This window comes from Camelus dromedarius, chromosome 10 (assembly GCF_036321535.1).
Source record: "Camelus dromedarius isolate mCamDro1 chromosome 10, mCamDro1.pat, whole genome shotgun sequence".
Taxonomy (NCBI): Eukaryota; Metazoa; Chordata; class Mammalia; order Artiodactyla; family Camelidae; genus Camelus; species Camelus dromedarius.
Window position 1 is genome coordinate 3,580,780 of NC_087445.1, and position 229,846 is coordinate 3,810,625.

The window sequence follows — 229,846 nt, forward strand, 5'->3', positions numbered from 1 at the left end:
GTAAAAGCATTGCATGCAGGGATGGCAAACCTGTATCCACAGTAGGTGTCTATTCCAGGAAGACCAAAATGCTGTCCCTTCCGTGAATGGAAGCAGCCCAATGTAATCAACCTGCCACCAGATAGCTGGCTGCCCACCCCAGAGGATGACATCATATCAGGAACCCAGTGCTGGGACTGGCTGCTGGCCAGTAGGGCACTCGGCCAGGTTGGCCTTGCTGAATAGAAGTCCATGTTCCTGAGCCCAGGAATAGCCTCCATCCCTGCCACCATGGCCACTTTGTTCACGAGCTCATTGGCTAGGGAAAGAGGTTGACTGGTCATATTATCCACTTGATTATTAAAATCCTCCTCTGCTGAAGTCACCTTTTGCTGAGCATTCACGTGGGACACAAAGATCTTCACAATTTCTACCCATTAGGAGAGATGCATCTACATACTTTTCTCCAAATTCCCTTGTCACCAGTTTCTCAATCATGGTTCTTCCAAGTTCTGATCACCCTGCCAAACCATGGGCCACAGCTCACGAATCAGAATATCATCACACACCGAGCCATTTCTCCTTTCAAGCAAAGAGAACAACCTGTTAAGGTCTGACTACTGGAGGACTCCCCTTCACCCCTCTCCTTCAGAGATGGCCTGGAAAGGAGATGTAGTGCTGGAGCTGGCCTCTTTTCAGTGGTGACTTGCCTGCATACTGTACAGAGTCGTCTATCGACCAGGCCTGAGTCTTCTCTTTCTCTGTCCGTTGATTTAGGGAACTCCCCATGAGGCCCTAGGTGTGGGCTGGGAGAGAGAAGGCAGGAGTGGGGGCCACAGGCATTTGGGCCACTTCCCGATGTAACTTACTTCTGCCTTCAGGGCCTGCTTGGACCCAGTCATGCACATACCACTTCCATTTGATGATGGTGTGTTGCTGTGCATGTCCAAATGTATGGCTTAGTGGGTCAGATGACACCCGTACGTGAGACACAGCCCAGGTCCAGTTGGTGACCCATGGTTAAACCTTCAGTCTCTACTAAGGCCCAGTAGAGGCCCAGCACCCATTTCACAAAAAGAGAGTAGGGCTTTGCTCCCAAATCCTAAGGGCCTGTGCTGCGATTCACCCGTAGGAGCCAGCCAAAGGCTTCAGGCAGCATCCTTATCTGCCACTGCCAGCTCAGGCTCCACTGGATATGGCCCCGATGGGAGAGCAGTTCTGGGCTTTGCCCAAAACTAGAAGGGTTTTGGGTCTGTCAGTAAACAGGCTGGAGTAACACATCCAGATGAGGAATATGTTGCCTCCAAAATCCAAAGACACTCAGGAAGCACTGTATCTCTATTTTGGATATATGCAGCCACTTATCCCTTACCTTAGAAGGGGTATCTCAACATGCTCCATGTTGGTCCCCTAGAAATTCCACTGAGGTGGAAGTCCTCAGTGAATTCCCCACCCTCTGACATATAAATATCTTACCAATAAGTCTAGAGTGGCTGCTACTTCCTGCTCACTTGGCCCAATCAGCATAAGATCATCCATGTAATGGACCACCGTACTGTGGAGGAGAAGGCAGCAAGGATCCAGGCAGACTAAATGATGACAAAGGGCTTGAGAGCTGATCTACCTCTGAGCTAGGACAGTGACAGAAGATTTCTGGCCTTGCCAGCTGAAAACAAACTGCTTCTGGTTGGTCTTATTGACAGAGATGGAGCAAAAGGCATTTGGCCAATAGCCACATACCAGTAGCAGGGGATGTGTTAATTTGCTCAAGCAATAAAACCACGTCTGGTCCAGCACTGCAGTGGAAGTCCCCACCTGGTTAAGTATATGATAATCCACCGTCATTCTCCGGGATCCCCCCTTCTTCTGCACAGGCCGGATAGGAAAGCTGAATGGGGAAGGGGTAGGAGTCATCACCCTTGTGTCTTTCAGGTCCTGGATGACGGCACCACTCCTTACAGTCTCCCCAGGGGTGCAGCACTGTGTTTGGTTTGCTGTTTTCCTAGTTAAAGGCAGTTCAAGTGGCTTCGACTTGGCTTTCCCACCATAATGGGCCTCATGCCACAGGTTCGGGGAACCAATGGGAAGATTCTGCCAGGTATGTGGCTAAGCATTTCTGTTCCAATTATGCATTCCAGAACCAGGGGAATAACCACAGAATGAGTTTAGAGAACCACCAGGCCCACTATGCGATGGACCTGAGATAAATCTCCACTGATAACCTGACTTCCGTAAGCCCATGCTCTGACTGGGGGACCACAGTGACATTTTGGGTCTCCTGGAATTAGTGTCAGTTCAGAGCGAGTGTCCAGTAGTTCCCGAGACATCTAATTATTGCCAATGTATAGTTACCCTGTTAAAAGGCCATTCATGAGTCCCCTTGGGGATGGCTGGGAGAAAAAGTAACAGTTTAAATTTCTGGTAATATACTAGGGTCCTTCTTCAAGGGAATCTGGCCTCCCCTTCATTCAAGGAGTTCTGGGTCTATAAACTGGCTCAAGTCTGGGAATTGATTGAAGGGTACGGTTTTCTGTTTTATGATTTGGGATAGACTTCGGTTCACTTGAACTGAAACTCTTCTGCTCGGTAAGAATTTAGTGGGCTTCCCATTTATTTCACTTCTAGGAACAGCCATGATCAATCAGCTGACACCATAGGTCTGCATGAGTCACGCTATTTTGGCTACTGCGTTGACTTTGCTGTCCCTTACGGTAACCACGCCCACATTGCCATTGGTGGTTGGGTGCTGCTTTGGCTCCTCTCAAATTAACTTCTCAGAGTTGTGGTAAAGATGTGTCTTCTGGACCCTCCGCACTGTGGGTAAGCAGATCTCATATGACATATCCACTCTAACCTTCCAGCCTCCCAAAGCATCTGAATCCCTCCGTCTCCCTGAAACCAAGGCAGGCCCTGCATCCCCAATTCACTCATTGGGGATGGTTTTCATACAAGTGAATACATTTATCAAAACTCACCTTTTGCTGGATGATTCAGCGAACAACCGACCAGTCAGAGCCCTTGCTGACTCCCTGAGCTGCAGTACCAACGCGGGACCTCTGCTTAGTGAGCCCGTGTCAGCAAATTGATCGTGACCTAACCTTATGTCCCTTCCACCATTACCCTCCACGTTTAGTCTCCATTTTCACACGCGTTCCCCAGACTTCTGTGTGCATCAGAAAGCTCAGGTAGTTCTTTTGGAATGTGGTTCCCTTTCTCATGGGTCACACCTTGTACCTCACGGTTAGAAGCTTGCTGGGACTTGAGTCTAGTTTTAGATCTGGTGGTGGAGGTAAGGCCTATCTTAGACCATCTTAGTCCACCTTACCTGTCCTAGTCTGCTCGGGACACACGACAAAATTCCACAGATGAGGGGCTTAAACAACAGAAATTTATTTCTCACAGGTTTGGAGGCTGAGAAGTCTAAGATGAGGTGCTGGTTGAGTAGGGTTGTGATGAGAGCTCTCTCCCTGGTCTGCTGATGGCTGCCTTCTGTGTCCTCACATGGCCTTCCCTTGATTTGTTTGCATAAGGAGAGATGGGAAAAGCACACACAATCGAGAGAGAAAGAGAGAGAGAGAGAGAAACATCTATTTCTCTTCCTCTTGTTACAAGGCCACTAATCCTATTGGATTAGGATTTAGAAACTCATTTAACATTAATCACTTCTTAAAAGCTCTATATCCCAAATACAGTCACACTGGGGGTTAGGCTTTAATCTTTTGAACTTTGTGTGAGACACGATTCACAGCAGAAGCCATGAATTTATAGGGGTTGGGGGAATGCTCTATTTTCACTAATCTTTGACCCAGAATTAGCATTCCTTTCAACTATGCATGCCGCCATACCCATGACTGTGTCATCATGAGAAATCAGTTATTTCATATCACAGTACAATCGGTGCAGACAGTTTATAAAATTGTTTATGCTTGTCACTGTTTCAAAATTACAGCATTAAGGAGACTCCCCCACCGGAGACATGTATATGATCTTATTACCGCTTTGATTTTTATATTTTGATAAAGCTATTTCAATATCCAATTACCTTGTAATTCTATGTATTTTATTGTGGACATGTAAAAACACTCTCCTGAGACAGGATCCACAGGCATCATCTGATTGCTAGATGCCAGGCTGAAATCTCCTGCTGTGGGGAAGCCTGTGTTACAGGTTGTTGGACCCCAGGTGTGCGCCACTGGGTAAAAACTGTCAGGGTCACCAAAGATGCCTTAGAGGTGAGGTGTGGAAAGTCCCATGGACAAGAAGGGAGTTATGTGACCAAGGCCTCTAAATGCAACCTGCAGGGCATTGTGTTTGCATTGCCAGTACGGCACAGTCAAGAATTCTGGAACTTTATTAGGGAATATTGAAGCTTTGACTCTAAGGGTAAAAATGACCAGCCTACCTGCAGAAAGAATGATTAGAACTTACCTTTCCTTATAGAATTACCTGACATTAACAGGAACTTGTTCTAAAATAGACAAGTGATTATTCTCTGGATTGTGTATTAAAGGTTAACCATTTCACCCTTTAGAACAAATACTTTTCAAAAGAAGATTAAAAAGTGACTAATAAGCACATTCAAAGTTATCCAACATCATTAGCCATTAGAGAAGCAAAGATTAAAACCACATTGAGATACCAGTTTAAAGTATCACTCACCACTAAGACAGCTAAAATTAACATCACTGACAATATCAAATGTTGGTGAGAATACAGAGAAATGGGAATGATTTCACATTGCTAGCGAGATAAAAATGGTACAACCACTTTGGAAAACTAGCATTTTTTAATAAAATTAATTTATACATTTCCCCCATGACCCAGCAATTTGATCCTATGTATTTATCTAAGAGAAATGAAAGCATATGGCACAGAACAACTTGTACCAGGATGTTAATAGCAGCTGTATTTATAATAGCCAAAAGGTAAAACAATCCAAGTGGCCATCAACAGGAGAATGGAGAAATGATTGTGGTACATCCACCCAATGGAATAGTATTCAGCAGTGAAAAGGGATGGACTACTAATACAGGCAAAGACATGGATGAATCTCACAGACATTATGTTGAGGGAAAGAAGCAAGACACACAAAAAAGTGCATCGTATGTGATTCCATTTAATTCAAAAACACACAAAACTAATCTGGTGAAAGAAATCAGAACAGAGGTTGCCTTAGATGGTATGGGGGGGGGGACGTTGAGGGTGGGACATTGACTGGAACAGGAGCACAATATACCTTATTGGTTGGATCGAAATGTTTTACATCTTGAGTTTGGTGGTTTTCATACAAGTGAATACATTTATCAAAACTCAACTATCTGTGAGATAAAGGCATTTTTACCTCAATTAAAAGTATACCTCAATTAAAACAAAATGAAAACATAATTCTCCCATATGGAAAATATATGAGAACAGTTGTCGCGTCTCAAGCTTTTGCTCTGTGAAATGGAATTAATAAACCCCCTCCTTCTTTCATACACATTTGGGAAAAATGGATTGGATAACGTATAAGTACATCCCTTTGAGATATGAGCAACGAATATAAAATCAGTGGCTTATCAGAGAGTAGCTTTTGAAATCTAAAATAGCTGTGGCAACATATTCTGGTGATTATTCCACTTTTTGATGCATTCCTGCCCTGGAGAACCATTTAGAAGACAGAATACTACTTAACTGTGATAATTTGTTATCTTACGAAATAAAAGTGGCATTCTTCATTTCTTATAACCTTGGTTTTTGCCCATTGGATGAGATCTCCCGCACGTCAGGGAGTTGCTGTAACAAAGATGACAGCCAGCTCCCGTTAGCTGTAATGCGGCGGTGACCTCACCTTCACTGCGGACCATTCCGGGGACTGGACAGCCTGGGCAGGAGGCGAGGATTAGCACCCGTACCTGCTTTTGTCAGGGCTTTCCTTGTTTAGATAGAGGAACTGAAACCCACACGGTCAGCTCCAATTTGCCTAAAACAGTCCCTGGGACGCTCACCACGCCACCACGTCCTATACCATCCCTTTAGTTATTTTGAGATATGGTCGCATTTACACGAGGCTCGCAATCCCTTCTGCACGAAGCCACACTTGTGACCTTGAGTGAATTATAACTCATTAGTTGGGGAACGTGCTAGCATTTTCAGCAAACGTTGGTTGAATCAGAGAAAACATTTGACACGTTTCAGGACAAGCTAACAGCACGCCGGGTTTCTGTCTGTGGGCGACTGGGCGGTGTAAGTGGCTGGAACTCAGCATAACTGGTAACGCCTCTGACCTGTGCAAGGACAATCCTCGCTTCCATCACAGGGGGTCTGGTGGGCCAGGCCCTGCTGCTCGCCGCTGCCTCGTGCATTAGGCTGGGGCATCCTCGGGGCAGGGCCACTGCAGGGCTGCCCACCCCATCAGCATCCTCTGTCTGCTCTCCTGTGTGCCCTCTAAGGCTTCAGCAATTGCATCCTGAGTGGCTAAAAGAAACTTTGAGAAACCTTTCTAGAATCTCATCAATAATCGATGGATGACATTGAGTTCTTCCCTAGTAAAAACACCTTCAGAAAATCAGACTTCTTAGCCCCTCTTCCTGAATGTCTTTAAATGACCCCACATGGCCCTGATGCTCCACGGACAATGTCCTCCAGAGCAAAGGCTTCTGGGAGAAGGGAAGGAGTTTGCCTTCCCTGGAAACCCAGCTGCAGGTGTTACCTAGAAGCCTGGGTCTCCTTTTCAGAAGCAGCTTGGTATTTGGCATTCAAAAGAAGTCCATAGTTCCAAGGAACACCAGGATGGCATTCAGGAGAAGAGATGGGCAGAGGTGGAGAGGGCTGCTCAGTGTGGCCAGAATGTCCCCGGGATGACAAAGGGGCAAAGGTGAGTGGACGGGCAGAATAAGGGAGGAATGCAAGCGGAAAGGGCTATGTTCAGATCACTTTTCTAGACTTAAGGGAAAAGACCCAAATCAAAGAGAAGAAGAGGTGAGGTGAGACTGGCTACTGAGGTGTGTCAGAAAGAAGTCATCTTACGTCACGGAAAATGAGGAGGCTGCAGAAGTGAATTTAGTTTTCTGTTGGAGAAACAATGCTAGCCATATTTTTTTTTAAGAGACTTTGATACTTAGGGCAAGGAATTTCTTATTTGAGGCAAGATTTAGTTTTCCCTTCCCGAAAAATGTTTTGTTCATGTGTGCTGCTTAATTCAGATTTTCCAGCTTTTGTAACAACTTGAGCTGATGGACCTGGTATGTAGGATATTAAAAAAAAAAAAGAAGAAGAAACAAAGAAATCCTACAAAAGTCTGGACGTAAAATGTTTCTGTAGCAGGGAGGGTATATAGCTCAGTAGTAGAGTACATGCTTAGCATGCACGAGGTCCTGGGTTCAATCCCCAGTACCTCCATTAAATAAATAAATACGTGCATACATACATATATAAACCTAATTACCTCCCCCCACAAAAAAACCCCCAAATTAAAAAAAACAATGTTTCTGCAGTGTAATAAGGAATTCCTGCATCTGTGTCAGGGAGCCCCAGAGTTGGCTGGACTCATTAGGGGCCACAGCAAATGGCTCGATATTTCAACGAGTTAGGAAACAAACAGTGACCTGCCTCTGTTCCTGAAGTTTTGAGGGGAGACAGCATTCACTCATTCAACAGATATTTATTTCAGACCTGCCATATGTCAGGTGAGAACTGAACACGATGGTTGGCAGGCAAAGAGAGACAGTAATCAAATAAGCAAATATGTAGTAATTAAGGCCACTGATTTTGGGATTAGATAGTTCTGGGTTCAAATCTTGGTTCTGTCTCTTAACAGCTATGTAACCTTGGGCAAGACACCACTTTCTAGAGCCTCCATTTTCTCATCTGTCAAAGGTGGGGGGTAAACTTGCCCAGCTCTGAGGCAGATTGTAAGGATTATAGAAGACAAATTACATAATGCTTAGTGTATAGCTACTATTATTATTTTTAATGATGTTCTGGAATTTAAGAGTGCCCTGATAGCATCAAAACACCCTTGTTGGAGTCAGACTTTGAAATATATCCCTGAAGATTTAAGAATTGTCAGACAACGCAGAAAAAGAAGAGAGAATATGAAAACAAGTGTATGTATGTATATGCATGGCTGGGACATTATGCCGTACACCAGAAATTGACACATTATAACTGACTATACTTCAATTAAAGACAAAAAAGAAAAGAAAAAGAATAGGACATGTGACAAGCCCGTGAGGTCTGGGGATGGCCAGGTACCTGAGGCCCTAGGTCACACCAGAGACGAACAGAAGATTAGAAACATGAGACCACAAATGCTCACCTGGAGCTGCTCCGACCCGTTGCCTCAGGTGTGCTCTGTTCTAGTGGTTTGATGCAGAGTTTAAGAACAATAGTGCCCTCAGAGTTTCTCAGCCAAAGCAGCTTCCATCATCACTGCTTCCTCCCCTGCTTTCCCTTGATTGTCGAGCCCCCAAATATGAAGGATGCGTTGAAATAGGTCAACTGTGGGCAGAATCTCTGGCAAGATGCAGTGCTGAGTCCAGACCTTGCCATGGTGGACCTGTTGACCAGTGAGCCTTCCGGGAAGCTGGTGTCCTTCCCCTGCATCTCTGACGTATTCTTAGGAAAAGAATAAGCACATCAGAAATGACTTTCTTGACTTCTAGTGGGTGGATCCAGTTTATCCTGGCAAACTGGACCTGCCAGCTGACATGAGTGAACCATTGCCTTAACATTTCAGTCTCTAGGTCCTGATCTGTTCATTATTGAAGGAAAAAGCCTTGGTTTGTTGTAAAAACAGAAAGTATGTGAATGCTTCATTACCAAGTGGAAAAATTAACTAAGCCAGTTACCTGGCTTATGAGCAATAATGTCACAGTTTCCTTATGTCGTGTTCCGGGGGATGGGGCTGTAAGCCTGTCGCCTGCCTGGCCTGTTTTCCTCCTATCAGCAGTTTCAGTGAATGACTTGGTAGGGACTGTTTTCACGGATTCTCAGAGGGACCTTGGCCATTGTCCTAACAGCAGTTTCTTCTGTACCTTCTCATTACTTTTTTAATTAAAAAATAAATAAGACAAGTAATCATTATGAGAAACTTAGAAAGTACAGATTAAAAAAATGGGGAAAAAAGTGCATCCAACCCCCACCCCTGGCCTCTTGAAGCCAGTTGACAACTAGAAATGTATCGTTCACTTTCAAACATTCTGTGTCAGGTTATGGCATTTGCTCACCGTAGTAACCCTTATCCCCATTTTACAGAAGAATAAACTGAGGCTTGGAAAGGTTTGGGCACTTTCTCTGCTGGCAGGCGGTGTAACTCCAGACAAGCCACAGCACGCACCACGGGACTGTATCAGACCTGGACGGAAGGTCAGTGGTCATTAAAGATCATTCAAGAGAATTGCAAGAGGACAAGAGTTAATGCTTTATTCTCATATGACCGTTCTCACAGTCCAGGGGAACAGCAACCAAGAGACCACATCCTTCCCAGTGCCCTACGTACAGTCATTACCCTAGGCACAGCCCCTAACCCGCTGCCACTGTCTCCATGGAAACATTTCTTGAAAGGGCTTCCTGTTCTCTATGACTCTCCTCTGACCTAAGCGGAAATTATCTAGGCTGAGCCTAGAGAGGGTGGGTTCTAAAAAGTTTCCCATCCGCTGGCTTGGCACTGAGAGGGGGCAGGTCACACATCTCGCGATGACCAAGGGTGGTAAAACAAACTGCCCATGTGACCACAGGCCCTTTGCACAAACCTGGGGAGGAGGAGTAGCTCTGTGAAGAATGAAGGAGACAAGGTTTTGCATGAGTAAGGTCCAAGCCAGATTTATTTTAAGAATAAAGGAATGTAGAGGGAGGGTATAGCTCAAGTGGTAGAGCACATGCTTAGCATACACAAGGTCCTGGGTTCAATCCCCAGTACCTCCTCTAAAAATAAATAAACCTAATTACCATCTCCCCACAGAAAAAGATAATTAACACAATTATAAATAAATAGAATTTTCTTAGAATAAAAAGGAATGTGATAGTTCTTAACAGTGTGAGAGAGTCACTAGGGCCAAAGGCAGGGTTACAGTCCTGGATGAATCTGAAAGGGGTTAATTAGTCCCCAGGAAGTGGAAGGAAGTGCAGAGGGTTGATGAAATCTGGAGAATTCAAGTTAATCGTTTTTCCTTAGGCCAGTCCTGTGATTCCAGTGGGCACAACTTAACTTCCTATCCTACTCAGACAGTAACGAGGACGAAGGTTGACAAACATGACAGAAAATGTCAGTCTCTCTAAAGGGTTGGGACACTTGCTGCTTCAGCCCCTCGCCCTCCGTTTTCCGGCTGGTGCTTCCCAGCTGGTGAACTCCTTTCCCACACCCCGCCCTCCTCCAGCCTGAGTTCTGGCCATTCCTGTTGGAAAGGGGACCTGTTCCTGGTTGATGCTCCACGATTTGCATAGTGGAGTGAACTCAGAGGGATCTAAACAGTCTGGGCACAAATCCAGCCCAGCCTGCGCCAAACAGTAATTTCAGAATGACCGGGGCTTGGTGCCAACGATCACCTATACACGTGGAGAGCCAGGGCCCCGTGAGCACACGGCTTGAGTTGAATGCAGCTGAAATGTGGCCCCTGCCGCCCCCTCCTCCAGGCACCTTTGAACAGTCTTCAAATCACACTCCTGTTTGCACAGGCCAGGCAGGTAGCAGGCCGTTGCACGTAAGATACTCAGAATTCTCTACCTCTGCTTGATCAGAGTTCACAGTTGAGGACAGTCTAAGCAGGTAGAAAGTCAAGGCTGGGCTGTCAAACCGAAGCTATAGTCCCAGGGGCCGGACATGTCTTGCTACGCGCCCCTACCCCCGTCTCCCAGGTGGTCACCGCTGCCCTCCTAGGAGCACCCACCACTGTCATTCCCAGCTTCTTTCTCTTTCTCTTGCCAAGATGGGACGAGAGAGCTGCCTTTACTCACCTGCTCACTGGGAAGCAAGCATTCTTCCCAAAATGATGAAAGAGAATCAAATCAAGGCTTTAGTCAAAACAAGGCGTTGCCCAGTTTATGGAGAGATACGTGAAATGTCACCAATGTCACCAGAAGAAAGCAGTGAACTAAATCCACAAATTAGAACAGGATAACCAAGTTTGCATTTTTGCCCTGAGGCTGGTTGTTTTCTGCATGAAAGGACCTTTAGTGGGATCTTCACAACGGATGGCTAGTTTAGACTGCTAAATTCCTCCTTTGTTTCCCCATTGTAAATAAGCTGGAATAAACATCAAAATATCAAACTGGCCCCGACCTAGCTAGACAGCTGGATCCCAGGGGAGGCAACGTTTGTCAGCTGGAGAACTGGGACCCCTGAGCGGGATGGCAGGGAAGCTACACAAACAGAAGAGACCAGAGCACCCAGATGCGATGAGAATATTTTGAAATGATAATGTTCATTTCTTGCTGACTTTTTTTTTTCTTTTTTAAAAATTTTATTTTATTACCTTTTTTTTTGCATTTTGGGTTTTTTTAGGGGGGGTTGGTAATTAGGTTTATTTAATATTATAATTTTCTTACTCATCAGAGGACCAGGACCTCATGAATGCTAAGCACAAGTGCACCAGAAGCTAATAGGATATTATATGTTGACTATACTTCAATTTAAAAAAAACAGCATATAAAATTGTACTTTTTTGTATGGTTTCAATTACATTAAAGTAAGTCTGGCGGGGGAGGGTGTAATTCAAGTGATAGAGCACGTGCTTCGTCTAGGTCCTGGGTTCAATCCCCAGTACCTCCTCTAAAAATAAATAATCAAGTAAACCTGAATATCACCATCCCCCCAAAAAAAAGTCTAGAAAAAAAACTAAAGGGAAAATAAAACTTCCATTGCATCAAATTGCCTGGAAAGCCAGGTGCTCCGCTGAGCCCAGGGAGGGCGGGCCCTGAAGGACTTTGATTAGCTGCTCTCCATTAATTTTTTTTTAAGTTATTTTTATTGAAGCATTCTTTTTCTTTACATTTTCTAGGTAATTTTATTTATTTATTTTAGGGTTTTTTGGGGCGGGAGTAGGTAATTAGGTTTATTTATTTATTTATTTATTTATTTATTTATTTATTTATTTATTTTCGGAGGCAGTACTGGGGCTTGAACCCAGGACCTCGTGCATGCTAAGCATGTGGTTAGCTGCTTTCCAGCGCAGAGGTGGGAGCACAGACTGTCAGCAATAAATGCCTGGCTTCTCCTTCCCATGTGAGCACTGGTCACAGAATCACGTGACTTAGAGGAACCAGCCGTGGCCTCCCTCTAGGGTGACTGGTCTCCCCTTCTTCCTTCCTTTCTTGGAAGACAGAAAGACCATCATCACTGCTGCTGTGACAGACAGAACCTGTGGGCCCTGCAGAATCCCACTGGGCTCACACTGGGGCCGGAGGACCGCATGGAGGGGCGGGATAAGACAGTTCTTGTGATGCTCTGTTAGTCACCTCCGTCGTGGGAAATGGGCACTCACGGCTGAATCAGCAGGAATCAAGGCTCTTGGCCAGGAGAACAAGTCTTTTTGGCAAGAGAATCCCTCACCTCATGAAACACAGACATACGCATACACACGTTTATATACACAAGACACACAGCACAAATACACACTTCAACATTCATATGCACAAGCTTATATGTGTACATACACACATGCATGTACCCACAGTTACATGTATACACAAGCACATGTACACGCCACACACACATACAGTTATGCACACTTATGCATAAACAAACAGTATACACACATACACATACACTCTGGACACACACACTAAAATATAAATGCTTAGCAGAGGAGTATAAAGCATTTTAGGTGTGGTCAGAGGGCCTGACACTTAGTCTGAACTGTTAATAATTGAACTTTGCTATTTTGTCTAAATCTCTTTTTTTTTAACCTTTTTTTTTCTTTTGGTGGGGAGGTAATTAAGTTTATTTATTTATTTAAATGGAGGTACTGGGGATTGAACCTAGGGCCTCATGCATGCTAAGCAAGTGCTCTTCCACTGAGCTATACCCTCCCCACCGTCCCCCACCCCCATCTAAATCTCTTAAATGCTTTATTTCCAGCCTCCCAAGAGCGTGGTTGAATCACACCGTCCGTAAGATCTCTTTCATTGTAAAACTGTGATTTTGGTGGGACAGGACACATCATCCTGAAACTTGTCTTGGTCTCTTCGCTGTATCGCTAATAGGAACCCCTCAGGCTGGAGTCACAGCCTTTGGGCCCCTGGCCAGGCCACCCTCACCGCCCCTCAGCTCCTAGCGATGGGCATCGCTGCCGGATCCCAGGGAAGCCTCTGTGATGTCTGTGAAGCTTCCTTCCTGCCCCTCCTCCCTACCCGACACACTTCTTTCGATCAAAGAATTGCCTTGTGCACACTAGTCCCAGGCCACCACCTGAGGCTGGGTGTTCTGCGAGGATTAGCAGCTGCTTCCTGGAGTTATTTCCAGCTCTGCCACATGCATTTCCAGGGCTGCAGATGGAAGAGGGTGCGGACAACTCCTTAAAATCTCCTCTCAGGGGCACCTCCCTGGCCAGGTGCTCAGCAGCAACAGAAGCTCCCATCCCCGACCTGGCCTCTGCCTGGCAGCTGGCTGAGTCCTCTCATCTGCACGTGACCTTTGGTTGCAATGATGAATTTGACCTCCCCCTCAGGTGGCTTACCTGAAGCACAGCTACCATCCCTGAAAATTGCCCGAGATCAGATTCCTGAGAGCCGAGCTGAGCCCTGAGGCCAAGGCCCGTGTGAGGAGTGGGGCCCAGGCACTAGTCCACTAGGCACTGCATCCCTGCCGTGAGCCTGCGGTGCCCTCCACAGGCGCTCAGCGGACGTCGGGGGAATGCTGACTCAGAGCACGTCATCCTCTGAAACAGTGTGGCCTGATTAAGTCCTCAAGAATCCAAAGTCCCGAAAAGACTGTTGGCGCCATCCCAGGTATGAAACAAAACAAAACAAAACACTCCAACCAAATAGTAAACAAGAAAGAAAAGAAGCCAAACAAAATTCTTACTTCTTCTTCCCATGATAACCACTTCACAGTTTTTTTAAAATAACAAATACCAAATCTTCCAAAAAGCAATCTTTCATTTTTCTATTCCTCATTTTTCTATTTTTGGGTGGGGGGGGGGGTGCCGGCTTTTCTGGGCTGCTCTAAATACGCGGGTCGTCTTGTGTATTACTCACCAAGCGTCACCGTTACCTGGATGTCTTTAGGTTCCACCTTTATCCTCTGTCCTCATGTTTAAAAAATTGTGGTAAAATAAATATAACATAAGTTTTTAATTTTGACCTCTTGTGACTGCACAGTGCAGTGGCAACAAGTACCCAGAGGTGGCTGTGCAACCATCACCACCGTCCACCTCCAGAATTTTTTCAGCTTGCAAAACTCTCAATGAAGGCCTTCCACTTTTAACTCAGAACTCCCCTGGGTTGTACAGCCTGGCTGGCTTCGAGCTGCTGTTTCTGCCAGCAGGCCCAGCCCTTCGCTTAGGAGTGGCTTTTCTGGGGTCACACCATCAGAATTTATAGTAAGACTGGTGTAGATTCTGGACACTGAGAGGGTCAAATGTAGTTTTATGGTTTCAAGGAATCCTGTAGTAATTGTAAACCCCTTTCTGCAAAAAATTCCCATCCAGAGTTCTGATTCCTTTTCCCAGGTGTGGGATCCAGATTTCGGAACCAATCAGAACTCCCAGAGGTGCCCGCCAGTCCACTCCACAGAGGCTTTGGGTCCCTGGGATGCTCTTGTCCGTAGAGAGACCTCCGTCACCCCAGGGCAGTGGCAGCTCCCAGGGGATGAGGAACATGTTGCTCGAGTGCATTTCATAGCAACTCTAAGGAAAAGGCCACGAAAGGCTTCTTTCTGGCTCCTTCTGTATCTTTTGATACGCTCTGAGGCACCAGGAGCTGAGCTATGGATGGCCTGTTTCTTCCCTCCTGCAGGAGGCAGAGCTGGCAACCCATGCTGGGACCTTGCCAGGCAGCTTCAGCCTACCCAGAGTTCAAGGCATTGAAGGCCCCCACAGCATTTCTCGGGGCAGGGCAACGAGCTCAGCGGTCCTTAAACTCTTCAAATTTGGGTCGTAATGATCCCTCAGTATGGCTTCAGCATGTTAGGAGCTTAGGTGGCCCCATACTCTTATGAACAGACACCTGCACAAAACAAAGTATCAAGACCCTTCCAGTACCCTGCTTTATTCGCTCAGCATCCTCGCCCTGTCCCTTTCTCCTGTTAACAGAACTCCCTCTTCGAAGAGAACAGCTCCTTCCCCAACCCTGTCCCCGAGTCCCTGGGCCCAGCCCAGTCATGTAACGTTTCTCTCTCCCAAGCACCGGGATGGCTCCGTGACCCAGGCTGGATCAACCGAAATCCTTCTCTGGGGTTTTATTTACTGATGCTGCCAGAGGCAACCCTTGCCTCCTAGGTCCTGGCTGCCTGGTGCTAAGCCTGTGACATGAAGCTGTCTTTTGAAGCAGGAGAAATGAAGTCGACATTCAGGAGAGAGTTGATATGAGAAAACGAGGTTCTACTCCTCTCAGGCAACTGCAATTTCAATTTCGGTGCCATCCTCTCAATGCATGCCCATGTTCTAGTTTTATTCCATTACTATTTCTTTTCTCCTTAGAAAAGTAGATCATATTTATTGTGGACAATTTAGGCAAAACAAATGAACCCTACTCCGACCACCATAGAGAAAATCACCGATACCATTCTAGTCTTTGCCCTTCCAATCTTTTTCCTTTGCCCATTTTTTTTTCTTAAAGCATCCTTAAGATCTTAACTAGAAATGGGTTTTGTCACTTACAGCTACCATGCAGATAAAACTAGAGTTTCTAGTTGATGACCTTGGGGCAGTGTGGTCTCTAAGTAGAGAAGAGCAGGAAGGTAAGCACCTAATAAACTGGGTTGATTTCCATCCCTGAAATCACTCTCTGGACTGGTTTATCCCATGAGGTGGGGTACTGGCAAAGGAAAGCAAAACAGAGAAAAAGAATCCCTTTTGAATTAAACACCCACAAACAAATGTGACAAGCAACTGTTTATTTATATAAAAAAAAAGAGGAAAAGAAAAAGAACAAAAAAGAAAAGAAAAACAAGTTTTTCACTGCATCTTATAGATTAAGTAAAAATACCTGTATTAATATATATGTATATACATACTGCATATATATATATATATATATATATATATATACACACACACATATGATATAACATTAAAATTACATGCTTCTCAGGACAGAAGAATTAGGACATGTTCCCTTATCTCAATTTAAAACTCTATCACAATTTAAAATCACTGCAAGAAAATTTGCTTCCTTTATTTTCTTTTTCAGACTTCAAGTACAGGAAGTTATCAAATCAGGATCTAAACGTGGAGGACCATCTGCTATGCACAAATGACAACAAACTGCCACAAGTCAGGAGTCAGGGTCTTCTGAATTCGCACACAGGTCTTCGCTCCCTACAACCGGGTCAACCTTCTACCTGAGATGACGGGGAATGAGGACACGTGACAGCCTGTAGGTTCCGCGAGGGCGTTCACGCTGAGTTGAAACAAAAGCAAACACAAACATGTCTTATCGGAGCAACAGCACTGGCCATGAAATCACTCTAGAGGAGGTTTCTTTCTCCCCTTTCCTTGCCAAAGGAAACACAAAAATTGCCAAAAGAAGAAGAAGAAGGAAAAAAAAGAAACCAAAAACAAAAACAAAAAAACTCGGGTGAAGCACCTCTGGCGATGATCAGCATTACAGCATGAGACAGAGAGGGAGCGTTTCTTTCACGACAGCTCCTGGCTGACTTGGATGATTTCAAACACACCCTCTTCTGCAAAAGGCACTCACATATTGTCTGTTTATAAATCATACAGTGGGATTCCTTACGTGGGAGTTTTCCTACAAATATAAAAGAGATAAGCTGAGGACATGGTATAACAAAGAAAACAGTATAAGAAATACACATTTTGGATAAATGTGCGCTTTTTTTTTTTAAAGGACAATCAATATAATAGTTTAAAAAAATTTCATTGAAAAGTTAGGAATTCCAGTAAAATTATCAGTAAGAAGCAAGGTACTAGAGGGTGAGAGACGGAGGGAGGCTAGCTTCTCAAATGGCCAAAGGAAAGGATATGGTCTGTTCTTCAACTAGAAAGACCATTCACCCACAACGGAATGTGTGAGAGGAGGGAGGTAGTGGCAGAGAAACAGGTGAAGCGGGAGGGAGGGCGGCGTCCTTCGGGATGTGGGCACAGGAAGGGATGCTCCGGAATCTCCCCCCGTGGTAAAGATGGGCTGTGTCCCCCCTGCCTCTGCAGACCCTGCCCAAGCCAAAGGTTGCCCTCACCGGGACACGACCGAGCTAATGGAATTATAAGACGTGCCACTGTTGCAGCTTGAGGCGTAGGCCTCCTGGCCACTGCCGTCGAGGTTGATTTTGAACACTGAGGACGCCTTCAGGAGAAAGTCGGCCGCGTCCCGGCGCCCCAGCTCCCGCAGTTTGGACATGAGGATGCCGACCGTGCTCTCGGGGTAGGAGGTCCACTCTCGGAGCAGGGCGTGGACCGGGCTCGGGAGGAACTCCTTGGGAGCCCCATTATTGGTGTTGTACTTTGCCACAAGGTCAGGGAGGCCCAAGTTCATGGCAAGAAGGCACCAGTCCTTCCCCATGGGATCGGGCGGGTCCAGCAGGCGACTGAGTTTCCTCCGGGTCAGGAGGTTGAGATCTGACGCGTGGATGTCCATGCCCAGGCTGGCCTGCGAGTAGACGTCGTGACAGCCGAAGCACATAATGCTGCTGAAGCTCTCCTTGTAGCCGCCCATGGTGTTGGTCAGCGACGTCTCCTTGAGGGTCTGCGCCCGGAAGAAGTCCCGCGGCTGGTAGACCATGACGGGCTCGTGGTGCTCCCTCAGCTGCTGGGGGCTCAGGTAATGCTTCACCGTCAGCAGCCCCGGCAGCGTGGTGGCCATGACGTTCTCGATGGTGCTGCACACCGAGTCCAGCAGGAGGCAGCACTTGATCTTTTCCGTCTCCAGCCCGCGCACCTGGACCTCGATGCCCTGGCCGTGGTTGACCAAGAGCACCAGCAGCTCGGCCCCGCGGTTGGCGATCTTGCAGCCGTTCACCCACAGGCGGATGTCCGCGTCTCCCTCCGCGCTCTGCTGGTGGATCCACCGGCACAGGTTCACCTGGACCTTGTGAAAGATGCCGCAGGGGAAGGGGGTGAGGTGCTCCACGGGGACGATGCGCACCCCGCCGTAGACCCGCACCTCGTCCTCCTCGTCCGTCCAGGAGCGGTGCAGGTTGTCGGTCTTGATCAGGGCGGGGATGTCCACCATAGTCCCGCTGCTCAGGTCCCGGGCGCAGATGTCCATGGCATCCAGGATCTGCAGCAGCTCCTCCACGTCGCTGTCAGGCACCAGGCGCTGGACGTCCTCCGTGGTGTAGCGGCCCCGGTAATGGTGCAGGGCCCGCGGGGTCTCCACGGAGAGCAGCTTCCCCAGAACGTTGGTGCAGAGCCAGCGGGGGTCCAGGAGCAGCACGTCCTGGACCGTTTCACTTTGCATGATGTTGATCTGCCAGAGGGGACAACATAAGTCATGCATAGGAACATACATAGCCACATGTACTGCTGCTCAGAGCCCAAAAGGGCCTGAATAGTAATGAAATCTCTGCAGACGTTGTAAGAAATGACCCAGGACGTTCATGTGGATGGATCTCACAAATCAATACTGACACCAGAAACTAACTGAACACAGTAAATCAACTATACTTCAATTAAATTTTTTTTCTTGCAGTGCAGGTGGCTGAAGTTAAAGTAGACGGCGGCGAGCTGAAACTGAGCAAAAATGAGCTAAAGAGACGCCTGAAAGCTGAGAAGAAAATAGCAGAGAAGGAGGCCAAGCAGAAGGAGCTCAGTGAGAAAAAACTATGCCAGGACACTGCTGCTGCCACCAGCCACACTGCTGACGATGGTGTGGGTACAGAGGAGGAGAGCCTGGACCCAAATCAATACTACAAGATCCGCAGCCAAGCAGTCCTACAAATGAAGGTTAATGGGGAAGACCCATACCCACACAAATTCCACACAGACATCTCGCTCACTCACTTTATTCAAGAATATAGTCACCTGCAGCCTGGGGACCGCCTGACTGACAGCACCTTAAAGGTGGCAGGTAGAATCCATGCCAAAAGGGCTTCTGGAGGAAAGCTCATTTTCTATGACCTTCGAGAAGAGGGAGTCAAGTTGCAAGTCATGGCCAATTCCAGGAATTATAAGTCAGAAGAATTTATCTGTATAAATAACAAACTGTGCCGGGGAGACATAATTGGCATTCAGGGCAATCGTGGGAAAACCAGGAAGGGCGAACTGAGCCTCATTCCCTACGGGAGCACGTGTTACCTCGTCTTCACTTTGGCCTCAAAGACAATGAAACACAATACCGTCAGAGATACTTGGACTTGATCCTGAATGACTTTGTGAGGCAGAAATTTATCATCCGCTCTAAGATCATCACATATATAAGAAGTTTCTTGGACGAGCTGGGATTTCTGGAGATTGAAACTCCCATGATGAACATTATCCCTGGGGGAGCTGTGGCCAATTCTTTTATCACCTCTCACAATGAGCTGGATGCAAACTGCCCCAGAACTCTACCATAAAATGCTGGTGGTTGGTGGCGTTGACTGGGTTTATGAAATTGGATGCCAGTTCCACAATGAAGGAATTGATCTGACCCACAATGTGAATTCTACATGGCCTATGCTGACTCATGATCTCATGGAAATCATGGAGATGATTTCAGGGACGGTGAAGCACATTACAGGCAGTTACAAGGTCACCTACCATCCAGATGGCCCAGAGGGCCAAGCAGATGAAACTGACTTCACCCCATCCTTCCAGAAAATCAGCATGGTAGAAGAGCTTGAGAAAGCCCTGGTGATGGAGTTGCCAGAAACTAACCTCTTTGAAACTGAAGAAACTCACAAAATTCTTGATGATATCTGTGCAGCAAAAGCTGATGAATGCCCTCCGCCTTGGTCCACAGCCAGGCTCCTTGATAAGCTTGTTGGGGAGTTCTTGGAAGTGACACGCGTCAATCCTACATTCATCTGTGATCACCCACACAGATAATGAGCCCTCTCCAAATGGCACGCTCTAAAGAAGGTCCGACTGGACCTTTTGAGACAGGAGGGAAGGGGGCAGGGCACAGCCACTCAAGGAATGGCAGCAATTTAACACCAAAATGGTGGAAGATTCACTTCCTAGTGGGTCTTAAGGAATAAGAGGTTTAACTTCTAGTTGACCTTGCGCTTCATTATAAGCTCATTGTAACAGTGTGATCAAATAACATGCCCGTGGGCACCATGACAGCTCCAAGGCTGACCGCAAAAGGCCAAAGGACGGGTGGTGGCCCAGTCCCTGGGAATCCCAGCCCCTTCCCCAGGGCAGTTGGACTGACCCTACCTGTAGGCTTGTGAAGCTACTGAGACCATAATAAGTGACAACACCACGCCTAGTGGCCCTTGGCGCGCTCTCTCCCCTTTGGAGACGGCCCGCACTCTGCCAATGGAGTGTGTACCTACTTTTACTTTAACCCGAGCACCCAATTCCCACACCTCTTTCCTTGCCTTTCTCTTGCCTTACACTCTATGCAGTGTGTATCTCTCTAAATAAATCTACCTTTACTCAACTGTGGCTCACACTTGAATTCTTTCCTGCACGAAGCCAAGGACCCACACTTGGCAGGGCACATCCCAGGGGCTCAACCGAGACCTGGGACTCGGCCCCCCTCACACCCCACATCCGTTTTCCTGCATCACTTTGAGCTATTTATCATGAAAAAGGAAATATGCAATGCCTACACTGAACTGCATGACCCCACGCAACAGCGACAGCTTTTTGACGAACAGCCCAAGGCCAAAGCTGTTGCGGCTGATGAGGCCATATTCACAGATGAAACCTCCTGCACCGCCCTGGAGTACAGGCTGCCCCCCACAGGTGGCTGGGGCACGGGCCTCGACCGCGTCGCCATGTTTCTCAGACTCCAATAACATCAAGGAAGCGCTTCTGTTTCCTGCCATGAAACCCGAAGACAAGGAGAATGTCCCAACCACTGCCACATCAGAAAGCACAGCACCCAGCACTTCTGTCTAGAAAACAACAGTCGCCAAGTCCTGTGACTCTGGCATCTTTGCTTTTCTGCAAAAGATCAAGGACTGTGAGAGGATTCCTGTGTGTACTGCTATTTGACCACCACAGTTCAGTTTAGCCATCAGAAGAGAGAAGAGGAACTAAGAATTCCTTTTCACTCCTTGTTACTAAATAAACCATTTGTCTCTAAAAAAAAAAAAAAAAAAAAAAAGCCAAAAATACCAGCTTGGCAATGTCAAAAGGGAGACTCTCAAAAGACAACCTTTGACTCTTTTTCTTATAAAAGGTCAGTGTAATTAAAGACAGAGAGAGGGATGGCAGCCGAATGCAATGGGTTATTTTTGGCTGGATTCTGAATCCCCAAATAAACACATAAAGGAATAAAAATAGCTGTGAAAGAAATTGGGACAAGTGGCCAACACTTGAATGAAGACTATACATTCAATGATAATACTATATCAATGTTGTATTTCCAGGAGGTGGTAATTAATTATATTGTGGTTATGTGGGAGAATGTCCTTCTCCTTAGGAGACATAAGCTAAATTATAAAGTCATGATGTTTGCAAAGCAAATAAATAAACAGGAAAGAGAGAGATAAGCAAATGTAGCAAAACATAAACAGTTGGTGAAATGAGACGAAGAGGGTGTGAAAATTCATTGAACCACTCTTGCAACTTCTCTGAAGGCTTGACATTTTTCAAAAGACTCAGAATGTTATGATATTAGACTGTGAGGTAAACTTTTAACACACGTACATATAAAAAAGGTCTGGAAAGATCCAGACAGGGACGCAGAACCATGACAGAGGTTGGCCCTGGACAGAAGAGAGAGGAATGAGGCAAGAGGTGATGGCCAGAGGGCACTTTAGATTTTCCTGGCACATTCACTTCTTTAAAAAGCAGAAGTCGAGGAGAGAAAAAAAAATGTGATCTCCCCAAAATGGAAGCAACTTTCCCCTTTATGGAACACTTGCCCTTCCTTCCTTCCCTCCCGGTTCTGGGATAGTTCTGAAACGGAGCAGGACATCGTGGTACCTCACTGGTACAAATCCTTTCCATGTCTCCCATTTCATATGTAAGAAACAGGCTTCATTTAGCTTCCTTGACCTTCCCTGAGTTCCAAAGGGCAGATTCAAACAGTTGTTAATCAGGGAAGGGAGGGAAGGCAGAGAGAAGTGAGGAACAGCTAACAGCAACATTGTAAACTGACTATACTGCAACAAAAATTTTTTTTAAAAAAAGCCTAAGAACAATAGCACAGCCTGGGGCAGGGTGCTGGTTCCTCCTCAAGGAAAATGCGTAACAGTATCTCTGAGTTCTTCTGCAGGAACTAAGGCCCCCATCCAGGTGAAGGATGGCAACTTCAGGCTGAGCACAGGACTCCTGGGACACGCCCTGTTACCTGCCCACCAACCAATCAGAAGAAAGTCACACACACTGCAGCCCCATCCCAAACTTGTCTGTAACACCTTTTTCCTGGACATCATGGGGAGTTCGGGTTTTTCAAGCATGAGCTGTCCGTTCTCCTTGCTCGGCGCTGCAATAAACCCCTCTCTGCTCCAAACCCCAATGTTTCAGTTTGGCCTCATTGTGCATAGGGCACACAAACTTCTGTTTAGTAACAGTTCTGCAAAAACATGGTGATTAAAAGGTGGACTCCGCTCTCATGTGGAGGCTGAGGCTCTGGACCTGCTTGCACCAGAAGGACTTTTCTCCCCATCGTCTGGTTTAAATCTTGGAGATGCCCTCTGTATCCAATTCTGTTCCAAACTGAGCCTTAGACTGAAAATTTCTGTAAGGCAGAGCAGTATCTACTTAGTTTTTCATAAGGCGTTTGGGGGACTACTGTTCAGTCCTAGACACAACTACCTCCTCAGGATCACGGAAGACAGACCGATAAACTGTCTGGTATTGGAGGAGATTAAGGAGATGGCTGGTAGGTGCGATGTGGGATCCTGAGCCCAGAAAAGGCATGAGAAGGACAACTGATGGAATGTGAGTAAGGCCCTTGGATCGGATACTAAGGAATCAGGACTGGAGGAGGGGTTGGCAGCTGATCAGAGTGGGGGCCACCTGATTTAGATTCCCCTTCTTTTTTTTTCTGCCTTCATTTAAGCCTTCATCTACTTACTGAAGTCTCAAGAACAAGGAGGGATGTGATACCAACAATGTGGGTTAATGGCTATGATCTAGAAAGTTGCTGTTCAAATGCCAGAAGGCAAGAGAATACTGTATTAAAAAGAGTAAGTTTATTACTATGGCTACTTTTTTTTTTTAACTATCCAGCACTATGTTATGATGCAAGCTTCGGTCCTTCCCTTGTCCCCATCCTTGGATTCAATCATTTAAAGAACCCCTGAAGGCGCCAGTAGATTAGCTTTAGTTTCACTGGAATTCAAAGCTGACACAATCACTTCTTGAGGCCCCACTCACTGGCTTCTGGATTCAATGATAATTTCAAGATTATATGATCCATATAAACTGGCCACAGGGTCCGACGTGGCACCTGAGACTGGGAAGGTAAGCTTCTGGTTTTCAAAATCCTCAGAACTGCTTCTGGTTTTTAAATTTCAGAACTGTTCTTCTTGGCCCAGACTAGTTTACACTGTCTCCTGATTTCACGTGATGGAGGAAGGTGAAGGCTACACCCCTTCTAGAAGGATGGGCCCTGCGTGATGCAATTAGAACAGGCTTCCTAACCTGCACCCCAGTGCTGACCGTAACACCACTAGGAACAAAGATTCCTATTTCTTGGCCATTTCTGGGGCACACTGTTTGCTGTCTTTGTGTCTCTAGCTGTCATCTCCCTGAGGACGTGTCACTGTCATTTCTCAATTGTCCATGAACCTGAGAGGTCTGTATGGAGCTGATAACACCCCCTGGAGAGCAGACATCCTGAAGGCTGCAGGAATGACAGCTAAGCACCAAGTGCCCCAGGGAGACAGAGGAGTGGCCCAGCCATCCAGAGTAGCAAGAACGTGCTCCAGAACTAAGAGAAGCCAGAAAACAAAAAAACCAAAGCAAAACAAAACCACAGCTCTTAAGGTGAACAGGAGGGCAAAGAACTGCAGTTCAGAAAATCACCCGAGGCTCCGTGTGACAGTCACACGTCTGGAGACATCACGGGCAGTGGGCAGTTCCCACTCTGCCTCCCAGCTCATCCCACCTGCAGACACTGGGACTGGGAGCAGAAGTGCATCCCGGGGGGCCCCTCCCAGACCCCCGCCAGGGCTCGAGCCCTCACCTCGCCCACGCTGTGGAGCTGCTGCGCGATGTGCCGGAGGTCCGCCTCGCTGGCCAGGGGGTTCAGTTGGTCCTGCACATCGTACACAAACTGCTGCAATGACATCAGCTGGTTGGGCCCGTTGAGCTTCCTCCAGGAAGGCAGCGTGGAGATGATTTTCTCACACAGGTGAGTCATGGGAGGGCAGACCTAGAACATGCAGGAAGGCACAGGTCAACGGACAGTTGCGGGGACTCGGGAGGAGCTGGGATAAAAACGATGTCGCTGTGCGGAAATTCTCTGGATGAGCTAGTGGTTTTGGCTGAGTACTGGGGCAGTTCTTTTTTCAGTGCTGCCTCTAAGCAGGATGTATTTATCAAATATGAAATTGTACAGAGGCTTTCATTTCTATTGCTCATGTTAAACAGATGACGTGGCTTCACAGTAACGGTTTTGGAATTGTGGACTCAATCAACTGATGTCCACCAACTCCCAACGTTTTTTCTCCCGCTTTTGGAGTGAGTGTTTCAATCAGGTGATGGCCACTTTACGAACAGAGAGACAGTAAAAGTGAGTATCGTTATCAATATTAGATGGTTGGTTTTTTTTTTTTTAACCAGTAAATTAGGTATTCATGGGGGTCGTTGTTGAAATATTTCAAATTTGACTAATTCTTGGTAATTGGGTTTTTAATCTCTGAACTCGGTTAAATAAATCAGTCTATGTTACAGACTCACATTATCAACACACTTTGCTAATTAAAAACTCCACCAGCCATACATTGCACTGCATCATTAATCAGGCAGTCCCTTCTCGAATATCTTTTATGCCCCCTAAATTCCACTCCCAATTCAGAGGATAAAGGCTATTTATTTGGTGATTCCACTTGCCTGATCTCCTAAGTTCGGGGGGTGGGGTGGGGGGCGAGTGAAGCAGACATCATGTCACGCCCCAGTTCAAAACTTCAAGGATTCAGGGACTTCCTACAGCCCAGGACGGGGTGGGGCTGGGGGGTCCCCCCACCTGCCCTCATCCCGCCTGGTGCGCAGGCGCGGAGTCCTTCGCAAACCACAGCTCGTGATCGCCACCCACTGGTTTCTGTGAGCAGGTTCTCCGAGGCCGAGCAGGCTTAGTCCCTGCCCACTGACTGTGCCACGGCGCCTCCCCCTTCAGAAAAAAACGAGGACCAGGCTTCATGAGAGAGGAGAGTGGTCCTAAAAACTCCGAAAGCCCACCTGGAGATGGAGCCTGGTATTGTGCGCGTGGCATTTCCATCAGGCAAACAGCCAAGTATCACTAACATCGGCATCCGCCAGGGGAGGCAGGGAGAGACCCTACGCTCGGGTCTGGGAGCAGGTACAGTCCCCCGAACATTATATTTTAGCATTTTTTCATTGGGACGTTTGCCCTTTTCGTACCAATTTCAGAGAGTTTTAAAATATTATGGAGAGTAACCTTTTATATGTCAGAAACATTGGAAGTATTTTTTCTTGGTCTATCCCACCTTTTAACTTTGTTTATGGAATTTATTTTCCAGAAAAACCTTTAACTTTTATGTAGTCAAATAGGTGCATTTCTTTGAAAACTTCTGGATTTTCTATCTTGGTTTAAAAGGTTTCCTGAAGCACTCTAAAGTTATTTTAAAAATAAATTCTCTTCCATTTCCATTCCAGACATTGTGGGGTTTTTTTTTGTTTTTGTTTTTGTTTTTATTTTTTAATATTTAAAAGCTTTAATCTGCCTACAGTTTATTTTTGGGCTTCGCAGTGAGTAGGATTTAACCTTATTTCCTTCTAGGCAAATAGCCAGTTGTACCAGGTCATTTATCAAATAAACATTTTTCCCATTAAATTGAAATAACATCTTTGTTTTCCATTAAATTTCTGTAGATGTTCTGATTTACTTCTACACTGACTAATCTATTTCACTTACTTATTGATTACAGAGCTTTTATAATGTCTCATTTATTCTTCTATTAAACTTTCAAGACAAAACCCCAGTTTTCTCAATCCCATTCAGACGCTGGAACTGTATTAAATTTATATAACTTGGGAAAGTGAACCACTTAGTAAGATCTGTCTATCCAAGAACACCGCCTCACCCCATTTGGTCATCTACAATTTCACACTCATGAATGAATTTTGTTGGTGACTGTTTTTCCACTTTTCTGCATTTCCCAAATATTTCGCAATAACTCACTTTTGAATTGCTTTTGTAATTTCTAAGAAGCAATTTGTTTAAGACACAAACCACCAGGGGGAGGGTAGAGCTCAGTGGTAGGGCACGTGCTTAGCATGCACACGTCCTGGGCTCAATCCCCAGTACCTGCATTAAAAAATAATAGTAATTTAAAAAACCCACCCAAACTGTCATTATTTCATACACTCACTCTAAGGTGGCCCACCTTGCCCAAAACAACCCTTCATCTTGAGGTCCCCTCTTTTGTTTCTCTACCCTTCCTTCCTCATCCCAGAGCAACAGGATAAAAACATGGCTATGCAGACATCTCGTACTAGGTCCCATGAAAACCAAACCAAACCAAACCAAAAGGATCACACAAAGAAGCCCCACTCCCGGGTCCCTGGATGGTCCAGGCAGAGGTCGGGTCCAGCCCTGTCCAGGTGTACTCACCGAAACAATCTGACTCCGTATTTCCTGCAGGTGATTTCGAAGCACCTTCATGTCCTTCGACCCAGAAGCCCCAGCATCCAGAACAAACAGCTTGTTTGAAATGTGAAGATCGTTCCCAAACCTAAGGGAAGATCAGTACCGTGGTCAGAGTAACGCAGTCTTACCAGGTGTTCTCACAGGGGCCAGGCTCCTGCTGGCCCAAAAGTCTGGTCCCGCGTGGCAAGGGAGCTCTGATGCCCCACCTCCCACCTGCTGTTTGTTGGACTCTATAATGTTGCCCAGGTGTGGAGGCCTGGGGACCCTGCCTGCTTTAGTTGTGCAGACAGACGCCCTGGACTCCACAAAAAGCTGAGAACCCAGCGAGGACAGGCTTCAGGTCCCCCGATGACGCAGGAAAGGTGAGGCCTCATGCACTCACTTTACAAGTCAGGAGAAGATGGGTATGGGTATGAAAGTAACATCTTAGATGTAAAGCATTGGCAGCAGCTTTGTTTTTCCTACCAGGAAGATAACAGATGAGTGTCTTCAGTTGACAAACCAAGAATTCAAATTACTAGCATATTAAACGGAACTGCAAATTCAAACTTCCACTAAGTAAAAATATATACTTTTTACATTGTGATTCTGTGCACATTCATATTTATAAGTGATCAAAGGTTTTCCAAAAAATACTTGATAAACAACAAGTTCATACTGTACAGCACAGGGAACTGTATTCAATATCCTGTAGTAACTTATGGTTAAAAAGAACATGAAAATGAATATATGTATATTCATGTATGACCGAAGCATTGTGCTGTACGCCAGAAATTGACACAACGTTGTAAACTGACTACACTTCAATAAAATATATTAAAACTTCCTTCCTCTGGGTCACGTGACTTCGGCTGTTTTACCCTTGAAGGCGCAGTGGCCGGCTTACCTGTTCCTGATCTCTTTCAGCAACGAGGTGTCTTTGTCGTATCCGAACTCGCCTCCAGCTGGACGGGGGACGTTCATGATGTCGGCATGGGTGGCCACCAGGACAACTCGCAGCGGGTTCTTTAGCTTGCCGCCAAAGGCTGAGGGCAGAGAGCCAACCGTTTCAGAGGCGGGTCCTCCCTCCTGGCTGCCTCTCCTCCCCCGGCGAGGTGGGATGCTCTGCCTCAGGCCCCTGCCTGGCGCTGGGAGTGACCTCTGGAAGGCCTAAGACTGGCCAAACCCGGAACCAGCCTATTTCCTGGGTCAGCAGGAAGGTTGCTCAGAAGTGGACCAGACGCCACCACAGGGCACAAGGCAGCTTCTCAGATCTTCCTCCAAATAGGCCTTGTTTGCTTAGTGAGGAGATCTAACCTCTGACTCGGGGCAGGGGACAGGGACGTCCTTTACAAGACCAGAGCAAGCCCACTGAATGCAGCACAGCACAGAGATGGCTCAGAAGGGGAACTCCTACAGTTCTCACAGGCAGACAGCCTCTCAGTAATGGGAGTGTTTAAAATGAAAACATGAAAAAGAACAAGAAAGAAGAGGCAAAGTGGAGGTACCCTGAGGGGAATTAGCCCAATTTATTTTATGATTACATGCTTTTCAAAAAAAAAAAATTAACTGCTGAGTTTCGTATTTCACCAGGGAAGGCTGATTCTTTTTTTGTGTGTGAAAAGAACAAAATCAGTTTGTCCACGCTGTGTTTTCCTCTAGGAATAAAGTGAAGGTAATGCGTTCATTCCATCAATATGGTTCCTTTTCTTTGATTTTGGACGGAACTACAGAAAGAAGGCCCATTCTGTTTATTAATTGTGCACCATTTGGTGAAGGCACAACAGCTGTCAGAGGAGGCACGCCGCTGTGCACTGAACGAAAATGACCACGGCTCTAAAATGTAAAAAGAAAGTGAGAAATGGCTCTCAAGGAACTGCTCAGACTTGAGTCTCTGTGGCAGAAATCGTGAAGCAACTCCCTGCAGAACAAAACAAACAGCTGAGCCTTAGGAAATTCCAGAGTGGAGATCTTCCAGTTGGAAGGAGGAATCAGGGTGGCCTCAGCCGTCAGCCAGAAGCTGCAGGACCCTGGCACGACCTGGGGCACCAGCTGGCAGGGAAGGACACCCCCTCCCGCAGGGGCACCTCAGGTGAGTGAACCCATCTTACCTATGGGTTCTTCAACCGGGACAAGAGACTTCAGGAAACTGAGCCAGAAAATCACTTGATTCAGCTGGATCTCGTAGGGCTCTTCTAGACTGAAAACAATGGCATGGATGGACGTGGGATCATTGGCAGCAAAATAGTCGTAACAGCAGAAATACACAGGATTTCCAGAGAACTCCCACACGCTGAAGTCACCAACTCCTGCAGAGAAAAAGAAAGACGACTGTCGTGCAGCCGCACCACCAAATTTCTATCACAACTCCTCTCAGCCCTTTCGGGATTACCAGTGGGGCCAGTGACACCCACAGCATTTGTCTGCTTGCTCAGGCATCTCCTTAAGTACAGACCTCCATATGGGATACTTCACATATTTCTGTTTATGTCTATTCTATGCTTCTGTATCTACGCCTTTTATATCTGTATCTGCTTATCCATTTTCCTTAACACCTTCATTATTTCTTTGCTTTGTTTTGTTGTTTGAGGGGGTGGGAGGTAATTAGGTATATTTATTATTATAATTTTTTTACTTAACAGAGGTACTGGGGATTGAACCCAGGACCTCGTGCATGCTAAGCACACACTCTACCACTGAGCTATCCCCTCCCTCCTTTAACACTTTTATTATTATATCTCTATCACATCTACCCTGGGGTGGTACACACACACACACACACACACCCCAACCCACACACACATGTGTATGCCTATAAGCATACATGGGAAGGTGTATGTGTCTACATACACTGTTTTTCACCCCCCAAATACTAGTATATGAACTCTGAAATGTAACCTGAATTTTGGTTAAACAGTGACTAAATTCACCTTCTACAGGTGAGGGAGCAACTTGTTCAGGTTGGTCAGATGGGAGCTGGCTGCGTGCACAGGTGTGAGATGCAGTAGTTGATGGGCAGTTCTGCACACGAAGGATGTGAGCAAAACTGTGAGGAGGCTGGGCCCAAGGGGCCACCCAGGCTGGGGGAGGGGCGGAAGGGTCAGGTCGGGGAGGAAGTCTGTGTGTGTGTGTGTGTGTGTGTGAGCTGTGGGTGTGGCTGGCTTTCCCAGAATTGTCCCTGGGTGAGGTTCTTAGGCACCCAGAACCTCCTAGTGACCGTCCAGACACATGGACACCTCTACTGTGCCACATCCCACCAGGTGGTAACCACCCCCCGTACCGGCCTCTGGGGAGCTGCGCAGGACCACTTCTGCTACAGGGTTCCAGGCTCCCTTTCCCTAATTTTCCCCCTCGGTGCTTATTCTGTGCCAGAAATTCTGCAGTCAAGAGTCATTCTAGAAGAGCCACAGGGCTTTCCTAGCGCTTCCTCTTAGAGCTCAGACACTTCTGGGGAGCATGAGCCTCTGACTCTGGCCGCTAAAGCCTTAGTGTGAAGTTCTGGAGCACGGAAATAGGCCTTCCGAGCCTGGGGAGCACTGGGGAGCACTGGCAGGCAGACGTGGGACGGGATGAGGCCGGGGAGGAGGCGGGGTGAGGGCAGGGATGCTGAGGACAAACTTCTCTCCCTGTGCTGCAGGGTCAGCTTTGCTCCCCGGGAGCTGGGAGAACACTCAGCTTTGAAGACAGCAAAATGCACTTGGACTTTAATTCTGTTTCAGTGGGGCCAGTGGCTCTCAAAGTGCGGTCCCTGGCCGGGCGGTAGCAGCATCACCGGGAAACTCCCCACACAGGTTGAATCAGAGGCTCGAGGGCCGCCCGGCAGTCTGTTTTCACCTGCCCTCCAAGGGATCTGGGTGTATGCTGCAGTTTAAGAACCACTGCTTTAGGTAAAACACCGTGAGTATTCTGTGTTTCACTGGGTTGAGTATAAAAGGGTCTTGAAGATGCTCCCCGTTTCCCCTTTCTGGTTCCAGCATCTTGGGCCCAGCTGGGGGCCCAGGAGCTCTGGGGGTGTGGCAGTTGGGTTTCATACTTGGGTGTATCAAACTGCTAGTAGGACTGTATTTTATGAAACTTTCCATCCAAGTGGGAGTTTTGCACCACTTTATAAGATGTATTAATTTACTTAACAGTCAATTATTAAGCATCTACGGTATGCCCGGTGTTTTGCCAGGTGCTGGGGGCACCAGGGTGTTTAGTTTTACTTTTTGGGGGTATTAACCAGCCACGCTTCAGTCCAGGGTCACTCCCAATATCACCCTGCGCTGGCCCCTCTTCTGTGCGGCTATGACGGATGCCTGCTGGCAAAGGCTCCCTCGGGGGAAACCGAGGTAAAAGGAAACTCGAGGTCCTTCCCGTGTGGGGTGGGCCGTACCGTTCAGATAGGCGTTCTGGATGTCGATGGCCTTGGTGGACTGGTCATCGGCGGAGCAGTGCGGGTGGTGGGCAGGGGCCCCGAACACCTCCAGCATCCCCTTGGTGAGGCCGGGCTCGAACATCATGCTGCGGCTCCTGACGCTCACGTTCTCGCAGCCCGGGTACAGGTTGTTGATGCTCACGGAGACTGCAGGCCAGAGAGCAAGCCGGTCAGACCCTACCCGCGCGGCGCGCCGCTGCCCTCCCTCCCAGCCCTGTCCTTTCCGGCACCCGCTCCGTCCCCGCCCCACCCGCTTCAGGCCGGGCTGTGCGTGGGCCCCTCGCCCCTCGCAGCACTGCTTCCCGGGGACGCTGCGTAACTCCTTCCGTTCGCTCCGTCTCCGTGCCCTTTCCCGCGCTGCTGTGCCCCGAGAGGCTGACCCTACGGACGCATCTCCCAGCCTTACTTGCCATTTGCCTCTGGTTAGGGTCCACCAATGGGAGGCACTGGGGAGGCTGGGAGGAGAGGAAGGCCGAGGTGTTTTTTCCCTCCTCACTCCCTGCTGCTTTTCTGATACCAGCTGTGTCTCTTGACTCTGGACTCCCCTGAGCTGCTTCCCCCTTGGAGCTCCAGCTCTCCCAGGATCAAGATTTCTTCCCCTTGTCTTTTCAGCCCCCAGGGAGGTAATGGCTCCCCTCTATTTCTAGCCTCTGGATGCTTTACTGTCTCTTGTATGTTCCTTTGACTGTTTTCTTTTTAATTGAAGTATAGTCAGTTTACAATGTGTCAATTCCTGGTGCACAGCATGTTTCAGTCATATGTATGCATACATATATTCGTTTTCATATTCCTTTTCAGTATAGGTTACTACAAGATATTGAATATAGTTCCCTATGCTATACAGAAAAAATCTGTTTTTTTAATCTATTTTTATATATAGTGGTTAACATTTGCATATCTCAAACTCCCAATTTATCCCCCAACCCCGTTCCCCTCAGTCCCCGGTAACCATGAGTTTATTTTCTATGTTTGTGAGTCTGTTTCTGTTTTGTAAATAAGTTCATTTGTATTTTTTTCTTTTTTAACAAGTCTCAATTTGTGGCATCAAGTCTTTAGCGTCTCTTCAATCCTTGCTAATCTTCCCTTCTAATAAAAAGGGGTAGGTAACTGTATAGAGCTAGACTTTGATCACATTATTTGCTGTTCATTGTATTTATTTTTATTTACAGCAGCAGTATTGGTTTTCCACTTATTATAAGGATAGTAATGATTTCATTTTCAAACCTATGTATTTTAGTAAATAAAAAGAATCAGCTTTTAAAGTATTACATAAATAATAATGGTAGAACTTTGGGGGAGGGAGGGTCAGTTGAATAATGCGGTTTGGGTTCCCTGGGCCAGGAGCAGCCCTGTGTATCCTGGGTCCGGACAGCTCGTTGGCTTGCCTGGCTCTCTCAAAAGACCCCCAACAGCGTTGTGAAGGCAGAGCCGGCCTCTTTGCTCCAGGGCTAGGACTCAGGGCAGATGGGGGCAGGGGATCTGTTAAGTGCTTCTGGGGAGGGGCTTGGTACTCTGAATCACACTACATAGTTAAAACCTTTGGTTCACATTTAATAGCGACAGGCACTGCCAGGTACTAAAGAAATGATCGTTTTACCTGGGCCACCAGACTTTTAAAATTGGTGATCCAAACACAAAGGTCACTATTGTTTAAAGACCAAAGATTTCAGACAATGGGAATCTCCAAGGGGCGGTGGGGGCAGGGTGCAGGGCAGGAGGATAAACGCGGAGCTCAAGGGTAGGGTCAGGTAGCAGGGAAGGAGGAAGGGCAAGAAGATGGGAAGACCTATTCATACATATATTCCCTGGTTACAAAAGTAGACCACTTGGCAAACAGATATGTAACGAAGAAAACAAAATGGCTCAGTTTTCAATGCCAACACGATCGACCTTTTAGTGTATTTCTTTGCAGATTGTTCATCCAAGTCTGACAAAAGCCATGGGACTTCGCCAGACTGGGTTTGTCTATTTCCCCGTGCCCTGAAACCTGTGTCTGGGACGACCACGGTTGGGAATAAGCTTTGTCTCAGCGGCACTGTGGGCTGGTGCTTGCCCAGGGAGAGCAGATCAGGTTCGGTAAATGACAGGCATTCCTGCACCTCGCTGACAGTTTTTGTTGGGAGAATGAAAGGTAAGGGAAGAGTTCGTATACGATATTATTAAAATAACACTTTCACAGGGAAACTGACATCACAGAAGGAAACCAATTTTGCTAACTACTGACCCCTAGTGGTAAAAAGTGGCAGGTCCTGATGGAGGAGCCACTTTTGCACCCTGGTCAGAAGAGACTTCCTGCAAAGGCGCCTCTCTGGTGAGGGCAGGGAACAGCCTCCTGCAGGGCTCTTCCTGGGCACCGGCCCCTCCGCTGGCACTGGGGGTTTCCCTTCTACTGCAATTCAACAGCTGTGGCACTCAGCTGGCCACAAAGTGGGTGTGTGTGCGGCAGCCACGTGCCGTGAGCAGCTGCACCCAGGTCACCCACCCCTCCCTGTCCCGTCTCCTGGTTGGTGGCCTTTAGAGGGGAAAATGCAAAAGGGGCAGGTTTCTAAAGGCACAAACAACCTTTCTGTTGCCTGAGTGGTGTAAATGTGCCCATGTGGGCATCCCCCACGGGGAAAGGACTGGTCTAACTGTTCTAGCAGAGGTCATGGGGGTCGGAGCTCTGGCCTGGACCAGGCCACTCGGCATGCTACTGTGAAGTGACAATGCTGCTGTTTCCAGATCAGACCTCCTTCTCTGGAGACCACACCCCAGAGCTGCCTTTCCTCGGATGTCTACCTCTCCGTCGATTCCCCTCCAGCACACGAGGCCCCCTAGAGCCTGCCGCCCTCCCCCAGCCGGGTGTCCCCCAGGTGGCCCTCCTGGCACCCCAGATTTGTGCCACACTCTGCTTTCCCGAGGACCCCCTTGTGCTGTTTTGCGAGGGCCGGGAAGTGACAGGTGCACTGCATGGTCTAGGATGGCGGGGTCCAGGCCCCACGTGCTGCTGCCTCCTGCCAGCACTCCCTCTGCCCAGGGTGTGCCTGCCCCGCACCGGGCAGGGCAGAAGGGCCTGCTACAGAGCCTGCAGACACAGCTTCCCGGCTCTTCCTGGCCTCAGGAGGGCCTAGAATTAACTGTGGATGAATCTTGTCACTTCAGGGACTGCCTGGCTAGAAACTTTACCCACCCTTCGGAGCAGACTGGCCACCTGGGCATTAAACAGCGTGGGCCTCTACGAGGCCACGTGGCTTGTCCATCCTTGCCCAGGCCCTCTGGGAGGCCACTGGCTTCGGCCAGCCAGGCCTGGGGTGAACTAGGGGTTACCGTAGTTACACACTCCAGTGCACACCTGAAATGTCTTTTCTGTCACAGGGCAAAACTGCAGACACGAGTGTGGGGATTCTGCCTCTGAGCTCTCTCTCCTTGCCTATGCGACTCCTGGAGTTAGGGGGCAGGGTGGTGATGAGGTGAAATGCAGAGCACGTGCCCCTCTTGATGGGGCAGCCCCCCCTTCCCCCTCCACGAACACGCTCCAGGCAGGAATGTGAGTCCAGTGTGGCCAGTGCTTCCAATTTTTCACAAGAAGCCCAATATCTAACTTTTAAGGTGAGATTTCTTGATTTTCAAACACTGGGAGCTAATTCAATTTTTCTTCTTGCCCTCCCTCACGTTACACAGAACGCTGCAGCTTACCAGGCTGCTGACCTCTGCTTAGGCAGAAACACCATGTGTCCCTGAGCCTCGAGGTACTTTTCTCTGAAATGGCTTTATGACCCAGCTGCACAAAGCTGTGAGAATCCGGTGAGACCATGTGTGTGCAGCACCTGGAACCCAGGTCGGCACAAACTCTGACTCACACGTGTGGCTTCCCACACTTCCCTGCTTCCCCGTAGGTTTTATTTTTGCGTCTCCCCGAGGAGCAGCGACTTTTCCAGATGGACAACTTTTTGGTGTCCCCTTCACCTTCTCGCGTGTCTTTTCGGCATTTCTTACCATCTTCAGTGGACTTTCTTCTAGGAACGTGACCACAGAGAGCAGAACTGTGCTCCTGAGAGAACGGTGAGTTCCCAGAGAAGGTTCTGCTGGGGGCACAGCCAGCATCCTCAGAGATGACAGGTCACCAGGAAGGGTCTAAAGAACTAAGCTGCACGACATACAAGGAAGAGCTGTGTTCATCTCCTAACAGTCCTTTTGGAGAAGCCCAGCTCCACTAATAAGTTACCTGGACACAGAACTCTGAGGGTTCAGGCGGGGAAGGCAGCTCTGAACAAGGGGGGCCAAGAACACAGGAGTAACAGCCTCCCAAAGAGACCCACCGCATCTCTGCGCTGACTGCAGCGGGGGTGGCTTATTTGGGCCAGAGCCCAGATCGTCCTCGAGAGAATCTGGTGTCACTGAGCCCCATGACCCAAGTCTCTCTGAGCCCTGGCTCAGGGACGCTCTTACACACAGTGAGATTTGCTGATAATCCGGCCATCCTGAGCCGCATTTTATCAAGTATCTATTTCCGGCTTCTTCCAGGTATGGGAAATTGACCAGAAGGAAGATGAATGGAGATATTGCTTCAGAGGGGTGAGGCTGAGCAGCAGATAAGATTTCGTCCTCCTGGGGAACCCGTATGTCACTTGATGGGTGACTGGTTCAGTTTAGCCCATAGGCTCCTAGGGTATAAATTTATAGCCAATAGGACTAAAACTTCCAGGTCACAGATCAGGATAGATCTCGGTCTCTGTCACCACACACACACACACACACACACACACACACAGAGTGTCATTCCACCTGTTTCCACCCCCCCACCCCACCATACACAGTTGTTCAGACCACAGTGACCTGAACTCACAGCGGGAGAGTTCGCTCCCTCTAGGGGCGACGCCAGGAACTGCTGGAGAAGTGGACTTTGAACCTTGAACACTGGCCTGGACCACACACAGAAGCTGAACTTAATCAGTAAATCTGAAAAACTATTGGCTTCTGAGAAGGTGTGAACCTATCTTACTTCCTGAAACTGAGCAAAATTACAGTGGAAAATGGAAAACATGAGCATGGATACACCACAAATCAGACGCCGTTTTAAGTGTCATTAATGAGCCCTAGCTCAGGAGCCAGACACTTCGTGAACTGGCAGCTGTGTGACTCCCGGGTGGTCTGCTGGGCCCCTCAAGGCTCAGTAAACGGTGGCAAAAATGCCAGTAAGCTGTCATGTGGATTAAATGAGGTGTCACACATACTACATTTCGCCACGTTCTTGGCACACAGGTAGTGCTCAGTACGTATTAGCAATATGTGTTAACAATATTGCAATCATTCGAATTACCTCTCCATTTTGGTTATTATTTCTTACCCAAGTTTCAATTCTATTGCTGTGTTCAGACTAATGAAGTTGAAAGGGGGCACGTAGCTCTCAGTCCACTGTCCCTCACCCCCTGACTCATGCTGCCCAGACCACCTTCCTCATGTAGAGAGAAACTACACGGAATCACAAACTTTAAAGCTTTTGTTTTCATCCTAGGGAACAGATGTGACAGCTCTGTAGTATGTATGGAAGGCGAGTCTGAGGCCCAAAGCTTCAGCGTTGACGTTGTTTAGCAAATTCTCTGAAGGTCTCTATTCTTATCTTTGAAAAACTTAATTCCTTCACTCTAAAGGGGGGTTTCAGGAAGAAAGACACCCCAGATGGCACAACTGTCTTTTGTTCACTGCAGGGGCTTCTCCCTGGGGGAGGACAGGCAACCCTGCGGGTCTGGCTGGGAACCCACTGATGATCGTGTCTGCGGAAGATCGGGGAAGATAGCTAAGTCCCCTTCCCAACAAGGTGGGTGGATGGACCAACTGGAAAACCATTAAGGAGCCTTTCAAAACCATCAACCAACTTTGAGAGGTGCAGGAATGGGCTGCCATGTGAATCCAGCTTCATGTTTCCAGATTCTCGCGTTCCTGGATGTGCCTGCGGCATTCCGAGGGTGGAGGACCATCCTGGGGCCTGAGATTCAGTCTGTGCAGCCTTGAACCTGTGTCAGCCCAAGCTCTTCGTGTCTTCAAGGGCAGAGTCCCCGTTCCCGAGCAGAACACGACGCGATTGTGCTATCTTGCACGTTTGTGATTGGGGATCGTGATGCTGGTGACGCCCTTTCCTCATTATCGGCGGGCCAGGGTGCACTTGCCAGCCAAGGGGAGTGGACACAAGGCCAAGAGCTGAGACGGGTCATGCTCAGAAGCCACCAAGGCGGTGGGAACCAATCAGCCTCGGGCCAAGTGCCCCAAACAAAGCCACCAGCCCTCCCAGAACTTGATACGAGAAAAGCACCTGATGGAGAGACAGGGACGAGGGCAGGGAGCTGTGGAGGACCCCTACCTGTGGGCTTGGAGGCCAGGGGCGAGGGCGGGAACCGGGTGGAGTTGGTGGAGGAGAGCCGGGGCCTGCGTCTTCGGAAGAAGCTTCTCAGCAGCCCACACTTGAGAGACTCCACCAGCGTGGTCTTCCCAGACCCCGAGTGGCCGAACAGCTTCAGTTTGATTCTCGGCTGGAGGTTCTGCGTGGGTCGCAGCTGCTGGATGAAGAGTCCTCGGTGTGTGTCCTGAACACAGATGGAAGAGGGCCTGTCAGTCACCGCGGAGGTGGCGGGGGGCAGGCCCTGGGCAAAACACACCCCCAATCCCTGGGGGCCAGGACCCCGCCTTCCAGTCTGTGAGTTTTCTTCCTTTTAAAAGATTGAGGTAGGGCGGAGTGGGTGGGGGCGGGTACAGCTCAGTGGTAGAGCGCATGCTTAGCATGCACGAGGTCCTGGGTTCAATCCCCAGCACCTCTGTTTAAAAAAATTGAGGTGTAAGGGATCTGTAACATTTTATTAGTTTCAGGTGTACAGTGTGATGATTCTCTATTTGTATATGTTGTGAAGCGATCACCACAGGAAGTCTAGTTCACATCCATCACCACACACAGTGACAAGGTTTTTTTCCTTGTGATGAGAACTTTATCGATCTACTCTTATCAACCATCAAATGTACCCAGTATCATTAACTCTGGTCGCCATGCTGTACATCACATCCCCAGAACTTCATTTATAACTTGAAGTCCGCAGTTTTTACCCATGTGGCAGATACATTTTGTTCTGATCCCACTGCGTTTTAAAACGTTTCACGTGCAGTACACACACAGTGGGGAGGGTATGGCTCAGTTGGTAGAATGTGTGCTTAGTGGGTTCAACCCCCAGTGCCTCCATTAAAAAACAATACACATAACATACAAGTCACCACTTTAACCATTTTTAAGTGTCCCCCTGGGAGACGTTTAGCACACTTACACTGCTGTACAACCACCACCGCCATCTAGCCCCAGGGCATTTCCATCACCCCACAAGGGAACTTGGTACCCATTAGCAGGCACTTCCTGCTCCCCTCTCTGCCTGACCACTGGTCATCACCAGTGTGCTCTGTCTCTATGGATTTGCCGATTTCCGTTGCATTTTGATGATAATGAATTGGAGGTGGGGAGCAATTCCTGTAAAGTGATCAATTTAAAAGTGAAACAGGGGTCAGCCTGTTAGACTGGCCAGGGGCACCTGCTCCTTCTGGGGGTGGGGAGGGTCTTGTTCCTTTACAACCCTGTGAGGTGCAAGATGATGAGAAGGAGGGAGTCACAAGGTACAGAGCTAAATACCGGGGAGGGGCCTGGGGCACATGACAACCTTTCCATTTGCTTCTTTCTCAGCCCTCCAGGGAGAAGCAGCGGTCTCCCCAGCACTGGATAATTCACACATTTGCTCATTCACTCGTCAACAGACATTTATGGAGGACCTCCCATAAGCTGGAACAGGAAGGTCTACACCTGCTTCAGATCCACAGTCTTGGGGAGACACAGACATGTGAACACTCTGACATCAAATATAACATGAATGCTTTCAAAGGGATGGTGTTGGCAAAGTGCCCTGCGCACCCAGAGACCTACCTCAGGGTCTACACATCGATCATCCACTCCAGCTCCATCCCAGCCTCACATGTCCCACCAGACTCGCAGCGGCTCTGTAGTAACAGCCTGCTGGAGCTGTGGCATGCAGCCCGAGGCCGGTTCCTCCTCCCCTCCCCAGGACGATGCCCTCCACTCTAGCCCGGTAACTGTCCGTGCTGCAGCCGCTCTCCAACAAGGAGCCCATCTCTCTCCTCTGCTACCAGCCCCACTGCAGTACCTCCTGGATAGAGTCAACCTGACCGTCCTTAACAAGGGTCATGAATTCTTTTTCATCACACCCCGAGGAGCTGAGACAGATGCACTTCCCGTGTCTATCTTCCAGCTTACACTGTGCTCTCTTACATTCCTTATTAAACCTGAAAGAAATCTCTGTGCTAAGTGCTCCTGTTCTCCCTTGTAGATGCAGAAACCAAGGCTCAAAGAGGCCAAGGCACTCGCCCAGGGCAAAGGCAGAACTCACCCCCGGGTCTCCCCGCAAGGAAAGGGGGTGGGGCTGGCGATAAATGGGGAGCTGCACACAGAGAGCAGAATCTCACCTCAAAGTGGGACGTGCCTGAGCTACAAGCAGGGAACTATGCAAGGAGGGCCCCTTCCAGTTCAGAAGACACTTCCCAGTTAGTGCAGGGTCCCGATTTAAAGTAAGACTTACAAGTCATTGCTACGAACAAGGCAAGCAGAATGGCAACAGGACCCCTTGCTTTGGATTTGCATAGACAAAGGGTGCATCTCAGTTTGGCACCTTGTTTCTCCTGAGCAAATGACTTGGATTGCTGGCCTGTGTTAACAGGCTCCACGTCGTTGGGGGGCTGGAGGGGGGTTTCAATTCTTTATCAGAAATGCGGGTTGAGGCTTCATCGTTCCTTCATCAGAATCTCTTACCTGCTCACAGGCTGTTTCTCAAATAATAACCACCTTCAAGAAGTCTTTGTCCATGAAAATACTGCTTCATTGGACTTAGACCTTGGCTTTTAGAATGTCCTGGATTCTGGATGGTCACAGCAACACACATACACACACATTCTCACCTTCCAAGTGGAGATGAATGATCGGCAGGTGAGAAATAGATTCGAAGGCCGAAGAATGGGGTATAGTGTTGTAAGCCATCCCACGGTCCCGCTCTGCGCGGGGCCGTCACACATGTCCCTGACACCCCTCCCTCCCCCTCCCCCCGGGAGCTGCTGGCCTGGGGGCTGGGACCGCCTCATTCTCCCTTCACCCTGCCTTTGGGAAGATGCGCCAGGAAACCGCTCTCTCCATCAAGACTGACAGCATCCACCATGATCTTGAAAGGCAAGGCAAGGAAAAGCAAAATGATACTCGAGTCTTCTCCTAAGGAAACCTAACCTCGCCCTTGAGGATGACCCCTCCTCGTGTTCCCTGAGAACCTAGGAGAATCTGGACACTACCAAATTTGATACAGACGTCTGTGACAAGGGTCTGAAATCTCTTTTCCTGGCGGGCGGCGCATTTTCACTTTTCACCACTAGATGTCGCAGCAGGGGCGGGCGGCGGGCCCAGACCAGTGTCCCCAGGAAGGCAGCTTCCAGCAGCCTAAAGAGTGTGTGCTCCCCAATGCAGACTATGGTTCTGATGCGGAGAGGGGCAGAGGAAGGTACTGGGTGTGCTCCTGGCGGGCTCCAGAAGGTGGCAGAACACTGATTTCTTTGGAGTCAGGGAGCTCAGAAGTCCATTGTGGTCTACATTTAACAGAAGCTCCAGGAACCCCCTGTGCCCAGGCTGGTCAGGCCCTCACGGGCTGGGCCAGGGGAGCAGGTGCAGTGACTCTGCCCGGGGAGTGGAGAGCTGGGGCTATGGTGTTACCTAGGTCTTGGCTCATGCCTTGAAATGTTCTCTTGTGTCCCCCCCTTCATCACCCCCCACCAAGGCTGGCGGATGTGGCTGGACAGCAGTGAGGCCTGGGGTGAGTGGGTGTGGGCCTCTTGCGTGCCCACAGCCAGAGCTGGGAAGAGGGGGGGAATCCTAAACCAGAGCCTGGTGGTGATGAAGCCGCGTTTGTGACAGTGGGAGCCTAGAACACATGCTATATTCCCTGTTAGCTTTAAGCATATACTTTAAATCCGTGTATCTTTAAATCCTGCGTAACACAGGAAAGTCAGCTTCTATTTCTATTCTTGCCCAAAACTCACAAAGTAACTGAGCCTGGTCCAAGCCGCTGACCAACCTTGCCTGGCCACCAAGACCACCTTCCAACCAGTCTCTCGGTCTAAGCAGTCAAACCTAACCCACTCACTGAACACACGTGGCCCAAAATCCAAGCGCCTTCCCAAGGTCTCTTTCTGATCAGATCTCCCTGGGCGTCATTCTCTGCCCAGACATCCACGCTCAAACTCTGCAGCTGACCCCATCTCCCCCTCCTTTCCCGTCTATTTCCTAGAACACACCCAACTCTTTACTGCCTCCGGCCCTTTTCACTCACTCCTCCCTCCACCAACCTTTCCTCCAGCTGCCTCCTCTTTCTCTGTCTTTGGGTGTTGGTTTAAATGTCACCATCAGGGAGGCATCCCCCAACCAGTCAGTGGACAGCAGCTGCCACCCCCACCCTCTACCTCTACCGTCTGTCATTTCAGCCTATTTGAATCCCCTGCACTTACACCAGGGGGCGGCACACCTTTCTGTAAAGGGCCAGGTGTTCTCTGTTGTGACTGCCACCTGTGTATCTAGAAATCAGCCACAGACAGGAGTGGAGGGGTGCATCTATGTGCCAATAAAACTTTATTTACAAAAACAGGTGACGGGCCGGCTTTGGCTCTACAGCCATGGTTTGCCGCCTCCGACTTACCTCATCTCGCATTTTCTTATTAGTTTATTGGCTGTGTCTTGCCTCTTGTTCACTGTGGTCTCTCTGGTGCCTAGAACTGTTCTTGGCAGAGACACTGTGACTATCTTTTAAATGAATATTATTTGGTAACTGCATTACCTTTTGGTGGGGGGTGATTAGGTCGTATTTGTTTATTTTTATTTATTTTAACGTTGGTACTGGGGATCGAACCCAGAACCTCATGCTCGCTACGCAAGCACTCTATCACTGAGTTTTACCCTCCCCCGGCATTGCCTTTTGAAGTCCTGGTGAATCTCGGTTTCTAGTTTCCTTTCTTCCAGCACCTTGTGCCCCTGGCAATTTAGCTGTCACTTTCTCATCCGCCAGGGTGACTAAACATCAACAGATTGACGGGGAGGACCATCTCCAATCTGGGAAAGCCAGATAAGCGAGGTGACGTGGCTTTCCACACGTGGCAGGATGCAATTAGACCCAGCAGGATGGGAGCAGCAACTCTTAATTATGCAAATGCAGTTGACTGGTGGTGAATTTTAAATTCTGGGCAAACTCCCAACTCTGTCCTATTTTCCAAAATATTCCTGGCCATCTTTCTTCATTGTCTAGTCTTAGGCTTAGGAAAAGATTCTACTCTTAATATCAGTTTATGGAAAAGCTGATTAGAAGGACAATCAAACAAAATAAAAATAAGCCAACTCCCCAAACCGTCTGAAACTAGTATTTTAAAATCAGGTTAGAATGGGCTTGCAGTGATAGTAAAAATGGATGACGGTGCAAAATCTAAGTGCAAGCTCCTTCCCCGCCTGTCATAACAAGCCCCCTCCTTTTTTTCTAGGAGGAGAATTGGTTTGGCTAAGTAACAATACAGTTTTGGGGCAGGTTTGGAGGGCTGGACCAGGCTTTGTTTAGCAGTGGGGTGAGCACAGGGGTCAGCAGACGGTGCACTTCCTCCTTATAGGAAGGTGGTACCTACCATGCAAGGAAGCTGTGGGCGCCTCCAGAGACAAATCTCCTCTGGCCGGGCCTCCACTGCCCCATGCTGGTCAACAAAATGACTTTGGTTCTATGTCTGGGAGAGAAAGCTCTGTGGCTTCCCTAACAAGTGTTTAAAAATACATTTCCAATCTTGTCAACTGATTAGAGGTGAAAACACAGGGAGCACTTCTGTTGCTAATTTGGCCCACTTAGAAACCAAATGGACTCGCAAGGCAATTTAAGGTCAACCCCGCCCTGCTGTCCCAGATACAGACCTCTCCCCAGGACTCTGTTTAGGATTCATATGGGGTGGGAAGGACCTGAGGGAGGCACCGCCCCAGCTGGTGTCAGGAAAGGTGCAGAGGTGGTGTTTTGGTTTCCATAATAAATGCTGGAGGGAATACCTTGATGTTAGATGCTTGGGGGTCTTCATATCCTGCAGCGACAGGAAGTCCCCCCGCCTTTCCCCTCCTCCCTCAAGTTAACGCGGAAAGCATCCTAGTGAGAAACACTGGCAAATACAGAGGAGAAAAAGCTATTGAAAGGAATTGGTGGTAAGATGCTCCTAGATGTAACTTATCCTCTTCCTGTTCCCCATACTCATTGTACAGGGCTGTCAACAGCCTCTTCCTGCCAATGATCCAGGTTCTAATTGCAAGTAAATCTATTTTCTTGGCTTTCTCTGCAGGTAGAGGCTGTTCCTTGAGGCAACCGCCCACGAGTTCTCTGGGAGGCATTCTCCTGGGATGCACTGGAACATTGTGATCATTTCCAAGAAACAGATTCCAGTACTGGGTGTCCTCAAATCCCAAGCAGTTATTTATTTTGGGATTTATTTTAAAAAACAAAAACAAACAAACAAACAAAAAAACCCAGTGTGGTTAGAAATGCTTGGCAGCCAACTCCTCCCTTTCTGGCTAATCAGGAAACTGAGGTCTAGAGTCGTCGGAGGGAACGACTAAGGCAGACAAATGTGCAGGTGTCCTCGAATACGGACTTGGGAAGACTGCTGAAGGGAAGGGACCTGGGGTTGCCTTGCGGAAGGCGATCAGATCTGTGCTGGGACAAAGCGGGTGGGCCCCCGGGGGTGGGGGAGTGGGGGGAAAGGACCGCTCCCACCTGCCAAGGACTCTGCACCCAAGAAGCCCTGAGCCACTGAGTGAGCCCTGCCTGGAAGCAGACATTTTTTTTGCTCCGATCTCCGGGCTACACTAATTAGCAGGTTGCTTAACCTCCTGGAGCCCAGGTTTCCCGGTGGAACATCCCCATCTCGGGAGGTAAAATTACAGTGCCCGCTACACATACCGAGGATTAAACGGTGGCTGTTACTAAAAATGACTCTCAAGGGTACCCTGCCACGATTGCCATTGTTGACACCCCAGCATCTGCTCCTGGGGGCGGGGTCACAAGAGGAGCCACCACCGGAAACCGCCCAGTTTCCCCAGGACTGGGAGAGCGGTCTGCGGGTGTGGACGAGGGCGCTGACTGCGCAGGCGCAGCTCTGAGGCCATTATTTAGATCACCCATCCGACCCTCATCGCCTTCCTGAGAGTGGCACTAGACTCGCTCCATCTAACAGGGGAACAAAGCTGGTTCACTCAGCTGGAAAGGGGCAGGGCTGGGACTCCTGGGTCTGTGCTCTCAGCCTTTACCCCGTGTTTTGCCTCTCAAAGCAAAGATGAGAGGGGAAGCTTTCGGTAGATTCTGGGCTCTATGAGGGACAATGTCCCTTAATCACGGGCACTGACATGACTTTGCTCTGCCTGATCTCTCCTTATAAAAATCACAGGATCATGGTAAAATACAAAATGTTGTAATCTCCCCTCTCCCACCCCTCTTAAAAAGAGAGACCAAGAAACAAAGGTGCAAATTAATGGAAGAAAAAAAAAGAAAGAAAAACCGGAACTGGGACCATGCAGGAAGCCACGCGACGCCAAATTGTAAATTCTAGTCTGGAAATAGCCACCCTCTGGGGTGCCTGGAGCTGTGTTTCATACTTATATTCCTAATTATAAATGTGGTTGAAGCATTGCAGCAAATATGGGGATCAGATTATGGGAGAAAGCACTTTTCAAAAAAAAATTCCGTTTTCATTTTATTATTATTATTATTATTATTATTATTAATTATTATTATTATTAATTTTTTTTTTAAATGGAGGCACTGGGGATTGAGCCCAGGACCTTGCGCATGCTAAGCACGTGCTCTACCACTGAGCTATACCCAACGGCCTGCGAAAAAGTGCTTTTAACCCCATTAATCCAATCCAGTCCATCCAACCTTGGCCATGGTGTCAGGCACACTCCTTCTTGTCTTTTTTTCTGGGCATTTATTCATTCTATCTGTCCTGTCATAATGGACATCTGAGTTTGCATGCAGCAAAGCAATGCATTTTTAAATAAAAGAAAGGATCTTCCTAAAAGGTAGGTGGGCAATAAAACACAGCAGAGTCCAAGAAAAAGCCTTGTCACTAGGCCAGAGGAGGGCATTTCCGGGGTGACCATCCAACCACTGGAGATCATGGGTTTGCAGCTGATTTTTGCTTAAACATGAACAGATTGCACCTTCCCCTGGGTCACTGCTGTGTAGCAAGGGTCTCTGAGGGGGTGAACAGCACTCCACCCAAGAAAGTATGTGGCCGCCGGACTGCCCCGAGTGCTGGGCTTGTGAGGGGTGCTGCTGGTGTATCAGCTGGGCCCACAAAGCACCGGCAAGGATGACGCTGGGACTTAGGACAGGATGGCGGTGCTGGGGGTGGCAGGTGGGCTAAAACCCTTCTCTGTGGAATCTGGGAAACCTGAGAATACCTGCCCCAGCATGTTTATACACCTGCTAAGGTGTTAAGCCTAATTAAGTGTTTCTTTCTACCAGCAGACCATACTAGAGACTAAATAATTAACTGTAAAAAAATGTGTGCTCATCCAGCCTGTGGAAAGGCCAGACTTCATTTCAGTTTCCTTCCACTCTGGGTGGATACTCTAATGAGGACTCGATTTAAAACAGCCCTCATATTGAGACATTTTTGTCTATAAACATAAGACTCGACACTCAAATGCAGGGCTCCCTACTGTAAAATCCAGCAAAAGTCAGAGGTTGCAAACTGCTGGCCTCAGAGCCAATCTGGATGAACTCGGCTGACACGTCGCTTCAAATAAAGTGAATTTTCAGAATAAGAGACTTGATGTGAAAGTTCATGGCTGATTTGCTGACATACTCTTAACCCCCCACCCCCAACTCCTGTTTTTCTGTTTCTCTAGTCCAAATTCTTCTCACAATGAGACAGTTGGTGGCAGTACAAAGTGGGAGAACATGAAGCCCAGAAATTTAAGTATTTCCTGTAAGAAAGTGTAAGGAGGGATCTCTTTCTGGAACTTCTAGATCGCAGGGGACACGATCCCGCCATGGCCTGGGAAATCTCAGCGTTCATCGGCTGTCTGCCCAGCGCCTCTGTTTACAGACTCCAAAACACGAAGGTGTGAAAATGAATTAGCCTCCCCAGGTCAACGCCAAGCACCAGGGAAGAAATCACTCCAACCTAGGTGTCACCTCGCCCTAAAAATTCAAATTTTCCGTAGCTGTGAAACTAACTCATTATCATTCCTCCCCCAGGCGCTTTTTCATTTATACGGCAGGAACTTTGTGGGATACCCTAAGCTTATTTTGGACAATACCTTTTCAACGAGAACTTAAATCAACTGAGTTTTTTTATTTATTTCTATACAGTTTGTTTTTTGAAACATTATTACATGATTGGTATAGGAAATTTAGATAATTTATAGATAAATTTGGATAAAATATAGTAATGTTTCAAGAAAGTGTTAATTATAATAGCAAAATCCAGAGACACCGCTGTTAACATTTTCTTTCTATGCATTTTCTTTTTTAAAAATATTTTATTCTGTATGTGTTTTTTTAGGGGGCGGGGTAATTAGGTCTATTTATTTATTTTTAGAGGAGGTACTGGGGATTGAACCCAGGACTCGTGCACGCTAAGCATGCGCTCTACCACTTGAGCTCTACCCTCCCTCTTCTATGCATTTTCAAAAACACAGCCTGGATTATAATGTGCACATGATTCATCTTCTACTTTGAAGCCCAGGAACATCTTAAGTATTAAACTCTTGTTACTAAAACCACTTCAAAAACATGGCCCCAAACCATTCCATTTCATAGCTGTATGAAAATTTACTGGACATTATTGTTGGTCATCTGATGTTTGTGATTTTTACTACTGTATTATAAATAACACTGCAATGGACATCTTTGTGTGTAAGACTTTTCCCCCTGCATTTCTTTCATTTCTTTAGGATGGAGGCACAGACATAGAATCCCTAACTTAAAGGGTGTGACAATTTCAAAATCTCTCAGTAATGTTGCTATGATGGCGGCTGGAACGGCACACTTGCATTTACTTATTTTTGTCATGCTTCCTTAAACCTCAGAGCAATGATGTTTGAAAAACTAGAGCTCACGTGGTATCTTAGAGCTCAGAACATTAAGAAAGAAGCAGAGTCAGCTTTCTCATTTCCCCTCTCCTTCGTGGGGGGCAGGTATTAGAGAGAAGGTGGGAGGACGGAAACCCTGCACAGCAACTGCCAAGGGGCCAAGGCTTTCCAGGTCCTGATACAGAAGAACCCAGAGAGGCAGCCAGTGCGCTGGTACAGACTGATACGCAAACCACAGCACTGGGCAGATGTCTTTTGGTCCACTCGTGTGTCCAAAGCCTCTTTCGTTCATTCTCAGGGTTTACCAGGTAACAGACATAATTTTCCACATAAAAGCAGCAGATTTCAGACTGACAAACAGAACCTCTCACCTTTCGGAGTCTTGTGAGAAGACCTGCTACATGTTCGTGCTGTTCCGATTTAGCAAGATCTTCCGCTGTCTTTCCATCCTGTTGGAGAAAATGATTAGTTTATTTCTTCACAACAGAGAGCTGTGCATTCCATACACTAATTCCACCATCTGGGGAAGAAACAGCATAACAGGCGCCAGAAGCAAATAAGGTGGACAAACAACCCATGTCCTGGGTTATTTCCCTTTCTGTGGAATCCTTATTTCACTCGACTGTCCAGGAAAGGAAGCTAAGAAGTAGGGAAAAAATCATGCACTGGTGTGGTGAGGTCCAATGGCGAGACGTCTCAGACCCACAGGCTTTAATCAGACCGGGCACCTCGTTAGTGGGCAGAGAAAACCTCCCTCCAATTAGGCGGACAAGAAAGACTGTCGTTAGCTGCCAAGTTCTAGTTAGTGGAAGCTAACATCTTACAAATCCTTCCGTGGACAAACCTCAGCACTCATATCAAGCCAGTGACTGGTAATTACTATGCATTTCAAAGAAAAGGCTGAATTTTACAGACAATTTTGATCTAAAGGTTTTCCGAGAACATAAAAGGAGGAAATAAGGGTCCACGGCACTTTGGTGTTTGCTTTCAATTAAGAGAATTTTCACAGGGCTGCAGTTTCATATTGAACGAACTGGCTTCTGTTTCTAGGCGGTGGACGTGCACGGTGAGGGCTCGCGTCTATCCAGCGCCTCCTAATAATCCGTGCTGATCCAGCTCTCGGTGCGCGGTGTGCGGTAACCTGAGAGCCGCTCCTGGCGGTGGGGGAGGAACAGAGGAGGGGCTGCAGGCTGAGGGACCGTTCTGCCGCAGTTTTAGAAATCATTACCAATTCAAAAGCAGAAAAGATGAGAAGCAGTTTCGAAAGAAATAAAAGCAATCTTTTTCTTAAACAAGAAGACTTATCTCTCAATGTTCGCCCGTGACAGCTAGAAGTTCTATTCCAGGGGATTAAAGCTCAGGGATGCCCGGGTCTGACTGACAGCAAGTCTTCCCATCTTTCAGCCCAGGTCACAATCCCAGCCATGAGTGGGGTCCCATCACATCAGCTTTTCTCAACCTGGGCACTACTGACATTTCAGACAGGGCGGTTCTCTGCTGTGGGAGACTGTCCTGTGTGCTACTGGACGCTTAGCAGCACCCCTGGCTTCTGCCATTAGACACCAGTAGCAGTCCACTTCCACCAGTTGTAAAAACCCAGTTTCTCTGGACTTTGCCAAATGTTCTCTGGCAGGTTTGACCACCCAGCTGAGAATCAGAGCTTCAGGCTGTGGTCCAAGCTCAGATGGGCACTCTGGAGGAGGCAGGCTTTACACTCCAGCTGCCCATCTCTCTCTGCCCCCTTCAAGTCCCAAAGTAGCTCCAACAGGCAGGTAAAAGCTTCTAGTTTGCTTTGGGATGAATTAGGTAACTTGTCAGACACCACATCCAAACTGGGGATTCATGCCAAAAATGCTCTAGATCCTTACTGACATGATGAAAACAGGACTTAGTTTGGTGGCCCCCAAACCTCATCACATATCAGAATCGCCAGGGTCTTCAAGAACTGCTGCTGCCTGGCTCCCACCTGGATACTCAGCGTCTACCTTGCTGGGGTGTGACCTGGACATTGAGCTTCTAAGCCCTCACAGGTGATCCTGTGGGACAGCTCAGTTTTGGAAACACTGCCTGAGCTGGAAGAAGTCTGGGTCTCAACTTAAATTTTCTGTCTTCTGGTGTGACTGGCCCTAAGGCTTCTCTTGAAGACCTCAGATCTGCATATTACACAGGCAGAGGACCTTCACTGGTAGAAGCTACCCTCCATGGTTAAGCCTCTCAAATGACAAGAAAACTGTCATCAACAAAAGTCCTTACATTTGTGCAGCACTTAACAGTCTGCAAAACGTGTTGCTCTAAAGGACTCATTTCAGGCTTGCAAAAGAAATGTTTGCCAGTGTAGGGGGAAGAGGTTAAACACTGGAGTGAGAAGGGCCCGGGTTTAGGTCCGGATTCTGCCCCCTACTGGCTGTGTGGTCAGTCCCTCAGCCTCCCAGACCCGGGTCTCTTCCTCCACCCTCACAGCACAGATTCTTGAGTAGATTAGAGAAAACCAAATGGAAAGAACCAACAACGTACCAGGCACAGAAAAAGCAAGCAGCAGTAACCGTTACGAAAGAGGTGTGGGCCCCCCAACTCCCTGGCTTTCTGTCCCAGAGGGAAAGGGGTGGGAGCTGGATGTCTGCATTCTGGCCTTGTTCCACCAGGCACCCCGGAGCAAGATACCAGCTCCGCAGCTGGTCCATGAGCGATCCTAGCACTCACTGCTCTTTTTGTTACAAACAGTGGTCTGAGAGGCTTCAATGAGAGGGTGAGATCTGAGTCAAAACTTGAAAACAGTGAGAGAGCAAGCCATTTGGATACCTGAGGAAGTCTTGCCAAGAACAGCAAGTGCAAAGGCCCTGAGGCAGCAGGATGATTGTCATGTTTGAGGAATACCAAGGACGCTCATGTAACTGGTACAGGTGGAGCTAAGAGGAGGAGGAAGAGCAAGAGATGGGGTCAGGGAGGCAACGTGGATCTTTAAGGGCATCCCCATCATAAGGACTTTTACCCTAAAGGAAGGTCTGAGCAGATGTGGGACACAATCTGACTCATATCTGAACAGGGTCAGGCAGGCTGCTGCATGAGGAACAGACTGTAGACAGGGGAGGGTGGAAGCAGGGAGACCAGTTTCCAGGCCATGACAGATCACATGTGATCATGGTCAAGGGCTCACAGCCTCATGGGAGAATCAGCAGTCAATTCCAACAGACCAAGAAAGGGGGCAAATTATACCCGCTGAGGGAGGTGGGAAAGAGGAGGCGTCCTGGGCCTCCAGCTGAATACTGGGAAGTGAGAAGGAGTTAGTGTCGTAGAATTTTCCTGACACTAACAGCATGTGCTATTATGTGCCTGGGTGTTAGGCACTGAGAGTCTCGCACTGTGAAAGCAGAAGAAGGCTTTATTGCCTCATGGCAGGTGTGTGTGTGTGTGTGTGTGTGTGTGTGTACATGGGGGCACTATGTGCAGGGGGTGACGGGTGGGAAGAGGAGATTCTGAGGGAGGGAACAGCATGTGCCAACTGGATGAAGTGCGAGTGAGCAAGGGGCAAATAGCTCCGCTCAGTTCAGTACAGCTGAGAGGGTGCAGGGTGAAGAATGAGGTGGGCAGGGGGCAGGGGGCAGGGGGCAGGCTATGGAGGGCACATCCTGGAGGCAATGGAGCCCCAGGACGACTTGAAATGGGAGCGCTTTTCCAGAATGATAAATGCGGTGGTGGGAAGGCCATGAGGCCACGGGCAAGGGACCAGTTCCGAGGCTGAGCTGGTCCTGGGGGAAGTCCACAGTGAAGTTTTTAAGTGGAGGCAGAGGACGAAGTGCTGGAATTTCAAGAAGAAGCCAGGATGTGGCCACCAGTACGATGCTGGGGAACAGAGTATCCACGCTTCCTGGCCCAGATGACCGGATGCACGTGGAAGCCCTGTGCGAAGGTCAGACACTGAGGGCGAAGAGCAGCCCCGGAGGGAGAGGACGCGGCGCATGGAGGTGGGGAGAGGGGTGGGCTGCGGAGGTGGCGTCCACCAGGCTGGGTCTGAGTGTGGCGCCCCGGGGACAAGTGGGGCTGGAGACCTGGATGTGGGCCTGAGCCTCCAGGGCAGCCGCAGACCTGGGGCTGGTGAGAGGAGCAGGGGACGGAGGGAGGAGGGCTGCCAGCCAAGCAGCACGGACCAGCAGCAAGAAGACACAGAGTGGGAGGAGGGCAGCAGAGGCAGGAAGAGAAGCAGGAGCAAGTAGGATTTTCTTATCCAGGGCAGGAGAGAGTGGCAGAGTCCTGGAGAGACAACAGAGATAACTGCTGGCACTCAGGTGAGAAAGACTAAAGAACAGCAAGGAAGGGACTACAGTGGGGAGGGGGAGGGCTGCAGCCAGGACAGGCCACTGGGGGCTTCTGGGGTGGCCTCGAAGATTCTGTTTCTTTACCTTCGTGGGGTTACAAAAGTGTTCGTCAAATTCATCAAGTCTTTCTTTTGTTCTTGTCCTTTTTAAAAAAAAATTTTTTAAGCAATAAAAAGGTTTTGAAGGAGAGCGCGCCCAGGAGGGGACTGGGGACTCCGCTGAGAGTCACGGGGAGTTGAGGACAGACTGTGGCCGGCGGAGGAGGGGCGGGAAGCAAGGAAAAAGATGAGCAGAGGGTCAGGAGACTTTTTCCAGTTACCCTGGCTGAGGACAGAAGGGGAGGGAAGGTTAAGGCTAGAGGGCGCTAGAGAGTGGAGGGCTGTGGGGTGGGATGGGAGAAAGGATGCGTGTCAGGCAGAGAGAGACGAAGGGGCAGAGAAAAGTGGCTGGACGGTGCCGTCCAATCAGGCGGCCGCCCACCCGACACGCGGCCGCTCGGTGCCGAAAACGTGGCCGAGCTAAGAGGTGCTGTGGGTGAAGAACGCACACGGATCTCCAAGACTTAAATCAAGAGAATGTGAAATAGCTCAATGATTTAAAAACACTGATTACAAGTCAAAACGATAATCGTTTGCATCTTACGTGCAACGAACATAATTCCTGAACTCAATTTCCCCTATTTCTTTTTCCTCTGCAGACGTGGCTAGTAGAAAGGTTAGGAGGCCCCGGGCGGCACATTGTCCTACTGGAGACGGCCGCCTGCGTGGAGCTCGCCCGGCTCCCTGGCTTCCCGGCTCCGGGCGAGCGCCCCCTGCTGGGCGGCCGGGCCTCTCCGGGCAGCGCTCCCGCCCTCTGTCCTTCCGCTCCTCCAAGCTCCGGCCTTCCTTCACTCTCCACTCTCCCAGGAGCGCTCCCCAGCCCCCTGAAACCTCCCAGGGGACCCGGGTTCTTCACTGCCACTGGTCCCCTCCAGCAGCTGTCCATTTACTGCTGTGACCCTTGGGTCCGACTCTCTCCCATGAGACGGGAAGTTTCCTGAGGGAGGGGCAGCTCGCCTGTCGTGGTCCCACCGTGTTCCCGGTTCTGTACATGGTGCTCAGCATTTGCTGAATGAATAAAGCCCTGGGGCGGACGCGTGGGGACCAGGACGAGTGTCTGCGGTGAGCTGGGCAGGGTGGGGAGCAAGGGCTACCCCCGAGGCCCTCTTGAGGAGGAAGCCCAGGTTGGGGGCAAGGAAAAAGCTGCCGTGGGGAAGGCAAAGGGAGATGGCCGCGGGCTCACAGAGGTCAGGGGGCAGCCCGAGGACCCCGCAGAGGCCAAAGGCCAGACACTTTAGAGGCCCGACCCACACTGCCGGGGTTGGCGGGGCAGCTGCTGGCACCTTCACAGCTGTCCTCGACAGTTCACTTTTTATGAGGCAACATCTGTAACAAATAAAATACTTTTCCTCATAAAAATGCCACTACATGCTCTGTTGTGGAGTAACTGAACTGCATGCCAAGATGCGGACGGGCAGGGTTTGGTAACGGCACATCAGGCCTGGAGGTCCATGCGTGGCCGAGGGTGGGTCTGTGATGGATGAGGAGGTGCCCTCAGACGGGGGACAATCCTGTATAGAGCACTGGACCTCACTGGGCCTGCAGAAGGGCCCAGCTCGGGGCTCAACACTGCAGAGAATGGACCCACTGCCTGTGGGAGGGAGTGATGTCCATCTCACATCAGCACCACCAGGGATGCACTGTGCTAGGCCAGGGGTCAGCAAACATTCTCTGTAAAGGGCCAGAGAGTAGATATTTGGGGTTCTGAGGGCCACAGGGTCCCTGGTGCAACTACTCAACTCTGCCTTTATAGAGTGAAGACAGCCACAGACAACAGCTTGGCTGTTGTCCCAATAAAACCTTATTAACAGAAGCAGGCAGCAGGTTGGATTTGGCCCGTGGTCCACAGACTGCCAACCCCTCTATGATGCCCCAGCCTCAGAGACCTGATTTTCCCAAGGTTGGCCACTGTATTTCAGAACTCCAGTGGATCTCCTTAGAGGAAGCACTAAACTCTAGTGAGTCTCAGGAATCTTTCACACGAGAGAATGGAGACGCAACCCCCTATTGGGCCGGAAACAACTCATGATAATATTTCACTGCATCAGTAAAATGTGAATCAAAGGGCGTCTTCTGCAGGGAGGTACCAGGTCTGGAGCAGGGAGTGTCGGGAGCGAGGGAAATGAAAGAAATCTCATTTTAAAATATGTTGTGGGCTGAAGAGCAAAGCCAGACTTTTCTTTAAAGGAGACAGAACATCTCTTGTCACCTGTTCCCCCGACACCGCGGGGCGTTCCTCCTCCCTCCCTGAAAGCCTGCAGCACCTCCATTGGCCTGTGGTGGAGGGGGGCGCGGTCAGGACAGATAAACACACACGTCTAATAAAACCCACCAAGGCCTGTTGTGTAACACGGGAAGCGCAGAGGCCAGTGGGAAACAGCAGGTGTTCCTGGCAGGGCGCGGGCCTGGGGAGGAGAGGAGGAAGCATTAACGAGCTCTTACCCTGGGTCTGTATGGGCAAATGTTTACGTAACTGCACAGGAGGAGATGAAGCTTCACAGCAGCCTGTCTGCTTTGGAGTGCAGCTGCCAAGCAGTACCTTCTCCCCTGTGCCCTCGAGGCCTGAGACATTTGCAATCGCCTTCTCCTGCCAGAAGGCTACTCACCGAGGTCAGCGCCTCCACGTTGGCGCCTGTCAGACAGAGGTAGCGGACCACGTCCAGAATCCCGTTGTTGGCTGCAAGGTGCAGAGGTGTCCGTCCATACTGGAAGAGACAAAGAAGACCCAGGACTGTTGCTGAGGATGGCAGTTATGGAGGGATCCCGCAGGGTCAGCACTGTGTGAGGATCTGGGAGCCACTGGGAAGAAACAGGAGGCGTGGTCTCCCTTCTCCAGAAACTTTGCCATCCCCTGGGGGCGGCGAGCCACGCAAAATGTTTTCAAGTGTTTTTCCGTTGAAAGCGTCACTTTAAAAAAAAAATTTCAAAGGATGAAAGAGTGGGAGGCTTATCATCAGATAACTAAATTAGGTCTCCTGCTGCGCTGGCAGAAAGGAGGCATGAGTCAGGGCTGGAGGGCCCCAAAGTTCCGGCAAGATCTGCAGCACAGCTCAAATTTAGATGCAGCAAGGGAAGAAGTCATGGCAGGACAGCCACTGAGGACGTGCTAGTGAGGTGACATTCCAAGGCCGTACCCAACCACTTTCTATGCCTATGATTTCCAAACTGTGTGCCAACGCATCTCGCGGCCCTGCAGTGAATTCCCAGGGTGCTGAGGAATATTTTAAATTTTTGATGGAACCAGCAGGTTCAGACACCAGGGGAACGACCAGCTCCAGGTAGGTCAGTGTCTCAAATGAGCTCGCACTGCCTTCCTCTCAATGTCACGTGTGCAGAGCAAGGGTTTGGTGGCTGCTGTGACAGGAAGCAAACAGCTTGAGAAAAATCCATGTAGAACAGGAAACAAGGCTGGTGGTGTCCACTCTTGAGTCCAAGGTTTACGGGGTTGTGAGGGGCCCAACAAGAACACACATCCCATGAGGACCCAAGCGAGGTTATATAAGAGTGAAATAAAAATACTAATTTTCTTCCAGTTGGATTGAAACTACCTAATAAACAGAACTTGGGGTACTTCTTTTGCGCTGGGGGAACCATGAAAAAAATTACTGAGACACTCTGGATGCTATGAACTGAGAAACTTTGGGTGTCTCTGTTCTATGCTGTTGATGTGCAAATACAGGTTTTGTGTTCTGAAGGTAACACTTGCTCATTTAGAATATCCAAACAACACAGGATATGTGCTGGGTCAATACGGTAGAAAAATGAAGTCCTCCCTTTCTCTCCCCCTCTCCCAAGTTCCACTACTCAGTGTTGGCCCTACTCGAAACTGGTGGATTTCCTTCTAAGCTTCTCTCTATGAATCCATAAATGGAGATAAGCAATTTGGAAAGCCAAAACATGACCATGATCTTCTATCCTGTCACTTGCTCTATTTACCTAATAATAGATTGTGAACAGTTGCCCATGTCTGTAAGTGAAACCTTTGGGATACCTGAATAATACTGATTAGTTAGATAGGTCATAATTCATTTAGCCAGCCCGCTGAGGATGGACACTTACGGTGGCTCAATTTCTTGCTATCACAAATAATGCTGCGATGTGTGTGCATATTTGTGTTTTGTCTGTTAACTTCTAGAGTGATTTTGAAAGCAGCTATTAAGCTTTTGCATACCCTAGAGTTAAAGTGGGAAGGAAAGGAGGAGGTTGGGAAGACTTGGACGAAGTGTCTGGATTTCTGCATAAAGAAGACAGTCTTGGTTGCAGGAGGCACAGTTTTACAGAAGGGAAGATGGTCAGTGAAGAGACATGGGATGAAGGAAAGCTGACACTTTTGATGGTCCCCAATGTTTGCTAGAACAAAACCTAAGACATTCGAGGTTTTTCACCATCTGGATCCTTTCCAGCTGCATGTTCTCTTTCCCCTGAGAAACACCTACACCACAGGTCAGCTACAGTGGCATCCAGAACGTCCCCCAACACACACACACACACGCCTTCTCCTCTTCCTGAAATATGCCTTCCCTCCTTCATCTGTCAAAGTACAATCATTTAAAATGATCACCTCTGAAAAGCTTTCCTTGGTTTCTCTAATCCCTAGACGTCCGTGTTTCCGGAGCACTGGAGCATCCATCAAAGCAGTGGTTGCAGCACGAGAGGCTGTTACACTGAAATGTCTGTGTGTCTGTCCAAAAGCAGTCTGAGGGCAAGGACCATCCCGCCGTCCACAGGCTCCCCCACACGGTGCCCGGCACAGCGCCATCGGACAAGGGCGTCCACCAGCGCCTGACAGGCGCGGGCCCCTCGCACGCGCTCCCCGATGTGCGCGCGCACCGGCCTGTGTGTGCGGGAGCGCGCGTCCACGCATGCGTGTGTCAATGTGCTTTTTCTAGCTTCGCTGGTAGGAAGAGCCAACCCAGAAAGGCACACAAGGTTGTGCCCTCTGCACTGTCCAGTTCCTCCCCTCTCCTGCATTCCCTGACTCGGCAGAGTGCAACAGCCACTCTCCCGATTTTCATATGAGAAGAATGCAGACTAGAAATGTCTGCTTCACCGCAGTGAGAGTCAAAAATAGTGACAAGTTCCTGTCACATCCGGGTGACAGAGGCAGGATCGGAATGGCCATTTTTCTCCCTGGGGGAGCTGAATCCAGGTAAAGACAAGGCAGGGCACAGCACGGAAAGGAGTGACAGTCTGCCTGTGGGACGCGTGCTGTCACTGTGCCACGGCCGCGCTGACAGCCGGTTACCAGGGTGAGTCCACGTAGCGCCAGATGCACTTTCTGGGGGAAATAATGCCTTCCTCTTACTTTTCTGCACATGCTTTAAGCTCCTCTATCGCCCCCATCATCTTTCCCAAAATAAACAATGAAAAAAGGAACAGAGAAGCAAGCTGACACCAGCCCTTCTGAGGAAGGTGCGAGACGCTGAGCACTCACTGAAGGCAGCCAGGGGCCTGTGCGCAGGTACGGAGCGCAGTTACCATCACCAGCACGCCGCTGCTCCCAGCCCATTCCGAACAGCAGTCTGAACTCAGCTGCCGGTTCCAAGAGGTTGGGGTTGTGGAACAAAGGAGTTTCGCCTCACCTGAGCTCAATTCAATGACACACGCCTCTACTGAGTGCCCTCTGAGTGCCGCTGCTGTGACGTATGGAGTGGAAAACACAAGTGTAGACCACACGTACGAACTACCACCACGGCCATCGGGGGTACCAAAACGCAGAGGTTTTCTCATTAAATAAGCCAGCTGTTTTGAAACATGAACGTCTAAGATTATCTTGCTGAGTGTTTTAAAAAGCGTATTTAATAAGTGCACTTTCTGCAGGTAGGTATGGGGTGAACAGGCCTTCCCTTCTTCAGAGCAGCGCGAAACACTCTGCTCCCTCACCATCACAGGAGAAGCTAATCCCAGGTGCTGTGCACACAGTAGGCCAGCCGTGCATACAATGGCCGAGTCAGTGGTATTCCAATGAGCGCCACGATGTTCCTAACGCTGCTTTTTATTCACTTAAAGACTTCCTGGAAGGAAAGCCAACGTCTCGATGCTGCTTAATATTACATTTAGCTTCCCCTTTAAGCCACTTACATCACTGGCTTGGCAAGATTAGAAAAGGATAAACTAAGAAAGCAACCAGCAGCCAATGGCTAAGACCTAGGAAATTGCCTTTACATATTTCAAGAATATGAAGATTACCGATTTCAATTTCTATGAGAATTAATCACATAATATGCAAGAGGAATACTTTTTTTGGGTAGAAGCAGTTTTCCAGCTGTTTCAGATATTAATTCTTTTACCTCAAACAAATCATAATAAAATTCTGCTGGTATCATGCTGGCCATTTATAAACAAACATTTCCTGCAATTAAAAAACTAATTCCACTGGTCTTTTTTTTTTTAACACAATTGTTAACAGAAGAGTGCCTTTCATACAGGGCTGAAGCTACAAATGTTCTATCATATTCAGTGATAAAAATCTAGACAGTATTCAGGGGAAGAGTGAAGGTGTTAGCTAATTTCTAGAAGTCAACATGTGGAGATTTTTATTTGTCAATCGAAGTGCATGTAAATTACTTATTTTTCACTTATCATTCACCAAATGCTAGCATCCCATTGGTCTTACTAAATTTATCTGGCACAAAAAAGATGTTATGAACTTTTGACCATAAAACTCTCAATGGGGGAAACCTGAGGAATCTGGTCCTGGGACCCTCAATCACATCAGAACTCATTAGGTAATTTTCCTGAAGATTTAGGGGAACAGAAAGATGCCCCAACGTGTACCATGTTCTCTGGCTCCTCTACAGGACACACACACACACACACACACACACACACACACACACTCCCTCTCTCTCTCTCTCTCTCTCTCTCTCTCTCCTCCTCTCTCTCTCTATGCCCGTAAATGGTAAGCCAGGCTCAGTAGGAAGTACTTATTAATGTAATAATCTTCTGTCACTCTAGGAAATTATTCAAAAGGCATATAGAAAATATACTTAGAGTGGACAGCCCTGTGAAAAAGAACAGGCCCATACAAGCAGTACTAACAGTGAAGAGATGCAGACAGAAAGTTGCCCAAACCCCCAAGCAGGTGGATGGACAGACAGGCTGGACTCTGCCGGGACTGTCCCCCCAGCTTTACCTTGTTGGAGAGATCCAAATTGCAGCCGGCTTCACAGAGGGCCACCACAATCGGCACATTGCCATCTTTGCAGGCCACATGGAGGGGCGTGTTGCCGTGCCGGTCTTGGAAATCGACGGAACAGCCCTGGCTGATGAGCGTGTGGATGACCTCCATCTGGCATCGTCTTACAGCAAGATGCAGAGCGATGTGTCCATCCTGCAACAAACACCGGGGCCGTGAGCGCTTTCGCACGGGCACATGGGCCTGGTCGCCCACCTTTCCAGCAGCACAGGGCTAGGTTTAACTGGCAACAGGATCGTTACTGCAAACCCTGAAGGAGGATTAGAAACCATAAACTTTACTCCTGGAGGCGCTGGGGCAGAGGCCGCACACACCCGACTCTGATTCATCACAGACCAAGCTGACCATCAGCTTAATTAACCTAGGCTCGCCCGTACATTCAGGCAGGAAGACTCCACATTAGTTTTTGTCTCTGAATTTACAGGACTTAAGTCATGACTGGTACTCAAAAGGCCTGTTCTATCAAGTATTTGAAAAATACTTCTCAAAAACATTTGCCCAGCAATCTTTACTAACTCCCTAAGTTCATTATTTTATTTCACACCAGGAGAAACTGAGAGAGTGATGTGATTTGCTCAAGGGCTGTCATATATATGAGAAGCAAACAGAACACGCTTAACCTCTGCATCTCACAGAGCACCGGCCTGGGAATTCACTCCACCTGCTACAGAATCCCCGGCGAACAGACGTGTTGCACTTCAGGAGCTGGGCAGAGGGAGTTTGGAAACATTTCTGTAACTTGTCTGTCCTAGGGTTGCTCAGCTTCAGGACGATGGACATTTTGGGGTCTGTCCCGGGATGATCAGCAGTGCCACTGGTCTTCATCTACCAGATTCCCCATGCCGGCTGTGACAACCAAAACATGTCTCCAAGCCATTACCAAATGTTCCTGCGGGCAAGGTCACTACCCACTTGAGAACCACTTCTCTGCACCAAGAAAATACTCCACCCGTGGCAGTTACTAAATTAACTACAGCGTCCTGAATCTCATTGTTTATGGCCACATCACAGACTCGTTGTAAGTACAAGTTCACAGTAAGAACAGATTATGCTGAATTTGCTTAATCAAAAAAGAAAACCTGGTCTAGAATTGAGATTGCCAAACAAGTAAGAGTGGCTTATTGTCCTACAAAACAGTGGAAACGGAACTAAATAAACCTCCTATTTCTTTGTCCATCTACAAGTCAATAGTGTGTTGCCAATTTTAGTCCTAAATGAGGGTCTGTCTTGGGTTCCGTGATCATCCCTGAACCTGCCCAAAAGGTAAAAAAGCTAAAAATAAAAGAAACTTGACTCATCCGAGCAATTCACAAGTTTTGTTACATCCCACAAATGAATATTAATTATGACACAGAATCTAGAATCACTGACTCTTCGGAACGGAGAAGAGGAAGGATAATTATAATTTGCTGCTTTCAAGTTTGTTATTTTAGGTACACTAATTGAGAGGTCTTGTGGTCCCTCCAGCCCCCCAGATCACTCCCCAGCGAGTGGGATGCAGTCACCCACAAAGCACCTTGTCGCACGCGTTCAGGTCGGCTCCGTGTTCGGCGAGACACTCCACGATGTCGTGGTAGCCCCTGGCTGAGGCTGTCAGGAGGGGCGTCTCCCCTTCTCGGTTCTTAATGTTCACGTTGCAGCCGGTTTCACAAAGGGCTTTGGCCACAGAGTAATAGCCGTGCCAGGCGGCACAGTGCAGGGGGGTTTCTTCTTCCTGGCCGAGGGGACAAGCACAGGGAGGAGGAGAGTGCGATAACGCGTGCAAGGAAGCGCAGGCACAGTGGGAGTCCTGGCCAAATTCAGCAGCAGAGTCAAGGCAATGGAGAGAAAGAGTTTGTAGCTACTGGGGCAAAACATTAATGTGAAATAATAGGTGTGGGTCTGGCATCTTTCCTTCATTAGCTTTTCTTTCCTCAACACGTGTGTTGGACAAATTCAGCTTTCTCAGCACTTGACTGACAGCTGACTTTCCGGGGCCCACTGGAACCATCAGCTCAGCGCTTCTGAACCACAGCGCCCCCGCGTGGGCGAACTGATAGCCTTTTCTTGTAAAAGTGCCTTCGTTGACTTCATCTGAGACTTACTAACAGTAGGAGTGCACTCCTCTGAGCGAGGATTCTTCTAACCATCTTGATGCCTCAAGATTCCTGTCATGTATTTAACATAAAGATGAGTCACATAAATGGATTACTGCTCTGGCAAAGAAGTGACCGAGATAATCATGCTCTGACAAGTCAAAGAACCAGTCTTGGCCATGAGTTCTCTATATTCATGATCAACATCATTAGACGTATATATCTGTCTCCGAGAGGCTGTTTTACTGTAGTGGTTATGAACACTGACTTTGGAACCAGACTGTGTGGGTTTGAGCACTGCCTCCACCAGTAGTGAGCTGTGTTACCTTGGGCAAGTTTCTGAACCTCTCTCTGCCTGTTTCCTCATCTGTAAAAATGAGAATTACAGGGTTGCCTAGAGAATGGATGGATGAATGAATGAATGAATGAATGTCAGTGCTTCTGTTTGAGTCCCTGCCCTCTGTAATCAAAGCAGCAAACCTAACTTGGATAAAATTCCAAAAGATCCCAACACATCACTCGGTTGCCTGGCCACGTGGAAGGGCGTGTTGCCGTGCCGGTCTTGGAAATCGTGCAAAGAGTAGGAGGAAGCGAACACACCAGCGACCGTGACCCACCTTGTCCTGGAAGTTAGGGTTCGAGCCGAAGCTGCACAGTAACTGAACCACATCGGCGTGGCCGTAGCGAGCTGCCACATGAAGGGCTGTCTCTCCAGACTGCAAAAGACACAGTCAAAGATTCAGAGCCCCCGGGGAGCCGTCTCCCACACAAGCCTGGTTCCGCGTCCTCCCCTGAGCTGGTGCCCACCCCCCTTAGGCCGGGTGTCCCTTTGGTGACTGTGCAGGGACCTTGGAGTAGAGTGTCCGCCACCAGCTAGTGTTAAGCCCACACACCTAGCTCATCCTGTGTGTAATAACTCCCTGCCCTGCCCAAGTGAGAGTGTGTTCCCTTTTCGATGAAGGCTGTTCTCAATCTTCTTCATATACTGATGCTTCCAGCTATGTGATTTTTTTTCAACACACAACATTCCATTTTTAATACTATGTTATTTAAACACAGGGTTTTATTTAGGAGCAATTTTCTGATTTCACTCTCTATGTTCAGAATGTTATTTCTTACCATTCTCAGAGACTTTAAAAAACATCACCATGAGCCCACATAATAACATTCTGTGAACTAGTAATAGATGCAACTTCCTTAGGAGAGTTTACTTATATCTGCCATAAAAGTGTCAGAATAAACTGATCTAAAACAAAACAAAACAAAACAGGATAACTTGTTGCTGCCTGAGAGAAAACTATCATAATAAATACACGTGTCTTGGATGTGAACGTCATCCCTCAGATATGGTGCAGTGCACAATTCGTGCAACTGTGCGTGGCAGCCCTCATTGAACATGACAAATCAGTCTACCAGGATTAGAAGCTGAGAAGAGTTGCACAGGGGACATAATGGATGAGAAGGTAGGAATCCTAGGTGCAGGTCCCAGCCCTGCAATTCATCCACAGGATTGTTGTGTGGACTGAATGAAGCACGGATACGTGAAAGTAAGGTATCTTCGTAAATCAATACTTTTTATAACATCTTTACCCCAAAAGCCTTACTTTATGTGCACTGTCTCATTAATCCTTCTAGCACCAGTGATGGTAAGTTCAGTGTTGTCAGCCACTTCAAAGAGGAAGAGGCTAGTAAGAAGACCAGGACTCAGATCTCTTTCTGGCTGTGTCTCTAGCAGATCTTTTGAGTTTTCATGTTGTGGGCAAGAGTCCACTGCTTATATAATAAGGCAACCACTTGGCATATTTCAGCTAAAATCAGATTTTAATATGAGACCAAGCCACCAGGAAAAAGGAACTTCTAAATTAAATCTCTGCAGGAAGACTTGGGCCCGGAATCCCTGTTCTCTGGGTCATGCTGCCCACGGCCTGCCAACACTCAAGGCAACCTTTTGTTACTTTCCCCGTCCCTAAGAAGAGAAATGGCCTTACCTTGTCTTTCACATCCAAAGGGCATTTGTTCTCATGGAGAAATTTCAGGGTATCTACATGGCCATGCCGAGAAGCCCAGTAGATGGCATTGGATCCACCCTGTGCAAAAACCAAGGCAGAGTCACCTTCCCAGAGAGCTGTTGGATCTGAATGCACGCATCACTCAGTCACTATACACCCCTTCCCATGTGATGGCAGCTCCAAAGGAGCAACTCCTAAGACGAATAAAACCCCATTTCCTTTTTCAATATGACAAAAGGACCAAGGTTATGCAGGACATTAACATTCCAGGAAGCTGCGTGAAAGGAATAAGGCAGCTCTCTGTACTATCTTAATAGATTTTTTTTTCTTTTGTAAATCTAGAATTATTTCAAAATAACAAGTTCTTTTTCTTTCCTTAAAATCATTTCGACTCCTGGTGAGAAGTCCCTATATGGTCAAGGGCCAGATCTAGCCTGTTTACGGCTCTGCGGAAAGTCTGTGGACACGGGCAACAGGTCCACTGTAATGACGACTAGCAGTTCGTCTCTCGTGTCTGTACCTCAGAGCGTATCCTCCTTACTCTGATGCCCTCATAAACGTGCAGGCAAGTACATTTCTGATGCAATTAATTAGATAATGAAGACTTCTCCAAACGTAACATCAAATAACGCTGCTGAAGAAATGATCAGTAAAGAGGAAAATCTGGGGTAACACACAGAGAAAGGCTGATGTCTGGTGACAGAGCCCCGAGGGGGATGAATGTCTGCCCCTTCCTGTATAACGTGCTAGACAGGACCAGGCTGTTTAAGCTGTTAACCTTCCTTTAAGGGAAACTGAGAAATGAAGTAGCGCATCCATGTTATTCTCTGTTACCTCTATGATTAGAGACATTTGGAATGCCTTAAAAAATTAATTCCTTTGCAATAAAACAGAATTATGACCTTGTCCTGAACATCGATTCTTGAGCCTCTTTTAATGAGCAACTGTAGTATCTGAATATTCCCACAGCCAGCAGCAATAAGTAACGGAGGTGTCCCATGCTGGAAAAGGCGAGAAAAGAAATTACTATTTTTCAGGTTTGGTAGGAAAGGAACAGCCCAGACGATCACTGCTGCCCCACACACCTTCCCGTGTCTCAACCAACACGTGCCCTGCGGGACAGGGATGGAAGACGGTCAGAGGAACACGGTAGCCCTTCCTCGTTTGAATTCACAATCAAAAGTGACATTTCCATTTACAAGATGAGTGCATTTAAAATTTCATGGTTAGAGGTGTTAAAGGTGCATGTCCAAAGGCCTTGCATGAAGGCCCTCGATGCAACAAGATCTTATTTCTAACTCAATCCACTCTCTAAACAGAAGTGATTTTTTTTCCCACAGTATGGAGTTTATAACAGGAAGGGAGAATGGAAGAGCAGACGGGGGTCTTCCCACCTTGGACTTCGAGGTGCACAGTCGCCGTGTCCCACCCCCCGACCCGCACCACCCCCGGCAGGACGGCGTCGGACCTTGTTGGGCTGGTTGACATCATAGCTGGACAAGGAGCCCAGGAGGTGCTGCAGGCCTGGGACGTTGTCATCGTTGATGGCGTGGACGATAGCCTTCATCACAAAGGAGTCTTCCTCGTCCTCGAGAGAGACAGTGCAGAGGGAGCAAGGGTTAGGGTGCTGGCCGCGACCCTCTTGTCAACATCCCAGAAACCAAGGCTCATTTGTCAAAAGGAGCATCCAGAGAGAAGTGAGCCATTTAATCCCCAAATCCACACGGTCGTGAAGGGAAGTACGAGGTTACTTTTAGCCCTTCCGTGTTGGAAACTAACACCACCTGCTGTTTACCTGTGTCTTAACATCACCTGCACTGCAACCCAGAGAGCAAACAGCTTTTAAGATTCAGCTTTACAACAATGATGGATGACAAACTACCTTTATTTGTGTTTATTTTAGGAATCTTTCAACACATATGGTCCCAGAAACCACTCCAGGAAATTTCAGGTGTAACTCAGATTCTAAAAACCTGAATAAGAAAGTCTTACTCAGTAATTATTCCAATTACAGGTTGTCATTTTAGAAATTCTTCATTCTCTAGGTGTTCTGTAACAGCAAAATTCTCTGAAAGCTAATCACAGTTATTTTTTTTAAAGGGGGGGAGCCTAAAAGAGGAGAAATATAAAAATAAAGGCCAGAAAAAGGAAAATGGTGCAATTCGAATTATAAAGAGGAAATAGCTAGACAATGTTGAAAAATGAGTTTATCAAATTCTTGCTACTTTATCAAAGTTTTCTTATAATAAGATATTTGCAACATTCAGTAAATGCAAACCAAAAAATAAGCGAGAAAAATCCCAAACGAAAGTTTTGAACTTGTACATTCACAGAGTTAGTCTCACTCGATGTAGCTGTCAAGTGATCAGGTGAGAAGTGCTTTTTTCACACAGCAAATACCACAAAATCCAACAAAATGTGGAACGTTGTATTCTCCTCCCCAGGACACCTTATGCCAAAACAGATTTTAGGTAATCACAGATTCATATGTCACTATTAATTAAAGGTGCAAGTGTAACCATTTTTAAGATATGGCCAAAAGCAGAAACACTAACAAAAAGGACTGAGAGATTTGAGTGAATTGCAGTTTCGTAAGGCGGAGGGAGTGGTGAATAAGGGGGAACACAGAGGATTCCTTAGGGCAGTGGAAAAAAAAATTTTGGACTTACAGAGTGTGTAGAGCTACTAACATGTCAAATCTACACAGCAGTGGGTACCAGGATGGTGAAAAAGTTAACTCCCAACAGACTTGCAGGCCTGAGATGGCGGGAGACGGCCTCCAGTGGACCCTGAGCTTCATTACACACTGTAAGGTACCAGCATGGTGAATGACACTGCCACAGGCACCATGACAGTTCCGAGGCTGACCATGAAAGGTCAAAGGGAGGGCGGTGGCCCTATTCTGGGAACCCCTGCCCGTTCCCTAAAGTAGATTGAATAATCCTCTCACTTGTTAGCATTATAAAAACTGGCACACCATGCCTTGTGGCCTCTCTCTCTTTCCTTCTGAGACAGCTTGCGCTGTCTATGAAGTATGTTATCTGCCTTTACTTTAACCACCCCACCGCCCCCCGCCATGTACATCTCTCTAAATAAATCAACTTTTATTAAAAAAAAAAAAAGTTAAATCTGGACATCATAGCTACAGAGGCCGAACCTCTGCTGTGGGGGGTAGAAGAACGGAGAAATCACTTCTCTCAACTGTGCTTCCTCTTCTCTATAAATCTGAATCCAAATGAGCTTCATGGGGGCCTTAGTAATAACTGCACAGAACACACGTTTAAGAATGTCATGGGTTTTGCCTTTCTATCGCAATCCAAGTTGGAGATGAAGAGACACTGGCCTGAAAGCGGCAAGAAAAGGGAGGAATAAGCAGGATGCTGTAACACGTCCTCACAGTCAGCAGGATGCTGAGATGATGCGAGAGTGAACCTGATGTCCGGCTTCCCACCTGGAGCTCCTACACACACAGCCCCGAGTCCCTCTCCTACCCTACACCTCTCATTGCGACACAATTTCTCCCTGCTGATTATTCAGGGTGATTTTAATTTATGAGACTTAATCATTCTCATCACCTTATTTAAATGAACAGTTTTTATCCAGTCCCTGGTTCCACTACCACTTTCAAACAACTCCCCAATCCAGCCTTCCCCCTCTTCCTCCCCCTCCTCCTCCTAACTTGCTTCTCTCCCACTTCTTTTTTCCTTTTTACCATTTCCTCCCTCTTTTTCACTCTATTAGCCTAGACCAAGTGCCTCAGTAAAACTATTTAGCTTCAGGGAGGAAAAAAAAGAGCCAGTGTCTGCTAATGTGTGATCCTACCCTTGGAGTCCCCAGACCCGACTCAGGAAACACTGACTATTCAGTTACAGGAGCAGGTTGGTTCCCACAGAACCACCCTTTCTGCCTTTCCTGGAGTCCCCTTTACCATCACGATTCACAAAGCCCCTTTGTCTGACTGTCGGGGAAAGTCTTGTTGAATTCAGATGTGTCCAATCATATCTGAAGAGTTAATCTGTGATTAGGTTTCAGTTTGGATTAAAAAAGAGCAAAAAAATTGGGGACTTGTTCTCAAGGGCCTTCAGAAGTCAATACATCGGCAAAGCCAGCGGGTTTAGCCTTCTGGTCTACCATGAACTATCCCTGCAAACCCCACTGCACTTCCCCTGATGTTTTGGTGCGTGTGTTCAAAAGGACAGTTGTCTGTCCCTTTTGTACTATTACAGTCCAAGACTCTCCAGGGTCAGTGGCAAGAGAGGGCTCTCATTTTAGCTCATGAAAATTAGAATATGCTCTTTCCTCTTCAGCTGGCTAGCCTCTCTTTTATCAAACTGCATGGGGGGAGAGGGGGTGGGAGGGTGGCAGTGTTAGAGACAGTGGGCATAGCCAATCCAAACAAAGAGGAAAAGGGACCAAAAAAAAAAAAGCAATAAAGTAGATCAAATCAGCCACCCCGACTCCCCACCTCAAGGGGAGGAGGAACTGGCCTGACATACCCACGACTTCGGGTTTTCTGGGTTGCTGAACAAAGCAAACAACTTAAACATTGTAAATACACAGCGCTAAGAAAGAACCTGTCCGGGGAAAAGGTTTGCTTACCAGAGTATCATCGCTTCTGGCAACACTCATGTTACTTCTGGACAAGAATGACCTGGATAATCTTTGGCACAGTGATATCAAGCGAACGGATTGCTTTAAAAAGAGAGAGAGAGAGAAAGAGAGCGTGAGTAGGAAAAAAAGGCAGGGGGAGAGGAGAGAGGGAGCTTATGTAACAATACTCAAATTAGTGCAAACGGCAAGTCTCTGAGGTAGCATGCACGCGGACAGCACGTATCCTCCGGGGTGGGCCACCCCACAGGCAGGCTGGATCATATTTGCTTCAGGAAGTGTCTACAGGTCTTATAAATCAAGACAACAAGATGGAGATTCTCCTTCTGCACTTCGTTATTCAACTACAGAACCAGATGCCCTGCATCCTTTCTCTCTCCATATTTTGCTCTCTGCTCTTTGAGGAGTGGGGCCTTACCATAACAAAGCCCTTGCACGTGCCCCCTCAGAGAAGCATGGCAGGCAAGAGTCTTGCCTCGGGTCCTTGGTGCCCGGGCAAGCTGGTAACGGTAGAGATAGTGTGACTATCAAAACTCACGCCGCTGCTGGAAATAAGCAGGTGGCGGACTCCATAGGCCACTCCAAGGGCTTCTTTAATTAAGACTCAGAGTCAAGCCTTGAGTAACCTATTGTTCTGGTCCTCCTCATCTCTATCAAGGCATCCCCAGCCTGATGGGTATGCAAATGATGGACACTTCCGACCCAGTGATGAGGAGACACAGCAAGTACCTGCTCCCTCTGGGCTTGACATGACCCTGTGCACAGGAAGCCAAACTGTCACCTTCTTAACCCTGAATTTTTATTTGCTCCAGGTTGGCTGGAATGCCCTTTAGAACCATGTCTGACACAGCCCCAGCAGAGACCATCCGCACTGAAAAGGTACAAGGGACCACAATGCACACACTCATGGCTCCACTCACCCCCATCCCAACCACTCACAGACCAAGGCTGGATTTAGAGAGCCATTTGCACACGTTCTGGTATAATCATAACGCTGTACCGCTTACCACAAAAAAACAAATCTATTTAAAATGTGGCTTGTTGCATTTAGAAAAAGACTGCACTGTAATTTTATGTACTGATTTAAACATTTGCCTTGGGAATGGTTTTGATTTAAAAAAAATGCAAAATTACATGTGCAAAGATGAGTTAAATAGGACTGAAATATTATTTCTGCCTAGCTTAGGAAATAGGGTAATGCTACAGAAGACTCCAGAATGAACTTAAAAAAAGAAGAAGAAAAAAGATGCACTTTTGCATTGTCAGTGTCCAGAGAGGTGAGCCCTGAGCAGCGGGAGAGCCACAGAGGAAAGAGAATTAATTGCTTCAAATCCAAACAATCTTACTTTCCATTTTTTCCGGGCCGCGAACTTCTTGAATTTCTCCATGTTTACTGCCGATGCTTTTCTACTAAGGGCTTGTTGAGTGTCTTTAGGCTAAAATGAAGGTCCAAGAAAAACAATTTAGAGCTCTCCAATGACAGAAATGTGTTCCATGTCGCAGCTTTTTGAAACCTCTCATTATCTGGGATGCTAATACGTCCAGCTTGCTAAAGTAACAGAACATGTCGGGATAACACACCAGGTCCAGGAACCCAGTCTCCAGAGGCTGACTCTTGTGGCTAAGGACTTGATGAAGTCACAAAAAGACTGGATCTTCGGGGACAGCTGACAAGTTGGGTGTGGGCCCCGGTGAATTACAACTTTCCGTAAGACAGTTTGGGAACGGGGAGACTCACGGTCAGGCCATGTTTGAGGCATGTGAACTCAATACCATCAAGAACTTTAGAGCTGGTTGGGACCTCGAGGTGAGCAAACTCGGCCTATCCTACGGCATCAAAATCCCTCTCACTGCAACTTTTTCAGGAGGCCACGTAGCTGTACCATCCAGAGGAGACACCGTTGCCTTTCAGGGGATCCCAGGCAACTGCTGGGAGCTGGCCCAGGGGGAGTCCGCCAGCTGCCCCAAACCCACTTCTGTGATGCATGCAAGTTACTGTCACCTGCTTATCGGTTCCATGATTTTATTCTGCAGCTGCCATGCCCCCCGCCCTTAGTCCTCTCTGCTCTAGGTGAAGCAACTTCAGTTCTTTAGCCCAAATGCCAAGAGGAGGCAGGCAGGTGATGTAAAGGTGTGATGTACGGGGTGGCCGCAGCGGGTGGGCACACAGCTATGCCCAGTGTCTGATGACTTTGTGGAATGAGGCCTCAGTGTGGGCAGATCTTCAGATTTTTCGGGAGAAGCCAGAAATCCAGCTTTGATCTGATATTTAAGTGATGTATATTATTTCAAAAATTACAAAAAATATTGTTTGGGCCAATATCCCACAGTCAAGTCAGAAATGGTTGTCGAGTGGCCTGGCCCTTCAGGTCCTCATCACAATCCTGCACCGTGGAAGCCCTCGCCTCTCTACCTCTGTTACTAATAGGATTCTCTCAGCAGGCAGCTGTCTTAAAACACGGCACCAAGAGCACCTGCAACACTCCAGACAGGACCGTGGTTAGAACCCACACGCCTAGTGATACCCTGGAGCAAACGGGCCCCAGGATGCCCTGCAATCCCCAGACCAACCGCATCATGCAACTTACCTTGATCCAAGGATGCTGCAAACTATCTTGAATTGTCATTCTCTTCCTTTGTGGGGGAAGGAGAAAGAAAAAAAACTGTGATGATCAGAGAAGCAAACACTAAGGTTGTTTCCATGCCGGCCGGGCCTACCAAGCAGAGGTTCTAGAAAACGCAGTTCGGGGGCCTGCTTCATGGAAGAAAGCCGAAAACAGCAACTGTGGTGGTGCGATTCTCCCACGGTGCCCACAGGGACCGACTGAGCAGGTACAAACGGCCCTGCCTGAGTTTTCTGAAGCGTTGCACATGGCAGGCTTCGCTTGGCCAGGCGGAAACGACCAGGGTGGCATAAACATGGTCATGCGCACAGGACAGGTGCTAACCCTCATCTGGCTGAGGCCATGGATGGGCGCCCGTTAGGAATAATGGGCACTCACTTTGGATCCTTGACGAGGAGTCTTCTTATAAAATCTTTGGCTAGGGCGCTGGTGTTACTGAAGTACTCTTCCTCAAATTCGTAGTTGACGGCAGATACATTTGCTAACGTTTCTTGCTTAGTGTCTCCAAGAAATGGGGAGGCCCCACTTAGGCTGTTAATAAAGTGGGGCAGAGAAGATGCGTTAAGTCCGTCTTGTGTTGTCATTCTTCTCTGATAATATCTGATCGGGGGAGTGAGGAATGGCATTGTCAAGCGGTGCCGCAGCAGTCACTTTAGAATTCAATTACACTCCATAAGGCATTAAACTGTCATGCACAACAGCTTCAGCTTAATGCAAAGGATGCATTTCAAAAGTTAATTTAGAACAGCATTTAGTAGTTAAAAAAAACAAAAACCCTTTCCTATTTGCTCGGCAGTGATGGACAGCCAGGCTTTCTTTCAGTGACTATGTGGCAGTTTTCTGATGACTCATTTCACATTAGGAGAAGATGTTTAATTAGTATAAACTAAATGTGTTCTGGGGGTGTAAAGTGAGTATGTTTACATAAAAAGCCTGCAGAAGCCAAAGTGATCAACATGACACACAGAACGGTCAATAAAACAGATGGTCTCAAAGAAAGAGGGAAAAAGAACATGAGTTGTGGATTTGGGTACTTACAGAATGTAGGTTATTACCCCAATACTCCTGGACACAAAACAAAAAGAAAAGCAATGTCAGAAGAACAGTAAAATAAATCAGAAAGATGACAACACCAAGGGCACGCTCCTTACCACATGTCTGCCTCAAGACCCAGAGGTTCATAGTTGACTATCTCGGGAGCTAAGAGGAAACAGACACACATTTAGTCTTGGAAGGAAGTGAACCAACCGATTCTAATCTCCACGTATAAACCAGAAACATGTACCAGGGAAGTGATGCCACGGCAGGGAAGACTTTGCCAGCATAATGATTAAGAGAAATGAATGACCACCAGGAGTAAAGAAACTTACCAACAAATTCTGGTGTCCCAAATATGTTTTTGAATTCATTGCCAAAGTCAATTTTATGGGCCAACCCAAAGTCGATGATCTTAATCCGAGGTTTGGGAACATTTCTATCCAGAAGCATTATGTTTTCGGGCTTTAAAAAAAAGAAAAATAGTAGAGCAATGTTCACAGCAGTGTTACAATAACCAAAAAGGAGAAATAACACCGTCATCTCCTTCAGATGAATGGATAAACAAAACATGGTCTGGAATGGAATATTACATGGATGAACCCTGAAGACATGCTAATTGAATTAAACTGGTCACAAAAGGAGAATTACTGTATGATTCCACTTACATGAAGTACCTAGAATAGGCAAAATCAGAGTGGTGGATGCCTTCAGCTGGGAGTAGGAGGGTTGGGGAGTAAGTGTTTAATCGATACATCATTTCAGTTTGGGAGGATCAGTAAGTTTCAGAAATAGATGGTGGTGATGGTTGCACAACAATGTGAATATACTTAATGCCACTGAACTGCATACTTAAAAATTGGGTTACGATGGTAAAATTTAGGTTATGTTCATTTTGCCATAGATTAAAAAAAATATGATATGTTATGCTGAGGACAAGATGGCAGAGTGGTCTTCCTCTCCTCTGGAAAGACAACCAAACAAATAGGGATAAAAGGGTAGTTGCAAGAGAACATAGGGAAAAATAATGTCTTGGTTTAGGTTCTCCTAGGAGCAAATCTTGACAGGGAATCGGGTGCCTTTCGTGGGACTTACATGGGAGCGGGCTCCAGGGAATACTTGTTAGAGGAATGGGGAGACAAGAAACAAGGAAGGAAGCTGATACAAAGTGTCTTATCAAGGTGGGAGTGACTGGCACACAATCCCTTTGGAGGACTTGGGGAGAAAGAGTAGCACTCAGAATTTTCCACCCGAAGCACGAGGGAGTTGGGGTATTTATCCACCATCTCCCCAGTCTCCACTGCTAAGAGCTGCTTCAGTGAGTATTTATCCTTTGGCACTTCCAGCTCCCAGCAGCAGTCTTTGGGATGTGTCAGTGAGTGCTGGGGGGGATCCGGAGGGAGTCTTGGCAGCTCTGCTACAGTAAGATGGAGAAAATCTTCCCTTCTCTTAAGTCTTATCCTAGCTCCAGGGATCTGAATCGTTCACTTGGCAATCAGTCATGGTGCTTTGTGATAATCTTCTCACTGCCTTGGACTGTACCCTGAATGTCACCTCTGTTGCCCATATGTATGTCTTCCCCTCCCAAAGAGACCATAACCTCTGTGATGGATGGGAGTATGTGTGCCTTTTTCTATCTCTGATAATGCCTCGCCTCCAGCCAGGCAAAGACCCCAATTAGCCAGTCTCAGAGTTTGGCTTGACTGATTGCCAGAGATTGACCGAGAGGGACAGTGGCTATCAAGACACCTTCCATCTTGTATGCCCTGCAGCCACACGAGGAAGGAAACCGGGCAGCCAGTGGCTACTCCTGGCTGAAAATACCCCATAACCAACAGGAGCCCCCTTGCCTAAAGACCTGGCTGGTTAAGACCCCTCAATTGTTCCCCAAGGATTCTCAAATGCAATCATTTATCTTAATTCTCAATCCCAAAAAATGGCTAGGCATTTCTGTAGTAAGCATGCACTACATATTTGCTGGTTTATATTGATAATTTCATTTGTTAAGCCCATCTAGGAAAAAAGCACGTATCTCTTTCAGATGCCTCAATTTTTCTTAGCAAGCCAACAACCAAGGCCTTGTATGTGTAAGCTGCTATCTGGTTTACACCGAGCAACAACGTACCTTAAGATCAAAGTGGGCAATCTGAAGGGAGTGCAGGTAGTAAACACCATTAAGGATTTGTTTGAGAAATTCGGTTGCTTCCTCTTCAGTCAAAGATTCCTTTTCAGCTAAGAAGTCAAACAGCTCGCCACCTGCAACGCTGAAAACGGGGAAGCAGAGGTTACTGGTGACAGTCCTGTCCCATATTGATTTGTTCTCTCATAAGACGATTCGCTCGCTCAAATTTCTGGCAAGAAAACAGCCTGAGGACATGTTAAAACTGCTAAGCGAGCAATCAGAACTCTCTGTGCTTCTCACCATTGGATGAGAATTCTGCATTCAGGTACATTTATGCTTGAAAGCACTTGGGTAAAATGCGCTAGGTTCACAAATAGGGAAGGGAGCAGAAATGCGATGGGGGAAGAAATGCATCTTTCAGACATCTTAATTAAACTTATTTAGAGGTGAAGTCTTTTTTTTTTTTTTAAGTAGATTTTTTCTGGGAGATACTCATAGACAGAGTGCAGTCTGTCTCACTCAGAAGGGAGAAAGGCTTAGGAGATTCACATTCCATAGGCAGAATGCGGCCATCTCAAAAGGCAAGAGGGAGAGAGGCCATGAGGCGAGGGGTTTAGTTGTTACGAGCCAGGTAATTTCATATGCTAAGGAGCAGGAGGATTATTCCAACTATGTTGGGGAAGAGCCGAGGATTTCCAGGAATTGGGCCCCCTGCCCACTTTTTGGCCTTTTATGGTCCACCTGGGAACTGTCATGGCACCTGTGGGTGTGCCATGAGGCTCAAGGTCAACTGGAAGTTGAATCTTCTGCCATCTTGGTTCTCACCAGTTTGTCCTGCCCTCAACTGCTGTGTCTAGAGGTGAAGTCTTAACTCACTGATGTAAAAAACAAAAAACAAAAAAACTACAAGCCAACTTTGTACAGAATTTATAGAATATATCTTCTTAGCCCAATCAGAGACCACTTGGGAAGCTCAGAATCTGTATGTTAGTCAATTAAAAACATTTTTTGTTTGTATGTTTTGTATTTGTAGATATGTAAATACACCTGTATTTATAAACATCACATTTAATAATTAATTTAACAAATACCTTAACTAACAAGAATAAACATGCACCAAATCGAGGTGCCCGTGGCTGTCTGAGGATTTACTGAATCTGTGTCCCTGGCCAGGCTGTAAATCCCAGGAGGGCAGCGGTCAGCCCCGCCACTGCTGGCCCGCTGTGCGGTGTCCCCACTTCCTGCACAGGGCCAGGCACACAGCAAGAACGCGAAACTTTTTAATTAAGTGGATGAATCCACAAACTCCCCTAAAGAATCCACGGTAGTGATTAATGACAAATAACAGGGAACTTTTAATAAGAGTTTTTATAAGTTAATCTTTATCGAGTTTAACCATACATTCACAACATAATAATTAACTGCAATTATGCGCATAAGCGCTGTGTGCAGTATCTTTCTTTCAGCAAGACAGCTCCATAAACACACCTACCACATCTACATGCAGAATAAGAAAACTGGGGCTCACGAGATTAACGACAGAAAAGCCGTTTTCTTAAAGAAAACTTCCAGATCCCGCCCCTTCACCCTCCAAGTCAGTGTTTTTCTGAGCCTGGCCGAGGGTCCACTGGCATCAGAATTGCTCAGGGTGTTTTAAATATGCAGATCTGGGGCCTCAGTTCCAACCTGCTACATGCTTTTCCAAGATCGGGGACCAGGAAACACAGCATGTTCAAACAGCACCCCAGGTGATTCTCAGCACACTCAAAATTGAGGACCATTTTTCAAAGTCTTAATTACATCCTCCTGTTGCAAGGCCTCCCTCTGATATTTAACATCAGGATGTTTATCTGGAGGGGAGGGGCAAGGTGACTCCACCCCTGGGACCATCTGCCACATGTCGTGTGGCAGAGCCTAAGGCAGTCAGGAAGGCCGGAGCCCCGCCCAGGGTTGGGGAGGCCCGTCGCTGGTGCAGCAGCTTTCCCCGGGAAGTGGTCTCCCCCCCGCCGCACCCTCCCGGCCCCACTGCCCTCCCTGCACTGGCTCCCCCTTAACTCCGTGGAGCCTGCTGCTTCTCACTTTTTTGTCTTCTTTATTCTCCTTAAAACCAACAAAACAGGGAGACGGAATCCTCAACTACAGGATACAAAAGGAGGAAAAAAATGGTAAATTGTGAACTAATGCGGACAAAGATGCTCTGTCATCTCTTTGCTCCTTTTCTCTCTGGCCCTCACGGCCATCACTCAGTTGCCCTCAGTATCATGGGCCGCACAGTAGGGGGGTGGTCCAGCGTTGACACAGCCAACTGAAACCTGAATTCTGCACCCGAAAGGTTATTTCTTCTTGCTGAACCTCATTTTCTCATCAAACAGGAATGCTAGGGCCTATTCCTTTGAGGGTTTGGGGGATTCATGATAATAAACACACGTGAAGCGCGTGGCGGGCAGGTCTGGCACGAGGCTGAGGCCCAGTAGGGGAACCAGTGCCACAGTAAAGGAAGACTGCCAGGCCCCCGCCCTCAGGTCAGGCATCAGGTCAGGCATCAGCTGGAAGCGCCCCTCCTGCCCTGCTTCTCCCCCTCCCTCTCTCGCATCCTCTGGTCCGGCTTAACCACTGTACTCCCAGGAGGCAGGGTGGGGGCGGGGTGGGGCGGTGCTCCTGTAAATACGGTGCGGCCTGTCCTCTCTGCCTCCCTTCACAGGCTTCTCTGCTCCCCCTCGATCACATGGACTGCTTCTGCTTTTAAGATGTTCTAAGGTTCCTGGGGTTCGGCTGCTAGGTGTTGGGGTGCATCCTCCAGTGCCCTCACAGCTATGTGCGGTGTGGGGGCCTGAGTCCTTGCTAGGACCCCCACGGCCGCCCAGGCCAGGCCTGCGCTCTTCTCCTCTGGCTGGCTTTCCTCCCTCAAGTCTAACCCAAGCTTCCCTCAGGTCAATGAAGAGTGGCCTGTTTCATTCTCCTGAGGGCTCCAGGCTCTGGGCAGATGGCAGAGGGTGTGGAGACCCCGGTTCAGTTACCCATCCTTGCTGCACCTGGGACTCCTCTTCAGTAAAATGAGGGATGCCCCATAGAGTTGTTCTGAGGTGTCAGGACATGGAGAGCCTCTCAGGGGTCAGCAAATGCTGCTCTCTTTCTCCTTGTCTGGCTCCAAACCTCAGGTCCTCCCGCAGCAGCAGTGGTGTGCTGGTCCCTGCTTAACAACGGGCTCTCTGGGGTCGGGGTGGGGCAGAGTCCGTTCCCGAGGTGTCATAGTCCCACCAGGGTCATTTCAAGCTACCCGCGTGATGGCGGGGACCGTGGAGTTGGGAAGGGACATGCACACAGGCATTCCGGACTTTCCAAAGATGGTGTAACAGCATCTCACGCCACCTGCTCTGGGCTGTCATCTCGCATCTGTGGCTCCACCTCCTGGAATGTGGGCAGGCCCTGTGACGGCTCTGACCAGTAAGACACAGCCGACTAACACTGTGCCACTCCGCTGTGGTTCTTCACGGGCCCGGGACTTCCACATCCTGCCTCTTAAAGTCGTCATGTAAGATGTGTGATGACCCTGAAACCACCCCGCAGTGTGGAGAAAGCCTGGAGGATGAAACAGCCCATAAAGAGAGAAAGAGGCCAAGGAGCACTGAGCAAGAAAGGAATCTTGGAAGTGGACCCTCCGGTCCAGATGAGGCCACAGAGGTCAGACGGTCCATCTGGTCCTTCCCCAGTTCCTGACCCACAAAATATGACAGTCATTTTAATCCGCTGGGGTGGGCACCATGAGCACCGCCCACAATCCCCTTGGAGGAAGGGCCTGTGGTCCCCATTGCGGGGGTGGGGTCAGCACAGGCTCCAGCCCCAGCCCCGCAGGCTCGCCTCTGGTAACATCCTGTCCTTTCCCTGGAAGCCACAGCCAATGGCTACTGTGGGACCACAGAGCTGGGGTCGACTCGCTTCTAGAAATGGATGGATACGAAATGTCATAGGCTTTGTGGGCCATAAAGCTTCTGTCACAACTGCTCAGCTCTATCCACGTGGTGTGAAAGCAGCCTTAGATAATATGTCGCTGAAGAGGTGGAACCATGCGTGTTTCAATAAAACTTTATTTACAAAAACAGGTGGCCACCTGGATTTGGAAGACATGTGAGTTTGCCCACTCTGATGCAAAAGCCAGGTCATCTCAGGCCAATCTGGGGCAGCTCTCAAGGGTCGTTCTGGCTCCAGAACCCTGTAGGGCTGGCTGAGCTGCAAGGCAGTATGACTTTCTCTGCCCACTCCTGGCTCCTCCCCCTCCCTTGGAAGACCTGGTTCTAAGGGCAGCTCTTAGGCAACATCTTTCATACCTTCCCCATCTCTGAGTCTACCTCCCAGGGGACCCACCCTGCACCCCACTGAATGTGGGCTAGTTTGTTATGCAGCGATAGATGACCAGAACACTCAGCAGCTTGACTGGGTCTGTTTACTTGGTTCAGCCAACGGAAATCAGGTTTGCCTTTCTCCCTGCCTGGCCACCTCGTGCCCTATTCAGTCTTCCTGTCCTGAGTAACTCAACTCCAATTGTGCTTCCCGACCACAGAAGTGAGAATGGGGAACAACCCTGGAGCCTGCAGAGTGAGGGACCAGACTGCAAAGTGGCAGCGCCCTGATCAAGACCAAGAGAAAGGAGGCAGGCATTGTCTCTGATTTTCTCCATCTACCCATTCAAATCCCATGCTGTTCACGATGAGGTCCACACCATCACTTGTGCTGGGAGCCAAATTCCAACTAGACATCAGGAGGGTCAGGATGGCCCCATCTCAACGCGCCTGGACCCATCGCTGGTTTCCTGACACCCTGGAGGCCCTACTTATATTCTCATGGTCCTTCAAGCCAAGATGGGAAGGCAGATGTTTTAGCCATGAATCTCCACTTGCAAAAATCTTTAGTCATCAATCAAAGCAACTGAAGCAAAGGCTGGGGATCGCGATAAGCATCATTTGTTAATTTACCTCCTGTTTGCCAACCACCCCATGCAAAATCTCAGAAGGCAGAAAGTGACTTGAAGATTTTTTTTCACATAGGAGCTTCCTCATACATGCTCAGAACCAGAACTCAAATGCTCACAATGCTGTGGTCATAGAGCAGAATAATGTTAACAAGGAGATCAGTCAGAAGCTCAGAGCTTCCACTCTTTGCTCCAAATTTTACATTTTGCTTAAGAGAAGGAAGATTGATGGAGGGAAAGATGAACAATCTGTGAAGCAAATTTAGAAAGCAAGATTCACCTCTTCTATTAGGTCTTTGAGTCAGAGTGTTTTAAATTATAGCATTAGCAGGGAAAGTGTGTGGCAGGCATACTAATAGGCATCGGCTGTTTTCATCAAGAGCTCTGGAAAATGTGAAGGTTCCCTCTCCTCCCCATGCCTTTTGCTACCACCAATGCCTCCCCTAAAAGCTAGCCACATCAGACTGTCATTAGGACACACTCCAGCTTTAAAGATGGCGGGCCTTCAGAGTCACATAAGAGAGCCTGGACCTGGGCACCCAGGCTCCCCACTCCACTCTGGCCTCAGGTTGTGAGAGGCTGGAAGGAAAGTAAAGAGGTCACCTCACTTCTTTGGACCTCCACATTGCTATCTAAAATGAGAGGGTTGAACAGCTGGGTCAAGTGATTCTCTAACCTTAGTGTACATGAGGTGGGAAGCCCCATGAAAAAGACCGGCAGGACCCCCAGGCAGGGCCACTACTTTCCTGCCAGCGCCATCTGGTTCCTTGGCCCGGTGGCATTATCTGGCTTTTTGCCTCTATAAAATGGCTTGCTTCTAAGAAAGTGGAACTTACCCCTAAGATTCTATTGGTTCCCTGAGCTCACTCCTGATTGGTCCATTTGTAACACCTCATTTGCATAAAGCTCACTCCTGATTGGTCCATTTCTAAAAAGCTCCTTCCTGACTAGTCAACTTTGTTACATCTTATTTGCATATAATGTTGCAAAGTCTAACCTAGCAGCCTATAAAAGCCTTTGTAAACCTACAGACGGGGTCCAGAGCTTGGAGTGTTAACTCCTCTGGGCCCGCCAGTGTAATAAACCTGAGTTCTCCAACCCTCTGAGTGCTGCTTGGTCTCTCGTCAGAATTTAGGTTGCTGTCACAACTGAGCTGTAACATTGAGCTGTAACACACTTTGCTGCAACATACATAACACAAATCAGAGGAATTTGGCACAAATGCAATTCCCTGGAACCCACTTCCTGAGGTTCTGACTCAGCAGGTGGGGGAGCCCCAGAATCTGCATTTTTAACAAGTCCCTCAGGTGATCCTGACGCTCATGGACCACACTTGGAGAAGCCCATCTCTTGGGTCCCTTCCGGCTCTGATACTTTGAGGTTCTACGAGCCTGTGTGTGAAGGCAGCAGAGCTATGCTCCCAGCCACTTACCTTTCCTCCTGGGTGCACAGCTAACCTGCACTTCCCAGCTCCCTTGTGTCCAGGACTAGTTCCAGCCAGTGCAGCATGGACCAGAATGATGCAGCCCACTCTCAGGCCTGGCCCCAGAAATATCTCACACGATCCTCCACTCTCCCTCATCCCTCTCTCTTTGCCCACCTGAACACAGATGCCCCAGCAGAGGACCCCAAGGAGGACTGGGGACAGTAGAGACATCAAGTAGAAGGAATATGGATCCCTGAGTCAATGCTTGGAGGGGAGCCACCCAACCTGTTACCACCACATTGGATTTTGAGCAAGTGAGAAATACTATATTAAGCCACTGAGATTTTGTGGTTGTAATCTGCTCTAAATATAAATCTACTTCGTCAGAAGTAAAAATGCAAACCGTTTTTTTAAATTAAAATGAAAGGAAAGCAACCAATGCAAAGCCCAGAGTACACCACCTGCCCCAGTTATCGACTGCTGTGTAACAAATCTCCCCAGAACTTAGCGACTTTAGACACTGCAGTCATTTTATCATCTCTTAAGGTTTCTATGGATCAGGAATCCAGGAAGAGTTGGGATGGGCAGCTCTGGCTCAGAGTCTGTCATGGGGGCGCAATCAAACAGTGCCTGAAGCTGAAATTCCAGGTGTGCTGGAGCATCTGGGACTGTCTGAGCCTCTCTCTCCATGTGGCCTCTTGTCTGCATGTGGTCTCTCCATTTGGGGTAGTATGGGCTTGGCAGACTCAAGACAAGTGGACCATTTACATGGCAGTTCAGGGCACCAGAGCAAGTGTTCCAGCAAATCGGGTGGAAGCTACCTAAGAAGTTGCAGAGCATCAAAAGAGAGTCACAGCTCATCCAGATTCCAGGGGAAGGGACTTAGAACTCATCTTGAAGGGGAAATTTCAAGGGTCCAGGCAGACATGGAGGACAGCAGATGATGCTGCAGCCATCTTTGGAAACTGTCATGTCACGCTAACTCTGACAGATGAACAGCAATTCTCAATCTTATTTCTCCTACGTGCGTGGTTTTTAAGGGCTGGGTGCAGGCAGTTGTATCAGTGCACTAGGGCTGCACTAACGGGGTGGCTTCAAAAAACAGAAAATGATTGTCTCACAGATCTGGAAGCTAGAAGTTCAAAATCAAGGCATCAGCAGGGCCTCACTCCCTCTGAAACCTACCGGGGACTCTTCCTTGCTGCTTCCTAGCTTTTACTGATCTGCCAGCAACCTCGGGCGTTCCTTGGTCATCCATGCATCACTCAAATCCTCTGCCTTCACGTAGCCTTTCTCTCTGTGTCTCTCCAAACCACCTTCCCACTGTGCATATCTGTGTCTATGCCCAAGTTTCCCCTTTCAGGTAAGGACACCAGTCGGACTACATTAGGGCCTCATTTTAGCCTGATTCCACCTGCTAAGGCTTTGTTTTTGAACAAGGGCACATTGTGAGGTACTGGAGGGTAGAGCTTCACTGTATCCTTGTCGGGAGGGTGGGGTGGGGCACAGTTCAACCCACTACAAGTAGTAACTGCCCACAGGCTACAAACAAAATTTTACAGGATGGATAAAGCAACTCAAGAAAAGGAGAGGAAGCAACAAAGAGGGAAGACAATTAGACACCACTGATGTTTTGTTAGTCTTGCTGTCAGATTCTCCTATGAGTGAGGGGTTCATTCTCACACTATTATAAAAGACTTTTAATTTCAGGTCAGAAAAATGTGGAGAGAAATGCAGATCTGCTCCCATTCTGAAGTAGTTGCCCCAACACCTGGAGATGATTCTTCTTTGAAATCTAACCCTCCTGGTGGACCGTGCTGTGAAGCTGTGAGGGGAAGTGCCCAACCACTTCTTGGCTCTGCCTCCAAATAATCCAGAAATTAAAACTCAGTGCTCCACTGTCATCACGGAGGGCTGAATGCTGTTTCTTGTTCATCTAGGGGAAGTCCTGAAGGGTTTTCACATTCTCACCTCTCACACTCTAATTCAAACTCCCCGGGTAACTGAAGACTTCGTGGAACGCAAAACAAAGGAAAGAAACAGTACAATACCCTCCTTTTTGCATCTGTGAAATAGGTGTGAATTGAATTTTACTAAGTAGATTAGGGGTTTGAGAACACCAATCTTTGGTTACCTACTGTTGCCTCAAGTCACATAAATAATACAGGAGTTTCTGAATGCTTCCTCTAGAATTAGCCCTGCCGCCTCTGCATCCAAAATGCCAACTCCATCTGCAAAACATTTGCTGTCTGTTTTCACCTCAAATTCAAGTAACAGCTTAAAAGGAGCTCTGGGGATTCTCATGGAAAAGAATGCCTGGCACTCAAAATTCATGGGGGAGGTGATCTTTCATTTTTACCCAGGGAGGTGGTGTAAAAAGCCAGCTGGAGACTTCCGAAGGTTTCTAGAATGAAATCCCTAAAGGAAGCAAAGAGCTCGAGTTAAAAAGCATTGGAGGCAGGCATTATGGGTTTCAACCTGGACTCTGTGACCTCAGAATATAGGCTGAGTTACTTTCTGAGGCTCAGTTTCTTTGTTTATAGAGTAGGAATATTAATACCTACTGTTTCTTATTACTGGGGATGACGGAGATAATGGGCTGTAGGATACACGTGTCTGGCATGCAGTTAAGCGTGTTAGTGTCCATGCATCCATCCTTGGTCTTACTCCTCTTAGCCACAGGTGTTTGGGTGAGGAAAACCCTTGAAGCTACTCTCTGGGTATCTCTTGTCCAGATGCCATCACATGGCATGGGATTCTGAGGCAGCTCTCAGGCTAACAGTAGAAAAATGCGGCAGTCTCGCTCACGGTTACATGGAAGAGTCTTCCTGAAATGGGAAGACATTCCTGGGGCCAAAAATCTGGGGAAGAGGTGGGTTCTTAGAGATGAAATGGATAAATTGGAAGGGTGCCTTGGCTCCGTTTCCTTGGGTCTGGATGTAGCGGAATCTAGACACACTTGAGAGCAGCTGGGGGTGGGGGGTAAGCAGGGCGGGGCAGAAGGCAGTGCTGGCAACCCCAACCCAACCCCATCTAGTGTGACCCTAGTTCCCTCGTTCCTGTCCAGCCTCAACTGTGCAACAGGAAATTAAAGCCCCAAGCCTTTTCTTGCTTAGGCAAAAGTGTTAAGGGAATGCTGAGGCTTGTATGGAGGTGAGAGTTCAAGGGAAGTTCAAGCTCATGGGCCAAAGTGACCACCACTCTCAGACCCCACCTCCTTCTGGCCCCTGCATGGCCCACCTGGTAGATGTGGGCTTAGCCAGAGGGATGGCATGGTCCCTTACAGAAGCTGTTCCACGTGGGGAGAACTGCACTTTAACTTGGTCTCTTAAAAATATTATACCAGAAATACATGCATACATTCTCCTTAAGAAAAATTAACATCGGGGGAGGGAAATAGCTCAGTGGTAGAATGCTTGCTTAGCATGCACAAGGTCCTGGGTTTGAGTCCCAGTACTTCCACTAAGAAAAATAATAATAAAGACTGAAGAAAAATTAGCATCCATATACAAAACTAAAGTTCCTTTTATCTACCCTCCTCCTCAGTCCTAACCCTCTCCCTCTCTTCCTTCCCCTATCTCCAAAGTACAGATGGTTCCAATTCAACTTAAGGATTTTTCAACTTTATGACGGTGCAAAAGCAATAAGCATTCAGTAAAAACCGTACTTCGAGGTTTGAATGTTTACCTTTTCCGGGGTTATCGATACCTGGTATGACCCTCTCCCCTGAGGCTGGGCAGCCCCAGCTCCCAATCCGGCACGTGATCACTCGGGAAACAGACCGATGCTCACAGGGTACCATGTTGCCAGCATTTATTGCACATTGTGTTTTACGTTTCAAATCCCATCCTATCTACAAAATGCCCATCTGTGTCTCCTGCTTCTGGTGAGAAGAAGAGGAAGGTAATTGTGCTGAAACTCAAGACAACACCCAACTGCGCGTGTTCTGAGCACGTGTAAGGGCGGCCAGGCTAAGCTGTGGCGCTCGGGAGGTTGGGTGTATTAAATGCATTTTCAACTCACAGTGGGTTTATCGGGACGTAACCCCATCATCCGTCAAGGAGCATAGCTACACACTGTAAGGCATATGGTGTACAGCCCAGCAGAACTTTCCATATACGCTCCGTTTCATCTACACTTTAAGAACATAAATGGTACCAGACCATATGCCCTGTTCTGCAGTTTGCTAGCTCATGTCAGCAGTGCCTGTTGATACAGAGCTCCTGTGTCCTCCTTTCTAGATCAGAGTTCATTCAGCCATTCCCCAACTGAGGGCTTCCTGTTGTTTCCAATTTTTCACTGTCACAAAGTACAAGGTGATGATTTTTTGTGTGCCTGCTTCCTCTGAAACTGTGAGGGTTTTTCTCGGCCCCAGGACATACAGCCCAGTTTGGAATTTCTGGGTCATGGGTCACGTCTGGTTGTTAGAATCAGCTCTGCTCTTCCAGCCGCAGTGGATGAACGTGGCAGGGAACCACAGCATCGCTTGCTCGGTTATTATCACTTTGGGCCAATTTGATGGATGAAATAAAGGAATCACTGTTTTATCCCACATTTCCCTGCTTAGTAGAGAGATGGACTCTTTTGTATTAAAAGACTAATCATATTTTATATGTTTATCAGCCTTTTGTACTTGAGTGGGTGTAAACCGTCCACATCCTTTGCTCATTTTTCTATTGGACTGTCTTTGTTTTTGATTTTAATGGATCGATAGGTGTTCCTTACATCCCCCTCATACTAGACCTGGCTCTTTTAAGATTCCAAATGTTTTCTTCCACTCTGTCATTTCCTCTTTTGCTTGGCTTAAAGTGTTGTTTTCTTAAACAGAAGTTCTAAATTTGGATGCAGTCCAATGTATCACTTTTGTAGAAATCAAGATTTTCTAAGCCAAATGTGAGGACAATGAAACAGCAGGTGGAGTTCAGGAGCTGTGTGATCCAGGGCACAGTACTTAATCCTTCTGCACTTGCAGATACTAACAATGGGTGCTTGTGAGCCCAGAGAGGTAGATGGACTGTCAAAGTTTTTTCTGGACTACTGTTCCCTGCATGTCTCCACACTGGGTGATACCTAAGGGCAGCACGACTTCCAATTGAGTCCCTGAACCCATCACAGTGGTTAAGTGGCACTCCGGGAACCGATTACGTGCACCACTTCCCAACTCTACTTTGAGTGACATCATGGCAGAACTGGAGATTGGCCACGGTGGGATCTGCACCAAAGAAGTAGACAAACATTAGCAATCAGGGTTTTTCTTGCCTGGAGAGCCGGTTGTTACACATTTACCAGCACAGCACTGACAGCAATGCCCTGGGCACAGCTCTCTCCCTGCACACAGCCTTCAGCTGAGAGCTCCTGATCCGATGCACAGACCACTCTAGATAGAAAATTCTTCTCCGGTACACCTAGTAACACAGGTCCAGATTCTCCCTTCCAGAACAGAGGTCAACAAACTTTTTTCTGTAAACTCAGGACACAGAATATAAGTCACGCTGTGACCTACACAACCATCCTTCCCTGTTTAAAAATGGTTCTCACACAACCCTGGGTCTTTTCTTCTCAACCCTAGGATTCTTCCAAGGTTGTTCTTAAAGTCAATCCCAAATACTGGTGAAGTGATTTAAGAATGTTTCTAGAATCTGCGTCACTGGGCCTCTGTAGCTGGGATGGGCAAGGACACAACAGCCCAGTTAATGTCAGGAAAAGGTACAGAAATCTGGACTGATCCAGATGCTGTGTGATCCAGGGCAGGGCACTTAACCTCTCTGGGCCTCTGGCAGAATAAAGATGGCTGCCAGTTCTTTGACCCAACCCATTGGGAGCTGTGGTCTCTGTCTCCTCGCCTTGCACCTGAGGAGGCTCTGCGTCTGCTTGACCAACAAAAGATGCCACAAGTGATGCTATGTCAGTCTTAAGACAGTGGCAGCTTCTACACCTGTTTGGAATCCTTGCCCTAGGAGCCCTGTTGCTGTCCTGCAGGAGAGCCCAGGCAGCTCCATGTGCACGCAGGCCCAGCGGAGCGGACTGAACTCCTGGCCGACAGTCCGCACCCCCTTGCTCGTCAAGGGAGAGAGTGGTCTCAGAAGGGGTCTTCCAGCCCCAGGCAATCGCCCAGCTGATGCCACAGGGAGCAGGGAGGAGCTGGCACAGCTGAGCCCACATCGTAGATTCATGGTCAAAACGAAAGACTGCTGCCATCTGAAGTCACTTTAAGGGTTGGGGTGGTTTGCTATGCAGCAAAAGCCATCCAGAATGGGGCCTCAGAACCCCACCTCCTTGGGCTTTTGTGAGGATTCAGTGACATGACGTATATCATGTGCTTAGCTCACTGCCTGGCACATAAAAGGTCCTCAATAATGAGGATGACTATTCAGGAAAAAACACAGCTGCTTGCATTCCCCTCCAGGGACAGGGGAGATGTTTAACTTCGTTGTCTTAGAGGGTCTGCGCCTCGGGCTGAGCTTCCTAAAGGGGCTGATGTAAGTTTTCATGGCTTTCATTTTGTTAAATGAAAAGCACTTAGCACGGAGTATAACATAAAGCGGTTGCTCTGGAAACGTCAAAAATCTTTCAGCTGTGATGCTCAAAAACTTTCACAAAAGCTCTAACTCATCTCACACCTCCACTCCCCACCCAGCCTGCAGCCCACCAGGTAACCACTGCACCCAGGTGGCTCCCCTTCCTGGGCACACTCTTCCAGAATTAACCATTTCACGTCAGTTCTTTTGCCTCCAGGCGCCTCCAAGATTCAAGAACGCCTGACTGGTAACTGACAAGAAGACCTGAAATGGTATTGGGTAAATGGCGAGCTGGTCTAGGTGCTTTCAGGGACCTACACTTCACGCACCAGGGAACAAACTTGTTAGCTTTGCTGGCTGTGGCAAGAAAAGGAAGATTCCAGCCTTGCACAAAGACATGCATTTGGAAACAAGATAGGACCCCCAAATGCTCCCTTGCCTCAAAGATCCGGTCTTCTACTGTCATGAAGGACTAATCTGTGAAGCTGGGTTAAAATATGGCCTCTGTGGAAAAAAAATGAAGTCTTTAAAGCAATCACTTTCATTCATGAATGAAAGCGCAGAATCAGGACTTTCTTTCAGTAACCACAATGGAGACAGGATGCTGGACTGGTAAACAGAAAATGCTTCGCGGTTTATCAGTACAGCAGGCACGACACAGGGGACCAGACCACATCACTCAGCTGCTAAGGAGGTGGCAGTCGTTGCGGACACAGCGTAATGAGCGACTGTGCTCCAGCCCGAGTGGTCCTCTGACTCACCACCCTACCCCCTCACGCTGAAATGACCACACGCTCAAGTTCAAGGCCAAAGGAGAGAGCTGCAGTTTGCTGAGCAGACTGTCAAACAGGAGGCTGCAGTTCTCAGCTAGACACAGTGCTAAAAAAAAAATCCCTATTATTTTTTAATTGAAGAAGCTCTATGTGGAATATAATGAGGCATTTATAAAACAAGCCAACAAACCAAAACCATTTTGGTTTCTCTCTTCCTCTCTCAGGAATCAGAATCTATTTGCCCTCCACCATTGACAAGATCAAAATTATTATGACTCTTCAAAATACGCTACCGGTAGAGAACAAACTTATGGGTACCAGGTACTGCAGGACGTCTTAACGTAGGCGGTCATCACACCTACCGTGGATTAACATGAGCCACAGCCTCCCACCCCCAACTCCAAGCACCCACTCATTTTCTGATCGCCTGCTTGCATTTTCTCCCATATTGGATAGAGAGTGAAGGGACGGGGGAAAGAGGAATGGATGGGGGAGGAAATGGAGAAATATGCCAAGTAGATAAAATCAGCTTAAAGCTTCCAGAAACCTCCTAGAAACAAAAATGATGGAGTACAGCCGTCCAGGAAGGAAGACAGGAAAAAAGTGTAAAACAGCAAGAATGAAAACTGCTGCAGAACAACGGCTCGATGTGCTTCCCAAATAATTCCACGAGACCGAATGATGCTCTCGGAGAGAGGAAAGGGTGTGCATGCTGCGAGCCCAGCACGATGTCTGGAGGACGTCGGGATTCTGAGTTAGAGATGAGGAGCCCCAGATCTGGAGGCATCAGGCCTCCGTTCTGATGGGGGGGGGAAGGGAGGGGAGAACGGGAGAGTCAAAGTGTCCGCTCCAAGTGAAATTATAAACAAATTCAGATGAGAAAAGAAAAAAAATGTGACAATGAATATATATATGTATGTTCATGTATAACTGAAAAATTGTGCTCTACACTGGAATTTGACACATTATAAAATGATTATAAATCAATAAAAAATGTTAAAAAAAATCATTCCAGAGAATTTCACCAAAAAAGAAAAACCCAAGATACTCTTTCTTAATAGGATTTATCTCTTTTATTCCGGAATTTCTCCTTGAATTTTACGAAAGACTTCTTTCTGTCAAATCAAAATGCTGGGTTGTCGTATTTTCCCGGACAATAAATTTCACAAAGCTTGTGTTGGGGAAAAAAAAAAAATCAGATGAGAAAAAGCAGACGGTAGCACGTGAGAAAGGGAAGCCAGGGTCAGAGGAGAGCCTCAGCCATTGTGCTGGGGATGCAGGGTGGATTTGAAACCTGAAGCACAAGTGGTCCCCATCCGTCCCCATCCTAAGGATGGCAAGTAGTCCTGGCCCCCCATTTCAGGAGAGAGGCGGAATCTGGAGAATATTCAGGAAACATGACGCCAACAATGAGGGTGATACACATGAGGTGGATGGTAAAGACTGCCCATCCCTGAGGGCCAGGAGATGCAGGGAGGCTGAGCACTGGTGGCCCCAGGGATGCAGGAATCCTGGCTGAGGTGGTTGAGGCAGGAAGCCCACTAGAAAGGCCACATGTGGCCTCCTGGGCACTGTGTCTCCGAGTTCACTGGGTTATCACACATGGGGCACAGGTACAAGGGCCCCAGCCCTCAGGTGTCTGGAGTCCGGAGGTGCCTGGCTAGACCCTAAGGATGGTTATCCTCAGCCACGAAGAGCCTCATCTGTTTACCCCAGGGCTTCCCGAACGGGCACCTGTGATGTGCACTGGGTCACGTGACAAATGGGATGCAGGCACCCTGTAAGTTGAGGGGGTGGCGGTGGGCAGAGAAAGTGCTGAGAGACAAGCTAGCCCCTCCTCCTGACATGTCCACACAGGCTTCTTGAACTAGAGCATGTACTCACGTAAAAGGAAACAAGAAACTCAACAGCAAGACTGCCCACAGCCTACAACAAGCCTCTTTCTACTTTAATGGCTCCAGGCCAAGCTTCGGAGACCCACAGAAATAATTAGGTCAGTTAAAAGTGGGGCAAACGGAAGAGCCGGGAAGCCGGACACCTCTTCAGCCTGGGTCATTATAAGCGGTGCGAGAACAAAAGGCCAGTGAGAAGGAAACCACGCTGGGACAGCCAGAGATGGAGGTTTATTCCAAAATCAAGGGCTCGTCCCGTTGCAAAGAAGGCAAGGCTATTATCTGGGGAAGCACAGGGATCCAGCTCCTCCCAGTCCTTGACTGGGTTTATTCTCTCTGACAATGCAGCCCACAGGGCTCAGGTGAAAGCTGCTGATGGCTGTTCACCACCTGGAAATCCCGGGCTGGAAGACCCCTGGCCCATCAGATCGGGGTACCGGCTGATCTGAAGGACAGCGTGGGCCAGGCTACCCCCAGGCGTGGAAAGCTGTGATTTAAAATGGGCATAACTGCGGGGAGGGTATATCTCAAGGGATAGAGCACATGCGTAGCATGCGCAAAGGTCCTGGGTTCAATCCCCAGCACCTCCTCTAAAAAGAAATAAATAAATAAACCTAATTACCTCCCCACCCTCCAGAAAAAAGTAAATTAAAAAAATAATAAAATTTAATGGGCGATACAGAATGGTCCTCCCATTAAGTTGGAGGATGGATTTGAGGAGGAGGGAGAGGTGGAAAAGGTGAGAGGTGACACTCTGGGCCCAGCAGGTGGGGATGCTCTCAGATCACGTGCTACCTCAGCCTCAGCTTCCCTACTCCAAGCTCCAAAGAACCTGGCCACGGGCACAAGACAGAAGGGGAGTCAGGGGCAGAGGAGGGGCATGAGTTGAGTGCCTCCTACTGGCCACCTTGGCTCGTAAAGGGAGGAAAAGGAGGGAAGGCCTGAAACCAAGAGCAGAGAGCCAGCCCCGACCAGAGGCCTGGAAGAAAGATAATGATGGAATCTGGATCTTCCAACAGCATGATCAGCCTGGGGCCACGCCAGGCTTTGAGCAGGGCCAGCTCTCTGCAGAATGCTAAATGCTATACAGGGCAAAGGTGACTTGTGATCTTAGGAAAAGCTTTCTTTCTTCATTTGCATAAATGTTTACTGAGTACCTACCACGTGATGGGCTTTATTATACCAGGTGCCAATGACAATCAGCAGCTTTAATTTTAGCCACGTACCTCTGATTATCATTGGCGTCTAGCGTCACAACGTCAGGCATGTTGTAGGTTCTCCATTCCTGTCCCTTGGAATCCCATCAACTACCCTTCTATCCTCCTCTTTCCTCACCCTGTGCACCCAGCTTAAACACATGGTCCTATTAAGGCACAAGGTAGAAATGAGCTAAGGTGACAAGCTGCTCTGTTCTCAGGAGTGAAGGAAACTTTCACAGGTCACAAATGATACAGAGTTTTCGTTTTCTTATCCGCATCACCACTGTCGTAACTCTAGAAAAGCCCCTTACTGCTGTCCATCAGGACCTCCCCGCTGGTCCCCTTGACTGAATTCGACTTCAGCCGCTTTTATCAGGCACTGACTGTGCGCTACTATTCTCGCCCCCTTCTGGATGCTTGAGACAGAAAGACAAGTAAGTGAAATACTGGCACATCTCCGGAAAAGCTCACAGTTCATTATAGGGAATGACACATAAACATCTCAAACATAAGACAAGTGCTATCATCAAAACACTTCTCAAAGGCGATGAAAACACACATAAGAAAGTAATTAAACCTAACTGGGGCGGGTAGGAAAGCCAAAGAGTGTGATATGCGGGCTGGGCTTTGACAGATGAGTAGGAGTTCTCTGGGTGGACAAGCTACAGTGTGAGAGGCAGAGGGTGCAGCGCAAGCAATGGGTTTGGGGTGCCTAGGAACCTGGCAAAATCTGCTAAAGGCAAGAGATTCTCTGTGAACCGTGCATCAGGCACAGAGGCAAAAGGGGTGCAGGGGAAGTGGCTGGATGTAAAAAGGGAGCTGGACATGGGTTCAAAGATCCTACACCGCTCTCTGGATCGTGGGCTTCATTCTGTGGGCAGGAGGCAGCCATTAGAGATGTTTCTAAGGCTTTATTGAGACATGAGAGACAAGACACACACCATACCACTGACCCTTTTTAAAGTTTGTAATTCAGTGGTTTTTAGTATATTCACAGAGCTGTGAAACTATCACCACCATCTCATATTAGAATATTTTCATGGCCCCAAAAGACTCCTCATTCTCTGCCACCAATACCCCACCTGCCCTAGGCAACCACTAATCTACTTTCTGTCTCTGCAGATTTGCCTGTTCTGGACATTTCATATTCATCACATCATACGATATGTCATCTTTTGAGACTGGCTTCTGTCACTCAGCATAATGCTTTAAAGCTTCATCCATGTTGTAGCATGTAATAGTACCTCTGTCTTTTCTTATTGCCAAATAACAGTCCCTTGTATGGATATAACACATTTTGTTTATCCATTCATCAACTGATGGGATTTTATTTGTTGGTTTGTTGTTTGGTTTTGGGGGGGGCGGATTTGGTTTGTTTGTTTGTTTATTTAGTGGAGGGACTGGGGATTGAACCCAGGACCTCATGCATGCTGGCACACACTCTACCACTGAGCTGTACCCTCCCCCATGATGGGACATTTGGATTGTTTCAATTTTTTTGACTATTGTGAATAAAGCTGCTGTGTACTTCGTGAGTAAGTGTTTGTGTAGACATATATTTCCATTTTTCTTGGATATAATCTGAGGGGGGGGAAATGCTGAGTTATATGGTAGCTCTATGTTGGAACATTTTGAGGAATGGCTAAACTGTTTTCCAAAGCAGCAGAACCATTTTATACTCTCACTAGCAATGGAATTATGTTACATTACATTGCAATCGCATTGCAGTGTAATATTCTGCAAAATGTTTCAATTTCTCCAAAATCCCCACCAACATGTGATATTGTCTGTCTTTTCTATTATGGCCACCCTACTGGATATGAAGCGGTCTCACCATGGTTTTGATTTGTAGGGATATCTCAGGATGAATGACCTTGAACATCTTTTCACATGCTTATTCATCAAAGATTTTTAAGCAAGAGAAGTAGCTGTTTTATAATAAACCTGGGGGTGAGCTGGATGGGAGAAACACTACAGAGGATGTTGTCACAACTCAGGGAAGGGTTAATGAGGTGCTGGACCAGGAGAAAGTATGAGAACGGTAATAAAGAGAGGATTCAGGAGCTCTATCAGAAGCAGAACCCACAGGACTTGATGGAAGACTGGCTGTGGGGCACAGTGCGGAGTGAGGGGAGAAGGGAGTGGCAAGGTGGTGCCAGGGCATCCAGTCTGGGCAGCCAGGAAGACGGTGGTGCCATGACTCCACCGTCTGCTCTAGCACGGAGAGGGGAGAAGCAGATTGGGGAGGAGATTATGAGTTCAGTTTAGGACACGCTAAGTTTGAGGTACCGGGGGGAGATTCATTTGGGTGGAGACGCACAACGGGCAACTCGAGAAGCTATTGTGGGGCTGCAGAGAGACCCAGAGACACAGTTGTTGGGAAATCAACACACTGGGTGTGATGGCTGAGTGTCACAGGTTCCATATATATTAAAGAATTTTGCAAGTTAGGAAGCTTTGGTAGGAGTTCTTTCAGCAGCAAGGAGAGAAATCGAAGGCAGATTAAAGTGATCTGAAGAGGGAATGAGAGTCCAAGGAGAGAAGGGGACAGGTACAGCGGGCTTCCCATCTCCACGGAAATCCTTCCCTCCGCATCCATCAGACACATGGATGCCAAGGAGCATCAAGACAACGCCGGTGCCTTCAGAGAAGGGCCCAGCACTCGAAGGGTAACAGAGGCAGGATGAACACAGCTCCCTTTGCTGAGCAAGTTGCCCTGGCAACGGAGAACCACCGCCTATCAAAGAGCCAGGACTTGGAGACTTGCCCTCCGTGTCTCACTCTCTTCATTCCAATGGAGTTTTTAATAAAGTAAAAAAAAATAAAAAATAAAAAAAATAAGGAAGACAAAGGGAGTCATGCTTCAAAAAAAGTACTTCCTTTTTACGAATTTGTGATGGGCACACAGCCTTTGAGATCAAGTAGATTCTAACAGTCCAGTGACTTATTGGTATTTTTCAGGCCTGTAAAGATTTCTTGAGAGGGTGCCGGGCAATTTGGACGGTAACTACTCAGTATCAAAAGGACCAGAGGATCAAGAAAAATCCCTCTAAACCCAGAGCAAGATTCTTTTCTATTTACCTCTCCAGATCCACGTGCTACGCTTCTCCCTCCAGTGCTGGCGCAGGAAGGCTGCTCATCGAGACTGAAGGAAAGGGGTCCCTTGTCACTTGACTGCTCGTTTGGTTTGGCCAACAGGCGGCACCAACAGGGAAGGAGAGGTCAACCACACTCCCCCTGCCAGCTTGCCACAGGTGGGCCGAGTGCCCCTACTGAGGGCTCAGCACAGGTCAGGTGTCCTCCCCTCTAGCAAGTTATCCCTTCCAGGTTCCTCAGGCCTCCCCTCTCCTCCCCTTCAGATCTGAGGTGATGGGGGCACCGTGCTGTCACTGCTAGTCCCAGGGGGCGTGCTCGTCACTTGCTTCCTTTAACCCTGGGACACACATTTCCTCATCGCCTCTTCATAAAATGTTCTTCAAATTTCACCACTTGTGTGTGCCATCTGCTTCCTGCTAGAACCAGACTGACTTAAACCCTGATGTTGAAAGTTGTATACCTTACCCTCTAAGAGACTTAGTCAAGAGTACGTTTCCTGAAGCCCAAGCAAGCAGTTCAGCATCTCACCAAGAAAAGTGGCTCCGTCAGGGGTCACCCGCCGCTTCAGACGCACATGACCCTTCCAACCCATCGTCATGTTCTTCTGGCTCCATGTGGACTTCGCACACTTTCTTTTTTAAATGGAGGTACTGGGGAATTGAACCCAGGAGCTCGCACATGCTAGGCATGTGCTCTACCAGTGAGCTATACCCTCTCCCCACCCCTGCACACATTTATTGGACCCAAAACAGTCTGACTAGCCATGGGAGCCAAAGCAGGTCACAGCCTTGCCCTCAGAGAAACACAATGACGGGGGCAAATACGCACATGCAGCTGTAACGCCGGAGCCCTCACCAAGCCGTCCTGGACGCCATCGTTCCCATGGGAACCCTGCTCTCTCCCAGCATCACGGAAATGCTAAGAAATGAGGGGCAAGAACCACATGGCTGCCAGAGGAGCAGCACTGAACAGAGAAACAGAAAGGTCCTCAAAATCCAGGGTAGATTTCAAAAGCTGCTGCGTCACTGCTTTCAAATTGAGGAGGAGCCAATGTGGCTCTCGAGTCACTGGGATTTAAATTTGCTGCCCCAGGAGGTGATGGTCCAAGGTGACTGCAGCCCGCGGTGGGTAAGAGGATGAGGGAGGCAGGCGTGGAACGCCCTCCAGGCTCCAAGGTGGTCTTTTTGATTTCATCCCCCTTCCCCTCAACCCCCAAAGATGACGGCTTAGGAAGGACGGGCAGTAGACCTTGGAGGCTAAGTCCTTCCGGGCTCAGCAGAACTTCAGGGCTCAAACGAGAAAACTCCTTCCCCGAGAAGCTACCATCTGAGAATTAACACCCAAGGACTCGAGGAACATAAGGCAGGGGCTGACTGATGCCCAAGAGTCCAAGTGCAGCTTCCCTCTCTTCTCCAAGGAAAGCCTCTCTCATCCTTTATCCTCTCTCATTTTGCAAAGATCCACACCAAACTGGACGTGCCTCAGAAGGAGAGAACATTCTACCCTCTGTTTCTGAAACGATCAATTTTACTTGAGTTTTCCCATCAAAATATTGCGTGTGTGTGTGGGGGGGGGGATATTCTGTCATTGAGGGAGGACCAGGGCCGTTAGCCCACATCTCACATACACCTAATTTCATCAAGACATCAGCGTTTGCGCCTCCCTGTAGCCACGCCTGGCATCTGCATTAGTTTAGAGACTGGAAAGGAAACTGGCATTTCAGGATGGGACAAGCCAGCACCGACTGCTGCCCTGCGAGAGCCCTGAGGTTCTGCATCTGCATTACAGCGGTTTTGACCACGGTGATAAAAGGTTACACACATGAAAAAAAAAAAAGTGGCTAAATGTAAGGAAGTGAGGTAAGTGGGGAGGGTGTAGCTCAAAGTGGTAGAGCACACGCTTCGCATGCACGAGGTCCTGGGTTCAATTCCCAGGACCTCCTCTAAAAGGTAAATAAATAAACCTAAGTACCTTCCTCCCCCACAAAACAAAATAAATAAATAAACCCAACTTTAAAAAAAAAAAAAAAGAAAGTGAGGTAATATTCAGTTATTTGGAAATACAAATTGAGAGGAAAAAAAGCAATTATCAGGTTGTTTTTAGAAGTATTTGTATGTGGTTTTTAGCAACATTTTGCAATGAGGCAGCAGGGAGGCTCCGAGGGGCTCATGGATGGTCTGGAGAGATTGTTACTAATCTGCCCTAAACACTAGCCTGGTAGGGGGATCCCACCCATGAGCTGTGACCTGGGTGCTATTTCTTCTGGAGCACCAGCTGGGGGCGAGTCTCCCCAGCTTCCTGTCTCCAAAGCTGACACCAACCACCACCCCAGAATTCTGGGTGCACCGTGCCTAGACGTGGGCGCCGTATGACCAGCGTGGAGAAAAGCCAGGCAGAAGGTTTGGACTGAGCCTGGACCACCAAAATGCCAGCCCTCGGCCTGGGAGGGGCCTGGGCTCTGCGGGTATAGAAGCTGAGCAGTGCAGGGAGGCTGTGACTGTGACCGAGGTGGCCTCCACCATGGACAGAAGAAACCAGAGCAGCAAGGAGAGGAAACAGAGCGAGAGGGGAAACCAGAATGTCTGAAGGGTCAGCTGAAGCTGCAGTTCCACAGAGCTCCCTTCCGTTAGGTCCTCTTGAAGCGCTGGTTAGGACAGTGGTTGACCAAGACAGGAAGAATAATGTCTGTGAGGCAGCTGTGAGTTTCCAAGAGGAAGCGTGAACAGTTCCCAGGGATCTGCAGTACCCCAGAGCATCACAAAGCAGAATCTGTGGTCCCCGGGGAGGGGTTAAGACTAGCGCATCACTGAGCTACGGAAGTCTCGGAGGCTGGCTGGCAGGCCAGTTCACCCCAGTTTACCAAACTCAACAATCACACGTCTTTCCTGGAGACAAAGATTTCAAACACTCACTGTCTGCCATTCACATGTACAGCACAGAGAACATCGAGCCGGATATTTAAAGTTACGACCATATAATAACACATCTATGAGCTCACGGATACTACATGTGGTTTGTTTTTATGATTTTCATTGTCTCAATTTTTCTAACACCGTCTGGAAATCAAATAATCCACTTAAGTGAGTAAAAATGCCCATTTAATAAACACTAAGGAAACACTTTCAACCAATCTGGCAAGAAAGAGTGTGGGGGAGGACATACAGACAGGTTTTATTTCTCAAGAGAATGTCTGAGTGGAAAATAACCTATTCTACACGATTTAATTCTGTTGCGAAAGGTTGAGACTGTTGCCAAATGCATTTCAGATCTCTGTTCTTGCCTAATAGTAGGTATCTGAGCAGCCAGATGCCAGAAGTGTAACCCAGAACAGTTCTTGAAATTACCTTTGTGAATAAAAACAAAAGTTCAAAAAGTCAGAAGAGCTGGCTCGAGCTCAGAGAAGAGAGAATAAATGTAACAGGGGGAAAAAAAAAGGCATTTAAGAAATCTGAGTGTGCTTGGGGGTGGGGGACTGAAAGGCTTCCCGCATCAGACACACCTCATTTACCAGCATCATTTATGTTCCTACAACTGCATTCAGCTTAGCAAGACTTCTCCACTTTGAAGGTAGCTTGAAACCATCACTTTAATCACTGCATTTGCTTCTTGAAAGGCTCTTGCAATTCTGGATTTGCTGACAGTGCAGCATGAATTCATCCACATACACCTACTGTGCTGATATACGATGAAAAAAATCATATTTATATTCTTATTAGTTTGCATCCTGGTATGGCTACGAGAGAGTGAGCCAACTTCACAATGATCCCATAGAAAGTGATCTAACATTACACAAGTGCTTGAACATAACTTGGCAGTTGTTTGCAATGAACAAACTGAATTTCAGAAATTATTAACTTAGACAAAGTCAAAACACAGTGCTAAGAAAGGAGGGTTGTTGTTGCATAGGTGTAGAGTTTCCACTTTGCAAGATGACGGAGTTCTGGAGATCTGCTGCACAAGGCGAATATACCTAACACTGCTGAACAGTATACTTAAAAATGGTTAAAATGGTCCATTTTATGTTAGGTGTTTTCCACCGCAATAGAAAATTAATAAAATTAACCTTTTTAAATTAAAAAAAAATAGAATGCATTATTCATTCCATGCCCTGTACTGGGCTACAACCACAGTATATTGCACTAATTAAACTGAATTTCCTGTGACAAGAGAGAGGGAGAGAAGGAAGAAAAGGGGGGGAGTGGTTACTCTGATTTAAAGACCTGCCTTAAATTCCAAGCAATGTAATAGAAAAAAGCAAATCTGACTCCATATTAGATCTGTTCTTTTGGCTTTAACCCTGTGCCCTGTTTTCTAGGCTTAGTTTTGCTGGCTCTGCACTTTTTTATAAAAGAATATTGACTATAGCCTGAAATATACAGGATAGCCTATTCTCCAGCCTTCGACCTTTAAGGCTATTAACACTTCTGCACTCGTAAAGATAAGCTGCAGAATGAAAAATAACATTTGTTTTGTTGGAGGTTTTACAGGGGCAACATGACCTGACCCACGTGGACAGCTGCAAGAACAAAGGGTGCCAAGAACAAAGAATTCCTACACCAAGAAGTTTGCAACAACCAACCACATCCCCTCCCCTTTTCAGTATAACAGGAGCCTGAACTCTGACTTGAGTAAGATGGTTCTCCAGGACATCAGTCTGCCATCTTCTCAGTCTGCCGGCTTTCCAACACTTGCTTGCCTCAACACCTTGTTTCCCAATTTATTGGCCTTTTGTGCGGTAAGCAGAGCAAGCTTGGACTCAGTAACAGCAGAACAAACAAAGGAAAATTTAGGGCCGGAGAACCCCAACTGGCTTGATTTCTTTGGAACAATGCACTAAGCCACTAATTATGTGGCAATTCTAGGATTTTCCCTTTGTAAAGATTAATAAGGTAACTTTTCAGACAGATAATCCAAAACTTAGGTGACCCTCCAGAAGCAGAGGTGATGAGGTGATGGCCACTCCAGCCTTAAGGTAGAATCACCCACCCCCTCCAGCCCTCTTCTGCCCAAGCCTCCTGCAAGAAGTAAGATTCCTGCATCCCAGGCTACCATTTCTTTTCAGCTAGCTTACAGAATTTTACATGTGAGTGGTTTCCAGTTCTATCAATGATAGTTTTCTTTTCTTTTTTTTAATTGAAGTATGGTCAGTTACAATGTGTCAATTTCTGGTGTACAGCACAATGTCCCAGTCATGCATATGCATACATATATTAGTTTTCCTATGCTTTTTCATTAAAAGTTACTACAAGATATTGAATGTAGTTCCCTGTGCTATACAGAAGAAACTTGTTTTTATTTAAATCTATTTTTATATACAGTAGCTAACATTTGCAAATCTCAAACTCCCAAATTTATCCCTTCTCATCCCCTTTCCTTGGTAACCACAGGATTGTTTACTATATCTGCAAGTCTGTTTCTGTTGTGCAGGTGAGTTCATAGTGTCCTTTTTCCCTTTTTTTTTTTTAGATTCCACATATGAGTGGTATCATATGGCATTTTTCTTTTTCTTTCTGGCTTACTTCATTTAGAATGATGATTTCTAGGCCCATCCATGTTGCTGCATGGCATTATTTCATTCTTTTTTATAGCTGAGTAGTATTCCATTGTATAAATATACCACAATCTATTCAACTGGTGCTTTGACATTAGTTTGCTCTGGCTGTTATAACAAAGTACCATATAATGGGTGGCTTAAAATAACAGATACTTATTGTCTCACAGTTCTGGAGGCCAGAAGTCTGAAAACAAGGTGTGGGTTTATGGTCTTAGTTCCTTCTGAGGGCTTGGAGGGGAATCTGTTCCAGGTCTATCTCCTAGTAGCTTGTAGGTTTTGTTTGTTTATTTGTTTAGTTTTTATGGAGATACTAGGGATTGAACCCAGGACCTCATGCATGCTAAGCACATGCTCTACCACTGAGCTAGACCCCCATCCACTTCTAGTAGCTCGTGGATGCATTGCTCCAATCCTCTATCTCCACATGGCCTTCTCCTTATGAGGACACCAGTCACATGGGACAAGGAGCCCACACTATTCCCCCTCCATGACTCATTTTAACCAATGGCACCTGCATCCACCCTAATCCTAAATAAGGTGACATTCTGAGGTAGAGAGGCTCAGGACATCAATGTACAACAGCATATTTTGAGGGGACACAATTCAACCTGTAACAGCTTCTCAAAAGGGGAACCCCATACTAGCAACAGCATCACCTGGGAGCTTGTTTAAACCATAAATTCTTGCGCCCCACCCTTGACACACTGACTTAGAAACTCTGGAATGACAGCAAGATAATGTATATTTTAACAAGCCTTCAGGAGATTCGGGTGCACACTGAAGTTTGAGAACCATTGTTAAACTCTACATTAACCGTACATTAAAAAATCATTTTGTAATGCTACATGTGTATCTTGCCTTTTCAACAGAACTGCTAGCTTTGGGGGCTGTCTCTGACTATACTGATCCCATGTTGTGTCTCCCACATTAGTAATCAACTAATGCTTACTGCTTACATAAAACAGGCTAGAATCTAGAGTTCTGTGACCTTCAGGTTGGTTTTATTTTGTCTGATCATGAAAGCCAAAATTAAAAACCTAAATACCAGACTGTTCTTGAAAAAACTGCAAGATCTAGCAACACTGGATCCCAAATCCCACATGGCAACAATCAACTGATGAGTGGTTCCCCCTCAAGAGGTGGGGCAGGAGGGTTTCAGTTAGCCACAGTCCCCACCATTCCCTGATGCCTACCCAACACTGAAGCCTTATGTAGACCCACCTCACTCATTTACATCACCTGTCTGGCCCCTAAAGGCTTTTGGGTTTGACCCATGTCTGATCAGAGGAAACCTGAACTATCCACAGCCTGAAATACTTCGCTGTTTCCGAGCAGCAAGTTGAGGAAGAAAGCTGTAACAGATCAGCTGTGGGAAGGTCGTTTTCCAGTAGAGCTTGTTGGGGGAAAAGTCATTCTTCAAAACTACTTTCAGAGCTTACAGAAATTTTAAAGGGTAGACTATGGACTAGGATTTGACAACTGTGCCTTTAATGCAGATACCAAGTAGTTTCTGTACAAAGGATAGAAAAGATACCACGTCTGTTTCTCACCCAGATCACTGGAGGTGGCTCATGAAATACTGAGTAGGGAAGTGGTTTGGGGGTCTCTTTCTCAGTGGTAAGGACAGGCCTGGAGTTCAGGGGTGGAAATTCATCCAACCACGTGGAGACAGGCTTCAACAGGGAAACAAGCTTCATCAGGAAGCCTGCAGGAAGCAATACTTGCCATGGAGTTCATCCCAAAGCAGTAAATGAAAAAATATATCCACTCAAAGATGATCATTACTGAACCAGAGGATACAGACAAGGGGCCACTGTTACGCTGCAGGGCTGTTTTCTGACAAATTCTTACATTTTATTCTCTCTTTAACAAACACTGTATCTCAGCAGTCCTAAGAAAGGAGAGAGGAGATGGGATAAGTCACTGGTGACTCAATCTTCCTTTAAAGCTGTTAGAACAACAATAATTTTCTCAAAGGCAAGGATGACCCTTTCTCCGGGGCAGATCTAATATTCTGAATAGTCTATTAAAAATTACAGCACCTCTTCATGGCAAAGTACCTGTGGATACAAAACGGGGCAGACTTGTGACATGAAAACAAGGGTGAACGTTCCCTCCTCAGGCTTTAGTCCCCCGGAACTAGTCAGGGTTCTCCAGAGAACCAGAACCAACAGGATGTACATATACAAAGAGAGAAAGATTTATTTTTAAGGAGCTGACTCACACAATCATGGAGGCTGACAAGGTGAGTCGACAGGACCCAGCTGGTGACCCAGGAGAGCCAATGTTTCACCTCCAGTCTGAAGGCAGGAAAAAGCCAATGTCTCTGCTTGAAGGCCATCAAGTAGAAGGAATTCTCTTTTATTCAGGGTAAAGTCAGCCTTTTTGTTCTATTCAGGCCTTCAACTGATTAGACGAGGCCCACCCACCACTGGGGAGGGCAATCCGCTTTACTCAGTCTACTGATTCAAATGTTAATCTCACCTAGAAACACCCTCAAGACACAATCCAGAATAATGCTTAACCAAATGTCAGGATACCCTGTGGCCCAGTCAATTGACACATAAAAGTAACCATCACTACCCTTCACATGCCTGGTGGGTGAAAAGGCGAGAGACAATCAGCTCACAGGGGATGCTGGAATCTGAGGAACAAATACCCAGGGGAGACAAACATGCATCTGACTCTGTGGCTAAGGGGCCATTTCCTAAGGTCCCTCCTGCCCCTTCCACCTAACAGCCATTCTTCATAAGCTTGCTCAATTTTTTTTCAAGGTTGCCAAGCAATGAACCACGTAAAGCACCTAATAGAATGGTTACAATTAAACATAAATACTGGACGGGGGAGTGCCAAGATGGTGGAGTAGAAGGACTGACTATACTTCAACCAAAAAACCCAAAAACTAATATTGACGATAACAAGTGCCGATGGAGCCACTGGGCGGGTTGTAAAATGGTGCAGCCACTTCAGAAAACAGTTTGGCAGTTTCTTCTAAAATTAAACGTGCAGTTACCGCATGACTCAGCAATCCCACTCCATGGTATTTACCCCACAGAAATGAAAACTTATGTTTACACACAAGCCTGCATGGAAATGTTTATAGTAGCTTTCCTCCTGATCACCAAATACTAGAAACAATTCAAATGTCCTTCAGTGGGTGAAGAGATAAACACCACACAGTGGAATACGACTCAGCAGTAAAAAGGAGCAAAGGACTCTCATGCACAAATCTCCAACGCGTTATGCTGAATGAACGAAGCCAGTCTCAAAAGATTGAATACTGTATAATGTTATTTATATGATTTATGAAGAGACAAAACTACAGTGATGGAGCCAATGACTGCCAGAGGGCAGGGGGTGGAAGGTAGGTGTGACTATAAGGAGCTAGTACCAGGGAGTTTTGGGGGTGATGGGACTACTCTGCATCCTGATTTGGGTGGTAGTTACACAAATCTACACGTGTTAACTTTCATAGACTTATACAACCCTCCTCCAACATCACATTCATTGTATAATTTAAAAAAATTTTTTTAAATCAAGTGGTAAAAAAGTAATTGTATGACACCCATTTTATTCACAGGATAAATGCACCTAAGGGAACATATCTATGGACTAGGGGTCAGTCCACAGAAGCTGAACCCAGAATATACACAAGCATGTGGCAATAACTTACAGGCATCATTTGTCTATTTTGATATATAAAGGGGATTAATGACATTCTTGGGCTATTCTCTGAAAAGTCAAAACAGTTGTGATCTGTATAATTTCTTTCCCAGGAACTTTGCATTCATCATCTCTTATAACAGCCTTAAGGGAGGAAATTTAGTCTCAGAGATGATAAAGGATTTGCCCTGGATTTTGATTGCAGTTCTGTCTGGTTTCCAATAAAGCCACAGCGAGGATTATAATGTGATTCCACTCCTTTCTCTGCTGAAGCCTGAGCAGGCGCCTTAATCCTCTGTGGTCTTAAAGTCCTGCTCTTCCCATAAAGCAGTGGTTCTCAATGAGGGGAGGGGAGAAAGGAGATAAAAGATTCTGCCCCCAGGGGACATGTGGCAATGTCTGGAGGCATTTTTGGTGTCACAGCTGGGGAATTTGGTGGGTAGAAGCCAGAGATACTGCTCAACATCCTACAATGCCCTCTGAACAAGGAATTATGCAGCCCAAAATGTCACCAGTGCAGAGGCTGCGAACTTCCTAGAAACATGTATTAAACACATCCATGAGCCAGACGCCTAAATTCTCGTATCATTTATCTCCTCAAAGCAAAAAGGTAGGTAGATGAGGTAGGTGTTATTGACCCAAATTTATAGGTAAGAAGATTGTTGCTCGGATGCATAAAGGAACGTACCCAGATTCCAGTGACAAGACAAGAACCTGTGAGCACCCCAGGCCCTGTGACTGCAAAGCCAGGTCCCCACAGTGCGGTGGCCCGGGGCTGGGCTGCGTCCTCTATAAACCTCCCTTCACTTCCATCTCCTCTAGTCTCAAAAATCACCTCTTAGCCATAAGAGATCTGCAAATAAGGGGGAGCTTCTCGGCTGGTGGAAGGGCACATCCGAATCTAGGGCTCCAGGAAATGGGTGGGGTCTGTGGTCACTAAGAACCACCCGATCTTGCTCTATCCATCCCTCCTTCTGCCCTCAGGGTACTAATGTCTCCTCCATCCAAACAGCCCAGAGACGCTCCCTGCTGTGTGTTCCTGGAGGACTTCCTCTCCTCTCCCGCCAGCCAGCCCACGTTGCTGGACCCATCACAAGGAGCGGGGCCGCCAGGCAGAGCGCCAGGGACAGAGGGATGCGTCCCAGCACAACGTGCTCCAATCAGCTTCCCACAGTAACATCCCCGATGGGCAGGGTGTGACCGAGAACATAAGCAAAACGCTTCAAAAACAAGTCCTATAATCACCTCTGAGTGATTCTGGTTCAATTCTACCCTTTCATGTAATGAGTGCTGACACCAATGGTGAAAAATGCTGCGTGTGTGTGTGTGTGTGTGTGTGTGGCCCTGCCCCAGCACTCACAGTTCCAGGATCAGGATGACGTCCGTCTTGTTCTCATAAACCTCGTGCAGGGTGATGACGTTGGGGTGCTGGATCTCCTTCAGGATGCTGACCTCCCGCTCGATGTCCTCCCGGCTCACACCCCGCCGGCTGGATTTGGTCCTCCTTTTCTTGATGAATTTGGCCGCATACTGAAGACCAGTGCTTTTCTCTCGGCATTTCTTCACAACTGCAAACTGCCCACTGAAGAGAGAAGGCGGAAGAGATTCTGGGTCATTTACATGCATACACACGTTCTTTGTTGTTCACTGAAAAGCCAGGTGTGGACAAGGACGTGGCATGGGGCAGGGCGCGGGGAGGGGGGACAACAACATAATTGTAAACGGGAACGTCTAAATTGTGGGAAATGGACAAATTCAAAAGATGTTTCTTACTATATTTCAGTTGCATTAACCTTGTTCCTTTACGAACAGTGTTGCAAGGAATAAAAATTCTTTCCATGAATTACATTTTATCCAACAGATAATAACGCCTCCATTTCTCTGCTCTCGTCCTTCTCCCCATTTCAGATTCAGAGCCCATGGAAGGAGCTCCCTTCTTGACCTCTCTTCCAACAAGCTCTAGGAAAAGCAGGGATCAGGACCAGGGAACTGGCAGAAAAATATACAGGGCCCTGCCTTCAGTGACATACTTCTGGCACAGTATTTATCAGTTGAAACGCTCACAACAGGAACAACAAAATACAGGCATACCTCCCTTTACTGTGCTTCGCTTTACGGCGCTTCACAGATACCACAGTTTTTACAAATTGAAGCTTTGTGGCCACCCTGTGTTGAGCAAGTCTGTTGGCTCCATTTTTGCAACAGCATTTGTTCACTTTGTGTCTCGGTGCCACATTTTGGTAATTCTTGTAATACTTCAAATGTTATTATTATTATATTTGTTATGGTGATCTGTGATCGGAGATCCTGGATGTTACTATTGCAAAAACATTATAACTCACTGAAGGTTCAGATGATGGTTAGCATTTTTTAGCAATAAACTTTTTAAAATTAAGGTATGCACATTGTTTTTAAAGACATAATGCTATTATTGTACATCAAATAGATGACACTATAGTGTAAACATTAACTTTTATATGCACTGGGAAACAAAAGAATTCGTGTGACTCTGTTTACTGCCGTGGTCTGGAACTGACCTGCAGTATCTCTGAGGTCTGCCTGTGTATACTTTGTTCATGCTTCAGGGACTGATAAGCCATATGCACTAGACATGTGCTGGTTCCTTCTCCAGCATCACCTCTCTCCTCTTCCCTTCGCAACAACATCTACCTCTAGGGATCTTTGGTTCTGGGAAGCAGACTCCACCCCCAATTACAGACACAGATCCTGTGACCTAGACTAAGCCAATCAGTGCACTGTATTCTCCCAGCTCCAGTGACAGGCACATGACCTAAGTCAGACCTAAGTAAGAATATGGAGACAAAGTTTTTTCTGAGACACTTTGACACCCCCCCCAAAGCTGCTGCCGGTCATCTTGGGACCACTCTTGATCTAAAGCAGAGGTACAGCTGGCAAAAGGAAAGAAGCCAAGTCTGCGGTAACACTATGGAGAGGCTGGATCAACCCTAACCTGAAGTCATCTACTTTTAGATTTTTCAGCAAGATAAGCCAATAAAACTCCCTTTACCGCTAAAACCAGTTTGATGTGGGCTTTTTATTTCTCGCAGAGGAAAGTATTCTAAATTCAAGAGCATGCAACCAGAGCCTCCTACCCATGTGTAAAAGAATACAATAACCGAGCTTAACGCAAAATAGTAAGGTGACTATATAAGCAGGTGAGACCTTGAGAAGGAAGTAGGCTACCCTGAAAGCAAGTGCAACACAATGCAAAGCGTTTCCTGTATCAATGCTGGCACCTCGCTTCCTCCCTCAAGTCCACATTTTGGTAATTCTTGTATTATTTCAGGGCTGATCCACCCATCACAAGATCTGTACGTTTCTTGGCACCTGCTGGGGAACTGCTACGTGGAGAATTATCACAGTTATTTTTAGCTAGCTTTATTCCCCTCACATGAAGACAAAAGCGAAAGAGAAAAAGCAAATTAAGGCTAATATTTTGATGGTAAAGAATGGATACTTTCACAACGTTACTCATTTAGTTTAGCAGTGGGAGGCCAGTGAAGAAAAAACAGATAGTGAAGGATTATTTTTATAGCAGTGTCAATTTTTTTCTTGCATGACGGGTTATTAATACCTTCTTTTCCCCTGCAGCAGGATAGCAGAGAAACTGAAGGATAAATCACATCGCCACGCTAGCACCTTTGCCTGTAAACTCACAACCTTAAAGTCATGCGATTGGTTATGACTTTATTACAACCATTTTCTGATTTCTCTGGGGAGTAAAGAATGGTCTTTCTCTCTGGTGGGGGGCGGGGGTGAGCAGCAGAGAAGATGGGGCTTACAGAGAAAAGAGGAAAAACAGTGTGAATACAAAACGAAGTTAGCTACTGCTTTACAGAGTTCAGTGACGTGGTGCTTGTAACCCCCCTCCTCTCAAAGGCAGTCTTACGTCCCCACTAAGTGCTCTCGAAGGACCCAGCCTAGGACCTCCATCCCAAGGCAGCCTAAGCTGCCAGGAGCTGGGCCCGTGCACCCATCTTGCAGTCACAGCTCCTTGTCTCGGGGGCTGGAAAGGCAGACACCGGGCAAACCCAGAGATTTGAATCATGTTGCTTTAAAAGACAAGACCTGGAGGGGTGTGTCGCCCAGCTGTAGCGTGTGTGCTTAGCATGGATGAGGTCTTGGGTTCAATCCCCAGTATCTCTATTTAAAAAAAAAAACAAACCAGTTGGACAGCTGCAAATATTTAAATGTAAGCCTGAATTCAAAGACTATCCTGAATGTGTTTTCACATTCCATGCTCACCTACCCTAAGGGCTGGGTCAAGGTGCAGTTATAAACACCCTATGTGCCGAGGCCAGGAGTGTGTGCACAGATCTAAGCTGACCACGATGCTCAGGTTTGCAGTGAAACATCTGGAACCCAGTCCCTCACCAGACCATTGATCCCGCACTCACACCTCAGGGTCCTCTCCAGTGGGGCGCCGGCGGGAGAGGAGGGGATAAGAGGTCGGCAGGTGGGAAGACCCCCACAGCCCTGTCCAGAAGACATGGTTCTGGTGCCCTAGGGCAGCAGGCTAGCGGCCTGGCTAACTCTGGCTGCAGAGGGTCAGGCGAGGGTGTAGAACGATTCTGGGAAACACGTTCTAGACCTATCTCAATGCCACCTCTTTAAAGACACCTTTCCTTATTTATCGCCAACTCCTCAACAATCAGCCTCCCTACCTCCTGGTGCAACCAGCGCCCTCTCCCGCACCCGAGTCCACGGGGCATCTCATACCCCTCTGGGGCACTTGCTGTTTCCTGCTGTTTCCCATTTCTTGCCCATTTCCACCCCTCCGAAGCCCGTAATTCCTTCAGGACAGCCGGCTGTCAGGTGCCTCTTCCACCCCCCGAGGCACTGGGCGCACAGTCCCTCCAGGAGCCCACGCACAATGCTGATGTTCTGCTCTTGAGCTCTGGATCTATCCCCCAAAACACCAGAGCTGCTATCCTGAACCTGCTTCCCTGTAACTCCACAGAGCCGTGGGGCGTCTAGGGGCACAAACGGCCCGTGTCTGAGTCTGGGCTCCAATGCTTAGTAGCTGTGTAACTGTGGGCTTACTCACTACTTAACCACTCGGCCTCAGTTTCCTTATCTATAAAGTGGGTATAATATAGTGCCTGCCTGGGAGGGCTGCTGGGACGGAGGGGTGAGGGTTAAATGAGCTAAGACGTGTCAAGGGGTTAGAAAAGTACCTAGCAATAGTAAATCTTCAGTAACTGTGAGCCAGTATCTTCCACAACTGGAGCTCCTGTCGATCGCTCATGGTTGCTAAAATCTCAGAGCACTGCAGTGTCACCACCCAAATGTCACCTCTCACGACTGCCTGGGGGAAAAGAGCCCTAAAGGGAAAACCAAACCGAAACACACACACAACAGGGCTGCACTCTGTTAAAATGTGTAAAACTGGTGGGGAGGGTATAACTCAGTGGTAGAGACATGCTTAGCGTGCACGAGGTCCTGGGTTCAATCCCCAGTGTCTCCATTAAATAAATAAGTAAACCTAATTACCTCCCCTCAGCAACAACAAAAAATTAAAGAAATAAATAAACCTAATTATCACCCCCCAAAAAAAAAGAACAAAAAATAAATAACATATTTTTTAAAAATAAATAAAATGTGTAAAACTACTGCCACATCTGGCAGCTGGCACCCGCCTCCCACCACATCATCCTGTCCTCCCTCCTCTCACGGCCCCACCCGGAGGGAGAGCAGCTGCTCAGGACTCCTGCTCCCTGCAGCTGGCTCTCCCCCAGCGCTGGGACCGGGTCCCAGCTGAGCGGGGGCGGGCGGGAGGCGCCGGGTGGGCACTGGGTGCCGTGCCCTGCCCTTGCGTTTCCACAGTGCCACCCCCTCAGGTGGCCAGTGGGCTGAGGACAGACTTCTTGGAGAAGAGACCCGTCTCTAAGCACTGGGATTTGCTTTGGGAGGCTGAACTGCTGTTGGACTGTTGGTTAACTGCATCCTTCCCATCCGGGGCCGCTGGTCCTCGGGCCGCAGCTCCCTAATGCTCACTTTCCACCCTGGAATCAGCCACTCTGGAGGAGAGCCATCTTCTCACCCTCTTCCCCTCTCCCCACAATGGAAAAAAACAATTTGCTTGGGACTGTTTTTGGCAAAGGCTTTTGAATCTCGGGCTCCCGGAGTCCCACCCTGAGCCAGCTTCCAGGGTGAGCTCTGAGTAGGAGAGTAAATGCAGACAGAGAAGCAAAGCCACCACCGCTGCCCACGTGGGGGGCTGCCTGTCACTCCAGCCCCTACTGTGACAAACACAGGAGGCTCCTCCAGGAAGGACACCCACACAGGCTGCAGCGACAGTTCAACGGATGGGCAATGTAGCTTCCTTACAGGAAACCAGAAACTCACTGTAGACTAATATTTAAGCTCGAAGAAACAGAGGGCGGGGGGGCCTCAGTTTTTGCAGGATCCATATTCGCGAATGCACCTACTCGTTAAGATTTATCTGTAACCTACAAATCAACACTCATGGCGCTTTTTGCAGGCATTCCTGGGTTTGAGTAGCTGGTTGTGGATGGGCACGTCCCCAGCTGAGGTTAGTCAGCTCTCATACTGCAAATAGCATCCCTCTCATGATCTGTTTAGCACCACCTTTTAATTTTTTTTTTTTGCATTTTGTCTTTTTTGGTAATTTGGCCATTTACAATGGCCCCCAAGAATGGTGCTGAAATCCTGGCCAGTGTTCGTTCAGCACAGAGGCTATGACACGCCTTACAGAGAAAATGTGCATTAGATAAGCCACATTAGGCGTGAGTGACAGTGATGATGGCCGCTGAGTTCAACATGAATGAATCAACAATATATATAAATAAGGTGCCTTTAAACAGAAACACACATCAAGCCAGGTTATGCATTGATCTGTTGGTGAAAATGTTGACACCAGAGGCTAACAGGAACCTAATCTTGCATTTCCTCCAGGAGCAAGGGTTCAGTGTCTGCTAATTCAGTGTTTGCGGTACTGTGAATAATAACTGCGTGTCATTTTAAAAATTTCAGTAACAATCTCTGTCATCTAATAACTGACAGTTCGCTGCACTAGGTACAGACAGCCACACTCATTTTGAGATGAAAACTTTCAATTCAGTGTAATAAACATTTATTAACCACTAGTGTTCAGACATGTACACAGATAATGGGACCCATCCCTGCTATAAAGGGTTATCTACTAAAAAGAAGATTTCTTTTAGGAAGGAGGTTATAGCTCAGTAGTGGAGCGCCTGCTTAGCTTGCACAAGGTCCTGGGTTCAATCCCCAGTACCTCCATTCATTAAACAAATAAATAAGTAAATAAATAAATCTAATTGCCTCCCCCCAAAAAAGAAAATTTAAAAAGTAAAAAAAAAAAAAAAAAAAAAGCCGTGTTTCAAACATAATCACAAATTTTATTAAAAAGAGAAAACCTTTAGCTAAAAGGAGCAAAGCTTCATATAGAACAACCTATTTAATTTCTAATTTAATTTCTTTTTCTGATTTACTAATATATCTAATTAAACACCACCCTTGCAGTCACTCACTGAATGGTGTCCAGGATGTTATGCAAGGCGCTTCAGACATAACCTTATTAATAATCACAACTATGAGATTCATGTTATCATCAGCTCTTCTATCGATGGGAGAAACCAAGCCTCAGAGAGATTTTTAAACACTGCTCCAAATCATTCAACAAGTAAGATGCATAACTGAGAAACGAATCTCAACTCCAGTGTATTTGCCTCCAAAGCTCTATTCACTGCTATCCTGGGCTTGTGTCCATTTCGTCTGGAAGATACAAGCCACCCCCTGTGAAGTCCCAGACAGGACCGGCGCATCATTCAGGAAAGAGTTTGATGAGGGGAAGGCCAAGGGAGGGGACCTGAGGTTAAATAAGCTGGGGCAATGCAGCCTCCTCCTCCCCACTGAAAACCCAGACAGTGTTTTAATTCACCAAAACCATCTTTAACACGCTCAGAGGGGCTCGGCAATAAAAAGAAAACCTTGTTTGCGTGTGCGCTTAGGACGCGCGAGACTGACAACGAGAAAGCAGTGCAGGAGGTTCCTTTCCAAGGTCAGCGCACAAGGATCACAGGCAATTTGTGAAACGTTCGTGGTTCAGCAGGCCCTATATATTTCGTAGTGCACTAACAATAAATGTGTTGAACTTTGTTTAACCCAGTGGGGCTTTATTTTCAAATTCATTTCCCTGTGGGAGACTTGCTCTCGCTTGGGGGAAGACTAGATGAGAAGGTGTTGCATTCAGAACAGAGGAACAGCAAGCCAGCTTGATGAGAGTATTTTTTTCTGCCTTATGGGTTGGTACCTAACCTAGGGTCTCACATTTTCATCACTGGCTTTAATCCAGACACCACATTAGAACAAGCTCCCACCAAGGAAGAGGGGTACAGACTCAAAACAAGTGGCCAAGGCTGGGGAGGGTGTAGCTCAGTGGTAGAACACACGCTTAGCATGCACGAGGTCCTGGGTTCGATCCCCAGTACCTCCATTAAAAAAATAAATGAATAAACCTAATTACCTCCCCTCCCCTCAAAAATAAAACCTAACCAAAAAAGTGACTAAAACTATGTTTAACTTTTCTTTGATTTTAAATATGTATCTACCCAGTGCATATGACAGTTAAAAATTATTTATGGTAACTATTTATTATTGTGACTTCTTTACATTAATGCTGGAAACAGATCTGGCTTAAATCAAACAAGTGGATCAGTCCCATCTCTCCCCTCCTCCCAAGATCTGCAAAAAGGTTTTTTAATTAACACAAAATGATTTTTTTACTTTTGAATTCATATATCGACCCCCTGGCAAACTTTCAGTGCTGGTTTCACAGGTCATCTATTTTTCTTGCAGAGCTGTGTTGAAAGACTGGCATTGACTTGAATCTTGCTAGAATACTGGAATTACAGGTCTTAAATAAGAGGTGAGGTGACAGAAAAGATTTTTCAAGGATGAGTTAACGTTTGATAATGATTCGCAATTATGACAAGGGAAAAAAAACCCTGAAGGGTTTATAGACTAAGGAAGAGAGAAGCATGTACACTATAATGTGGGAAGGGCCACCTGGGGCCACTCCAGGGGACAGGGCAAGGTCAGGAGACCCAGGCTGTGTCCCGAAGGCTGGAATCCAACCAGGAGATGCGAGCATGTATTAAAGCGATGGTTTCCAAGAGGAGAAACAGCATGACCCGAGGCAGGGAAGGAGGAAGGAGTCTGCCCAGTATTTTTGAGAGAAGAGGAAGTGGTGGGGAGGTCTGAAGGAACCCCACAAACAGAGCCCTGCCCCGGATGGAGGAACACCAGCCCCGACTCGGCCAGCAACGTGGGAAAGCAGGGACCTCGCTGAGCCTCGGCCACGCGTGACACTCAGCACAGCACATGTAAAGGAGGAAGATCTGCAAGCTGCCTCAGCTTCGTACTTCTCAGAGAAGCCAAGGGGGCCCTTGAAAAGCTGCACCTAATTTCTTCCTGGCACGTTTCTACCCAGCATCCTTGAAATCGAAGTGTTAAGTCTCTACATTTTTTTTTCCCCATTAGGACTCAACAAAGTTATTTTCATTTTGGATGGGACCTATTTGATTTGTCCCCTTTGGTCCCCAAATGACTTTGCGGCTTTGCCTGGATGCTGAAGTTTGAGCCTGGGGGTAAGTGATGGGAAGCAGACTGCATTTTGCAAAGGTGGCCTCGGCCGTGTCTTCCATCTCCCACGCTCTTCCACAGGGTGGCCTGGCCCCTCCCATCATGAGGTGGACCCTCATCCTGGTGCCCTGGAATCTAAGCCTTACGTGACCAGCAGAACGTGGCGGAAAGGATTCCAGGGCTGTTGCCTGGGTTCCTCCGCCTGCACGTTCTCGGGAGCTCCCTCCTGGAACCTAGCCACCACGCTGGGAGAAGCCCAAGCTGTTTGGAGAGGCCGTGTGGAGGTGCTCCCGTCACCGGCTCCTGCTGAGCTGACAGCAGCTTTCAAAGGCCAGTGGGGCGAGTCTTCAGGTGGCTCCAGCCCCGGCCAACATCTTCATGCCACCACCTGAGAGACCTCAAGCGAGAACACTCACGCCACCCACAGAAGCATGAGCTCACAGTAAGTTGCTATTTTAAGGCACCAAGTTTTGGGGTGGTTGGTTGCACAGCAATGGACAGGTTAACAGCCACTAAAAATTTGTGGATGATGAGTTTAAAAGATGACCCCAGAAGCTGTGCGGAGGAAGAATTCACTACCGAAGGCAAGGGGCCAGAAGGTGACCAGTGTCCCAGAGAGCCTGGGAAAGGAGCAAGGAAGTCCAGACCACCGTAAAACCAGGTCCAGGGCAGGGGGGTGGGTGGTCACACAAACACCCTCCTCGTTACGCCAGCACAGGGGGACTCACTTTTCAGGTCCTTCATTTCTCATCTTGGCAGCAACTCCTCATCTTTCAGGGGAAGTGCTGCATGCATCATTGACAGGGGACCTCTGCACCGGAACCCCAAACCGACAACAGCAAAACCCAAAGATCTCACTGAAACACCTGCACAGATTTCCGGCTGAGCAGTGCTCATCTCCAGGGTATCCCTCCCAGTGCCTCCGGTGAAGCAGGTCCCCACCTGGGAAAACACAAAAACCAAACTCCCCAACAGGACCCAGGAAACACACGGCCACTTAGTCTCCATCCCAACGCCCAGCACCCAGGGTCTACAGAGAGTGACATCACCTGTCCGGGTCTCAGGCGAAGAGGAAGCACTTTGGCATCATTCAGTGGAAACCTCCCCTTCCGTCCTAACCACCGGCTGCGCAGACTGCAGAAGACGATGATGGTTAACCCAGCACAAGAAGCCGGTCCTCCAGCACCAGGTTTAACTCTCTTGGAACGTTCCCGTGGGGCAGCCCACACCTGGACTGCTCTCTGCTGCCTTTTGAGAAGCTTCGTGTGACAGGCAGGGAAACCACTTTTTACAAAGAAGCAAAGTTGGTGATTTATTACTCTTAGTAGTAGCAGTAAAACACAAGCAACCCTCCAAAAACTATTTTAAACAGCTACTGTGGGTCCATTAAACCGGCACATCATCTGGAGAACAAGTTCCCCCAACGGTGAGAAGACAGTACAGGTTGCCAGGGTACCAACAGGGAGAAGCAGAGTTTACCAAGGGGATAAACAGCAGCCCGTCACCCCGGGAACCGGGACAGCGCACGCCCGTCAGGAGTGAGATGCAGAGCAGAGCGCTGCCTGAGGGTGGCGGCGGGGCTCTGAGCAGGGCGGAGCACCTGGGGACAGCATCCGCCCGGAAGACAGGACCCACAGAGAAGCCCGCCCAGGGGAACAGGGCCAAACCCAGGGCAGGCAAGGGTCTGGCTTCCCACACAAGTGCGGTGTTGCCAGTGGGTCAAAGAAACCAGATACACAGAGTATCGAGTGGCTCGAAGCAGCCTTGTGATAATGAAGGAATCAGCAAACCAGAGCAGGTGAGGACGCAGAAATAAGGGGAGATCAGAGAGAGAGAGAGCAGCAGGTGTCCTTGTTCACTCCACTTGTCCCCAGGATGCCCCTCTGGAGGGGGAAGGTCTGCAATCTGTCTGGAAAAGCACTTCCCAAAGTGGGTTCTCTGGGGCTCATATAAAGACAGGCTACTTGCACAAAGAGCTTCACAGCCAAGCATTTAGGGAAAGCTGGGTAAACAGAGTCACAACAGGCCTGTGTGTGCAGGACCTAGCAGATCTGGCCCTCTCCAAGACAGGGCACAGCAGCCAGCATTTCCGCGGGTTGGAGGGTGTTATTAACCACAATTTTTGTTTTTTTTAATATTGTGAAGTCCAGTTTTCTTAGCAGAGTTTGCTTTGGTCCTCTCTCCCAGTTAATGGTCAGCTTCCAAGAGCTAGAACTGACTCTGTACACACTGTTTCCTTTTCCTTTCAACACAGAGCTGCAGTTTGAGGTGTTTCCTAAGGCATGAGGCCCCTCCTTCAGGTCTGGATGGGGCTGAGCACAGAGCTGGGGCCAGGTGCCCGCGGGGTCCAGACCTTTTGGGGCTCTGACCCACCAGAAGGGTGGGGACCAGCTGACTGGGGCCTGGGGCTCTCCTGCCTCCTCCTGGAAGTGGTCTGGGCTGCTCACAGGAGACAGGCAAAGCCAGTCCTGAAATCTCAGTCCTGATGGGAGCCTAGTACCATCAGAGACCAGCAGGGAATTCGGAGATTTCCTTTCCTTTCAGCCGGATTGGGTATTTTCCAAGGCAACCGAGAGCAGGCTGCGAAGGTGTGGAGAGCGGGAGCTCCAAGGCAGAGGGCAGCGACACTTGCTGGTTGATTCACAGGTGAACTCGAGCCCTCGCTCGAGTTCCTCCACCTTGGACCACGAGCACTACCCCCGGGGGGAAGGAGCCCGGATCCGTGGGACCCTTAAAGCCTCCTTAGCTCCTGATTTGCAGGAGCCTAAAGAAAATGCCTTGCTGGGGTGCATTGCACTCCCTTTGGTTTCTGTTACTTGTTCCCACGCCTCATACTGCCTGATTCAGATCTGTCTGCGACTTAAGAGACTTAAAAACCACAGGGGCGAACAAGACTATGTATTTCTTGCGATTGGGCAGAGGGCTAGGGGGACCTTCATCCACTCCGCTCAGCACCACCCCAGGACCTAACCCAGGATCAGGCACTGAGCACGGGCTCGGTGCTTGATAGCTGTTTGTTTTTCTTTTTAAAGCCAAAAGGGAAAGGAAAGAAGAAAACAAGCATTGGAAGAGTGTCATTTAATACCATCTAAACAATGCGCCAAGGGACCAGACAAATAAATCAAACAGCAATCCTCCAAATATTTTCCCCAACTAGAGTAAGTCCCACATCGGAGCCTGTGAGCCCAGTTTCGTGGAGAGGCAAATGCTCTTGTAAAAAAAAAAGGTGTCATGCCAGGACGGGCTCTCCCATTTAATGGACGGTGACCACGTCAGGTGATTGGAGATTGGGGCCTCCCACCCCAGACAGCTGGAGCTGCAGGGGGCCTCAGGATGCCGCAGACGAGACTCAGAGGGGTGGGTCCGTCCTTTTTTGATCACTCTGATCTCGGCAAGCTACCCTTCGGGCCCATCTCACTATTTGATCCTCTGACTCGGTCACGTAATCCCCTTCCAGCTATTGGACTAAAGGAAACTGGGCCATAAGGTACGATCTGTTCTCAACTCAGCAAGCTGCTCTCAGGGGAAAATGGCTGAAAAAGGGAGCAGGAGGTTCATATAACTTCATGGCAAGAGAGGAACAGGGAGCTGACCTGACGCTCCTTATGCCGCGGCCAGAGAGAAAGCGAATATTCCGTTCAGGGTGGGGGAATGAGCTCAAGGTACCGAGAAAGGACCAGCTGGGAAGACTGATGAATATAACTGGGCAAATACTACATTGAGCTGCACAGGCTACATGTAGCTTACAGGGACTGTGGGATGACCCCCAAAGCCCCTGAAATACATCCTCTCTCCAGTTCTGGAGCAGAAAGACTATTTGCCTGTGAGCTTGTTCTCATGAGCAGGTTTGGGGCCCTCTGTCACACTTCGCCAGGGGAGGAATTGGCTCCGTCTCATCCCAGGAAGTCAGGTTCTGTATTGGTGAAGAGCTGGGACTTGAGTGACTTGGGAGAAATTCAAACATGCTTGGTGTCGTGTGGCTTTTAGTGCTGCCACGAACTGATGGGTTTCGGGGACCGCTGCTCATCGGCCTGTGTGACTCTGGAGACCAAACACTACTGAGGGCAGTGGCTTCCTGAGGGTTTGCCTTCTCTGGGGTGGCAGGAGTCACAGCGAGGCAGCGAGTGGCTGTCTGGCCGCCAGCCTAGCCGGGAGGAGTCCTTTTTCACGGTGCTCTTGACCGAGCCCGTTCCCATGATGTCTACAGACCTGTCACCTTGGCTCTGAATCAGGAGGGGACTCACCTCCCAGAGGAAGTCTGGGGAGAGGAGAAGACAGGCAGAGGACCGAAGGGGGTCACCTCAGGCCAAGCAAGGAGAGGCTGGCAGGGAAATTCACTGCTGGAGTTACCCGAAGAGAGAGCCACGCAGATAAAACTGAAAGATGATAAGTTAAAGAGAAACCAGAGCTCCTGGGAAGTCTGAGTATTCCCTCAATGGAAGCAGAAGTCCCTGCAAGCGTACCCCATGGACTGACCTCACCCCTGCACCTGAGCAAACACGAAGCTTATCGCTGGAGGCAAGGAGGCTGTACATACCCGTGCCGGGTGCCCCGATGCACGAGCACGTTACTTCTCCCCGGAGAGCGAGACTTCTGAGCAGCAAGTGTCACTAATCAGGTCTTAGATCCCATGAAAGGAAAAGAAAAAGAATTCACGTATATGAGATATGAAAGCGAGTCTTCCTGAAGCAGGAACTGCAACCCCCCCAGCCTCCTCGTGGAGGGTCACTTCCTAAGAAAATGTGGAAGCTGCATTCAGGGAGACTCAGGGTGATCAATCATCTGCACGGAGCTTCTGTCTGATGGAAACAAAACTCACCGGCAGGCAAGGGAGGGAAGCACTGAAGGTTGACCTCTGGAACGATGCCGGGAGAGGAGCAGGTAGGAAACCCTTCTCCACTTCCTTACCTGCAGTGTGGGGCACTGAGGACCTCTGCAACATCCCCCCCGCCACACACACAGACACTGACGGCCCTGAGCTCTGCAGCGCCGAGTGACACCTGGGCCAGGCTGGCAGACGACTTGCTTTAAAGATCCACCATGACTTCCGGGCAGGAAATGAGGCCCAGAGGAAGCACAGCTACAGGGCTGGCTCAGCGGACAATATAAAGGGAATAAACACACACGTGGCGCCCGAGGCAGGCACGCCAGAGGTCACGGGACACCCGTTCAGGCCTCCCAGTCTACGAGCTGACTTCTGGGGGTTCTAGATCGACCGCAGAAGGGAGGGCAGCTGGGCTCAGGTGTGGCTAGGTGGCTTCACGGCGACAGTGAACTCTAAAAAGCTGCAGAAGCCCCGCATACACTAGATGGGCAACTGACCTTCCACGTACCAGGCAAGGGAATGGCACAAAAGTAGAGCCCATTTTTGCAGCTACCGTGTGATTTGCTAGGCGGCTACGAGATGCACCACTAGATACAAACTAGTTACTAAGTTCAGAACCACAAAGGAGTAACACTGGAAGAACTGGTTTATAGAATCTGAATTTTAACCCCCTTCCTAGTGATCTACCAATGTATTACATTTAAAAAAATCATTTATATCACACTTGTATATAGGATTCTTCCTGAAAATTAACACCACCATTGAGTCCCAAGAGGCCAACATGGTGCATTCAATAAAATTTTGGAATTGAAATACACATCGACTCAGCCACCTTCTGGGTCACCCTAAATTTATATGCTGACTACCTAACTGTCTGGCTGACTGTTTAAATTGTTCCCTCTGACTTGCTAGACATGGGAACACAGTTTAAAATATCACTCAAGACGGCTAGTCATCTGTTTTAAGAACTTCCTGGCCCGGGGCAGTCTAGGTGCATTTACTTTTCTCCAACATTTCCTGGGCTCCAGCTTTGTGCTAGGCCCTGGCTGGTCCCCCTGGGAGCTGCCCACCTGTCTTACAAGCTGTCAAAGGGATAATCAGTGTATTTGATCTTGTACATTCATTTGAAAAGCAAAGGCATATTACAGTTCTCATATGGCTGCAAATTCCCTCAGTCTCCTTGGGGCTACGGTCTCCTTTTCCCAAGCCATTGCCTTGGGCTATACCCTTAAGGTAACTGGGTAACTTTCCTAATCGAAGTACAAACGAAATTTCTTAAGGTAAAAATTGTTCATAGTCATTAAGCAGTTAGTAATTGGCCCTTGAAAGGCCAATGTAATTTGCAAACTCCATGGGATCAGACTTCTAAAGAAGGGAAAATGAATCTTGTAATAACCTGTATTGGAAAAGAATATGAAAAGGAATACATATGCGTATAACTGAATCACTATGCTGTACACCAGAAACTAACAGAACATTGTAAATCAACTGTACTTCAGTAAATAAATAAATACATAAAAAGATAAAGAAGGGAAAATGAGAAGGCAAGACTCATGATCTCCTATGAATACAACAGAAAGCCTTAATGAACTAAGATTTGAGGGAGGGAAAAAAAAAAAAAACCTCCCAAACTTAACAGGGCTACGAACAGCTGCTCAGAGTCAATGGTGTAACAGACCTGTAGGAAACGAAATCAATCCTCTTAAGCTTTCATTTTTTCATGTATGAGGTCAGTGGTCTTCACTTAAGGAAGACTGGAAAAACACCCCTAAAGTGGAACTGACGCTTGAGTTTAGAAAACACGATGAAAGATTGCCTGACTAGATATCTGAAAGAAATTCAAATCTCCAGGTCCGGCAAAGTTAAATCTCAATGTGGCAGAAGCAATCTTAAATTGTTCCTGGTAATCTTGGACAAATGATGCTGAACTGATGTTCAAATGAGGACCAAACTGGATCCCTCTCTAAGATCAATTAGCTTGTCATTTGTACCCAGCAAAAACTGAGACTCGATTATTGATCAGATGAACTAAAAATGGCAAGCGATCAGCAGGACAGTCAGCGAGAACTTTCCCACCGCCCTGACTGGCTTCTAACGCAAGCAGAAACAGAAAATGCTATAGACAAGAAAGAAAATGTTTTGATTTCAGTAGCGCCTGTGACATAATTTTTCATGATATTTTTGTAGATGAAATGGTGAATCACCATGTGGCGGATTTTGGCAGGCCATAAGGCTCTCGAGTTTAGCACTCTCCGAGACAAGACACTTTTCAGTGTATCAGATGAAAGCATACTTACCGCATTTTAAAATAACCGGTCTAAAAGCAATGGCTGTATTTACTGACAGAACCTAGAACCGAAATGATCTCAGCAGGCTGAATAATGGAATTCATTAGAGAATAAACAGAAATAAATAGAAACCCCTATAGTTAGGTTCCAAAGAAATTAGGACAGCAGATCATATAGAACACAGGTGATGGTTCCAGGGGACCACAAATGACACAAGCACAGGATAACCTCACTGCTGCCCTGTGCACGTGGTCCCAGCATGCTGAAGGGGGGCAGTGTTCCCACTCTCAGCACGAGCCTGAGCCCCATACTGGGCATTGTACTTGGTGCTTGGAAAGATGCTCGCAGTGTAGGTGGCAGTCAGGCGAGGACCAGGACAATAAGGAAGTTTTGCTTCTGGGCATGTGAACTGTTGCTGTCTGAAAGGTTGTCAAGAGGAATCAGGCCATCAGCCAGGAATGAGTGGGAGGCTGGACAATGGTCTCTTAAATATCTTCCAACCTTAAGATGCTCTGCTTCTGGGGGTTGCAGAAATGAAGGCTCACTTAACTAGAAGAAAGCATGTGGTTGAGTACAGTTGAAATCCTATGACACTATTTCTTCTTCATGCATTTTCTGAATTTGTCATCCTAATGATCTTCCCAGATTAAAATGCAAAATAAAATCCATATTGCCATCAACTTCTCTAGACTCTATTTGAAAACATATTTTATGCATCTGTGCCTTAAGATTAACTCTTCAAAATGATGACAGAGTGCAAACAACCTGAGAGGAAATACATCGTGGGGAGGGAGGCACGCTGGGCCAGGAGGCAGCTGACCCGACACTCCCATGTAGCAACAGTGGGAACGCCGGTGCTTGAGTTCCTGTTCTGAGCCTCAGCCTGCTCGCGTGGGAAATAAAAAAGACACAACTGAAACTAACAATGCTCAGCTTACAGGACTGCTGTAAGACTCAAAAGATGGAAAAAGATGCACACTCCATAGTGTCACAAAAATATAACGTCAATAATGGGGAAGACGTTAAGTGATACCACAGCTGGGAATAGAACCCCTGCCATCTATGTCCAAAGAGCCCGAAAAGTTCAGGTCAGTCTCTAATAAGGGATGACAAAGGAAAGTAAAGAATTCTTTTAAGCAGGAGTTAGAAACAGCCAATTCAAGTCTTTCAGAATGAAAACTTAAATATCTATAGACAGATAAGGTTAACCTTCTGCATGACAGCATGACTCTTAACTTTGGAAAGAGAGAGCCTGGTTTCAAATGCCGGCTTTCCCATTTACTAGCTGTGTGACCTTGGGCAAATTACTCAGCCTCTCTGTGGCTCAGGTTTCTTACCAGCAACTTGAGAATAATAACGCTATCTACGTTAAAGGGCTATTGTAAGGACTAAATGAGTCATATTAACATAAAGCTCTTTCAATAGTGCCTGACACGTAACATGGGCCATATGCCTGCTATTGCAATGAGAAATGCAGGTACCCCTCGCTTTCCAAAAGTTCGCTTTACCCTACTTCCCTTTTACGGAAGACCTGCATTAGTATCTGTTTTTGCTACAAAATAAGTAAATAAATAAAATAATCCCATTTCACATAAAAGTGAAGAGAGGATTCTTTTACTTTTATGAAAAAAATTATTACTGTTACTCTTTGGATTTCTTTCAGGGAGTAAAAACAGGTACTAATGTGGGTCTTTTGTAAAAGTGAAATGGGGTAAAGCAAACTTTTGGAAAGCGTGGTTTCGCTTTATGCCATTTCAGCTTAGGAAACGTTTCACAGGAAGCTTTTCTCTCGAATAGTGGAGAAAACCTGTATTACTACTGTATATAGTTGCTTAAAAGCATCCTCATCTCTTGACACATGTAAAGACTCATGCGCTGTCTTATAAGAGAAAATAAGAAAAGGAAAAAATCATGCAAGTTTTTCCCATTTCTGTTCTGGAGAAGCTGTCTTGAGTGTGGGCAGCTGAGTGGATCTCCCAGGAAGGCTCCTGACATCAGAACACCTTGACTTGCGGAGACGGTGCTAAGCGCCTGGACTTGGGAAATATTGAAATATTCACAGTAAAGAGAAGGAAAGCATGAGAACAAAAATGGCCGATCTTGGGTCCCTGATTAATATTATTCTGACATCGTTCTGGCCTCATGGGCCCAGGAGTGAATAGATGGATCAAATTCTGTGGGGTAACTGCACCCTGGGACAATTAAAAGTTGTCAGTCGGTCTCCTGGATAACCATGGAGGACAAAGACTCTAACTGAGGCTGTTTGAGGCTGTTTCTAACTCGAGTTTGTATGTGTTCATAGAAGCCTCAAATCTCTCGAGCGAACGTTGAAACTCTGATCATTCAAGACCGACATTTATCATTCACGAGCAAAATAAGATTAACGTTCTCCTGAAGCACAGACATGCTCTGTGTAGGTAAACAAAGCATTTAGAAAAAAAAATTAAATATAGGAAGGGGGTGGGGAAAGATCTGGTCTTGCTTTTTCTTCTATTATTATTAACATAAATATGAAATATTATCATCTACCTGCCACGAAGGCAGGGAACACGAAGGAGAGCTTCATGCCTGGGATCCAGCTGTAACACTGTCTCCATCAATCTGACAGCGATGAACTCAGTGACCTGAAGTTACTAGAACATACCACGTGCTTCTGCCTACAAGTCCATGGAAACTAGACGGTGAGATAGAAGAGGCAGCTTCAACCCTGCTTTGAGACCTCCCCTCCTCCTTCCTCTCAGCAAACATTTGCTGAATGGGTGGATGAATTAATTCGTCCAGCCTCGGGCTTTGGAATTCCAAGCTTCTCTTGTTAATTTTTGATTCACTGACACAATCATTAAAGAGACTGTTAATCGGATGTTTTTCATTGCTAGGTCCATGGAATATGATAAAGACACATGTGACTAAACTGAGGAAGAGGACTTTTAGGATGTTGTGCTAACTTTTAAAATGCTGGATGTCGTATCACTATATAACTGGTTCAGAAGAATTAATATTAGTGGTTCAGGGCAAAACAAACAGAAATGAACTTTGTACTGGTTCCCAAATTCTAAGCTCTCAAACATACGTACTGGAATACGTACTTAGAACTTACAGTGGACTATATTAAGGTGGAGTCAGTTCACATTAGTCTCTTTAAGTACTAATGTCAACTATTTGTTCAGAAGATGTATCCAATAGTTTTTTCATAGAGTAAGTGAATTACAAACATGTAATCTTATATATTTATATGATTTCCATATTTATAGAAGACAAGTATATATAAATATGTAATCTTCCTTATTAGGACATAAATATAGAATGTAAGTTTTAAGCAATAAACATGTGTAAACTAAAACCACGACTTACTTAAGACAGAGCTGTCCAACAGAAATATCACACAAGCCACAAATGCAAACCCCATGTGCATTTTAAAATGTTTGAGTAGCCTCATTAAGGAAAGCAAAAAGAAACAGGTAAAATTAACTTTAGTAAATATCGTATTTGTCCCAATATATCAAAGTCTGATTCCCCCCTTTTGGTGCTTAAACCCCAGTGTGTGCCTGACAACCACAGCACACCTCAGTTGGGACTAGCCACAATCAAGTGTCTTGAGCTACAAGTGGCTGTGGCTCTCATGTCAAACAGCACAGCTTTGGGCTAATTTTATAGCCATAATATAAAAGAGAGACATAGCTCGATTATCTTATTTGTAGAAGGGAAGTGGAAAAGACACTTGCGAAGTCACTGGGAGGTGAACCATTGTGAGTTTAGTACATTAATCACTGGAAGATAAAAGATACTACCGCTGACCTTATTAGAAGAATAACTGAGACCACAATTCTCTTGGAAACCCAGGCTATGTGTTCTGGGAATTCTTCTTAAAAAATAGGTGAATACATTTTCAACTTTTCATTGATGTGCCCTAAGATAGCTTTCTTTTTAAGCATTCTCTGCTGTCCAGAATATGGAAGCCAACTGGACAACCTCCACGCTGTCACCAGCTTGTAAGCATTTGCAGGCATTTACTAAGCCTCCGCACAGCTTTCTCTGGCAAATTCCTGCACGAACCAGTGGTTTGTGGTAGATGATCTTATGGCTTCAAAGAGGCAATCATCAAGGTTTCTTTGCATCGCATTCCCTGAGGCTACAAAAATGTACCCAGCCTCAGTAAGAAACACAGAGACTAGGATTCAGCTAACTTTAAAAGTTTGACCCTATTTGGTACACTGATTTTCTAGATAATCTTATCTTCCTCCCACCCAAGGACTAAAGCAGAGAAAGGAGAGCGGTGATGGGTAAGGCTGGGCTGCAAGCTTCCAGTGAAGCCACAAAGCCTTATGGTCTATGGGCGGGGGGTGCAGTCAGTGCGGGAGGTGCTGGGAAATGGAGATGCTGGTAGAGCCTCTGGTGATGCGGTGCAGCAGAGGAAAAAGGCTACCGGAAATGAGGAGGGCAACGCAGTGGGAGGCAGGGTAATGGTTACATCACCCACAGGGAGGTTAAAGCTGCTGACAGGACGGCCGGGGAGGGGAGAACGGGAAGTCTGCAAGCCCGGATTTTCACTGCTCACAGACATCTGCCCTCTCTAGGCATCACATTTCTTAAACACAGGGCTGATTCATTTCTTCTTCACTTGGGAGAGATCCCAGTTCTGACATCCATTCTTCCTCCTGGCTCGTGAGAGTCATAAGAATCAACAAGTCTATCACGCGGGACCCACTCAGCCTGCCGTGGGCATTTACGTGCAGTGTGCTCAGCGTTCAAGACGCTGAGAACACCACGGGTTTCTGCCTGAATTCCAGGTGATCGCTAGCCGCATTCATTTCATTCATTCACTCAGTGAACATCTCTTAAGTATGTTCATGTGTCAGGCACAATATGGGTGTTTTTTCCTAAAATGTCATGGAAAGGGAGAATCTGTAACAATGAAATGTTACTCTCCCCTTGCCTGGCTGAGAATTAGAATCTGTAGGAGTCTTTTTCCCTACTTACTATTATTCCTTTGCTTCCTTCCTTCTCCTGGTTGAATAAGAGAAAGACAAATGCCATGTCATTTTAGTAATGGTCAACTCTATCCACTGCTGACCTAGAGAAGACGGGTCCCAGGATCCAGGGATCAGCTGCTTCTTGACAGACATGAACAGACCATGCTGCTCCTGCTGTGGTTCTGACGGTCGATATCTCAGGGTCCCTTATGGCACAGGGACCCCCCTTAGGAGTGGGGGCGGCTGGCAAATGATGACCGTGGTAGAAAGAAAAGCTTCCTGGTCATGGAGAAACATGGCAGGAGCCACTGAAGTCATGGGTCAGTCTCAACACACTTGCCAGCCACGCTTGACCACAATTTTAAGGATTTGTCTGTTATACTGAAGAGCAGTGAGGACTGTTACTGGGCCCCAGAGGCTACAAAGTCAAGATGCTAATGCCTGCTGTTTCTGTACTGGCTTCTTCATGACACGCCAACCTTTTAACTCATTTCACCTTGTCATGGGCTGAATGTCTGTGTCCCTCCCAAATTCAGATGTTGAAGCCCTAACTCCCAGCGTGGTGGTATTTGGAGGTGGTATTTGGGGCCTTCGGGAGATCATCAGGTTTAGATGAGGTCATGAGGGTGGGGCTCTCAGGACGGGGTTAGTGCCCTTGTAAGAAGAGACACAGAGAGCAGACAGACATCTGCAAGCCAGGAAGAGCATTCACACCGGAACTCAACCAGGCTGGGCCCTGATCTTGAACTTCCAGCCTCCAGAACTGTGGTGTCTAAGCCACCCTGTCTCTGGAATTTTGTTATGGCAGCCGAGCTGATGAACAGACGCCTCCAACTTCACTTTGCTTTAAATCATTTGGTACAATCAGAAAAGCTGCTAGGATTGTAGCAATTCTTTCAGTGTCACTCTATGCACACTTCATTCCAGCTCACCAGATCCTCCAGCTCATTAAGAAAGGAACTGGAGAAGGACATACCTGACATGGGGTCACAGTCCAGCAGAGGACAAAATTCATCTTTGTTGAAAACATAACGTTGATTGCGTTAAGTAGTATAGCTTTGAAGATCTTCTCAATTTGTTTGGTCTTAAAAAGTTTAGCAGGGAGGGTATAGCTCAGTGATAGAATGTGTGCTTAGCACGCACAAGATCCTGGGTTCAATCCTCAGTACCCTCGCTAAAAAATAATAAAAATAAACCTAACTGCCTACCTCCTCTCAGGAAGTATTTATATATATAAAGTTTAGTTACTTTTTTTTTGAGTACTGAACTCTTTATGTGAGTCTCTGTTCAAATTAAATTTCAGTTGAAATTTCTTAATACATTAAGCCCACGAGTTTCAAATGAAAGAAAATGAGAAGGAATAAATGTTTAAAAACACACATGACCTCTGAGCACATGATCCGCTCTGGGCAAAGGGCATACGATGAATTGCTGGTTTGTTCCCTGCCCATGACCATCTCCCCACTAGGGGAAGTTTCTCCAAGTTTCCAAACTGGTTCAGTCAGGCAGGTTTTAAGGCTGGCTCTGTTTTGTAGGCTGGTCATGTGACCACATTGCTTTAGACCCACAAGAGCCTAGCTTCCACGTGGCCACAAAGTGGGTAGTAAGGGGAAAGAACCAAATTCGAATTGACAACCCAACCCAGCCACAAATACACACAGAAGATGTGGACCTCAAACCTGAAATGGGCTTAAACACCTCCGAAAACACAGGATCTGGGGTCAGCTTTCTCTATGACTGATTGTGAAAATAACACAATTTAAAATCCACGTTGACTGCAGAGTACTGCTCTAAGTAAAATGAACTAAATTTTTTTTTTTTTTTAGAAAATCACAGTTTGGTTCCATCATTATGGTTTGTGCTCAAGCAAACCTGAGACTCTGTAGTTAGGGGGGGCGGGGACAGTGTCCCACAGAGGTTTGTGTCACCTCCATTTTACAGGAGATTCAACAGCAAGCTGTATAAAGGTCACACACTGAAATAATGCTGAGGCGTCATATTAAATGTCTACTTGCCGACAGACCTAAAAGCTTTAAGGATGCTAATCAGGACACGTGGCGCTAACACCCAGCCAGACCACCACTCGCTGCTCTTCCCCGCTCCTCCCCTCGGAAGGGAAAAATGAAAACAAAGGCACAAAAACTATGCAACTTAAGGATTACAGTTTGTATCCAAGAAAGCTGTGTGTTTGGAGGCTGGTCCGAACAGCTGAGAGAAACAGGCTGCACCGCAGTATTAGGCGATGAGTCTGAAAGAGGTCAAGGGGACTGAAAGTGGGTGGAGTGAACAACTCGGAGGCGTCGCCCGGTTTGTTCTAACTGGGCACGCGGTCCCTCTCCGTTGACTCTGTAGTTCGGGGGAGCGGGGAAGGGTCCCACAGAGGCCTGTGTCATCTCCGCTTTACAGGAGATTCAGCGTCAAGTTGCATAAAGGCCACACGCCAAAATAATGATGATGGGTTCATAGTAAACGTCCTCACGCGCTGTCAGAACCCTACCCTGGGCACTGCTTTTCCTTCAGACTTCCAGAAACCTCCTTAGAAGTTTAACCTCGCAGTCCTACCTGGGGGATCCACAGGTGTGACACCTCTGCGGGGGCAATCCAGTCACTGCGGGGACACCACAGAGGGCTGAGACGGAGCAAGTCCCAGAGCAGGTGGCGAAGTCACACAAAGCAGGGGCAGGCACCAACCCGTGGAGTCACTCATATGCTGGCCTTGCATACAGTAAGTGCTCATAATACCCAATAAACTAAATCTGAGAGCTAGAAATCCCTCCAAAGACAAAGGAGTGAAGGATAGACTCCGTCCGTGTGTAATCTGAAGTGGAGATTGTATTTTCTAAACCCAAAACTAGGACATGGAGGATAAAAGGGTAAAATGATACTTACGAGGGCAAAATACCTGAGACTGTGTCTGCACTGGACACCTCATCCCCCTTGTCAGTTTCCTACTGCCATCCCTGCAAAGTCCCTTTACCAGATATTCACCGTATATTCACAGGTTCCAGGGATTCAGAGGCGTACATTGGTGGGGGCCATTATCCAAGCCTCCCACACCCTCAAAATGAGCTAACCTCAACCACAGACCTTTTTATTTATTTATTTTTTAAATTAGGAACTAAAAGGAATTGTCTGGAAGAAGGAGCTGACCGGGCAGTTCTATCCAAACCTTGGGGTTGTCTCACCCACAGCTGAAGCTGTTTCCCGCCTGCCTCCTCAACCACTATTTACACGCCTGTAACCACTGTCTTTGAATAGATTAGGCCTTATTATTGGCTAATTTACTATCTGTCATAACATCCAGTGTAAGTAAAAAAACATCTGGATAATCAGTGAGTCCACACCAGACCAACCCTGGGCCTCCAGATACGTAGCACACACTCATGTGTTGAACAGTGCTGCTGTGTTTCAGAAAACCATGAACCACAAGTGGCTGCTTTCTGGTAACAGGTATTCGATAAATTTGTATTGGAAAGAGAGATGGGTGAATGGATGAGTGGATGGGTAGATGGATGGATAGATGGATGGATGAATGGATGAGTGGATGGGTGGATGGATGGATGGATGGATGGATGAATGGATGAGTGGATGGGTGGATGGATGGATGGATGGATGAGTGGATGGGTGGATGGATGAGTGGATGGGTGGATGGATGGATGGATGGATGGGTGGGTGGATGGATGGATGGGTGGATGAATGGGTGGATGGATGGATGGGTGGATGAATGGGTGAATGAATGGAACAGAACTCATCCAGGAGCCTTTGGAATAAAAGACCATCAGTTTGTTCCTATAGCATCAGTTACCTGATTTCTCTAAACTGAAAAAGAGGAATCACTTTAAGAACAAATAGAAGAGAATGTGTAAGTCTCTGGCCTTGACCCTGGAGTAGAAGTTCACTCCTTCCTGCCCTTGTCCCTCTTGAACTTCCCCATCTCCCAAGTAAGTTCTTGAAATTCACCAACAGCTAGACCTCGAACTGTTATCCTCCCCAGACCACAGATGCTCTAAGCTTGAATTCGAGCTCGCAGGTAGCTGTCTACTCTTCCAAAAGTAGAGCACCTAGGATGTGAAGGTGCCAGGAGAAGTCTCGTGAATTAGAACAGTGATGATTTACGACTTCACTACCACCCTTCCAGCAGAGACCTCCCTAGGAGGCTCCAAACCTAAAGGCAAGTTATTGTGGCTTGATGTACAGAGCCTCAAGTCATTGTGACAAGCTAGGACGGCTGCACAATGTCAAACGTGCACAGTGGAAATGTTCTTGAGCTCTTCCTCCACCTAAGTAAGCACATTCAGCCTGAAACGAAATTCTACCATTGTCTTTCGGTGCTTCAAGCAAATACCAGCTAAGGACGGCTAAGAAAATGGATTCTCCGATGCAGCTGAGGGTCCTTAAAAGACTCTCCTGCACGATGCCCTGAAGAAGTGCACTTGAGGGTGCGTGCGTGCACATGTGTTGGTGCGGGTGTGGTGTCACTTCTGCAATAGATGACTTACACCTTGGGGACCTAGAATAATTTAACTTTGACTGCAACGTATGCCCTTTGCTGCCATATCCCAGAGCATTTACTAAAGGTTTCTTGAGGGTGTCTTCCAGGTAAGCTGGTGTGCACGGGATTAAAAGGTACAAAGGCAGTGAAGATAACGCCGAGATACAGTGAAGATAGAGCTATAGGAGCTGGGGATTCCAGAGGGTCTTAGATCCCAGGCTGGAGCTGTCAGACATTAAAAGATAAACATGACTCCAAAAGATGAATGAAAGGAAGGGAAGACACACGGGTTTAGAAATCTGTGACCACACCCACAGAGAGCTGCCGGAGAGCAGGGACGCGACCACTGGGCTCAGCGAGATGATACATTTTGTTGGTTTGTTAAGATAATAACTCATGTTAGCAAAAAACACAAGCAAACAGGTACACTTTCAGAGTTGGGGAGTGGAAATGGCACAGCCCTCTGGGAAACGAATTTAGCACGGTGGAACAACAACCTTTAAAAGCGTTTAAAACTTTTGGCTCAGTGATTCTACTTCTAGGAATCTATCCTAAGTAAATAATACAAAAAGACAAAAAAACCTAGGATTTATTTACAAGGGTATCTGAACTCATCCTGGGGGAAAAAAAAAAGAATGGAATTAACAGAGAGAAATAGCTGAGCAAAGTATGTCAAATCCACGTGGTCAATATGATGCTGGCTTTTGAAACGGAATTCAAAGACTATCATGCAAAATTCTTATAATACAACGTTTGGTAAAAAAAAAAAAAAGCAAGATATGCAACTATAGCTATGATCCTAATTTCATTAAAAATGACATGGAAGTGCAAGACTGGAGGCTAAAACAGCGAAATGTTAACATTTAATGGGATCTTTGGAAAAACAGGATTATGGGATATTTCTATATTCTCCTTCAAAGTTTCCCAGGTTTTTTGAAACTTCCTACACGAGCATGTAGTATATTTAAAATCAGAAGACTGCCACCCAAAGATGTCAGAGAGCCGTAGGAATGAGACAAAGGCACTGGAAATGTTCTATGGTCTGTGGGAAATATATGCATATACATATGCATCCACTCCCCATGAGCCCCGCTGAGCTCATGTTATAAGAGAATTCTTTCCCTAATTCCAACATCCCAACCCAAAAAGTGAAGGAGAAGAAGGAAGAAGAAAGAAAGAGGACGAGATGGAAACTCTTTTGAGCAAAATTTTTTAATCACCTAGGGAGCCTTAAAAAAAAAAAAAAATTCCCGTGTTTGGGCTCCACCCAGATTCCCAGCATCAGAATCTCTGGGAGCAGGGTGCTGGTGCAGGTTCTAAAAGATGCTCCCAGGAATTCTCAGGATCAGCAAGGTCTGAGAACCCGATGTAGAGAAAAGTGGTTCTCAAATGTTAGTGTGCGTTCAAATCACCCAGAAGTCTGGTTGAAACAAAGATTGCTGAGCTCCACCCCCAGAATTTCCAACTGATAAAAAGCCTGGGAATCTGCATTTCAGAGAAGTTCCCAGGCCATGGTGCTGCGGGGCTGAGGACCATGCTTGGAGAACCACTGAGGTAGGGCAACCGCTTCTTGGATTTGCCCTGGTAAGCCTGAGTCCCACAGCAGGTTCTTGGATAAATTTTAGTGACAAATTAATTATTTCTTCCCCTCAACACTGACGACTGGCAGGTCTTTTTTCCCAAAGAAGGCAAAGTTCTGGAAAATCAGAACAAAGAAAGGAAACGTGGGTTCACTGAGCAGCTTCAGGGAACCAGGCGCTGGGCTGGGCCCTTCACATCCTCTAGAGCTCGTCCCATCCTCCTGTGGGGAGGCATGGTTATCTCTATCACAGAAGAAGAAAGAGTGAGATCCAGGGGTCGGGGTGATTGGCCAGGGACAGGCAGCTGGTGAGGGATGGGGCCGAGACGCAACCGCAGCTTGTCAGGTGCCCAAGTCCTTCCTGGCTTCTTTCCCTCCGAGAACAGACACACATTTAACTAAGGTAAAACCTTTCCACTAAGCAAACATCACGCTGCCTGAAATATCAGGACCTAACTAATAGGAAGAAACTTGTAGGCGCAAATATGAGTTCGTTATGCTTTTAAAAAAAATACTGTACAGCACAGGGAACTGTATTCAATATCCTGTAGCAACCTATAGTGAAAAAGAATATGAAAACGAATATATGTACACGTATGTATGACTGACTATTATGCTGTACACCAGAAACTGACAACATTGTAAACTGACTATACTTAAATAAAAAAAAAATTTTTAAGAAATAAGCAAAGAATAAAATAAAATAATAAATTCTTAACAATTATTAGTAAAGAAGCAACACATTCAGTAGAGGAAAACATTTGCTTAGCCCGCCTTCGGCACAAATCCAAACATTTTCATCGACTCTGTGTGTGGGAAGAATGAACCCATCAAAATCCACTGAGGTATGGAATACGCTGGGCGCTAACGATCCTGGGTAGTTAGTAAAACCAGAACATGGAGCCGTGGAAAGCATCTAGAAAAGATGCCTGGTTTGCCTCCTTCGGTTTCAGGGCTTAACTGAATTCCCGGCTTCCCCGCTGCAAGGCGGGCGGTGCAGGCCCACGCAGTACACAGCCCACGCCCACCTTCTGTTCTGCCCTGCATCCCACTTGTCAGGGATGCTCCTGAGTGCCTGCGAGGGTCAGGGTTGCTTGGTTCAAGTTTGGGATCATTTGGTTAAAGCAAATTATTCTTATTTTCCCACCTGTCTTGGCACATTCTCTTCTAAAGAGAAAACGCTGGGTTTGCTGTTAGGCAAATGACAAAGAGGGCAATGAGGGGATAACCTTCAGCCCACTTCAGGGCATTACAGACTGATCCTACTTATTTTCTAACAACAAGGCAGAACATTCTAGAAAGAACACAGAATGGCCCGCTCAGCCCTAAACTACCTCTAGAAATCAATTAATTATCGATGTTCAAATAATATGAATGCCACTGCTCCAACCACTTCTTTGGAGCCCCCGTGAAGACTGACACGCCAGGTACCTCCAGAGCTAGGCTTTTTTTGTACAAAATAAGGGTCTCAGGACCCAACATTCCTTAAGATTCACAGGCTGTATCTTGCTCCAGAGAGCACCCAACACAGACTCAGAGTCAAACCATCCCTTCTAGTGCAGAGACCTGGTCCATTTCTCCATTCTTGCTGTGGTTACAGTTAATCTCTTTGCCAGGCTCCAATCATATGTGCAAACATCTCCAGCAAGCTGGATGGCACCAGGGGAAATGCTACATCCATGAATCCTGCCTTCTGCCTTTAAGCTTTGATTACTGCCAGCAACTTTCTCCTTAAATCTGCATTCCACTCCAGCCCTAATTGATTAAATTACTAAATCATAATTAATTGGATAAAATCTGTAATGGCCAGCTCTGGTTCCTCTTGGAGGAATGCCTAAGAGATCCAGCATAGCATCAAACTTCCTGTGGCATATAAAGTGGCTGCAAAGCATCAGTCTGAAACATTTGAATCTAATTCAAACACTATTTGGGGTTGAAAAGGACCTTAAGACCTTGGTGAGGCAGGTGTCTACCCCAATATTTGATCTTTTCTTTGTCTTGAGTCCTAGAATTATCCATTTTTGGCTGAGAATCAGGCCACTTGATACAAAGATTACATTTCCTAGCCTTTCTTGTGGCCATGTAACTATGTTCTGGCCAACAGCATGTGAGCAAAAGTATTGGGTGCAACATCCAAGGAATGCCCTTCACAAGAAAGGGCATACCTTTCTTTTTCTCTTCTTTCTTATTGCTGGGTGGAATGTAGATGTGATGGTTGGAGCATGAGCAGCAATATTGGACCACAAAGTAAAGTCACCTGTTTAGGAAGGCAGAGTGACATCATAAAAGAAGGCAAAGTCCTTGAAACCATAGAGCTCCCACAGCAGCTTGAGCAGCTCTGGATTCCTATGTGAGATAGAAATAGAGTCCTATTGTCTTTAAGCCATTATTATTTTGAGTTTTTGTACTAAGCAGCCAAAACCAATCCTAATAAATGTTCAGTAATGAAAATATCTTCAAAACTCCAAATGATCTAGGGTCAGCTATGGTTAGAATCATAGAGACAGAAGCATGAAGTGAACCTTGTAGGACCATTTCCGGCAGCTTGTGGAGTTCCTGGACACTTAGGGAGACTGGAGCTGCGTAGAAGTGACTTGAGAAGGTCTGGAGGACACAGGACACTGACATAGGTGCTGGCTAGAGTTGGGAGCACTTGCAGAAGTCTGAGCCCTCTGAGCAACAACGCGGCCGTGCTGGGGGACGCCTCCAACTGTGCCTCCCACCTCTGCAAACACGCCAAGCCTCCTTCAGAAGCACATACCCCACCACCCAGCGCCACCCCTCCTCCTCCCCCGCCTTCCTCACCGCACCTCTAGGTGTTGTATGAGTAAACGGCTGTGTGCAAGGACAGAACCCGAGTGTCACCGGCTCTTCAGGGAGCAGCGTTCTCATCCTGGAGAGACAAGAGACCGAGCTGTGGTGCCACCTGGGAGGAATGTGCAGGACACACTGAGCCTGCCAGGGAGGAAGGCCAGCTCAGATTATGTGGCAGAAAGTGAGGCCCACTCTTCGAAGTAGCCAGTGGTTTGTTGGCTGTACCGATTTGCCAAGAAGGAAAAACACGAACCTGGGGGCACCTTTCAGCCTATGACACCAGTCAACGTCAAGTCACAGGGAGTGTGAGGAAGGAGTGTGCATCGGGCCCTCGGAGGCTGGGTTCTTGTGTGTGATCTTGTGCAGATCACAGACGCTTTCAGGGCCAGAGTTTGCTCATTGTTTTATCAAAGCAAGGCTGGTGTCTTACGAATCAGAATCTCAAAGGTGGAAGGGAAGCTGTGTGTTTCAGACTCTCTCTGGGAGATTCCAATGATCAGCCAGGTGCAGCCATCTCTGACTTAGAAACTTACCACCTAGTGTGTTCTGTGGACCTGCAGCGTCACACTCATTAGAAATGCAAGCTCTCAGTCCCCCGTGCCCCCTCGACCTGCCGAATCAGAATCTGCATTTTAACAAGATCCCAGGTGATTCAGGTGTACACTCCAGTTGGGAAAATGCTGGCTTAGATCCATGATGTCATGACTTCAAGGAGAACATAATACATTTAGCCACTGTCTAAATGTATTATGTTCTCCAATCTAAATACCTGCTTTCATTTTCATTTTTAAAATAATAAGCACGTACTGTGAGGATTATAAGTGATAACGCTTGTAAAGGGCATGGCACAGGGTGAAAGGTCAAAACATTCCAGCTTTGTTTCTGTTACTACTATTATTATTAGCTGCAGTATTCATTGGTCTTGATCTACCAGAACTCCAGAGAACCACTAGGGGAAGAGGAATTTCAAATTCTGAAGCAACTCTTTTCACTTGAGACAGTTTATTCCCAACCCCTGGCAAGTCAACCTTCTCCCTAATGAACAACAACAAAACCCACTCAGAACTGGGGTCTTGACCGACAACCCCAAAGGCAAAAGGAAGCAAAAAGTTCTGGGATTCGGGATCATCAACTAAAGCCCTGGCTTCAAACAACAGCAAAGCCAACTCCTTGGCCACTCCCCCAACATCACCATTCAAGGAGATACAGTTTCATCACATTCGTGTAACAAAAGAATCAAGGGACAGCCGTTGTTATCCAATCGAAAAGCTGAATGCCCCCAAATTCTCACACTGGCACACACTTGGTGCCTGCAGATAACTGAACAGTGGGTAAGTGCTTTTTAAATGAATTGAACCAAAGCTAAACTGTTGGCAAGCAGATGGCAGCCATGTGATGCAACCATCAATTTGTGTCACTGGGGCTTTTGCGAGGAAGAGGCAGACTGAGTGGGGGAACCAAACTCTCTGTTCCCTTTTCAGTCTCCTCCTTCTGCTTGACGTCTGGTCTTTGTTGGGGAACTCGGAGCTTGGATGCTTGATTTCCACTTTGCCACATTCCTCTCATTTGTAAGCGCCAAGAGAAACCACTCTATGGGTTGCAATTTCAAATGCAAACACCGGCCACAACGCAAACATTTGCTCTGGGGTTTCCAGCAACCCTGACTTTGTAAAGACTGAAGCAGGCTGAGCAGAAGCCTGGGGGCTCCCATCTTGTCCCCAGGTAATAGCTTTTGTTTCCCGGGGCACAATTAAGTCACTGTTGGCTTTTTGCTGTGTGTACCGAACACACAATGCCTTCCATTCTCAGGGACTAAGGAAAACAGGCGTTGGCATGAGGTATCCACATTTTCCTTAATGAAACGAACAGCCCAACCCGAAATTCAAGTGCTAAACTTTCAACGGCAAACAAAAGGCTCGTGTTCCAGTCCGGTTCACTGAAACCAAGTGACTGATATCCGCCTCGAACCTTAACTAAGTTTACTTACTTAGTCTCCTCTTATCAGCACGTTTAGGGGGCAGTTCCCCATGTAAGCAAGGAAAACAAATTGAGCAAATGACACTTGGGATGGGGGAAAAAAAATCACTGAGAATCATACCCAACACGCTGTGTGTTCCTGAATGGTTTCTCTCCCTGTCCTGTCCCCCATACCTGGGGAATCAAGCATTTCAGACACTTGATCAGAAAATTCAGTCTTTGGAATAAAATCTCCTAAGTGGCTGCCATGATAATATTAGAGCAGGCAGGTAGCTAGATGTAAGCAGAGAAAGGGGTGCATGGGCCAAACGGCAGAAAACCATACATCTTGTGAACAACGGGGGTCCTTGGACAGACCAAGCAAAACAGGATCTTCTAGACTGAGAAAAAACCATACCTTCTGGGTTGATAAGTGTCCTGGAGGCAGAAGGGTAGGACAAGACAGGAATCTCCACAAACTAAACACAACCTTTCAATCTCATCCAACTCCCCGATGGAGACTAAGTAAGTACAAAAAACCCCTCCTTCCCACCTGGGAAGGTGGAGCTGGGATGAAGATCAGCAAAGACTACCTCAGACCCCTCCCCGCCAAGGAATATTCTGCCCATTCATTTTTACACCCATGCAATGAGCTTGCCAAGGAAACTTGGAGCAGCTACGCACCTGGGTCGGCCCGCTCTTTCCTTGAGAACATTCTACCTACCCCTTAATAAATCCTTGCTTTGCTTTCTTGACCTCCGTGTCTTGTTTCTGAATTCTTTCTGTGACAAGACAAGAACCTCTCACCCACAACAACAACTCCCTTCCTTCAAGAAATCCATGAGAAGTGGACATGCTAATAAGCAGGCTTTTCACTCCCCGCACAGAAGTTCTCTGCTTGTAGCGGTGGCGTGAGCTCCAGCTCTGCGATGTAGAAGCTGTATTGTTCATGCTGTGTGCAACTGGCTACTTATTTGCATGACAAAAGAATAAGAACAATGTGGGGCCAACTGATGTCTTTAAGGTCCAACGACCCCCATTCGTGGGCTCTCAGATGTCTGACATTCTTTACTGGGTGTGTTTGCCCTAACAAATAGCTCTAGGTAATGCCTAACCTCACAATAGCTCAGGCTGGCTAGTTCCAGCCCACCTGATCAGTCATAAACCCCACCAACCCTTCACAGACCCTAAACTTCTCACTCACCTACAACCAGAGACGTGTGCACAAGCCGATTAGGCAGCTTGTGACCCGACCTTATAAAAGACCCCACCAACTGCCCCTGGGGGCTCATGAAGACACCTCTCGTCTGGGTGGCTGTTGTCTGTAGCAGTGTACCCCTAATAAACTCCTTTTCTGCTCTCATACTTTGGTAAATTCTTTCACCAATCTTCGTCACTGTGTCACTGACCGGACGCCGTTGTGTTCCACAACAAAGAATGGAAAAGCACCTGGTCCAACTGGAGGGTAATATTCTTGGAGTTAAGGCAAAGTGTTTGATTTAGTGATTGAGACAGGACGGAAGGGGGCAGGGCACAGCCATTCAAGGAATGACAGCAATTAACACCAGGGTGGCAGAAGAATCAACCCCCAGTTGGCCTTAAGCTCAAGACAGCAGTAGATCTGACTTCTAGTAGACCTTGAGCTTCATTATACACTCACTGTAATCTATTAGCATGATAAATAGCATGCCCACAGGCACCATGTGACGGCTCCAAGGCTAATCATAAAAGGTGACAGAGTGGCCAATGGCCACATTCTTGGGAACCCCAGCCCCTTCCCCAGGGTAGTTAGAACGTCCCTCCCACTTGTCAGCATGTGAAGCTACCGAGCCCATAAAGACGGGCAACACCACGCCTCGTGGCCTCCTCACTCGCCCCCTCATCTTCAAAGACGGCCCGCACTCTGTCCGTGGAGCGTGTACCCACTTTTACTCTAACCTGAGCACCCACCCCCCACACCTCGTGGCCTCTCTCTTGCCTTCTGAAACAGCCTATGCTCTATGCAGTACGTAGCTCTCTAAATAAATCTACCTTTACTCAACTGTGGCTCGCTCTTGGATTCTTTCCTGCACGAAGCCAAGGACCCACACCTGGCAGGGCAGGTCCCAGGGACTCAACAGAGACCTGGGACACAGCCCCCCTCACGCCCGTTTTTCCTGCATCATATAGGAAAAGGTGCATATGGTAGATTTTCATCAAAGCCATTTTGAGAGGTAATAAAATTAGTTCCAAACGTAAGTTTTCTCCCCCTTTCTGACCAACGTGTAGTATGTCTCTGTGTTAATAATTAGACAAGGCTGGACTCAGAAGGGAAATTTCTAGTAGACAGAGGGGTCTAACCAGTCAGAATGAAGTGTGTCTCCTGGAGAGACTGGAGGCGAAAGGGGTCAGGAGTCCACACAGGCTTAGGCGAGAGTCATCGGCTATGTTTGTACTTTCTCTTTCCCGGACTGCAACTCACAGAAATTCTTCTCTTATCCCAAAGGAACAACAAAAATAATATTAGCAAGTGACCCAGTTATGCAGAGAGCAACACTAAATGCGCCAGGCAAACTTGGAAGATAAGGGCCGTAAGAATCAGGTGCCACTTTTGTGTTGTAAGCTTTCCTAACATGTTAAGACCCAGGAACACAAATATTCTACTGCCAGAAATAAAACCATGACATTCAGAGTTCTCGACGTTGTGTTTTATATGGTGGTTTCTTTAATCCAAAGAGAAGTAAAATGTAGTTTACTTTATTGTCCAAAAGTGGTTTCTGGAGTCGGAAAAGGAACAAAGCAAGGGGACAGACAGCTCGCAGTCCTGCATTCACAGCTGTTTGGCACCATTTCTACCAACGACACAAGATCATTGGGCTGGAAGACATCTCTCGCAGGGAAAGCCGGCGTTTAACCGGAAGCCAGGCTGATCTGGTCCTCACCGCCTACTCCAACCCACTCCCCAGCGGTGAAGAGTCAGGCACTTAAGAAAAAGCAGGACCATGTGGGGTCCTCCCTGGTACAAATCCTTTCCATGTCACCCGTTTCTTGTTTGTAGAAATAGGCTTCATTCAGCCTCCTTGACCTTCCCTGAGTTCCAAAGGGCAGATTCAAACAACTGCTAATCAGGGAAGAGAGGGAGGCAGAGGCAAGGGAGGAACAGTCAGGAAACAACGGCACGTTAGTTATAAAGAAGAGGGAACATGTGATAAAGTAACTGGTCTGATTTCTCTTTCATTGTACATTGCTTCTGAACATCTAACTGTTTTTAGCTGTCTAAATAAAACGCCTCTAGAACAAAACACACAAAAAAGAAACAATAGCACAGCCTCGGGGCAGAGTCCTGTTCCTCCTCAAAGAAAATAATATAACAGTATCTTTGAGTTCTTCTGCAGGAACTAAGGCCCCCTCCCAGGTGGAGGATGGTGACTTCAGGCCGAGCACAGGACTCCTGGGACACGCCCTGTTACCTCCCCACCAACCAATCAGAAGAAAGTCACACACGCTGCAGCCCCACCCCAAATGTGTCTGTAAAATCTTTTCCCCAGAAACCACTGAGGAGTTTGGGTTTTCTGAGTGTGAGCTGTCTGTCCTTGCTCGGCCCTGTGATAAACCTTTCTCTGCTCCAAATTCCTAAGTTTCTGTGTCTTTGGCTTCACTGAGCATCAGGCACATGAACTTGTGTTCTGTAACATTCACAGCCTTTGTGCCTTAACTGATACCTATTTTTAAGAACCTCAAGGGGTTGCCTCAAGTGCTTGCCAAAGGTGGAACATTAAAGTGTTTCTATTTATTTGTTGCAAATGGCGTGTTTATGTGTGTACTTGTATGTGGGCGCCCACATGGTGGGGGTACAAAGAACTGCTTAAAACCTAAGCCACAGATTATCTGGAGTCTTTAAAAATAGAGTCCAGGGCCTCCCGGTGGTTCTCATTGGATGGGGCTAGGCGCAGCAATGACTAGTTTAACAAGTTCCCTGGGCGCTGTGATGCAGTGAAGTCTGACCCTCCTCCACCAGGAGTGAGTGGTCATTCTCAGCCAGAGCTCCAGGGAGCTGTTGACAACACAGGTGCCCCACCAGGCTTGGACCAATTAAATCCCAACCTCCGAGGCTGGGCCCGGGCAGCAGTGTTTTCTAAAGCTCCCAGGAGATTCCCCAGAACCACCGAGGCTAATGCAGTCTGGTGTTGCTTACACAAAACAAGGATATGGTGTAACTTGTTTCCCTTATCTAGAGAACCCAACCCCACCCCACCCCACCCCGACCCTAAGTATTTTTAAAATCACTCCTGCTAGGTTGACACTTCCTTTCAGGAGCCAATTCTATGTTCCTCTGAACTCCTTTATGACCTCAGCCCACCATGCAGCCCAGGATTACAAAAACCAAGTCCTTTCCTGTGGCCAGAGCCTTCTTCAAACACTGTGCATAGATGATTGACAGCTGCAATTTAAAAGTGGATCTGTTTTGCAATAACCCCAAACGATAAACTACAGCTCAGGCAGTCTTTTCCCCCCTTTCCAAGGATTTTTAGGAAATGGTATTTTAATGACTTCTGTGCATCCCCCAAGGCATGTTTAGAGAGCTTCCAGTCCTGCAGCCTGGTGGGCAGCCACCGTGCAGGGTTCAGACCCCCGTGCAGACAGAACGGGGCAAACATGACCACGCCGCGAGGCAAGGCCCCGCACACTGCATCTCATTTCCCTACTCTCTTTAGCCAAGATTTGTTGAGGCTGGGGGACTCAGAGCAGGCACGCCAACGTGGTGCCACAGAAAAAAACACATCTCCCCCACCGACTGCATTAATTAGATACGAAATTGCTTCAACAAACTCTTTTAAAAGTGCAAGTAGCCTCCAAAGAAGCTAAGCTTCATTCACCAAAGAATGTTACTTTAATCCACCGATCCAGCTGGAGGGTCGTCGTGGGGATGATTTTTGTTTGAGCTGCAGAGTGTTTTGAGAAGAAATGGATCCATTGTCAATATTCTTTAAACATTTATTTAGTGTTGTATTATTTAGTTATTTTATCTTGAAGGGGAGGGTAATTAGGTTTATTTACTTTTAGAGGAGGTACTGGGGATTGAACCCAGGACCTCGTGCACACTGAGCATGCGCTCTACCACTGAGCTATATACCCTGCCCTCCTTTTCAAAGTTCTGATTTTCGGCAGTGCCTAGACTTGGAGGAGCTGGCCGTGCTGGCCCACATCCCCACCCAGAATAACCACACAGTCAGTAAGGGCTGCGCCTCTGAATAGCCCTGTGCTCTCAAGCTGGACACAGGCCTCCGGGCTCCCTGCTGCCCGGGGCCTGGTCAGCTATACTCACGGCTCCTACCTGCAGATCCCCTGCTGACATCTGAGTTTCCAAATGCTTCCTTAATCGATGACTCACCCTAAAAAGGACAGCATTGGTGATAGGATTTGCCTTCACACTTTTGGTCTTCTGCTCCTTAGCCAGGCGATCTTGGATGGTCACAACCTCCTCCTTGGATGGAGCCTGAGCTTCTTTAACATTACTATTGCGAGTGAATAGTGACAGTTTCTTGGGGTGTCTACAAGTATGAAAGGGCGCTGAATGTGAACAGGAAAGTGTTTGGAAACTAAAGCAGTGGGCACCCGTGAATAACAGTTGTCCGATCCGTTCATGACCGCCACTTGGAACCCTTGAGTCACGCCTGGGTGGGGCCACCATGGAGGGCAGTCTCGGGGGGGGGGGGGCGGGCTCCTGGACTAACGTGAAGGAGACCTGGGGAATCCGGGGATAGCCCCCTGAGGGCGGGGACTGCAACCCTAGCACCTGGAAGAGCGCAAATCTGACAAGGACTCCCACCCCAGCACGTCGAGCAGAGGACTCCTCGCCAGTTCCTGAGTTCAAAGAAAGAGACGAGTTTGGGAGGCTGCAAAAGGCGTTGTGACAACGGAGCCTTCTAACTCCTCCATGACTTCGGGTCTGACTCAGCATCTCCTATGGAGACCGGGGTCTCCTGACCCATACCTGGCCTTTCTCCAACAGAAGAAAGGCGGGAAGAAGAAAGACAAAGGGGAGCTGAGAAGACAGCCACTTACTCCTCCCTGATCCCCGCCTCCACACCTTGTCTTTTCCTATATTACCAGTTTAGTAGGTTATTTGCATTCTGGCAGGGCTTCCCTTTCCCAGGGCCTATCAACTGAGTCTGGAGGAGACGGCAGATGGCCTGCTACACAGTTAATTTTGAGTACATATTCAAGACAATAAACAGCTACAGATTGACTTGGCACCAGCCACCATGGGAGGGGACGCCCAGCATTTCTAAAGTCCGCCACGTCCCCTCGACTTTGCCTTCATTTGCTTTGCCAATAGGGTGAGCCTATTTCAATTTCCTAATAATTTGTCTTGGGAGGAATTTTATATATCGTAAGTGGTCCATGTATATCTTCAGATGAACTACCAGCGTAATTCTAGGGCATTTCGCTGTGCACTAGTAAACCAACAATCAGCATTCTTGCTGTTTTGCTTTCCAAGCAGCCACTGAAATGTATACATATCTTTGTAAACATACATATTGTACATCCCTGAATGTACATGCTCTTTTTGACCACAGGATCTGTCCCAGGAAGGACACCGTCAAACACCCGACTGAAACCCTCCAAGTGCCATGACCACACTTCTCCATTCCAGCAATGCAGACATCTTTTCGAATACAAAAATAAAGTTAGCCTGACAGGACAGGCTCCCTAGAGTTCACTGCTTTCCTCTCATCCTTCTAAGAAGCCAATTAATGTGTCTATCCGATCATCATCATTCTTGTCCAGAACATAGGTCTACAAAATGTTTTTGTTTTGTTTCTGTACTCAGCACTTGTCACAATCAATCAACGATGCTCTAGGCTGGTTCTGTAGTCAACAGCACTGATATAATTGCTTCTCCCCACCTTATTTTTGGTAGATCCTTTATTTAGAGCACTCCTTTCCCAATAAGCATTTATGTCCTTCTACCATTTCTCTTCAGCTGGAGCACCTTAAAATACCAGGCTCATTTTACTAGTCATATTCTGTACTCCACAGCCATCAGCACTACTATCAAGACTCATCCCAACTGTGTCCATCAACAGCTGAATGTATCCACACACACACACACACACATATACACAATGGAATACTACTCAGCCATAAAAAAGATGGAAATTTTACCATTTGCAACAACATGGATGGACTTGGAGGGTATTATGCTAAGTGACATAAGTCAGACAGAGAAAGATAAATACTGAATACTATCACTTATATGTGAAATCTAAAAAATATAACAAACTAGTGGGAAAAAGCAGACTCGCAGATATAGGTAACAAACTAGTGGTCACCAGTGGGGAGAGGGAGGGAGGGGCAATATAAGGGTAAGAGATTAAGAGGTCCTAACTATTATGTATAAAATAAGCTACAAGGATATATTATACGGCATGGGGAATATAGCCAACAGTAACTACACATGGAGTATAACCGTTAAAAGTTGCAAATCACTATATTGTATACCGGTAACTTACATAATATTGTACACCAACTATACTCAAAAAAAAAAAGAAAAGTGGTTCTCAACCCTATGAACCACTGAGGGCCTATGGTACTACCGATTTTCATTCTTGGGCTCCTGGGTGATCTGTGGCATTGCTACTCAGTGTGGACCTGGGGAGCCTGTTAGAAAAGTCGACTCTCGGGCCCCTCTCCAGACCTACTGAATCAGAACCTGCACTTTATTAACAAGGTCCCAGGTAACTCCCGTGCCCCTTATTAAAGTGAGAGGCCGTGCTGTGCGATAACCAGCTACATCCAGGACCCGGCAGCCGGGGCAGTGCCCACCCTCACGCTTCGTCCACCATGTGCCGGTGTCTGAGAAGAGGCCGGAGAGTCAGTGAAGAGAGGAAACAGCCTCCCCCCAGGAGGTCAGCATCCAGTGGGAGACACTATCCTGCAAACAACAGCCAAAAGGCCAGTAACAGTGATGTGTGTCGGGGGTTCCAGGGGGGCTCGGAGGGGCACCTGGGAAAGGAAGTTCCAAGAAGGAAAGGGAGGCCAGCATTCTAGACTGAAGGGACAGTATGTCCAAGAAGGAACCAAAAATCACGTCACACTGGGGAACGGCAAGGAGGTCAGTTTGGCTGCCCAGAGGGTAAGCGCAGGGAGCAGGCAACGGGCAACCACTGGGCACAAACCACCCCCCCGAACCTAACAGTTCAAGTGACAGTTCTAGGGGTCTCAGCGTGGGCTGGGCTCAACCGGGCGGGTCGTCCACCCCTCACGGTATTATCTGGTCTCATTCACAGGTTTGCAGTCCAGTGGGGCTGGCGGGGGCTGATGGCCTCGCTGGTGTGTCTGATGGCGTGTGCTGGCCATCAGCTGGGCCTCTCGCTCCACGTGCCTCTCACCCTGCAGTGTGTCGTTACGTGAGGGTGAAGTGTACCAAGAGAGCAAAGCCTAGCCTTGAAGTCATGACATCCCTTCTGCAGGGCTCTGCTGGCCAGGGAAGTCCCAAGGCCAGCTCTGATGCAAGGGGAGCGCCAGAACAGCAACGCCAAACTGCCAAGCGGTGTGGCACCACGAAGTTCTCAGGGACCGTGACTGTTACAATCCACCCCAGAGTGCAGTCAACGAGCTTAAAATCCTATTTATCTTTGCGCCCCCAACTGCATCTCCCATAGCTCTTTCCGTACACTGGCTGTTTAATACATTCAGGTGGATTAATTAGATCCTCCCAAAAGCACACACTTATAAACTTAGCAAATGGAGCTTACCAGCACAGAATGCCCAGAGGTCCAGTTAATAAAGAATAAAAAAAATCTCTTTCGCTTACCAAAAGACGTCAGGACGACAGAGTAAGAACATGATCATTTCACAAAGAGCACCTGCCCTGAAATTCACCAGGGACAATCTCCAGGCGGACTGCTGCTCTCTTTCCACTCTCCAGCCTTCACTCCAGATCCCATCATTTGTCATGACGGAAGGAACAGAGTCTAAGAGGTCAGCATTTGCTTTAGGTTCCGTAAAAAAGCAGAGCAAGTCATCATGTCCGGGCAGAATCCTCTTCAACTCACTCTTCAGGCTTAATATACAGCAAATCGTCTCTGCTTGGCCATCGCAGCAGACTGCTGTTTCAGTCTGTCTTCCTAATTTGGGCAGCTGACAAGCCAACATTTTATAGGTTAGACTTGGCAAGATTTATTTCCTTCTGGACATGGTGCTTGAGATCAAGGGACATAGTATGGTAAGAGGTTATACAGGCAATCACAAGATTCTACAGGTGTAAATAAAGTAGGGACTCGGGTTAGAAATGACCTAGTTCCTAACCCCTTTTCTGTAAAAATGTTAACTCTTGATTAAAATAACTAGAGTGGCCGTGCTATCCATTACATATCGCAGGGACCCTTCCTTCTGGTCAGCATCTGGTAGGAGGGCACCCCCAAAGCTCTTCAAATGAGGCGTCGCCACGTGACTGCCTTTGGCCAATGAAACGTGAGCCAAAGCACCTGTGCTGGATGAAAGCTTCAAGAGCCAGTCCTCAACTTGCCGAGCCCTCTTCCCTCACCAATGTGACTGCCATTTGCCAGATGGCAGAGCCTTGGTCCAGGGGTCAGGCCATGTGAGACAGAGCCTCCGGCTCACTCACACTGGCCATTGGCATTCTTTGTTACAGTGGCCCATCCTGACTTATCTGTGATACGTACTATGAACATATAAGTATCTTTAATTGCTGTGCTGAAGAAAGTGGTAGCCCGTTTCAGCAAGATGGCGCCTGGTTTCAGAGCAGTTTAAACGCAATAACTCCTCCACTCCTCGCTTCCTGCTGGCTAATTGCTCCTACTTCTCTCTTCTTGCTTGCCTTGAATTTAGGAAACTGCTTTATTTCCTTTCTTTGCAGGAAACCCACAGAAGTTGCTGGGTTAAGGGAGAGAGCTTGGGGCATATCAAGTTCCTCCCAGGCATGGTGTCTTGGTCTTGACCCCTTTGCCAGCCATCCCCAAGCCTGGACCATGGGGTCAGAGGGTGTTTGTGTTGCCCATCAGGGCCATCGTGGTCACAATCCTGACCCTGAGGGGCCAAAGAGGGAGCCACTTGCCTAGAATAAGTAGAAAACCCAGGTCTAAAACCCAGCTGTTTCCCTGGGCTTCCTGCTGGCCCAAGTTCTAGTCTAGACTGTCCTGTGACACTAGTGCACACACCGCATGGAACCCAGTTCCTGCCTGCTTTCTGTCCACCTGGAATCTGACTTGCCTTTTCTGCCTCTTGTCCAGCTGGTCTGAGGGCTCCTTGGCCTGAGATTCCTCTGCTTCCCGATGAAGTTTCTTCTCTGGTCTGACATCTCCCCAGAGGCCAACGCCTGGATGCCCCAAGCCCATCACTTCTGCTTACAGGTGACATAGAAAGGAAACCCCGCCTGGACTCTCCACACTCCCACGGAGCCCTCAGAGATGCTCAGCTCCCTGGCCACCCCGTTCCTACTTCACTACTTTGAGAGCCAGGACTCCCTGCAGTCCCCAAACTCCCTGTGTCCCCTTCTTTCACAGACCCGCCGTGAAGCGCAGAAGATTAAATTACACATCTGCTCAAACCACCAGGGTACCTGGGCAATCGCTCTCTGCAAACAAGCTTCAGTAACTCTCCCCATCCTTAACCTTTCTAAGGAAGGCCTAATCACTGTGAATGAATGTCTTTATTAACCTGTGGTTGGACGAACCATCACCTGAGACTTCTTTAAGGAGACAACCCTTTTTCCCTTTCACACTGGAAAACCCATTTAGATAGAAGAATTTTAAAATAGACCCATGCAGAGGAGCTCTCACAGGCAGCTCTTCTATCCCACACTTCTCCATGACCAGACTCACAAAGAAACAGAGACCAGAGAGGCAACACAGCCTTCTCAATTTTTAGAAGAATGTAGAGCCCGTACCCACAAAGGGAAGCTAGCATGCTCTAGCAGCAAAAAAAAAAAAAAAAAAAAAAAAAAAAAAGCAGTCTAATGCCTCTGGTCTCAAGGGCAGGCCATTTGAAGGGGTCTGTGCCCCCCAACTCTTGGTAACATCGCCTGAATCCCAAGAAGGTGGATGCTGAAGACCACCAGGTGAATGTGGAGCTGCTGGCCGCCTGCCCTACGTCCACCCTCTTCCATTCCCCCACCAGAATCAAATTTTATCCGAGGCAGCAACGTGCCTTGTCTCCCATGCTCCGGGGGTGGGGCCAGGGTGCCTTGTGGCACAGTCTGGCTGATAAGCAGCCAGGGGTCCGGGACCCTTGCTGCTTCCCTTCCTCTTGAACCACCGGCAAGGTAGATGGAGCTTTGGTGACCATTTGGTGACAGCGGCCCCTAAGAATGACAAGGGAGAAACCCAGGAGGAGCCTGTGTCTCCAGTGGCACCGAGGGGGCACCACGTCACTCATGGCCACCTATCGCCCCACTTTCCAAGGAGAGAAAAATCAACCCTCTAATGTGTCAAAACTACTGTTGCCCAACGTGAGCAAACATCACCCAAACACAATGCCTCTCCAACCCACCATCTGAATGGGGTCAGCCCCTAGGCAGGCCTGGGGAATTTCTTTTTTCTATGGAAAGTCAATGACTCAGAGAAATTAAAAGTCAGCGAGTGGCTTCATTAGACTGAAAAAAAAAAAAATCACCCTGGGGAGACACATTTGGTACATTTTGGGGTGATGACGGGGAGATAAAGGCTCAACACTTGCTCTTAAAATATGAATAAGCACAGACTGCTCCTCGTCTAATGCAACAGGGTCTAGATTTAAACATTTTTTTGTTTTATTTATTTTTGAAGGGGAGGGGAGGTAATTAGGTTTGTTTGTTTGTTTATTTATTTATTTATTTATTTATTTATTTATTTATTTATTTATTTTTAAGGAGGGACTGGGGATTGAACCCAGGACATCATGCATGCTAAGCACCCACTCTACCACTGAGCTATACGCTCCTCACCCTATCTAAGGGTCTTAATTACATATTATGCTTGGGGGGGAATGGGAAGGAAAGGAAGAAAAGATAGAAGGGCACCCAAATGTCCATCCGTGGATAAATGGATCAAGAAAGCGCAGTATATACATACAACAGAATACTACTGCATAACACTAATACACACTATTCAGTCTGAAGAAAGAACCTCGCGGCCACCACAGTGGAAGGCACAGAACGCTTCCCTAACTGCAGAAAGGTCTACGGCACAGCGCTGGTACGGGCGCTACACTGTGTACCACACCACACTATACAGTGATGGGAAAGCCCTTCCGCGGCACTGGGAGCGTAGGGAGGACGGGTGGTGACACACAACCTCCCTGCCTCAGTTCCCTCATCTGTAAAAAGAGGTACCATTAGCACCTAACTTACAGGGCTGTTAAGTGGAGTACAATGAGACCACACGTGTAAGGCACACAGTAAGGGCTCAAAGGATGCTAGCTATCATTGGGGGGAAGGACGGGGGGCTGTGCAAGTGGAACACGAATGCACACAAACACACACCCATTTGGGACTCCTTGTGGAAAGAGAGCATGAATCAGTCACCTGCACACCCTCCCCGCCCCGAAAAAGTGTGTAAGAGTTTGATGTAACAACTGAAACGGACAGCACCTCCCAGATGGCCCACCAGGTGCCAGGCACTGTGACCAGACTCCTTCTCCCACCTGCCTATCAGGAGTCCGCCCACGGGGAGTGTGGGGATGGGGACCGCGTGTGGGAGCCCGCATGGGTGGGTGCAGCCCAGAGCACGCTCTGACTGAGCCCCACGGCGACAGGCAGTTCAATGAGGCAAAGCCCAGAGGGGAACTGCTGCCCATACAAACAGGACCCCCTTCAGTCACAGCCCTTCCCTTCAATGACTCTGCAGGGACGGACAGCAGAAACCCAGGGACCAGCTGGCACCAGGAATTGTTCATGTCCCTCAAAAGGGGCGTTGACATGCAATGACTGTCACGTACCTCACGCTATCTAACACACTGCTACACGTGTGCATATTTATGTGTGTGGAGATACAAATCGAGTAATTCCAAGATCCTTCACTCATTTAAGATTTTTTTTTGTGATTAAATTATATCCCTTAATTCTTTAGGTTTGCTTTATTTTACTTGGGGGGAGGTAGTTAGATTTACTTATTTTTTTAATGGAGGCACTGGGGATTGAACCCAGGACCTCATGCATGCTAGACATGCGCTCTACCACTGAGCTGTACCCTCCCCTCCATTAGGCTTGCTTTATTTATTTCCTCCCATTGGTCTGTGGGTTTATCCTCAGGTTCTGTAATGCTGCCCAGTGGGCTGCTCATGACAAAAGACTATGACTCATTTTGTTGAGTATCTTCCTGGGATGTTTCAAGGAAGGTGTGGACAGGCCAAGACATCCAGTGTGCAGGTAAGACATCAGCCACTGGGACATTCTGTGACCATGACACCAGACAGAAACCAGACAGATCGCCTGCCTCCTGCGCTTGGATTCCAAGGCGCTGACCAGTTGCCGGACATGTGAGGAGTGAACTACCAGTTACCATACTGGGCTCTCCCTCACCATCCTGATCCCAAAATTAAAAGTAAAGACTGATTATAGGCAGTGAAAGAAGGAAAACACTCAAAGGACTGATAACTGACTTTTCCAAGAGACACACCTGGCTGAAGGATTAGGCTTTTAAAAAAATCCAATACACTTGGAGGGCCATGTGGGAACTCTGTATTTTCTGCTCATTTCTGCTGGAAACCTGAAACTGCTCTAAAAAAAATAGTCTATCAAAAAAATTAAATAAATAAAATAAAATAAATCCAATATACTCTTCTTTTAATAGACAATTTCTCAATGAGTTAACAGTTTAAGTCATAAGAGGAGGACTCTGTAGGAGACAGAAAAAAAAAATCTAATGACTTTGTCCCTAAAATCACTAAAAGCAGTAGACATTCAATGTTATCTTAAATTTATAATCTCTTAATCTGCATGTCTGCAGAGCTCACCAAAGAGGATTCTTTGAGTCACAGAAAGAAAAGCTGTAATTTTCTTCTTGAGATGAAGACTGTGCATGAGAAGCACGAGGAAGGCGGCCGGATGTAGCAAATAGAGGGCAGAGGCAAGAGGGGATTCTCTGGTGGCTCAGCCATGGGGGAAGGGGCAGATCCTAGACCTCCAGCCTCTTCTCAGAGGAGGCCTACGCACACCTCAGAGGGCTGCCTGGAGGAGATGGGTGCCCAGGTACCATGCTTTGAACAAAGGACTCTAGGACCAAAGAGGATTTGAAAACCACTGGCCTCACAAAGCCAGACATGGAGCTCGGAGAAGCCACACTGCCGAGGGGGTGCGGGCCCTCCCTTCCTGCAAAACAGCCAAGGCGGAGGATGAGGGAAGAGGCCAGGCCCTTGCCTTCCTCTTTCCTGGTCCCTTAAAGGATATGAGCAGTTGCGGGCCAGAGGGGGAAAGCTGTGCAGGTCCTCCACCCAACTCCACCATTGGGTCCGAGGAGTCAGCCCACGCTGCCTCCAGCTCCAGGGCTGGGCCTGCCCTGAACAGCAGGCTAGAAGGCCCAGACCAAGCCTGCGGCCACCTCTGTGACTGTAACCCGTTTCAGCCTGGCAGGGATGAGTCATTTCTGATCTCAGGCCCTCCTTGAGAGCAAGGACAAGGAAAGACATTTCTGTCACCTCTTTACAGAAAATTTGATGAGGAAGTCCTCGTCCCGAGGGGCTGGGCTGAGGCACCACACAGGCCTGGGCTGGAACCCTCCCACCATGTTTTAAATACCCTGCTCCTAAGCGAACGGCTTCACCCCTCAGAGACTGTGGAAGGGCGCTGGAGGATACTTCACTGGGTCCCAGCAGGGCAACACCAGCACCCTATCCGTCCCATCCCCAGCCAACCACTTCCGCCCCACCAGACACGAGCACCATGAGTCAGACTGTCTTGTCCACCGTGGTACCCCAGGGGCCAGAGCGCGGCCCGGCACGTGGCAGATCCCCATCGATACATGGCAGACAAATCAGTGAGCCAAAGAGCTAGCTGAAATGCCCCGTGAGGAGCAGGAGAGGCTGCGTGCGTGGCGGGGATGCACGCGCCCTTAACCCAGCTAGGGCAGCTGGGGAAGGCACTTCACCTCTGTGCCTCAGTCTCTCACCTGCAAAATGAACAAAACACTTGGATTTACCTCAAGGACTGCTGTAAGGGAGGGTTAAAGGAAATAACACACAGAAAAGCACTCAGTGCAGTGCGCGACCCACACAACTGTCTGGCCACACGAGTTACTGTTAATGAAACGTCCATCCCAAATCAGCTTCGCCTGTTTTCGTGAGTCCCAGTGACTCAGATTTGAACACAAATGAATGGTTCCCCCTCTGCTCCTCGACAGTAATTATGATGGTCACATTCGCACTTGCTTCTTCATTCATAATACCTAATTTTCTCCATTGTCTTTTTAAGAACAAGGCCGCCTCTCCTGCAGCACGTGACCACCTCCAGTCCTTCAAATACTGATTATTCCTGTGCACTGTTTAATCACATGGCTGTGGAACTCCCCTACGTTTGAGTTAGCCGGTAATAGCATGCTCTTGCATGACTGCATATTTGTACTTTTAAGTCAGTTTTAAGGAGCTTCTTGTGCTTAGTTTTTTCAAATTTGGGGTTTAAATTTCTCTCTTTGTTGCTTGTTTACTAATATTTCCCGAGGAAGAGTTCCAGATGACCCCAGGGCGTCACTCTCAGCTTCTCCCTGTGTCTGGGAGACAGGAGACAGAGGACAGGAGGAAGGAAAGATACACTGCTTTAGAAGGTTAAGACCAGGCTGAGCTCAGATCTAATTGCTTCCTGATTTAACGTCGGCTTAAGAACACGCTATATTAAGGAAATGCCCTAATGGGACAGGTAGAGCAGGAACTGGGTCTTCTTGGAGCAGTGAGGTTCAGGAATAAGGAACTTACTTTACTGAGAAAAGGGACGTTATGTAAATCCCCAAATCCTTAAAGGTCATAATGGTGAGGCTGCCCTGATCACACAGCACTCCTCCATCTGCTTTGCTGCGGGCTCTGAGAGGCCGGTTCCTCCTCTGTTCCAGGAAGTCACTTGGCTCCCTGAATCGTCTCAAAAGCCATCATTACAAACTTGTCACCAGCTGGGCTCCTCTTTAAAGACCTCCTGGAGAACCAGCTGAAGCCGAAAGCAGAAGTCCCCTGCTCCAGGTGTCCAGGGGAGGTGGCGCAGGAAGCCAGGACAAGACAGCTACCTCTGTCCCTCCCAGAGTAGATGGCGGGCCCAGACGGTTGATGGGTTTTGCTCGCTTGGGTCCAGGTTGCAATGGAGATCAGCAGTCTCCCTGGATGCCTCCATTACAGGACCAATGGAAACTTCCCTGACCAGGGAGCTAAGTGAGCTCCCCTAAGTCAAGACAGGGGTGGGGCTTTGTGTGCAAAGTTGGTAAATTGGGTCCGCATCATCCCAATGAGTCAGAGGGAGTATTCCGGCTTAGTCCCTGTTATGTTTGGCGGGAAAGGGTTTTTTCCTTTAAACTGAATTTTCTAGATGAAGTGAAGTTGACATTTTTTCTTGGTATTACATTTTACTTTTATTGCTTCCAGTATTTTACAATTATTTAATCATTAATTAAATTAATGAGTTAAAAAGTTTCCTTAAGCGCATTGCACAAGATGGGAATAATAATAATTAAAAAAATGACAGTCAGCAACAAGGATTGGTGTGACCTCACTTAAAGATAACCTCCTTTGACTTCCTTGCACTTGTTGAAGCCATTCCTGATGGCAAAACCAAGGGTAAAAGTTTAATGAATCATTAGCTCCTTATGAACTAGACCACTTAGATGAAAATAAAAGTTCTATCTTTTATTCTCTAGGACAGGGGTTTCTGATTTGTGGGTCTGTGAATGGGCTATGTGTTTGAGTATCTGAGGGCACCTTTCTGAGAAAGGGGTCTATATAGCTCTCAACTATTCTCAAAAGAGGTCCCCAAAATGTTAAGTTTAGAGTCTACTTAATTTACAGCAAAGTTACCCAATCCAGTTTCTTTCACTCCCTTGAACAAGTCAAAACTCAGCTCAAGGTATATATGGGGGGTTGGGGGGGTGCTTTGCTGCCTCCTCTTTCCCCTCACAAGTTATGCACCTCATTCTCTCTCTTCTTCCTCCTTCCCTTGTCCCTCTCATCTGGAGAGTATTTTAAAAATAAATAAATACTGAGCACCATACATGCTGGATATAGCGTTCAGGGTCGGGGGATACAAGGATAAATCAGACAGGATCCACGTTCTCAAGGAGCTTGGAGTCAGATGGAAGAAAAGAACACACGAACAGACAATCTGATGTGTGCACTGATTACCGAGATGCATGTGGGCAGGATGCTGGGGGAGGTTTGGAGGATGCTGGGTAGAGGTCAATTTCCAATCACCAATCCCACCCACGACACAGACAAAAGTCATGAGGAAGATACTCAAAGAACCTGATGAACAGGGTTTTGCTTGGTTTCTTGCCTAGCTGGCTGGCGGGAACTGAAGCACTGATGAAATAAAAGTCCTATTTTATGGCATGACAAGAAAAATTTAAACATAAAAATCTTCCCTGCTCATTTGTGCCTCAACCCTCCCCGTTAGTACTTGTTGAGCATCTGCGTGACCCAGACCTCCTTAGAGATAACATTCCTTCTCAATCTCACCAAGGTCACAACTCCTTAAGAGATAACTTTCCTTCTTAATCTGGTAAGGGGCCAAGATGACCTGACCCAGGACTCGCTTTGTACATGTAGATCTAGATTGTGTAAACCATCCACAATATGTCATTTGACGAACAATCCTTTATCTCAAATACTCACATAACCGTGCTTTGACCTCTACTGGGCGGGAACTCCTCAGAGCCTTCTGAAAGACTGTCTCCCGGGTTATAATCCTCAGGTTGGCTCAAATAAAAATTTCCATTTTTCCTTAGATCAACTATTTATTACTTTTCTGTTGACAGTATAGGGAGGTTGGGAATTGGGAGATGGGTGTTTCACAGGCACTGGGTTTTAGCTGGGAAGATGAAAAGGTTCTAGAAACGAGTGGTGGTGTTGGTTGCACAACAATGTGAATGTAGTTCATAGCAATGAACCGTACACTTAAAAATGGTCAAAATAGTAAATTTTATGGAAAGTACATTTTACCACAATTTAAAACCAAAAAGTCATCTTGATTTTTCTGTATGTATTTGGCAAAAAAAGAGGTGAGCCCATTTCTGCTGGGGTGCTAAAGAAAATGAGTGTGCGGAGCCCAGAGTCTCACCAACCCTGATGTATGCCAGGTTCTTCCCACTTTCCACACGGTGGGGTCCCCAATCCTGCTCAGGCTGACGCCCCTCCCTTCTCTTCTCTGGGACGTTCACTGGGCTGGAAAGGAGGCTCTGAGCATCCCTGACTGGAGCTGTGGTAGCCTCATCTGACTGAATGCCCACTTTGGAGCAGACACCAGCCATAGCCTCCCCCGCCCGCTCGCTGGGCTCCGGGCCCCGGACAGCATCACGTTTCCGTCACTAGCAGCCTGAAAAGTGAGCCGCCTGTGGGGAGAGTTACATGGGCCTCCTGGTCATCTCAGAACCTGATCTTGGTTATCACGAAGCCCCCGGGCTTACTGGCAGCTGAGATTATCTGGAGTGCAGTTCATCTAGATTTGCCTGCGGATTGCTGTCGCAGAAGGATCTGAAACTCAGCTTCAGGCTCGCGTGTCTGTCACTGCAGGGAGATGGCTGCACACGGGGTGATGCTTATCTTCAAGACCCGCCTTCAGGGTTCTGGAACGCTCTGGTTTTGTTACGGCTTCTCCGTGCTGATGTTTCAGGACCTGAGCTGCCTTGGAAGCGTTCTTGGTGCTGATGGCTTCCCCTCGGCAGGATGCAGCGAGCGTCTGGCTGGGCTGGCCCCCGAGGATGCCCGGGGACCCCTGTCCCCCTCTTCCCTGCAGCTCTGGAGGACTTCAATTGCTTCCCTGTCCTTCATCAGCTGCCAGCAGAGGCCTGGGAACCAGAACAATCTCCCCAGCTCCCTTTGCTTTGCTGTCCCTGTAAAGCTTTGGGTCTTTTGAGATTTCATCACTAATCTTAGAGGGAGACCAACAGATCCCGGCTTAGGGTCTAAATGAAGGGACATGAAGAGGTTGCCCACTTTTAAGAAGAAGGGTCTGTGGTGTGTAATTGCTGCCTCCTGACTAGACTCTATCCCAGAAACACTTCCGGGCTGCTGCTCACAGGATATGGGGGGAAGTACTGGCTGGGGTCCTCTGGCCTGGAGAGGAACACCCTTCGCAACATCCACCCTAAGAGAAACCCCCGTCCCTGGGGCCAGTCCCTCTGGCTTCCACGTGGGTGGAGGAACTTCTCCTTCCCAGGCTCCCCAAGAGTTCTACCTCGGGCTCGGGCCCCAGGCTTTTCTGCACACCCTGAAAAGGATTTCATTTATTTTCATTTTATTATAGATACAAATGTATAACACACACATATTGTTTTGTCTTGCCTTCCTGTGTATTGCTGCTTCTGGGTGCTGGCGCATCTCATCCTTGCTCCTGGTCCCAAGTCTCTGAGATGACACAGGGTTTCACAGCATCCTCTGCTTGTCTGGAAGCCTGAACCCCTGGCGGGCCAACTTTCTCATCTGGCCCCTCTTCTCATCCTGTGTGGGCGGTGGGAGCCCTCTGCTCTCTGCTCACCGCTACGCTCTGCTGGACACCTTCACCTCTCTTTAGGTTCCGTGCTGGCTTCACATCCTGGCTAAGGGGTCCCCGGCCACCCCCACACAGAGCCCCATTTTGCCTTTCTATCCCTTCTTTGGTCCAAAGAGGCCTCCCTCCCCTGAACTGTGTTTCAGATGCAGAGAAAACTTCCATTCACAGCTCAGTGCCCACGCCACGTCATCTCTCACTCCAGCCCCGCCTCGGGGTCTCGGGCATCTAACGCAGTGCCATCCCTCACCCACTCCTCGCCCCTTGGAAAGTAATCATTGCTGAATCTAAAAGAAACTTGAATGCATTTAAGTTCTTTTCTGGAAGGGACAAAGGGGGTCACTTTGGCATATCTGCCTGACCCTTCTTGGTGCTTCATCTGCCTGGCAAAACTAACCCCTCACTGAATACTACGTATCACACATAGGTCTGCCATTTGTTGAACATCTCTCCCTCGCTATGAGTCAAGCAGAAACTGACTTTCTTATTATTTCGCTGAATACTGTCTATGTTGTAAAGGAACGCTTATGGCCAAATGTCAATCACTGCAGGAGCCATTCATTTTATGGCAAGAATGAAATTCACTTGTTCTTCCATTTCCCTGAGTCTGTACAGCAAATATTCAAGGGTTTCTGTGGTTACTGTCCTACAGATGACAGACCTGACGTGCTGAGGAATTCCCCATCTCTTGGTTAGGATGATGATGATGACGATGATGATGATGATGATGATGATGATGATGATGATGATGAAATGTAGAAGGAAGCTATTTTCTTCAATACTGTTTATTTAGCCTAATACTCTTCATTCCATAGATGCAGAAACAGAAGCCCCAAGATTACCCCCTGAATCTCAGTAAGTGTGTATCCAAGAGAAACAAGAGCGCATGTCCACAGAAAGGCTTGTTCAAGAAGGTTCCTAGCAGCTTTCACAACAGCCAAAACGCATGCCAACCAGCAGGATAATGACTAAACAAACTGTAGTTACTTATATGTTGGAAAAACGACCCAGCAAGGAAGAACACAGAACAGACACACGCAACAACCTAGGAGCATCTTAAAGTCATGTGTTGGTGTTCGGGGTTGAATTCTGTCTCCCACAAATTCCTGTCAAAGTTCTAACCCCCAGCGCCTCAAGATGTGGTTTCATTTGGTAATAGGGTCGTTGCAGTTATAACAGGGTAAGACGAGGACGTACGGGAGTAGGGGGGGCCGCTCGTACAATGTGGCTGGTGTCCTTATGGAAAAGGAGAAATTCGGACACAGAGGCACATGCACAGGAAAACGCCATGCAAAGACTGGAGTTCTGCTGCCACAAACCAAGGAACCACCAGTAGGTACCAGAGAGGTCTGGATTACTTCCTCCTCCAGTGCCTTCCGGGGGAGCATGGCCCCGCCTACACCTAGATCTTGGACTTCCAGCCTTTAGAGCTGTGAGACAACAGTTTCTGTTGTTTGAGTCTCCGGGTCTGTGGGACTTGGTCACAGCAGCCCCAGCACACTAATACAGGTGACAACAGAGGTTTTGCACAAGAGTGCATCATGCGTGATTTCATCTACCTTGAGTCCTAGAACAGTTTAAACAAAATTACAGTGCAAAGTGGAAATGGGGGGAGGGAATAGCTCAGTGGTAAGTGCGTACCTAGCACGCACGAGGTCCCAGGTACCTCTGTTTAAAAAAAAAAAAAGTAGAAATGACTAAGAGGGAGCAGGCGGGAACTTTCTGGGGTAACGTTAATGTTTTATAATTATCTTGACAGGGTTACAGGATGTGCGTATGTCAAAGCTCATCGACAGGTGCACTTAGGCTGGGTGTGTTTCTCTGTAAAATTTACTGCACATAAAAAGAACCATGAACGAATACTGAACCCTAAGGGGTGAGGTGTTTAAGAGGTGAGATGTACTGGTATCCACAGTTTACTCTGAAATGCATTAAAAAAAAACAAAGATGGTTTGATAGACAGCTAGGTGCGTGAATAGATATGAACAGAGATGTGATAAAGAAAATATATCAAAAAGTTCACTGCTGAATTGAGGTAATGCATATGGTACTCACAGGAATTTTTTTTCAACTTTATTGTATAGTTGCAAGTTTTCAAAATAGAATGTGGAAAACTGTTACCAGGCCCACCGTGTGATGTCTTTCAAGGCGCCACTGCAGGGCCGTCCAATCTAAAAAGCCAAGTCAATGAAAGATGTTCTAAAAGAACATTTAACTCTAGGAGAAGGGAAACATTACTTTATGCTGAAATATGTACCGTTTATGAGGGTGCATGTTTTCCTATTCTCATCTGTTTGTAAAACTAAGTTGTCTGAAATGCCGATTTAAAAGACAGAATAAAGGGTGGGCAGTATCAAGAAATCTTTCTTGACTTCAAGGATGTCTTCTTTTTTTTTAAATTGAAGTACAGTTGATGTACAACACTTTGTAAGTTACAGCACAACATGAAATATAGTTAAGGTACAATATAGTGAGTCACAATTTTTAAAGGTTACACTCCATTTACAGTTGTTATAAAACGCTGGGTTATATTTCCTGTCTTGTACAATATACTCTTGCAGCTTATTTTTTTTGTTTGTTTTACGTTCAGTGTTGTTTTTTTTTTTTTTTTGAGGGGGAGGGGAGGTCATTAGGTCTATTTATTTATTTATTATTAGTCTTTTGGGTTTTTTTGGGGGGGGGGGAGAGGTACTGGGGATTGAACCCAGGACCTCGTGCATGCTAAGCATGGGCTCTACCATTTGAGCTACACCCTCCCCCACCTTGCAGCTTATTTTACACGTAATAGTTTGTACCTCTTAATCGCCCATCCCTGTCTTGCCCCTCCCACCTTTCCTCTCCCCACTGGTAACCGCTGGCTTATTCTCTGTATCTGTGAATCTGCTGCTTTTTTGCTATCTTCACTAGTCTGCTGCACTTTTTGGATTCCACACATAACTGATATCATATAAGACTATTTATCTTTCTTTATCTGACGTATTTCACTTAGCAAAATGCCCTCCAAGTCCACCCATGTTGTTGCAAACGGCAAAATTTTCTTCCTCTTCTTTTATGACGGATGTCTATTCTCAATAACCCTGAGGATAACCCAAAGCAAGCAACCACGTGAAACTTCAATCCTCACTGGTGAGTTCCCAAAAGGTGTGTTCTTGACAGCCTTGTGTGAGACTCTGCACTGACAGCAGCTCCCCAAAGCAGATCCAGGTACTGAAACACCATGGGGAGACTCCAGCCGAGAACCTCAGAGTGCGCACACCAGGAGGAAAAGCTGTGCCCCCCCAACACGGCAGCCAGATGTGGGGACCGCTGGCTCCGAAGGGTTACCCAAAAGAAAAAGCTTACACAGATTAGAACAAGCCATGCTTTCCTCTCTCAGTAAGTAAGGTAACTCTGAATACGTAAGTTTAGTTGTTCTTGTAGAATCAAAGAAGCAACTCCAGCATTTCAGTCTTAAAGGGAAAAGAATGTAAATCCATCTGATTTTGCAATAACCAAATGCCTCTTACTGATGATCTTACCCGGCTTATATTTTTGTAGCACAGACACCAGAATAGGAAAAATGCAGTCCACAAAATGCTGAGAGGGAGAACAAAAACAAAAAGTCAGGACCCCTGCCATTCCCTTCCCCTCCAAAAAGAAATCCCAGGGGACAGAATTCTCTTTCCTGTATCACAGATTCGGATACTGAGGTTCACAGATATTCAGTGACAAACACATCACACAGCTATTTTAAAGGCAGAACTAGGGTTCTAACCTAAGCCTTCTGACTTCAGCCCATGAGAAGAAAACAGACCAGTGTTTAGAAAACCCTGCCCATCAAAGCCCAGGGAGGCTCAGTAAAGGGGACGTAAAGGACGACCCCTGTAGCCAAGCTGCCTGCGTTTGAATCTTGATTTCCCAGCTGTGCGATGTTGGACAAGTGACTTCCTCACAGCTTCCTAACTGTTTTCTACAGAATGTATATTGGCACGTAGCTGATGGAGCCCCGAGGAAAGTGCTCAGAATAATGCCCGGCACTCTCCGGGCCGACTGTCTTTGCACCTGTGTGTCCAGCACGGTGGCCACTAGCCAGGGTGTCTATTTAAGTTTAGCTTTAGATGAGCTGAAATAAAAAACTCAGTTCCTCGGGCTCACTAGCTACATTTCACAGGCTCAACAGCCACACGCGGCTAGCGGCTACCGCACTGCACAGCGCAGAAACAGACGCTCCATCAGCACTGAAAGCTCTTTTGGACAGCGCTCTTCTAGAGAAGGAAATGAGCCTTTTCCCGAGGCCAGTGGCTCAGAAGGAAAAGATTTGCAAAGATGGCAGGGAGGGTCTTGGTTTTATGATTATCATTATTGTGACTGCTTTTATCATACACTGGGTATTTAAATACCTTCTGTGAATCTTTTACTTACTTGGGTAAAAGAGAATACTGGTTGCTCCGGTCAGTGCAGCCTTTTCCAGGCTTGATCTGTTTTTTTTTTTTTTTTTTTTTTTTGGTGGGGGTGGTAAATTAGGTTTATTTATTTTTGAGGGAGGTACTGAGGATTGAACTCAGGACCTTGTGCATGCTAAGCATGCGCTCTACCACTGAGCTCTACCCTCCCCACTCAGGGCTTGATCTGAATCCTCTGCCAAAAGGAAGGGCGAGGAAAACAAAAAGAGATGAGGTGGAAGGGAGACAGGATGGGGCAGGAGAACGGAAGGTAGGTGCAGAGAGAGGGGGTGTGGGCAGCGAGAGAAAAAGGAAATGCATCTTGTCACTCAAAGCCAACACACTGTGGGTATTAATCATGCCTTTTTACTTTCTATATTCTGATGCTTTGCTCTGTTGCGGGGTCCTCCCGACCCAGGAAGGACTGTTCTCCCAGGGCCAGCCAGTTCCTAGGTGGTGAACAGCTCACCCACAGGTGCAACTTTCATATGCAAACCACTGATCCAGAGCCCAGACAGTCCTCTCACCTCCTCTATTCCTCAGTCTTAACCACCCCAGGGCCAGGTACCACACAGCTTGGACCACCCCTCTACCCAGAGCCCTCAGAAAGGATTCCAGCTAACCAGCCTGAAACCTGCTTACGCCGTCTCGCCCATTCCTTTCTGAAGAAACCACAGTAAAGGCTCTTGGCCACGTTCTCCCCTCGGTCCTTCTGCCTCCTGACCGACCTGGTGCTTCCCTGTGTCCTCCCGTCATGTACCTCATCTGCCCCGTAACATGGTGTGCCCCCGTGTCATGGGAACTGTGAGCAATAAACTACCTTTTCAACGGCAGTTGTCTCGTGAACTGTTGGCCTCACCACATCCGAATAATAACAAAATCTGTACTTTAAAACAGTTGCATTCCACCACACCCAGGCTCGCCACTGAAAAACTCAGGTCTGTTTAACTGAAAATCAATTTCCTAGCCAAAGAGCTGGAGTGTATTATTCAACTGCGCTATGGGAAATACTGAGGATGTATAAGCACTGCGAAAACCAAACCAAAAAAAATAAATAAATAAATAAAAATCCTCAAAAACCAAAATACCAAACCAAAAAAAGCTAAACCCCCTCCCCCCTCAAAACCCTAAAAAAGCCCTCTTCCTTCATACTTTACTGGGAATGCAGCAAAATGGTCTGTCTTACAGGACCAGGTAGAATTGCTCAAACTTAACTCCCAGATGATCAGATAAAACCCCTTATTTTACAGCTGAAAAGATCACCCGCAGGGACAAAACTGGGATATAAACCTAAACACTGTGAGTGATGTCTGCCTAGCATGTTTTTCCCAGCCTGGGCCACATTCACCGAAAATTGAAAGAAACTCGTAAGTGAGGGAGGTAGACTCTTGCACGTGGTCTGCTCGTCTTCCATAACATGTGGATTTTAATTAAAGCATCCATTAAGACCTGTTCATCCCAAATAACAGCCGGAGTTGAGATTATGAATAACAGTTCAGCTGTCGGGGCAGGAAGCATTGGAAAGCTAAGCATTTCCTAACACCTCACCAGGGAGCCTGCTCTGGGAGAAGCCTGCTCTGGGAGAAGCGACAGGGGGCCTCTGATTTTCTGAATAAAAGCTATTAAGCAACTGGTGTGACAACCTCCCTTCTTCAGGAGTTCTGCCCTCGCCTGCAAAGTACAAGGGTAGCTGACAATACCTTCCAGATGGGAAGCAGATTTGAAAAGCAAGCAATGAGAAGCTGACAGTAACCTAGACAGTGTGGGGAGCTTAAGAGTGGGTGGCGAATGCGCAGAAAATGGTTTACCTGCGAGAGAGCAGAGCTGTTTCGCCAGTTCCGCCTGGAGGGGTGGGGAGACCAAATTAAAATCTTCACATTTCAGTTTCATCCTACAGAAAAATGCCTTTCTTCCTGAATTTCGGATACTGGTGGAGAGGTTAACATTAAGTCATTCTTAAACTCTCGTTTAAAAAGTACCATCATCCAGTCTTCCTGCTTTCCCTGTTTGAAGTGGTCCATACAGAACCCATCTTGCCAGTGGGAGCCCGGAGGAGAGGACTGTCTGTAAGGACTACCCATACCTCGCTATTAAAAAGTAGATACTTTGCAAAAATACTTTCAGAAAAGTGTGAATTGTGTTTTGGAAGAATAGTTACACACTTTTCTGAACTGTATGTACGTGTATATATCATGTATACACACACATCTGTACACACTCGTGGATTCTCAAGTACCATACACTCTTGAATATGGCATTTATGAAATTTTCCCCTGCTGATGTATGCCGTATTTAAAAACGAAAATCTGGGGAGTTCACCAGCTTCTCTTCATGGTCAACAAGCATTTATGACCTCAAAATCATGACAGAAGTTTTTCTGCAATAGTGGAGCTATGGATAGTGTTTTTTTTTTTTTTCATTATCCTGTTTTTCCAAAACTTGGATAATGAATTTTGTTCCCTGTATAATTTTTTAAGTTAAGCTAATAGATTTATATACTTAATCATATTTACTCCTCTTCTGAAACTCCAACTGAAATAATTTGTTTGGATAGAATCCTTGCCTTCTGGGGGATTATAAATTTACAATGTCTCTATCTCAATACAAGTTTGTTTAAAATATGACCAATCACTAATTAAGATCACACGGTATCTTCTAAGTCCTCAATCCTTAAACCCGCAGCACAGTATGATAATAAAGAAAATCAAAACACACAAGACTAGCCTGTATTTAATCTGGATACTTAAGAAGTGAGGTTTACACATTTTCCCCAAGTTTGTATCATTCCATTCGATTCATTATCTGTACTACTAAATAATGCAATGCTTAATAAAACTGCAGAAAAACCCCAGATAAGGACAAATGATGAATTTGCAGAAAGCTCCATGAAATGAAAAGATAAGCCTTCGAATCATTCAGGCTGATTGTGTTGTCTTTATTAACTATGTTAGAATCCACTTATCTACCTCTGGAAAACATTTATTAATGACAGTGTATTTTAAAGAAATTGACATGCACAGGAAAACGTGGCTGGAACCCCTACAGCACAGGGTAGGTTTGGTGAGGCAATTCCGTGCATACAGCTTGCAGTATGATGCTGGAATGTTGACAAAGTTAGCAATGGTGGGTAGATCACAAAGTCAGGGACCAGGTGTCAGACACACGTGGGCTCAGGGTCTGGCTTTATCCCTTACTCTCTGTGTGATATGGACTAACCCCTTTACCTTATCAAGCCTCAGTTTTCTCACCTGTGAAATAGGCCTAACAGCATCACCCTATTAGGATTGTTGGGATGACAGACGGGGAAACCCACAGAAAGCACAGCTAAACACTAACACTGACACGTCGCAAATTTTCAGGAAACATTGCCCATCATTAATGAGCAACTTTTGCACTTTATTACAATTTTTCACTGTCAGTCTTGAATTAAAGTGAGCTAAAATCATTATGAAGGGATAGAGTAATACAAAATTTTGCCAACAAACCCTGTAAGTTATTTGTCTTAGTTTCAGTAAGTCCTTGACTCTTGTCTTATCAGAGCAGAGGACTTACACACACTGCTGCCATCCTTAAGTTCAGGGTCTAAAAGAAACTGCTGATTTCTATGTCTTCAAAAATTCATTTAATTCTGTGTCACCATCAAGACTATTTTTAAAAAATTTTTATTTAATTTTTACTTATTTTTAAACAGAAGGACTGGGAATTGAACCCGGGACCGTGCATGCTTATATGCTCTCTACCCCTGAGCTATAACCTCCCCATCAAGACCATTTTAATGATGGGCAGAAACATTCACTGACCTCAGACACAAGAAACCGCCAAAAACAATCAAATCTAATGGCAATAGGAAATATCTGAATATATACACGCTACACAGATTTGGGACAGATCTGTAACAGAAGAACGAGGCAGCCACGTTAGTAACAGTAATGGCCCTACATGACCACGACAGGACCTGTTGGAATGTGATATGTAAATAGTAGTTAGTGAAAATATATCCTTGAGAGGTTCTTAACTTGTCTTACTTCTGTTTTCAGTTTGAAAATAAATCTTACATCTCCCCGTCGGCATTTCTTCATTGGTTAACCACACTGTTTTGAGGAACTTTTCAGAAAGTCACAGGTTTCCTCTAGTGGGATGCAGTACAGTCTCTCACTGTCATCCTTGAAGTGTTGGAGGAACCACTTATACTTGCGCTGGTCATAAACTGCACAGGAATATATAAGCATTTACCAGAAACGGCTGATGGAGGAATAAAAGCTGTAACCAGTATTCATTGTTTAGTAAAAGGACGTTCTATCTGAATGCCCTGATTTTGTCTTTTCTTAAATGCTTCTGATATTTTATACATAGTAAATATGACTGCTTTTTGAAAATCTGGAGTATTTTAATTAAAACGTGGTACAGTATGAGAATGCTCCCGGACAGTCTTTCAGACTACTTTCATTTCTGTGTGAGATTGAGATGGGGATGGAGAACTGAAATAGATTCCTGCGGTACGTATGTCACAGTCCAGACGAACTTGTGTAAAGGGAAACAGTTCAGCAAAAGGATCTTTCATTAATTCGACAATTATTTATATCTCAAGTGCATGTCAGCCCTGGGGATTACAAAACGATTAAGACACCAGTTCCACTAAAAAGACTCATGGTTTAGGAAAGACACGGAGAAGTGAGTGACTACATTGTCCTATAATGTGTAAAATCATAGAATTAGTTACTGCGGTCACCCTGATATCTCCTATTATCAGCTACAATTATTTGTCTTATTAGACTGACTTAACAGCAGCCAGGGAAAGCTTTCAGCAGCATAAGTAACCTACACATCTTAAACCACACATCTATCCATCCTAAATCTATACAAAATCTACACACCTTAGACTGCAGTAACTGACTTAATATATTCATTGTCTCATCACTTTTAGGAGACTTAATTTAAGCTAACACCCAGAGTTCTCATAAAAGGCTTCCAAACATATATATAATCCAATTGGGATGTTCAGCCCACTTTTTAGAGTCCAAAGGCTTTTACTAGATTATGTAACAAGTACAAAGACATCACAGCTAAAGACCCCAAAACACCTCATTTTAAAAATTGTTGACATTAATTAAAAAAAAATGAAACCAACAGTTTCTAAAGCTTCACTAATTCATTATTGTTTTGTAATTTAGTTTTTTAAATATAGGTAAATTTGATATTTTCAATTAACCAGAAGGAGGGTTGGTTTTGGAGTTTCTTGGTTTTTTTGGGGGGGGGGTGGTAATTAGGTTTATTTACTTATTTATTTTTTAATGAAGGTACGGGGGATTGAAACCAGGACCTCGTGCAGCACGCTAAGCATGCACTCTACCACTGAGCTATACCCTCCCCCAGTTTTTTGTTTTTGTTTTTAAATCTTTCACAATGTCTTTTTAGTCTTCTTGTTTTTTTAGCAACAAAACAGCTGGGCAGAAAGTCACTCCTGCTGAAACAGTGGGTCTCACATATTTCAGGATTTGAAAAGAATTCTGTTCAAATTTCTGTTCTAACAGCAGGTCTCCAAGACAAGCGAACTGTGACATACTGAGGATTTCAGATAAGGGCCCTTTAAAAGAAGAAACATGATAAAAATCTTAAGTTGAATGGAAATATATTGGCCTTTATACACACAACACAAACCAGAGATCTGAGAAATATACCAACACACGTACCCTACACAGCTCAGACATCAGTCACTTATTGGGGAATGGGTGAATGTTTAGAATGATTCTCTTGGATGGTGGCATTATTGTGATTTTTCTCTTCTTTCAGGTTTTTTTTTTTAAATGACCATTCATTACTTCTATAATTAGGAAAGAAAAAAATCTTTCTTTAAAAACAAAATGTACTATATTCAATTTCTTGTAATAACATATAGAAAAGAATCTGAAAAATATATATATGTATGGGTATGTATAACTGAATCACATTGCTGTACACCTGAAAATAACATTGTAAATCAACTACACTTCAATTTTTTTAAAAATTAGGAAAAAAAAGAAACGAACTCCATAAGGGCAGACCCCCTACATCATCCTTTTGAGTAATTATCTGGCTCAACTGATAATATACTACACTTCTATAGGAAATTAAAATCTTGAAATGCCTCTACAAAGATTCCACATCTATGGTCTTGGTGAATTCATTTAAACAGCATCACTGAGATTGCAGCTTTAGCTTTAATTAGAATCCCTCTGACCTTAAAGTAAAAAGGGGAAGATACTGAATTCTTCCAGCCATCTGTGGAACTACAAAGTGCTTCGGACCAGTAAAACAACCTTAATTCCTGCGGGATTGTGGATCAAAGCAGGCAGCCACCACGTTTGTGAACGCGAGCTCATTTCAGCCCCTCTCAACCTCCTGGGTGGCTTCGGGCTCTGCTATCTGATGTTTATAGTTTTCAGGGGTTGATTTTATGAGGATGCTCCTTCTTGGATCTGAGAACCAATCTGGTCCTCAACAACATTTTCTTCTAACTTTACAGCTGCACATTTCATACCATCTGCTGCTTCCAGAAACCCTTCTCCTTACATTTAGAGCAGAGAGTGAGAATGCATCTTTTAGAGAGCCCACTGCCCCTGCTGAGAACATGCAAACAGACCCATACCTTATACATCACGTACTACATACACACACACTGCACCACACACAAACACACATATCTCATACACCACACACAAACACAGCCATGCCACACCCAGAAACCTCTCCCGGGACACCCAGCCTGTCCAGCCGAGGGAGTGAAGACGGAGCTGTACCACAGCAGGTGCTGATGCCCTCAACAGGATTTCTAAAACACATCAAAACCTCATCTCTCTCCAGTATCAGTTTTTTCTAAGTACAATTTAATTTAAAACACCTATTATTGACCAGGTGATAAAACCTGCTACTCCACTATAAAAAAAAATACATAAAATGATCAGGTTGATTAAAATTCTTTCCCATCCTTGAATTCTGAATAAAATTTATGGCTTCTGTGCCTATTCAATACAGTACAGAATTTAAATAAGGATAAAATAGTCTCAAAGAAGATATTACTTACCCTAAAACCAAATGGCATGGAGAGCGTAGCTATAAATGTAGTAATTTGTGAAACGAACTAAATACAGCACAATACTAGTTTCATTTAAAGCTGACATGGGTAGGGGGTGACAGAAAGGAAAAGTGACTGGGAAAATCAAGTATTGATTATTTTTTTATAACTCCCACATGACCTGCAGATTTTTTAAAATGAATTCAGCTGTCAGTTTCTTAGACTGTTGGTTTTAAAAACCAGTATAGTATCACTCATATGTGGACTCTAAAGAAGGAAGAAAGAAAAAAGAGGACACTAATAGACTCATATATACAACAGAAACAGACTTGCAGACATAGTAAACAATTTTATGGTTACTGGGGGAAAGAGCGTGGGAAGGGGTAAATTTGGGAGTTTGAGATTTACATATGTTAACCACTATATATAAAAATAGATAAAAAAACAAGTATCTTCTGTATAATACAGGGAACTATATTCCATATCTTGCAATAACATATAATGAAAACGAATATATGTATATATATATATATATGCATGACTGTGACATCATGCTGTACACCAGAAAGTGACACATTGTAACTGACTATACTTCAATTAAAAAAAGATTTTTTTAATCAGTGTAGACAGACAAAAACTTTAATCATTTAGCATTTCCCTGGAGAAAAGTGTCATTAAACAGCCCTTGGGTCACATTCTCATTCACCTGGTGTCTTCAAAACATCTCTGTGTGCAGACATGCACTGTGAGTTGTCTTCTCAGGACTGATCAGCCTCACTCATCCTGATGTCAAGTTTACCCAGGAATCCATAGCCCACGCTCCCCGCACTGCGAGCAGTTCCCCGCACACACCAAAAAGGGCTTGTCGATTTAAAATCCACCGAGACTTGAAGCCTTCCCCACACCCATGCCTCAGCCAGTGAAGCCACTTTGGTGACAGCAAACTACGCTTCCTTCTGACCTCACGGAGCACCTGGGGACAGATCTGAGCAGTAACCTAACCTAGAGGGCAATGAAGTACGAAAGGTAAAAACCAGGCGGTGACTGTGTTGTAAAATGGACATTTCCTAAGAGAGTAGAATTTAAGTGTTCTTACCCTCCAAAAAAAGAAAACAAACGAAAAAACCACATCCACACACATACACATGAGGTGATAGACGGATGGAATTAACTAGAGGAGAGGAATCCTTCCACAATGTGTATCAAATCACAATGACTTCGGCTTTAAGTATCTTAACATTTTGTCAGTTATACCGCAATAAAACTTTAAAAAAAGAAAAAGAAAAAACCATTCGTGTGAGTCCTGTCTCACTTGGGAGAGCAGAAGAGCTGAGAAGCAGGTATAAATGACTTGACTAAAAAAACAAACCTGTATCATTTTGTTTCTTTCTACTAAGTTTAAAAAAAAAAATCTACTGTAGAAATTGTAGAAAACTGATGAGCAAATGGGAGACAAAAACCACCAAGATGCAATTTTCTACCAAAAGATAATCACCACTGGCCTTTGGTTTCTGTGTAAGCCTTTTTCCCCATATATACAAACATATTAAGTTGCCTTAACTGTTTCAGACAAAGGACATTTACTATACCATCACCTGTCTTAATAAAAATAATACACATTTTATCTCATAGTTTTATAAAGAATTGGTAAAGAGTTTATGGATCTGGAAAACTCTAAGATAGCCTGAATTATGTGAATTATGTTCCTATGATATCAAGGGAACTAAAATTCTGAAGGACTATATATTTAAATCAACTATAACTTTTCTTAGAGAAAAGGAATTATATTTACAGATAGCATTACACTTAGAAAAGATTATATATTTGACATCAAAGGAGGGCACGTTCACACACGAGGACACGTTAGGATCAACTGAACCCTGTAAGTTATTCTGACTGTCTGTAATTTATAACATAAAATGCTGATCCCATGTAAGAACCAATTTCAGGTTTGCAGGGGTTTTTTAACCACACTCAAAAGTTAGTAGGACTTAACAATTTCTATGTAACTCAACATCAAAAAATAGATTAGTTTTGTGTCAATACCTGAATTGAACACTGAAAAAAATCTAAGAACACTGGGGATACAGATGTTCACAAGCATCTCTGTGCTGATTTCTGCTTGATGCTGCAGAGGGAACAATAATCCAGGGTCAGGTAAACCCAGAAAAGAGGGGCTAATGGAAATGCCGTTCATAAGCCGCGGTGACAGCCTTAACAGGGGCCATTACAATAGGATTAGCCTGGGGCCAGAAACACACAGAGAACACGAAAAAAAAAGACGTGGTCTCTGTGTCACCCATGCATTTACATCATGTCATTTCTAGAAGCTAAGAACTGATAAAGAGTTTTTATTTATCCTTTGTGTGTGTGTGTGTGTGTGTGAGAACATTTAAGTTCAACTTTCTTAACAAATTTCGATCATACAGTACAGCGTTTTCAACCATTGTCACCACGTTATACATTAGCCTCTCAGACCTTATTCATCTTACTGCTGCAAGTCTGGACCCTTTTAACAACCTCTTCCTATTTCCCCCTTGCCCAGCCCCTGGCAACACCAATTTTCTATCTCTGTTTCTATGAGCTTGACTTTTTTTTTTTTAATTTTAGTTTCTACATAAGTGACACCATGCAGTGTTTTTGTCTTTCTGTGTCTGGTTTATTTCATTTAGCATACTGACATCAAGGTTCACTTATGCTGTCACAAATGGCAAGATGTCCTTCTTTTTCATGGCTGAATAATATTCTATACTTCTTCTTTATCCCTTAGTCCATTGAGACATTTAGGTTGTTTCCATATTTTGATTATGAATAATACTGCAATGAATACATTTATCTCTTTGATATCCTGTTTTCATCTGCTCTGGATATATATACCCAGGAGTGGGACTGCTGGATCATATGGTGGTCCTATTTTTTAATTCTTGAGGAATCGCCATACCGTTTTCCATAGTGGCTGCACCAATTTACATTCCCACCAACAGTGCACAATGGTTCCCTTTTCCCCACACCCTTGCCAACATTTATCTTTTTGATGACAGCCATTCTTAACAGCTGTGAGGTGGTATCTCGTTGTGGTTTTGATTTGCATTTCCCTGATGATTAGTGACGTCGAGCACCTTTTTGTGCACCTGTTGGCCATTGTATGTCTTCTCTGGAAAAATGTCTATTCAGTTCCTCTGCCCATTTTCTAATCAGATTGTGTGGGGTTTTGGCTATTGAGCTGTATGAATTCTTAATATATTTTGGATTTTAACTTCTTATCAGATATATGATTTGCAAATACATTTTCCCATCCCATAGGTTGCCTTTTCATTTTATTGATGATTTCCTTTGTTGTACTGAAGCTTGTTAGTTTGATGTAGTTCCACTTGTTTATTTTTGCTTTTGGTGTCAAATCTAAAAAATTCATTGTCAACATCGATGTCAAAGAGCTTACCTCCATGTGATCTTCTAGGAGATGCATGGTTTTACATCTTACATTCAAATCTTTAATCCCTGTCACTAACTCCGAGTCAGTTTAAAGTTAACATCACAGACTATCTCCATGAGGATCATTGTGTTAAGCACCTTTGAAGATTCGACAAAACGCCCAACATAGTGCCTCAGCTCTCAGCAAAAATGGGAGAGGCAAAAACTGTCAATTAAAAAACTTCTACACCAAACCAGTTTGGAACAGCACTATAGCATTAAAACAAAAAACAAAAACAATTGCCAAAATAAGCCATTCGATTTCTTCTAATAAGCTATAATGGATAAGAATCTGAAAAGAAAAAAAAAGTATGTATATGTGTAACTGAATCACTTTGCTGCACACCTGAAACTAACAATGTAAATCAACTACACTTTAATAAAAGAACATTTTTTTAAAAAGCCAGCTGTATTTTGGCCACATGTGGCTTACAGCTCTATGTACACTTACTGGTAAATTGGCTCTAGTGTTGATTACACAATTTCCTGCAAGAATTCAAAGCAGTTTGCAAAAAAAAAAAAAAAAAAAAAAAACCCAAAAATTGTCCTAAGAAATTGAGATTAATAACCCCACATAATCACAGTGGGGCCAACTCCACCCGTGAAAAGTGCTTTAAACACTGTAAAGCACTATGCAAACGTGCATTTAAACAGACCTTAAAAACAGGGAGCTGAGGAGGCTGGAAGAAAATGAACGGACACGACGGGTTAAAGATTAATCACTCCTGTCATAAAGTCATAAAAGGATATTCTCTGATCACGGTGTCCTCACTGGGCCTTCAGGTCGCAGCCTGCCTAGTGCATTTCACTTTCCCTGGGAACTGGGCTCTGCTCCCCAGACAGCTGCTTGCCTACATGGGAACCAGCCCGTGCGGGGCTGGCCGGCCCCTGGCCTTGAGGGCGCCTCTCCATCTGTCTGAAGCCGCCCGATCACACAGATGCCACTTTGCCTGCCTCTTCCCACTCCTCGGATACTGTCCTGGAGCCGAGCCAGACAGGTTTAGGCAGAGCTGCAGCACGAATGCCGAGCATTCAGGCTCCTGGAGGATCCGCCCACGACGGGCAGGGAAGTCCAGGCAGCCCTGGCGATGCCACACTGTCTGGCTAGAAACGGGGCTGCCGCTTCCTTGGTTTTTAAAAACACATCTGCTTATCATCGAGATACTTGACAGAGCCTGGCCTCCGGCATCTTCAATCTCACAACACTGTCCTGGTGTCCGGGCGCTGCAGGGAGGAGCTTATCCCTCCCGACAGCTGCCTCTGAATCGGCTTCTCTAAGACTCCACTACTTTTTGGACAATTTTCTTCCTTTATTTTATGTGTAGACATACATACATATATACGTATACACACATATGCATAGGCACGCACAATTTTACAATGTGTGCGTACATACACGCACACATACGTATGTATTTTTTTTAAACCCAGGCTATAATTACCTTAAAGCTTCCTGTTTGCTCCCATCTGCTTTCAGCGCCTTCCCTTTATTCCATCCAGAGAACAAAAATATCCCACACACTTCTGGCTACACCCCATCAACAGTGCAAATACAAGTAACCCATAGTTGAAATGTAGTAACATAAACATATGCAACTTATTTTAAAATGCGTCCAAAATGAGGTAGACTGACGGATAGGTGTAGGAAGGAAGAAATAAAGCAGAATGTTAGCAAATGCAGAATCTCAGGGGTGGGCATATTGGGGGCTCACCGTATAGTAAATGTCTCTGCATGTTCCATCAACTTCTCTGCATACTTGAAATTTTTCATAACAACAGGTTGGAAGATACGGGGGCCGGGTAAAAGACGAGGGATCAGGTTTTTCTTCTCTTAGAGCATCAGAGGGTTCTATTATGGACACCTGGCTCTGTGCATGCGACAGTTTCAACATTTATTCATTGGCATGAAAATTTTTTAAGGGGGACATGAAAAGTGCTGTCAAAACAGAAATTGTTACATTACAATAAAAACGGGATTAATTTAATCCATTTCAGATCTCAAACTTTAAACAACATCGGATAACGGTACAACACGCCTAGCCCAAAGAGGTAAACCAGGGACTGGCAAACCGTTTTCTGTAAAGGGCTAGACGGTAAGTATTTTAAGCTTCGAGGGCTCCAGGTCTCTGTCACAACTGCTCAACTCTGCCATTGCCGCTACGGCTCTGAGAGCAGCCAGAGACCAAATGAAAAAGAACAGGCAAGGCTGCGTCTCAATAAAACTTTATTTGTGGATACTGAAGTCTGCATCTCATACAATTCTTATGTGTCACAAAACAGTGTCTTCTTTTGATGTTTTTCTTTCGTCGATCATTTAAAAATGTGAAAACCATTCTTAGCCTTCGGGCTGTACAAAAAGGCATTGGGCCAGACTTGGCCTTGGAGTCGTATTTTGTGACCCTGGATGTAAACCACAGGAACCCTTGGCCATGTCAGGCAGGTTAGTAAGGGCACCTGAGCTTAGCAACGGGAGGAGATCAGGGTGTCATTAACCACCACGTGGCCAGAAAGGCAGCAGGTCCAGTGCAGCACTAAAGCCTGTTAGGAGTATGTTGTTCATGAGATGGTGCCTCGAAGAAGGAAAATCAAGACCCAGGAACACTCTGGGCATCACCTGTAATAGATCATGGGGAAGATGCCCAAGAGGGAACTGAAGAAGTAAGAAGGTCAGGGGTTTCTCTGAACTGATCTCCATCCCTCAGACACTCCTGCACTCCAATATCCTCCAATATTCTGTGAACGCCCCTGCAAGCCATAGCAAGCAATGATAGTTTAACTTTCAGGCAACTTGTTTTTGAAACTATATATAATGCAGAGTCCCTGTATGAAATCCTGAGGGGTTCCACGCCCACTGCTGGGGAGCGGGGTTGCTTTTTCTTAGCTTAAACGAGAGTGATGACTTTTGTCTATCTCTGACTCCTCGTCCTGGGTCACTATTCTATCTGCACTGGCCTGAAACAGGCCAGCCTCTGCCGCCCAGCGAATGAGCCCTCGCCCCCTGCCTTTCCCGCTCAACCACTTACAAAGCCTTCAGGCAGTCTCACTTCATGATCCTTCTTTTTGCTCTTCTGTTTTTCCCAATTCCACAGTAATACATGCTCAGTAAAGAAAAAGCAAGAAAGCCCAAAGGAAAAAAATTAGGCCAGCTTTCAAAGATCGTTTCTTCCTTGAATAACCAGGCCCAGTAATGCACTCGAGCTAGCTGCTGGCAGCGGGCACAGTCCTCCACTCGGAGGGGACGGAGCACAGGAGGACACGGGAACAATGACCCATGATCTATGGGGGCGTGGAAATGAAAAGCACAGGGAACCAAACCCACTGTGTGCAACACAGAAAGATCAGACCAGTTTTCCCGGAAAGAATGTTTTGGACCAAGGTCTTTCTAACTCTTCCCTCCTCTCCCGCGCCTCCCCCTCTCCATCTTTTCCGTAAATGCACCTCTCTCTAGCTTTCACTCTAACTCTCTCTGGCTCTCATCTCGTCCTTCTCCATCTCCTTTGAGAGAGGGTTGGACAGATAGACACTTTAAAATATATCCATGTCTCTACTTGACTTTCTAAAGGGTAAGCGTTTCTTAAATTCATCAGCCTCTATTTTTAAAAGGTCTGATGCTAATCTTTGGCTCCTGCTCTGTCCCCCTGGGGAAGGAAATTACTTAAAAACCTCCTCTGAAGGGGAGACCTGCATGAATATGGGGAGGTCATGGGTCTGGCCCCAAAGACTAGCTTTGTTCCAGGGAGGCTGACCTTCAAAAGGGCCCCTGAGGGATCTCCCTGGATGTCCTTTCCCACCTACCCCAAGAAGGCTCCCTTCTGAGCATCCTTTTCATTTCATGTGGCAACACCCAGCCCAGTTCATTCGGGCTGTCCCCAAATGTCAGCATGCCATAGGAAAATGGAGTTTAAAAATTAAATAACATGTTTATCTTTTAAAAGAGCCAAATTAATATTCCTCAAACAGAGGAATACTGTTCTGGAATATCTGAAGAAGTAGAGTGGATGAAAGAACTTTTATTCATTATGAAAACTAAAAGGAAGCGTGTGCAGCTGTCTACTGTCTCTTCCAACTTCAAAATGGGTCCAGAAAAGCAGACCTATTATCTGACCCTCCGAGAGACTGAGGTTGTTAATGTGCTGAATATAAATTGTGCACACAAAACAAACTTGAAATCAACCTGCAAATTTAAAAGCAAGCTACCTTACACAGGACTGAACACACGATAATACACCCTGTGTTGGTAACACAGAGGTTGATATTATAAGTGTAACAGAAAAGAACAAATCTGACTCCATATTAGACCAGTTTCTTTGGCTTTAACCCTGTGCCCTGTTTTCCAGGCTGTCTTGCTGGCTCTGCACTTTCTGTAAAAGAATGTTGCCTTTAGCCTGAGACATACAGGTGAGCGGTATTCTCAAGGCACCGACCTTTAAGGATATTAAAACCTTTGCACTTATATAAAGATAACAAGTTATAGAATAGAAAATAACATTTGTTTTGTTAGAGGTTTTACAGGGGCACCATGACCTGACCCACGTGGACAGCTACAAGAACAAAGAATTCCTACATCAAGAAGTTTGCAACAACCAACAACACCCCCTCCCATTTTTAGTATAAAAGGAGCCTGAATTCTAACTTGAGGATGGTTCTCCAAGACATTAGTCTGCCATCTTCTCGGTCTGCTGGCTTTCCGAATAAAGTCGCCATTCCTTGCCCCAACACCTCGTCTCCCGATTTACTGGCCTGTCATATGGCGAGCAGAACGAGTTTGGACTCGGTAACGTAAGTTACAAGGGCTCTCAACTGCTTCTTCCAGACCTCTGACAACTGCATGAAAGTACAGTCTCAATGTTCAGCTTATTTCTCACATTCTGGAAAATGCTATGTTGCCCTGGTGTAAGTTAGGGTGACTGGAAGAATAATAACAACACAAGAGAAACCACATAGGTTCTTGTCGGGGAGAAGAGGAAGGCAAGATGAGGCTGTGCTTTTTCATCCTAAATGTGAACGGTAGCAGGAAGGAGGGGCAAGCTTAAATATTACTGACAGCACTGCAATAAGGGGTTAAGTACATTCTCTCATTTAATGTGCACAGACCTCTAAGGCAGTTCTGAGGACCCTATTTTGCAGATGAGGAAGAAGCGTTCTGAGAAGTTAAGGAGGCATCAGATAATTCCACCTTCCCCACAGGTATTCTCATGGAACCCTACATGTAAAGGGTCAGTGGCATCAAGGAAGAAATTCACAGCAAGAGATCGGATCCCAGGGCAACAGAGGGGATGTGCCCTACACTAAGGGCAGGGGACCAGGACCCCTCCTGCTGGGCTCCCCCGGGCCAGCCTGAGCCTCCTGGGGCAGGTGGCTTCCTTGCTCCAGGGAGCCTCAATGCAGTCCGTTGTCCCGGCAGGAAAAGGGATGTGGGCTGCAGTCCACGTGGTGCTAAAGCTCCGTCTCCTCCAGTGCAACCTGGGCCTTTCCCCCAGCTTTGCAGTCCAGAGATGAAAACAAACAAGTAACCAATCAGCGATGCCATTCATGCATGCATTCACTCCATCACTTTTTCCTGAGGACCTACTATGTGTCGGGCAGGCACTGTTCTAGATGTCTGGGTTAAGAGAGACAGAGATCTCCGCCCAAAGAGTCAGAGAATAAATAATATCCTTCACTTTAAAAAGTTAAGGTTATGTTAGGAGTATGTTAGAAAGTGCTAGGTGCTGGGGGAGACGTAGGGCAGAAACGGGGTACAGTGTGGGGTGAGAGGTGATCTTAATAGGGTGGTAAAGTTCAGCTTCCGTGAGAAAGTGACATGAGCAAACGCTGAACGACGTGAGGGTTAACATGTGGTTCTCTGGGGGAAGAGCATCGCAGAAAGAGGGAACAGACAACGCATTCCAACAATAAGCTTAGATGGACAAAGTGTCCACAAACAGGCTCGCTGAAGTTCTCGCGAGACCACTAGTGTAGGAGAGGGTTCACCGTGTGGATAGCAGCCACGCACGGCACATTTGTATTAGTATCATCAGCATTCTCTGTACCAATTTGGCTTGATATATCGATGTATGGAATTCAAACTACTTATCGGGGCAGGAGGAGGTATAGCTCAGTGGTAGAGTGCCTGCTTAGCATGCTCAAGGTCCTGGGCTCAATCCTCAGTATCTCCATTAAAATATATATATATTTTTATATATAAAAATAAACCTAATTACCTTCCCCTCCAAGAAACCCAAAATATTTATGCACACAGGTGGATGAAATAATGTGGGGGTGCACAGTGCACAGGGAATGCTTCTGAAATTAACTTTCCACCAGAATGTCACTAGAACGCAGCAGCAGAGGAGGACTCGTGACTTCTGCCTTCTGGTCAGCAAGCAATCACCTGCAGATAAGACATCACTTGCAGATAAGATGTTAGCCCAAGGAACCCTTCCCGGCCAAGGAGTTTCTCCTGGCTTAATATAGCGTGCTATCAAAGGAGAAGTATTTTAAATGTCACTCGCAAAACAATGAGGATGTGAAATGACCACATGAGGTAAGCCCCAGTAATGCAGCCGGTGACAGCTCAAAAAGCAGCTCAGTGCTTGGAAACGGTCCAGAGAAAACTCGAGGCTGGTGCTCTGGAGGACAGTATTGCGTGCACGTCTATATAAGGGATTTTCAAAGGCTCAGGGGATCTTTTGCCAGATCACCTTCCTTATAGGCCTGGATTCAGACAGCGTCAGGGAAGTTTCCAGAGAGGCTTGCCCCAGGGGGAGCAAGCTCCATCTGCACTCTGCTAGGGTCAGCTCGGCCAGCCCAGGCTTGTCCCACACCAGAGCTCGTCGCCCCCGATGCCTGCTGAGCAGCGACAGCAGCCGGGGCTTCCTCGCAGTACTGAGCTGTTGCTTCCGGACGTGCAGATGCCAGCAGATGCCACGAGAAAATAGGGGCTGGGCTCTGAGAGGGTGAGATCACCGTCAGAGCCCAGGAGGCCCAGCCTTCCAAGCCCCCCATCCTAGCAAGGAGGACCTGGAGGGGAGGTGGTCTACCCAAGGACACACAATAGTCAAGGTCAAAAAATGAGTTTCCTCAATTCCCCTCTTGGATTTTTTTCAGTCACTGGGAGACTGAAAAAAAAATCCCAGAAAACAAACAAACAAACAAACAAACAAATCCTGCCTAGGGAGGCGGAGGGTCGTCACAAATGAGACAACCAGCCAGTGAGGTACACAGACCCCAGTTCTCCTCGGTGGAGCCGTCTACCAGGCTTTGCTCTCGTGAAATGTTTACAGACTCCTGTTTCCTTCAGCTAAATCCGTCCAGACAACTAATGATGCCTTTGGCCTGCCACCATCCAGGCATCTACTTTCACAGCCTGCCTGAGACCGACGTGTTCCGTTCAGGCGGCTCCTTCCCTCCCTTCCTCCCAGGCCCTCGATGGCCAAGAGTCTTCCCCTGTTCTAATGGGAAGAGATTGTGTCCAACGATCCTCCAACTGTCTTTGAAGTAGAAAAACAGCATATGGAGATGGTTTAGTTTGGGTTCTGAGTTTTCAGAGAAGTGCTTTTAGAACATTTCTAATTGGCCTCAACATCAAAGAAAGCATGTCACTCCTGTGACAGAACAGCAGAGAATAAGGATGGCTGAGTGGTGAGATGTCAACCAGACTTGGGCACAGTGACACCACCACTACCATTATCACCTAAAGGACCATTCCGTGCACAATTACACACGGTATCTCGGAGGATGCTGTTCAAAACGCTTTGCCCTCAAAAACGATACCACGTATACTTGGTTAGTCCCATAATGATTCCACCCATTGGTAAATTGAGTCAAAATATGGATACTAGAATACCCTGGATGTCCTTCAGTTGGTGAATGGATACACCGCAGTGTGTTCATGTAACAGAATGCTACTCGGCAATAAAAAGGGATGAGCTCATAGAGCAACAACACAGATCAATGCCAAACACATCCTGCCAGCCAGACTTAAAAGGTACACCTGCTGTGGCTCTATTTCTATACCATTTGCGAAAAGGAGAGACTAGAGGAACAGAAGACTGGACAGTAGTGGCCAGATGCTGGGGTGTCTCTTTTTGTGCAGCAATGGAACAATGTTCAAACTATGCTGTGAGGTGAAAAAAACAGTGTAGAACAATGTGTATGATACGATGGCATCTCAGTAAAAACATGAAAATACATATAAGCTTATTGACTTAAATACACACAGCCTATACCTGGATGGCTCCCCAAGAAGCAGAGGAGCTGGTGACTGGAGGATGGAAGGAGGGGCACCTTCCCTGAATATTCTCTCCGACTTCCGTGCTGTGTGGCTATGACCTGTTTCATATTAGAAGACGTAAAGGGATATATAGATAGATAGATAGATAGATAGATAGATAGATAGATAGATAGATATCTTGTTCCCCATAACTGGTTACCCACATTAGGCACTGATGATGACAGGAAGTCACCACCACACAAGAAGATCTTGCCTTTCCTAGAAGATGGGGAAGAAAAATGCTACACTCAACAGAGCTGGAAGAAAGGGACACAGAAGGAGATGCTGTCCTTGCTCCTCTTCTCTGTGTCCCTGCCCGAGCGCTAACATCCCCCCAGAAGGCAGGGCTCTCTCCGCCAGTTCTGATGGCAGTGACGGTCTCTGGTGCCCCATCTTCCCTGAGCTTCCTCGTTGCCCACCAAAGACGCTGTCCTCATAGGGTACAAACTCAAGTCCCGTGAGCCGGCTCCTGGTACTAGCTTTGAAATCTCACTCATCCACGTGAACAATACTTACTGAGCCTCCGGCCACACGTTTGGTACCATTCTTGGGACTGGGCTCAACAGTGAGTAAGACAGGCTAGCACTTGCCTTTTCAGACATTAACAGCGGAGCCGGGGAAGCTCCAGCCTGCCCGAGCCGCTCACCGAAGGCCACTGCTCATTTCGCGGGAATTTTGTGCGCTGCCCGTTAAACACAGCCACTGCTACATAATACAGAATCAAACAGTGTCCCAATTCCCGTAATGACACCAAAAGCTAACAAGACAGCACTACTGCGATCAGCAGTGCTGAAGCTGAAAGAGGGGTCGATTTAAGATGATCACGTGTCAGATTTAACAACAATACACTTATTGGAAAAACAATAAACAGACTGGGACGCTTCTCCGTTTGTCAAAACATCATCAACCATAGGTCGCAAGAGCAAAAATCAATGAACACATTTGGCTATATATTGGCTATAAGGAATCTGTAATAATGAATATGCATACTTTGTTATTATTTGTGAACTGTTATACACCCTTTATATCAGTTAAACTTACAGTAAATGCATGTATGATATACTTATACGTGTGTATATAGACACACATACACATATTTCTAGTCACAATGAACTGAACTGAACTCTGCTACCTTGAGCCTAATTTCTCTAAACTCTGGTTTCCCAGTCTGCAAAAGCAGCAGAAAAAACCCACTTCTCATCTGCCTTCAGGGATCAAAAAAACAAACTCTCAGCTATAAAGTTGAACAGTTGAACCCCGGCTGTTTTCAGTCTCCTGATTCTTCCCACCCCACGGTGCCTGGTTTTTAAATACCTGCTTCCAACAATATTCCGCTTGTCTTTGGCTTTCGGGCCGCTGTCCTCTGGCCTGTGACCTCTCTGCTGTCACAAGTGCCATCCGAGGAACAGGAGCTCCAACACAATGAAAACTGCTCTGGTTCCAGCTTCCCGTGCCCCTCAGAGCAGGGCTCCCGAGGCTGGCAGGTCCTCCACCTGCTCCCCGAGTGGGGAGGCTGATTGACACCCTGTTGGAAGGCTGGCAGCGCTCCCAAACCCTCATCGGCAGAAGCCCATTTTCGCATCAGTCCATTTACACACTTCTACCTAGAGTCCTCTGTCTCTTCTCCCTGGGTGCAACTCCAACCGCTTCCTATAGAACTAATTTTAAACCATAATTAAATCCTATCCTTCAGAACACACGATAGACCTTTCTACTCGCCCTAGAATCAATTAAAATTTACTGGGGAAGAAGTCAATTCTATCTGAAGACTTCCTTTTTTGCTTTGGGAAGCCCCAGTTTTCCAGCATCGTTAAAAAGGGAGCAAACTTGACAGGACTGACTGACAGCAGGGAGACTGCCGATGGCAAAAAAGGTTTAACCTCAATCAAGTCCCATACGTTGCCACTTTTAAATTGCAGATATTCCAGGGCAAACAGTTGTGCTGAAGAGAGCCTCTGCTCGCAGGCTCGGCACACACACACGTGCTGCTTTCTCGAAGGAGCACACTCGTTGTCACGCCAGCAAATCAGTACCTGGTGCCTACTGCCTCTGGTAACCTCCTTCCCCTTCAGTAACTGAAATGGGGTCAACCACTAAAGTAGAGACTCCCCTGCACTTTCAAATTTTAAAATATACATGACAATGAGAACAGGTAACAAACTAAAAAGTACCAACAGATTTGGTGGACATCATCAGTACACAACAATGGAAGGACATGGCCGTGTTGCCCACATCCTACCCTCCAGTGACCAGTTGCAACTGGGAGCTACTTTGTACCTCTATGTGGCTGTCCCCTCTCAGGGCTATTCTGAGGATGAAAAGATATGACGTATCTTAAGGAACTTCTTAGTGATTACCTGTCCACCTTTAAAACTCAGGGGGACTATGATACAGTCCTTCATTTCAGAATTTTGTGTATGGTCAGTTAAAAGAATTGATTATCAAACAATACGTATTTCTGGGGTACTTTCGTTAGAGCAGGCAGACAGCTAGATATGAGCAGAGGAAGGGGGACACAGACCAAATGGCAGGAATTGGGCAGAAAGGAGGGGCACAGGCCAAATGCAGGAAACCACACATCATGTAAGCACCGGGGGTTCCTGGGCAGAGAAGGAAAAGCAGGAACCTTGGGGCTGATAAGGGATCATGCTTTTTGGGATGACAAGTGGCCTGGAGAAGAACAAAGAAAGGTGAGAAAAGGCAGGAATTTCCAGTGTCCGAATGTAACCTTTTGCTCATTATGCCCTCATTTCAATAAAATTAGCCTTGTAGATGAGAAGCACCCATCATGAAACGACGCCATGACACTTCCAATCCAGACTAAATAAGGACAAAAATCCTGCCTCCCTTTGGGAAGGTGGAGTTGGGATGATAATCAGGGACTACGACCCCAAACCCTTCCCTCCCCAATGAATATTCCAAACCCTTCCCTCCCCAGTGAATATTCCGCCCTTTCATTTTCACACCCTGTGCAACTAACTTGCCGAAGAAGCTCAGGACAGCCGCTCACCTGAGCCTGCCCTCTCTCCCCTGAGAGTGTACTATCCATCCCTTAATAAATCCTCACTTTACTTTTTTTAACCACTATGTCTTACCTCTGAATTCTTTCTGGGACAGGACAAGAACCTGAAACACCTGATGCATCTATCGGCAACACTTTCCTTGCAAGATGCCGGAAAGGAAAGAACTATGACACCTTAAGAGGCTTACAATCTAGGGGAGATACACACAGACGCACACACATACAGACACACACAGACACAGACACAGCCAGCAGTGCGATGTGGAGAGTCTAACTGCCAGATGACTGTGCCAAAGAGGAAATGCCCTGGAGTCTGCAAGAGGAGGGCATCCCTTTGAAAGGGGATGGTCAGGAGTGACTTCCTGGGGGAAATGGAATATAAACTCGGTATTCAGAGTAGAGAGGAGGGTCCCACATACTGATAGTGTAGATTCTGATCACCGGCACCAACAGAGGGGACCAACTCCATAGCAAACCTGATATCATTTCCCCACTGCCCCTCATGGACACCTCTCTCCTAGTTATTCTCCGTCTCCTCCCTCTGTTCACACACCCCTTCCCTTCAATCTGTTCTTCGCTCTTCTCTGGCCAGCCGGAGGTTGCCCCCCATCCTACACCACCCCAGCATCCTGCAGGGGGTTAACAAGGGGCACTGGCAGGGAGGAGGAGAGAGAAGTCAGGGTGTTTCTTCTCTGAAGCGGCAGGAGCTGGTGGCCTCCCTCGGTGGTTCTAGCTCAGCCCAAGGCGTGGTATCTGCTTCCCAGGCAGTGTGAACTTGGCCGTCTTCACCTCGACCATCAGCAGTGGACTCATTTCTTGCCAGCACCTTGGCTGACACATTTCCCTCTTCCACAGTGCCCTCCAATCAGCCCTGGTCCCTTCGCACCCTCCGCCAAGTGACAAGCCTCCCCACCAAGTGACTTCCATACAAGTGCTCCTCCCCCAGGGAGCTGGGACACAGCAGAGAGCATCCTTCACACCTCCTGCCACGTCCTGAGACCTGACCTATCATCTTTAAAAGCACCCCCGCTAGGAGGAGGGGCTATTTGAGGCAGTAACTAAGCTATGTGGGTTCCCCACAGCCACACAGTCTGCTACGCCATCCAGCCTGCAGGAGAGGCAGGAACCGGGGGCCTCGGAGAACAAAAAGCAAATAAAAAGCAAGGAGTTATCCAGCTTTGACTGAAAATTAGAAATACACACACACACACAAAAATACACACACAAAAACCCCTACAGCTATTAAGCAGATTAAAAACAGTCATGGAAATGACAGCAGAATGCCACCCTTGGGAGAGAGCAGGATGGACCGAGGTCAGGCAGGGATGGGAACTCGGTCGGAGCCATGACTCAGAGCAGCTGCTCAGCAGGGAGAGGCAGGGCAAAAGCTTCCATGTTGGCCGTGGGTGGCAACCACACCCAGCGAGTGACATCCGGAAGTCTCTCCAGGTCTTACTCATCGTCCACCACCCCACCTCTCCACCCCCACCCCCACCCCTGGGACACAGCAGACCCGCCCACTCTAGGGTCAGCACCTAAAAGCCAGAGGAAAACAACAACTGCCCAGCCCTCTCGCTCACACCATCTGCAGCCTGCTCTCTTCCTTCCCCAACTCTGGACACCCAAGGTCAATACCTTCTTTCGGGGGCACTTTTTCTGCTCACTGGGTGCAGGAGCCTCCTTGCATATTACCCGCTCCAATCTCTAGTCCATTTGTTAACACTTCCCTGTTTGGTCCTGGAGCCCCGTGGTTCTCAATGGGTCGGGGTGGGGGTGGGGGGAGATGTTCCTGGCATCCAGAAGGGCAGAAGCCAGGGATGCTGTTAAACATTCCACAAGGCACAGGACGGCCCCACCACGAAGAATCACCCCGACCAAACTGTCACTAGAGCCCAGGTTGAGAACCAGTTTAAAGGAAGGAAATGTGCACTGGACGCATCACGTGAGCCAGGTGCTGTGCTGGACCTTCTCAAGTTCTTGAAGCTTCCCTTTCACGACAGTGGCAGAGGAACAGGCCAAAAAGCGAGCCGCACCACCCATCACCCAATCTCCGGTCATGGCTTAGCAATCTGGGGTGTCCAATGGTTGCCGCCACCATTTTAAACACATTGTCTGAGGCCAATGTCTTTCTGAAGCCTGGTTTTCTCATCTGTGAAATTTGGATTACAGTACCTATTTCCAGGCCCTAGTCTAGAATGGGTTCCCAGTAAATCTCAGCTTCCTTGTCTCCTTCTTCATGTCTGATTTCCAGTTTCTTCCAGGGAATATATGGGTAGACACACACACACACATACACACACACACATCCGCTCGGGTACCCACCTGCTTACATTTTTATGTCCCCACAAGAATCGGAATGAATGAGTGAATAAATGAATGAACCCTCCAAAGTCAGAATGACCTCTCCTTGCCTGAACTCCAAAAACAGCTTTTCATACTTATTTCTTCTTACTCAGGCTTTCAACTACCATGGTTGTGTAAAGTCTGCCTGCCCTGCTTGGTTAGGAACTTGTTGAGATAAAGGGTCCTGCCCGACACCCCAGCCAGTGCCCTATCATTCAGATGTCCAGTCAACCCGGACGAATGAACACGTCCGATGGGTGGATATTACGGTTCACATGATACTTCTGTGTAACAGTCTATTTTTCATTTGAAAAGCAGCTAGCAAAACGAAACTGACTTTCCAGAAGCTCAAGGCTCCCATGTTAAAACATGAATTTGCGTGCTGATACACCTCGGGTTCTTAATAACACCAGGATGACCGCCCCTCTGAGCATTTCCGAGTCTGTTTATCGTTAGGATTGTCACTCCCTGATATGTCACCCGAACTCACCTTATAAACCCAATTTCCAGGCATTTTCCTCTTCAAATCTGTGAGCGTCTAATGTTACTGTTTATAAACTACAGATACCTTCTACCCAATGGTCCCAAAGAACAAGAAAGGAAGCATCCTTTTACATATATTTTCTTTGATGGGGAGGGGTAATTAGGTTTATTCATTTATTTTTATTTTTAGAGGAGGCACTGGGGGTTGAACCCAGGAGCTTATGCATGCGAAGCGTGTGCTCTACCACTTGAGCTAGACCCTCCCAAGCATCCTTTTAAAGTGGCCCCTCCTGCAGCGCCATGTTCCCCGAACAAATGGGGCCCCCCATCCGGGGAACAAGGATGCACTCAAACACGTAAGTGGGCATTCACTCCCAGCAGCTGGTGGGCATTCACTCCCAGCAGCTGGCAGAGCCTTGCCATTAAGTAAATCCGAACAATTCAGCCTTTCAGCCACCAATCTAATAGGCTTTTCTTGGCACAGGCAACTTTGGCTTAGCCAAACACTCATTTTCACATCTCAGATCAGTGCGTGTCAGAAACGAACAGAGGCTCAGACCTGCCGCACGTCTCGCCTTCTGCAGCAAACTCATGTCGGTCAGGAACTGAGGGCCCACACACTCATCCACACTCCTTTCTCCATAAAGATCCAGAACAAAAAACCAATGATTTGTTCCTCTGATGCAATTCCTAGCATCTTATTCAGCTGTTTAAGATGGTTTCTCATTTAAAAAGCAGCTGGCAAAACAAAATCGACTTTCCAGGAAGTTGAAGTCTGCCACGTTTTAACACGAATTTGCGTGCCGACATACGTTGGGTTCTTAATCACGCCAGGAGGACCATCCTTCTGAGCATTTCCGAGCAGCTCTCTCCCGGAGCAGCTAACTCCCAGCTGTCATGCAGCTCTTAGATGTCCTGGCTTCCCCAGAACACACGTCTTCCCATCTTAATATCCCCTCCTTGACATGAGCTCCTCCCTCCCTTTTCCTGGGGCGTTTGGGGTGCGCTTTGGCAATGGCATCCCTGTAAACCGTCTCCAGCAGCCCACATTCAAATGCACGGCACAATTCCTGGCTAATTTATTTCTGAGGAACTCTGAGTCATTGACCACCACACTATGGGGCAGACCAGCGGGGGGAGCCCGGCACATAAACCGAGTCCTGGGTCCGAGCCAGCTAGAATGGGCATCTGTGGGACAGATCAGATCAGTGATGTCAAACTTGATAGAATGAGCCCACTTGGCAGGCTGAGCTAGAGACGGGGTAGGGAGACAGAGGAGGGAAGAAGAGAAGGAGGAAGGGTGGAATTGAGGAGAGTGGGCCATCACCCCCAGCCTGCCCCTGAGAAGCCCGGCCAGAATCTGGGTAGGGAAATGAGGACCAAACAGAGAAAACAGGACCCTGGTCACACGGATCTAGAAGTATCTTCAGTCTCTCTTGCTCTGTCTTAGTAAACAGCCACCTGTTCTCCAACACTTACTGGTGTGCCCGTTACTGGGCCAAGTACTTTACACATATTACGCCCATCGTCACAACCACCTCGTGGTAGGTATGATTATTAGCCCCATTTTCCAGATGAGGAAACTGAATTGCACAGAAGTCCAGTGACTTTCTCAGGGCAACAGGGATTTAGATGGAAAGCGTCGAACCATATTCTAATTTCTGGATATATATCTTCATAAGGCCAATAAACAAGGCCTCCTGTGGGCTTAGCTGAGCCCCACCTAACGTAAGAGACACAAAAAGCCATGTTCTCTACTCCCAGAAAACTCACCATCCACAGGGAGGGCCACGAATCACCCACCTGGATAAGCCAAGCGTAAAAAAAAATACAAAGAGGCCAGTTACTTACCAGAAATTGTTCAGGGATGTAGGAAATCAGAGGGAGGACCTGCACGAGGGACCAGCCCTGGATGTGCACCACAGACGGCTACAGGCTGAAACTGGCCAGGTCACTTTTTATTCACTTTTTAAATTGAAGTATAGTCAGTTTACAATGTTGTGTCAATGTCTGGTGTACAGCACAGCGCTTCAGTCGAACATGCACATACACATATTCGTTTTCATATTCTTTTTCACCGTAAGTTGCCATAAGACATTGGGTATAGTTCCCTGTGCTGTACAATATGAACTTGCTTTTATCAGATTTTGTGAGAATCCTCCTGTATTTTGAAGCGAGAGACACTGTGCCAGAGTTCAGCAGGTGTTCTGTGCGATTCAGTGGGTTTGGAGATGTAATTCTTGGTGTATCTGTGGGAGAGGGTGAGCTGTGAGTCTCTCTACTCTGCTATCCTGGCACCTCCCCTGGCCAGGTCACTCTGCTTTTCTCCAGGTTAAAACCTCTCTAATGCAGATAATTTTTAAAGAATTTTTTAAAAGATTTAAATAATCTGCAGCAAAGAGAATACTGCTTCCAAAGACGAGGCCTACAAAAGGTGGTCCAGATTAACTGGTACTATTCATAAACACGATATACTCATTCAATGCCCGAATCAAGTTTAGCAAAACCAAGGGACTTCATGCCTCTTCCCTCGCCTGTCCGCTGCTGAGTTGGCCAACCTCTCCTGTCTCTCTGTGCCAAAGGAGGGGTGCGGAGGAAAGCAGGGCTGATAAAACTTCATCCTGGAAAATACTCCTCTTGTTTGAATTCACTTCCTCTCCCAAACAATTGAACCAGCTGCCTGACGCTCGGGAGAGGATATGTGACCAAGCTCAGAACAAACCCTTATCGATTCTAAATGGGGAACTGTAAATACCTTCTCTCTATTCCAAAGCTCGTTTGAATGACCTGGCAAAGAAATGCCTAGAGCAGGGTCTCAGCGGTCATATTATAGGTTCTCCCTCAAAGGGGATGACAGGTGTGGATTCCACCTCATTCCGAATGTACAATGTGGAAAAAGACATTAGGGAGAAAAACAGAGCAGAGGTGCCTTGTCCTGAGCACACTGGGGCCTCTGCACTCCTGGTCTGCGAAGAAGTGCAAGCCAGCCAGGAAAAGGGGAAGGAAACAAACTCGAGATCATCCCGAGGCCAGAGGAGTTCCTGAGGATGAATTTGGTGGAAGTTTCTGGCATTACTAAGTCTAGACACCCTGAGTGGCAAAGACATTTAGAAAGACAGCTTTCTATATTCACATCCCAGGTCTACAGAAGAAGCCCCTGGCAGGCTGTTTTCAATTAGACTGATTTATATACCAGGAAAAGAGTACTTTTAAGATAACAACCGCTTAGTGTTTTCTTTTGTTTTTGGCTTACCACATTTCTAAGGACAGCTCCTCTGGGCATGATGTGCTATTTAGCATTTCAAACCACAGCAGTTAGCGGTGAAAAGTCTCTTCTCTGGAGTATTCATATACCTAGGCGGCCCATAGCTCTGTTTTTTGGAAAGGGAGGCAGCTTGCGACTCTCAGTCTATTAAATATTACACTCAAAAGGTTGCAACCTTTCATCACTCTCCCAGAGACACATATTTCTGCTGCTTACCCATAAGCCACAGATGGCAAAAAAAAAAAAAAAAAAAAAAAAATCAAGCTCTACCCAGAGGAGGCAAACTGATTTAGAAGATCTTCTCAAAGGAAGGTGGGAACATTAGAACTGAATCAGCCCTAAGTACTGACCTCTTCCAAGGAATCCTTCTGTCACTATGTTGTCCCATCGCCTGAATGTGTCTACCCTCCTGGTCGTAGATAAGGTATGTGTTGCTCGGCAGACACACAGGCAGTTCAGAGGAAATCTGACCCTCTTCATGATAGGACCAAAAAAGGTACTGATTATTTCTCCTACATTTCTTTTCTTTTTTATTTAAAATTTTTTGTTGTTGTTGTTGGGGGGTAGGTAATTAGTTTTACCTATTCATTTATTTTTGGAGGCAGTACTGGGGATTGAACCCAGGACCTTGTATATGCCAAGCATGCACTCTATCACCTGAGCTATACCCTCACCCTTGACATTTCTTATTCAACTGGAAAATTCTATACTGGGGCACCAGGAACAGGAACATGTAGGACGGAAGTAAGGTCTCAAAACTCCTGACAATCTTTATACATTAAAAAGGAAAAGGTTACATGGTTGTAAAGGCAGAAAACAATAAACTATAGGAAAAAACTGTTCAACAATGGGAAGAAAAAATGGAAATTCGCTCATTCCTTATAGGTGAAAATTTACACTAACAACTGTACTTGAGTTACTTAAAAACCAGCCCCATTCACCACACTATATCTAAGTAAGAAAAATCAGTTTTGCCAGAAAATAAAATGTCCCACAAGAGTCCACACAGTCAAATTTCCCAGCTGCAAACCATTGGGCTTATGAGTATAAACTTTTCAAACACCAGAGATCAGCAGCTCACAGCATTCATTTGTTCAAACTGTACATTCCTCATCCAAAGCTGAAGGTTTTTTAAAAGGAAAAAGTGAACAACAATTTCTCCTGCCTCCTTCTCCTGACGTCTCTGAACATATGTTACTGAATGAAATTTCTCAAGCTCACCATTGAAATGTCGACAGGTAGGACACAGGGGAAAGCCCCGTGGTCATTTCTCAGAGGTGAGCAACATACTTAAGTGACAGCAGTGTGATCTTTAAGCCACACAAGCTCCCAACGTCACCTCAAAAAGACGGAAGTGATAAACAAGAGTCACTGAGAATCACACGTGTCAGTTATCACCAGAGATTAGTTATAAGCACATGTCCGGTTTGTTGGGGTTTTTTTATTTTTTTGTTTTTATTTTCTTAATTTGGGGGGGGGGTTCTGTTTGCTTGTTTTTTTTGTTGCTGTTTCGGTTTGGTTTGGTTTTTGGAGGAAGGTCATTAGGTTTATTGATTCATTTTTAATAGAGGTACTGGGGACAGAACTCAGGACCTCTTGTGTCCTAAGCACACATTCTACCACTGAGCTATTCCCTCCCCTCTAGTTTGGTTTTGTTTTGGACTGGGATTGAAAATAAGACAAACTATTTTAGGTTTTAGACATTTATCTTGTAAAAATCCTTTTAGTACATTAAACCTGGAACAGGGATTGGATACTTTCTGTTTTAGCTAAGAAAGACTGACTCGTGAGACAAAGTTATTTTAAACCCATTTGAGTTAGATGAAGGTAGAAAAACTGTCGATCTTTTCTTTCCTCCACTCTAACTGCACATTTAAAGGAATTCATTCACAATGGTAACAAAGTGATAAATTGATTTATTATACACCATTATACTGCCATATAATCTCCTTCAAAGCCAAGGGAGGATGCATTCTGTTTTGATAACTCAGCACAACAAACCGAAGCAAAACAATGAAGTATCACCTTCTGCACAAAGCCTCAATCACACCCCAGCCCTAAACCAGACAGACGTGCCGCTTAATGGAAAAAGAAGCTGTCGTCTAGTGTGTGGCTTACTGGGCAGAGGCAAGGCTCTTACGCCATGACTCCAAGGTTAAATAATAATGAAAATGTTCTGTGAACGTTCTAAAAAGCTAACCTATTAACTCTGGGGCTTGGATAACGCTGCGGCAGATAGTAGCCCCATTCTTCACTGCAGGGCGCGCGAGCTGTTCAGAAAAGAAGAGGCAAGGAGATCGTGTGCGTCGTCAAGTGCCCGAGGGAGCTCTGAGCGCCAAGGGTCACCCTTGGGCTGGGGTGAGGATGAAAACCTGCCATGAAATGGGTCCTAGTGACTCCTGACCATCTTCTTCAAAGCAGGTATGGAAGCAGACCGGCATTAGGCGGCTGCCCAGATCACTTCTCTTAAATAGCAACGTTATTTCACCTCCAAAGAATGATAATTGCCGAATCCTACGTGTGTGAGGAACGTAATGAAAACAGACCTGCTCGGGGGTCTGGTCCATCTCTGGCGACCTACTGACCGGCTACCTTGAAAAAAGCCACGTGACCTGTCTAAGGGCCAATGGGATGAAATGAGAAGGAAGGACTCGCTGACCACTCAGCTGCTTCTAGGTCTTAGTGCCCAAGGGTGCTGGGCTGCCCTCCACCAAAGAAAGCCTCTCCCCTCCACCAGTAGGTGCCTTTATTTGTCTCCTGATCAGAAATACGTTTCCACTAAAGTCATGCTTTATTGCATACAAAATGCTTGGTTAGGTTAGATACATGTAGCAGTTGGCTAGAATTAGGGGTGAAGGTTCACACTGCATTCCCCTGCAGGGCGTCCCAGAGGTCAGACGACGTAATCTTGACCTTGTCGCTCACCTCGTGCCACCTCCCCCCACCCCTACCATGCCATATCCGAAGGTATCCACACACCACCCCTGCAACAGCCCCCATGCCAAAAGGAAATGGTCTCTGCCTTCCAGGGGTTACAGTTTTGCTGGGAAACAAGAGGCTATGTCTGACAACGTCACCTCTTCTGATGTAACCCTGTACTGCAATTATTGAAATTAATCTGAGCAGACAACTCTGTAAGCTATTGTATTTTTTAAGGCTTTGTCACGATGCACCAATGCTGTGGGGCCTTTAGGTTCCTAAGTAGCTGGGTGAGACACAAGCCTAGGGGAAAAGGACATTGGGGGACCAAGAAATCCGCTTCAGGGTGCCTCAGCTTCCCCGTCATTCAGCACCTCCACGTGCTACGTTCCTGGCCCCAGTGAACTTACTTTCTACGTCCCCAGGTGGTCCAGATGTGAGCAAGCAAGCATTCAACCCAACTGCCACTCACCACTGTCACCGTGCCCTCCTTCCACATTCTAGAAGACCCTCATTAGACCTCCCTAAAATGCAGTTAATTTTAAAATCCCTGATCGCTACCTTTAAAACATACATTTGAACCTTTTCTCTCTTAAACCTTTGCAGCCTTTCCTATCAGAGGAAACATCTGAGGGCACGCGGAAGCAAAAATGCAAAGAAAAACCTCACATTCAACTCTCAGTCTTACAGGACGCTCTCACTAGTCAACTGCGTGAACCTGCAATTCCCACTTCCAAGGAGAAAGCACGCTGGAAGCCTCTCTTCTCCCGGTCCCCACAGGACTGCTGGTAAGACTAGCACTGAGTCCTGTAAGTTCACAGTAAACCCACTAAAAGAGGTACCCGGACCGTTAGGGGTTTATTACCATTTCTGACATCAATTCAAATGCCTACAGATTTTATGCCAAAATGAGAATGTTTTAACTTTGAATTATAAGCTTCCAGTGACCATCCAAACAAATGTAAAATACTTTGTTTTGCTTAAAACTGATTCTGTGCGGTGCATCTTACTGCTCAGTCACAGAGAACGGCAAAAACAGCTTTTATTTTGATGAGCTGCAGACTTTAATCCAAAGATCATCCCCAGTAGACATCACTTACTTGGTGCCACATATGTAAATTTATATATAGGTGGGTGCGTGTGTGTGTGTGTGTGTGTGTGTATTCACTACGCTTTACAAATATGAATCCATTCATTCCATCAGCAAGCATTTATTGAGCACCTAGTGTCACACACTTAATTAGGCAGAAGAGATAAAAAAAGGATGAGCAAGTCCAAGGTCACAACCCTGTGACAGGCCGAGAGGAAAAGCAGATAAGCAAGTAAGTAATGAGTATGCATTGTTGCAAATGCTGTCATGGGGAACAGAGGTTATTAAAATAATACCTGAGGCAGCCACTGCCTCTCATTCTCACAACACCCCGCAAAGGCAGGTGTCTCCCCACTTCCCAAATGAGGGTGCCTGGCTGTCCCACACCACACACTACCTCTCCATGGGCGTCGCCATCTGCATCACCATTCGTGTCTCCCATCCACATTCTGGTCTCAATATTATACCTGCCGGCCTGCGTTGGCTTATTCAGACATCTCTCAAACTTCTGCCTAGAATTATACAGCACACTGCACACCCCTCGGAGAGAAGAACGCAGAGAGAACCCTGGTGGCACTTTCCAACTGGCTATATGGAGCAATACAAGAATATTAGTAACACAAAGCAAGGATGGAGCATGGACGGGTGGTCTGTGGTCATGACTGATGGAGTGCTTCAGACAGCAAGTCATTTGGTTTCTGAAAGGGAGAGAGCACCGTAGAGATTTATTCAGGAGGGAGGACCCAGGTCTTAAGATCACGTCAGGTCAGACGGTGGAAGAGGAAAGAAGGCCAGTCCCTCAGGCAGGCGGTGTTCAGAGAGGTGCCCAGAAGGCTCACAGGTTAGGCTGAACCACAGCCACGGGCGTAACTGGAGCCCAACGGTGGGACAAGCCAGCCTGCATCTGCCCCAACTGCCAACTGATAAGAGACGCTAAGGCACCTGGGGCATTAGAATGACCCAGTGTCATAGCACACGGAGAAATCTGCCTTTATAAGAACTCCTCCCAGAAACCACTACATGTGATGGAAGCAGTTCTTCATCCCACCTCCTGGAATAGAGGGTGAGACCCAACGGGCCTCCTGGAGTTAACACAAGTCACCAAACAACATTCTAAAGACGACAGTCCCATTCACTGCAGGGACTGGTTTCCCCTTGGAGGATGTGCAAGTTCAAGGCCAGAGCTTCATTACTCAGAATCAGAGTGGAGAGGCCCAGGGCTGTCAGCAATGTGTCTCCCCCATGACTCTTTCTCCCAAAATGGTAAACAGACACTTAACAGAACATTGAGTTGCAAACCAAGTTACTAGCATGCCTGGAATACTCACGTGTCTCCTCCAGTCGTACAGATGATATCTGTCTTTGTTTGACTCTTTACTGCTGAGAAAATACTTTTACATGTCTTAGATTACTTGATATTCAACAACAGTCATGAAATAAGCCTCTCATTTTCTAGATGAAGATCCTGACGGTCAGAGAGGATAAGTGACCTATTACAGGTTATAAAGCTGGCAAGTTGTGGAGCCAACTCTGGACCCGAATATCTGTCCAGTGGTCTGTCTGCTCTATCAATCATCATAATACCTTATAAAGTTCTTTAGAGTTGACAGAGAGCTTTTATAGTAGTCTTGGGCGGTACCCACACTAACATAGACAGACAGGCACACACACACACTCTCAACCCTGTACATACACACTCTCTGTTCTCCGAAAAGTAAAGTAACAAGAGTAATAATCTAATACTATATTCTACTTATTTAAATACCCATCTTCCCTCCTCTAGCTACGGACTTTGTCTCAGCACATTTACAAGGTAAGTGAATAGCTATTTTTCACTATTGCTAAAGATATGTAAGTGAAGTCTTAAATCCTAGCTGATGCTCTGTTTATAACTCACTGCTTAGACCAACCTTGCTTTGATGTTAAGCACCTGCCCATTTCCATTTTCGGCCACCACACTCCTGCCTCCACTCCCAATCTCTCAGCGACACACAGAACAATATCTTTCCTATGGGTCCACCTAATGTCCATCCAATGTCAGCATTTGTTTTCAAGAAGTGCCTATTTCCTGGCAGACATAAAATTCACTGGACTTGAAAAAAACTTCAAAAAAAAAAAATCAACCATTTACCGCATTTTTAGGCAAAAACAAAAGATACACCAGTCAGATGGTCATGTATACTGTATTTTTAAAAATCCCCAACACTAGGTTTTCCAGAGCACTTCTTTCATATTCACAGGTCACATAAATTAAATTATTCAATAAACAATTTGTCAATTAGACTTGCACAGTGGAGAGAAAATTATACACAAAAATGTAGACAGAGCCAAAAAATCAAAGCAAAATGCTAGTGACAAACGGGCAAACCACTTTCCATCACAGAGGCAGAGGGCCTGTCATCACACCCACGAAATAAAGATTCACACCCACGAAATAAAGATCACAAACTCCCCTGCCAGCCACAGGGCGGCCTCATTCTTTTTTTTCCCTTCTCATAACACATAATTCTATCAAAAGATCTTAATGCAAATAAGGTCAACATACTTAATCTATAAAGCAATCATCTCACCTACTTTGAATCATCCGTTTTTATGAGAGAATTTATAGAATCAGGCCACATTACACAAACAGAATTATAATATGTTTTTTCACCTGCTCCCAAAGAAAAACTCTATGTACCACTCATCTCGCTAAAAACCACAGGAATAAAGCGACTTAATTTTAGTTAAACCAAGTATTTCAACCACATACTCTTAAACCCGAACCTTAAACATATCTGTGAAATATGCTTTTGGAGAGCTTCCCTTCTTACTCACTCACTCACTCAGTAAATCTCCAATATACAGGAAGCTCGTCCTAACCACAAGCTCCCAGTGATGCTCTGAGTCCACACTAAACGTTCACAGAAATACTCTGATACAGTAATTTTTAAAAGATTGCTTTCCTTCTGAGCTATTACTTGAACCTGAAAAAAATTTTACTTAAACTCAACTTTCACAATTCTCATTAGGTAATCTAGGGTGTGGGTGTTTTTGAATTTCCTTTTCGTGGGGAAAAATGAAGCACTGAGCCAGGACATCAGATGTGTATGGAAAAATATATATTTTGATACACATGTAAATAAATACCTACTTTTGGGGGTTATTTAAAGATCCGTCTGTCTACTCACAATACAAATACACAGCGGTCTAATTCCTTATGTCGAATTTAAATTTAGGTGTGAAAACTGGGTTTTCGGCTAAAAGTAGACCAGAGCACAACCCACCCTGTCAAATACTGAGTCAAGGAGAAACCCATCCAGCCCTTGGATGCTCCCAAGAAATCACTCTTTGTTCGCCTAGCACGGAAAGGCTTCACATTCAGAATCCCAGCTCCCGCAGCAATGGAAGTATGCTCTGAATCCAGATAGCCATATTAGGCTCTCCACCAGGGATTTGTCAAAAACTGAACATTGTGAATGAAACCAAAGCAACCACTGACACCAACTAGGTAATTAAATCCCAGGTTTAAGAAGTTTCAAAATCAAACCCAACATCAAAATCTGGCAAGTCCCCATGTGTGACCTACGGGTATTTGTGCGCGTTACTCTGAAAATTCAGCAAGGGGGGAAGTGTTAAGCTTTTTAAAGCCTATCCATTAGTTTGTACTCGCTGTCTAAATCACACTTAAGAGCTAACTCGAGTTGCAATTATAGCTTAGCTTTTGCCTCATTGTCTCAGAAGGGCAAAAGCTGACGAATTACTGCAATTAAATCTGTTCTTGTACAGGGGTCTTGATCAATACACTTTGCATCATAATCTAACACTGAAATTGCCTCTCCACTCCTCGGCCCCTTGGATTAGGTGGTTTATTTCTGGTCCCCAGTCCTAGCTGAGTTAGAAACTCTTCTCTCTGCAATTTGCACATCTCCTGGAAGGGCGAGGGAGACGCCTGAATTCAAACTGCATTTGTTTTCCGCCCACTGCCCGCGATATTATGCATTCCCACAGCCCAGAAGCGTGCGCTTCCGGCACCCTCTGTACCTGCCAAGTTCCTCGCCGGTGTCATAGTAGTCATCCACGTTTTCCTGCCTGAACACGGTCATGATAAACTGTCACGCCTCACCAAAGCCCAGCGTACTTCAGCTCCGCTTCCCAAACCATCACCACCGCTCCTGCGCCTCCGTGGGCCCCTCATGCATCAGTCTCCAGTCCTTAAAAAAAAAACAAAACAAAACAGCAATAATAATAGTGAAATAACAACCCAAAATGGAAGTACCCCTCCACAGTTCTAAGACACGCTCGCTGAAGACCACCTCTCCGGAGCAGCTCCTCCCAGCCGGGTGGAGAGGAGCACTCTTTGTTAAACCCGGACCAGAGACGCCCCCAGCCCCGCATCGTTGGCGCACGCGTGGGGCCGGGCACAACCGCACCCCAAGGTTGGCGTCCCCGAAAGCAGGGCGCTCAGCACGGATCGGAACCCGCTCCGGAAGTGGCTGGCCTCCCCTCCTCCCCTTTCTCTGCACACACACCCACCCAGCTCCCCACCTCCAGGGGCGCCGCGGAAGAATGAAGCCCTCGCCCGGGTGGAACGCGCCTCGCTCGAAGCATCCCTCTCCTGCCTGCAGCGGCGGAGCAGCCCCCGCGCTACCTCTCGGCTCCCGCACGTCTCCGGCCGCCGCGGCCACCTTCTCTCCTCCCTCGAGCCAAGCAGTCCCCAGAAGCACATTCCTGGCGACTCCCGCTCCGTTACCCGGCCGACCCGGCGTGCGGCCGCCCGGGGGAGCAGGGGAGGGAAGGGAGCGGCTGAGGGAGGCGCGGCCGCCCGCCCCGAGTCTCCGTGCCCCGACACAAAGCGCCCGGCCCGCGCCACCTGTTCCCACCCGGCCCGCGAGGCTGGGGCCGCCTCCGGGCTGCTATCCCACTTCTCCCCGCCGTCAAGTTTCCCCCCGCCTCGGCCTTCCCGGTTGCTCGGGGCACTGCCCGGACAAACCCCGCCGCGCCGCGGCCACGAAAGCAAAAGCAGGCGGCGGGGCCCGGGAGGAGCCGGGGATCCGCGCGCGGCCACTCACCCGGGCGCCCGGGAGCTGCCCGGGTCCCTCCGGAGCGCTGTCGGAGGCCGACGGTAGGCGCCAGCGCCGGGGACGAGCCGGGTGGTGGCGGGAGCGCAGGGAGGCAGCGAGTGGGGGCGCGGACCCCGCGCGTCCGCCCCTGCGTCGGCTCGGCCGGGCTCTCCCGCTCCGGCTCTGGAGCAGCCCCTCGGCTCCTCGCCGTCTTCCGGGCGGAGGGCGGCCGGCGGGCGGCCAATGGGGACCCCGCGGGCGGGCTGGCGACACGGCCCACCCACCTCCGAGCTGCCCAGCCCGGCCGGCGCTGCGGGTGCTGCGCGGCGCTCGCTGCTCCTCCCCGCTCGGCGCTCCGGGCTCGCTGGCGCGCTCTACCGCGCACACCCCCGCGCACACCCACTCACCCCACACCCGCGCGGGGAGCGCCGCCCGCGCGGCCGCGCGCAACGTGGGCGCCCCACCTGTGACACGCTGCCCCCTTCGGCGGGGTTCCGGAGAAGAGCGTCCTGCGAATGTGTACACAGGCCAGGCACGGTGCTCGGCACCGGGAAATTAGAGACTGTAATAGGTTTTAAAAAGCCCCTGCCCTCGGGAGACTTGCATTCTGGTGGAGAAGCTACACAATAGATATGGAAGCAGATAAACGAGCATTTTAGAAAAGACCAGTTCTATGGAGACAATACTGCGGGATGACGGGGCGCAGTGGACCGCATTAGATGGATTTCTAACCCATCTCCAGGATAGGTATTTGGAGCTGACATCTGAACTATGAAAATATGAAACCTGAGAAGAAAGGTTTGAGGTCTCAGAGGCCCAATGAAGCAACAGGAACGAAGGGTTTACGTATGCTGTCCCATATGGTTGGCTGCTGATGAGTTGAAATGTGGTAAGTCCCGAATAAGGCACGCAAGAAATGTGGAATACACCTGGATTCCAAGGCTTGGTAGGGAAATAAGGATGAAAAATCTCTCTTGACTTTTTTTCTATTAAACGCAGGTTGAAATGATAGTATTTTGGATATATTGGGATAAATAAAATACATTATTTAAAAATTAATCTCACCTTTTAGTTTTAAAATGAAGGTAGTAGAAAATACAAGGGTACCAATGTGGCTTGCAGTTATATTTCTGTGGGCTGTACTGGTCTACACAGAGACCACATATCTACTGGACACCTTTATCTTTTCTCTCTACTTCTTACCCCATGCCCCCACCAAGCCCTGGGTGGGGGGAACAGAAAGGATGATTTCCCTTCGGGGATGCTGGGGATTCCTAAACAGAGAAAAACTCCTACGGGGAAATCTACCTTACTGCCGGGAGTTACTAAAACTGGTATGTGAACCCTCTGAGATTCCAGATCCGTATCATTGTTCAAATTCCCAGATTTTCTAAAACAAGATGGTTTAAACTCTCTTTAGTTCAACAGAAATTTTAGACTGCAGAGATTTTGGCCTCTAGAAAAAAATAAAAAAGCCCCTCAGATCTTATGTCAGACACTCCTCTTAAAGACCGTTTCATTCAATGGACCACAGGGGAAGCCACGGATTCCTGATGATAGAATCAAGGGAAGACTCCACATGGGGAGGTAGTATCCACCTGAGAGGCAGGGTTGAGCATTAACACAAAAGGATCTCGAGAAGCGAGAAATATAGTCAAAAATAACAACAAAAATTGTGATTCATCTGGGGGAAATGAAAATGAAAACATCTGTTGGTGGGGGAATTATAAACATAGATACTTGGAAACTCGGAAGGTGCTTATGGATGACTGCTTGAAGACTAATATGTACAAAGCTAATACGGTTCTTGCAAAATAAACGTGCGTTTTCCAAGGCCACGAGAGGGCTCCGTTTGGGGACTAACACGTCTTACCTACCCTATTCGACATGCTGATCACAGGAGATTTTCTGAAATAACGAAAAAGAGAATGAGCTTGGGAGTCACAAAATTGGATCTAATCTTGGTTGAACCATGTAACCGTAGCTGTGAATGACCATGGCTGTGTCCCTTACCCCTAAACTTCACATCTGCACTAAGTTAGGCAAACATTTTATCTTGAGGGGAAGGCAGTGAGGTAGGTTGGCTTATTTATTTATTTTTATTGGAGGTACAGGGGATTGAACTCATGACCTTGTGCATGCTAAGCACACACTCTACCACTGAACTATACTGTTCCCCACCCAGGCAAGCATTTTAGAAAGGGAAATGGGCTCCAAAATTTAATGAAGAACCAGAGTCTTAATTATCCTCCCCATGAATATAAGTTGGCCCTAGTGGCTTGATTCTAAGAAAATGTGGTAGAAGGGACATGGTGTGATGTCCTTCTAAAGCTACGTCATAAGGTGTTAGACCTTCTGCCCGACATTCTCTCTCGCTCTCTCTTGCTCTCTCTTGCTCTCTTGTTCCTGCTCTCTCCACTCACTCTGGAAGCCTTCAGCTGCCATGGTTACCCTGGGGCTGCCATGTGGAGAGACCATGTGGAGAGACCACAGAAAGAGAGAAACCGGAGGAAGCCAGCTGTTCCTGCCCCATCCCCAACCCCCAGCTATTTGTGTCTTCACAGCCCAAGTTCTGCGAGCAGAATAAATGATTGTTACTGTTCTAAGTCATTATTTGGGGGTGGTTTATTACGAGGCAATAGATAACTTATAAGAAAACTGAACTCTTAACATGTAGCAGATGTCAGGCAGACTAAACCATTCTCTTGCTTAATCTTCATACAACACTGTAAATTAATTGGGGTTTTTTTCCCACTTTATTCTTGCTTAAGCTTCTTAGTCTCAGTTTTATCACCTGCAAAAGGGAGACAGTAACTGATCCTTATATAGTCCTTAGAGTTGCTAGGAGAGTCTTAAGAGATAACGCATCACATCAGAATGTTGGGGTCATATTTTCTATAATGTTCCAAGCAAGAAGAGCTCTGAGGGATATCTCTTAAATGGAAGACAACAATACTATAGTCCTGAAATTAGGAGATTCAAGCTGGAAAGGACTTCCGTGAAAATAACCTGATTATGACATGGACTGTGGACTATGATAATCACGGTGATAACAATTAAAACAGACTCAGGTGGAGAATTAAGGACATTATTTTATATCTGCATTAGTCAGAGTTAAATAACTGCTGCTATGAAACTCAGTAGATCTCCAAAGTTTATCGCATTAAAGGTTTAGTTCTTGCTCTCAGCACAGATGTTTGCAGGGACTAGAGAAACAGCTCCACTCCACGTAGTCATTTATGGACCTGGGCTTCTGCTCTCTCTAATGGATCCATGGTTCCTCCGTGCATTTGAATTTTTCAGTTCATCCTTTTCATCTATTGGCTGATGAGAAAAGAGAGAATCCAGAAAAGACTGCACTGGAGATATTTTTAGGGGGTCAGGTTTGAAGTCTGAGGCTTAACCATTTCTTACGCAAGATGTTCTAAGAGTAACCAAAGTGGGACACACTAGCTCAGTTCACCTTTGGATTCCTTTTTCACAACATGCCTTTGGCTTTTATCAATGGCTCATATTTTTAAATGGCCCCATGAAGAACGTTTCTGCACCTGTGGTTTCTCTGTTGACGATACGGCCATTACGCAGCTGAGTGCCTCATATATAGGCAGGCACGTGATGGATTCCAGTTCCTCTCAGCATTGAGCACTAAGAGAACTCATCTCTCCTGACCAAATGATGTTTCTCTTTTTGTCAGACAATGAAAATTATAGAGCTCACTCTATGCTCCATTTTCCCCTGGATTCCAGAAAGCACGTGGCAAGATCAGAAAGATAATCCTCCAAGTGATGTCCAATTTGCCATATTCTCTGAATCAATCAATAAGCATTTATTGTCTAATCTATATTAGGATGTTTATTGTCTAGTCTATACTAAGGTTGCAAAGATAAATAAAACATCCTCTGTCCACAAGTAACTCAGTCCAATGGGGGAGACCAAAGACTAAATTCCATTCAAGTGTGATTATGCTAGACAGAATCCGTGTATTTCTCTAGATGTACTTGCTACCTCTCTCCACCCTTACAGGTCGGCAGGCTCAGCTGTAAGATTATTTTACTGTGCTTCCCTGTCCTCTGGCTGCAGCTTGATTTGGCCAACAGGGAACCTGGCATGAGGTCGAGGAGAAGGATGAGAATGAGCTCAGGGTTAGTTACTGTCTTGCTTTTCTCACTGTGAATTTGCCTCAGTCTCTAGCAAACAAAGGTCACTGCTCCTTACCAGGTAAACTCTTCTCTGTGACTTTCTCTGTCCAGGTGTTGGTAACCACTCTCTCTCTTAGCCTCTCTGGTCCTAGAGTTGGTGGCAGCTCCGTGTTACTAACCTGGGGTTCCTGCCCCCATCCCTGTGGTTCCGTTGCACTTCACCCACACCTCCATGACTCACCCTCATTTGACTGTGCTATCATCTTCCCTCTGCAACCCTGACAGCCTGCTGTGGGAACGCGAAAGGAGGGCGCTTAATTCAGATAAAGGCCAGGGATGGAGGGTGATGACAGGGGTGAGGCTGGGGTTTCAGGGAAGTTTCCTAAGGGAGTTGACATCCTACTTACTAAAACATATGAAAGAAGATTAAGAGTTAGCAAAATAAAATAGTGTGCAGTGGGCTGGTGGATTGTGGGGTGGTTGGGGTGGAAAAGGAGGACGTCTAGAGAGAAGAAAACAGGATGTGAGAAAGATAATGGCTCATTCAGGAATCTAAGTCATCAGAGCTCAGGCAGTGACATGTCAAGAGATAAGAGTAGAAAGGGGAAGGATCTTTGCACGGTGTTCAAAACTTGTGTTGACTGAAATAAATGCACAGCCTCAAAGTTGAGAGTTATGTTTTATTCAGCGGACATTTCTGAGGACTTAAGCCTCTCAGATCACTCTGAGGGACTGCTCCAAAGTGGCAAGGTAGAAGCCAGGATATATGAGTTTTTGCAACAAAGACCGTGTAGTGGGAACATCGAAAAGATTACTGTTAATTAAAGAAAATCAGATGTCTCAAGTTAAGAAATTTAGCACTTTTCTATGTATGGGAAGGTGCAAAGATTCAGGCATATTGAAATCATCCCTTTGATATGCACCTAGCTGTCTAGGGCCAGTGTCCTGTTCTTTCCCATCCCAAGTCCCCTCAGGGGGCACTGTTGGGGTGGCTGCAGAGGCGGGGCTGCCTGTTTGTCTGCATCCTGAGTTCCCTCCACTCACTGTCAGGGGTGTTGGTAGCAGCTGATGACTTGATGGCCACAGCATCCTTTGTTTACTGATATGGCTGGCAGTAGTTTTCCAGAGTGGAGAGGTAAACCAAGGCAGATCTTGACAACCTTGTCCATTATGCTCAGCACTTGGGTCTTCACTCTGAAGACTCTTTGATACCCAGGGTGATTAGTGCTAATCTGGCACATCCTTGGAGATGGTGGGTAGAGAAAAACAATGAGAAACTTTAAGGAGGTAGAAATCAGAAGACCTGGTACTAGGGGAAAAGGACAGAGTCAAGGCGATAATCCCATTCTTTGGTTGAGTGACTAGGTGAATATTGCTGCCATGTAAGCTGAAATACAGATGCCCAAGCTGATCAGGGGAAGACAAGATGAGGTCAGTCATGGAGATACAAAGTATGCGGTGCCCATGGGCATCTAGATAATGACCAGGTGGAGCTGGGTACCTATAGGATAGCCGAGAGTAATTCTGGTGTACACCAGAGGGGCTTCAAGCATGAAAGTAGATGGGGTCACACAGGAATAGGATGCAGGACTAAAAAGAAAAGAGCTAAGGGCAGAATGTTAGGGAATAGAAGCATATTAACCTGAGCAAATGCAGAGGGGCAAGTATGCCCGGCCAGTGCTTATAGACTGCCCGTTAGTCTGATGAGCTGCTGTGGGTTTTCCTTGTGTTTCTCAGGGCCAGAATGGGCACCACCAATGAGTGGACTAGATCTCATGAATACTGAGTGCCTCAAAAGCCTCCTGTATGTAAAGTGCGTCGTGAATATTTACTGTCTTGGTCTAATGGGTTACTAACTTCCTTATCTACGCTCAACACAACTTGTGAGTTTCATCCATCCCATTTATTTACTTGTTTCCATTACAGAATAGAATATTCACAAACAAAATAGCAAAGGCACACTGCACACCTCCTCCTGAGCTGTGAGCTATTTAAAGAACCTCTCCAACCCCTTCTCACACCATTGCTCCAGACTCACAGCCTTTGTGTTGCACGTGGGTTTAAAGATTAGGACTTAACAGTACCTGCCTGGCCCCCTGAAGTTTGGGACCCCAGGTTTAAGACCCCATGGCATGGATTTTGCCTACTTGCCTACTCTTACTTTCCTGACTCAGTTTCCTTCCAATTTTTATTTATTGTATCCTGTGATATTGAAAGCATCTCTAATCCTTATTAAATCCTTTGTAAAAACAAGTTGGATGCAAATAAACACGTACAAATCTGTGACTAGTGTCTGAAAAAACACAGGAGATTATAAACATATGGGGATACAGGTATACGTTGGTTCCTAGCCTGATTTGTTTTATGCCTGGCCCAATTTCTTTTAGGTTCTGACACTACCTGAAACGAAAGATTGGTAAAACTAAACAGCACTTACAAAACTCATCCCCTAGAACAACAGCCAGGTTCGTAACTGCAGGTACGTAGAGCTGTCTCTAAGCAGTGTGTACACATCACTCATTTTACCATTAAGTGCGAAAGTAGATTTCATATAATACACCCTTCTCCCTCCAGAGTTCCTGCTATTGGATTTTTAGTGCAGTTAGCTACTAGATTCTACATTTCCCTATGACAATATTTGGATATAATTGGGAAGGAGAATGGAACATTCAAAAGAGTTTCCGTCTTGTTGAAGCAAGACTGAAAGAAAAGTCATCCAGAAGGAAGCAGTCAACATTATTCATCCATTAGAACTGGATGTACAAATCATAATTATTGATAAAACTTGAACTCATAGCCACATTGATTTAGCTAAAATAGTTATATTTATTTTTACTGCTTCTAACTTTTTCTCTGTTGCTATCTAATGAACCTTTTAAAAATCATCAGATTTAATATCCTTGATTTCTATTTATTTTCCTTTCAGAAAAAATTATGGTAAAATATTTCGAGTCAGTATCAAAATTTGTCTTTTGAGGGGTACAGGGCACACAGGGTATTAAATATTACAGAAGATTCAATTTCAATAAAAGCCTCCAGGTTTCTTGGCATGGTTTCACGAAATATAAGTCCCATTACTCAAGCCAGTGAAGTGATTTACAGTCTTATTCATCACAGTTTGGTAAGATTTATAGAAACATTGCTTTTTAAGAAAGACAAACTTGTCACGAATTTTTCCAGAGGGTTTTGTCAGTTTGAAGATTTGCAAATAAAGCGATAATCATTCACCCATTTCAATGCTGTAGTCTCGTAAATTCGCACACCTGTAAAATTGATGTTTTTTGCTTATATACACTTAGTAAGTCCAAGTATACGCTTTAAAAATGTGTAAGAATAACAGGCATAATTTAATTTGTTGCTCAAGTATTTCTGCCATTTTCTCTGAATTTTAAGAAATTTTGAGATGATGAAAATTTCGGAGGAGCTACCACTCAAGAACAGTATACTGGGTTTATAACATCTTAGGAATCTAGAATTACTTCCAATAGTTTAATGCTCATTCCTTTAATTATTTATTGAGTGATAAGGATAATGGTTAATAAGACAGATCCAGGGAGTTATGATTTAGAAGTAGCCACATTTTATATTTCTACAGAATCCTCTTAAAGAAAGGATCTACTTGGTTTTTCTGAAATTTCCTGCTTAAGTTTCCTAGAAGAAATCCCCCAAGTGGAGCTCTCCAGCCACAATCAATGAAAGGAGTCCTTAACCAAGATCACACACACAAAAAAGGCACAGTAGTTAAAAAATGCATTTCCGAGTCCTTCTGCACACCTCCAAACCACTCCCCTCTCTCTGGTCTACCTCACTCTCTTAACATGTGAAAAGCGTAGGTTCCCACCTCCCCCATCCTATCCTAACTTTACGCAAAAGGGATTAATTTTTCAAATATTAACTAAATAGATTCTTTCATATGTGTATTTTAATTGACTTAAATGTCTTGAACGACTTAAATATGTCTTTTAAAAAAAAGTTTTGTCTTTGGAGTAATTTGATTAGATATTTGATTTATATAAGGTTTTAAGATACTTGTAGGGTCTTTGAGTGTTAGAAGTCTACATTTTATATCTTTAAATAGGTCAAAAAGCTAGTACTCAGAAAGCTTGGTGCTAGGCACATGATGGTACACAGTGAATTATTTTTTCCTGGATGAATCGCCTTTCAGTGTAATTAATTGGCTGCAATAATGTTCTGATATACAGACGGTCTTTGCTTTTAACCAAAATACATTCCAGGAGACTAAAGCATCGTGCATATAACACTTTTCCATGGGACAAATGCAGCAATTGGAGATTGTACCACTGACCAAGGGTTTGGCATGAACTAAACATGACAGTAAACAGAAATGTCATAAAAGCCGAGGCTCAGCAACAATAAATCTATGAAAATACAAAATGGTTAAAAGATGCTCCAAGTCTAATAAAATGGGCATAAATGCACCATAGGCATCACCACATAACTCCACTCTAATAGATACCTGTACGCATACACATGCAGAGCACACAAAACGCAACTTTGTAGTATCAGAAACTCTAATTAAAATAGTATGCGGAATAAAATCAGCATTAATTAACAGCATTAACAATTAATTAAACATTAATTAATTAATAATGGTGGCTACCTTCTTAGAGTTTGGAAGGACTTTTGCTGGATAATGCGCATGGGTCAGGTTCCTAAATATCTGTCCAAGAAGGTTCAAGCTGATTCCCATTTCTCTCTTAGGAAAGTTCCTTAAAGCAACAGGAGGCTTTGAAATTCATCAGTGATGCTTCAGAGTGCTATGAAGTTATCAACATGTGTTATTTGTTGACAACATGTGTTACTGGTTGCTTCTCAGAGAAAAGATCTCAAATTTGACCAAAAATTGCTCCCATTCACTGTCTGCTGCCTCCTCGATTTATTTACAAATTCCATTTATCATGAAATATAAGGAAAGCTCCCAGAAAAGAATATACAATGGCCTTTTCCAGTTCATTGGAGAACCTTGAACTTATAGTAGTTTTACGTATTCTAATAGCGTTGCCAAGCAAGGCGTATCACAAAATCTGACCGACCAGAGCTGTTCTCTCCCTCTCTAACAGAAGCCGCACAGCGAAAGCTAAAGGGCATTTTGAACTTGGCTGTATGGTGAGTAAAAAACCCTAAAACCTTCTAGCTGTAAGGTATTAGAAACACTAACAACATACAAAAAGCATCACTTAAATGCACATCTGCACCTGAAAGAAGGTAAGGAAGATACAACCAAAAGAAAAAATAAGGACATAAGTGAATCCTGATGCACTGGGGATGGGCTTCAGCTCAGGAGTATAAGGCATTGGATTTTTAATACTCAGGTGGGACAAGAGATGAGACTTCGTGCAGTTTTAGACATAGCACTCCCCGGAGATCAAACCTTCAGTAAGAGGTGGACTGGCTCTAAATCTGCCCACTTAACACAGGCCTGTGACAAAAAGCTGATCTGATCTGCCACAAGGTGTGTGAGAATTTGTAACCTCAGGCTTCCTCCTCATGTGAATTGAATTTCAAATTGATATTTCATGTTGGTCCAGAATCACCTCTGTCAGGAAAATAGTCCCGAACTGGTAAACTCCTCTGGAGACACCTGCCCTCATCCCACCCCAGGGAAGAGTCCCAAATCCCACTGAAGACGAGCTCGCAACCCAAAACCAGACAACCCTCGGGGAACCAGTGCAGCGTAATTAGGAATCACCAGGTTTGATAAATGACAGAAATAACTTCTCTCTCAAGAACTTTAGCTAAGAGGACAATTGGACAGAGGTTGTGAAATAAGAATGTTTAAAACGATTAAAGACATTGAAGAAAGAATCAAACTTAAAAGTGATAAAAGGACACAAATGGAAAAGGGTTGTTCGGTGATTGTCATGCTGTATGAAATATGAAATGCATGAACTTCCATCCAAAAAGAGATGAAAAGTGGGACCTGTGGGTCTTATACATGTTTGACTAAACCAAATTTTTCTCCAAATAGTGCATTCAGCCATGATTTTTTAATGTCTGTCTGTTTGTTTTTTTTTTTCAAGGTTAAGGATGGAGGAGAAGGGTACCAGCCCTTAAAGAGAAATAACAGATTTGTGTGGCTAAAAAGTAGACCAGAAATCCTTATGGAACTGCGTAGTGATTGTAAATTCTTATTGGGACCATCTCTATGCATTTGTACAAGTTTGACATTTTTAAAACCATAAGACATTTTTCTTTCATCATTGAAAACAATGATTTCTATTTGGCCACATTTGAGTAGGTTACACTTTAGGCTCCTACTTTTTCCTCTCCATATCAGTTGTGATGTTATTGTAACTTGTTCACCTGTGTTTCTGAGGGTTTTAGTGTGTAGATAAGGAAACTTCCATAAGGGAGAACTTTGTAGAAGCCTGGAGTTGAGGAGACCTGGGTTCTACCACCCACTGTGCCGTCAAAACCGCCATGGGGTCTTGTGCAAGTCACATGATAGCTCTGAATACCAATCTCTCTCCCGCCTTGTAATGAAACTTTGTACAAGACAGAAAATACAAGCAGAAAAAGTAGCAAATAAAATCTGTGTGTGGACCAGATTCCACCGATGTGTAATTCACGCCTGACTGGATTACTTTCTTTTTTTTTTTTTTAATAGACTGTATTATTTTTTACAGCAGTTCAACTGAGGGGAAATTTTAGGAGTAGGTACCGAGATATCCCATATAGCGCCTGCCCCCACACACGTACAGCTTCCCCTGTTACCAGCATCATCAACCTCCTGCAGGATGCAGAGTGCAGGATGTCACATTTGTCATATTGATGGTCCTACATTGGCACGTCATCATCACCCAAAGTCCATAGCTTACGTTAGCGTTCACTCTGGGTGTGGTCCATCCTACGGATTCGGACAAATTGATAATGACACGTATTTACTACCCTAGTATCACACAGACTAAGACTGTGCCCTAAGACTCCTCTGTGCTTTGAGTGTTCGTTCTTTCTCCCCACCGCCTTAACCCCTGGCAACCACTTGATCATTGTATTGTCTTCATAGTTTTGCCTGTTCCAGAATATCATGTATTTGGAATCATGTCGTATGTAGCCTTTTCTGATTGGCTTTTTTCACTTGAGACTATGCTTCTAACTTTCCTCCATGTCTCCTCATGGCTGGATAGCTCGCTTCTCTTTAGCATTGAATACTATTCCACTGTCTGCCTGTACCACAGTTTACTCATTCATCACCTACTGAGGACATCTTGGTTGCTTCCAAGTTTTGGCAATTACAAATAAAGTTGCTATAAATATCTCTGGGCAGGTGTTTGTGTGGACGTAAGTTTTCGACTCTTTTTGGTTAACTACTGAGGAGCACGGTTGCTGGATCCTGTTTAGTTTTGTAAGAAACTGCCAAACTGTCTTCCAAAGTGGCTGTACCACTTTGCATTTGAAGCAGCGATGAATGAGAGTTTCTGATGCTCCACAGCCTCGCTGGTATCTGTGTGTGGATCTTGGCCACTCCCATAGTGTGTACTCGTACCTCGTGTTGTTTGAATTTGCATTTCCCTGATGACATATGATATGGATGTCTTTTCATATGCTTATTTGCCACCTGCAAATGGTGGCAAATTAATGAGGTGTCTTTAAGGTCTCTGACTCATTTTTTAGATCAGGTGGCTTATTTTTTTTTTTTTATTGTTGTGGATTGCTATTTCCGATCTGTATTCCGTGGAGTTCCTTGACACGTGCAGTATGTGTAACGTGTATTCCGTGAGAAAGAGTGTTCCATGGTCAGATAAACTTGGGGAATTCTAAAGTAAATAGGGTTAAACAGTTTCTCTTCAGCACAACTTCTGAGACCTTTCATATCCTAATGTGTAGGGCTCCAAGTCAGGAATTTGGTAAAGCAGTTCTCCCTAAATTATTGGACCTCCTCTTTCGCCCGGGAACTTGGCAGCATGTAAGAACACTAAATTTTCGCAAAGTACGTTTTGTATCTTTCAGTTCTACCGTTCTGCATATAATGATATGGATACATTTTTATTTATGTGCTATTTCTAAGTCCATTTTGGTGGATATAGACATAGGTTATGGCACTCTGTGTATGTACCAAAGTAGTCCCAAATTTGGAAACTTTCTGTTAAGAATATTAACCATTCCTTAGGTCCAACCCATGTCCTGTTTTTTTCCAGGAAAATTTTCCTAAAATTTACGATCTGCCTTGATCTCTCTTTTCTAAACTGCTTTAGCCCTTCAGCTCTGTCTATGCAATTTACCCCCAGACATGTATTCCCTTACATAGCCTTTATTATTCAGTGTTTGATGATCTCATCTCTCAATACAGAGTTTGCATCTTCAGAAACGTGCCTTGTGTTGCTGCTGAGCGTCCTACACCTGGTAAACACGTGGCTTTTAATACAAGCTGTCAAATAATTTTTTTTTCCTAGGCCTCCCTTCCTTCCTTCACCTTTTGATTAAATATATGTTAATTGAAAGTGTAACAGTTCTATTTTCAAAGTGGATCACAGTAGTGCTAAATTAGATCAGCTGGATTTTGGTATACACTGCAAGCTTTTTAAGCACACCCAGGGACAGGTGTTCAGAAGGTGCAAACTTTTCAGCACCTTTAAATTCTGCACTGGGACCATCTTTCCCAATGACTGATGGGTTGTAACCTGCCAAAAAGTGGAAAAAAATTTATTTAATGATGACTTAAATGTATTGTATTTTGACAATGGAATAAACCATTTAAAAATATGATTGCAAAAGACAGGCTTAATATGCAGCGTAGTAAATGGTTAACATATCCTGGCCTGCCCTAGGAGTGCTTTGTGATGTTAAATAGGATTAGCCAGGCGATTTCTCAGCATTCTGATTATGATGCAGAGGCAACCAAATATTTGTTAAAAGCTGTCATCAGGGAAACCCAGGCCTTTCAATCTTCTAGTTAGCAAGAATTGGAAGTTCTCTATAAATGAGTAATCCAGATACGGGAGCAACCAGAATACCTGAATTGGAAATGCTTCACATGATTGAGGAAAACTCAATGCATGCTTTTACCAGAGATAGTTACTTTTAAAAGGAATAGCAAGATGTGCGAAGCATCATTGAACCAAACACTTAAAACAAGTGAATTTCAATAAAACTGTTAAAAAAAAAAAAAGAATTGCAGAATTTTATCCAGAGTGGCATTGAGAATGCTCTTGAAATTCTTGAAGGAGAATACTGCTCTGATGTGATAGAACAAACCATCTGACATTTAATTTACAATAGAAACATCTTCTTAAAATCTCTGAGGTATGGCTGAATTAGTTATCCGAGAACCTGCAGAATTAACGTGCCCATCAATTGTTACTGCAACAGATTTGTTAAAAATAATTGTTCACGATTTTGTGTTGAAGGGCAATTTCAAGTGTAGTGACACGCAAGATACTAAAAAAAAAAACAAAACAAAACTTTTCATCATCTTACTGAAAATACAATGTGTTTATCCTGGAGCAAGGCTGTTAATTAAGTACTTGAAAATAGACAGGAAGATGCTGTCTTGCAAGGACGTTCCTCAATAGCTCTAAGCATGTAAATACCTGAATTAAGCATTTGTTAACTGGCATTGGAGGAGTAGGTCATCTATTAAGATAATAAAGATGTGGCATCAAAGAATCACTTGTGAGCAGCTGGCACTGGCACTCATGGGGCCCCCGAGTATGCGTCCTCCTGTCTAGGTTGGCCCCATCACAGGCTTGGTCTTGAAGCTAATTTGTGATCTGTCGTGAAGTGCGGATTCGTCCTCCAGGCCCCATGCCCTGACCTTGCTCTTGGGATGAGAGTCATGCCCTGACGCCTGTCAATACTCTTGCCTGATCTTACAAGGTCCTACTCCCAAGACAGAAGCATGTTCATGATGGTGCTGGAATGTGCCCCCCAGGATGCTCCCCCCAGGTCTCCCTTCTGGAATGAAAGACTGGCCTTCCCAGCAGCTGGGAGTGCCCCTGGCAGAAAACCCTTAGCTGTCAGCCCACTGGAGGACTTTCCTCAGTTGACAAGAGCCTCCTGGCCCTACCCAGGGTGGACTATATCCAGTGACTGCTGGAGGTGGGGTCCAAAGGCTCATTCTTCACCCAGGAACTTGGGACAACTCTGAATAGGTTATCTCAGCTTCAGACCTCCTGGAGGGGTTGTCTAAGGTCTTCAACTGCTCAGCCTCCTTCTCCCAGTCCTCTCTCTCCTGAGCTTCCCTTCCCCAGGTGTCAATCTCAGGAGTACTCACTAACTGACCTCCTGCAGGCCAGTCTCTTGGGCTCAGAGTCCCAGGGAATCCCGCCTGCTTCACCTGGATCCCCGGGCCTCCAGGGCTTCAGCGAGGACCACCCCGGCTTATCTGGTGTCTTGTATTCAGAGCCACTTGGATTCTCTTGCTGGGCTCTGCCCACCTGGCTAGTCACCCTCTTTCCAAGTATTTGCCGAAGTAAGACTGAGTTCTGCTGCTTTAAATATTTGCAAGAAGGTAAGTGTGCTGAGGTTTCATGTATAAGCTTAAGGAAGATTTCTCCCTGCGCAAAAGCAGAAATTGTGTTTTCTATGCCTGAGAGACCTTGATGCTGTATTACAGCTATTTTCTATCTGTTGTTATTTTGCCCTGGTTTTCTTCCAGTTATACTTAAAACCTACTGACTTTTCTGGAGAGAAATAAGACCCACCTCCACCGACTTGTAACTGTTGCTGCTCAGCTTGGCTGCTCTGGTTAATAAGCATACTCTGAGTTTAGAAGATACAAGATAAAATGCCATATGGAGAGGCAGAATAAAGTAGATTGCATAACAGTGGAACTGCACAGACCAAAATTTTTTCCCTTAATGATCCAGAAGGCACAGTGAAATCTAGAAGAATTATAAGCAACTTTCATGGAAATTCCAGTTAACAGAGACTTGGAGGCACTGAGATATTGTTAAAACCTGCTATAATGTCATATAGAAAGTGAACATCTAGACCCCAAATAGACAAAGCAATCTTGAGAAAAAAGAACTAAGCTAGAGACAACATGCTCCCTGATTTCAAACTATATTACAAAGCTGTAGTAATCAAAATAGTATGGTATTAGCATAAAAATAAACACATAGAGCAATGGAACAGAATAGAGAGCCCAGAAATAAACCCATGCCAATATGATCAATTAATTTATGACCAAGGAGGCAAGAATATACAATGGAGGGAGGACAGGCTTTTCAATAAATGGTGCTGGAAAAGCTACATTCAAAAGAGTGAAACTGGAACCCTATCTTATACCATACACAAAAGTTAACTCAAAATGGATTAAAGACTTGAATGTAAGACCTGAAACCATAAAAATCCTAGAAGAAAACATAGGCAGTAATTTCCTTTACATCAGTCTTGGTGATTTTTTTTTTTTTTTTTTTTGATTTTACATCAGAAGCAAAGGCAATGAAAGCAAAAATAAACGAGTGGGATGACATAAAACTAAAAAACATCTGCACCACAAAGGAAACTATCAATGAGATGGAAAGGCAATCTATGGAATGGGAGGATATATTTGCAAATAATATATCTGGTAAGAAGTTAATATCAAAAATGTGTAAAGAACTCATACAACTCAACAGCAAAAAATCAAACAATTCAATTAAAAAATGAGCAGAGGATTTAAATAGACATTTTCCCAAAAAAGACATACAGATGGCAAACGGGCACATGAAAAGATGCTCAACATCACTAATCATCAGGGAACTGCAAATCACAATGAGACATCACCTCACACCTTCGGAAAGTTGTTATCAAAAGGATAAGACATAACAAGTGTTGTCAAGGATGTAGAGAAAAGGGAACCCTTGTGCACTGTTGGAAGGAATGTAAATTGGTGCAGCCACTATAGAAAACAGTATGGAGGTTCCTCAAAAAATTAAAAATAGGTCTATCATGTGATCCAGCCGTTATACTTTCAGATACTTGCCCACAGAGAATGTAAACACTAACTCGAAAAAAACATATGCACCCCAATGTTCACAGCAGCATTATTCACAACAGCCAAGATATGGAAACAACCTAAGTGTCCATTGATGGATGAATGGATAAAGAAACTGTAATATATAATGGAATATAAATATATATTTACACACATATAAATATATTCAGCTATGGAAGAGAATTAAATCTTCCCATTGGCCATACAATGGATGGCCCTTGAGGGCATTATGCTAAGTGAAATAAGTCAGACAGGGACACATGAGTACTGTGTAATCTCACTCATGTGTGGAATCTAAAACAAAAACAAAAACAGGCTCATAGATACAGAGAACAGGTTGGTGGTTGCTAGAAGTGAGGGTTGGGGGTGGGCAAATGCCTGAAGGTGGTCAAAAGGTACAATTTCCAGTTATAAAATAAGATGTGGAGATGGACTGTATAGCATGGTGACTATAGTTAATAATACTGTATTGCATATTTGGAAGTTGCTAAGAGAACAGATCTTAAAAGTTAAAAAGGCTTCACAAGAAAAACAAATTTTGTAACTCTGGTGACTGATGTCAACTACACTTACTGCAGTGGTCATTTCACTATGTCTACAAATGTTGAATCATTATTTGTACACCTGAAACTAATATGATGTTATATGACAATTATAGCTCAATTTAAAAAAAAAAAGGAAAGAAAGCGAACATCTGGTACCTTGATATTTTTGTCCCTGTGTTTGACTGGAGCATTGATTTGATTTTTAAAGCCACGCATTTTGGCCGAAACTCACTTATTTGAGAGGCCATGAGGTGCAGAGAAATTGGTTAACTGTTAACTGGAGAAACTGTTCTAGTTTTACCAAAAACTTTGTGAATCTGGGTAAGCCACTTTCCCACTTTAGATCTCTGTTGTCACTTCGGTAAAAAGAGGGCGATGGGGTGGGTGTTGCCTTGGACTGAATATTCCTGTTCCCCCTCCACCAAATTCATATCTTGATCGCTAGTGCCCAGTGTGATGGTATTAGGAGGGGGGCCTTCAGGAGGTGAGTAGGTTATGAATGGGATTAGTGTCCTTATAAGAGAGATCCGAGGGTGCTGGCTTCTCCTGCCCTGTGAGGATACAGCAAGGAGTTAGCAAGTCTGCAACCCAGAAGAGGACCCTCACCAGAACCCAGCCACGCTACACTCTGATCTTGGATTTCCAGCCTCCAGAACTGTGCGAAATAAATGTGTTGTTTCTAAGCCACCCAGTCCACAGTATTTAGTTATAGAAGCCTGCAGAGACTAAGACACGTGTCAAGCTTTATGTCTATAACTCCTCATAAAGTTTGCTGCATCATAGAAGTTCTATTGTGGTCCATAGGTCAGGTGATTTGTGTAAAGGGCCTCCCAACTTAGAGATTATTGTCTAGTGTAGATTCACAGCTCACCTTTTGGCTGGTATCTCCCCTGAATGGGGATAAAGCCACCTATTTATTTGCAGAGTTTCCCTTTGGAGTATTTGCATTTATTTGTTCTGCTCTCGTTGAATGTTGTTTCAACTCCCAAGAAGGAAGAACAAAAGAAAAAAATAAAACCTCCCCATTTTTTAGTGGGAGCTGTTTGCGTTGCTATGACCACAGATGGTCTCTGCAGTTAGGTGCTTTGTTTTAAATCTCAGTTCCATCCTGTGTAAACAAGGGCAAGTGACTAAAGTTCCCTAGACCTCGGTCTTCTCCTTAGAAAAATGGGGGCAACAATTAGTATTTACTTCGTAAGGTTGATGTGAGTTTTAAACGTGTACCACCCAGTGCCTGCCACATAGTAGGGCTCAATGAATATAAATTTTATTTTTATTACTTGATCTGCAACATCATGACCATCACACAAAATTATGAAAGGTTGGAGGATTACTCTTACAGAGTTATAATTAAAATATAAACTAATACTTACAGTTAAAGAGCATCATTTAGTCTTAGACAATAGCTAAATTATTACCCTGTATCTCAAGTGATCTTTATGGTCACGGGAGGAAGACTTGGCATTGACTCTAACAGAAGGGTCTAGAGAAGGGACAACAATCGAATAGATAACAATTTACGAGCTTAAAATTCATTCCTCGGCAGAAATAGAACAGTACAGATTTCTCACATACTCTAGGTTCTGAGGAGGGGAAAAAATAACTCAGAGGGAAAAAGGATAAAAAAGTGTGGGAGGGTTTCAAATTGGGCTAAGAAAGAAGAGTCTCTTGGTTGCTCCTTTGAAGTTAGATTGAAATCAGTCTATTCCCTACCCAAGAAACGAAGGCATGATTTGCAATGTTTTAATTTTTGCTAAAAATATGTAGCTAAGAGAAAGCCAAAGAAGTATTTTCATTTAAAAGATGCCAGCTTTGCTGTTGTTTTCTGTGTGGGTGGCTGTGTTTTTATCCTCGCCAATAGATAACCAAAATTCAGAGTCTCAATACGCATTCTGATTACATGACTATAACCTTGTCTGGTCTTTTGGGAGGTTACTGCTGAAAGCAGCAGGCTCTCCAAGGACAAATGTTTCTCTCTCCAGCTGGGGTGTGTATTTCCCTGATGGACAACCAAGCAGTTGCTTTCAATGTTCTGTCGACATTTTGTGCTACTTGCATTTAAGCCCCATCCCTCTGCGGGTCACACTGAACAAAAACGAAAACACTTGACGCATTCTTCTTTGTATACCTGGGGCTGAGCTGGGAGGCGTGCAGTGTGCTGGGGGGTCAGAGCACAAATTCAGAATCAGAGCAGGATCCAACTGTGCTGCCACCTTGCACTCCAAGCCTCAGTTTCCTCATCCGTTGAGTGGGAACATAATACTACTTGTCTCATGGGGCTCTTGTGAGAATTAGTGAGGTCATTCATTGAGAGGTGGTATAGGTAGTGGGTAAGGCTCTGGAGATTGCAAACTGCCTGAATCTTAGTCTCATCTCCGTCACTTAATAGCTGTACAATATTGAAAACACTGGGGTTGGGGTCTTCATTTATAAAGTGGGGCTAATGACAGTTGCTACTGCATTAGGGTGAGTTGAGATGATTAAATGAAATAATACATCATAACCACTGACATGCTCCTATTGATCAGTAGTTTTTCTTCTTGGTCTTTTCTGTTGAGAAGCCCATAGTTCTAACGAAAAAAGACTAACGTCTTTTATCTTGGGGATTATTTCTCAACCCTTTAACCTTCTTTAATTTCTCACTTTTCTGCCTTCCTGTAGTAATTTTTGTAACTCTTCTAACACTCACCCATGGGATAATTAGTTTTACGTGTCGGCTTGGCTGGGCTGCGGTACCCAGTTATTCAGCCAAACACTGAACTAAATGTCGCTGTGAAGATACTGTGTAGATGTGGCTAATTACATTAGCTGACACTATACATTGGTCTGTACGTATATAGGAGGAGAGCCTTTTAGTTCTGTTTCTCTGGAGAACCTTAACTAATATGCGCTGTCCCCCACTTTTTTTTCCCCTCTTAGACTGTCAGTTGTATGCATCGTCTGTCCTCCCAGGTAGAAAGCTGCTGGATGGCAGGGCACCCGGTGTAGATCTTTGTATCTGACCCAGTTAGCGCCTATGAGTGTATCTGCTCTATAGGAGATTTGACGTCTCAACTGTGCCTGCTCCCTGCTTGGCTCTTTTCATTTGGATCTGCACAGTATTTTAAAAATTTTAAAAATCAGTTGCCAATGTTTTAAAAAAAGATATTTCTCCTAAAAATCTGTGGATTCAGCTTTTCTTCGTAAATCAGTAGGCTAGGAAAGATGGAGCCCCTGTTCCTTCATGGCAACAGTTGGGTGGCTCTTCCTGGGGGCTCGTTGCCCACACAGAGTGTTATCTAACTCACCATGGACATCTGTGTTTGCCAACTCTTTTCTTTCCTTTTATATTTTCAAGTATAGTTGATTTACAATGTTGTGTGTGTTTGGCAACACTTGATGCTTCCTGTGTGTTCGTTAAGTACAGAAGGATGAGTGATTGAGGGATTAATTTAAATTTGTATTATTTTTATTGGCATATCCAGTTTATTTTTAAAGTTATGGTGGCCCAACTATTTGCAGGACCTTTAAAACCTATCTATCTATCTATCATCTTCTATCTACCTAAATTAAATAACCTAATTATTTATAACCTAATGTTTAATTAAATAATCTAAATATTTATACCACCTAAATTCCAGAGAGGGAAAACAAATGCTAGAATGTCAGATTAGGGAAAGGAACTTGAAGGCAAAGTTCCAACAAGGACAGGTTGTGACAACGGTTTGGCTGAAGTCCTCTGAAGGAAACCAAAGCCTTGACTGAAATGAGCTGTTCATGGAAGACACAGATACATTTTTATGATATCAAGTAGATTTAAAAATACTATAAAAACTCCAAACTCCTTTGAGTTCAATCCCTCCCACCCCAGATCAGCCATTTCTCATTTTCAATTGTTTACCACTTCTATCTTATTTGCCTTGCTTCACTGGGCTTAACAAAATTATTCTGGAGCCTCTCCTGATTCATTTCAAATTAGAACCAGATTGAATTAACCTCCCCAAAGAGAAATGCTGTGGTCTGGTTTTTGTGCAATGATTTAGTACTGAGTGAATTTATATTTTCTGAACTAGAAGTTTGAGACTGTTTAGAACATTGAGCTGTTGCCATTTCACGAATTGCACACGTGTACCATTTCCTGTGTGTATGTGTTGAAGGCAATTCAAAGACGAGTGCCAGCCACATCTCTGGGTGAGTTTGCATCCTAGTGGAGAAACCAGAAGAAAGAAGACTGGCTACCAACACCTGCATAGGGTGAACACAGGAGATGAAGGGCAATTCTGTGAGCTCAGTGGCCACAGAGCTGGGGCCATCTTTAATTAATTTGCGCAACTCATAAGTAAGCCACACTGGGCTTATTACTGGTAACCTCTTCCCCAAATCTATTTGGCGCCTCTAGGTTGGAATGGGAGAACAGGAAGTGAGGATGACAAGGAAAGGGATGGCAAGGATCCCAAAGAGGCTTTACTGACCATCCTGCGGGATGTGGAAAGCTCTATGATGGTGGTACTGATTTTAATTATTAGATGATGGAATTAATAAGCTTGCTTTGAAAGCAATTATAGTTAGCTGTCACTGGCTATGTCCCCTCAGCCATACCGCTTTAGCATATGCCACCTGCTAGCACTGACATCTCTGCCTATAGGCTTTCTCTGCCTGTGCCACACAGTGGGACAGAGTGCCTGGGATTAACCCATGCAGTCCTCTCACCAGCCTTTGACTAATGATGGATGAGGATGGTGTATAAATACCCCGGTGGAAGGAGAGAACTCCAACGGTCCCCAGCAGGATCAAGCTCCAGTCGCCCACAGTGGTAATTGGCTTGAGAATACACCCTTTATTAAAGCCTCCTTCCATTCCCGGTTTCCACTTCTCCACTGCCTGGCTGTTGTTTTCGGGGATCCCTTTCCAAATAGATCACTCGCACTTGAATCCTCCTCTCAAGGACTGCTTCTGGGGGAATCCAAGCCAACATAGCATCTATTTTTCGAAAGTTTCTCCTTTGTCTGTGGAGTAACACTGTCAATGCCTGGGATTTTTTTTTTTTTAATCTAAGTTATTTCTGGGCTCACATAGGCACCTATCCTCTGTATGGCCCACTGTTGTCTATGGCAGCCTAACCTAATAAACTCCTTTCCTATTCTCAAAAAAAAAAAAGTTATTTCTGTTATTTAAAATTTAATTCATTTTAGTAGTCAGTTAATTCATTTTCAGTGGACGTCAACGGATGACTAAATCACATGCAGAGTGTTTGGCATCATTACATTTTTAAAACGGTAAGGATACATACAGTTTTTTCTCAGAGAAAACCAAGTTAAACCATGTTATGTACAAGACGGTATCTTTTCGAAATTATTTCACTATTATTTGATTCCAGGAAAATGGTGCAGTGGGAGACGGTAAGAAAGATTTAGGTGTTTTCCTAGATGAGGATGGAGGAAGCGACAGCAGTTTTCTCCTACTTACCCCAAGCATGGCCAGCGCTTCAGGGCTCTAGGGCGAGACTCCGGCCTATGAAGTGGGCGGGGCCTGGGAAAGGGGCGGGCCTGGGATAAACCCCCGCGTCTACTTCACAAACTTCGGCTTCCGGGAATTCTGGGGGCTTCTGGGGGCTTCTGGGGCCTCCTGCTGCGGCTGATGCGCATGCGCAGGCGTGTGCCTCAGACTGGGGAGACAGACAACCTTCCCTGGAGTGTGAGGGCCCAGTGTGGCCCCGGATTTTTAATTCTGGCGTGATTCCCAACGCAAGCTCCCTTCCTCCACTGGGACGGCGACTTCCGCGGCTCCTCTGAACCGGTTCCTGGGCGTGAGTGAACCCCGCCCTGGCTGGGAGCCGTGATGGTGGGTTATCGCGCGGGCCCGCCGGCGGTGAGGACGCGGGTGAGTGGAACTGGGACTCCCGCTCGCGGGCATCGGCACCGAACACGCCGCTCTCCCCCCACCTGGTGGCGGTGCCGTGGGTTCCCGCGCTGCGCTCCGCGGTCTCTGTAGGAGAAGCTGGAGGAGGGCGTGAGCTGACAGAAAGGTGGAGGCGTGGGCTGTGGAAGGAAGTGAGGGTGTGAGAGGGGAGACAGAGGGTGGGGCGTGAGAAGACGGACCGCTGGGTTCTAGATCCGGTTCTGCCGTTCCCGCTTCCACTCTGTAACGGGGGCCGTCCTCAGGTGCTTAACCTGGGACGTGTTTCCTGCTCAGGTGGTTTCAGAATGTCTAGTATGGATTCCATGCAAGTGTCACTGGATCCACCAACCAGAGAAGTTCCTTTGACGTTTGTTGTAAAGCTGGTTTGGAGGTGCTGAATTCTTTTAGCTTTTGTTTATCTGTGAAGCTTCTGATTTCTCCATCAAATCTGAGTAAGATCCTTGCTGGATAGAGTATTCTTGGTTTTAGGTTTTTCCCTTTCTTCACTTTAGATATATCGTGCCACTCCCTTCTGGCCTGTAGAGTTTCTGCTGAAAAATCAGCTGATAACCTTATGGGAGTTCCCTTGTATGTTAGTTGTTGCTTTTCTCTTGCTGGTTTTAATATTTTCCCCTTATCTTTAATTTTTGTCAGTTTAATTACTGTGTGCCTCGGTGTGCTCTTCCGGTTAATCCTGTGTCAGACTCTGCACTTCCTGGACTTGGGTGACTGTCTCATTTCCCAAGTTAGGGAGGTTTTCAGCTATTATCGCTTCAGTTATTTTCTCAGGTCTTCTCTCCTTCTCCTCTCTTTCTGTGACCTCTAGAAAGCAAATATTAGTGTGCTTCATGTTGTCCTAGAGTTCTCTTAAACTATCCTCATCTCTTTTCATTCTTTTTTTCTGTTCTGCAGTAGTGATTTCCACTACTCTGTCGTGCAGTCACTGATCCGTTCTTCTGCCTCATTTAGTGTATTATTTCAAGAATTGTATTCTTCAACCCTGTTTGGGTATTCTTTATATTACCTAACTCTTCACTAAAAACTTCGCTCTGTGCATCTATTCTCTTCCCGAGTTCTCTGAACATCATCCCAATCATAACTCTAAACTCTTTCTCAGTTAGATTGCCCGTCTCCTCATCACTTATTTCTTCTTCTGGGATTTTATCTTGTGCCTGGGGTATATTCCTCTGCCACCTTATACTGTCTAAATTCCTGTTCGTTTTTGTGTAGGTTAGTTATGTTTTTTGACCTTGGAGAAGTAGCCCTTTCTCTGAGACATCCTTTGCGTCCCAGCAATGCACTCATCTCTTGTTACCCAAGGACCAGGGTCCATCTGGTTCCAGGGTAGAGTCTGGCCTGTGTTTGTGGACTCCTTCCACAGGCTTTGGGATTGTTTTCTTACTTCCGGTATCTGCCCCCTGGTGGGTGAGGCTGAACTAGAGGCAGGTTCCCTGGCAGGAGGAATTGGTGCCTGTCCACTGCTGGGTGGAGCCTGGTCCCGGCCCTCTGGTGGGTCCGGGCTATGCCTTGGCAAGGGGGTAAGAGGCAGGCAGAGAAAGCAGTTAGGAAGCTGGCTTTTCAGGAGGGATAGGATATGTGGACATACTTTCCTACTGTATTCCTGGACTCCAGTCAAGTGGGCCTTGTGGTTGTGGCCCTGAAGCCTCCTTGGCACCTGGGAGTTGGCATGACACTTTTTGCTGGGTTGGGCTGTCAGGGTTGAAAAAAAACCCTGAAATGTCAGCCTTGGCTTCCGGCATAAACTGGCTTGCATTTAAATTAAATACTGAATGAATTTAAGGCTATAAATATTGATCTTCTCTGAGAACAGTTGCATTTAAGTCTGAGTGGTCAAATTCAGCGGTGCTAAATTTCGTGTGTTTGCATAGCTAATCCCTGGTGTTTGAGATGAATCTGAGCGCGTTCACTCGGGCCCAACTGTATATTATCGGAATGGAGTCCGGTATTCTCTTTCAGCCTCTGCATAGCTAACTTTCTTTTAGCACAGTGCAGACTGGTTTTCTTTCAAAATAGGCCTTTGCTTTGGAATATAAAATGATGAGGGAAAATGCATGTAGCTGAGATCTTTACTTGAGCCTGTTACACGGTTCAGATTTGTCTGAAGAGCTGGGGGTGGATCATTAAGAGGTGACGTGCCTGAGTTGATCTGCATCCAGCCTGGTTTTGTTGTTGTTGTTGCAGGAGCGGTGAGGAGGAGGATCTTGGTGTGTCTGGGGAAGAGTTAGAGGCATGGGAGGGTGTTCTGATGCCTGACGCCTGGCATCTTGCTGGCCTTGGTGGAGTCATTGGCTTCCTGGTGACAAAATATGGCCCAGAGTCAGTGATGCTTTCTCCCTAGTCTTCAGAGAATATGGCACCAGACTGCCATTGAGGCTTGGTACAAATGGGAGCATCCAGAGAGAGCCTGAACACGGACTTGGACTTTCCTCTGGTGGACACTGGCAGGAGGGACCACTACATCTGAGGGCAGAGAGCATCAAAGAAGAGACCAGAAGAGGGGAAGTGGGGGTGCCCCTCCTTGGGGCGGGGGGTGTAGCTGAGGGTCCAGTTTGGGATCCCAGGTGAGACAACTGGGGACCCAGACAAAATCTGTGACACTTTTCAGTTTTCTAGAATGGGTCAAGTTAAGGGTCAGAGAAATAATAGGCTTTTCCCACTAACGTTACTCCATTCATACTCCTCTCCTGTATTAGAGGCAAACAGGCTGGAGTCACTGTCAGGAGTGATTTACATGAACAACAGAAATGCTACCTTAGCCAAATAGGTCCCCAAGTGAGGCAGGTCAGTGGTGAGAGACTACACATCCAGTTAGTCTTTGGTTCCTGGAAAGATTCCTGGAAATCTTGCACTGGAGCATAACAATAAACAAGCAATGTTTGGATTTTCACAGAGGAAATACCCTTGGCCAGCAGTCATCGGCAGGAAATCTGCAGAAACACACGTGGTGCCCAAAGAGGTGTTGTTTTGGGAATACCTTGTAATTAGTTCCAAATTCTTACCAAACAGCAGCACAGCCCATAATTTCTGTGTAGACTCAGCTGACTGAGTCATTCTGTGTTTCTTTCTTTGCTCAAAATGCATCACGCGTAATAACAAAAGCCAAAAAACCTTTGGCTATGCAAAATGGGCAGTCACCTGGAATTGCGGGAGGGAACGGTCACTTCGCTCAGTGGGGTGGCATGTTCAGGTGGGAAAGCTGAGTGCCAGACATTTCCGTAAGCCTTTCTCAGCCCATTCACCACTTCACTTTAGGGCTATCTGATTTCCAAGGTTCACTTTAGTCCTCTGGGAACTTGAGTTTCAAATTCTGTGAGAAACTTGGTGAGTAGCAAAAATGGAAACATCTCAATTGTTTTTCCTGATTTTAACGTGCCAGTTATACATACTCATACAGCTCAGAAATTCATAAAATAGAAATCACTTGCAAGCATCTCTCTCAGCAATAACCATAGTCTGTGTTTGGGTGTAGCAGGGTCTAGACCTGTTTCTGTGGAGCTTCACACACATTTTTTTTTTCCTAGGGTATTTTCAGAAGGCTTCCAAAGCCCCATGTGTGTTTCCCCCACCCTACCTCATGTTATGTGCATGCTTTTCTATGTCAGTGTGAAAACTTTTCATGTCCAGAAATACAAATCTGCGTTATTGTTTTCCGTGACCTCAGGCCACTCCATTATATGGTTAAATCATTGTGTAATATCTCTTGTAAATAGATATTGAGGTTGATTTCACTTATTTTATAAAAGCAAAGCAAAGATGAATATCATGGTATACCCATCTTTGTGAATATATATATATATATATATATATCCCCATTTCTCTGTTTTTTCCCATTTAGATAAATTCCTGGAAGTGGAAATCCTAATTCAAAAGTTATCCAGAGGCTGGACCAATTTACATTCTTACCACAGTGTATAAGAATGCCCATTTCTCTAAACCCTAGTTATATTGGCATTATTATCCTTTAAAATTTTTACCAAACACCAGACAAAAGATAGTAGCTTGCTTTATTTTTATTTCTTTGATTACTAGAAGAGAAATTGAACTTTTTATGTGTTTTTGACCATTTTATTGTTTTCTTTGATTAACTATAACTTTCCCCCATTTTTAATAGGGAAAACTTTTCTTATTGCTTTGAAAAGACTCTTTCTATATTAAGGATAATCTATAAGTGCGAATACAGACTGTATACCTTTATTCTCAAATTACTCTCAAGACTCAATTCATCCATTAGTATATCATTTATAAAATGAAAATTTGAAGTATGTTGGGAAGAGTTGATTGCTATATGGAGGTAAAACCTATTTTATATAATTCATTTTCAAATTTCACTTTTATCTTTTCTTTTTATATCACTCCCACTCTTCATACGTAACCCTTTCCTAGTCTTCTAGCTCTCACTTCAGCTCCCCAAAAGTGAGGCTATTAAGGTACTGAGTGATTAGAGGATTTGAACATTTTGAAAGAGAAGTGGGTGGTGACAGTACGTTATTGAAACTTGAAAGAAAGCCAGTGTGATATAATTTCACACCGGGAGCTGATCACTATGGCAACAAAGGACAAATTTTGAAAAATAAGTTTCACTATAATAGAATTAGGGGAGAAAATTGATTAGAATCAAAGGACTATTTATCTTTTGTTTCACTCTCAGCTTGTCATATGCACCAAAACTCTAAACGAGCACCCAAGAACATATTTCTGCCTTTCGAAAGCAGACACATTTTTAATTTTGTTTATATGGTATAAAGTCACAAGAAGGTAATGCTTTTGTTAATATTGCTTTTGCTTATAAGCATAGTGGCAATATCTCTTTGGAATGTTTTATTTGAGAAGAAATAGTATAATTTACAATATTTTCATAGGCTTGAATTCTTTTTTAAACTTAATACTTTCATCCATCTATTCATTTCTCCAGCAAATATCCATTGAACCACTATGCTAAGAATTGAGAATACCATATTGAGCAAATGCAGTCTTGGTCTCTAATCTTAGGGAGCCTACATTCTGTAGAGCATATTGCCCCATATTATTTGCCATGAACTGAATAGTACCTAATATTCCAGTGATATGTATGTGTGATAATTTAATTATCCTACTGTTGCTTGACATTTAGACTGAATTTAATTTTTTATGATAATAGATTAGATGATGAGCATATCTGTATATTAATCTGAGTTTCTGATTGTTTTCTTAGGAATGCTTCCTAGAAAGGGGATTCCTAGCTTAAAATATCTAAACTTCTTTCTTTAAAAAAAATTAGAACTTTAAAAAAGATAAAAATCACAGTCTTTCCCATGAAAAGATTATCCTACTGTAACACTTTCTAGACATACAGTGTGGATAGAATTGGACAATAAATTCCTTTATTTTATTAGTGTCTCCTAAAGTAGGTATGAAGTGTTGAATTTTGCTTTGGAAACCAAAAAAAAGTTTAATAAACTGTCAAAAGTCAATCCTACCCAGAGCATAGAGGCTTTGCAGAGAAGGTCAGCTTCTGATCAGAAAGAAGAGATGGTATATCTATGTGTTAAGGATGTATTTATGGGAAAAACATGATCCAGTTTTGACATTAATTTCCTTCTTCAGGAGATCAGTCCTGGAAGTCAACAGGCAAATTAGGAATGTCAGAATCCAGTGGTCTGAGAAGTCAGTTATGGATTCACTGCTTTGTTGGTCTGTCACCACTCATAACCATAATAACTCCCTGTGACCAGTGATGGCTTCCTGCCACCCCATTTTTATCCCATAAAGACTTCTCATTCCTTCTGTCAATTATGTCATTTTCCTGAATATAGAGTATGCATATGGAATTCATTCTATTTACTCAAAAGATATTTCAGTTACATTTTACAAATCATCAGATCCACGCACGTAGTATTCTACAAAATTTACAAGAACCAAAATTGTAAATACTGCCTCCTTTTGTTTGACTCAAAGCATATCTACTCCAGTGAGTAGTTCTCAATTAACCAACTTCTCCCTGATAATGAAAAGAGAAGAAAACTGCACAAATGCTAAAAAGCTTCAGGGGTAGTGGTCTTGGGTGTGAATATATCCGACTTAGGGAAGTTACTGAGTCTCTCTGTGTCCGAGTTTCCCACCTGTACAATAAGGAGGTTGGAGTTGATGCTTTCCAGTGATGTCCAGGGGTCCTTCTTCTCATGCCTCCACTCGTGGTTTATCCCATTTTCACTTATTACGGTAAGTTACTTTGTAAAAGATCTTGAGAATCAAATCTGCATGTGTGCTGTTTACAGATGTTGTCCATTCAGAACTGAAGGGTTAAATTTCCTGAGAAAAGAGCGCCATCACCTCCTCCTCCTGGGTCCCCTCCTTGCCCTTTTCCTCCTCCTCCCCTGCATCTCCCACTCTTCTTCCTCCTCCTTCCTCTCTGTCCCCTCCTACGGCTTTGCTGTAGTTTTGTTCAAAATTAGGTGCCTTGGGGGACTGAGCTTGACCTTGGTAGGTCATTTAATTTCATTGGGCTTTGAATTTTACTTGTCTCCTTTTTCAGCCTAAAGTCCCATGGCACCCCCTTACACACACATACACACACACACAGAGACACACACTCAAGGTGTACCAACTAAAATCAATCTCTTTTCCTTCTCTGACATATGGCTGGAGCTCATGCCCCTCCTCAGGGTTGGCCTCCGGTCCTTCTTCATCTCTTGAATCTGCAGTCACGGCCCAGTTCAGATGGGCCTCCCCCAGGATGCCTTCCATGGTGCTCCTTGCAAGTTAGGACAGCCTTGTGATTTCAGACACCCACAAAAAATCAAAATGTTAAATACATAAATAAATAAATAAGAAAGGCATGCTTCTCCAACCGCCCCCCCCCCCCCCAATCCCAGACAAAATAAAGATCTCTCTAGACCTGAACACAGCACAGATACACAAAGCAGTGAGCAGGGTTGAAGCTAGGCTGGCTGTTCCCAGGTTCAACGTCTAGGGGGTAATTGGGACCAAAAACCCCATGAAAGGTGAATCAGGGACACTGCCTAAAACTGGGGAATTCACCAAATCCCTGGCTACAGACAGAAGCTGAGGGAAGTGGTCTGTCTGAATAGGTGTGTTAGGAAGTCATGCGCCTGCGTGGCAGGAGGGGGCAGAGGCAGCCTCCCTCTAGGAAGGGGTCCATCCACCTGCAGGTGGCTCAGCTGATGTCTCTGTGGTATCCTCACTGTCACCTTCATGTGGGAGCCCCGAGGTTCTCCTTTAAGATCTGGATCCCCCGAGAAGCACAGGGGTAGATTGTGGCGGAAAGAGCAAAACTGCTAGAAAGGGAAGGCTAAACTTGAGAGAAGGAAACACATATACCCTTGAACTACTTACTCACGAGGAGCCTGCAGAGTCCAAGTTTGTTCACAGCATGTGAACAAAGCTGACGCTGAAGAAGACAGGGAATAAGTTCAGCAGTTGGGTGAGGAGTTCACTCCCAAGGGAATGAAAATACTGGAGCGATCTGAAAATGACCTTGAAGTAAGTATGTCTAAAATCAAGAGGGACAGGAAGGAAAAACATTCATTTGATTCTTACGATAACTGGAAAAGACTGTGTCATTTTCTTCTTTGCTAATTAAGAATCTGGGGCTTAGACAGATTAAGAAACTAGCTCTATGTCCCACAGCCAGTAAGTAGGAAAGCCAGGTGTCACACAAGGGGTTCTGAGTACCAAGCCAATTACTTAAGCACTATTTTATTATCCCTGTCAGTGTCTATAGGGCAAAACGTCTTTGCAGGCTTCAGATCGTCCTGAAAGGAAGAGATACAACGGAGCACTTCTTTAGAAATGATTTGGGTGTGCATAGATTTGGCCTCTATTGTATGCTGGACTAGAAAATAATAATTAATGACATAGAATTCCAATTCAATAAATATTTATTAAGCATCTGCATCTTGTCCAGCTCCCTGTGAGGAGCTGTGAGGGTGGGTGATGGTACTGGGGAGAGAAAACAACAGAATTTGTAGTCTACTGCGAGGAAGGACCTGGGCCTTTCCACCAGTTTTACAGTAAAGTTCAGCAAGTGTGCCCACGTGGGAAAATGAATGGTGCAGCCAGTCAGACAGTCGGGATGCAGAGAAAGCAGTGGCCAGCGAGCAGAGGCATGCAAGTAGGGTATTGAAGCATGTGCACGATCAGGATAGGATGATCTGCAAGGGGAGAGAACACCAGGGAACAGGAATAACTTGCCAAAAGGAAAGAGGCAGGGGAAACAGAATCATTTTCAGGGCCCAGTAAATGTACCAGATTAGCGATTAATGAGGAAAGATTCCCCATTTACACAGATCAGATTCAGCCCAGGGTACACCTATCCCTTGTTTAGCAAGTATCATGCATCCCTGCAAATCTTGCTATAAAGTGGAAAGCCACAAAGTGAAGATAAAATTCCATGAGTTTTAGTAGAAAAAATTAGAATGTGTTCAAGGCCAGCTCTAAGATGCCTGAACCATGCACACAAATAGAAAAACATATTGATTGGACAGTGATACTTTTATAGAGGTTCTAAAGAATAATCTGAAGGTTAAAAAAAAAGAGAATAATCTGAAGGTTAATAAATATGGTTTGTACATGGTGCACTAAAAGGTTTTGGTCCCAGGAAGGAAGAGAAGATGATGGCTTGTGGTGTGTGGAGAAGCGCCATGAAATTTTTTCTTCTTTCTGCTCCATTTTCTTCACCAACTTTTCAGTCTTTTGGGGATGCATAATTTACTTGCATTAAAACTGCTTAGGGAAATGAAGTTATAACTCAGAAAAACATCTTTCAGGCAAAATGGAGACTAAATGAAAGAGCAGTGTGAGGCCCCTAGAAACAGCGGCTGCACTGCACGGGTGAAGAGCTGTGGGAGACGGTACCTCTCCATCCTCCGCGCACAGCACATCTAAGCAAAGCCGAACATCCCGGAGTCGCCCAAACGTGGACCACGATCCTCAGTCATCCCACACTGGAGTCTCTGGGTAAACTCATGAGGATGACTTTGCCTGAACTGTAATACTGAGCAGTCTGTTTGCTATTTAGCAAACGGGGGGGGGGGGGGGAGGGTGTTAAAAAGCTGTTATGTTAGAAACAAAGGGATTGGTTATGAAAAGTAAATCTTTTTTCAAGAGCCTTTAGTGTGAAAAGTCGTTAAAGGGACAGTTGTTAACCTTGTGAAGTAGGTCTGTGCTTGGGAGGGCGAAAACAAGGTGGGGGTTTCTGGTGACGTAACTCAACTCAGCTCTGCCTCTGGGAGACAGATGCCACTACCAAGAATACCTGCTTCCACCCGTGAGCAGGTAACCTCCCTCTGCACCTGAAGGTAAACAGACGCAGCGGCGTCAGTCCTCAGATACAGTGTGGTGGCCCTTTTCTGTCAACACCGAAAGAATGGGATGTTTGGCTTGCAGACAATTATGCATCGCGTAGCCATAATATTTGTGGTCTTGGGAAAGGTGTGTTACCTCTGTCCCTGTGTGACTTCCTTGATAAATACCTTCTGGGGCCCTGGTGACCTTGTGTCAAAATAGCATAACAAAATTATCAAGGCCAATTCATTTGTTACGAGAGAGTTGTTTGTTTGATTTTCTAGTTTGATATGTAAACTAAGACAAATATTGACTCCGCTGTTGAACTTGATACTTCCAGCATATATGCTGCTGACCTCCTAATGACAGCACGGCTGTTTCGAGTGGCTATTGTGAATTATATTTGGGTAACTCCACTAATAACAGTCAACATTTTCTTCCTTACTTGGTTGATTTAAACAGGGTTCTGCTCACCAGAGATGGTTTTAAAATGAGGAAAGGGAAATCTCCTAATAAAATGCTGTTTGCTGGAAGTTTTCCAAATCAACACGGTTTTATTTTGTAAAAAAGAAAAGAAAAAAAAAAATAAACAAAAACCAACCACACTCTGTTCTTAATCGCTGTCTGGAGATGATCCCAATTATTTCTTTGAGGTGAACATTCTGACTGAGAATCTTTTTCCAGAGGTGCCCCTAAGTACCCCCTGCATCTTTGAGAAGCTGGAATCAAAGAAAATGCAAACATAGAAGGGCAGTTTTGAGTTCCTGTCATGACTAAGGGAAATAGATAAGCTAGTCATTAATCTTTAGTGACCAGTTTTTTCTTTTTGGTCGATTTCTCAAATACAGAAAGAACCAGGTCAGTCTCTGTGCAGGCTTTACAACCGGCTGTTCCTCACAAGAAAAGGGAAGTAGAGGTCTTACCTCTAATTTGGGCTGACTGGTTTTCTTTCATGTCCACTATGATGAAAGCCGATGTATTGTGGGGTTGGATTTCAGGCTCACGGCTGAATAATGACCCGAGATTAGTAAGAGGGCCTCTCAATGCTTATTGACGCTTGACTACTCTATTAAATAATTAGCTAGGTCTTCTTCATTTTATGGTTAATAACAAAGATGATGATAATAATTAGTTATGCAGGAATGGTACGTAGAACTTGAGGCATCATGAGCCACCCTCCCTGCTGAGATGTTATGGAGCTTTCAGGATCTATCTAAATTAAGGCTAATTTAGTCTGAAATAACTATGGGCAGTGGAACAATTGTATCAAAGGTATTTGCGTCTTCTTATAAATGATCTCTCTCAGACCTGAGATCCCTTGAGATGTACAGATTCTTTAATCTTAATGTAGAACACAAATTTGGCCCTAGTTTATATTCAGGAAGACTCCGAAGAATTCTTAATAATTAATGCATGAAAACCAAGACCACACATGTATATTAATGGAGAGACAATTATGTTAATGGCCAAATAATGTTCTATCACACATTTTAATTATACATTTTATTAGCAGGTTGCTTTTGGAAGTGGCTTGCTCAAAACAAGGCTAAACTTGCCATCTGCATTTAGCAGAACAGGGAGCAAAAGGCGCACGGGGAAGGCGACTTGCTCAAGGTCATAGGAGCAAAGTGGGAGACGGAATTCTCAGCCCCTGAGCTTGAGTCGTTGGCTTTTAGTTCTTCTCTGTTGCTTCTGGTCGGTTG

At 46.2% G+C, this 229,846-nt stretch overlaps 1 protein-coding gene, 1 long non-coding RNA gene and 1 pseudogene across 9 annotated transcripts; 2 read left to right on the top strand and 1 right to left on the bottom strand.

Moving 5' to 3' along the window:
- Positions 1 to 15,997: 15,997 nt before the first annotated feature.
- On the bottom strand, positions 15,998 to 196,598 carry DAPK1 (death associated protein kinase 1). 7 transcript variants are annotated; one of them, XM_031447142.2, is made up of 27 exons: positions 196,348 to 196,598; positions 195,320 to 195,489; positions 104,109 to 104,330; positions 73,665 to 73,803; positions 71,875 to 72,004; positions 71,656 to 71,704; positions 71,543 to 71,569; positions 70,883 to 71,035; positions 70,469 to 70,514; positions 69,227 to 69,316; positions 67,872 to 67,964; positions 64,741 to 64,860; positions 64,175 to 64,273; positions 63,252 to 63,350; positions 61,881 to 61,979; positions 60,705 to 60,902; positions 59,126 to 59,323; positions 54,597 to 54,695; positions 47,951 to 48,028; positions 37,749 to 37,971; positions 31,370 to 31,558; positions 29,106 to 29,303; positions 27,902 to 28,040; positions 26,980 to 27,100; positions 24,370 to 24,558; positions 17,318 to 18,546; positions 15,998 to 16,869 (listed from the first exon to the last, which is right to left on the bottom strand). In XM_031447142.2, the coding sequence occupies exons 2-27, from the start codon at positions 195,379 to 195,381 to the stop codon at positions 16,854 to 16,856; spliced, it is 4,305 nt and encodes a 1,434-aa protein (XP_031303002.1). In that variant the 5' UTR covers positions 195,382 to 195,489; positions 196,348 to 196,598; the 3' UTR covers positions 15,998 to 16,853. The 7 variants fall into 7 exon arrangements, with proteins under 7 accessions (XP_031303002.1, XP_031303004.1, XP_031303003.1 ...); XM_031447144.2 differs by lacking the exon at positions 196,348 to 196,598 and adding an exon at positions 195,927 to 196,094; XM_031447143.2 differs by lacking the exon at positions 196,348 to 196,598 and adding an exon at positions 195,824 to 195,865.
- On the top strand, positions 18,595 to 21,128 carry LOC105084709 (lysine--tRNA ligase-like; annotated as a pseudogene).
- Positions 196,225 to 207,034, top strand: LOC105084697 (uncharacterized). Of its 2 annotated transcripts, XR_836728.3 has the most exons (4): positions 196,749 to 197,227; positions 202,865 to 202,956; positions 205,559 to 205,604; positions 206,519 to 207,034. It is a non-coding gene; the product is annotated as an uncharacterized LOC105084697 (long non-coding RNA). The 2 variants fall into 2 exon arrangements; XR_010382569.1 differs by lacking the exons at positions 202,865 to 202,956; positions 205,559 to 205,604; positions 206,519 to 207,034 and adding exons at positions 196,225 to 196,400; positions 198,770 to 198,911 and having other exon boundaries at positions 197,081 to 197,227.
- Positions 207,035 to 229,846: the final 22,812 nt, after the last annotated feature.

What these genes read in the sequence shown, in the direction of transcription:
- DAPK1 (XM_031447142.2), bottom strand. Translation starts at nt 195,381, where the DNA reads ATGACCGTGTTCAGGCAGGAAAACGTGGATGACTACTATGACACCGGC. An exon ending in GGGGTAATAACCTACATTCT is followed by an intron (nt 71,036 to 71,542) that starts GTAAGTACCCAA and finishes CTTTATTAACAG; the next exon opens with CCTAAGTGGGGCCTCCCCAT. An exon ending in TGCAGCATCCTTGGATCAAG is followed by an intron (nt 69,317 to 70,468) that starts GTAAGTTGCATG and finishes CCTTCATTTTAG; the next exon opens with CCTAAAGACACTCAACAAGC.